Source organism: Gorilla gorilla, chromosome 7 (assembly GCF_029281585.2).
Source record: "Gorilla gorilla gorilla isolate KB3781 chromosome 7, NHGRI_mGorGor1-v2.1_pri, whole genome shotgun sequence".
NCBI classification, from domain to species: domain Eukaryota; kingdom Metazoa; phylum Chordata; class Mammalia; order Primates; family Hominidae; genus Gorilla; species Gorilla gorilla.
This window is the reverse complement of record NC_073231.2, coordinates 30,644,818-30,933,175: the sequence shown is the minus strand read 5'-3', so window position 1 is coordinate 30,933,175 and position 288,358 is coordinate 30,644,818. Positions and strand designations below refer to the sequence as shown.

General features: G+C 44.6%; 2 protein-coding genes and 2 pseudogenes across 5 annotated transcripts; 2 read left to right on the top strand and 2 right to left on the bottom strand.

Moving 5' to 3' along the window:
• Positions 1 to 58,309: 58,309 nt before the first annotated feature.
• Positions 58,310 to 201,890, bottom strand: DPYSL2 (dihydropyrimidinase like 2). 3 transcript variants are annotated; one of them, XM_004046807.5, is made up of 14 exons: positions 201,241 to 201,890; positions 134,102 to 134,190; positions 132,177 to 132,361; positions 92,067 to 92,231; positions 89,701 to 89,762; positions 89,084 to 89,164; positions 88,439 to 88,507; positions 81,612 to 81,732; positions 72,900 to 73,056; positions 72,404 to 72,545; positions 68,697 to 68,867; positions 64,053 to 64,232; positions 63,092 to 63,257; positions 58,310 to 60,875 (listed from the first exon to the last, which is right to left on the bottom strand). In XM_004046807.5, exons 1-14 carry the CDS (start codon positions 201,592 to 201,594, stop codon positions 60,784 to 60,786), a joined length of 2,034 nt encoding a protein of 677 aa, XP_004046855.1. In that variant the 5' UTR covers positions 201,595 to 201,890; the 3' UTR covers positions 58,310 to 60,783. The 3 variants fall into 3 exon arrangements, with proteins under 3 accessions (XP_004046855.1, XP_004046854.1, XP_018887820.1); XM_004046806.5 differs by lacking the exon at positions 201,241 to 201,890 and adding an exon at positions 137,901 to 138,884; XM_019032275.4 differs by lacking the exon at positions 201,241 to 201,890 and adding an exon at positions 137,671 to 137,834.
• Positions 167,010 to 169,040, bottom strand: LOC129524048 (proteasome activator complex subunit 2-like; annotated as a pseudogene).
• An 89-nt stretch (positions 201,891 to 201,979) lies between the features above and the next one.
• On the top strand, positions 201,980 to 211,199 carry PNMA2 (PNMA family member 2). 2 transcript variants are annotated; one of them, XM_004046809.5, is made up of 3 exons: positions 201,980 to 202,104; positions 206,232 to 206,361; positions 206,666 to 211,199. In XM_004046809.5, exon 3 carries the CDS (start codon positions 207,154 to 207,156, stop codon positions 208,246 to 208,248), a length of 1,095 nt encoding a protein of 364 aa, XP_004046857.1. In that variant the 5' UTR covers positions 201,980 to 202,104; positions 206,232 to 206,361; positions 206,666 to 207,153; the 3' UTR covers positions 208,249 to 211,199. The 2 variants fall into 2 exon arrangements, with proteins under 2 accessions (XP_004046857.1, XP_004046858.1); XM_004046810.5 differs by lacking the exon at positions 201,980 to 202,104 and adding an exon at positions 202,575 to 203,083.
• Positions 211,200 to 280,636: 69,437 nt separating this feature from the next.
• On the top strand, positions 280,637 to 282,971 carry LOC101133559 (dnaJ homolog subfamily B member 6-like; annotated as a pseudogene).
• Positions 282,972 to 288,358: the final 5,387 nt, after the last annotated feature.

Below are 288,358 nucleotides of genomic sequence, written 5' to 3'. Positions count from 1 at the left end.
AAGAAATGCATTAGGTGGATAAATGCTATGAAGAGACATCAAGCAGAGGAGTGGGAGAAAGTGCTGGAAGGGGCTGAAGGATTCAAGAAAGGCATCTCATAAATTGATTTTTAGCAACTCCTTTTCCTCCAAAATAAATAATATATGCAAGCCCAATATAGAAAATAGAAAATGTCTAGTTAAAATGAGGCACACAGCTGCTTCTACCCCATGGGGACCCTCAGTTATGTTCACAAATGCTAGCACCTCAAGGGACACAACTGGAAAACCACTGAAATGAACCCATGAGGCACATGTGTTTTCAGTATTTTCAGTGGTAGTAAATATCCATCCATAGAGAGTGGGTTTGACTTTTGGAAACAACTAATAGTTATTCAGAACGGTCCTGGTTCCTGAAGTGAATAAACTATCTGGGAACTATCATTTGGATTCCAAAGAAAGTGAGAAAATTTTAATTTATTTTTCTTACAAGTCTTATAAACTGACAGTTTGAAATGGTAAAAATTGTGAAAAAAAACTACAAATTGTTCTAAGAAAGACCTCATTTTGGGAATAATGGGATAGACTTCTAAAGTGGGTCCTTTAAGGTAAATTACTTATTTCAGTGAGTGACTTCCGATATGTTTATTTAAAAACCAGTCCCATGGCCGGGTGCAGTGGCTCACACCTGTAATCCCAGCACTTTGGGAGGCTGAGGCAGACGATCACTTGAGGTCGGAAGTTCAAGATCAGCCTGGCCAACATGGTGAAACCCCATATCTACTAAAAAATACACAAATTAGATGGGCACAGTGGCAGGTACCTGTAATCCCAGCTACTCAGGAGGCTGAGGCAGGAGAATCTCTTGAACCTGAGAGGCAGAGGCTGCAGTGAGCCAAGATTGTGCCACTGCACTCCAGCCTGGGCAAAAGAACGAGACTCTGTCAAAAAAAAAAAAAAAAACAGTTCCATGGAAGGAAGCAATATCAGATGTTGGAGAAAACAAATGTTTTATATTCTGACAGACCTGAGTTTAAAGTCCAGGTCTACCACATGGTACTTAATGTAACTTCAGTCAATGTACTTAACCTCTTTGGTTTTGGTTTTGGTTTTTTGGGGAGAGGGAGTGGATTTTATTATTTATTTATTATTATTATTATTATTATTATTATTATTATTATTATTATGTGTAGACAAGGTCTCACTCTGTCACCCCAGCTGGAGTCCAGTGGCACAAACATGGCTTACTGCAGACTTGACTCCCCTCCCACCTCACCCTCCCCAGTAGCTGAGACTACAGGCATGTGCCACCGTGCCCACCTAATTTTTTAATTTTTTCTGGAGACACGATCTCACTGTGTTGCCCAGTCTGGTTTCAAACTCCTGGGCTCAAGCAATCCACCTGCTCAGCTTCCCAAAGTGCTGGGATTACAGGCACGAGCCACTGTACCTGGCCTTACCCTCTTTAAGCCTAAGTTTCCCCCTCTGTAAATGAAAGTGAAGAGACACTTCACCTCAGAGGAAATACCCAGAACCAATAAACACGCAGAGATGTTCAACATCATCCTGTTCAGGGAAATCTAAACCATACAATAAGATGCCATTGACACCAACTTGGTGAGAAAAAAATATATAGAAGTTTTACAATAGCAAGTGTTGGACAGCATGTGGAGCCATAGAATTTTTTTTTTTTTTTTTAAGATGAAGTCTCACTCTGTTTCCCAAGCTGGAGTGCAGTGGAGTGATCTTGGCTCACTGCAACCTCCACCTCCCAGGTTCAAGCGATTGCCATATAACTTTTTATAAATCAGTCCTAGATGTATAAATGCGTGCAACTACGTTGAAAAACTGTTGGATGCATTTCTTTTATAGTTGCACATTTATATAACCTGTGACTACTTGGAAATTCAATTCCTAGAAATATATACAAGAGAAGATGTACTCATGTACAAGAGATAAACACAAGCAATACCATACACACACACACACACACACACACACACATAACCATGTGCATAGCAATACCATCACAAAAGTAAAATCCTGGACATAACCCAAATGCTCACCAACTAGAGAGTGTATCAACTTTGACATAGTTGCACAATGAAATATAACAGAAGATAAAATCAATGAACTATGGCAACCTACAATATGGATGAATCTTAGCAAAATAACATTCATTATAAAAAGTGAGATGATATAAAAAGGAACACAAGCAAATGATGGACACAGGATCCAGCACGGGGGCTACCTCAGTGGGGAGGAATTAGGGAGATGGAAGTAGAAAACTTCTCACTAGATGCAGTTATTATCAAGATCTTAGCTTTTGTTTTCGGTGGTGGGTTCAGGGTGTTTATCACATTAAGATCACATAGCCAACCATGTAAATAAAAGTAGACCACGTATGGTCCAGTTATAAGCATTATGATTCTAGGCTGGGTGTGGTGGCTTATGCCTGTAATCCCAACACTTTGGGAGGCTGAGGTGACTGGATCACTTGAGCCCAGGAGTTCAAGACCAGCCTGGGCAACATGCGAAACCCCATCTCTAAAAAAAAATTAAAAATTAGCCAGGAATGGTGGTGCATGCCTGTAGTCCCAGCTATTCAGGAGGCTGGGGTGGTAGGATGGCTTGAACCTGGGAGGTCGAGGCTGCAGTGAGCCAAGATCATGACACTGCACTCCAGTCTGGGCAGCAGAGTAAGACCAGGTCTCAAAAAAAAAAAAAAAGAATATGATTCTAGATTATGATTAACCCAATTCTGTGCACCTGGGATCCAACAAAAATAATAATATAATAAACTAGAATTGGGCTGAGCAAGACTTGATCTAGCATTAATCTCTGCATGTCTTACTAGAAATTCTCTTAATATGCAATATGCAGTACGTGACCAATCATTAAATGTGTTTATGAAGGAAAATAAAAAACAGAGTGAGGCTAATAAGACTTCCTTCACATGGTTATTGTGAAGGCTTGAGTGACAGTAAGAAACATATGTAAAGCAGCTGACACTGAGAATAAACAAAAAAATTAATTCCTTAATTCTAATTCTTTACTTCTCAACAATCACAATAGTGTAATGTTATTTCTTCACATTTTCTTGCTAAGATAAGGAATATTAAATGGAGGGTGGATTTAGAATTGCAAGACCTAGGCTGGTCACAGTGGCTCATGCCTGTAAACTCAGCACTTTGGGAGGCGAGGCGGGCGGATCACCTGAGGGCAGGAGTTCGAGACCAGCCTGGCCAACATGGAGAAACCCTGTCTCTACTAAAAATGCAAAAATTAGCCGGGCATGATGGCATGTGCCTGTAATCCCAGCTACTCAGGAGGCTGAGGCAGGAGAATCGCTTGAACCTGGGAGGCAGAGGCTGCAGTGTGCCAAGATCGCGCCACTGCACTCCAGCCTGGGTGACAGAGTGAGACTCCATTAAAAAAAAAAAAAAAAAGAATTAGAACACCTAGTTTTCTTAACTGCTGGCTGATGATTTTTGACAAGTTATTTGAACTCAAAGAGTACAGCTTACTCATCTGAAAAAAGACCAATGTAAATTAATATGTTTGAAACCCCTGAATGTTGTACCCATGTTCATTTGTGGTCTGTGCTTTTTTCTCATTTTATGAAATATTGCATTTATTTACATATTTTTCTCTCTGTCATTCTCAAGAATACCTAAAATACAGGATGGAATTATTGGCCAATCTTCTTGCTGTCATTTACTCTATGGAAATTACAGCAGTTTAATCAACAGTAACTAACATCATGAGTGCTCAGGAAATAAGAAAAAAACTGGAAATCTCCACTACACAAAAAAATTCCTATATGTGACCACATTTCTTTTAAATCATTGTAGTAGAGTTTTAAGACTCAAGCAAAGCACTGGAACCCAAATTTTTCATCAGATTAATTAGTGCAGATCAAGGCCCAGAAAGAGTGGGATACAAGATGAATTAAAGAGAAGTAAGTGGATAAATGCAGAACCAAGAGAGTTCCAGAACATGGAAAATTTTGCAGCACTTCTTGGGCAGAGCAAGAACCTGGCTTTACTGCAGATGGGATCTGTGCAATAAGGAAGAAGGAGCCTCAGAAGCTGAGAGGAGAGGTGGATGTAGGGGCACTGCAGATGACGGCAGTGTCTCTGTTATCATTCCATAAACTAGGGATGGGAGTGCCCCGGGCACAGGACGTGACCTAGTGCTGCACACACTGTCCCACAAACACATACACATGCACTGTCACACGTATGCAATTCTCTTAGGCAGTCCTCAAGCAGAATTAAAATCTGCCTGAAAATGTTCACGTTCCCCAAAATAACTAAGTGCATGATGATATTTTATCTATTTCAAGCTACCACCCTAATGGACACGAAAAATATTTGAGTCACTAATTCAGTCTCTCAATCGGTTTGACGATATATTTACTAACCATCTATTATAAAAATATCACTACTGCTTGAGATGAAATAAAGTATGTAAGAGGGTACAGTACGTGACTCACTGTAGACAAGTGAGCAAACAGGAGGGGAAGGAAAAGGAAAAGGAGAAGAGAGAGGAAGATGAACTCTCACATACCACCAGTGAGACAGTAAATGGATCCCATTATTTTGGAAAATAGTCTGTCATTATCTCATCAAGTTTTAGATGCAGACCCCCTATAACTTAACAATTCTATTCCTAAGTAATTACTGGACAGAAATGCATGTCTATGCACTCTAAGATATGGTCAGAGTAGCATTACGGTTGGATAGACCAAAAGTGAAAACAAAATGCCCACAGAAGAATAGATAGACTGGTCAAAAAAAATGGATAAACTGTGGTGTGCTCATTCAATGGAATATTATACAGCAATGAAAATGAAGGAACTACTGTTACATACAGCAACATGGATGAATCTTAAAAACTAAACGTTCGAACAGACACTGGAGCCTACTAGAGGGGGGTGGCTGGGAGCAGGGAGATGATCAAGAAAAATAACTAATGGGTACTAGGCCTAATACCTGGGTGATGAAATGATCTGTACAACAAGCCCCCATGACACATGTTTACCTATATAACAAATGGCACATGTACCCCCAAACTTTAAAGAGTTAAAAAAAAAAGTAAATGTTCAACAAAACAAACCAGACACAAAAATATTTATTCTGAATAATTATATTTATATAAAGGTCAAAATCAGGAAAAGTTAAGCAAATTTTAGGGATGCATACATAGGTGATAAAACTATAAAGCATGGGCACAAAAAATAGCTAGAAAAATGAATAAGACCTAGTATTTGAACGCACAACAGAGGGACTATAGTCAATAATAATTTAATTGTATATTTTAAAATAACAAAGAGTATACTTGGATTGTTTGTAACACAAAGGATAAATATTTGAGTGAATAGATACCCAACTTTCCAAGATGTGATTATTAACCATGGCATGCCTGTACCAAAATACCTCGTGTACCCCGTAAATACATCTACCTACAATGTACCCACGAAAATTAAAAAGTAAAAAAAAAAAATGTTTCGAGAAAACATCAAGCAAAACAAAGAAAGAAGGGAAGGAATTGTGATCTCTGTGATGGTTAATTTTATGGTCAACTTGGCTAGGCCACAAAGTTCCCAGATATTTGGTCAAATACAATTCTAAGTGTTGCTGTGAAGGCTATTTTCCGATGTGACTGACATTTAAAGCAGTAGACTTTGAGTGCACCAGATTCTCTTCCATAATGTGGGAGGGCTTCATCCAATCAGTCGAAGGCATTAAGAAAAAAAAGACTGAAGTTCCCAGAAGATGAGAGAATTCTGCCTCCAGATTGCCTTCAGACTCTAGCGGCATTCTTCCGCCAGTCTCCAACCTGCACACCTATTTGCAGATTCCAGAGTTGCCAGCCTACACAATCACATGAGCCAATTCTTTTTATTCTTGATCTCTGTGTGTGTGTGTATGTGCATGTGTGTGTGCGTGTGTGTGTGTGCGTGTGTGTGTGTGTCCTATAGGTTCTGTTTCTCTAGAAAATCCTGACTAACATGATCTAGAAGGGGCATGTAGGAGCCTTTGGGTGGCTAGGAACATTCAATTACTTGTCCCAGGTGGTAGTTACATAGATGTTCACCTCAATAGTTCATTAAGCCATGTGGTTCCATTTTATGTACTCTTCTCTGTGTGTATTGTATTTTACAATAAAAGTGCTACTTTCTAGCTAGCACTGAGAAGTTCACAAATAAACATCAAGTGGCATACCTTGTAGCTGGATAGCTGTGGAGTCATGATAAAAATCCCAAAGTCGTGATGTCATATTTTCTTCCACTGATTTATCTTTGGCCCCTCCCATTCCCTAAAAAACTCAAGTCTTCTTCCTATAAACCCCCACACTACTTTATACCTTTTTCTGTCTTTTCCTCTTTCCTTAGTGAGACTCCAAGCTTCTTGAGGAGAAGGTTTACATCTCTTTCATTTTTGCATCCACTTTTGAGCACAGCAGACAGTAGGGGCTTATATCATTTTCTTGGATTAATAAATAAATCAGATAATTAATAAATAAATAATTCTGTTCTGAGTAATGAACCCCCAATACAATTTTTCATGGTTCTGAATAATAAGGGAATTGTGTAAACTAGTATGATCAAAAAAATGATACGGCAGCCAGGTGCGGTGGCTCACGCCTATAATAATCCCAGCACTTTGGAAGGCCAAGGCAAGAGGATCGCTTGAGCCCAGGAGTTCAAGATCAGCCCAGGCAACATAGCAAGACCCTGTCTCTATAAAAAAATTAAAAATTAGCCAGGCATGGTGATGTGTGCCCGTGATCCCAGTCACTTGGGAAGCTGAGCTGGGAAGATTGCTTTAACCCAGGTGGTTGAGGCTGCAGTGAGCTGTGATCATGCCACTGCACTCCAGCCTGGGTGGCGGAGCAAGACCCTATCTCAAAAAAAAAGAAAAAGAAAACAATTATGGAATTTTTGCTGGATTCTGAAGGATAGTAGAATTTTATAGGAATGCCTACAAGAAACACAGCTGTTCCCCTCTTCACTTACAGAATATGTAAAGACAGAAGTGAACATGGAGGGCCTGCAGAACAATGATGATGACTCCAGGGATGGGACAAACAAATGAGCTGAGAAGTAGAACAAGGCCAGTTGAATAAAAAAAGCCTAGGCGAGAAGACTGGGCCTGATTCTCTAGGACACAGAAACCATTTATAATTTTCTGATCCTGTTTACTTTGCACGAAGACCCCACTTCAGGAAAGGGAAACCTGAAAACTCCAGGTCTCCATGTGATGAGACTTGTCACAACTAAAAGATCTAAATTCTACGTCAACACATTCCCAATGCTACTGATGGAGAAGTGAAACGCTTAGAATTCCTCTTTTTTCTTTGGTCTTCAGCCAGGGAGAAATGTAATGGCTGCTCAGGTATTAACAGAGGACTTTAAAACATAGAAAATGATCCTCTTGGGAAAATGGCCTTTGGTTTCCATCCTGTAAGCATGAGATCCAAGTTCTTAAATAGAATTACTGAACATAGGATACAGAAGGTCGAGATCCCAAAACTAGTTGGATTGAGTTTTGTGCACAGAGCTGAGTTACATTCTCCAATAATTTATATGGTTTTTTTGCTTCTTTGTTGTTTGTAGAGATGGAGTTTTGCCACGTTGCCCAGGCTGGTCTTGAACTCCTAAACTCAAGCCATCTGCCTGCCTCAGCCTCCCAAAGTGTAAATGGTTATTTTTATATCAAGTAGACTTAATCAATACCAAATGAGACTTCTACTTTTTGTGTACTGAGCTCATGTGTCTTAGTGTCTAGGAAAATCAATAACCTCTGAGGTAACACCAATAATACCATAGAGATTGGCAACCTCTGGGGAATAGCTTCAGCCATCTCTGCTGTTGTCCTCTGTGAAAACTTCCTCATTGCTTGTCTTTTTCTTTAGGTATATGTGGGCTCCTAATGCAGCTTTTCTTTAGCTCTATAGCTTTTCTCTTTTCTTTTATTACATTCATAAAAGAAAGATAAAGCATCCCTCCATAATTGAATCCTGTGTTAACAAAAACAAATAGAATTAAGAAAAAGCAGGCAAAAATGAGAGATGGGGAAAGTATCTGAACAAAATGGTTGAAATTGTGGGCAATTTTCCAGTTTGATTTATGCTGCTCTTAATTGCAATTCCCAGGAGCCTCTTCTGCTTGTTCTTTAATAGGAGAGGGGACGATCTATGCTTTGTCCTGGAGTGAACCTGAAATAACGGATGGCAAGGGCATTCAATAGTTATGCTCTGCACATATGAAGGAAACTTCCCCGCCTGGGATGAAAGCTTAGCTCAGTTGGTTTGTAATTCCCCTAAAGGCCACAGCCAACACAGTGTGGATTTGAATGCCACAATTATCACTTCACCTACTTTAAAAGAAGGTGCTTGTTGTAAGTGCTTTGTTCTGGAATTCAGAGAGAATGTTTCATACCTCAGTGCAAAACTGAGAGAGAAGCAACTTCTAAGTAATTATTAAACTATAACGTCTTCTAATAACATGTGTTCTCCTATATAAAAGTAAAATCTCTTTTAAAGACAAATACAAATGGACAAAAATATATAACCTTTGTTTTTCTACACAGAGACAACCAGTGCTAACTTATTCACATACCTTCTTTTGATACATCATATGTGAAGGTGTTGTTACGAATTGAATGTTTATGTTGCCCCAAAATCATATGTTGAAACCCTACCTGCCATGTGATAGTATTGGGATGTAGGGTCTCTGGGAGATAAGTAGATTTAGATGAGGTCATGAGGGTAGAGCTCTTTTCATGGGATTACTGTATCTATAATTAAAGAAAGGACACTAGGACTCCCCTTATACTTTTTTTTTCTTTTTTTTGAGACAGAGTCTCGCTCTGTTACCCAGGCTAGAGTGTGGTGGCACAATCTTGGCTCACTGAAACCTCCGCCTCCCAGGTTCAAGCGATTCTCCTGCCTCAGCCTTGCAAGAAGCTGAGATTACAGGCATGTGCCACCATGCCTGGCTAATTTTTGTATTATTAGTAGATACGGGGTTTCACCATGTTGGCCAGGCTGGTCTCAAACTCCTGACCTCAAGTGATCTGCTTGCTTAGGCCTCCCAAAGTGCTGGGATTCCAGGCATGAGCCACCAGTCCAGCTTCCCCTTATAATTTTGCTACACAAAGAAGAGGCCATGTGCGCACACAGAGAGAAGGCTGCCATCTACAAGCCAGGAAGTGGGCCCTCACCACGAACTGACTCGGCTCGCACCTTGATCTTAGACTTCCCAGCTTTTAGAACTGGGAAAAATTGAATTATTGTTGTTCACAAGTCACCCAATTCATAGCATTTTGTTTTAGCAACCCAACCAGACAAAGATAGGTGTATCTTTTTAAATGTGCACCAATGGTTTTCCATCCCTCTTCACTCCCACCTTTCTTATTTACCTTGCCCAGGTGAGAAGCGTTCCATATGAGAAAGAGAAACATTTGTGTGAAAGATGCTCCTCTGGATAGCAAAGTGGTTACAAGTAGGAGCTCTAGGTTGCTATGTTTAAATCTACCACTTATTAGCTCTGTGACATTAGACAAGCTGTTTAACCTCTTTGTGCGTAAGTTTCCTTAACTAAAATGAGATACATACAGTATCAACTTCAAAAGACTCTTGTAAGTGTATGGATAGCATTTAGAACAATATTTGTTATATGTTAATCTCTCTATAAGAATTTGCTGTTATTATTCCTAATACTATTAAGAAATCCTAAGATGGAGTACCACTAGCAAGGATCTGAAACTTGAGAAAGAGGGCAGAGAGACATGGGGAAAAGAAGGAGAGGAAGAGAAACCAGAGAGAGAAGGGACTCCTAGATACCTACCAGAAGCTGACTCCACAAGGATCAAAAGGCAATGTCAAAGAAAAATTATGCTAAGCCTAGCATGGGACAGAACCTTTTTGTATGGTGTAACTCACAGTTCATTGTGAAAGAAAAACAGTATTCCTGATAAAAATGCTTACACAATTTTCTGATAAACTTTAATGGGATTAAGACCTGTTCTGGGAAATCATGAATCATGATCTGTACTGACTGTCCATCAAGATTCTAGTGGACACACATCACTGGGTGCAGGGGACAGTCCCATGTTTGTCTCAGTGTAATCATTAATAGTGTGCCCTTGCTCCCTCAAAGGTGTGCCAGTTGGGACAATAAATTCTTAGGACAAATATTCTTTTATTTTTTCTATAACTTTTTAGTATATTGTTTAAAAATGACTATCTGATCATTCTCTTTTCCCCTAAAATGTGCCTTCTGAAAGTGAGTTTTTTTAATATATTAATGTTTTTTCCTTTACATTAATGTTAAAATGAAACTTTGACACATATTTTAATTCAACTACTACAAAATATTTTATTTAACAACTTGATAGGTAAGAGAGAAGATGTCTGTTCCCATCCTCTGATATGGTTATGATCTCTTAGAAATAAGTTTGTTTCGAGCAATAAATAATTAGAATTTAAAATTTGAAAGACAGTATTATTTATATTAGCACCAAAATATGAAACAGCTATAAATTTTTTAACGTACAGGATCTATGTGAAGAAACTACAAAATACTGGTGGAAGAACTCAAAGATCTAAATAAATGGAAAAATATTCCATTTATATGAATGTCTTAGTCCATTTTCTGCTGCTATAGCAGAACACCACATACTGAGCCATTGGTAAAGAACAGAAATTTATTAGGATCACAGTTCTGGAGGCTGGGAATTCCAAGAGCATGGTGCCAGCATCTGGTGAGGGGCATGCCATGACAGAAAGCATCACATGGCAAGTGAGCACATGAAACAGAGAGAGAAGTGGCACCAAACTTATCATTTTATCAGGAGCCCACTCCCACAATAACGAGCCTGCTCCCACGTAACAGCATGAATCCATTCTAGTCATCTCTGAAAGACGCCACCTCCTAAAACTATTACAATGGCAATTAAGTTTCCAACACATGAAAATATGGCGGACATATTCAAATCATAGCAATGGATAAGAAGACTTAATATTGTCAAGATGTCAGTTCTCTCCACCTAGGTCTATAGATTCAATGCAATTCCAATCAAAATCCCAGCAAGTTATTTTGACAAACTGATTCTAAAGTTTATATGAAAAGGCAAAAGACCCAGAATAACCAACACAAAATTAAAATAGAACTAAGTGGGACTGACACTACCCTTCAAGACTTATTAAAAGGCTAGACTAATCAAAACAGTGTGGTATTGGTGAAAAAATAGACAAGCAGATAAATGGAAAAGAATAGAGAGCTCAGAAATAGATCCATCCAAATATAGTCAACTGATCTTTGACTATATTGGAGCAAAGTCAACAAAATGAAGCAAAGGTAGTCTTTTCAACAAACAATGTTGAAACAACTGGACAGGCACAAGAAAAGAAAATGGATGTAGGCACAGACCTTATATCTTTCACAAAAATTAACTCAAAGTGGATTATAGACCCAAATATAAAATGCAAAACTATAAAATTCCTAGAACATAGCATCAGAAAAAAAATCTAGATAACCTTGGGTTTGGCAATGATAATCAAATATAATACCAAAAGCACAATCTGTAAAAGAAAAATTGTTATGTTACAGATCATTAAAATTAAAAACTGCTCTGCAAAAGACATTGTTCAGAGAATAAAACAACAAAGCCCACAGGCCTGGAGAAAATATTTGCAGAACTCATATCTGATAAAGAACTGGTATCCAAAATAGACCCCCAAAAATCATAAAACTCAACAATAAGAAAACAAGTACCCAAATAATAGGCAGCAGATATGAACAGATGCTTCACCAAAGAAGATACACAGATGGCAAATAAGTATATAAAGAGATGCTTAATCATATGTCATTAGGGAATTGCAAATCAAAACAACAATGAGATATCATTACATAACACATTAGAATGGCTAAAATCAAAAATACTACAACATCAAATGCCGACAAGGGTGTGGAGCAGTAAGAAATTTCACTCATTACTGGTGGGAATAAAAAAATGATACAGCCACTTTGGAAGACATTTAGCAGTTTCTTACAAAATAAAGCATATTCTTACCATATGATCCAGCAATCACACTCCCTGGTTATTTACCCAAATGAGCTGAAAACTTATGTCCACATACATAAAAGCATACATTAATGTTTACAGCAGCTTTATTCATAGTTGTGAAGCTTGGACGTCACCAAGATGTCCTTCAACAGGTGTATAGATGAACAAACTGAGACATCCATACAATGGACTATTATTAGCCAGTGGTTAAAAGAAATGAGCTATCAAGCCATGAACAGACATGGAGGAATCATAAATGCACATTGCTAAGTGAAAGAAGCCAGTCTGAAAAGGCTACATATTCCAAGTTTATGGCATTTTGGAAAAGACAACTATGGAGACAGTAAAAAGACCAGTGGTTGCCAGAGATTTAGGGAGAGTGGGGAATGAACAATTGGAGCACAGGAATTTTTAGGGCAGGGAAACTCCTCTGTATGATACCATCATGGTGGATACACGTCATTATACATTTATTAAGTACATAAAATATATAACACTAAGAACAAACACTAATGTAAACAAAGGACTTTAATAATAGCATATCAATATTGACTCATTAGCTATTACAAATGTACCACACTAAAGCAAGATGTTAATAATAGGAGAAACTGGGTGGGAGGTAAACAGATACATGGGAATTCTGTTTTTCCTGTTCACATGTCTATAAACCAAAACTGCTCTGAAAACATAAAATCTATCAACAAAATTTTGTTTTCTTTCTGACAATAAACTTTGCCTGCACAACCTTCCAGATTTTTTTTTGCATAAATGAATAATTAAATAGGCAAAAATGAAATCATATTATCAATATTCTCCCATAGGCTTTATCTTTTTTTGTAACTATGTACTGTGAGAATTTTTCCAGTTAGTAAACATTCTACATTATTTTGGCTATATTGATTTCCATTTATGTATACCATAAGGGATTATAGCAGTTTCCCATTTTTTGATATTTAGGTTGGTCCCGACTTCTGCTAAATGAATAGCACTATTAGAACATTCTTTCAGTTATATCTTTTTCAAACATGAGTGTTTCTTTGTTTAGGATAAGCTCCTAAATGCAAAATCGTTTGATACAGTCATATGCATCATTAAGGCTTTTCATATTTATTGCCAAATTTTCACCCAGAAACATCTGTTTCCACTCCTTTCAGTCTGCTCCCTTGTAGCACTGAGTGTTATCATTCTATAAAATTGATGCTAACTCTATAGGCAAAAGATACCTCATTATTATTAGTTTTAATTTGCATTTTACTACTAATGAGCTTAAATATATTTTAATATGTTTCTTAGCCATCTAGAATTCCTTCTTATGTTTTACTGAAAGGTATTTATTTTTAAGTTAATTAACATATTAAAAGAAATGCTGGTCAGGGATCTATTTTTATTTTTTTAAAGACATAAATTTCCAAATCTATAGGCCCTCATATTCACTAACATAACTAATTCAAGTCAATAAAACAGAGGATAATAATTAATCTTACTTTAAGTTTTTAATTTGCAATTCTGTTAGTGGCTATCTGCTGGGGGGGAAAAAAAAGCATAGCACCTATTAAGCATCAGAATCCCAGCTGGAACTGTTTCAAATAAGGTTGTTATATTGCACAATTGAGTAGGAAAAAATGAATTTACAGGAAGATAATAAAAACAAAAGTAGGAAGGCTACTTCTACATGCTAACCTTTCCATTTCAACTATACCATGGTGAGGTTATGCTATTTTTTTTTTTTTTTTTTAGATACAGGGTCTCACTATGTTGCCCAGACTGGTCTTGAACTCCTGACCTCAAGCAATCCTCCTGCCTCAGCCTCCCAAGCACCTTAGGTTCCCAAAGTGCTAGAATTACAGGTTTGAGCCACCATGCCCTGCCTGTACTTTGATTTTAATGAACTATGTTTGCTATTAATAGCTGGCATGGATTCCTTGAAGTAACTGAGCCATCACCCAAAATGTGGCAGAATGATAAATCCTTCATTTTACTTACTTAGGAACTCACCATCCTGCTACTAATAGGCTTACAGCCAATTTTTAAAGCATTAGGAAGAGAATGGGAGAAGTTCACCAGTAAATAAGGCACCTCAATACACCTCTGAAGGACAGGATACAAATGGAGGGGTGTGGCCAGTGAAGGAAAGCTGAGCATGCGTGGCTTTGAACCCAACCTTGGAAGCCACAGACCTACCCTGCAGACTCTGGGCTCAGAGTGCAGGGAAAGCAGAAAAGATAGGCCAGGAGACAGGGCGTTAATGGAAGGTCTGTGTATGCCCAAGTTCACCACCCCACCACAAAGCAGCAGAGAAACTAGATGTCTACAGTCTCCTCTCACACATACATGACAGGGAAAGGCAAAAGAAAAAAAAAGAAAAAAAATCAACTAGGGGACACAAGTTACCTTGCCTACAGCCTTGTAAGGACAATGACAAAGTTTGAGGGCACTTCTGTGATGACTGTCCCCCTGCCCTCTCACCCAGTTAGCAGGCCACGTCCACTCCCACCAAGATCCAGGTCAGTCTTTCTATTGCCTCATATTTAAATATGAACAAGCAATCAGAGTTTACCAGACAACTAAAGAAAGCCTACAACATCAAAAAGAGAGACTATTGCTGCAATAGTATAGTATGTTCCAAATGTACTAGTTGCAAGATTTCAGGAGACTGGGTTGCCAACAAGCTCAACAGAACCAAAGCACATAACTCCCCCAAATCCAATTGGTGATATCTCCTTTATTTCACCTGCTATGAACTACTGAGAACAACTGCAAGTTTGTTTGCAAATTTCCAAAGAACAGCTGGTGTTGCTTCCCTAAAGATGCACAGAGAGCCAAGACATCAGTTTCAATATGCACCGCCTGCTTATAAATAAAGTCAGCCCAGTTAGAGATTTCTGCCAGTGTCTGTGAATACTCCACCTAGAGGGCATTTGAGTTTGCTACACACTTAAATACATTTCATCAGCTATAGTCACTTTTTGCTTCTTACAAAAACTTTAAGAGCTAGATTCACATTGCAGAGCTGCTGCTCAGGCTTTCAAGATTGAGAAAAAAAACTAAATGCTGTTATTCAGAAACCAATAGCAGACAACAAGAGAAATACTGGGGTGTACCTGTGTTGTTTCTTGCTGTCACTGGTACTGAAGCCGATGCATGATCAAAGCTTCCTTTCCCTGCTTAAGTGCTGCTACCATTTTATTCACAGGAAATACACATGTAGGAGATGCTGGTGAGGATTCCTTCAAGTTTTGGGGAGAACTAAGCCACCCCATGTGATTAAATTCATATCCTATGTATTGAAAATGATGGATGGATATTTCTTCTTTTTTTTTTTTTTTTTTTTTTTGGACACTGAGTCTTGCTCTGTCGCCCAGGCCGGAGTGCAGTGAGTGGCGTGATCTTGGCTCACTGCAAGCTCCGCCTTCCGGGTTCATGCCATTCTCCTGCCTCAGCCTCCCAAGTAGCTGGGACTACAGGTGCCCGCCACCACACCCGGCTAATTTTTTTTGAGGCCTATTATTTTTGTAGAAAAGCCAGGAAATGTCATTCTATTGACTCTTCTGATTCCTTTTTCTTCCTCCAGTTCAGGACTTTCAAGGCTGCTGTATTTTGCTTTCAAAAATAGAACTTGAAACAAGTAGCTGTTGTGATTCGTTGACATTTTATAGATAACCATTCCAAACAAACTCTTGTAGTTTAGGGCTAGACATTTTGAAGATTTCTGTCAGTACTCATTACAGCAATCGCTAAATTGCTTTCAATTGAATCATGAATACTTCGTTAAGGCCAGTGCAAATCTCACAGTCAAAATGTTAATTTGCTTACAGGAAGTGGACCTGAAGCTATTTGAAAGAATTCTCAGAAAGAAGAATCAAAAGACACAGTCTCCAGTGTCCTAGTTCTAATCGTAGGAAGTGAAAGCACAGCTTCAATGCCTCATGCCACCTAAACCAGGAACAAAGGCAATTCACAAGCAACTCGGGAGGCTGAGGCGAGCAGATCATGGGGTCAGGAGCTCGAGACCAGCCCGGCCAACATGGTGAAACCTCGTCTCTACTAAAAATAAAAAAACAAAAAATAAAAAAAATAGCTGGGCATGGTGGCGGGTGCCTGTAATCTCAGATACTGGGAAGGCTGAGGCAGGAGAATCATTTGAACCCAGGAGGTGGAGGTTGCAGTGAGCGAAGATCGCACCATCGCACTCCAGCCTGGAGGACAGGGCGAGATTCATCTCAAAAAAAAAAAAAAAAGAATATTGGATAGTGACCACATTTTTAAGAAGTGAAATTGGAGTAAGTAGTGAGGGGCAGGAATCAACAAGCATAAAACTTGGCTAAATTTCAACCCTGGCCTTACAGCATTGACAGAGGAAGGTTGCTGACACTGTTATCAATGTTTAGTACCGGAATCTCTTGTGCTTTCAACTGGTTCTCACAGACAGGTCATAGGATTCACCCCAGAGAGACTCTATGAACATAGAGGAAATACACCCGAGAGCAAATGTGGCCCAGTCTGTATCATTAAGTCTAATCAGCCCTTACCAAGCTGAGAGAGCGTAGAGAGAAACTCTGAACTCTCCTCCAACAGTTAATATTTATAAATGAGCCCCCAACTCCAGTTCTCACAAACTAAGTGCTATCAGAGGTGTAAGTGTCAGTAAAGCAGTTTCTATAATATTTTGTTGCACTTCAGCCATAAGCATAGTCACCAAGCACAGACACTTCCAAAAGTTGATTTCACAAAGCTTCAGGTTGAAAGGAATCCATTTCAGGTGTCCCATGGAGGTGTACTTTCTATGAGGAAGGCAGGGGCTTTTGGCTGAAGAAATGGAGGAGTTTGTTGGTGCACTCTAACTTGAACTCATCCCTGACTTCCACAAATATGCACAGAAGCTTCTAAATGTTTATCTGGATTTCTAGAACTGGAATTTAAGTTCTACTTGAAAGTCCTAGCGATCCACAAAAGCAAACAATCCAATAGTAGCCATTTGATTTTTTTAGTATCAAAATAATAATAGTTAGCAAACAAACCCATTGTACTTAAAAGCTGGCTACAGTGAGCATTCAGAGGAGCTTCTAAATGGCATCTCATGCCATCAAAAACCAGAAGCAAAGCTCTGAACCCTTTGCAGTCCTCCCTAAAGCGTCAAGAAATCCACACCATCAATTCCTTGTATTTTCACATACTGCCAAAAAATGTCATAAGACTATGAATTTTCTAGCAGGGGAAAGAAAAGGCCTCCTGTAGCATTGAAAATGTCTTCCTGAGACTCCATTAAGCAAAGACCGACACTCACTGTGTTTCCTGTGAACACACCTGTGCTAATTATACGGTTTGTTGAGTGAAATGGAGTTAGCTGACATATAACTACATTTTCCTAACCGTATCACTTTCTGACAGATGGTTACAAACTTCACTTTCACTGTCTAGGAAGTGAATTAAGCAATAGAGCTTGTATGACTTGTATGAGCTTGTATGAACTGGAGTTCTGTAAAATTCTTATAAACAAGCTGAGGTTTGCAATAGGCTTCTCAAATGCTTCCAACCTATCCGCATTAATGCAATAGCACATTTTGAGAGGTGAAGTGTCTCGGTTCTCCTTGACATTGCAAAGAATTCTTACCTTTGCCTACAGGAAGTCCAATTTTAACTAATAAACTGGTAAGAATTTGCTATGTATAAGTTTTTAGCTAGAAAATGTATTTATTAGAGATTTAACAAGTATAGACAGAAGTATACAAATATTACTGTCAGATATGAGGACTGAAATCAACATGTTGACACCAGTGGCTTTCCATTTTCCTTTAATCAAGAGATCTACTTTTTGTTTTCATTTTGTTGTTGTTGTTTTTATTTTGAGCCTCATAGCAGGTGCAAGTAAGGCATTAACAGCCCTGGACACCCAGCATTCAAAGAAGTCTTCAATGTGTTGGCCTGCACTGTTTAGGGCCAGCTTCAAAGCTTCTCCAAAGCTTTGCGAAGTACACACCAGCTACTCCATTCAAGTCTCCTTAAAAAATTGTTTTCAAAGTTCTGTGGCCTCTCAAATGAAGACATTGACATATTTTGTTTGTCCAACAGCCCTAACTAAGGTGAGCCTTCAAAGAAGCCTCTAGATGTTGTTCTCGCTGGCCAGGCAGAGAGCACAGGTGCAGGAGGTGGCTCACTCAGTCCTCATGGGACCTCCAAGAAATTCACTTTCATTCACCCTGCGAGGCATTTCTGTAAATTGGACTTATAAATGCAAAACATATATAAGGCAGTAAAACAAAGGATTACCATGCTACTCGATTAGTCATCAGCCAGCAGCCTCGTGGACTCCAACTAAGACTCCCTGGCCTTTTTCTCTTGGCCAAGGAATAGAATGCAAATTGTGCTCCTCTAAACTTTGCAACGTGTGTAGGAGTAAACTGTAGGGATGGCGGACCAAGGGGGAGAGGACACAGCATGAGACAGGGCTAAGTGTACTAAGTACTAAGTACTAAGTACTAAGTAGCCCTAAGTAGTACTAAGACCCCTATCAGTACATAGGGGTCAAACCGCTGGACATGTGGGATTGAACATGTTAGCTACTGTAATTGAGATTAGTTCTAATGGTCTGCTTGGCTGGGAGATTATAACTTAGTGGTAGCCTATATTCACCAAGGTTGGGATTCCAGAACTTTCCTGGTATAATGTAAAGGACAGAGTTCAAAAGCTTATGGATATGGTAATGTTGGGCTGGATTTATCATACGCAACCTGTACACCAAGCCTCACCCCTTCTTCATCCCCTAAGAGGGCATTCTCTTGACTACGACACTGAGAATCACAGCAGTGGGCAAAGCAGCAGTGTCCTAGCAAAGCTCTCTGGGGCCCATCTCCCGGATCCCAGTGTGACCCTGCAGGATGCCTCTACTGAGATGGGCTCCCTGATTTCAGGGAGGAAGATGACCAACAGAGGCCAATGGCAGCACTTAACTGTCAGAGACAAGGTGGGCACATCTAGAGTGATGAGCAGCAGGAGCGACTTGGTGAATGGGATCCGCACAGATCTTTGGTATAAGGTGGCTCATGGATCACAGTGTCCCTGGGAATGCAGTGCATGGACAGCCTACTAACATAGCTCTTGGTCTGCAGAGTCGCCACAATGGGGAGTCTTGCATCACTCCAATGGAAAAACTTTCCTCCAGTTTCTAGACACAAGCCCTTTCAGAGACCCTTCATTGAAGAGACCAAGTCACCTTAGGGAAGGCCCCTGCAACCCTGTCACAAGTATGTGCTGCTCCATGCCTTCTCCCAAAGGGTATGCAACCTTAAGAAATGGTGATCATGCACTAGAAAGAAGAATCTCTGGACCTTTTGTGCATTACAAGACCCTAGCTTGGAACTGGTGCTTGCTCCCAGGGACCCAAAACATCCATGTGATCTACTAGTCAAAGTGGGAGGAATGGTCTAATAGTCAGCTGACAAATGGAGTTTTAGCTCAAGTCCAAATCACAGCAGGCCCAGTAGGTACAAGGACATCCCTACTATCACTTCTCCATGTCCCGGATGCACAGAGTCACCACACTCAATGTGGTATGCGGAATGCCCACGTTGGCTCTCTGATCCCTACAATGAGCACTACTTTCTATCTTAGCAGAAAGGCCTTGGAACAGCCCCTCTGCTAGGATAGAAACCCAAAGCTTTACTATATCCCTAGGAGAATCTGCAGAAATTAAGGCCACCATCAAAGACTCGAAGGAAGAAGTGGTGATACTTATCACTTTGCTCATTTTACAGATCTGTTGAGTCTGTCAGGAGCAGACGGATCTTGGAGAACATGGATTATTGTAAACCTAAGCAGATGCTGCCTTCTCTTGTAGCTGCTGCTCCAGATGCCAACACTTTCCTGGAGCAAATCAGCACAACTCATTGCATCTGGTATGTAGCACCCAATGTGCCAGGTGCTTAGTTCTCTTTCCACCCGTTTCCAAGGAGCATCGGAAGCCATTTGTTTTAACTGGCAGAATCAACAGTATGCTTTCAAGGTTTTTTTTTTTTTTTTTTTTTTTTTTTGCCTCAGAGTAGAGATCTTAACAGTCTTTACATCCTACAAAAATCATACTGGTCCACTATATTGGCAGTGTTATGCAGATGAGACCTGACGCACAGGAAATAGTGACTTCCTTAGATACCATAGGAAGAAGACAAATGCAGGCTGGAGGATGGGAGATGAGTCCTGAGTCCAAACAGAGCATATTGGGGTATCCTATTCAAAGTGAAAATTGTTGTACCTTTCTCCTCTTATCACTGAAAACAAGTTGCTGCTACCTGGTGGGTCTCCTTTTTTAATTTTGGAGGAAACATATCACATTAAATGTGCTATTTTCACCCGTTTACCCATTAGGCTTCCAGTATTGAACAGGGACCAGAGGCGAGAAGGTGTCTGCAGCAGGTTCAGCCTTCAGAGAAAACCACACTGTCACTTGGGCCTTATGACCCAGAATATCCACAATTCTTGAAGTTTCTATGGAAACTAGCAACGCAGCGTGAAGCCGCTGACAGCTGCAGCAGGGCAATTGTCATGCAGGGATCTAAGGTTTAGGAGCAAAGCCTTGCCCTCTTCTTCAGGTAATTATTCTCCTTTTGAGAAGTGGCTCCTGCCTTGCAACACACGTGATAGGGACTGAATACCTGACCATGGGACATCATATGGTTATGTGGCCTGAGCATCTCATCACAAATGGAGTGCTGTCTGACACAGTGACTCATAAAGCAGGGGATGTACAGGACCAGAGCTGGACACTTCCAGGTAGAAATGGCTAATGAATAAAGCTCAAGCAGGTGCAGAAAGCACAGGTGACCTGCATGAGCATCTATCTCGGACTCCCTGACAGCTGCTCCTGTTCTTGCATCTTCTCCCTCAGTCCACTCCTACAACCTCATGGGGAGTTCCTTCCAACTCATTGATTGAGGAGGGAGGAAGGCTCTGACCTTTCTTACAGCTAGTTCTGCACAATATGGGAAGTGGACTGCTGCTTATTGTAGCCCAATCAGGAGTGCCCCAAAAGACAGAAGGAGGAACTTCAATCAGTACATCTGTTGTCCTCTTAGAAGAGGTAGCCAAAGGTACAGTTACACTGACTCATGGGGAGTGGCTAGTGGTTTGGCAGTTTGTTAGGGACTTGGAGAGAACAAGATTGGAAAATTAATGACAAGGGCATCTGTGGCTGGATCTCTGAGAATAAGCAGAGGTAGTGGAGATATGCATGCCCCGTATGAATGCTCACTCTAGGACATCCACTGCAGTGGAGACTCTTAATAGCTAGGTGGATATGAGCTGGCCCCCTTCCCAGCAACCCAGTTCTTGCTCTGTACACATGACCTCTGACTTATGACGGTTTGACTTAGGATTTTTCGACTTTATGATGGTGCACAAGTGACAGGTATTCAGTAGAAACTGTATTCCAAGTGCCCATATAACCCTTCTGTTTTTCACTTTTACCACAGTATTCAGTAAGTTACATGAAAAAAATAAAGTTAAAAAAAAAAGTTACACTTTATTATAAAGTAGACTTTGTGTTAGATGGTTTTGCCCAGCTACAGGCTAATGTAAGTGTTCTGAGTGTGTTTAAGGCAGGCTAGGCTGAGCTGTGATGTTCAGTAGGTTATGTATATTAAATGCATGTTTAATGGAGTGCCACCGCAATGGAGTGCCATGTTTTTTTCTGATGCTACAGAAAAAAGGCACAGACCTTATATCTTTCACAAAAATTAACTCAAAGTGGATTATAGACCCAAATATAAAATGCAAAACTATAAAATTCCTAGAACGTAGCATCAGAAAAAAACATGGCACTCCATTGCGGTGGCAGCAGTTACTACAGCATCTACCTTCTTTCCAGACTTCCAGAGCCAGCCTCATGTGCCACCTCAGAGACACCAGCAGCTGCTGGGCAGGATCCCCTTCTCAAAGATCTGAGCCCCAGCTGCACAGAGACCCTCCACCAAGCTCCGTGTTTCGATCATCTCACCTCTTCCCTTCATGGCTTTCTGCTGTTTCAATTCTCCAGCCCCTGTTAGGGCAATTCCCTGTATTAAATTTTCTCTGTTAAAACAACTAGTTTAGCTTCTGTTTCCCTGACTGGATCCTCACAGATACTGAAGCAAAATTTATTTATAAGCATTCAACTAAGAAACAGCCAGCGATATGCAAAATGAGGACATCTGTTCTGGTGTGGCAAGTTCATGGCTGCTTGTTTATCTCTCTTCAAATATTTCTAAAGTCCTGTAGTGATGCAGTTTGGTAACTCCACTTCCTTTTCAGAGGACAGCATGTACCCAGGGCAGGCTGGGTACGACTCCTGTGTATAATGATGGGTAAGGAGACCAATTTATGTAACTTCACTGGTAATTGCCAGATGGGAGGAGAGAGAAGGCAAGGGCTAGAAGAAAAGGTAAATAGCACACAGAGAGAGATGCTATCTAATGGATAGAAAAAAAAAGTGTTTTCTGGTAACAGAAAAACAACCCCACGGTTCAAAGAGAGCACAACCTTTTATTGTCTTAAAAGTTATTTTTCTTTCCCTGCCATATGGAAGTAGATGGGATACACAAGCAAACAGGGATACCCAGGCGGAACAGGCTGTGCGTCCAGGAGCATTCTGCAAGGGAGACAGATCTCACCTGCCCCTTCCTAGGAGTGGGGATACAAGCATTAGTGTCCTCTGTTGGCCAAGACTGTGAAAATGCAGCTCCCTAAGTGTTATAGGCTAAATTGTGACCCCCTCCACTCCCCTCACCAAAAAATTCATATGTTGAAGTCCTAACCCCCAGTACTTCAGAATGTGATTCTATTTGAAGATCAAGTCTTTAGACATGTAATTAGGTTAAAATAGGGTTATTCGGATGGAACCTAATCCAATATGGCAGACATCCTTAAAAGGAGCGATTAGGACACAGACATGCACAGAAGGATGACCTCGTGAGGACACGGGGAGATGGTGGCCATCTATAAAGCAAAGAGAGAGGCCTCAGGAGAAACCAGCACTGCTGGCACCTTGATCTCAGACTTCTAGCCTCCAGAACTGTGACAAAACAAATGTCTGTTGTTTAAGCCACCCAGTCTGTGGTACTTTATTATAGCAGTCTGAGCAAACTCATATTCTGAGGCCCTGATTACTTTGGCCACAGCCCCTCCTGCTACAAACCCACTCCAGAAAAAAAAAACGCATATTTTGTTTCTAGATAAGGCTGTGTCCCCAAATCCCCATCGGGTCTCCTGTCCTGGTGAACTGGGCTGGACAAAAGCACCCACTGCAAGGACTTGGCCCCAGGTCGTCTCAAGTCCAAGGTTATTTCCAAGAATAAGGACCACAGGACAGTTGGCATACAGGGAAATCAGGCAGATAGGGTTTCAGTCCTAACCACAGCACTCGTTGCATGAGAGGGCAAATCAATCCCTTGCAGGCACTTCCCGAAAAAAAGCCCTAACTCCCAGTCTGGCTGTATTTGGAGAAGGCGCATCTAGGGAAGTAATTAAGGTTAAATGAGATTAAGTGAGGGCTGGGGTAGAAGAGGCCTGATCTGATAGGATTATTGCCCTTCAAGCCTTCAGAAATAGAATCAGCCAGAACATTGATCTCAGACTTCCCAGCCTCCAGAACTGTGGGAAAACACACTCTTTGTTGTTGAAGCCCCCAGTCTATAGTAGCTTGCAATGGCAACCAGAGCTGACTCATGCACCTACAGGGGTAAATATATAGGGGATTAAATAAAACACACCTGAACCAGCTCCCGGTATTCAGTGTATACTAGTGATGATTATTTTAAAATCTAAGACTAGTGGATACAAATGAAAGGTGACTTTATTTTCTAGGGTTTGGAGTTACCCAAAATGGAAGGAAATGCCTTGTAGGTATGACAGGTGGGCACCGCGAAGATCTCAGGCATAGGCCAGAGAATCTATGGGAGGGTGTTGTCACAGAGACAACTCAGGCATCAAAAAGAGATTGGAGAACGTGTGTTTTAAACTCCCTTTCAATCCCTAGAACTTTTGAAAGTATGCACTGAGGCTGGGCATGGTGGATCATGCCTGTCATCCCGGCATTTTGGGAGGCCGAGGCAGGCAGATCACCTGAGGTCGGGAATTCAAGGCCAGCCTGGCCAATACAGTGAAACCCCGTCTCTACTAAAAATACAAAAATTAGCTGGGCGTAGAGGTGTGTGCCTGTAATTCCAGCTACTCGGGAGGCTGAAGCAGGAGAATCACTTGAACCTGGGAAGCAGAGGTTTCAGTGAGCTGAGATGGCGCCACTGCGCTCCAGCCTGGGCGACAGAGTGAAACTCTGTCTCAAAAACAAAAAACAAAAAAAAAAAAAAAAGAAAGAAAGAAAGTGTGCACTGGGATTTTAAAGTCTCTCCAAGCTGCCTTAATGTTCATTTTCTCTGGATAATATATCTTCAAACCTATAAAGTGATGGTCAGTGCTATAAACAATTATCAGAAAAGGTATATTTGTTGAACTATCCTTATTTTATTTTGATTTGTATGCTTGCAGCATTACAAATTCTACTCTTTCAGCTCCTTCACGTTCCTTTACTATTGTTGGAGCAGATTTTTCATAGACTGCCTCCTGCCTGGTGATACAATAAAGTCACACACACACACACACACACACACAGAGAGAGAGAGAGAGAGAGAGAGCGAGGCCAACAATAGCTACTCCGCAGCTTCCTTCAACAGTCTCCAACACAGTAAGGCAGCCCTTCCAAATCCCACCCTTTTTAGCTTATCATGGGAAATTCCTTCCCCACCTGAGGCACTGCACAGGCGCGGAGGGTTGATTTATTAACAACTGGGGGTGTTCATCAAGGGGCACACTCTTAGCCCCAAATATGTCTTGACATTTTCCTTATGCTGGGAGATCCCTGCCTGGCCTGCCTCCTGGGCCCCCATCACCCCAGCCGAGTGCACGCCTGCCTATAGGACATCCGTTTAGGCAGCACAGAAGGACATCTGGACATAGGACACAATCGTCACTGAGGGTCAGAGTTGACTCCCCTTCCCTGCCCAGTTTTCTCCCCTTGAGAAAAGCCACAAACAAACCACTCTAGTGAGAGAACACCTTCCTTTCTAGCGTCTCTGGCATATGCAAGCTATTTGGAAGTAGCAATTCCTTTGTGCATGTTTGGGTACCTGTGAATTTTGTCAAAGATGAACAGTTGTCTGTGTGTGTGAGGTTGGCTACTCTCATGGATAGCTAGTGAGAGAACACCTTCCTTTCTAGCGTCTCTGGCATATGCAAGCTATTTGGAAGTAGCAATTCCTTTGTGCATGTTTGGGTACCTGTGAATTTTGTCAAAGATGAACAGTTGTCTGTGTGTGTGAGGTTGGCTACTCTCATGGATAGCTTCCTGCAAAGACCCAATCCCCCGCTATGGGAACCACAGGGAGGCTAACCGTGGACTTGGAGTTTGTGCTGGAGGCGCCCTCTGGTGGACAAACAGAATGCTGACTCTTGGTGTCTGCAAAACTGCCCTAAAAACTATGAAATCGTAATTTTTTTAACACTCTATTTTAAAACTATATTAAATCCATTTGAAAACTTTAATAAAATGAGGTATACTTACATCTATTCCAAAATTTACTGCTACGTGTATTTAATGTTATTAAAGCAGCACAATGGCTAGGAACGCAGGATTTAAAGACAACCCAGTAGCTAGGAACGCAGGATTTAAAGACAACCTAGTAGCTAGGAATGCAGGATTTAAAAACAACCTAGTAGCTAGGAACACAAGATTTAAAGACAGCCTGGGTTTGACTCCCAGCAAAGTCACCCTCTAGCTGTATAAACTTAGGCAAATTATTTAAACTCTCTGTGCTTCAGTTTCCTAATCTATATACCTCATACTGTTTTGTGATCATTAAATGGGTAAATACATGCAAAGTGCTTAGAACAGTACCTGACACTAAATAAATGTTAATTCTTTACCTTAAAAGACGCTGAGAAGGCAGGTGTCTGATTGAAAGTCGCCTTCTCCAGAAACCTTCCTTGATTAACCTAGGGCCCAGCTTTAATAAGTCCCGTAATTACACAGATTCCTACCTTTGAAACTGACATAATCTTTGTATCACCCTTCAGTAGGTGTCCCCTACTCCCATCTGCAAGTTCAGCAATGCAATTCATAATGAGGTATGTATACCTTACATTCATAATGTATGAGTGGAATCATACAATATTTATGTTTTTGTGACAGGCTTATTGCACTCATTATTCATGACTGTCCTCAAGGTTCATCCATGTTGTAGCGTGTATCAGAATTTCATTTCCTTTATGGCTGAATAATATTCCACCATATGTATATACCACATTTTGTCTCAGTACTGAGGTGAACCTGCATTTTTTGAATATTCTGATGGCATATGAATTATGAGATTTTTACTCTGTTTTATGGGAATAGAATTATTCCTGATAGTGAATTCATGGGCCTAAGTAATGGCTGAGGTGGGAGGGTTGCTTGAACCCAGGAACTGGAGGTTGCAGTGAGCTATGATCACACGACTGCACTCCAACCTGGAAAACAGAGTAAGATTGTCTCTTTAAAAAAAAAGAAAGCAAGAAAACCAGTGTTTCATATATTTTGTCTAGTTTGAAAGTCTTTTTCAGGTGGGAGTATACATCTTGTTCCTGTAATCTACCTTGGCTGGAAGTGAAAGAGGCCCCAAATACATGGTTTCTACATCATGGGTTCCCAACCAAGGCACTACTCTCATCTTGGACTGGATAATTATTTGTGTGGAAGGTTGTCCTGTGCCTTGTAAGATGTTTAGCAGCATCCCTGGCCTCTGCCTTCTAGAGTCAAAAGTGTCCACCCCCAGTTATGACAACCAAAAACTATATCCGGAAGTCACCAATGCCCCTAGCAAGAAGGGGCAAAAATTACTCCCTGGTTGAAAACCACTCTTCTAGACTTATGTACACACCTGTGTGTGTGCACAAGCCCGTGCACCATGGGGTAGAAAAGTTTATGCTGTGTGTTCGAGGGGCAATAATATATAGAGGCCTGGCCAGAAACAATGACTCATGTCAGCAATCCTAGCACTTAGGGAGGCTGAGGCAGGAAGATCTCTTGAAGCTAGGAATTAGAGACTAGCCTGAGTAACATAGTGAAATCCCATCTCTACAAAAAAAATCTCAAAATCAGCCGAGAGTGGTGGTGCGTGCCTGTAGTCCCAGCTACTCAAGAGGCTGAGATGGGAGGATCTCTTGCGCCTGGGAGGTCAAGGCTTCAGTGAGCTATGATCGCACTACTCTAGACTAGGTAACAGAGCAAGACCCTGTCTCTCAAAAAAAAAAAAAAAAGAAAGAAAGAAAAGAAAAACATGCACATGTATGTTTATTGCAGCACTATTTACAATAGCAAAGACATGGAACCAACCCAAATGCCCATCAATGATAGACTGGATAAAGAAAATGTGGCACACATACACTATGGAATACTATGCAGCCATAAAAAAGAATGAGTTCATGTCCTTTTCAGGGACATGGATGGAGCTGGAAACCATCATCCTCAGCAAACTTACACAGGAACAGAAAACCAAACACCACATGTTCTCACTCATGAGTGGCAGTTGAACAATGAGAACACATGGACACAGGGAGGGGAACATCACACACGGGAGCCTGTCGAGGGATAGGGGACAAGGGGAGGGAGAGCATTAGGACAAATACCTAATGCATGCAGGGCTTAAAACCTAGATGATGGGTTGATAGGTGCAGCAAACCACCATGGCACATGTATACACAAACCTGCCTGTTCTGCACATGTATCCAAGAACTTAAAGTAAATTTTTAAAAAAGAGAGAGAGAGAAAGGAGGGCTGATTGAAAATCTATTTAAGAAGCAATAAGATACTGATTTCTTACTTCCCTGTGCATTGCAGAGCAATTGGCCCTCCCTCTCCTTAGAAAAAGACTGAAGAAGATGACACAGTGTTTCTGTACTGTAGGACACAAGGCATAATTCAGGCCAGCAAGATTAAGGAAAGAGCCAGCCCCTTAGTTTCTGGGCATGAATTTGAGCAGTTAATGAGGAAAATATTAAAGATACTCTCATAGGAGCACCGTCAGGTAAACAGCCCAGCTCAGTCATCCTAGAGTGACACTCAGATTGACAAGTCCCACGTATGACCTCAAAGCTTCTAGCAAACATTCCAGTACCTCTTAAATATGACCAAAGGCAAAGATTGCCAAACATCTGAGAAAAGCCTCTAACATAGAAGATAAAGACAAAAAAAAAACTGAAAAAGATCAATATAGAAGAAACAGATACTATTCAAGAAGAAGAAAGCCTGAAAAAGTAATCATTAAGACCCTCAAAGAGATTTGAGGGCATTACAACCATGAAGCAAGAATGAAAGGCCTGACCAGTGGTTGAAAATGGATTTGCATCATTGTGGAATTTCAAAACACCAGGCACGTAGTGATCTTATGCTTCCAGATGGATCGATTAAGATAAATTATCTGTAATCAGCATGGCATTGGAGCCTGTAAAACACCAACACTAAAAACTAGAAGGTAGTGGAGTGATGTCTTCAAAATGCTGAAGAAAAGTCATTTTAAAACTAGAATTCTATGCCCAGGATTCCTTTATGCCATCTGATCTGTGGTACTTTGTTATCACAGTCCAGCAAAATAATACACCAGTCAAAATATCAGTCATGAGGCTGGGCACGGTCACCCGTGCCTGTAATCCCAGCACTTTGGGAAGCCAAGGCGGGTGGATCACCTGAGGTCAGGAGTTCGAGACCAGCCTGGCCAACATGGTGAAACCCCATCTCTACCTAAAAAATACAAAAATCAGCCAGGCGTAGTGGCAGGCGCCTGTGATCCCAGTTACTCAGGAGGCTGAGGCAGGAGAATCACTTGAACCTGGGAGGTGGAGGCTGCAGTGAGCCGAGATTGTGCCACTGCACTCCAGCCTGGGCAACAGAGTAAGACTCTGTCTCAAAAAAATATACATTTTTTTATTTATATAAAAATATAAGTATATTTTTATTTATATAAAAATATAAGTATATTTTTATTTATATAAAAATATAAGTATATTTTTATTTATATAAAAATATAAGTATATTTTTATTTATATAAAAATATAAATATATATTATATATATATCATGGTTCAAGGTAAAGACATAGTCAGACATGTGATGTGCAGTGCTGCCTCTCTACTTCTTTTAAGTTAGGTGTGGTCATATGACCTGCTTTGTCCAGTGAAATGTAAGCAGAAGTGATGTGTGTCATTTCAAGGCATTCACTTTAAGAGGAAGGGCAAAATTTGCCATATGTGGTGCTCATGGACGCATGAGAAATAAACACTTTTTGTGTTAAAATACTGATAATGTTGGAATGCAACTGCAGTAAACCTCTCTTGATTAATAAAGAAATTGGTACCTAGAAGAGGGTTGCTACCATCACAAAAACTTAAAAATATGTGGCACTAACTTAGCAGTTGAATTATTGGTACCAAGGAAACTGTTCATGGAAAGTGGAAAGAAAGTGATCCATGTTCAGCAGTAGCTAAAGATGACATTGCCCTCAAGAACTTGGAAAGCCAACAATGAGCCTCATGGATTTTAAGGTCTAGAAGAGGTGGAAACCAAAGCATTAGTTGTATATGTTGATTTCTGCAGATTTCATCCGACAATGGACAGCAAGAAATAGAGGAGCTCACAGAAAGCATTTGACTGTTTACAGGCATGAAAGGGAAAAGAGGAAGTTCAGAAACTGGGGACTTAGAGAGTTTAAAAAAAAACCTATTGCTTTTCAATCTCAAACAGGAAAAGCTAAAACTAAAAAATCCTGTGGTGACTGAGGTTGATTAAAACTCACTTCAAGGGCTAAGTCAAGTGTATGGCTATCACGTTCACGGCGGAAACGGGTAAATGGTGCTGGTTAAAAGGTACAAAGTTCCAGTTAGACAGGAAGAATAAGTTCTGGAGATCCATTGTACAGCAGGGTGACTATAGTTAATAAGGATGTATTATATACTTGAAAATTGCGAAGAGATTAGATCTTAAGTGTTCTCACCACAAGAAAATAAGTGTGTGTGATGATGGATATGGTAATTGGCTTGATTTAATCATTTCATGAGGCATACATGTATCAAAATATCACATGTACACTGTAAAGATACACAACTTTAATTTGTCAATTATATCCTAACAAAGAAGGGGAAAATAGATACACATAAATAAATAAAGTGGGCCTACAAAAGCACCATGAGGAAGGCTATCAGCACATACAGTACTGTTGAATCCAATACAGCGTGATACTTCCAAATGAGCTGCCAGCCCAGACTAAAATAGCCTGCCCCCCTCAGCCTCAGCCACTTGCCTGTCTTCCCAAAGTGGCCCCAGCAATAGTGCATACCACTCCCACGCTCATAAAACCCCAGCCACTGCCACCACTACTCCACCTGTTTTTTCTCATACATTTTCTTAAGATATGATTCACGTACCATAAAATTCACCCCTTAAAATGTACAATTCAGTGGCTTTTAACATACTTACAAAGTTGTGCAACCATCACCTCTAATTCTGGAATATTCTCATCACTCCAAAAAGAAAGCATGCACCCATTAGCAGTCACTCCCCATGCTCCTGTAACCCTACTACTAGATATGCCCCAAGAGAGTTGAAAACATATGTCCCCACAAAACCTTGTACATGAATAAACATTATTCATTCATAATAACCCCCAAATGGAAACAACACAAATGCCCATTGATTGATAAATGGACGGGCAAAATGTAATAGATGAATACAATGAAATATTGTTCAGATATAAACAGAATAAAGTACTGATGCTGCAACACAGAAGAACACTGAAGACTTTCTTCAAAGTGAAAGAAGCTGGATACAAAGGCCAAATATGAAAGTTTTGTAGACAGAAGAAGTGGGGCCCAAGCGACAGAGCAGAACAAATCTGCACTTTTGTCAGATTGGATGCAAATTCTTGAACTCCTAAGAGCACAAGCAGAGCCAACAAAGCTTACTTTAGCTGTAAGGAAACAAGTAAAAAGAGGGTGGTAAGGAGAACAGGAGATCACGCCACAGCCAGAGAAGGGTTTGTGAAGCTCTTAGGGGCCCTGTGTTTGTTTGCTAGGGTTGCTGTGACAAAGGGCCCACAGCCTGGGCAGCTTAGACAACAAGAGTTTATTTCCTTTATTTATTTATTTTTTTTTTGAGACAGAGTCTTGTTGTCACTCAGGCTGGAGTGCAATGGCTCCATCTTGGCTCACTGCAACCTCCGCCTCCCAGGTTCAAGCGATTCTTCTACCTCAGCCTCCTAAGTAGCTGGGACTACAGGCACCCGCCACAATGCCTGACTAATTTTTGTATTTTTAGTAGAGACAGACTAATTTTTGTATTTTTAGTAGAGACAGGGTTTCACCATATTGGCCAGGCTGGTCTCAAACTCCTGACCTTGATCCACCCACCTCGGCCTCCCAAAGTGCTGGGATTACAGGTGTGAGCCATGGCTCCTGGCCCACAGGAGTTTATTTTCTCACTATTCTGGGGGCTGGATGTCCAAGATCAAGGTGCTGGTAGGATTGGTTTCTTCTGAGGTTGCTATATGGCTTGTAGATGGGCGTCTTCTCCTCTCTGCCTCTTCACATGGTCTTCCCTATATGTGTGTCTGTGTCCAAATTTTCTCTTCTTATAAGGACACCAGCTATATGGGATTGGGACCCATCCTAATGAGTTCATTTTACTTTAATTGCCCCTTTAAAAAGAGCCTATCTCCAAATAGTCACATTCTGAAGTACTAGAGGGTAGGGCTTCAACATAAGAATTTGGAGGGGGACACAATTCACTCCATAACAAGTGCAGAAGTGTGCAGAGTCAGGGGAGCCAAGAATTCTCAGGAAGTCCCCTCAGCTTTGAGCCACCACTCCTCCAGAGGGGAGAGACTCCAGTGGTATTTTTCAACACAATAAGGCATAAACACATTAAGGTGTTTATGTTACTCCAACAGAACCCATCTGATCGCTGTCAGCTGATTTGTGACTTGGGATGACAGTCTTCATGATCGAAGCCAGTGTTCCTCACACTGTCACACGTATGCAACTCTCCTGGGGAGCTTGTGAACACCAGACTCTGATTCCGTAGGTCAGGGTGGGGCCTGAGACTCTGCATTTCTGACAAGCTCCCAGGGGATGCCTGTACTGCTGAATTGCAAACCATACTTTAAGACACAAGACTGTAGTTCTCAACCCCAGCCATGTTAGAATCTGGATAGCTTTTGAAAATCCCGAGGTCCAGCAATATACCAAACCAGCCAAGTCAGAACACTGATTCCCAGGGCCCAGGCATCAGTATCTGTAAAATTTCCCAGGTGACCGCCCCATCTGGGAAGTGTGGAGCACTTCTGCCCGGCCGCCCCGTCTGGGAAGTGAGGAGCATCTCTGCCCGCCCGCCCATCGTCTGGGATGTGAGGAGCACCTCTGCCCGGCCGCCCCGTCTGGGAAGTGAGGAGCATCTCTGCCCGCCCGCCCATCATCTGGGATGTGAGGAGCACCTCTGCCCGGCCGCCCCGTCTGGGAAGTGAGGAGCACCTCTGCCCGGCCGCCCCATCTGGGAAGTGAGGAGCTCCTCTGCCCGGCTGCCCTGTCTGGGATGTGAGGAGCACCTCTGCCTGGCCGCTGTGCAATCTTCCAAGTGTGAAGTGACAGCCTTTCTGCAGGTGTACCCAACAGCTCGAAAGAGACAGCGACCATCGAGAAAGGGCCATGATGACGATGGCGGTTTTGTCAAAAAGAAAAGGGGGAAATGTGGGGAAAAGAAAGAGATCAGATTGTTACTGTGTCTGTGTAGAAAGAAGTAGACATAGGAGACTCCATTTTGTTCTGTGCTAAGAAAAATTCTTTTGCCTTGGGATGCTGTTAATCTATAACCTTACCCCCAACCCGGTGCTCTCTAAAACATGTGCTGTGTCAACTCAGGGTTAAATGGATTAAGGGAGGTGCAAATGTGCTTTGTTAAACAGATGCTTGAAGGCAGCATGCTCATTAAGAGTCATCACCACTCCCTAATTTCAAGTACTCAGAGACACAAACACTGCGGAAGGCGACAGGGACCTCTGCCTAGGAAAACCAGAGACCTTTGATCACGTGTTTATCTGCTGACCTTCTCTCCACTATTATCCTATGACCCTGCCACATTCCCCTCTCCGAGAAACACCCAAGAATGATCAATAAATACTAAAAAAAAAAAAAAAAAAAAAAAAAAAGTTTCCCAGGTGATTCCAACGTGCAGCTGAGGTGGAGAGCCATTTTCGTTGATAAATTCCCACCATGCAAGAGTGAAGGAGTTGGGGAAAAAGGTAATTCTTCCACCTGCAGCCCCACGGTGCCCCCCCCACCACAGGCAACTTTGACACCAGGCAGTCCTGGAAGTGGCAGCCAGTGACAGAGGTGCTGAAAACAGGTGGTTTCCAGTATGGGTGCTGGAACTCCACCAGAGACAGAGGGGCTGACTTGCACCAGAACCCATGGGAGGAATCTCGGAGACTCCCAGAAATAACTGAGGGAGCATTGGAAGAGGCTAAAGTCTCACACCAGCACATGAGGAATATGAAGTTGGCAAAATGAGGGTGTCCATTTTAAAGTGACCTCTTTCACACCCACAGTCTGGGGAAGTAGGGGGATATTCAGTTACATGAGGGCCAAAGATCTGGGCAATCAATACAGCAAATGGAAATGTGGTCATAGACAGCAATCAGTGTGTCCACTGAGGGCTTATCCAGCATTCGGGGGATGTCAAAGGGTTCACCAGGAAAAGGCTTGACTGTCTCTTCTGCAAAGTGACTTAAGGATTATGACAAGGAGAACTGTCAGGCTTTCTGGTTTAGGCTCATGCGGATGCTGGCTTAATCCCACACAACCCCAGTTCTATGCTTGGGAAAAGCATACATCAATGAACATGTCTCTTTCTCAGTACATCTGGGCAAATACAATGGCCCTTCTAACACTCCCCATATGCAGGAACTTTCATCAGAAGAAGGCTTAATTATAGCAAATGGAAGATCAAATAGTAAGTCTGCAAACCTTAAAAGGAAACTGTTTCCTCCACATATCAATGTTCTGAATACCATTATGCTGCCCTCGGTTGCTGCATGAATAAAGGGTATTTCTGGCTGAGATCCTCCATGTGAAGACCTCACCTGAACCTGAACTGTTTCCTTTGCTCCAGGCTCTCTGGCCTCGATCTAATGACCTGGAGCCATGTTCCTTCACTTTTTAGGCTTCCTCAATCCTAGAACCTGCACTAGAACAACACAACCAAATCCTAGGACAAGCAGGCAGGAGTGGGAAGAGGGTGGAGGGACTCCTATTTCTGATATGTCAATGGCATTTCAATTTTCTTTCTCTCTCCTTTTCCAGATTTTTGAACTAGAAGCCTTCTGCTCACCCTCGACTTAGGGGCATACAGAGAACTTTCTACAGTGACCTGTATCCTTCATCTAGTAGGTGATCACTTTGTATCGTGTGATGTACAAATAGTTCATTCAGGCTGCTATACAACAGGGTACAAAATACCTTAGACTTATAAACAACAGAAATATATTTATCTGGGGGCTGGGAATTCTATGATCAAGACACTGGCAGATTGCATCTGGTGAGGGCTTATTCTGTGCTTCGAAGATGGCGCCTTCTTGATGCATCCTCACATGGTGAAGGGCAAAAGGGCTCCCTCAAGCCTCTTGTGTAAGGGCACTAATCCTATTCATGAGGGTGGGGCCCATGACCTAATCACTGCCCTCACCCCCGCCCCCACAAAGGCCCCACTTAACACTATCACTTTTTGTGGTTCCAACATATGGATTCTGGGGACACAAACATTTGGACCAAAGCACACACCATCCATGGGCATGGAGGATAGGACATGTGGACACCTGAGCATCTGGGCCGCGTGAGGCCAGATAAAGCCCTGGTCTTAGCATCTGGAATTAGGGACACATCAAGTAAGACTTTGATCTGAAGGGAATCCAACAGTCAGGTCATGAAGAGTTGAGGTCTGTGTCAGACCAAGGCAAAGCCACCTGCAAACCAAACTACCAGTGCGTCACAGAGGAAACCAGGCTCAGAGAGGAGAATGGTCTACCTGGGGAGAGGGAGGCAGAGCCAGAGATGCATGATTCCTGAGAGCAGGAGAGGTGTCCCCGCCCTAGGCCAGGCACGGCACGGTGGCTCACGCCTATAATCCCAACACTGTGGGAGGCCAGGGTGAGAGGATCTTTTGAGCGCCAGGAGTTTGAGAGCAGCCTGGGAAACACAGAAAGACCCTATCTCTACCAAAAATTGTTTAAAACTTAGCCAGGTCTGGTGGCACATAAGTGTAGTGCTAGCTACTCAGGATGCTGAGGTGGGAGGATTGCTTGAGCCGAGGAGTTTGAAGCTGCAGTGAACTATAATTGTGCCACGGCATTCCAGCCTGGGAGACATAGCAAAGCCCTAAACCTTGAAAGAAAAGAAAAGAGAGAAAAGGAGAAAAGGGAGAAAAAGAAAGAAAGAAAGGAAGAAAAGAAAGAAAGAAAGAAAGGAAGAAAGAAAGAAAGGAAGGAAGAAAGGAAGGAAGGAAGGAAGGAAGGGGAAGGAAGGAAGGAAGGAGAAGGAAGGGAGGGAGGGAGGAAGGATGGAAGGAAGAGGGGAGGGAGGGAGGGAGGGGGAGGGAGGGAAGGAAGGAAGGAAGGGAAAGAAAGAAAGAAAGAGAGAGAAAGAAGGAAGAAAGGGAGGGAAAGAAAGAAAGAAGGAAAGAAAGATAGAAAGAAAGAAGGAAGGAAAGAGAGAAAGAAAGGAAGAAAGAAAGAAAGAAAGAGAGGAGAAGGAAGGGAGGGAGGGAGGAAGGATGGAAGGAAGGAAGAGGGGAGGGAGGGAGGGAGGGGGAGGGAGAGAAGGAAGGAAGGAAGGGAAAGAAAGAAGGAAAGAAAGAAAGAAAGAAAGAAAGAGAAAGAAGGAAGGAAGGAAAGAAAGAAAGAAAGAAGGAAGGAAGGAAGGAAAGAAAGAAGGAAAGAAAGAAAGAAAGACAGTCTCAGTTTTCATGAAGCCCAGCTAAATTTTATGTCCTTGCCTTGGAGTCCTAGGAGAACACAAGCTTTAAAATCAGCTTTCTTGGAGTAAGGGCTCCCAGGAATAGTGAGCTGTTGGCCTGGAATGGAGCACCAGGGAATTTTTCCTCCCTTCCTCCTGTGTGCTCCATCCTTCTACCCCCTTCCAAACCAAGGCAGAGACCCAGAACACTTCCCAAAGATCAGATGCCCTGTAGGGGGAGAATGGGTTCTCCTCACTGCCTAGGATACTTGCTAAGCTGTGAGAACTTGCAATTCTTGCATCTGATGCCCATCTGCTTGCATCAGAGCACAGCACAGTAGGGAACTCCTGGGGTGACTGACGGGTGTCTGTCAAAGTTTAAGAGATCCGTGAAACATAGAGACACACATACTTCTTGCCTAAATACTTCTGATGTTGGAGGCTTTCTGGAGCAGTCCACAGCTGCAGGACAAAGGACAGAGCAGTGCCCAGGAATATATAAGTTTTCTATGTTCCAGTGGACACTGCAGAAGGTACCCAGCCCAAGAAGGGGCCAGTTGTCATGGGGGGATGCAAGCCAAGAGACTGTAGGGTGTATGCCAGAGCACAGGGGCTGAGTGTGCAAGATATCAGCCACACAGTGTACCCCTCATTCAGGGACATCAACAGTGTGTCTCCCCCAGCCCACAGGTCAGTCTCTGAAGAAGCCACACCTGCACCCCATGGATGAGCCAGAATTTAAATGCCTGCCACAGAGAATGTCTCCACCATCCTAAGCCAGTGTTAGCTAAAAGCAAACTATAGCACTATAGCATTTAAGTTAAAAAAAAAAATACTTTTTGATCCTTTCCTCTAGCCTCCTTTTCCCTTCCTCTGACCTTGAAAACAACAGAGACAAAAGGAAGTGAGGGAAAAAAGAAGAAATAGAGAATGTGACCATGCCCTCTTCCTCACTGTGAATCCTATAATGGGGCTGAATTGTGTCCCCCAAAATTCCTATGTTGAAATCCTAACTCCCAGTATCTCAGAATGTGACTGCATTTGGAGATAAGGCCTTTAAGGAATTAACTAATGGAAAAGGAGGGCATTAGGATGGACCCCAATTCAATATGACTGCTGTCCTTATAAGAAGAGGAGATTAGGTCACAGGCACACACAGAGGGACGACCAAGCGAGGGCACAGGAACACGGCAGCCATCTGCAAGCCAAGAATAGAGGCCTCGAGGAAACCAACCGTGCCAGCACCTTGATCTTGGACTTCCAGCCTCCAGAACTGGGAGAAAACAAATTTCTGTATTTTCAGCCACCCAGTCTGCAGCACTCTGTTATGGCAGCCTGAGCAAACTAAGACAGTTTCCAAGCCAGAGATCAGCCTGGAATTGGGAGAGAAGTTAACATGTGGAGTTGAATGTGGAGTTTGGGGCTGGTCTTTTCATTTGTAAAATTAGGTGGTAGTCATCAAAATGGGATTTGGTTTTGGTACTTAAAGCAGCCTAAGTGTTACATGTCATGTAGGACAAGGGTTCCTAATCCCTGGGCCACAAACCGGTACTGGTCAGTGGTCTGTTAGGAACTGGGCCACACAGCAGGAGGTAAGCAGTGGGCAGGCAAGCATTATTGCCTGAGCTCCACCTCCTGTCAGATCAGCAGCAGCATCAGTCTCATAGGAGCATGAACCCTATTGTGAATTATGCACGCGAGGGATCCAGGTTGCACACTCCTTATGAGAATCTCATGCCTGATGATCTGAGGTGGAACAGTTCATCCTGAACCATCTCTCCACATCTCCTGTCCATGGAAAAATTGTCTTCCATGAAACTGGACCCTGGTGCCAAAAAGTTTGGGGACCACTGATGTAGAAGATTCCATCAAAGAGCAGGAAGGAGACCCTCAGAACTGCTATCTCTGAAGCTGGTCTTGGAGGAAACACAAAGTTACTTTCTGTTTGGGCCCTGTGGCAGCCAGTCTATTCAATAAAACCATTACACTTAGAATAATTTAGTGTCTTTCTTTTGACCTCCTTTCTCTTCTGAGTCTTTCTCCGCTAATTACATATTTTCAGAAATCCTTTTGCTCATTTTTCCTGATTCTCACAATTCTTTAAAAGAAAAAGGAATCTTTAAAACATAACTTTTAAAAGCTGAGTATTCTTATGTCATTTCTGAATTTTTAGTGTTTGTCCATCATAGGGTAAAAAGACTTCCCATCTCAACAAAATTTTTCGTGAGTAATATCCTGTTGCAGTATAGTTTTCCTCGTCATTTCAAGCCACTGTTTAGTGAAGCATGTATTCAATTTACACAGTCATTTCAGGTGTGAATTATCTGCCTGGATCTGGACAGCAGCCTACTCTTAGCCATGAAAAACAATGATGCTAGCTTGTTGGTGGTGATCAATTTCAGTGACACTCCCTGGATGAAATGTATCCTAGGTTAGAGTAGCTAAGGCTCATCTATTGTGAGCAACACATTCTGATTAACTTTTCAAAGCAAGAGTACAGAGAAGCTTATTGGGAAATATTAAACAAACTTTAGAATCAAAAGAAGAATTATGGAGTTAAACATTAGGAAAGATAAATTCCAGGGGCATAAGAAGCAAGAATATACCAAACTGTTTCCTGTATGCCATCGCTGAACTCCAGTAACTTTCAAACTCTTTGCCTCTCTGTTCAAGTTTTGAAAGTCTTTTAAAAACAGTAGATTTTTTTTCAGATTTTGTTCAGGGTTTTCTATCTCTAGAGAGCCTCATGCATAGGTCTTGGAGTGTCATTGTGGGTAGAAATCTACATCATCTCTAAGATGTGGAGATTATACAAATGTCCAATAAGCACATGAAAACATGCCAAAATCACTAATCATTCACAAAATGCAAACAAAAACTACAATAAATTATACCATCGGATATAGCCATTCGGATGGCTATTATCACAAATATAAATAAATAAGTAAATAAAAGACAATAACCCCACTTTTTGATGGGGTTGTTTGTTTTTTTTTTGTAAATTTGTTTGAGTTCATTGTAGATTCTGGATATTAGCCCTTTGTCAGATGAGTAGGTTGCGAAAATTTTCTCCCATTTTGTAGGTTGCCTGTTCACTCTGATGGTAGTTTCTTTTGCTGTGCAGAAGCTCTTTAGTTTAATTAGATCCCATTTGTCTATTTTGGCTTTGGTTGCCACTGCTTTTGGTGTTTTAGACATGAAGTCCTTGCCCATGCCTATGTCCTGAATGGTAATGCCTAGGTTTTCTTCTAGGGTTTTTATGGTTTTAGGTCTAACGTTTAAGTCTTTAATCCATCTTGAATTGATTTTTGTATAAGGTGTAAGGAAGGGATCCAGTTTCAGTTTTCTACATATGGCTAGCCAGTTTTCCCAGCACCATTTATTAAATAGGGAATCCTTTCCCCATTGCTTGTTTTTCTCAGGTTTGTCAAAGATCAGATTATTGTAGATATGTGGCATTATTTCTGAGGGCTCTGTTCTGTTCCATTGATCTATATCTCTGTTTTGGTACCAGTACCATGCTGTTTTGGTTACTGTAGCCTTGTAGTATAGTTTGAAGTCAGGTAGTGTGATGCCTCCAGCTTTGTTCTTTTGGCTTAGGATTGACTTGGCGAAGGACATGAACAGACACTTCTCAAAAGAAGACATTTATGCAGCCAAAAAATACATGAAAAAATGTTCACCATCACTGGCCATCAGAGAAATGCAAATCAAAACCACAATGAGATACCATCTCACACCAGTTAGAATGGCAATCATTGAAAAGTCAGGAAACAACAGGTGCTGGAGAGGATGTGGAGAAATAGGAACACTTTTACACTGTTGGTGGGACTGTAAACTAGTTCAACCCTTTTGGAAGTCAGTGTGGCGATTCCTCAGGGATCTAGAACTAGAAATACCATTTGACCCAGCCATCCCATTACTGGGTATATACCCAAAGGACTATAAATCATGCTGCTATAAAGACACATGCACACGTATGTTTATTGCAGCATTATTCACAATAGCAAAGACTTGGAACCAACCCAAATATCCAACAGTGATAGACTGGATTAAGAAAATGTGGCACATATACACCATGGAATACTATGCAGCCATAAAAAATGATGAGTTCATGTCCTTTGTAGGGACATGGACGAAACTGGAAATCATCATTCACAGTAAACTATCGCAAGAACAAAAAAACCAAACACCGCATATTCTCACTCATAGGTGGGAATTGAACAATGAGAACACATGGACACAGGAAGGGGAACATCACACTCTGGGGACTGTTGTGGGGTGGGGAGAGTGGGGAGGGATAGCATTAGGAGATATACCTAATGCTAGATGACGAGTTAGTGGGTGCAGTGCACCAGCACGGCACATATATACATATGTAACTAACCTGCACATTGTGCACATGTACCCTAGAACTTAAAGTATAATAATAATAAATTTTAAAAAAAGACAATAACAACTGTTAGCAAGAATGTGGAGAAACTGGAACCCTTATGTGCCATTGGTGGGAATTTCAAATGGTGCAGCTGCTATGGAAAACAGTATGGTGGTTCCTCAAAAAATTGAAAGTAGGATTACCATAAGATCCAGCAATTTCATCTAAGTATATACCCAAAAGATTTAACAGAAGGCACTCAAACAGATATTTATACACCCATGTTCATAGCAGCATTATCCACAATAGCCAAAATGTAGAAGAAACCCAAGTGTCTACTGACCAACGCATGGATAAACAAAATGTGGTGTATACTCACAATGAAATGTTATTCGGCCTTGATAAAGAAGGAGATTCTGATGCATACTACAACGTGGATGAACCTTGAAGATATTATGCTAAATTAAATAAGCCAGTCACAGAAGGACAATGCTGCATGATTCCACTAATATGAGATAGCTAGAGTAGTCAAAATCATACAGACAAAGTAGAGTGGTGATTGCCAGGAATGGGGGCCAGGGGGAAGGGGGAGCTAGTGCTTAATGAGGACAGAGTTTCAGTTTTACAAAATGAAAAAAGTTCTGGAAATCGGTGGTGGAGATGGTTGTACAAGAGTGTGAATATACTTTATGCCATTGAACTGCACACCTAAAAGTGGTGACATGCTTAAAAATAAAATAAAATAGAGATGGCTACTAAGAGGTTAAGTCACAACCCTGAAGCCAGGAGATATTCTCACTCTAAAGGCCCCATGTTCATGTTTTAATTTTCAAATACACAAAGGGGAACCATAAGAAACAGGCAACAGGAGGCCGGGAGCAGTGGCTCATGCCTGTAATCCCAGCACTTTGGGAGGCTGAGGCGGGAGGATCACCTGAGGTCCGGAGTTCGAGACCAGCCTGACCAACATGGAGAAACCCTGTCTCAGCTAAAAATACAAAATTAGCCAGGCGTGGTGGCACATGCCTGTAATCCCTGCTCAGGAGGCTGAGGCAGGAGAATCACTTGAACCCAGGAGGCAGAGGTTGTGGTGAGCAGAGATCACGCCATTGCATTCCAGCCAGGGCAACGGGAGTGAAGCTCTGTCTCAAAAAAAAAAAAGAAAGAAAGAAAGAAAAGAAACAGGCAACAGGAATTGACTTGCCCGTAAAGAAGAACATCTTGGCTGGGTGATGACAAGGTGCTCGTCTTAACATGGATAACTGGATGTTTATCGCAGGAATTTCATGCACCTTGGCGCATGCTGGTCCTGCTTGTCTCAAGGCAGGGATTCTCTTGCATAGATGGGATACTCTGTTCCCATCAGCCTCCTGCTTGCTCTGGGACAGGGATTCTCCTGCATAGGTAGGATGCTCTGCTCCCATCAGCCTCTCTCATTTTTACTCACTTTGTGACAGTGTCAAGTTCTCTAGTCCTGACTAAGAAGGGTTTAATTTCTTCTGTTGCTGGTAAAGATGTAGCCAGGGGCTTCTGTCTTGGTCAAAGTATTGCTTAGATCAATTACATAAAGCTATACCTGATCAATCCTGTGTTTATCTCCCTGGTGAAAGAAAACCCTAAGTCAGGCCAGGCGCAGTGGCTTACACCTGTAATCCCAGCACTTTGGGAGGCCAAGGGGGGTGGATCACCTGAAGTCAGGAGTTCAAGACCAGCCTGGCCAATGTGGTGAAACCCCTTCTCTACTAAAAATACAAAAAATTAGCCAGGCATCGTTGGGGGGCCCCTGTAATCCCAGCTACTTGGGAGGCTGAGGCAGGAGAATCACTTGAACCCAGGAGGCATAGGTTGCAGTGAGCCAAGATCGTGCCAGTGCCCTCCAGCCTGGATGACAGAGTGAGACAAAAGAAAGAAAGAGAGAGAGAGAGAGGGAGAGAGGGAGAGAGAAGAAGAAGAAGAAGAAGAAGAAGAAGAAGAAGAAGAAGAAGAAGAAGAAGAAGAAGAAGAAGAAGAGGGAGGAGGAGGAGGAGAAAGAGGAGGAAGAGGAGGAGGAAGAGAAGGAAGAAGAGGAGGAAGAGGAGGAGGAGGAGGGGAGGGAGGAAGGGAGGGAGGGAACACAGAGGGAGCCCATGTTTCCTTGTAATTGGTGTCAAGGGGCTCTATTACTTTAAGGAAGCCTCTCCCACATGTCAAGTATTTAACTCTCCTCCACTCTTTACACATAAAACAAACCAAACATTCCCTTAATTACACTCATTTATAATCTAATTATGGCTCTGGGCTCAGACAGTTTTATGGGCAAGTCTTTTTAAGCTTTCAAACAGATAATTTTTATGTTATGTAAACTATTCTGCAGCCCACAAACATGGAAACAATCCTAATTAATTTAAGAAGCTACCCTAGCCTTAAGTGTCAAAGCCTGACAAAACTAACATACACATTCAAAAACCCTTTGACCTGTCTCAACTATAGATATTGATCTAACATTCTAAATACAACTCTACACAAATTGATATCAGCTTCATTAGAAAATAATATCCGTGAATTAATATCATTTGTCACTTCTGTAGTGGCAAATGAAAACCACAAGTTCATCCCATTAAGATTTGTTAAAATGTGGTACCTGCTCTTTAAAAAAAGGACTTACTAAAATAGGAATGTAATAATACTTTTATAAAAAAAAGTATCTATGTGACCACAAAAGCCAGAAATGTATCTAGTACCTACTAGATACTAGCCATATCTACATATTTCTCTAAATGTATCCCAAATAATTTTAGTTCTGAAGGATTTTATAAGTATCATGTAAAAAAATGATGCTATGATAAAATAAATTTGAGAAATAATTAACCAAATTAAACAAGCTTTCATATATGTATTCTAACTCCCCAAGTGCTTCATACCCATTTGACCCATATCACATTGTTTCCACAGAGCATCTCCCCAGACTGGCATTTTATAGAAATTTGCTTTGGAATATGTTACAGGGATGGTCTCCCAACAATGTGGAAAACCAAATAATGATGCTGTGGCTCCACTTTGACACTGCCCTAAAATTTCAGATCCAGTCATTCTCAGCTAATAGGCTGGTATCTTGATATAACAAGTAGATGAATAATCACTGTGGACATTAGGATATTTCAAGAACTCCATCAACCAACTTGGCCTACCGACATTTATAGAACCCTCCATTCCCTCTCAGCAGAATACTCATTTTTCTCAAGTGCATTTGGAACATTTTTCAAGATGGATCATATTTAGGCTCATAAAATATGTCTCCATAAATTTAAGGTTATTTAAGTTCACACCATGTAAGTTCTCTAACTACAATGATTTTAAGTTAGAAGTCAGTAACAGAAAAATCTCTGGATCATTCCCAAATACTTCGAAGCTTAATAGCATACTCCTCAATAACTCATGGGTAAAAAGAAAACGAATACAGTAACTTCAGTGAAACTTATAGCACTAAATGCCTTCATTGGAAAAGAAAAAATACATCAGATTCCACTTCAGAAAACTAGAAAAAGGAGAGCAAATTAAATTCGTCCTAAATAGAAGAAAAGAAATTATGAAAATCAGAGTGAAGTATCAATTAAATGTAAAACAGTAAAACAATAGAGAAAATCAACTAAACCATTAGCTAGTTTTTTCAGATCAACGAAATTGATAAACTAACCATTGTGATAAGGAGAAAAAGGGAGATGACGCAAATTACTAACATTGGGAATGAGAGGATGACATCACTAAAAATTCTATTAATATTAAAAAGATAATAAGGAAATATGATTAACAGTTCTATGCCAATAAATTCAACAACTCAGACGAAATGGACAAATTCCATGGAAGACACAAACTACCAAAGCTTACTCAAGAAGAAACAGATAAACTAAATAGCCCTATGCCTATTAAAGAAATTGAATTTGTAGTTTAAAAACATTCCCACAGAGAGACCTCTAGGTCCAAATGGTTTCAATGGTGAATTCAACAAGTTAAGCAGTTAAGGAGGAAATAATACATTAAATACATTCTTGCGTTAAATTAAAAAAGAAAGAACACATCCCAAATCATTATAGGAAGCCAATATTATGCTGATACTTTACTTTTTAAATATGTTCTTACATTTAACATACATTACTTTTCTTTTGTTTTAAATCGTTATTTTAAAAAGCTTGTTTGGCCTATGTTCCATTCACCTAAGGTGCTAAGTCTTAATTAGTACAGATAAATGAATCAGCATGAATAGTATATAGGCAGCTAATATATTACCTATTTCAGGTATCATAATACCTGTAATCCCAGCTACTCAGGAGGCTGAGGCAGGGGGATCCCTTGAGTCCTTGTGGTTTATAGTTCATCACAACACTGATCAGATGAAATAACACAAATGCAGTGACAGTGCTGAGCCTCATTCCCCATACATCCAGTGTGATACGAAAGCCAGGCTTGGGTACGAGAGCCAAACTCAGGGACAGGAGGGAAGGAGATAAAGAATGGTGACAAATTTGACCAGTCACTGGTAATTTACAGTGCCTCTGTTGACAGAGAGAGAGAGAAAGGGAGAGAAAAAAAGAGAGAGAGAGAGAGAAACTACAGGATTTTAACATGAAGCACCGAAACAGGCTGCAAGAGGGAATGAAAGCCTGACTCCTATTGTATCTGGTTAGCTAATTTGACAACGCTGCAAACTGTGAAGTCCTCATTAGGGAAAAAGTCAGGCTGGTGGGAGCAGAGGAAAGCAAAAACAAGCAAACAAGCTACAAGTCTGCCTTTCTTCATGGTCCAGGACACACAGTCCTCCTGTGTAAATAACTCACAATCTTCCTGCGCCCGACTTATACCACCAGACACCTGCAAGCTCGCTCCCTGCAGCCTCGGCGTGATCGTAGTGTACATAGCCCACTCCAGCACAGTACCATCCTGTGAAAGCCCCAGCAAGCCTTTGTCTCCTTGCAGTCAGCTCTGCCACACAAACGCTATCTGAACACAGGGCGCCTCTATCAGGAAAACCAATTTACTTAATAAGGGGATCTGAGATTTTGGCCCCTAATAATCAACTTTTTTAGTGTCTCTTGCTAAATCTACACACCATTATGTTTAATACGTAGCTTTCTAAACTCAGAGTCACCTGTTGGTCTCCTCATGGACAGAATGCAGGTCCACATCCAGATACAGCTGGCTGGGTGCTTGCTTAGGAACAGATAGACTGCATTCTGTCCTTTTCTTGCTTAGGAACGGAAGTTGCATTTTGTCTTCTTGAGAACTTGCTCTCGCACAGCTTGTACACTACTGCCACCTTCTGGACAAACTAAGCTAAGCCGCCAGAGGTAAGCTTTCCACAGCTGTCATTCCAAATTACCTGACAAATACTTGGTCAACCAAGACTACCATTAATTAGGTCACCATATTATCCTAACTCCTGTCATCTAGGAGGAAAGGGGCAAGAGCAGGCTTTATTTCCACTTATGAAAGTGGAATTAAATATTGAAAGGCAACCAGGCCAATGACTGTTTTTCTAAATAAGGACCTGAAGGACAGAATACTCATTTGGGAATGGCTGGAACCCTCATGGCAGGGTGGGGCGTGGAGGGGAAGATGGAGAACAAGGAATGAGGGAGAGAAAGAGCAATAATAATCCCAATGGAGTAGCCCTTCATGAACTTTATAACATTTCAATAAGATCAGATGTGCAAATAAGCCACTAAAAACTGATAGAACGCACTATCACTATCAGCTCATCAGGGAATGAACAGCAGGTCCACACACACCTTGGTCCTCAAACAGTTTACATAAAAAGCTGACGTTCAAGGACCAGATCAGTGCCCTTGGAGATGAACTAGGCCCAAGACACATATGGAACGGGCCTGTGGGTCATTGTGCTGCAGTTTCAGACTTCCCTGTTTTTCTCTTTATTCAATTTCACGAAGGCTTGAGAACTCTTTGGGAAGTCTTTCTCATCCCCACAGTTAGCTGTATCCTCCTAATTATGTATCTTATGGTTTATAGCTTATCACAACACTAATCAGAATTTTTTTTTGAGACAGTCTCAAATTTATGAATTTATCAATGAAACACTGAGGACAATTGAGTCAGGAGCTGAGGCCATCAGCCAGGGAGCCCTCAAATGCAGCTAGAATCCATGGAGCCTGGCGTAGATAACTGCAACACTTTGGGAATCTATTCCCCATTTTTCGTAAGATGAAAGTGTTAAGATCATCATCTAGTGGGGGGACACTTGGACCTTGTACATAATTTTGTAATTAATCTGAAGATGAAACCGCCTTTGCAAAAATCGTATCAGTGATAAAACTGTGCCAATGAGGGAAATCTGATCTAGCCAGCCCCCCTCTTGCCTTTGGCCTTCAAGCTGCCAAGCTAACTTTGGGAGACATTTAGTTTATAGTTTAAATGATAATAGCCCTTCCCTAAAACTCAGCCACCTATGTAAAGCTAATGAGAGACCACAGGGCTAGGAGGAAGAGAGGAGCCTCAATTCTGCTAAGGTGTAGACATAAAGGATTGCCAGTCACTATTCCAGAGGTCACAAGATGTGTAACTTCCCCAATTACTCCTGCAAATAACATTACTATTGTAGAATGGCCTTTTAAGATGTCTTTTCAGGTATTTTGTATGTCTGACACCCTGACTCAACCTGGACCTGCCAACTGCTCCTGTGGCCCCACCCAGAAGTAACTCAGCTCAAGAAGACAGCTTTGACTCCCTGATTTTATCTCCAACCCAACCAATCACCAGCAAGCACCCATTGTCTAGCCACCCCCATCCCTTTCCCCAAGCTGCCTTTGAAAGACCCCTAACCTACAAGCCTTTAATGAGATTAATTTGAGTAATAATTCTCTCTCCCATACGTTGTTGAAGCGGCTTCGTTGTCTGGGGTGGTACCCGAGATTCGTTGTCTCACAGTCACAGAAAACTGGGAGGCAGACACACCAAGAGTGAGGTTGAGAGCGGAAGTGTTTGTTTGTTTGTTTGTTTGTTTGTTTGTTTGTTTGTTGAGATGGAGTCTCTGTCACCAGGCTGGAATGCAGTGGTGCGATCTGGGCTCACTGCAACTTCCACCTCCCGGATTCAAGCCATTCTCCTGCCTTAGCGTCCCGAGTAGCTGGGACTACAGGCACGCCACCACGCCCGGCTAATTTTTGTATTTTTAGTAGAGATGGGGTTTCACCATGTTGGCCAGGATGGTCTGGATCTCCTGACCTCATGACCTGCTCTCCTTGGCTTCCCAAAGTGTTGGGATTATAGGCGTGAGACACCACGCCCAGCCGAGAGCGGATGTTTAATAGGCAAAAGAAAGAGAATAGCTCTCTCTGCTGCAGAGAGAGGGATCCCGTATGAGTTTTCCAGTCCGCGGTGAAATGCAGGGGGTTTTACAGATGAGCTTGAGGAGGCGGAGTCTGATTTACATAGGGCACGAAAGATTGGTTAGACCATGTGTGCTATTTGCATAGGGCGGGAAAAACTGATTACGGTTAAGTGTACCATACGCCTAGGGCGAGAAAAGCTAGCTGCCTCCACCCTAATCTTTAATTATGCAGATGGGTTCTCTACCTGGCCGGTGCCATGTTGCCTCCCTCTTTACTGTACACGTGGTAACAAAGAAAAGGGAAGATGGAGGCTCCATGTTGGATATGCCTGGTTCCCAGGTAGCCCTTTTCTATTGACGCAGCTGCCTGCATTCCCCCTTGCAAACTTGCAGCTTGCTTACCTATATTTGCAGCTCGATTTTTCAGGTTACTTTTAATTATGAAAAAATAATTTTGGGGGCTGCTTTTTGTTAGAAAGGAAGCCCTGCCAAGGACTCTTTTACCCTCAGTATTTGCCTAAATAACTTCTTTCTGGCTCCTGTATCAGTGTGGCCAGGCTTTCATCAACTAAACTCTTTACCGCAGTGTTGTGGTCTTTGTGCTGCGGGCAGGGGGAACTCATTGGGCAGTTACAAAGGTAGTGACATCAGCAGTGCTTTCCTGCCCAGCATCCATGCGTGCTGAGGTGGAAATATACAAAGATGCGTAACCCTGCCCACAAATGTCGTCTCAGCCTCAGTCTATTTTAAGAAGTAACTCAGTCTTACAGAGTCAGCTCATTATAAATACACCTCGTGCAAGATTTTCTTCATTATTCTCTGGGTTGCCTTCTATCAGTGGTTCTGTTATGACAGGGGTCCAGATCCAGACCCCAAAAGAGGGTTCTTGGACCTCTCGCAAAAAAAGAATTCGGAGAGAGTCCGCAGAGTAAAGTGAAAGAAAGTAAAGGATTAAAGAATGGCTATTCTATAGGCAGAGAAGCCCCGAGGGCTGCTGGTTGGCTATTTTTATATTTTATATTCCTTGATTATATGCTAAACAAGGGGTGGATTACTCATGAGTTTTCAGAGAAAGGGTTGGGCAATTCTCAGAACTGATGGTTCCTCCCCCTTTTAGACCATAGAGGGTAACTTCCTGATGTTGCCATGGCATTTGTAAACTGTCATGGCACTGGCGAGAGTGTCTTCTAGCATGCTAATGCATTATAATTAGCGTATAATGAGCAATAAAGACTACCAGAGGTCACTTTCATTGCCTTCTTGGTTTTGGTGGGTTTTGGCTGGCTTCTTCACCACATCCTTTTATCGACAAGGTCTTTGTAACCTGTACCTTGTGCCAACGTCCTGTCTCGTCCTGTGACTTAGAATGCCTAAACTCTTGGGAATGCAGCCCAGTAGGTCTCAGCCTCATTTTACCCAGCCCCTATTCAAGATGGAGTCGCTCTGGTTCAAACGCCTCTGACAGTTCTTTCACCCTGATTTTCCTTTGGGGAATCACCCCTCTTCTATTGTGATACAGACAATGCTCAGTGCTAACCAGGCAATTTCATTATCCTCCTGGGCACACAGGAAGCCTATATTTCCCAAGCCATTTGCATGTAGGTGGATCATGAAGTGAGTTCTGACCAATGGAAGGTAAGCGAAAATGATGAATATATTTCCAAACCTGTGCTAAAAAAATCTCTTTCTCTCTTCCTCTTCTGGTAATGCTGAGGGCCATGTGTTGAGGACAGTAGTTTCTGAGAATGGAAGGAGCCAGGGTCATGGTTAGCACTTTGAGAAAAGACACACAGGGGAGAGGAGCCTCCTGAGCTGGAATTTACATGGTGAAAAATAAACTGCTAATTCTAGAACAGACAATGCTAAACTATGGCTCTAGAAATCAGAAAATTGGTTACCCCAGAATGGATCTAGAATTATTGTGGCAGAGATTGACTGGAAAGGCATACAAGGAACTTACTAGGTGATGGAAATGTTCTATATCTTAATTGGGGTACTGTTTACGTGGGTCCATACATCTAGAAAGTTCATTATATTGTACCCTTAACCCTGTACAATGTTTTGTCTTTATACCTCAACCAATAAAACTTAAACAAAACAGGCCAGGTGCAGTGGCTCACGTCTGTAATCCCAGAACCTTGGGAAGCTGAACTGAGCAGATCACTTGAGGTCAAGAGTTTGAAGCCAGCTTGGCCAGCATAGTGAAACCCCATCTCTACTAAAAATACAAAAAAAGAAAAAGTTAGCCTGGTATGGTGGCAGGCACCCGTAGTTCCAGTTACCTGGGAGGCTGAGGGAGGAGAATGGCTTGAACCCGGGAGGTGGAGTTTGCAGTGAGACAAGACTGTGCCATTGCACTCCAGCCTGGGCAACAGAGCAAGACTCTGCTCAAAAAAAAAAAAAAATTAAACAAAAGAAACAAATGGGTGCAATAAAACCATTTAAGAGATTCTTTAGTTACCTAGAAAATGGTAGTTGAAAGTAATGGCAGAGGAGCAGAAGGAACAATAATAGTAAGGACAGAGAAAAGATAATAGACTTGAGAACTAGTGAAAAGGCAGAATGAATGGACCTTGGAGATAGTTTATGTAGAATGAGTGAAGGATAGCTAGGGATTGAAGATGACCACTAGATTCTTGGTTTGGAATAACTGAATGGCTTGTGCTGTCCACTTTATAAAACACTAAAGTTGAAACAGATTGGTGAAGGAAAGAAGACAAAGAGTTACATATTTCACATGTGTTTGGGGTGACCATAAACCACACAACTGAGGTTTGAGTAGCAGTTGGGGATATGTGGGTTTGACCTTGGAAGAGAGGTCATTATTACCTAGTGACCTCTTGGGAGTTATTCGCACAGATGAAAAGAGCTGTGAAAGTAGAGGAAATTGCTTAGGAAGAGATGTAGAGTGAAGTGAAATGGAAGGGCCAAAGGACAGAGCCCCAAAGGACTCCACAAATATCAAGTTCACTAGAGAGGAAAGGGTTGGCAAAGAACACTAACGAATCATCAGAGAGATAGGAAGAAAGTATGACCAGTAATGTGAAAATCAAAAAAAAAAAGCGAGAAGTCAACTGTACCAAGTGCCCTAAAAGGCCAGGTAAGATAAAGATGGAAAATGCTCTTTGGATTTAGTAACAGGAAGGTCATTTTGTGGTTATTCAGGATTTGAATGGCTTAAGTGGTAAACGGGAGGTGGAAAAATGGACCCAGTGAATGTAAACACCTCAGCCGTGAAAACTAGCTCTGAAGAGGAGAGGAAAAAAAAAAAAAAACCAGACTCAGGAGACAGCTTTTTGTAAAAAAAGATTTAAAAAAAAAAAAGATTTTCAAAGATGCTTATGTGTTGATAAAATTAGCCAGGAGCCAGCAGAGACAGGGGCTGAATGGACTGAAGATAGAGATAAGAAATTTTTCTGAGAAGGTGGGAGGCTCTGACTTGGATAACAGGTGGAATTGGAGAGGACAGGTTGGGTGGGTGTTGCTGCAAATAGTTTTATCCCTGGTCGAGGGGTATTGAAGACATTTCTGCTTGGTGGTTTACATATTCCTCGTGAAGTGGGAGGCAAGGACATCTCCCGAGGGAGACATGAGGAAAAGAGGGACAGAGATTCAAAATATAAAGAGTAGAACTGCAGCCTATGAAGAAAACACAGTAGGATTCCTGGGACGTGTTCAGGGCACAGTGTTAAGTTGAAGTCAGTGACCATGATTTTGTCATGAGAACAACCTGCCAAGTTCTGCCATTTTCTCAAGCAGAACTCTGTGGTTCACGCCCAAGCTAGAGTGGAGAACGGTTGGGTTCATCTATGACTGCAGTTTGACGAAGAAGAGACAATGAAAGGACAAAGGGCCAAGGGATTGGGCTCTTGGTATGAGAGTGAATGAAATGATATCCCACGGAATCCAAGGAGGGCAGAAAGGGAAGACAGGAGGAAGCTGGTGAGCAGGGGGAACACAGAGGGGACAGTGACAAGAGGTCCTGGGGCTGCCAAAGCACAGACATAGTGGAAGTGCTTGAACAAACAAACCCAACAGGACTGGTGGATTGACAGAGAGCAAGGTGCCTGCATGTGTGATTTCAGCAAATAGAACATCTTGGGGAATAGAACACAGGGAGTGGATAGCTGAGACAGCATAGAGAATGCATCACAACAAAATGTTGGGCGCAGTGGCTCATGCCTGTAATCCCAGCACTTTCGGAGGCCGAGGCGGGTGGATTCCCTAAGGTCAGGAGTTCAGGACCAGCCTTGCCAACATAGTGAAACTCCATTTCTACTAAAAACTACAAAAATTAGCCAGGTGTAGTGGCGGGCACCTGTAATCCCGGTACCCTGTACTCCCTGTAAACTCACCTGTAATTACTGTACCTGTAATCCCTGTAAACTTGGGAGGCTAAGACAGGAGAATTGCTTGAACCCGGGAGGCGGAGGTTGCAGTGAGCCAAAATTGCACCACTGCACTCCAGTCTGGGTGACAAGAGCAAAACTCCATCTCAAAAAAAAAAAAAAAGAATGCATCCCAAAATTGAAAGGCTAATGACTGGGTGATCCACCCTTTAATAGGTATTGAAGTATTAATAACTTCTATTGATGAATTGATGAGAGACATGGTGGAGAGGAAACCTATGCCATGGTTTGATACCAAAGTCTTCCATGAATGAGCAGCAGCTCCCACGACATCAGTAGATAACAGCCGGGTGCAGAGTGTGAGAGTGGTGTAACCAGATAGCAGAGGACAAAGGAAGGATGGAGGCTTGAGCAACACGTCAACCTCCCCTGCCCTGAAGAATGTGGACAGTGAGATGCAGAGAAACCTCCACTGAGAGAACTAAGGATGAATTATGTCTTAGAAAAAAAGATCAGGGTTTTTTAAGGCAAAAGAAGTGGGAGAGAATGCACGGAGAAGATGGAAGTTTATTGAATAATACGAGTGCATTTATTGATCACAAAACACACATATAGAGTTTGAGAGTGGGAGGTTTTGTCAAGGGGAAGGAGCACAGAGGAGGACACATGCCCAGAGGGACAATATGTAGATGACAACAGAGAAAAGAAGACGAGGTGCAATCACTGGATTTCCAGAGCCCCTTTGCACAGTGGCACTGGGGCCTCACAGAATTTAGCCATGGCCAAGAGGGAGGCCAGGCCCTGGGGCTGGGTCATGAATTCCCATTCCTCATGGTCTGGCACAACAGGTCTAGCACCAGGGAGCAATCAAGCAAGAGTCAGAAGATTCTTCGCTGTGCAGGCTGTCCCTGTCCTTTGGAGTTGGTGCTCTGGATTAAGACAGAGCAGGCAGGACCTGCAACCTACTATGACCGGGGGAGTTGTTGTACAGGTACAGTTGACACTGACCAGGTTGGTTCTGCCCTTGAGCAGTAAACCAATCACTGTGACAGCAGGTTTGGCAAAGGAGAAAAGATTTATTCACAAGGCAGCCTAGTCAGGAGGTGGGAGAACAGCTCTCAAATTCACCTCCCCAAAATAAGGCTTAGGGATATGTGTGGGTTAGCAAAGTGGGATGGTCTAAGGCATAGGCAGAGGTGACTGGTAGTTGGGGAAATGAAGTAATTAGTGCTCTGCACAAGTGTAGTTGGGGTTCATGGTGCTTCACTGAACACATGTTCAGAAAATGGTGGTGGTAGCATATCTGAGGATGGAGTTTTTGTCCTTCTGACATCAAAAAGCCACCTCTTGGGCACTTGCACAGGCCCAGTTGAAGGGTGAGTAAGTGATTTCAGCTGGTTTGAACTGGACAGGAGCAGCCCCAGATTCCTGAAAAACAACTTAAGCGGCCGTTACCATGGTGACATATAAATGTTATCCTTAAGGAAGCCAGCAGGGTTAAGTTCCAGCATTCTGCAGTGCAGCCTTCAGCTACCTGGGGAAAAAAGTAACCATATGCAAGTGACCCAATCAAGCAGGGCAGGCTGGCGGTGCGGACCTCATCAGATTCACCTCTTGGTTTCACAGTGGGAAGACGTGGGATCAAGGAAACTGAGGGAACTCGCGAGAGAGTTGAAGTACCTGCCATGGGGTCCTGGTGGGGTGTGGAGGACAGGCTAGGTGGAGGCTTATGGCCAGAAAACCGAGAGGACAAGAGACTGGTGGGGCAGGACGTCAAAAGTGGGCGCAGTGGGAGGGAGTGGGCAAGAAAAGTGGCCAGAGTGGGGGATCGGGCTGAGAGCCCTTCTCTCTGCCTCTAGGCAGCTAGGCCTGGGCATGAATTCTCACAATTCCTGCTTGTTCTCCTGAGAGATAGGGTCTTGGATGCAACCAAGAGATGGCGCAGTCCTGGACTAGCATGCGGTGCTTTCCTCACTAACTGCTGGAATCCATAATAAAAGGTAAGAGGCAAGGCCAGGTGCAGTGGCTCATGCCTGTAATCCCAGCACTTTAGGAGGCTGAGGCGGGTGGATCACTTGAGGTCAGGAGTTCGAAACCAGCCTGGCCAACATGGTGAAACCCCGTCTCTCCTAAAAATAAAATTAAAAAAAAAATAGCCGGGCATGTTGGCGCACACCTGTAGTTCCAGCTACTTGGGAGGCTGAGGCAGAAGAATTGCTTGAACTCAGGAGGCAGAGGTTGCAGTGAGCTGAGATCGTGCCACTACACTCCAGCCTGGGCGACAGAGACCCTGTTTCAAAACAAAAAAAAAAAAGGTAAGAGGTGCGTGTCTCCAGCAGAGGGAGCTCAGCCCTACGGAGAAGTTGAACCAAGTGGGCCACTTCCCTGGGGCCGCTGGGGAGAGGCTCACCGAGGACTAGATGGACAGCTTTGGAGGGACAGGAAAAATCCGGAGACATGCCCGCCAGTAACGGGAAGCCTCAGTGTCAAGGCCACGGCACATCTGGACTTCGAGGAGGAGGCATTGATCCTGAAGGAGCTGTAGGCACCGAAATAGGGAGTTCCCCCCTCCCTGCCCACTTCTTCCTTAGGGGTCCGCACTGGGTTTTCCAGGGTCCCTGGGGTCCCAAGAGTCCCAGGATAAAGCTGCAAAAAGCTGGTACTGGGCAAGGTCACAGCTGGGGGAGACCTCGCCTTCATCCTCTGTGATCACAACCCTGTTCCCGTTGCACTTGCCAGGTTGGCTGGATGGTCCTGTGTGATGCAGAGATGTTCGTTAGGATGAGGACTGTGTGTGATCCCTGGCAGGGATGAGGTGTAGCTGCCAAAGCTAACCACGTGAATAAACTCAATGTAATAAGTTGTTTGAACCATAAAACTTTATAAGCTCTTGTGTTTAGTCTTTGTCAACCCCCCAGTGCTTCTCCCACGGGCCCCTCAGGTTCTGTCCCACCCTGAGTGGAGGCCCCACGCCTCATGGCCTCAATAAGACACTCACTGCTAGACAACCTGCCTGTTGTCTTCTCGTCTGCCCAAGCCCTGTCCTGATACCAAGGCTTAGTAAAATGACGATGCATTTGTGTCTAGGTCCCTTTGTCCCTCCCCAAAGAATTTTCAGACATTATTTTATTCTTTTTTTTTTTTTTTTTTTGACGGAGTCTTGCTCTGTCACCCAGGCTGGAGTTAAGTGGCACGATCTTGGCTCACCGCAACCTCCACCTCCCAGATTCAAGCGATTCTCCTGCCTCAGCCTCCCAAGTAGCTGGGATTACAGGCATGCACCGCCAAACCCGGCTAATTTGGTATTTTTAGCAGAGACGGGGTTTTGCCATGTTGGTCAGCCTGGTTTTGAACTCCTGACCTCAGGTGATCCACCCGCCTCGGCCTCCCAAAGTGCTAGGATTACAGGCGTCAGCCACCACACCCGGCCTATTTTATTTATTCTTTTGAGATCCTTATAAAAGTTACATACATACATTTGTGTATAGACACACATTTGTAATTTTTTTGCCAAATCAACACAATTTTCTCAATTCTTATCTATAAAACTTGGCCAGGCGCAGTGGCTCACACCTGTAATCCCAGCACTTTGGCCGGGCGGGCGGATCATGAGGTCACGAGATCGAGACCATCCTGGCCAACATGGTGAAACCCCGTCTTTACTAAAAATACAAAAATGAGCTGGGCATGGTGGCGCGTGCCTGTAGTCCCAGCTACTTGGAAGGCTGACGCAGAAGAATTGCTTGAACCTGGGAGTTGGAGGTTGCAGTGAGCTGAGATCGTGCCGCTGCACTCCAGCCTGGTGACAGAGTGAGACTCCGTAAAAAAAAAAAAAAAAAAATGTAATGCACTCAGATTGTTATTGCTTTCCTTTACCTGTCTCGTCCTCCTCTAGGTCATTTTTCTCCTGACTCCTCCTCTTGTCTATTTTGTAGGCTTTTTCATTTCTTCTTAACTAGATCCCCACTATTTCCAAATTGGTGTTGGCTTCCTGAGGTCATTATACTCTTCTGCAAAGCTCTCATTTGCCCACATTTTTCTCCTGTGGGCCTGCCTGCCTACCTGCTCAGTCTTATTCTCTAACACTCCCTGTCCCCTTTGCTCACACCCTTCTAAATAGGAGCTTTCTAAGAGACAGTGGAATAATAGTCATTAAAAACATGTGGGAGGCTGAGGCAGGAGGATAGCTTGAGGCCAGGAGTTCAAGACCCAGGCTGGTCTTGAACTCCTGAACATAGTGAGACCCCCAGCTCTACAAAGAAAAAAAAAAATCACAGGAGTGGTGGTGGACGCATCCATAGTCCTAGCTATTCTGGAGACTGAGAGGCTGAGGCAGGAGGATCACTTGAGCCCAGGAGTTCGAGGCTGGTCTACCTGTAGAAGCCCTCTCTCTGGGCCCCCTCCAGCATGCCTTTCACCACAGAGTGAGGAGTTTCCAAGGGTCAGTGAGATGTTCCCAACCAGAGCCCTTCCAGGCCAGCTTTGGTACCTGGGTCCCTGCTCAAAGGGACCTAAGAGGGACTCTGTGCTGGCTCTATTCTTTGGAGGGAAGACCTCACAGCTGCTGTGGACACCTCATGGGGCAGCTGTTTGCTGGGCTTGGGTGGAACTTGGACACGTGGGCTGCAGTGTCCACAGGTATGGGCATGAGGCCCATCTTGGTGTAGGATGAAGCCATTATGAGAATAGGAGGATGGGCTGTGGGCCTGGAGGCTTCATGTTAACTCTTGTCCCAGGTCCCATCAATGTTAAGGTGAGACTTTTTGTCCCTTTCTTGTGGACAGACTCGATTTGACTGGTTCACAGTGCTCTGCCATCAGCATGCAGTGACAGGCAGGTAAGAGCCAGCCCCAGATGCTCAACACTGTGGTTCCCAGGGAGGACCCAGGATTTGCTGCATTCCTTATGAAGGACTCATTTACCTTCTTTACCTTCTGGTCACTGTAAGTGTTGTAAGTGGCCATACTTCCCTTTTGTGTACATGTTGCCAGGACACTCGGAGCTCGCTAACAACTTTACAGCCTCGTGGCAGGTGTCACACACTAACCCCTGCAAGGCCTTATCTTATTTTTCTTGCTCTTATTTTCCCTTTACCCAAACACTCTTTATTTATTAACTGTGGCACTGTGTATATGTTTGTATAAGTCACCTCATAACCTGTTTGGACAGGGCTGGACAGAAAATAAAAATGGGCTGGCTGCAGTGGCTTACATCTATCATCCCAGCACTTTGGGAGGCCGAGGTGGGTGAACTGTTTGAGCCTAGGAGTTCAAAACTAGCCCAGGCAATATGATGAAACCGTGTCTCTACAAAACAAACAAACAAAAAATTGCTGAGCATGGTGGTGTGCAACTTGTAGTCCCAGCTACTCAGGAGGCTGAGGTGGGAGGATCGCTTGAGCCCAAGGCGTCAAGGCTGCAGTAAGCCAAGATCGTGCCACTGCACTGAAGCCTGGGCAACAGAGTGGAACCCTGTCTCAAAAAAAAAGAGGGGAGGAGGAAGGGAAAAAAAGATAATGACTTCATCAACCCTGTGATAGGCCTGGGGGGCCCAAGGCACACACTCTCTTCATTCAGTCTTCTCAGAATCAATAATGTGAGTGCCAGTTATCAGGGTAACCACGGAAACCAAGCATCTGGCCTGCTGGGGTGGGCGGGGCTCCTGGCCAAAGTGCATTCTTGACACTTGCATGAAAGTGGAAGACCAAGCCTTTATAACCTGGTTTCCCACAAGTTTCCGGACTGACGTGTGGATAAGGGCCAACACACCTGCCTCTTATCTTCCATGCTGGAGGATTTTCCGGGGTAAACAAGCTGGAAGGAAGCAGAGAGCCCAGAGGGGTCACCCACATGAAAGCATATGGTCCCACCCCATTCCCAGTTTCAAGCTTCAGTATGCAGCTTGATTCTGGAGGGCTCTCCAGGATAGAGTCTGTGAATTTCTGACACTTGGTTTGCCACGCACCCGCAGGCTGCATCTTTGCTTAGAATTAGAATCCCGTGGCCTGGACGTAGCAGCCTGTGACATGGAGTGAAAACTCTTGAATTGGTATATTCACCAAACTGAAGCCGAGGGCTCCGTGAATGCTTGTGGAGGGGAAGTCTGGTTGGAGGCCCAAGTCAAGCAGCCGCCTCCCGAACATCTCAATACAGACACACCCCTGAAACAACCACATTTTGCTTTATTAGGCGTTCCATGGTAATATAACACAGAGTTCTTAAGGAATAATAAACACGAGACTTGTTTTTTACCATAATTATTTTGCCATCAAGACAGTGGTTACAAAAAAAAAAAGTACTCTTCTGGCTACACACTTTATCAGCTTTAGAACTGAAAGTTCCTCCACTCATGGGTCACAATCACAATTTCCAGGATTAAAAACCATCTATTCTTAAATCCTACACTGTTTTAGAGCATCAAGTCACTGCAGTTATTCAGTTCTGAGACACTGTCGATTTATTTTAGCATTTACATATGACATTCATTTAACGGACACACAAAGCAAGCCAACAGGTAAACATGCTTACACAGCCTGCAGAAATCGTCAGGTTTTAACTTGTTTTTTAAGAAAACAACCAAAACAACCAAAAATTACCATGACCCGGTACAGGAAAAACAGGAAGACTCAAGTGAATACTAGAGCTGCAAGTGTTTCTTAGAATTGAAACAAAAATTGTTTTTTTTCCAACTTGTTCAAATTTCCTCTAAGTGCAGGTGAGAAAAAAAGCAAATATATTAAGTCAACCAATTATTTTTTTAAAAGTGCAATTTACCTTTAAAATAACAAATAAACAACAACAACAAAAAACCCAAAACCCCAACCAGATCCCCAAAGGCAAAATGTGTAGAGAGACAAGGGTGGTGATGGAATGACCTACTTTGTGATGTTTTTACGCTTTACAAAAAGCAGATTTGGTATTTAGAAAAGCCTGCAAACACAACATTGCTTAAGAGAACCTGTAAACACATTTGGAATACAATGCAACACAAGTCAGCAAGGACAGGGGTAGGTCCAAAGGAGCCAGCTAGGGGGAAAGGTGACAGAAAAGGAGAGGGAAGGATGGAGACACGACATCGCCTGTGGTCTCTAAGGGGGCCATGTGTTTAATTTGTAAGGTTTCCTCCCCGCAGGAGTTCTGATGTGATCTATCTTTCATAAAACACATTTCTCCTCTTGCAAAGGAGAATGGACTTTAAGTTTCCCAAGGATTTTTTGAGTTTATAGGGCCTCTTTCTATGTAGTGTGTCTTTAGAAATAATTGGACGAGAAAAAAATACGGTTTTTCCCCGAAAATAAAAAGCTCCCATGTGTTCTAGAATCTCAAAAGATACTTAACCAGGAAGCAGCAGGCCCTCGGGTCAGACTCCTATTAGCTTAGCACTTCTGAACTGGTGACTTTGGTTGGTTCACTTGGGTTAATGAGGCTCGGTGTTTAGGTTTGACTGTGACTTTAGCCAGAGAGCACTGCACAGAGGAAAATCTCTCCGGTTCTGCAGCCTCATACCTCTAAAGCTTCTGGGCCCTGTCTGCGGTTCCACGTGTGATACTGTGGGTGAGACGGCATGGCCCATTCCTGCACTTGGCCAGGGTCCCACACTCTAGCACACATCCTCATGATGGCAGGTGGTTAGCACCAGTCCCACATGGACCAGGATGACACAGCACTATGCTTGCAATGGCAAACGCTCAAATCCTTTAGGCGGACCCAATGACGACCATGAAATGGTAGACCTGGGAGGTGAAAAGATAACGGGGCAAGGGAGGAAAACACCGTCTCCGAGACGAGGGCTGGAGGAAACACAGAGCGAGAGAGAGACAGACACGAAAATATTCATGAATTAAAAAGCTAGAGAGAGAAAGAGAGAGCGAGAGAGCGAGAGCACGCAGAAAAATGGTAAAAGACAAGAGAATCCTCAAAGGATTTAATCTGCAGCAAAATCTAGGCCAATAAAGCAAGCCTGCCCCTTTATCAACAGCTGACCCTGAAGACTACGGAATGGCGATGCGGGTGGGCATTCTGGAGCCTCTCAGGACGGACACGATGAGTTTGCCAACCACCCGGAATCAGCTGGGTGATGACGTAATTGCATCATTAGGATGTCCAGTTCAAACCCCTTGTATTAATATGGAATTAAATGTTCCAATTTAGTATTTAAAAAAAAAAAAAAAAAGACTCTCCCCGACCCCTGGCCCCTCCCCAGCCCCACAAAGAAAACTTCTTAAAATTTTTAAAAAGAAAAGAAAAAGGCAGCTCTGGGCAATTCACTTTATCTTCCCTCCCCCCATGAAAAGGAAGATGCTAACGGACACTAGGAGGTTGAAGGCGAAGGAGACCCTCGCTGGGGGCTGCTTGTTCGCATGTCTAAGTGTTGGGTGTGGTTCCCTGTATGAGCTTGGTGGGTAGGCTTGGGTGTGATACCCATAGGTGTGTAGGGAAGTGGATGAGCAAAATCAGTAACTCTTGGTGAGAGACGGGGTGCGGGGCCCCAAGGGGGACCCCACGAACTGGCTGCTCCACAGTAACTATCACAGGCTCTTAAAAAAAAAAAAAAAAAAAGGAAGGAAGAAAGAAGTCTCAGAATGTCCTCAGGTGTCCCATCCCCAGTCCCCAGTGGACGGCACAGCCCAGGAGCTCTAGCCCAGGCTGGTGATGTTGGCACGGCCACCGGGGGGCGCCACGATACGCTGGGTGGTGCGGCGGGGAATGTTGTCATCAATCTGAGCACCTGGAGGGAGAGAAGAGAGGAGCAGGTGAGGGGCCAGGACAGTCACACAAGATCCTGCTTGAAGGTGAAATCTCACAGCTCAGGAGGAAAAGTGCTAGTCGCATTCTTTTTTTTTGGAGACAGTGTCTTGCTCTGTTTTCCAGACCAGAGTGCTATGGCATCATCATAGCTCACCACAGCCTCAATCTCCTGGGCTTAAGCCATCCTCCCACTCGGCCCCCTCAAGAAGCTGGGACCACAGCCACAGGCCCCCATACCTAGCTAATTTTTAAATTTTTTGTAAAGAGAGGTCTCGCTATGTTGCTGACGCTGGTCTCAAACTCCTGGGCTCAAGCAATCCTCCTACCTCTGCCTCCCAAAGTGCTGGGATAAGAGGTGTGAGCCACCCTGCCCGGCCTCACATTCTTTGTTCTTCTCTTAAAACCTCACTGAAGTTTAGACTACAGAAAGGAGGTGGAGGCCAGGCATGGTGGCTCATGCCTGGAATCCTACTAACAGCACTTGGAGAGGCTGAGGTGAGAAGATTGCTTGAGTCCAGGAGTTTGAGAACAGTCTGGGCAACACAGTGAGAGCCTATCTCTACAAAAAAAAAAAAATTAAAAATTTAGCCAGGCGTGATGGTGCAAGCCTGTAGTACCAGCTACTGGGGAGGCTGAGCTGGGAGGATCACTTGAGCCCAGGAGTTCGAGGCTGCAGTGAGCTGTGATTGCACCACTGCACTCTAGCCTGGGTACTGGGTGACACAGTGAGATACTATTATATCTCTAAAAATAAAAATAAACTTTTAAAAAAGGAGATGAGCCTAAGGTAACCAAAGAATCAGACACTGTATAAAGGTTGTTGGATCTATTACTGGAGAAAGTAAAACTATATACAAAATATCACTACATCTTAGACTCTGTCCTGTCCCCTGTTCTGATTAGTCAAATTGGCTGTGGCTTTTCTGAGGACATAGCCCTCTTCTGGCATTCTAATCCCCTAATCCTACACAGATAATCACAAGTAGGAGGAACGATGGCACCTTATATTGGAACAGCCTTGAGAGATCAGATAACACAGACATGATTATACATGTTTTACTTACAACAAAGTAAAGTTCATTATTTTTAAATGTTTTGAAAATTGGTAATCCATATATGGGACATAGGTAACTTTCTAAAAACCCATACAACCAGCAAGAAAAAAAAATTCTCACTGGTTTAACAATTTCTTTAATACGCCACAGGAATCTGTGGCCCAGGGAGCTAGAAGAGTGGAATGTTCTAGTCATGGGACAAATGAAAGACGGGAAGGAAGTTTCAAGCAAGGAAACTTAAAAATCTGAACCCTTTCCTCTCACCAAGGGGATATCACACAAATTACCCAAGCAAATACAACTAACAGTTCTCAAATGGCCCCGTTCTAAGCACTGTACATATATATTAACCCATTTAACCCTCACAACAACCTCACGGGGGAGCAACTACTATTATTGCCATTATACAGGCGAGGAGACTGAGGCACAGCCAGAGCTGAGCTCTGAAGTTAGGCTGTTGAAACTCCAGACTCCACAAGCTAAACTACAATATACTGTAGGAGAGAAGAGAAGTCCTGAAATACCACAGTGTCCTTTCTTATGATGGACCTAATAAATTGAACAAATGTCTTCTTAATATATTAGGTAAAACACAGTATGGGCATTGTGTGACACAAACTAATCTCAAGATTCTGAAACCCAACCAGTCATTAACTATGAAAATACATCTCCAGGCCAAGCTAGGCCGGGCCCGGTGGCTCACACCTGTAATCCCAGCACTTTGGGAGGCCGAGGCGGGCAGATCACCTGAAGTCAGGAGTTCTACTAGCCTGGCCAACATGGTGATACTCCGTCTCTACTAAAAATACAAAAATTAGCCAGGTATGGTGGTGCATGCCTGTAATCCCAGCTACTTGGGAGGCTGAGACATGAGAATCACTTGAACCAGGAGGTGGAGGTTGCAGTGAGCCAAGATCGTGCCATTGCACTCCAGTCTGGGTGACAGAGCGAGACCCTGTCTCAAAAAAAAGAAAAAGAAAATACATCTCCAGAGATCTGAGTCCACTGTATTTCTCACGTTGGAGAGAAAGGGAATATCATTCACTTCTATTTCTGTGTCCTTTCCAAATGCAATTGTAGCCTCGCCAGCACCAGCGAGCTGGCCCTGCAGAACTGTGCCCTCCCCAAGCCCCAACCCTACCAGACAAACTGAATCCAGACTGGTGCAGGTTCCGGACAGGTGGGGCCTGCTGCTTGGCAGGAGACGTCTTGGCCGAGGAGGCTGGAGTGACTGTCTTGGGCGTCACAGACACCTCACACACGGGTCCGTCATACAGGCCACGAGGAACCCCTCTCAGCTCAGCCAGCTGCAAAACACAAGAGTCCCCCCAGCTCAGGCCACAGCCACAGAGGATACCTCTCTAGAAATCCTCCTGGAGGGAGGATGGGCCTGTGAGATCTAGGGATGGAGGGCTCTCCTTACAGACAGGTGGACAGGTGTTGTGTGGGGCCAGCTCCCACCATGCCAAGCCAAAACTCCCCACAAGGTCCAGTAACTGGTTAACTCTACAAAAACTAACACACCTTACAATTTTTCCCCCAAGACACTTCAACTTTAAACCCTGTAAGAATCCCCCTAAGCATGCTGTGAGGCGGATCTGCTATCATGTTCAAGATCTGGCCCCAAACTTTCTTTCCAATTGCATTCTCCTTTTAATTCCCTTATAGCTCCATCTCTTTCCTGCTTCACATGCCCTGAATACACTGTACATTTTCTATGCTCATGATACTCTTATCAAATTCCCTCATCTCCCTTCTTTGACTTGACAAACTCCTACTTTAACCTTCAAAGCCCAGCTCAAAATGTCCTCTCCCCATGACACTCTCCCCAGCTACGGCAGTGGCTCCCTCCTCTGGGTCCTTACTCCACACTCCTTATCATAGCATATACCATGATCTCACTTTGCTAGGGCTCTCTGTGGACACGCCTGACTCCTTCTTCAGTATTTTAAATGCCAGGAATAAAAAATTCAGGCTCCCTCTTATCCCTGGAATCCACTAAATTCATCTTAATATTCTGTCTCAAGGTGCTTAATAAATGTTTGTGGCCTTGAACTTAATTCGTGATTTAACAAAAAATTCATCAGAACAAAACTACTCACCCTGCTCCTTGCCTTGATACGCTTGTAAACAAAATCAGGGAAGGGCTTCCGGGGAATGTAGCGTCCAGAGCCTTCGGTGACATGCAGGGTGCCGTCCTCCAGGACAATCTTCCCCTGGCTGATGACCACCAGTGGGGAGCCGCGGCACTCCATGCCTTCAAAGATGTTGTACTCGAGAGACTGAGAAGAAGGCACAGTAAACTCTAGAACAGGCCACTCTGGCTGGACTCAACCCACCCGGCAGCACCCACTGCCCCAACCCCACAGAGACAAAAGAGAGACTCAGAGACAGGGATCCTGTCCCAACTGGGCACCCCAGCAGGCACTTACTTGCTGTGTCTCCATTTCCCTGTCTAGAATATGAAATAACTTTTTCTACCTCTCCACATTAGAAAGGAAAATAATTAAACAGAATAATTGTGTGAAAAGGGTGCATGTTTGTAAATGCTACACAAATATAAAGAAAATGATTCCTCCTATTAACAGAGACTGTGTTCCCACCATCTCCAGCTCCATTCCGGTTGAATTCCAAAGGCCTTCTCTGACCAAGTTCTAAATTTAATCTTGAAATGAGCCATCCACAAGTAGGTTTTCCCACTGGCTAGCCTGGTTTTCCAGTCTGTTTGCGGTGTGGTTAAACTGAAGTCCCTAAATGAAAGGATTGTGGTCACTGAAGAGACATGCCTCCGATAAAATGATTGAGGGCTAGTTAATTTCCAGAACAATGTAGCTATGTAGCTATCCTTCTGGTTTCAAGTTTTTCCGGGTAAAACAGAGACACATCTGTGTGCCCTCTTGGAAAATAGGTGGGGTCTCCATATGGATGTGAGTTTGTGGTTGGTAATGAAGCAACAGAACACAGGAGTCATTGCACCCTGACATCAAAAACTCCATCCTGCAGCTTCTGCTAACCCAGTGCTACTTCCCAGATCCCAAATGCCTCCCGCTTCTTCCTGCCTGTTTGGTTCACGGGGACCAATGGCTGTGGCTGAGTCTGGACTAGAGGATTAATAGGTTGCTCCAACCATAAAAACCACCCTGGGCTTCTGGGAAAGTTCAGACCGGGTTATCAGCACTCAGGGAGCTGGCCTCTGAACAGAGAGCTGTGCTAGCACCCTGCAGTTCAAGATGACATTTCTGCTTAGTGCAGCGGCTGGTAACACGGATTCGGCCGGCTCAGCAGCTCACATGGGGCCATGTAAATGCACAATGCCCCGCATACAATGTTGGGTGAAAACAACCACGAGGGCTGTCAGTACATTGCTCTAAGTCTCAAAGCAGTCATGCAGAAGCTACCAAAGGAACCATAGCAGAGAGGCGCCAGCAGGGAGGGAAGAGGACTCTGCACTTGGATTACTGAGACCCAAGACTTAAAATTGTCTTTCATCAATTCTAAGACACTCATCCCTGAAGTCAGAATGTGTTTTATAGCAGCCGGAGCCACGCGGGTACTGCCAGCCTAGACTAAAGCCAAGTTCTTCTAGGGGGATATGGGTTTGTTTGTGCCACTGGGTTGGGGGACAACCCCACTGAGGGCATTTTACAGTAAATTCTCAGCTTGACATTGTTCTGGACCACACAGGCGGCATGCACTCAGACCACAAGGCTGGACAAGCACCCACTTCCAGTTCCAATTCTTGGGGGAGACATTTTTCCCTCTTGGCAACCAATGCCAAGGTCGAAGCCTGCGAGATTTTCTGCCACCCCTGTCTGCACAGCAGATGGTCTCCCCAGAGATGCCGCAATAAGCACACGCTGGCCCTTGGTGGCCCAGTCTCCTATGAGACTCCTCGTCTTGGGCATGTTTTCTTTCATCGTGGTACATAACCTAATGGAGTATCTTAAAATCGATGGCATCTCAGATACGGTAAAATCCAGAAGTTGTGTGACTCTGGGGAGATTGCTTTAATCCTGTCTCTGCTTCAGTTTCTTCATCTGCACCCTCCCGAGGCGTATGTGAAGATGACAATACAAAAAGCCTCATCCCTGGTCGTCTCAGAAACAACCTTTGAAATGGTGTGAGTCAACCTTTAAGGCCTGGATCAAGAGCCATCTCTTCCACATCACTCCACAGCTAACAGTTTATGTCCTGACAACCTCCTCTTGTGCCCTACTGGGTAGAGTATGGGCGCAGCCTCGGCCATGGAGACATCTGCCCTGGGTTCACACCCCGGGTATGCCATTCACCAGCTATATGACTTTGGATGCATCCCTCACACCCCTGAGCCTCCACCTCCTCATCTGTGAGGGGTAAGTAGGTCCCCCTTTGCAGGACTGATGTGAGAATCAAATGAAATAAAATGAACAAAAGCAGCTAGCTCACTATTTGGCTCACAGTAGGCATTTAGAAAATCTTCACTCATTCACTGTCTGGCTCTTTATTGCACTTTGCTAACACTTGCCAGCCCTGCAGCATCCAAGATCTCACACAATGCATGCGTTGAGTCTTGTTGCTTATAAATGAGCACCTAGAAGACCTCTGGGGCCATCTATCATTTTTAAAAGATGGAAGAACCAGCCCCATGACTCTCAGTGACTTAACATTGACAAGTCCAAGGGTCAGATCACAATTCCCAGATACTCAGAGCCTACTCTCCATCAAACCATAATGCAGGGAGGCTTCCTCACTCACCATGCATAGACATTTTTAACCTACATCCACACAGGCTCCCTAAAATTACTCATCGGGCCAGATGCCTGGAAAATCCAAGCAAAGGCTTAGCAACAGGGCTGTCGATAATAGTTAGCTAGATGCTCTGAATTAAAGCTAATTAGCCTCATGGTAGGAAACACTGTACTATGCAGGGAAAGTCTCCTAGTTGCATTTTCCCAGAAGATGAACGAACAGGCACATGCTTAGTGCTGGCTCTTTAAAACAGGTGGGGATGGAAAAGCACCGCTTTGAAAGTCCATTTCTTCCATAGGTCACCTGGAGGTAAAAGCAGGGTAGGTTGGGGTGAAAATGTCTGGAGGGCAGAATCTGTCTTCCCAAATCTTCGCTCCTTCCCACTGTCTCTTCTTCTAGGTTAAGAACTCCAAATGCAAGTTCCCCAGCTAGGTCATTTGTGTCTTAAATAACGAGCCCAGCCAGCCATTTATAGCACCTCTGGGGGAAGCAACCTTGCAAGAGAGGGGAAGCATTTTCCCCGTCTAAGCCTGACCAAGAGGCTGCATATGCAGTCTGGCAGGGAAGAGTCCTGAACAATTTTGGGTTCTAATTCTGGCTCAACCGCAAAATCGCTATGTAACATTAGACTGGTCACTTAAGCTCTCTAAGCCTCCGTTTATTTATTTTCCCAAATTGGGATAATAATACCAGTCCCTTTATTGAGAAGGTCAAATGAAAGAGTCAAAGAGAATGTGAAGTTACAGGCACACGAATAGGGAGGTTCATGGGGCAGGGCCCTAGGATCCCTGACCATAAAATAGCCGGTCAGGACACCCAAGAAGTCATGATCTGAGCTGTAAGGGGCGCGATCATAAGGCTGCACTGCCAGGCTGAGCCAGTGAGTGGTGGTGGGGGAGGGAGAAAGACAGCTTTAAACACAGACTTGAACAGTCTTCTGAGAAACACCCACCACCCTGGTCCTCACAGGTGGCAGCAGAAGCCAGAGCTGAGCCTGAGCCCATTGCAGCCCAAACACCTCTGTGTGTGCAAATGAGAGAGGACTGGGACAGGGCAAAGTCCCAGGGTTGTCCCGGACAAATGCCAGAAACCTGCCCTGAGCTGTCGTGGCGTGTGGGGGAGGTGTCAGTGCTTGCTGGCCTGAGCTGTCTTCAAGATTCAAATGAGTTCCTGACACGAAACGCTTCTGCCCGAGGCCCATTTCTTTTCCAAAGCTCTCCCTCTGGGCATATTCCTTCAGTTTTTCTGCCTATACCATATTGCTTGTGAGGAATCGGCAGTGTCTAACAACTCTGCTTAATGTCTGCTGACCTCACAGAATCACAGGACACTTGGAGACCTCGTCTGAACCCCTCACTCTCAGCTGAGGAGCCTAAGACATTAACAGACTTGCCCTGGGTCCTGTTAACAAGAGAGGACATCTCTAAGCTCTAAAGCCCAGACTCAGAGGGAAGAGATACCCAAAGCGGCAGATCCTAAAACAACAATCAAATGGCTGGGGGGTACTTCTGTTAGGGAGAAGTCAGTCAATCAATTCCTTTAAGATAATAAGAACGGCTGTCATCCAGTTTTCTGCATAGATACTGGCCTGAGAAAACAATGGCTTAAGAGGATCAAAGTCCCCAGTGGGCATCTCAGGAGAGGACATCTCACTGCTTCATTGAGGTCCCTTGCACCAAGTACTGCCATGAGAAGTGCTGTGCCAACCTATGAAAATGGAGCGGTGCCTGACTTCTGGAAGCTTTGCACATCCTGACATCACTTTAGAGGCTCTAAAGGTCTATAGATAGAGACGCTGTGCTATTCCAAAATGATCATGAGAGTAACAATCTTATTGACCTCACTAAAGAAAATGAAATAACTATTCTTTTCCCAGCAAATTGCAAATCATAACATCCTCAGTCGAGCGCATTCCCATCACAGCAAGTTCTTTTTAGAAACCCTGGGGTTCTCCCTCCGTCTGTGTCTCTGTGACTGCAATTCGTTTGGATGGGGTCTGCACAGTTAACAGGTCTTACGCTGTTGTGCGTCTTGGCAGAGATGGTTTTAACGCTGTCGGGGTCCCAGATGACCAGGTCGGCATCGGATCCCACAGCAATGCGGCCTTTCCGGGGGTAAAGGTTGAAGACTTTGGCTGCATTGGTGCTGGTCACAGCCACAAACTGGTTCTCATCCATCTTCCCAGTGACCTGAGGGAGACAGCATAGGTGTGCACAGGAGGCACACAGCAGAAACGAGTTAAAAAGTTACTTTTCAATAACAGACTATTGATACACACGACAGCTTAGACGGATGTCAAGAGCGTTGTGCCAAGTGAAACACAAACCGTCTCAAAGGTCACACACTGTATGACTCCATTTCTATAACATTCTCCAAATAACAAAATGGTAGAGATGGAGAACAGATGAGGGGCTAGACGGGTTCTTCCAGGGTTAGGGAGGGTGGAGGGGAGGAGCAGCAAGAGGTTGGTCTCTGAAATGCTGGACTAGACCTGCATCTTGATTGTGGTGATGGTCACATGACTCCACAGGTGGCCACACAGCCTAGAGCTATACCCACACATTGTGACACTGTCAGTGTCCTGGTTTTGATATTGTTCTACATTTATATAAGATGTAACCATGAGGGAAACTGGGTGAAGGGTACCCGGGACCTCTCTCTGTACTATCTTTGCAACTGCTTCTTAATCTGTAATTATTTCAAAACAAAAAAAATTTCGTTTAATTTGCAGGGGTGGCAATCCCTCTTTAGGAAATATCATTTGGCCCAATTGGCTGTCCTTTTCAACAAAATACAGCCACAGATCTAGGCTTCCTTTTTTTTTTTAATCTTTTTTTTGAGACAGGGTCTTGCTGTCATTGAGGCTAGAGTGCAGTAGAGTGATCACAGCTCACTGCAGCCTCAGCCTCTCAGGCTCAAGCAATCCTCCTCTTTCAGCCTCTTGAGTAGCTGGGAAGACAGGCATGCACCACCATACCAGGCTAATTTTTTTTTAAGAGACAGATCTCACTATGTTGCCCAGCTGGGCTTGAAGTCCTGGGCTCAAGCAACCCTCCCACCTCGCTCTCCCAAAGTGCTGGGATTTCAGGCATGAGCCACCATGCCTGGCCAGATGTCATCTTCTAGTCTAGCCAACCTAGAAGTCTCCGCACCACATTTGGTTTTAGGTGCCAATCACATTTCCTCAAGTGCTTCCCCTCCCAAACCCATTCTAAATCCAGTAAAAAACTGGGCAAAGGAAATAAGCTGGTATTAAGAGGGAGAAAAAAGTACAAATGGCCACTAAGCATAGGAAAAAATTTTCACTCTAATCAGTAATTGAATAAATTAAATGTAAAACAATGAGACACAAAATTCACCTATGAAATCAGCAAACAATGGATCTTTGCTGATGACACCCAGGTGGTAGAAGACACTGGGGAATGACATATATTGGTGGTGGCGTATAAAGCAGTACAGACTTTCTGGAAGGAACTTTGACAATATGTATCAAAAATGTTAAAAATATATGCATCCTTTGATCCAGCAATGCCACTTGTAGAAATTTCTCCTACAAACATAATCAAGAATGTGTCTATTATAAAAATGTCATTCAAGTTAAAAAAAAAAAACCAGAAACAACATAAATGTTCAACCAAAGACATAAATGTGGCTGGGCGTGGTGGCTCACACCTGTAATCCCAGCACTTTGGGAGGCTGAGGTGGGTGGATCACCTGAGGTCAGGAGTTTGAGACCAGCTTGGCCAACACGGCAAAACCCCGTCTCTACTAAAAATACCAAAATTAGCCGGGCATGGTGGCAGGCACCTGTAATCCCAGCTACTCAGGAGGCTGAAGCAAGAGAATTGCGTGAACCCGGGAGGCGGATGTTGCAGTGAGCCAAGATCACGCCATTGCACTCCAGCCTGGGGGGAAAGAGTGAAACTCTGTCTCCCCCAGCCAAAAAAAAAAAGAATTATAAATGAATCCTGGCCAGGCATGGTGGCTCACGTCTGTAATGCCAGCACTTTGGGAGGTCAAGGCAGGTGGATCACCTGAGGTCAGGAGTTTGAGACCAGCCTGGCCAACATGGTGAAACCCTGTCTCTACTAAAAATACAAAAATCAGCTGGGTGTGGTGGCACACGCCTGTAATCTCAGCTACTCAGGGGGCTGAGGCAGGAGAATCGCTTGAACCCGGGAGACGGAGGTTGCAGTGAGCTGAGATCGCACCACTGCACTCCAGAGTGAGACTCCATCTCAAATAAATAAATAAATAAATGAGTCCCAGTTTAGCATTCACATGGAAGAGTCTGTTATTATAAATCAACTTTTTCAAGTATATTTAAGCAGGTGGAGATATTTCCATGATATAATTTTTTTTTAAAAAGACTACAAAATAGTATGTATGATGCCAATATTATTATTATTATTTTTTGAGACAGGGTCTCACTGTGTCGCCCAGTCTGGAGTTCAGTGGCCCAATCATGGCTCACTGCAGCCTCAACCTCCCAAGGCTCAGGTGATCCTCCTGCCTCCCCAACACCGAGTAGCTGGGACTACAGGCACCCGCCACCATGCCTCACTAATTTTTGTATTTTTAGTAGAGACAGGGTTTTGCCATGTTGCCAGACTGGTCTTGAACTCCTGGGCTCAAATAATTCACCCACCTCGGCCTCCCAAAATGCTGGGATTATAGGCATGAACCTGGGAGTGGGCCCAGCTGTATGATGCCAATATTATTTACACACTCACACATGTCACATATACACGTGTGCGCCTGTGTAGTAGCAAAAAATGGAAAGACATTTGCCAAAATGTTAATTGTGGTTATATCTGAAACACAGTGACTTTTATTTACTTCCTTATTCTTCTGGAAATAAAGATATATTCTTCATATAATCTAAACAATTCACTAAAAAACAGAAAACCTATTCTGTTAATATATTTTAAAACACTAAAATGAAAAAGCCCAAAGATCCTCTAAAGGTAAGTGTATGTTCATAGCAGGCCTACTGGAAGCTGGCAGTAGAAGACATGCTAAGTCCAGAGAGCCCTAAAAGATACTTCTAAGGAAATTGAGCCCATTTCCAAGAGTAGAAGAGGATTAACTGAGTAAGTCACCTGGTTGCTAAGGAAGTTTGTTCCTGACTGACCCAGAGTCACATCTAAAGCTGTGTAGGTTTTCAGTCTTTACTGCTCCGTTGATGATAATGATAAGAAATATACAGGTAGGCCAGGCGTGGTGGCTCACACCTGTAATCCCAGCACTTTGGGAGGCCGAGGCATTGCTTAAACCCGAGAACTCAAGACCAGCCTGGGCAACATAGTGAGACCCCCATCTCCACAAAAAATAAAAAAAAAATTAGCCAGGCATGGTGGTGTGAGCCTGTGGTCCTAGCTACTCAGGAGACTGAGGTGGGAGGATCACCTGAGCCCAGGAGTTTGAGGCTACAGTGAGCTATGATTGTACCACTGCACTCCAGCCTGGTGACAGAGCAAGACCTTGTCTGAAAAAAATTTAAAAACTGTTTTAAAAAGAAATATATGTGTAATATTTAGGAAGAAATGACCTATTAGAAGAGGTCTTAGATTTCCAACCCTCAGAAATATTGTCATATAAGTACTGGCTTCTAGGATGTCCTCCACTGCCTGTCATTTCAAGGCCTCCATGAGCCCCATGGCCCCCAGATGACGAGGACAAGGAAGGCTGAGAGCCACCAAGGAGTGAGGCCATCGCTCCTTACCACAGCCTTGTCCCAGATGACGGACATCCGCTCCTCAGTGCCATTGGTGCCCTCCGGAATCAGGGTGAAGTTGTCCTTTCCTACAGCCTTCTGGGCAGTGTTAAACGTGCAATGGGCACTGCCCGTGACCTGGAGGTCTCCACTGCAAAGAAAATACATAATGTGGTGCTGCAGCTTCATCAAGATGCTGTGTGCCTACACCTATTTGGTGGGCTGTCTCATGAATGGCATCACACCAACCCAAGTGGAGTCCTTTTGACGCCTCCTCTCCCTTCTTGGCTTGACTTTCAACATGGCTCAGGTTTTTATCCAGAATCCCCTCCCAAAATGGTGCTAGAATGACAATTCCCTGTACTCATGTAGCCAACCTAGTTTGGTGAAAAAGGGTCTCCCAGTTTTATGGCTGCTTTTGGCCACCATGTTGTTTTCGCCTAACGGGTCAGTCTGGTCTGAAGAAAGACAGAATGTGAAGTGTGAACAAGTCACCAGGACTCACCAGGACAGCAAGGAGTTGAGAAAGTCTGGAGTGGTTGGATCAGGGCTCAAGGGTGGGGAGGTGACAAAGGCAGCAGCCTTGGCCCAGTTCTTGCTCCAGTAATGGGAGCCGTCCGTTCCCAAGCTGGCAGTGATGGGCTCGCCATACACCACAGTTCCTGACAAACAGAACACACAAGGTTCAGTCCAACACAATGCAGGGGGAAGGGAACCACCCCTATGAGGAGCCACTGCTTGCCCAGCAGCACCCAGTGTACTCACTATCCCTTTATGGGAAATATCAGGCTCGTCTCGCAGATGAGGAAACTGAGACTTGGAGAAATTCAGTACCTCTGCCAGCCTGTCATGAGCTCCCCAAGATTCCACCTTCAGCCCCTGCTCTTCAAACAAAACACCCTCCCTATAGGATCCCAGACATCCTGAAGGCTTCTGTCTCCTACGTTGCTTATTTTCAATTCTATTAATCTCCTGCTCAGATGGTGTCCAGGCATCCGGTCCCAGGTGCCATCTGGACTGTTCTTTATGCATGGCCTATGGCACCTCAAGTTTAACCTTCCTGTTCATTCACACAATCTTTTCACAATTCCTAGCCCTTCACAGTGTCTAGCTCTGACTAAAGGTCTGCGGGAGGAAATCACACATGACATCACCAGGGTGAAGTATTTCAGGGCAAATACATAACCCCCTAGATATCCTCAAGAGACAGCCTGAATCCCTGAGTCACTGCCTGGAAGAAGCTGTCCGTTACAGCCACCATCTTCACAGCTGACTCTGTGAGAGAGAAACAAACTGGACATTATGCCACTGGGATTTCAGAGTTTCTGGAAGCCTAGCCTAACTATATTAATGCAATGTCCAAGACAAACATCAACTCCCTTATGCTCAGATCATGTCCTCTTCTCTGTCCATTCAGATGTAAACCAGAAAGTTGAGACTCATGTACATTCGCTGAATGCCATTACCTTAGTGCCTTCAATACAATCGTTCCTTAAATCAGGCCCTCATCATCTCTCGCCAGCTCATTCCAACAGAGCCTCCCAATTGGACCTTAGATTTACGTTTGCTCTCCCAACCCCGCTTCCTACCTCTCCATTCATTCTGCATGACACTTCCAGAGTGATCTACTATAATATAATCTTTCCATGGCATTCTCTTGCATAAAATCTTCCAAAGGAGCCCTTCTACATTCAAGGACTTAAAAGAAAATCCTCCTCACCGAAGCATCAGATGCTCTTCACTACTGGAAGCTGATCTCCTCCTTTAACATCGTCCAAAACACAACTCGGGTCTCACACCTTTCACCTGAGAATCCCATCCTCCCCTCCAGTCATTGCCCAGTTCTGAATTTTTGACTTTCCACCTGATGGAGACATCTTGAAGATCATTTACCTGCCTGCACATAGTAGGCACTCTATAAGCGTGTGTTAAATTGATTAAATGGTCTAATATGTTATTAATTAAAGGCATCCAAGCTGGAATTTGATCCCAGGTCAGCTGAATTCATCTCTCACTGGCTCCCCCCAGCACAGGGCTAACTCCCACCCCACAACAATGCAGCCAAGCTTCTCTACTTCCCCAAACACAGGGCCCTCAAGGGCAAACACACCACAGTCAGGAATGTGTTTTCCTTCCTCTCCACAGCCTTTCCGAAGGCCTTATCACTTGATGATACACCACAACACCCTCCCTGTCGGCCACTCTGAGAGCTGGCTCTGCACAGCTGCCCCCTCCTGCCTCAGGAATTTCACAAAGGACTCGCTGTTCAGCTGGGGAGTGCTGGAGGCCACAGCAGGCAGCTCACTCCAGGCCACCAGCAACCACGCCCCCACCCCCAGCAGGAGGGAGGACTCCAAATCCAGGGAAACCTCCTCCAGAAGGAAGCCCCGAGGAAGAAAAGGGCCAGTGCTAGGTGCTCGGAAGGCCTAGGAGGGTCCCCTTGGCTCCTGGCCTGCTCAAAGTCTCCCATGCAGAAGCTGGTGCGAAGAGCTATCAGGTGGCTGCACAAACCACTCCGGTTCATCCCAAAGTGGAAAAACACCACATAATGAGAAGGCCTTGGCCGCTGCCAAAGACCTTTATAAAATGCAAATAGCTGGGCAGGACCCAGCAGCAGTCATCAGTTCTCAAAGGATCTCTCTGGCTCCCCGCTTTTGGTTCAAGGATCAAACAGATCTGGTTAAGCAAAACTCTCCTGACCCAGCCAGGCCTGGAGGTCCCGCTGGCCACAGTCCATCTAAGCACAAAGGTGAGGGCTGTGTAAGTCACAGGAAAACAAGGGATGCGTGGCCCTAAAGGCTTCCTGCTTTTGTCCACATGAAGAAGTTCATGAGAGCAGAGGCACTTGGAGATAAAGAATGGCTGGATAGTCTCTGAAAATCCCTGGACACGCATAAACATTTTCCTGAGTTTCCTGTAACTTGCCGACGCTCATCCTCTCCCTGTGCCTGCTCCTCGGCCCTGCCTCTAGAAACTTAAGTACAAGGAGGGGCTGGTTCTTGGAAAGTGGCCTGAATACCATGGGGATGAATGCTGCTGACCACAGGCTTATCTCTCCCTGCGAAACACGACTCAGCTTGGGGTGGGGAGCTGCTCTATGAGGAGCTGGATTCCCCTTCTCTCTGTGCACAGGAATATCTACCTCACTTCAAGAGAATGAACTTGGCCTTCCGCCTCTAGAAAACCCAAAATGGGGTCTGAGCTCTCAACGCCACTGCCGAGCAGAACCTGCCTCTTTAGACAAAGGCTGAGTGGACTTCTGGGCCACAGCTAAGCAAAGATAGGGACATTCAGGGGCAGGGCAGTGGATGCCAGGGGAGGGATGGAGCCATCCTGTGGTTCATTTCTACTTTGCTCTGTTCAACTTCCCTCAGGGATTCAGAGGTCCTTGCTGTCTTTTGGATTTTCTTTCTTTCTTAGCCCAGAATCGGGGACAGGAGTTTAGCCATCATGTTCCAGGCCTCTACCTCCACAAGAGTATGATCTATACATAGAGTCTCTGCCTCCCATCCCCAGTGGTCTGGAGCTCCCAACCCAGGGCTCCCCTCCTGGGTCTATAAACATTCACAGGAGGGCGCTGTGGATGCACTTCCGGAGCTCAGCCAGGCCACAGACACCCTTGAACTGCATGCCAGAAATAATTACCACTAATAATAATAAACCACAAAACGGGCTTAATTGGCCCTTCTGTACTTCTCTAAATACACTGCTGATGCTATCTGGGTGCCCGTTAGACCTTCGTGATTTTCTTCTCCAGGTAAAGTCTAAACTGAAGGATGTGACCAAGCCAGCCTCTGGCAGGCTCTCTATAAGGCCAAGAACTGCAGAGGATGGGAGCTAGTGCTTATTTACAACCAGTCTGGGGCCCGTGTGCATTCATGAAGAATAAATGGAAGGCTGCGGTTTAAACATGCTTGATAGCTCCCAGCTCTGGCAGTCATTTCCCATGGACGAGAAGCAGGAGAACAAATCCAAAGTGGGAACTGTGGGAAAGGGAAATCAGTATCTGTAGCTCCATATGCAGCCACCAAAGCACAGTGAAAACCAACTGGGATGGACAGACAGACAGACAGTTACACACGCTCTCACCATTCTCCTTTTCCTTTCCAAGAATTCATGCCAGACCCTAACAAACAGCCTGGGGACTGTGCTGTCAGGTTTTCATAGCAAGAGTGGTTCTAGAAGAACATCATCTTAAAAATGAGTTTTCTGAATGGGTTCTGAGGTTTCTGAAATTCGTTCTCAAATCTGATTGGGTTTAAAGGCACTAATGATTCTACGTCCAGTAGTAAAAAGAGGAGAGTACAGGGCATGATGGGACAATAGAGATACAGAAAATATTATTAAATACTCCCAAAGGCTTCTAAGAGGCAAGGTTCTAGGTGGATGCATAGCAGATACCTTAAACATTTTTGTAAAATTAACAAGTGTAACGAGAGCGGTTGGTTGCTCCTAATTGTACTAAACAAAGTGGGGGAAAAAAGAAGAATGAATTCAGGGATTCAAATTCCCAGCTCAAGCACCACATGAATGAATCAAAAGTTTCTATGTCTGCCCTTATGTCCCATAGATGCAGAGCTGAGATGGCTGAAAACCAGAAGTAGGATCTCATCCTGGCAGTGGCTGAATTACAATGCAAATTGAATTCCCAACCTTGCAGAGCATCTGCTGTTAAAGTGAGGGCATAGATTGGGAAGGAATTCTGCCTTTGGACTCCAATGCCAACATCAGCTCTTCCTTGGTTCTCCAGTCTGTGGCCTGATCTGCAGATTTCAGACTTGCCATCCCCACAATCGTGTGAGTTGATTCCTTAAATATAATTCTTTAAAATAAATCTTCCCCCTTTCTCTACTGTCCTCTCTCCTCTCTCATCCCCCTTTTCTGTTCAAGATTGCAACATCAAGCATAAGCTTAACTAACGACTCATCCCCAAGCTGAGGTGGTCCTCACAGGCCCCGCGACCATGTGCTTCTCATAACGTTTGAGTCACTCCTATTGACCCACAGGACATAAGAGGTCTTATCTCAAATTGAGGTTCCCAGGGTTTAATGTCCTGAATGTTTCTGCACCCGGGTTATGGGAGAGGGGTGAGGAGGAGGACGGAAAAGAATGTCCATCAGATGAGGTCATCAGGCACTGCCCACGGCCACCACTCACACATGGAAGGCATCAGCAGTCATGCTGGATTTCACACATGGACAAAATGTGGTCAGAGGGAGCCCATTCTAGAGGAGAAATCCCCACAAGGGGCCGTCCATGGAAAGAGAGGTGGCCAGGACCCTGGAATCATGGTTTCTAATTCCCACAGGCTACATGATCTAGGGCAAGATTTTCAATTTCTGCATTTCTACTTCTTCCGTGAAATGAGCCTATTAAGTTGATCAATGTCTAAGTTCTTTTCAAGAGTAAAAATGCCCCCAGGTTGTCTGGTCCTGGCTCTGTGTTCATTGCCTCAGCTGCCAAACTGGGTTGATGACACACCACTCCCCGGCTGAACACACCATCCTGCTGAACAGCCACAGAGCGGCTGATGGAAGCAGCGTGTCTCTCAGCGTGTCTCTCAGGGAAGGCAGGATGCAGTCGTGCTGGCTCAAGCAGGCATGTGAAAACAGTTCTCATTCGTTTCACCTCATATCCTCACTTCCCCGAACTTCTCTTGTCTTAGATTCTGGACCAGCAGGTCTCGGCTGGGGAGGTTCATGTGGATCACTAAGAGAAGGAGACATTACTACTCCTCCCAGGGCAGGATTATCATTTTTCAAAGCTCACATTTATAGCAAAATTTCGAGTCTGCTTACGCAGCCTGACCTCTCTGAGACTCCCTTCTGGGCTCAACCTCTCCTGACTTGTACCCCTTTTGTAGCCCCGACCACCTCCCAACGTGACTTTCCACTCAGCATCCTTCCCCTGCAAGTTGAGGAGCTAACTGTGGTTGGGACCATTTCTTTTCCTGGTACACAGGCCTGAAGTATCACATTATGAAAGTGCATTCAATGAATTCAGAATCTCTCCACTCACAGAGGAAGAAATGCAGCATCAGAAAGGGGGCTGTGGCAGTGCACACACTTGCCTCAGGGGGCCAGAAGAACCCACCTGAAGTGGACAAACAATTCTGAGCAGAAAACCCTTGTCCAGGGTCAGCAGGCATCTTTACTCTGCTTTCCTCACAAGCTCAAGGTTAGACCAGCCCCTTCATCCTGTAGTCACAATAACTGGTCACGCTTCTCGTCTCCATCTTTACCTGCAATATCTCATGTACACATCATCATCACCCTGTGAGATGAGTCATGGTTACTATCCTCCCCTTGCAGATGGCAAAAGGACATGTGGAGATGATGAGGAAGCACCCAGCATCACGTGGCTGGTGTACAGTGGAGCTGGGGTTTGATCCAAGAATGAATACTGATCCTGGAGAGCAAACAATTAATACTCCCTTACAGAGCTTTCCTTCTTGGTCATTTGGGAATCCTTGTGTGTACATTACCCATATCTCTGCTGGGTGTCAGGCCACTGTTTCAATCAGGATTCTTAAGGAACTAAGCCCCAACAGACACAGGTCACAAGCATCACCGTATTAAAATAATCTCAAAGCATGAAGGTGAAGGTAAGTCAGTCAAACATTTACACGGATATTTGTGGCCTCAAGTTAGATGCCTGACAGTCAAGCCCCAATTCCACTATACATGAGCTCTGAGCTTCAGTTTACTCAGCTGCAAAGTAAAACAAAATATAAAAATTCCTGCCAGGGCTGCCTCCCAAAGTTGCTAGGAAGTTCCAGCAAGATGGGAAAGAGCCTAAGAGCCTAGGAAGTTAGCTAGGACTTCTCATTCCTGCTCATTAGCACCTGAATGCACTGGAAATTCCTTTCTGGCAGCTCAGGTTTGTCTAAAGCTCAGGCTTTCACAGATTAATGGGTAACAGTTTGAATGCAAATGCCATCCTGGGAACCATGGTGTGGGCACATTTGGACTCACACTCAGAAGGCTCTGGAAGGGAACAGACTAAAGTTTCCTCCTACTGATCACCCCATAAGACACACAGCGTGTCAAGGTTATAAAGACAATAGGGGTGGCCAGGTGCAGTGGCTCATGCCTGTAATCCCAGTATTTTGGGAGACCGAGGCGGGCAGATCACCTGAGGTCAGGAGCTCCAGACCAGCCTGGTCAACATGGTGAAACCCCGTCTCTACTAAAAATATAAAAATTAGATGGGTGTGATGGGGGGGCGCCTGTAATCCCAGCAACTAAAGAGGCTGAGGCGGGAGAATCGCTTGAGTCCAGGAGGCGGAGACTGCAGTGAGCTGAGATGGCACCACTGCACGCCTGCCTGGGCGACAGAGTGAGACTCCATTTCAAAAATAAAATTAAAAAAATTTAAAAAAACAACAACAGGGGCTACCAGGCACTGAGTTGGGGTGCTAGGTCCAAACTGGGCACTGCAACAACACACTCCAGCTCCGCAACTCCACGTGAGAAGAACCCTGAGGGACAGAGAGGAGGAGGCCTGCGGCAGGGCTGGCCCACGACTCCACCTCCCCCAACTAAAGTCTGGGACACGTAGGACCCCTCCATCTTCTCATTTGGACAGGTATGTGTTTGAATATGAAGTAAACTTTAGACAAGGTCTCTATCCAAAATTACGTTGAAATGTTAGCCTAACTCACGTATCATCATCATCTAGGTACAGCGCAGTAGTAAAATACAGAAAATAAGCCGTCTCATTCTTTCCCCCTTTCAGACACTATGCCAACCATCCCCACACTACGTGGGGGCAGCGGTGCTGTGGCCAGCCTTCCGTACAGAGGCTGATTCCCACAAATGTGCTGCCTTCTTGCCAATGCGTGTCTGGGTGGCCCAAGGACACCGATTCCATCGTCATCCACAATATCTCCTAGAAAACAACTCAAAGCTCATTCTGAGTAGGTTACATTATTTTAGGTGAATGCTTTCTTATTTCTAAAAGGCAATTCCTTCAAGGTGCCAGGAGAAGACAGAAAGGCGGCAACCATTTGATGTGTAACCTAAGGACAGAGGCCCCAGGAGCACTCCAAAGAACCAGGGCCAGGAGTCGCTGGGTCCGTCTGGAAGTCATCATCTCTGGGACAAGATGACTCAGTCGTCATTGAGCAATTTGTTCCAGGGCTTGCAGCAAGTCACCCGCCAGTGAAAAAAATCCCACAGCCCACCTTGATCCATGTGGATTGCATGATGCAGAGAAGTAGAAACCAAGCCATAGAGGTCAAATGGCTCCCTTCCTAACAGGGAAAGAAAGACACAGAGAGAGAATGACAGAGGGACTGAGAAAGAGTCAAATGAAAGATAAAATGAAACAGAAATCAGGAAAGAAGGGAAGAGAAGTGGAGACACAGAGATGGAGAGATCCCAACAGGCAAAGGGGAGGAGGGAACATAAAAGGCAGAAAGGAAGGAAGAAAGAAGGGGACCCTTTTATAATGTTCATTTCAGATCAGCCTAAGATCCACCATCAAAATGAACGACATGCCCTCAGGCTTTCTGTACGAGGAGAGAACTCCCAAGCGTAAAAGATGCAGTGTGATTATCGAAATTCATGTAGTCAGCGGCGGGTGACAACAGGGCTCAGCTGCATTCATAATGCATGAGGTGCCTCATGGGGCGTCCTCTAGAGGAAGCACTGGGAACTGCACTTCATCAATTAGTTACAGTGGACACCCTAGTAATACCAGAGACCCAGCCCCAGTTCAGAATGCATCAAGAGAGTTTATCAAGCACCAAAACATCTGGATGTGATAGTGTCTGGGGCAAAATGCATCCCCACACCCCACAAAGCTGCCTTACATACCCCAGCAGAAATCACTCCCAGCCTTGGAGGGGAGGTGCATGATGTGACCAAGGATTCTGGGGCGGATGGAAACTGACGTAATCTGTGTATGTGCCTAGTTTATTTCAACCACATCAAAGTAAGTCCAGCTCTTGCACGGGGGCTGGGGGACATGTGCCTGCCCACCCCACCTTGGCGTGCACATGGCTTTAAATAGATACTAACAAGGCCGCAGCAGTGGAGCAGAGGAGGAAACTGGAGCTCCTGCCTTGCCCGGCTGTAATTAGGTTAATGCTGGAACGTGGTGCAAGTGGCCCACTTGGCATGAGGGTCTGGAAAAGGAGCCCTCCCCAGTGAGGAGCCCCCCTCCCCTCCAAACCTCCCCGCCTGCCATCAGCCAGTCCGGCCACAGCACTCACCCTTCTTCCGTGCCTGGGCGATGACCTCAGCAGAGCTTTTGCTCATCACCTTGGTGATATACAGCGGGCAGTTGGTCTGGTTGGCGATGGTGATGGCACGATTCACGGCTTCGGCCTCGACCTGCAAAACAGCAGCAGAGCATGAGAATGTGGCTCAGCCCACCCCACGAGCCGCTACCTTTATCCTCCACCCCAGAGAGAGGCTAAGATGAAGGCGAGGCTGCTGGTCTCCAAGGTCCTACCCCAGGGGACAATTCGGAGGAGTATGACTTGCCTTGTGTCTCTCAACATTGGTTTGGTTGAACTAATTCCCTCCTGTGGCTGGACACAGTGGCTCATGCCTGTAATCCCAGCACTTTGGGAGGCTGAGGCAGGTGGATTACCTGAGATCAGGAGTTCAAGACCAGCCTGGCCAACATGGTGAAACTCCGTATCTACTACAAATACAATAAAAACAACAACAAAAAAATAGCTGGGCATGGCAGCAGGTGACCGTAATCCCAGCTACTTGGGAGTATAAGGCAGGAGAATCACTTGAACCCAGCAGGCAGAGGTGGCAGTAAGCTGAGATTGCACCACCATACTCCAACCTGGGCAACAAAGAGAGACTAAGTCTCAAAAGAAAAAGAAAAGAAAACTCCCTTCTGACCCTTCTCCAGGTGCAGGCAGCAAGCCTGTGACATCAGCACTGGCCCAGAGTCTGTAAGAAATGCAGATTTTCTGGCTCTGCCCTGGACTAGAAACTCACAGGCTAGAAACTCTGAGGGCGGGACCCAGCAATGTGGGTGATTTTCACACTTACTAACGTTTGAGAACCGCCACACACAGACACTGATTGCTCTCAATTCCATATATTCATTCTGCTCCCAGGGTCTTGAGTCAAGATATTCAGTGATGTGGAGTTTGTGCTGGGCTCCCATTAAATGCTCATGAATGAAGTCAGCATCACCCACGAAACAATGCAGCCTCACAGGGCTCTAGGAACGGAGTGGACCCCGTTTGTCTACACCAATGGCCCCCTGTGTGTGAAGCACAAACGTGGCCAGCCACAGCCTGGTACGACCTGCAGCACAAGATTGGAGAACTGCTTGAGTAAATAATCTGGCGCTTTAAATCAGATGTTCCAGTCAGTGTGGTGGCTCACACCTGTAATCCCAGCACTTTGGGAAGCTGATGAGTGTGGATCACCTGAGGTCAGGAGTTCGAGACCAGCCTGACCAACATGGTGAAACTCTGTCTCTATTACAAATTAAAAAAAAAAAAAAAAATTAGCCAGGTGTGGTGGCGCATGCCTGTAATTCCAGCTACTCAGGAGGCTGAGGCAGGAGAATCGCTGGAACCCAGGAGGTGGAGGTTGCAGTGAGCTGAGATGGCGCCACTGTACTCCAGCCTGGGTGACAGCGAGAGACTTCATCTCATAAATAAATAAATACGTCGGATGTTCAGATGAATGATATTTCAAATCCCACGTGATGACTGTGGAATATCTGATCAGGCAAGACTCCCTGCATCAAGTTCTATCCTACAGAGGAATCACCAATCGGCAAGGGAAGGAGCAGGTGAAATTGTGGAAGGCAGATCTCAGAACATCACTGTCTCCCTCTCCATCCCAGCAAAAGGGCTCTGGCTTGAACTCTTGGAGGGGAGGGACTGGGGCTTACTCACTGCTTAGTATCTTCCATGCCCTGCCCCCAATAGCTCCCAATGTCCTGCCTGATACACAGCAGGTGCTCAAAAATGTTTGCTAAGCATATAAATGATTTCATTTTATGTTCATGGTATTTCAATCTAGGCTGCTCCACAGAACACTGTTATTTTTCACAAGAAATAACTGAGCCCCTATAAATGAATTGGCTACCTTGTCTCCACCGGAGCTTGGCCAAAAGATTAAATTCTGTAATTGCATTAACTGGTAATCTAATTTAGCATAGCTGAGACAACTTCACTCACATTTGGCCTTTCAGGCATCAACTATGTGAAAAGGGATGTCTAGAAATCCACAGTCCAAGCAAAGGGCTCTTGAAAAAGCTCATTAAACACCCAAATGTTTTTCATTCCTAAGACAGCTGAAGGACAAGCCCTCTCTCTCCACTTGCAGCAGAGATGCCTGTGGCCCGGCAGCACCAGGCGGGGGCAGGGACGTCTTGCATGGGTGTGAAGTGTGAGATGGACTCCACTAGAACCCTCAGCACCTCCCAGAGATACAGGTGACTACTCCGTTTATTGTCCCAACACGGGGTTTCGCCATGTTGCCCAGGTTGGTCTTGAACTCCTGGGCTCAAGCAATCTTCCCACCTCGGCCTCCCAAAGTGCTGGGATGACAGGTACAAGCCACTACGCCTATCTTCTGATTTTAATGATGAGGTAACTCAGAAAGGGAAATGACCTGTCCAGGGACAGACAGCAGTGTCAGGACATCTGTCATTCTACAAGGCCTGCTGGAAAGTGCCTGTCCCTGTGAAGGGTTCTTCATTATCCTCATCTCCAAGTCCCCACTCTCTTCCCAGACATCAGTCTTACAGCTCAGAGCCACTGTCAAATTCTATCTCTACACTCACTTTCTGTCTACCTCTTTCCCCTCGCCTTGTCCACAGTCCCTTCAGAAAGGATCACTTTCTTATCTGTTTTGCATCCCCACAATGCCAGGCACTGCCCGGATTGGCACGCAGGCTCAGCTGCCACTCCTCTCAGCCACAGATGGTTCAGTTCCAGATGTCTGCACTCCCTAGTGTCCTTTCCAATCCTCTGGGTGGAAAACAAGGGAAAATCCTACTGGGTGGTCTCACATGGTGGGTTGGGAAGAAAGGCCTAGTGGGTTAGGAACATGTTTTGGAAAGTTCAAATCCAAGAGAACCATCATGCTAGTGATGGATAGGTCACCAAACTGCAGAGAAGTTACACTGGGGTGTGTTTCATTCCATCAGCAGCACCTCCCCAAGTAGACTGGGAAGCTAAAATTCACACAAAATCGTTCCATACTTGTTCTCTTTATCACCCACACAGGGTTTAACACACAATAGATCCCTCTTGACAAACTCACCATGAGAGGAGACGTCAGCCGGCAGGTGCCTGTGGGCTTGAGTTCTAATCACGCTCTGCCACTATCCAAGCCTTTCAAACCCCCTGCATCCCCCTCCTCGCCTCACTGGGCTGTCATATGGCTAAAACAACTCAGGGCCTGGCATACAAGAGGGGCCTCTAAATCAGCTGAAAAACTGCATCCCATACTGGTGCATCCCTGGATCTGCCAGCCCTCAAGGAGACTCCATAATCAGTTGCTGGGGATTCTGAAGTTCTCAGTGCAACGGCTGCTGGGCCTAATCATGTAAAAATGGTTTCAATTTCTCTGGTTGAAATAGTAATGACATGGTTTGGCTCTGTGTCCCCACCCAAATCTCATCTCAAATTGTAATCCACACGTGTTGAAGGAGGGACCTGTAGGAGGTGACTGGATCATGGGGAAGGTTTCCCCCATGCTGTTCTTGTGATAATGAGTGAGTTCTCACGAGATCTGATGGTTTAAAAGTGGCAGTTTGCCTTCTGCTCACTCGCTCTCTTGCCGCCACATAAGACGGAACCTGCTTCCCCTTCACCTTCCACCATGATTGTAAGTTTCCTGAGGCCTCCCCAGCCATGCAGAACTGTAAGTCAATTAAATCTCTTTTCTTTATAAATTACCCAGTCTCACGTATTTCTTTACAGTAGTATGAAAATGGATGAATACAAGCAACCAGAATAACAACTCTCTGAGAGCTTTTTCCTCTTCAGCAAAGCCAGGGCCCTTTCTTTCTGTGTTTGTGTACTTCTCTGCAGAAAGCAGGAGAAAGAAGGAATGCAAGCCCCTCAGAAGGCTCTAAAACTTGAAGAGTGAGGGTCTCAGCAGGAGCCTCATGTAGCATTTGCAGAAGTGGCATTTGCTTTTCTCAGAGGACATCTTCTCACCTCCTTGTACAGCTGGTACATGGCAGGCAGAGGGACTGGCTCCCAGTCACCAAACGGGAGGAAAGCAGGAGGAAACTTTCTAATAAAGCCCAGGCCCAGGTGTGGCTTTAAGCTGAGTATGTGTACACTGCGGGAGGGGTTGGGGTAGCAGGCAGGACCCTGCACTTTCTAGCTCTCCGCTTTGATAACTGGGCAGTCACTTAACTTCATGCTTCTGGAGTGTCCTCATATAAAGAGAGATAACCAAGGAGCCCACTGCAGCACAGCTCTGGTACCACCACTCATGGGCAGTAGAATGTAAATGGTGCTCCCTGAATACAGCCATGCAGCCTGCATGAATGGCATCCCCTGGAGTTGTGGGAAGGAGATGTTGTTGTACCTCCTGCACAGGACAGTTACAAAACTGAAATGTGGGCCAGGAACACAGTGTCCAGCACACGTGAGCACTAAATGAAGGCAGCTTTGAACAGGGCTCACGTGAGAACTGTGTCAGCCCTCCACCTCTCCCGGACTCTGCATTTCCAAGGCCCAATCCCAAGACTGCTTCAGGGCGGAACAAAGCCCTGGGAACAAAGCCCTGGGAACAAAGCCCAATTCCAGGGAGGTCAGGGCTGAGAGCAACCATGGCTTATGCTGCCATGGTTTAAACCACCTGACAGGTGGATCCTGGGGAATCTGGCGAGGGCAGTCACAGAAGCCGGCCCAGAGGGAGAAGTGAAACCACAGAAACGAACCCTTGCGGTGTCTGCAAAAGTGGGATGGTGCCTGCATAGGTATGTGCAAGCGCATATGTGCATGTGTGTGCGAAAATGTGTGTGTACACCTATGCGTGTCTGTGCTTGTACATGTATATATGTGTATGTGAAAATACGTGGGTACAACACATATGTGCGTGTCTGTGCCTGTGCACGTGTGCGTATGCTAAAATGTGTCTGTGTGTGTACACGTGCATGTCTGTGCCTATGGATGTGTGTGTATGTATATGTGTGTGAACGTGAGTGTGTGCACGTGTGTGTGCTTGTGCACGTGGATCTGTGTGCACACAAATGTGCATAAAATCAGCCTCAGGCATGTTTATCGTCGGCTGATCTTAGCCTGCTCTCGCCTGCAAGCTGTCCCCTGCAATCACTGTCCACCAGCCACGGTCTCAGCATGGAGCTTCCCTCAGCTGACACAGGGGCCTGCCTGCCTCCCTCATCCTCGGGCCAGCGCCAGGCCACCCTTTCAGCTTTTAGCATGCATGAGAAGGTTGATAGCTACAAAAGAGCCTGCATCCCTGGCCTGAAGCAGGAACGTGCAATCCTGAAAATGTCACAGCTTGCATTCTGTCATCTGGGGAGAGGAAAATGTCCTCAGGGCCTCAAATGCTACTGAAAGTGTCTTGGAGCGTGCAGTTCTGTGTATCTGCCTCTGCATGTGTATGTGTCTGTGTATGTCTATGTGTCTGTGTGTGTCTAAGTGTCTGTGTCTGTGTGTGTGTATGTGTGTGTATGTCTATGTGTATGTGTGTGTGTGTAGGTGTCTATGGCTGTGTCTAGTTGTCTGTGTGTCTGTGTCTGTGTGTGTTACTATGTGTATGCATGTGTGTCTATGTCTGTTGTGTGCCTACCTGTCTGCGTGTGCCTATGACTGTGTGTACATGTGTGTCTACGTGTGCATATGCATGCAGCAAGAAGGACAGAACAAAGCGTGGACCCTGACTGTGTGCAAAGCATTCCGAGTGGCTCCCACTCTCGTCTTTCTGCCTGTCTTGACTCCTTTCTCCTCTTCCAGCCTCATCCCTTCCCCTCAAGTCTGAAAGGATCCCAACCACCCCCTCCTGCACCCGAGGCAGTACACAGATGGTGCCTTTGCTCCCAAGCCCTCCTGAATCCACTTCCTTATCACAGGGACCGGCTCCCCTCCCAAACTGGTACGAACATGACCACATCCCAAACTCAGGGTGGTGGCACGGTGCTGACATTCAGCGACTCAGTGGCCACAGCCCTTCAGGGAGCTCTTGCCAAGCTCCTCCCTCCCAGGCTTCTGGAGCCTCCTCACTGTCAGCCTCCACTCAGGCCCTTGGTGATCTGCCCCCACTGCTCGGCGCCAGTCCCTTTTCTCCCACTTCCTCCCATGAAGGGGAAATCCTGGTGGTTCCCTGGAGATTCCCTGATTGCACGCTTCACTCGAAGCTGCAGGCTGCTCCCTAGTCAGGGTCCCTAGAGCCTGACATCCAGCCTGTCATTAAGGAGCCAACTTCTGAAAAGTATTTCACAGCCACAAATTCTAACTGATGAACACAGATTCTCCATCACCTAAGACATGTGCACCCTCCCTTTAAACTCACACACCTCAGCAAGACGGTGAGTCTCCACCTTTGAGCCAGCACAGGCCCCTGCTCTGAATCTTCCCCCCATAATTTTAAAAGATTCTGTCTACCAAACTGCGTATCATGTGATATCCTGTGCAGGGTTACCTTGGAAAAACTTACAATTCCCCACATGCCTTCTAGGCATTTAGAAGAGCTTTTCCATCCTTCCAACTATGTTTTGGTGAATTTTGGTAAGATATTGGAGACCATAAGTTGTGAACCACTAAAATCTAGATTGCAGGATGCCAATGAAGAACTGCTTGTGTCTATACAAGCAAGGGCTTGAAGAATTACAGACAGAAAGAAGAATCTTCTGGCGAAAGAGTCCACACCACCTTACCCTCAGGAGCAATCTAACACTTCACTTTGCCTGCGTAGACAGACAGACACACACGTGACCCACAGCTTCTCAGAAAGACCACAGTCAGCATCAGAGAAGCCCCCTTCTCAACAGGCAGGAAGCAGGTTCCCTGAGGCTCTGCACAGTGCCCAAGGGACACTGATTCACGCATTCCGCTTGGTGGCCATTCACCTCCTCAGGTCGGCTCAGCACATGTCCCTCGGGGCCCGTGATGCCCAGATCCAGGATCCTCTGCTGCTCCTGCAATGTTTAGAGAAAGTCAGGCTGTGAGGGAGAGTGGATTTTGCACAGCTCTGATGGCAGAGGCCCGGGCATGCAGTTATCTGGGCAAGATGGAAAATTGCCACTGCCGATCGTTCTGCCCTCATCCCAAGACCTCATGAAGAGAAGGGTTCACTGCCCTGTTCCCAGTCCCGCCTGAGCAGGATGGATCAATTACAGCCTCCCAAAACCCATTCAGCTGTTCCCTGGGATGCTGATGACTGGTGCATTTGCAACCCTCAGCCACGGTGTAAAATGCCTGTGTGTGACGTGAGGGTTCCCGTACCCCACCGAAGGCAGCTGCGTTACAGCACCGAGAGAAATGGCCTCTCTCTGCAATAGTAACTGACTTAGATGTTCTGTGGCACACACGGAGAGGCACGTGTGTCACTGGCATTCAAGCCATGGGTGAGACTGAGCAGAGCTCCAGCAAGGGAACACCAGGTCCCTCTGCTTTTCCACCTTGGTGTTAAGCTACAGATGTAGCCTCCCTTTCTTAAGCCTGCCTCTCACCCTCCAGGTGATGAAGAAATGACGAAAAAGAAAGCCCTGTACCTCTGCAATGATGTCGCCATTTTCTGCGTGGACTTGGGCTATGGCGCCAATATCCCGGATCACACTCAGTACTTCATAAATCTGAGAGAGAGACAAGGGTGGGATCAGAGACAGGGACTTCCATCTTCCTGTTCACAAAGACAATCATCTCCCCACCAACAGCATTTCTGGGATGAGAAACAGGACACCTAGGCGATTCTATTAGCCTGGCTTTTTTTGATATGACGAGGGCAATGTTTCTGGCCACATTTGATGGAGAAAGACCCCTCAGAAATTAATAGAGGCAGTACAACTTAGCAGGACGTGGACCAGGAGTGAGAAGCTCTTGGGTGACACCTGGCTCTGCACCAGGTTTGCTAAGGAGGTTCTGAGTGCCGCTCCCAGACACGCCATGCGGGGCAGAGCCTCAGATCCAGGGCGGCGGAGTGGCAGTGCTGGGGGCCAGGGCACTGCGTTCATACTCTCTTCCAAGGCTCAGTTACATCAGTAACTGCATCCACCAGCCACTTCCCAGGAAGCTAGGAAACATGCATACATCGGAGACTGCTTTCCCAAACAGCCACAGCCTGAAGGTACCAAATGTCAGGGTGCCTCTTCCAAAAAGCCAACTTTCTTACCTGGCAATCCGTTAGCTGGAAGCGATCTTTGAAAGCCATGTACACGAGGAAGGAATTTACCCCTAGTGCAGACAAAATAGAGAAGTGGACTTTTAATAGATAAACCAAATAACCAAATAAGGGATAAGAAAGTGATAATACTGTCTGTGTGTGTACGTGTATGTGTGTGTGTGTGTGTGTGTGTGTGTGTTTCAGTACAGAGAAAGAGAGAGGAGAGAAATGGAGACACAGAATGGTAAAGGAAGCAGAGTACCATATAAATAACCGGTGAATGTGGGATGAAGAGGCACAAGGGTGCTTTTTAGTATTCTTACAATCTTCCTGTAAGTTTACAAGTATATCAAAATTAAAAGTTGCCAGTGTTTGCACATCCATGTTCATAGCAGAATTATTCACAATAGCCAAAAGGTGGAAGCAAAAATCAAGCCTCCATTAACTGATAAATGAATAAACCAAATGTGGTCTATCCATACAATGGAATATTATTCAGCCTTTAAAAAGGAAAGACACCCTGACACATGCTACAACATGGAGAAACCTTAAGGACATCATGGTAAGTGAAATAAGCCAGTTGCAAAAGGACAAATACTATATGATTCCGCTTGTATGAGGTCCCTAGAAGTCAATTTCACAGACAGAAAGTACAACAGCAGTTGCCAGGGACTGGGGTGAAGGACAGTGGAGAGTTAGTGTTTAATGAGCGAGTGTAGTGTTTTAGTTTTGCAAGATAAAGAGTCCTGCGGATGGAGGGTGGTGATGGTTGCAACAACATTATGAGTGTATTTTAAAACAATGAACTGCACGCACACTTAAAAATGGTTAAGATGGTAACTTGAATGTTATATTTATTTTACCACAGTTAATTTTTTAAGCTGCCTCTACCAAACAAGTCTGTTGCGACTGTAACAAGAAAATGAATTAGAAGTTTCTGCCTATGAAGAACTGTGATAAATGTCTTTTCTTTGGCAGACAGACTGCCTTCCATGCTGATTTTTAAGAAAATGATTTTTTAAGTTAAGAAAAGGTCCATTAGTTCAACAAGCAGATGTCGCAATTCTCATCCTGGCGTCTTGGAGTTCTTGCCTCCCTAGGCACCAGACCAAACATCCCTGCCCAACATTCATCACAATTTTAAACAATTGTCCTGACAACCTCGCAGCCTTGGGGCTTAATTCAAGCCACCTGGGGGGTGCTGGGAGCTGCCTGAGTTAAATGCCTCTGGACATCCTGGCCCTTCTCCCGTTGCCAGGCAACAGTTACCATGGTAACCCTCCTGCCTGGTTTGGAGCAGATTCAGTCTAAGTATCCACAGTTAAACCACTTGGAGTCTCTGCATGCTCAAAAGTGAGAAAAGTCAAAGGTTACCTGTTTTCTTTTATGTGGAAGCTTTGTGCTGGAAAGAATCTTAGAGGACATCTAGTCCAAGACCCTCATATATGAGAAATGTTTAAAAAACTGAGACCCATAAAATTTCAGCAATTTACCCAGGGTCACACAGTTAGTCTGTGGAAGATCAGAGAAATAAACCCAAGACTCTTGCTTTTCATTCCGGGGCATTTTCTATCATTCTAGTACCTAGAGATTTCCCTCTTGCCATGTCACTCACAGCACATGGTGTTTCTAAGCCTGGAAGTCCCCAGAACCCTAAAGCAATAGGTGTTTCCCTGAACACTAAGATCCAGTGAAGTTAATCTGGTCTCTAGCCAAGCCCAGCGAGACCCAGGAAGATGATGTGGCCTGGCTCTTCCCCGCAAACCCCCGAGGTTCTTGTTGACAAGAGTCCCAGAGGCACCTTGAGGTGGTAAAGATTCCTCCTGCCTCTCTGTGAATCTTCCCAATCCCTGGAAATTTGTTCTCCAAAATAATTCTAGGGAAAGGAAAAGCCCTCTCAGGTTGTCACTCAGTTTTGAAGTGTCTCATAGCCCTCAAATCTATCCTAGATCCATCCAGGTTTGTAGGAAGGGGCTGCCCAACACTCTCCTGAGACTGTCAAATCCTCACTGAGATATGTATTTGTTATCTTTTGAGGGTAAATCTCTCTCTCGGCAGCCTCAACTCCCCACCCTGGCTAGAGAGCACGGTGCTCACAAACCAATAAGCTGTGAGCAGCTGTCACCTAAGAACAGGTCCCAGCAGTAAGCCACATCTTCTCTTATCATCAGTGAAGGCTCATGTTACTGCACTGGGTAAGGCCACCTCCAAACAGTATAAGCTGCAGCCCAAAGCCCTCTCTCCTTCCCAGGGGCAGGCATGGGCATGAGGCACAAATGGGATCTGGAAGCATTATCACTTTCTTCCCAGGGCTGTGCCAGTTGATGGACTGAAGCGGAAACATCTGCAGAGGGCATTGACTCAGTGCAACCTACCATGATCCTTCACAAGCGCTTCCATCTCCTCCTGGATGCCCTTATGCCACTCGCTGATGTCCACATGCAGAGAGTAGTCACAGCAGGACTTGCTGTCGGCCCATTCCCTCCACTGGTCAAAGGCAGAGAGCAGGCTTGTCCCAGGCTCAGGAACAACGTGGTCAACTAGAAAGAAACAGACATATGTCATCATCACCAAGAGCCTCAAGGGCCATGGGCCAGCAGGTATTTTCCCACTTGAACCCTGAATAAGGCTTCTTGGGTTCAAAATCGAGATGGTGATCTCTACAACCAGCTTCTAAGAATCCATGTAACCCAGCTGATTATCCAAGAGGGAGAAAGCAGAAAGCAGAAACTTGGCATTGGATGATGTCTCCAGCGAAACCACACATGCACTGCCCAGATCTGATTTCCCAAAACCCCTGAAAGCTCAAGCGTTGGGTGCATTTCACGGACAACGAGTCCTTATGGACAATGGCAGTGTCAAATGGCCGGGGAGCAGCCAAACCCTTCTTTGTGTTGAAAGCAGCTTACGAGACGCCCCCCGCCAGACGGCAGGGAACTTGAAGGTGCTGGAGCAGAGCCACACGGACCGGGCCTTTCAAAAGTTCCCGGGCATTACCTGCTCTCTCATTACCGCTCACATTTCTGCAGCATAATACCACTTTGTAATTTAAGGGAAATCTTTCATCTTAAGAGTTCAAAGTGTTTTAAAACTGCAGTCATTGTTATATTACTATGTAGGTAGGCTGATCTGGAAGACTGAGGACTTTGGATGCAAGCTGACCCGAGTTGGTTTCCTGGCTCCTTCATTCACCCGCATGGTGTCCTGGGGTAAACTCCTTAATCTCCACTGCCCTAATTTCTGTGCTGCTTTAAAATGGGGATATTACCTAGCACATACATTTGTTATGAGGATTAAAGGAGATAGCATATCCATCAATCTTATGTCATTCCCTGATTTAAATCCTCCAATGGCTTCCGCCTGCTCTTCAGATAAAGATTCAAGTCCCCAGTAAGGTTTGCAAAATCCCAACCAGTGTGGCCCTGGCCTACCTCTATAACATGACCCTGGACCACCTCTCCCTTGTACCCTGCTCTCCAGCTACACGGACCGTTTTTCAGCTCCTAAAATATCTACCTGCTGCCTCCCACCACAGGCACTTTGCACCTGCTATTATCTCTCCTAGGTCTTGAAGAGCTCTCGCCCAGTTAACATGATGGCAGGAGGATTACCAGGACTATTACTACCCATCTTCTGCACACAAGCACTAAAATACAAACTGAAATGATTTGTCCAAGGTCAAATCAAACTTGTGCAACAATAGAAATAAAAACCAGGACTGAACACTTAAAGCAATGAATCATTCTTCCTAAATATTAAATTTTCTACACACAGGTAAGCAGTTCTGAGCTAAGAAAACATCAGTCCATGTAATGCTAGAGAGCTCAGATTTCTGAAATGGATCAAATCTTGCAGACTCTGCTAAATTCTGATCAACTGGGCTTGGATTTGTATATGTCAGAAATATAGCCATTGCACTTTGGGAGGCCAAGGCAGACAGATCACATGAATCAAGAGTTTGAGACCAGCCTGGCCAACATGGTGAAACCCTGTCTCTACTAAAAATACAAAAATTAGCTGGCCGTGGTGACACACGCCTGTAGTCCCAGCTACTTGGGAGGCTGAGGCAGGAGAATTGCTTGAGCCCGGGAGACAGAAGTTGCAGTGAGCCAAGATTGTGCCGCTGCACTCCAGCCAGGGCAACAGAGCAAGGCCTTGTCTCAAAAAAAAAAAAAAAAAAAAATATACACACACACACACACACACACACAATATGGCCATCTAAGCTGAATTTTCTTTTGACAAAATTTACTTTTTTGTAAGTATTAGTGTATGTAAATAAATGGGTACACACATATCTGGTATCTGTAATACAGATAATGTTATCTAATAAAAACAAAAATGATGTCCAGTTTAAATGCAAGCTTATTCCATCAGTAAAATGCTGATGTAGAAAAGTTGACAAAATAATTCCAATTTTTCTTCTTAAGTTGTATGTCCCCTCATCAACACCCAAAAAAAAAATAAAAGAAAGAAAGAGAGAGAGAGAAAGAAAGGAAGAAAGAAAGAAAGAAAGAAAGAAAGAAAGAAAGAAGGAAAGAAGGAAAGAAAGAAAGAAAGAGAGAGAGAAAGAAAGAAAAAAGAAAGAAAGAAAGAAAGAGAAAGAAAAGAAAGAAAGAAAGAAAAAGAAAAGCATAAAAATATCACTGTGTAGCAATCAGTTTGGGCAGAATCTCCCTACCCACTCCCCTGGCTTCATCTCTTGTCCTCCTACAAATCACCCTTCAGAAGCAGCTAGAAGGATCTTAAACCTTTCATCAAACACTGCCATTCCCCTTATTAAATCCTTTAGTAGCTGTCTACCATCCTTAGAGTCCAATTCAAACTCTTTCTCTTGGCCAGTCAGATCCGGTCCTAGTTGATCTCTCCAAGGTACTCTTTATCCCTGACCTGCTCACCCACAATGGCCACCCCGGCCATTCTTCACTTTGACCTGCCCAACCCCTGGGCAACTTCAAGCCTGTGCACAAGCAGCCCTCTCTCTCTCTGGAAACCCATTCCCCTCGCTCTTGACTTGGGCATCTCCTCATCCTTCTCACTGGGGCTATATGTCACCATCCCAGGGTGGCATCGTTTCTGAATCCGTTTCACTCATTTACTCTCTGACCCCTGACTAGAATGTAAACTCCCTCTGAGCAGGTACTGAACGCCTAGATCAGAGAAGAGCCAAATGAATGCTCTAAATAAGTGATGGAATATTTCCTTCTGGCTCTCACATTCCACTTGCAATCAGGTCAAGCAGCAAAGGAGGGGCTCTCCTGGGAACCGGACCAGCTTTTGCTGCGGCAAAGACCCCTCCCCTCAACACTGCTCTGCCAGACCCTCACTTATGGAAATGCATTCCTTTCACTGGCCAGCAAAGGGAATGAGCAGAAATAATAATTTTTTTTCTGATGATATGATTCTTTGAGTAGAAAATTTCAAAAATACAGAAAATTTTAGGGAAAGTTAATAATCCCATTACCACCACCACCCCAAAATCAACCTATTCAAATTTGGGTGTATTTTTACTGCCTTTTTTCTATATATTATACCTTATTCTATTTCTTTATTTATAGTCCACTTTCTTCCCCCAAAAAGTTTTAAAGTGGTTTATAGAGATACATAAAATACAAGAAAATGTGATAAACCAGAAAGAGTAATGCAAGATAAAGCGGAAGAAAAATAATGGTAAAATAAAATCAGGAACGAGGCATGTATGTATGTGTATGTATGTATGTGTGTATTTATATGTGTATATGTGTATGTAAAATACGTGTATGTATATGTGGATGCAAGTGTGTACATATGTGTGTGTTTGTATAGATAAATACTTGACATTTAGTCTTATACATTGGCTAAATTTAGAGTTAGGCTCTCTAGCCAATGTAAATAAGGAAGCCTGATAGGTTTAACATATCTATTTCCTTTAAGATTAAAAAAACAAATCCCTCCTAAGAAGAAGGATAAGTACTGGTGACACTAAGACCCACATGCTCATAGTTACTGAATAATCCTTTCCTTCTATTGAGTCATGATGACTTTAAAAAATACTTTATCATTATTATTACTAGATAACGTATCTAATAATGTTTTAAATTCACTCATACTTTACAGAGAGACAATACCAGGTTCTGTTCCTGGGCTATTTTGCTCCATTCATCTCAATCAGTACTAAATAGAGCAGCTTTTTGATACATTTTAATATCTGGTGGCAAAAGATCACTTGAGGCCAGGAGTTCGAGACCAGCCTGGGCAACATGATGAAACCTCGTCTCTACTAAAAATACAAAAATTAGCTGGGTGTGGTGGCAGGTGCCTGTAATCCCAGCTACTCAGGAGGCTGAGGCAGGAGAATCACTTGAACCCAGGAGGCAGAGGTTGCAGTGAGCTGAGATTGCACCACTGCACTCCAGCCTGGGTGACAGAGCAAGAGACTGCCTCAAGAAAAAGGAAAAAAATAAAAGCTCCTGTCCTCCACAAGATTTTCTTCCCTTCTCCTTAGGCCAAGGCACTCATTCCCATTGCAAGGCTCAAGCAAGCCATCTAAAGCCTTACAACCATCACCACAATCTAGATTTAGAACATCACCAAAAAAGAAAGGCTGTACCCACCTGCAGTCACTCCCCATTCCCTCCTAGCCTGCTACTCCCAGCCCCTGGCAACCACTAGTCTACTTTCTGTCTCTGTTCCACTCACCCTTAGACAAAGTGGGGAGGGTGACAGACAAGGACAACTTCAGGCTGGTGACTGGACCCATGACTCCACATCCCAATGATGTATTGTCAGATCATCTGGTGCTAGACTCCTCAGACTTCAGGGTGCACAGTAAAGATCTCCAGTGTTCCTTAAAACACAGGTTCTGGCCGGGTGCGGTGGCGCATGCCTATAATCCCAGCACTTTGGAAGGCTGAAGCAAGAGGATCACTAGAGCCCAGGAGTTCAAGACCAGCCTGGGCAACACAGCAAGACCCTGTCTCAAAAAAAATAACATAAAAATAAAACACAGGTTCCCAGACCTTACCCCAGAGTTTCTGACGCTGCAGGTCCAGACTGGGACCCAGTAATCTGCATTTCTACTAAGCAACCCGGGAGCTACTGAGTCTGCCTTGAACTACCTTGAGCATCATTAACTGAGTGCAAATCTTTTCCCAAAACTTCTCCCTCCACCTCCATTCACTCCTCTCCATTTACCACGAGGGGCCTGTTTACTACACAACAGCATCATCACTTACAAAAATAGCATGTTCCCTGGCTGCAATCCCGTGGCTTCCTTGCATATCCAAATTCAGCTCCGGGGGTTATAAACCCTTGAAAAACTCAGGACCCGGACACAGCTGAGCACTTTGGGGAAATAAACATGCTTCTTTCAAGAGCTCGTGACACTCAGAAACGTGTCCACGAAATGCCTCCACATGTTTTCCCACAGTTTTCTTTCCACTGAAGCTCTCCTGGGAAGAGCTGCTCCAAGGGAATAGGGCAGAATGTCATACTCACTTCCGGAGGGAGCAGAGTCCCTACTGAGGACACAAGCCTGAAAATGACTTGCACAGAGCTCACAGGCCTTTCCTCTGGTGACCTCCCTGAGCTATCGGCCCCTGCAAGAGGGCAGCCTTGGCAACCCGACTATACCAGCAGTGAAAAGAGAATGCGCTTGGGGGTCAAGGATCCCCCAAATTCTAGTTTTTGCTGCAGTACTCCCTCACTGTGGTTTAGCCTTTGGGAACCTCCATTTCTTTTTTCTTTTCTTTTTTTTCTTTTGAGACGGAGTTTCACCCTTGTTGCCCAGGCTGGAGTGCAGTGGCGCGATCTCAGCTCACTGCAACCTCCACCTCCCGGGTTCAAGCAATTCTCCTGCCTCAGCGTCCTGAGTAGCTGGGATCACAGGCGCGCGCCACCATGCCCAGCTAATTTTTGTTTTTTTTTTTTGTTTTTTTTTTTTGGTAGAGATGGGGTTTCACCATGTTGGCCAGGCTGATCTCGAATTCCTGACCTCAGATGTTCCTCCCAACCTCGGCCTCCCAAAGTGCTGGGATTACAGGCATGAGCCACCGCACCCAGCCAGGAACCTCCATTTACTCATCTATAAAAAGATAGGCATGAGCTGGGTTCAGTGACTCACACCTGCAATCCCAGCACTTTGGGAGGCTGAGGTGGGCAGATTGCTTGAAGCCAGGAGTTCGAGACCAGCCTGGGTAACATAGTGAGACCCCAAACTCTACAAAAAAAAAAAAAAAACATTACCCAGGCATGGTGGTATGTGCCTGTAGTCGCAGCTACTCGGGAGGCTAAATGGGGAAGATCACTTGAGCCCAGGAGTTTGGGGATGCAGTGAGCTATGACTGCACCACTGCACTTCAGCTTGGGCAACAGATCAAGACTCTGTCTATTAAGAAAAAAAAAAGGTGTAAAACCACATACCATGCAGGGCTGCAAAAAGTTTACATAATAAAGTGTAGGTAAAAGCACCTGGCAAAATGCCTGGCACATACTGGGTGTTCCTTCCCTCAGGATAAGTGACTGGAAACACCCTCATGGTCTGCGTGGTAGGCCTGTGAATCTGGTTTATGAGAGAGCCAAGAACATGCCCCAGGACAGTGGCCTGAATTTGCAAGTTACAAGCAGTCTCTGAAAAAGGACTATTCCTCTTATTACGACTTCTATTAAAACTATCAAAGGACCCTACTGTTTTTTTTTTTTTAACAGTTTTATTGAGGTATAATTCACATGCTATGCAATCACTCATTTAAAGGGTATAACCCAGTGGCTTTTAGTTCACTCACAGAGCTTTACAACCATTGCAATAATCTAATTTTAGAACACGACTCAAAAAAGAAACCTGGTACCCACTTACAGTCACTCCCCATTCCCTCCTACCCCTGCTACTCCCAAACCCTGGCCACCATCAATCTACTTCCCGTCTCCATAGATTTGTTTATTCAGGACATTTCCTATCAATGGAATCATATAAGATGTAGTCTTGTGCGTCTGTCTGCTTTCATTTGGCATCATGTCGTCAAGGTTCATCCATGCTGCAGGGAGAATCAGTGCTTCATTCCCCTCCTGCCTCAAGTGGTTCCCTAATGTTCTGCATTTTGGATATTAGCAAAATGTGAGACACAAAGTAAATAAGCTGCTCCCTAAAACTTCAAAGAGAAGACCCGTTTGGAGTTTGCCATATTTAAATGACCCTACTTTTAATTTTTTTTTCTTTTATCCTTTTTCTTTTGTTGAGAAGGCGTCTCGCTCTGGCACCCAGGCTGGAGTGCAGTAGCGCAATCACAGCTCACTGCAGTCCTGATCTCCTGGGCTCAAGCAATCCTCCCACCTCATCCTCCCAAGTAGCTAGGACCACAGGCGTGCGCCACCACACCGTCTAATTTTATTATTATTATTATGTGTAAAGACAATAGGTCTCGCTATGCTGCCCAGGCTGGAACTTTTTCTTTTTAAAACTCACTATAGACTCACATGGAGTTTTAAGAAATGACACAGAGAGAACCTTCATACCCTGCACCCCGTTTCCCCCAAAGGAAACATCTTGCCTAATTATAGTACAATATTACAGCCAGGGAGCGACACTGATAGAGAACCCAATATCATGAGTTTTTAAAGAGCTAGGCTGGCAGTATTTCTGATAAGGTCTCAAGGGGCCCTTTGTAATTAAAACCAGGGATGTCAGAAACACCTTCCCTGCAGTTCCAGTTCTGGAATTGAAGCAGTTGAGCAGGTACCACAGTCTGTAAGTCAGCTAGGGGTTACGCACGTGGAGCAGGAGGGAGGAGAGAGGATGTGTAGCCCTCCACCCTGCCCTCTGATCCCATCTTGGGGTTACACACGGGGAATAGGAGGGAGGAGGGAGGATGAGGAGGCTTCACTCAGCCTGTGATCCCACCTTGGGGTTATACCCATGGAGCAAGAGGGAGGAGAGAGGATGGGGAGCCCTCCACCAAGCCCTCCGATCCCACCTCAAGGTTACACCCTTGGAGCAGGAGGGAAGAGGGAGGATGGGAGCCATCACTCAGCCCTCCGACCCCGCCTCGGGTACCCGCCAGCCCCTTGAAGCAAGGAGGGGCAGATGCTAAAACTCCTGTTGTCAGTGCACACACCTTCCCCTGCTCCCTGGGTATTTACTCTATCAGCACTGCCCATCTCCAGGATCTTATTCCAAATAGTCACGGCCTCATTCTCCAGCACCATTCCCTGCTTTTCAATGTGTGTGCATCAGCCTCTCCCTTTTTCATCTCAGATAAATGAATCGACTTGAATTAAAAGCAAACCATCAGGGAGGCAGTAACACAAGCCACCCACTGGCTTATCTATGTGGCTTTCCCGAGCTGGCATCTACCCTGCAAAATGCCCTGCAAAATGCCAGGTGACCTCATCAACCAGGCAGGGAATGGCTTTTGTTGAAGGAGAGATAAGAGCCTTTGTGGGTTGTGCTTGGCAGTTAGGATAACGTGGTTTTGCTCTGAAAAAAAAGGGCAGAAAAGGAGGAGAAAGCACCTGCCCCTGAGAATTTAAGGGGTACCCACTGAAGAGGCACTATTGGAAAGACCAGAGCCAGATACCTGGGGTCCAGGTCAGTTCTACCACTTCCTCACCATGTGACTTTAGACAAGAAGTTCAAACTCTCAGAGCTTCAGATTCCTCAACCATGAAATGGGACTAATAATTAACTCAGGGTTCCAGGGTGTTGTAAACAAGGGAATATGGGAAATGCTTGAAGAGCATCTGCTACATAGATGTGGTTTGATAAACACCCCCAGGAAAATAAAGCTATGTTCCTTTGTAAGAAAAACGCCCATGCATAAAACACTGTGTAGTATTTAGGTGCCTCCAAAGCACATGCCGCCTTACAGGGTGAACTACTTGCCTTGTACAAATATACTGTTTCTCCCGCAATGCTAAAGAAGCATTTTCCTAAGAGCTGGAACTATTTAGAATGTCTGTGCCCGAGTTTTTTCATCTTTGAAACAGTAAAAATAACATACATCCCAGCATTTTTCACGAGTGTTCAATAAGATGGTATTTGTAAGCTATAAGAGGCACTGTTCAAATATGACCAATTGCCATCTGTGTTTTCTTCTGTCTGGAAGAAGCAAGCATGGGGACTGGTATACAGAAGGTGCTCAGTGCACACAGGACAGACCAAACATCACACCTGCCTCTAGACAACTTTAGCCTCTTCCTCCAAGGGACTCAGTCATGGAACTATGTGACTCAATATACCAACCTGAGAACCCCAGCATCCACTGGACACTGAAGTCCCAGGAGTACCCAGCTCTCCCATCGGTCCTCCCTGCAGACTCACAGTGCCTAGATTTTAAACTCAAGCCCTCCTAATGGATGGGGAGGGGCCAGGCCACCTTTGGTTAGCACACGCCAGTGAAATGACTACCTGTAACATAAGTTTAAGTCACAAACATTGAAAGGTGAGAGTAACAGTAAAAACCATTCAGATTTATTCAGCACTTCCTATGTGTCTGGTACGACTCTAAACATCTTCCATGGATTCTCTCATTTAATCCTCACAACAGCCCCCTGAGCTCTGAGCCAGGGTTGGCCCTAGTTTTCAGCTGAACAGACAGTAAGATTAAGTAACCCGCTCACATTACTTAAAATGTGCCAGGCAGAGGGCCTGGGCCACAGAAGCTGCGCAACAGCCACACCTCCCGTGCCTCTGGCAGGTAAGGCTCTTGGCAGAACTCTGGATGGTGGTCAACCACGTGGCCTTGGCCAGTGCAGCCACTGACTGGCAGAGCTGGAATCTGACCCCAGAACGTGTGATCAAAAGAGAGCAAGAGGGCTAGTTAATTGAGAAGTGAAATTCAGTCTTATCCCTTCATATATTATAACTAAAGCAAGTGACCCAATTCAATAAACAGATAGGAAAATCGTGTCCTTAGCCTAAGGGTGGCACGCATATGGAAACATGTTCTTCACTGCTCGGACCTTCAGGCGCTTGAGTAGCCCTCTCCTTTCTCTTTCCTACACTTTGTTCAATGTAAGTTTGCTTTTAAAACTAAACCAGTATCTTCATATAAATCAAGTGGCACCATCGGTCATTGTTCAGCATCTAGAAGCCCTGCTAGAATGATTATGACTAACTCTGGGGGAAGTGTTAAGCCAAGATCTGGTAAAACGCTTATAAAACAAACAACCTCCTTTAAGTGATCTGGTGATCGGCCAACTTTGGAGGAAACAAAGAGGTAGAAGATAGAAACTGTGCCCTTAAAATGCCAACAATCCAGTTAGGGAAAACAAAAACTCACTAAAAGATACGAAAGGGATACGGATAATATGATCCTGAAGGACCCTCCAGCTACCGCCTGTCCTCGCCCCTCTCTTCTCATCGAGCTATGGAGGGAGCTGAATGTTGCTGACGCCCCACTTTCTCGCTCCCATTCCCTCTTGGCCCACTGCACACTGGCCCCATCCTGCCAGTGCCTGGAACCTGTCCCTGCCACATCCCAGTTCTGTTGCCTTCCTGTCTGTCCAGCTCCCAGACAGCAATCTTGCAAATTTACTTCCCATGTCTCAGAAGAATCTTCCGCTGGCTCTTCTTCCTCCACCCGCATTTTCTTTATTTTTTATTTTTTATTTATTTTTTTGAGACAGGGTCTGGTTCTGTCACCCATGCTGGAATGCTGTGGTGCAATCTGGCTGACCGCAGCCTTGATTTCCAGGACTCAAGCGATCCTCCCACCTCAACCTCCCGAGTAGCTGGGACCACAGGCACGTGCCACCATGCCCAGTTAATTTTTAATTTTTTGTAGAGAAAGTGTCTCCCATGTTGCCCAGGCAGGTCTCAAACTCCTGGGCTCAAATGATCCTCCTACCTTGGCCTCCCAAAGTGCTGGGGTTATAGGCATGAGCTACCATGCCCCAGCCGCCCTCATATTCAATGCTCACTTGGGAGGTCTGTTCCACTCATTAGATTCCACTCACACTCCTAACATCTATTCAAAATGTCCCAAGTTGGGGTTCTGAAGAGCGCAACAGCAGGGCCTTCCTTGGCTGGCAGGCATGGGGCTCCTGATCTCTCCCTCTCCTCTGTCGTTTCCTCTCTCCTCCTTCCTGGCCAGCCCTTCTCCCTTTCTCCTGACTTCCTTCCTCCCATCCATCAGCATTCAGTCTTCCTCATCACTCACTGGTCGATGGATATAAGGAGCAGGACCCTCTTTAGTCTCAGGGAAAACCCCATGGTATGCGGCTGAAGCAGGCGGGCCTCTCTGGTGACTGCACCTGCCAGGATGGGCACCCACTGCAGGAAGGGAGCCACTCATCCTGAAGCCTAGAGTGGGCACCTGGAGCTGCCCACACCTGCAGCCTGCATCCCTGCCCACTGCTTCCTTTCTCATGGCCTGGGCCCTGGAATGAGGATGTCCCTTCCTTCCAGACTGCTGGGAGAGGACCCTGGGAGGCCAGGAGTCAGAGCTGGAGACTGTGGGTAGGGAAGGAGAGGCAGGGAGCAGGCAGAGAGAAGGCCCAGATTCCAAACCCACTGTAATTTCACATTCTGAAGATGATGTCACAGATGTATCTTGGGCTTTTCATCCCATTTTCCTGGATGAACACGGGCACAACCCTAGCTCCCCACCTCAGGGAAACATATCCACCTCTCTTCAGAAAGTTTCAAAAACAGGAATGGAACAGTTGAACCATTTTATAATTTCCTACATGTTTGCATTTATTGGATAGCAATAATATCAACCTCACATAGACATAGTGTTTTTAAGTGATTCACAAAGTGTTATCATGTACCTTATCTCATCTGATGCTCAAACAAGGTAGGCAGGACAGGTTTACGATCCTTACATCACAGATGCAGAGCCTGGAGGCCACGGGACTTGCCTGCTGCTGTGCAGACAGAATGTGGGAGCTCAAACCCCAAACTGGGAGCACTTGGCACCTGCCTCCTTCTACAGCTTAAACCACCGCCTCCTTCTAGGCATTTCTATGCATAGCAGTCACCTCAACGATCCATCCCTAAATCCTTTTCTGTCGCTGGAAACACATGCAATGGGTAACTTAAGTGGGTAACTACTGACCTTAACCTAATGTGCATGAGAAAAAGTCAATTCAGGGCATCAGATAATAAGCTCAAGTGATCCACCCGCCTCGGCCTCCCAAAGTGCTGGGATTACAGGCGTGAGCCACCACACCTGGCCCATGCTCATTTTTAATCATGGAGTTTTTTTCTTAATACCACATTATCTTAGAGTCTTCCTAATTCAATTTTTAATGGGAGCCATTCTTGCGGAGAGTCTACCATCATTTCCTTAACCATTTCCCTGTGGAAGAACCTATAGGTTTCTTCCAAATTTCCTCTATTATACATAATGTTCTTATGAACATATTCATGCAAATAACTTTCCCCCTATTTTAAACGGTTTTCTCTGGAGAGTCCTAGGGTTGGGATGACTGGATGAACTATGGTTCTTCATACAGACGGCCACATTATGTTCCAAATGTGTCACCTCTTCACTCTGTCACCAGCAATGCATCAGGATATCACCCCAGACAGCGCTGTTTTTCCATTTTCTTTGCTTACCATCTGAGGGGGTAAAACACAAAGCTCTTTTCACTCTACCAGGCTGTCTGTTTCAAATAAATGGCTACCTTCCAAGATCCAACTGGGGGACTGAGTCCTACATGAGAGATCAGATCAACTAGCCATACAAAGAAGTTACTGACAATTTTACAACCACATGATTAAATGGCTCTGGACACCATCTTAGGTCTGGTGCCCTCTCAACCCTTCTCCCAGCTTCATCAACCTGAGGCCTAAGTGATTCCCAGCCCAGGCTGCCTTGTTAGGCTAGGCATCCCCGAACCAGGCCAGGCAGCAGCAGCAGGTCTGGAGCCAGGCCCCAGCCCCAGGCGCCTGAGTCCCTCTTTCCGGGTCCAGGGAGAAGCTGTGCTTTGTCTCAGCTCCATGTTTATGTTCACAGACAGACACTTAATAGGAAATGCCATCCGTAAAGCAGGATGACGAAATCGTGGCCTGGGGAGAAGGCAAGGAGAGCCAACTTGGTTACAATGCAAAGCTTCAAACTTCAGGTCCATGCAGAATTTCTCCAAGAGATGTTGAAATCCTTGGCTCAGTGTGGGACGACATCTCTGTTTCCTGTAATTAGACAGGCATTCTGCATCTGAAAAAAGGCCACGTTTACAGCACCTCATATCCCTTCCACCAGTGGGAGAAACACGAACTTGGCTTCCAGTAAGTGTGTGGTGTTTCATTTCTGGAATTCCTCTAGGCTTTCCAAAGTCCCAAGAAGTGACTTCTCCTGGCCCCACCACCACCGTGTTCTCCAGAGACCTCATAGGCCCTCAAGCCTGCTGGCTCTCAAATACCCAGCTCAGACAAGGGGGCCTCAACTCCACCATCTGAAAAGCTGGGCTGAAACATTCTCTCACTAATGAAAGAAATGTTAGAGAGCCAGTAGAAACTGTGTGTGTGAGAACAGCAAGCACCCAGTGATTCCGTAACTGTCCCCTGGGAACTTTCTGGGAACAAGGACAGGACAGAAAGCCACGAGGAATCTACTACAGATGCTCAGGGCTTTGGCTCTAGAGCTCACCTGTCTGGGTACAATCCTGGCTCTACCACTGACTAGTTCTAAGACCCTGGGCAAAGTACTTAACTCCTCAGTGCCTCAGTTTCCCCATCTGCAAAATAGAAATGGCAACAGTGCCTACTTCACTGTATAGGGATTAAAAATATGAACTTTGGAGTCAGAAAGCCTGAGTTTACACCCCAGCTCTACCATGGCTAGCTACAGAACCTTAGGACTCCTTACCTTGTCAGGGCCTCAGGTTTCTTATCTGTGAAATGGACCTAATAACAGTAGCTACTCACAGCATTGTTCTGAAATAGTATCTACGAACAGCTAACAACAGTAGGGCCTACAAAATCGTGTGTTAAATAGTAAAAACATACTTTAGGGGTGCCTTGAGGAGATAAACCTGCTGAACATAATCCCTGGTACAGAACTAGTTGTCTCCAAGTGTTCTAGCACCTTCCAGTGCTGTTGTGGGGAGACGAGATGCACCCTTCTATGTCAGGGGAGAGCAGGGGGGATAGGCTAGGACAGACGATTCCAATGATGAACAACAGGGCGTGGGAAGGGACTGGATAAAGGCATGATTGAGGGAAGGAGGGTGGAGGGCCCCAGGCATGGAACTTTGAGTCACTCATCTAGCTAAGTCTTCTGCATGAAACTGCATACGACCCAAACAAACAAGACAAATCTGTCCTGTTCACATAGCAAGCAGTCACTAATTGTAAAATAAGAGTAAATGCTAGAAAAGGAAGAAGCATAGAGACCCTCTGTCAACAGACATAAACACAGACCTTTCACATCCCAGGGCAGCCCCCAAATGCAGGACACTGTGATGTAAACAACCTTCCTATCAAATGGATTGTATCCAACAGAATGTATCAGGAACAAATCAATTCATCTCTCATTCTATCAAAAATCAAATACAAGTAAAACCACCTATCAGAGCAGATAACACAAATGATCCCGCATTAACAGACTTCACGTCATCCCAATCAAAAGGAAAGAAACCTGACGCTACAGGCTCTTGCAGATTCCACGAAACATCACGACAGTTACATCTCCAGCAGGCTTTGAAAAACTGAAACTCTTCTTCCAAAACCCTTAGGGATACCAGGAGCCCAGGCTGGGGTGGACACCCTAGCTTTCCCCGTCCCTTTCTCGTGTGTGTGCCTATGTGTGTGCACATGGGTGAGTGTGTACATGTGTGTGTATGCCCACGTGCGTGTGACAGGGAGGAGGTGAGGAAGGATAGCTCCCTACTTCACTTCCTGGGTTTGAGGAAAGGCTGTTTTAAGGAAACAGACACTTCCCAGTTTTGACCACAAAGTCTGCCAGAAATAAATTCCAGGCGATGAACAAATTACAGAAAGAGTGTAGAGAAGTAATGAGTGGCAGGGACCCTGGGGGCTGGGGGACAAGCCAGAGGTGCTTCCTACGGGGGCCAGGGTCAACAGTCCCTGCCTGGCCAGGCTGCACTCTGGGGAGCTCCAGCTCAGCGAGAGGTGGCAGCCGGCAGTGTCCAGCCCGATGAGGTGGCCAGAGAAACATGTGAATAACGACACTTCCTCTGTTTGTCTCAGCTTTTGGTTGCCTGGGGCTACGGGACCACAGATTCAGAGTTGGCTTGCCAAAAATAAGAGATTACAGGGCTGTACAGAACATCACAAAAAAATAACAGTCACGCCACAAGCTTCCACGTGCAAAGACTGGGTTTGACTTCGTTTTCCTTCCTGTTGGTTCCTTGCTGGGAAGGGAATCCAACTATAACTTAAGGACTTGCAGCCCCCACAGAAGAACATATACTTACATACACAACGTGCAGAACTAAATGCTCCCCAAAAGCCCCAAAGCCATTGTTAATAACAGGAAAGAACAATGAGCAAATGAACGGACAGGGTCGTGATTACTTCTTACTGAGTTCTACACACAAACCCCATGATCTGATTACAAAAATCCTTCTGTACAAATATGGGTTGAAATAAATGAGGTGATGCTCACCCCTCTATTTCAAGACATCATTTATGGGCAGACAATACATAATAAAGACAAGAGCACCTCGTTCAAATAAAAACTAGCGTGTACACAGGATGCTCGTCAGCAAATGGACACCCACTCCACCCTTGTACAAAAGCTGCGGCAACAGTCCCATTACATGCAGTAAAAAAAAACAGATCCGCTGTTGGATTGAAACTAAACTCAGAAACACAATGCGTGAGGAGTCGGGTCTCTATTCTGTTTATTCCAAGGTTGCACAATTCTTGCATCCCCTCCAAATAAAGTCCAGCAGGGAAGGAAAAGTCGGTGATGTCATCTGTTGACTGAGATCGCTCTAAAGCCAACATAATTTGATGGGTGTTTTCCTCCTAGGAACCCGGACTGAATTCAAAACATAGCATAACATCTGAGTCTGAACCATGGCCATTGTACCATCACGCGCTTCCCATCTCGGGCTGAGGGCTAATGGTTCAATGGGTCTTTTTTGTCCCCAGTTGATTAGTAAGACTATGAATAAAAGCCAATGTATCTGAACAATAAGGTTTAAGGCTGATAAGGGACCTGTTGTTCAGGGAGCTTTTAATTACTGTTTATAACTGTGTGGACAGCTGGGAGTCCAGGGTCCACACAAACTCAGCCCAGCACCACTGTAACAAATGTAAATACTTCCTCACAGGTATTTTCTCTTTGTCCTCAAGAATGATGAGGGTAAGAGATAATAGTCCAGATGCAAAGTATCCCTCAAAGGGAACTTTTGTTTTTTATAAAATTCCTCTAAGTACAAAAGTACTTCAATGCCAAAACCCTGGAACACCAGAAAGAATGGAGGAAAAAAATAAAATCTTCCATGACTCATCCAATCATCCAAAAAAAGTCATTATTACTATGTTGATGTATGTCTAGACAATCTTTTTCCTATCTACTTATTATACACATATACACTTTTTACAAAAGTAGCATCATAATGTTTTTATGTTTCAAAAAGCTGTTTTTTAAAAAAGTATCAAATCAGACATAATGAAATCATGGTCTGCTTATTTCCATCAATATACTGTGAACATGGTCATATTAATAAATATTTTCCACAATTTTTTTTTTTTTTTTTGAGATGGAGTCTTGCTCTGTCACCCAGGTTGGAGTGCAGTGGCGCGATCTAGGCTCACTGCAACCTCCGCCTCCCAGGTTCAAGTGATTCTCCTGCCTCAGCCTCTTGAGTAGCTAGGACTACAGGTGCGTGCCACTATGCCCGGCTAATTTTTTGTGTTTTTAGTAGGGACAGGGTTTCACCGTGTTAGCCAGGATGGTCTCGAGCTCCTGACCTTGTGATCCGCCCACCTCAGCCTCCCAAAGTGTGGGGATTACAGGCATTAGCCACCACACCCAGCCGATTTTTTTTTTCCTTTTGACACAGGGTCTTGCTTTGTGAAGTTCGTGGCAGGATCATAGCTCACTGTAGCCTCAACCTGCCAGGCTCAAGCAATCCTCCCACCTCAGCCTCCTAAGTAGCTGGGACTACAGGCACACGAAACCATGTCCAGGTAATTTTCAAATTTTTTGTAGAGACAGGGTCTCCCTATGCTTCCCAGGCTGGTCTTGAATTTCTGGGCTCAAGCAATCCTTCCATCTCAGCCTCCCAAAGCGCTGGGATAACAGGTGTGAGCCATCACGCCCAGCCCCACAATGATTTTTTTTTTTTTTGAGACAGAGTCTCACTCTGTTGCCCAGGCTACAGTGCAGTGATGCAATCTCAGCTCACTGTAACCTCCACCTCTCAGGTTCAAGTGATTCTCCTGCCTCAGCCTCCCAAGTAGCTAGCTGGAACTACAGGCGTGCAACCATGCCCGGTTAATTTTTGTATTTTTAGTAGAGATGGGGTTTCACCATATTGGCCAGGCTGGTCTCGAACTCCTGATGTCAGGCAATTCACCCACCTCAGCCTCCCAAAGTGCTGGGATAACAGGCGTGAGGCACCGCCCGGCCCCCACAATAAATTTTAATGACTATATACTACTATTTTCTAGGGATGGCCTTAATTTACTATACCAGTCACCAATTTTCATCATTCAGCTCATTTCCTGTTTTCCTCATTATAAATAATGCTACAAGGAACATCCTTAGAGCTAAATGTTTACATATAGATTACTCTGGGTCAAGGGGTATGAATTTTTTTGTTTACACATTTTTACAGCTCTTGTTAGATACTGTCTGTCTTATTACCCTCCAGAAAGGGCCGTGCCAATGTAAATACCTATCAGCAGTTTGAGTGTTCATTTAACCACAACCTAGCCAACACCGGGTATTACAACTTCTACTTATTTAACTCCTTTATTCTTTCCCCCTCAGAATTGACATTTATTAAGTTTATCATATTTGCCTGAAGTATTATTTATATAAAAGAAATTAAATAAAACAGATAAAAGTGAATCTTCCCACATAGTTTCATTTTTTTCACCTTACTTAACCCCTTTTAATATTTGAAAGTTTAGTAGATAAAAACTTAGCTCAGTGAAACTTTAATTTGTATTTCTTTTATTACTCATTCATTTGAATATTTTTTATAGTTCAATGGTGGAATTATTTCCTTTTTGTGAATACCTTGCTCATACCATTTACCTTTTCTATTAAAGCACGCTTTTTTTATTAAAATGTTAAAATTTCATATTTTAAATGCATCAACCCTTTATCATATATTGCAAGTCAAATGTCCTACTTCTTGTTATCCTTTTATTATTATACTGTTAGTAATGTTTTTAACTGCTATGTAGCCAAGCATCTCCATCTTTTCTGATTTCTGCCTTTGCTGAAATATCTAAATTATATGGCTTTTCATCTGTATTTTCTTCTGGTCTCTTCTGACTTTACTGTTTAAATGTAATTCTTTAATCCATCTGGGATATATTTTGGTATACGAACTAAGGTAAGATGTTTGCTTTGGTTTTCAAAATAGTTAACTTCTAATATAATACTATGAATATTTTATAATTTTACCATGAGTGTGAAATGTTGCCTTTTTTATATACTAAATACCTAGATACAGTTAGTCACACTTGCAGATTTTCTACTTTAACCTGCTTATATAGCTGTCTCTTCTGGAGCTAGTACCACACAGCTTTAATTATTATATTTTTACAGTTTGTTTTAATATCTAGCCAGTAGTGGTCTCCCAGCCTTATTCATTATGACCTTTTTGAATATTTTTTGGTTCTTATCACCTGTTTAATCTTTCACCTGTACTTAAGAATCATTTGGTCAAATGGAAAACAAAACAAAAACTCAACCACCTTTTGAGGTTTTCAATTTTAAAATTAATCTAAAGTATACACTTCTTTACAGTATTGGGTTTTTCTGTTCACTAACATAGCATTTCTTTTAATTTATTTAAGACTCTTCTTGGATTCCATATATAAGAATGTATTCTTATAATTCCTAGTAATTTTATATTTTATGTTGCTATTGCGTATGGATTTTTTTAAATTATGTTTTCTGATTGGTTATTTATGACATACAGGGAAGCTATTAATTTTTAATACATTATTTTTAAGTCAGTCATCTTAATAAACTTTCTTCTTAGATCAAATATTTCTTCATTTAATTCCTTTGAATGGCTAAAGTAAACCATCTAAAAATAGTAATAATCACTTAGGGAGGCTGAGGCAGGCACTTGAGGTCAGGATTTCAAGACCAGCCTGGCCAACATGGTGAAATCCCATCTCTACTAAAAATATAAAAATTAGCTGGGTGTGGTAGCGGGTGCGTGTAATCCTGGCTACTCTACTCGAGAGGCTGAGGCAAGAGAATCCCTTGAACCCGGGAGCTGGAGGTTGCAGTGAGCCAAGATCACACCACTGCACTCCAGCCTGGGCAATAAAAAAAAATAGTAATAATCTTATATTTTTTCCCCATTATTATTACTTCTTATTTTTCGTATCTTATTACACTGGCTAACATATCCGGAACCATGTTAAACAGTAGTGATAACATGTATTCTGGCCCCTCCCTCATCAGGGAGCAATATATTGAGGTACTTGATGGGCCAGCCCTGGTGCTCCCTGCCCAAGTCCCATGGCCAGGGACCTGATGCTAAATGGAAGTTCAGGTGACTGGGTGACTGATTTCTGCACATTTACAATGCAGAACATAATGCCTTTGAGAAACATAAAAGATACTCTCTACTAAAGCAGACCAAATGATGACCATGCTAACAATTTCCCACGGTAAATGCAAGACGTGGCCAGGCACAGTGGCTCAAGCCTGTAATCCCAGCACTTTGGGAGGCCGAGGTGGGTGAATAACTTGAGGTCAGGAGACCAGCCTGGCCAACATGGTGAAACCCTGTCTCTACTAAAAAAAAATGCAAAAATTAGCCAGGTGTGGTGGCATGTGCCTGTAATCCCAGCTACTTGGGAGGCTGAGGCAGGAGAATCACTTGAACCCCGGAGGTGGAGAGGTGGAGGTTGCAGTGAGCCGAGATAGCACCAATGCACTCCAGCCTGCGTGACAGAGCAAGACTCTTGTCTCAAAAAAAAAAAAAAAAGCAAGACTTGACAGGGAGTAGGTTGAGATGAAGATAGCTAACGTCCAACTTTTCATCGGCCCTGCAGCAAAGGCATGTTCAAAGCATAGTGGCCATGGAGACCAGTGGCTACCTTCCCAGCTCTGTGCTTCCTCAGCCTCTCTCAAGATGAGGCAGGCAGGTTCTCACCCAATCCTTTACCTCCTCTTTCCCCAGCTGGGTCCACCACCCCCTCCTCCAGGAAGCCTTCCAGGCCCATCCAGATGGAAACTGGCCACTGGGCCTTTGGACCTGGCAGAATACTCATTGGCTTTCACCTGCTCCCTGGCATGACATTCCAGGACCCAATCACAACTCACTATGCAAATCTGGCCATCTGACTCCTCACCCAAACTCCACAAAAGTGCCAAAAAGGACCTCCATTTAAGAACCATGCACTACATTTGAAGAGGTATTTTTTCATCCAAATAGTTAAAAGTGCTTTTGCTTTAAAGGGTTCACTTTTCAGGAGAGGCTAGAAGGGGCCCTTCAGGATGGGACTTAATACTGATTATGTGCCAGGCAATGCTCAGTACTTTGTGCCTTCAATCAAATTTAAGCTGCACAGTAACCCTGAAATTATATGACAAATCAGAAAACTGTGGTGCAGAATTACCGTATGATGCAGCAATTCCATTTCCGGGCACACACCCAAGAGTTGAAGGCAGGGACTTGACTAGATATTTGCACACTCATGTTCATAGCAGTATTATTTACAACAGCCAAAAGGTGGAAGCAGCCCATGTATCTATCAATCAATGGATGAATGGATAAACAGAATATGGTCTATATATACGATGAAATATTATCCATAAAAAAAGGAAATTCTGACACAGGCTATCACATAGGTGAACACTGGGGCCATTCTGCAATGTAAGCATATATATTTACATGAGGTTCCTAGAACAGTCAAATCCATAGAAACAAGTATAATAGAATAGGGGCCACCAGGGGCTAGAGAAAGGTGGGAATGGGGAGTTAGTGTTTAATGGGAACAGTTTAGGGATGATGATCAGTTAGGGATGATGGTAAAGTTCTGGAAATGGACCACGGTGATGACTGTACAACAATGTGAATACACTTAATGCCACTGAACTGCCCACTTAATAATAGTTCGAGTGGTAAAATTTGTGTTATGTATGTTACCACTATAAAATAAAGAAGAAAGAGCCGGGCGCGGTGGCTCATGCCTGTAATCCCAGCACTTTGGGAGGCCAAGGCGGGCGGATCACAAGGTCAGGAGTTCGAGACCAGCCTGGCCTATATGGTGAAACCCCGTCTCTACTAAAAATACAAAAATTAGCCGGGTGTGGTGGCAGACACCTGTAGTCCCAGATACTCAGGAGGCTGAGGCAGGAGAATCGCTTGAACCCGGGAGGTGGAGGTTGTAGTGAGCCGAGATCGGGCCACTGCACTCCAGCCTGGGAGATGGAGCGAGACTCTGTCTCAAAAAAAATAATAAAAATAAAAACAAATAAATAAAGAAGAAAGAAAACTGTGGCTCCGAGAAACGAAAAGTCACTTGCCCAGCTAGCAAGCCATGAAGGTAGAACTCAAACATCCTATGGTCAAATCCGGAGTCTAAATTATAAAATACACCAGACTCTCATCTACCAAATTCTTCTGCACACATCTCTCTCTTGGGTGGACACTCCCTTCTCCTGCCCACCCCACAGGTGAAATCCACCCCAGGGTAAAATTTGAGCCGGCTTTCAAGGGTCAGCTCACATAGGACCTATTGGCTGAAGCCTCTCTTGGCTCTCCCAGGCAGATTTTAAAGATTTCTCTTCTCTGTTCCACTGGAACCTTAGTACAGCAATCTTCACATTTCATTTTCATCTTTTCTTTGTAGGTCTTCCCAATAGACAAGAAGTTTTTTGAAAAGAGGACCTTATCTGTACTTCTAATGCCCAGATCAGCACCTGCCAGATGGCCAATAAATGTCAGCTGAATGGATGAATGGATGAATAAATGAATAAATGAATAAATGAATGGATGAATGAATGAATAGGTGAATAAATAAACGAACAGGGTTTTCTTAGCAGCAGAAACCACAACACTAATTCACTTTGTTTAAACAAACCAAAGGCTGTGATGGTGCTGTGAAGGTGACCACATGCTTTCTCCTTGACACCCCTCCATCAGCCCACATCACTGCAGCCTCAGGTGTCTAGCATAATACTCTCCATTCTCAGTTCTGGGAGGGGCCATCTCATCGCTGTTACATCCAAAACATCCAAAAGCAAGGACAAAGTCACCTTGAATCCAGTGCACTTAAGGGAACCACGCTTAGCGTTGTGGGATTTAGGAGGACAAGAGAGACCTCGGGTTGAAACAGGAGAATTTTTATATAAAATTAAAAAAAAATAAGTTTTCCTGTATTAAGCTAACTTGTCCCAAAGGCAGCAAAGGCACGGCCCAGACCCAAAAAAGTCTTAATAATATTATCTAATACGCTCCTAAAAACTCTCGCAGCACTCCCTCAACATAAAAAAAAAAAAAAATTCCTTTGTTTTATAAAATAAATTTATAAATTCCTGTTCTCTATAACTAGTAACTTCAAGTATTCTGTTTTATCTAAAAAATACAACAAAAGTCATAAAAAGCCTAAATAAGCCTAAACTACAGCTGCCTGGGCACCATAATAAAGGTTATAAAATAAGCCTTTGCCCAGGCAAACCTAAATAACAAACATCTAGGTTGCTTGGCAACAGTCATATACAATCCTGTCTTTGTCCTGCCTCAATATCCCTGCTTTCGCATCACTATGAGCTTATTTCAAGCTAGCCCATCCCCTTTTATAAAATATATATAAAAGTCAAGTACTGTCTTTGTTCCGGGCCCAGTCTTTTAAACGTAAGTCAGCTGGGCCTGAGTACACTCAGTAAAAATTCTCCTGTTTCAACCCAAGGTCTCTCTCGTCCTCCTAAATCCCCCAACATTAGCACCTGAAGTTCCTATAAGAGAGGGCTCAGGCGCCATGGCTCACGCCTATGATCCCAGCACTTTGGGAGGCCGAGAAGGGCGGATCACAAGGTCAGGAGATGGAGACCATCCTGGCTAAAACGGTGAAACCCCATCTCTACTAAAAATACAAAAAATTAGCCGGGCATGTTGGTGGGCACCTGTAGTCCCAGCTACTTGGGATGCTAAGGCAGGAGAATGGCGTGAACCCGGGAGGCGGAGCTTGCAGTGAGCTGAGATGGCGCCACCGCACTCCAGCCTGGGGGACAGAGCGAGACTCCGTCTCAAAACAAAACAAAAACAAAAACAAAAACAAAAAAAGAGAGGGCCCAGGAACATACCCAGCAGGATTAAGTGCTGGCCCCGGAGCCAGATGACCATCATCTGAGTCCTCATTCAGCCTCACACTAGTTGGGTAAGTCCCTCAGCCTCTCCCTTCTGCGATGCTCTCATGGGTAAAGTAGGCGACATTTCCCACCCTACCTTACAGAGTGAGGGTATAGCATCCAAGGAGGGAGCAGCTGTGAGCAATGGTTCCTGCAAACTACAAATGTAGAAGGAAACTATTCTGATTCCTCTGCCCTCTGGAGATCAGGAGGGAATCTCCATCAGCGGCAGGAATGGACTGGCCCTGGAGATGGTCCATATCATGGCTGAGAGTGCCTGGACCCCACAGGCTGTGTGCTGTCAGAAGGGTGACACTGGAGGAAGAGGCTAATAGGGCCTCTGCCAAGTTCCCTCCCCAGCATGGAACCACCTACCTGCCCACCCCATCAGGAAGCAGAAAGAAGAAGGCTCACAAAAGGGAGCAAAACAGGATTTACTCTCAGCCATGCAGTGAGATCAGAGCAAATCTGGAGGAGCGGTGCCAGGCTCAAGGGAATGGAGGTAGCCATTCCAGCCAGCCACAAATGGTGAGCCCTAGAGGGAGGGCTCAAGGGTCCTCAGTGGGGAGAGCTAAGAGGGCTGCCTTTCTGGGGACCCCTGGTTGCAGGTACTCGTTCTCATCTCTGCAAACATCTTTGCACTTGCCACACCAGATGTGCCAGCGCAGGGTAGGGAAAACACACTCAAACCAAGTTCTCACATCACAGGTCAAGATAAATGTGACTAGGAGTCAGTGAATGAGTACACGGGCCTCAAAATAAAGCCTAAAATTAAAGCCACAATGACACAGCACCTCACACCCACTCGCATGGCTATAACCAAAACGACAGACAATAGCAAGTGTTGGCAAGGATGCGAAGAAACCGGGGCCCTCCCACACTGCTGGTGGGAGTGTAAAATAGCACAGCCACTTTGGGAAACAGTCTGACTGTTGCTCAGAAAGTTAAACATATTTGCCAGTAACATGGCCAAAAAAAAAATTAAACATAGAATGACCACATGACCCCACAATTCCACTCCTGGGTATATACCCAAGAGAACAGAAAACACACGCCCACACAAATGCTTGCCCACAAATGTACATTATTCATGCACAATAGCCAAAACAGTGGACACAACCCAAATGCCATCCATCAATGAATGGGCAAACAAAATGTGGTCTACCCATAAATGTAATATTATTCGACCATAAAAAGGCATGAAGTATTGATACATATTACAACTTGGATAAACCTTGAAAACATTATGCTAAGGGAAAGAAGCCAGATATAAAAGGCCACATATTGTATTATTCCATTTATATGAAATGTCCAGAACAGGCAACGCTATAGAAATGTAGTGGTTGCCATGGGCTAGGGGTGCAAGGGGAGAGGTGGGGAATGGGGAGCAGCTGATAATTGGTAGGGTTTCTTTTTGGGGTGGTAAGAATGTTCTGAAATTAGATGGTAGTGATGCTTCCACAATTCTGTGAATATACTAAAAAGCACTGAGTTATACACTTTCAGAGAGTGAATCTGAGGGTATACAAATCATATCTAAATTTTTTTAAGATTTTTTATTTTTATTTATTTATTTTTTTGAGACAGGGTCTTGCTCTATTACCCATGCTGGAGTGCAGTAGTAGGATCAAGAATTTTTGGAGTCAGTATACTCATGTAAGCTAACATAAATAAGAAAGAGAGAGAGCGAGAGAAAGAAAGGAAAGGAGGAAGTGGGAAGGGGAAAAGAGGGGAGAGGAGTGGAGGGAGGGGAGGTGAGGGGAGGGAGATACTCTTACTCAGAAATTTTCTTTCTTTGAAAATCCCTTATGACATTTCTAAGGAGAAGCAAGAATAGTGTGACCTTTGCAAATTACCTTAAAGACAAAGAGCAGAAGAAAGAGCCAAGCTAATACATGAAGAGGGAAAACAACCAGAAAAAATGACATTTCAGACACAATCATGGACAGAAATCCTACAAGTCAGTAGGGGCCACCTTTATCTGCCAGGGGGACCACAGAAATAGGGGATTTCTGTCAAGAAGGCAGGAATGTTCAGCAGAACACAGCTTCTGAATCATCTGACTCTCTCAGAACCAAGACAAAACAGTTCAAATGCCTACAAGCCACAGGACCCAGGAAATACCGCAGAGTGGACACTTTCCCCCTCTACATAAAAGAACCTATTTCTTTTCTATGCATCAGCTTCTCCAGTCCATCTTTCATTAAAAGGACTTGCCATGGAATGAAAACTCATATTTCAGGACTAAGATGGACAATAGGCCTTCTCCAGCTCTTCTCTGAAAAGTGAGCTTTTCGGTAGAGAACGAGCTTCCTTCACAAGAAGGGCACTCCCGCTGGGTGTGAGCTAAATGCACATGCATGACACTTGCGCAGCTAAGAATACGCACAGTGGGGAAAAGGCACAGAAGCAGCCCCCGTCCTGCCCGAGTGCCACATCCCTTTCTGGGCTTTCATTCCCCCACCCCCACTGCCTGCAAAATGAAAGAAAGATTGCAATAAACAAGGTGTAAGTCTCAAACCTGCCCTTCATCTGGAGCTTGTAATCAGGTGTCAGGCTCCCATCCACCCACAAGGAACAGAGAGATTTTGGTGTTGAAGCTTCAACCTGCCCTGTGAGCCAATCTTTATTTCAAAGTACTTTGTGCTGTAAGCTAAAGGGAAAAAATGATCAAATGCCTCAAATCTCCCGTAAGCAGGGACTGTGCCTGGGGGAAAGGTGCTCACCAAGGTGGGGGCACATTGGGTGTCTCCTGGTGCTTTCTGCTGGCACTAACATTCTAAAACATGAAGCATTAAGTACAGCAACATGGATCTTCCTTTTTTAACATGGAAAATATGTTTTCATAGAGCATGGGGGGAAAGAACTCTCTAAAAAACAGAGCTGAATAGGCTTAGCAAGGAAAGAAATTCAGGAGATGGAGAGGAGGAGCTCTAAAACATCCACAAAAAAATAAACCATTTCATAGCAATGCTGACCATTTTAATTGATTCTCGACGACAGAAGAACATGAGAAAAGGTAGATGATGTAATGCGATGGCTGCTGAAGGCAAAAGTCACAAAACAAATTTAGCCCTTCGAATACCACAGTAGCCACGCATCAATATAAAAAGCTTCAACTGTCAGGAGCAAAACTGGGGTGAAGGGGCTACTCCCCCATACATGTAATTTGTCCAAGCCCTGCCATAACCACCACCTCCCTAGATCCTCAAAGCAACCCTATTATGCAAGACATGCTGATCCAGGTGCTTCTGACGATTCAGAAAACCAGGACCAAGCCGTGGGGCACTGAGCCTGAGCTAATAAGCAGCAGAGTCAACCCTGGCACGAAGGTCTCCCAGCTCCGTGAAGATGCATCATCAAGAAGGTTGGGCCTCAAATTCTTTCCATTACACTTCATGTTTCTCCCTGGATTATCTCCATAAAGGAGAAAAACAATACCCAGAACACAATTCCAACTCTGAGAAATTGTCTGATCTTCCTCCTTGTCTCTGCCCCTCCTCAAAAAAAAAAAAAAAAAGAGGCCGGGCACAGTGGCTCTTGCCTGTAATCCCAGCACTTTGGGAGGCCGAGGCGGGTGGATCACAAGGTCAGGAGATCGAGACCATCCTGGCTAAAATGGTGAAACCCCATCTCTACTAAAAATACAAAAAATCAGCTGGGCGTGGTGGCGGGCACCTGTAGTCCCAGCTACCTGGGAGGCTGGGGCAAGAGAATGGCGTGAACCTGGGAGGCGGAGCTTGCAGTGAGCTGAGATCAAGCCACTGCATTCCAGCCTAGGCAACAGAGGGAGACTCTGTATCCAAAAAAAAAGAAAAGAAAAATGCCATCTGCCCGTGGTGTTTCCCAAGCAGACATGGGAGGTGCTGAGCCTAATGAACCTCATAAAAGCCCACACCAAAGCGATTCAGAGAAATGCAAAAGATGAGAGCCAGGCAAGGGCAAGGCAACCTCAGAGCAGCCTACTTGACAGAAATCAGCTCAATCTGGCCCCGCATGGAAGAAGGCTCCCGGGCCTCCCAGAAGAAGGATTAAGTTCAGTTGATTAATGCATGGCATCAGTTACTCCTCTTGATTGCTCTCCAAATCCCCCTCTGGGATGCAAGGGGAGATCTAGGGCATCAATCCAGGGCTTCTGTAGGAGAGAAGACACACCTAATATACCACCGTCTTGGTGAGCATCTTCCATGCTGGGTGCAGCCTCCCACTTAGTAGGAGACGTATGATATCTGATCATTTTCTGCCTATATATTACAGAAAAAGTACTTTTAAATAACAGGTGGATGGAAGGGCAGGATAAAACTTGAACACCAAAATCTTTCTGTTCTTCCAGGATGGATAGGAGCCCTGTACCTGAGGGCAAACTCAAGGTGGGTGCTGTGTCTGGGATTGTTGTAAAGCACCTGGCACAAGGCTGGGCACAAAGCAGCTTTCATGAGCAGGCTGTCTAACTGCTACAAAACAAACGTTCCTCTCGCATTCTAGGATATGCAAGGGCCATTGGCCCAGAGCTTGGATTGGAATCCCAGCCCTCGCACTTGCAGGCTCTGTGGCTTCAGGCAAGTCATTTCACTTCTCTGGACTTCTCATTACTTCATTTATAACAGGAGGATAAGCCTATCTATCTTCGGGGTTGATGGAAGGATTAGAAATGGTGTATGCAGGGTTTGCGTCCCACAGATTCCCGATAAATGATATCAATTATCTGCTCCCTCCAAACTCCTCACTTTCTTCTAACCACCTCTTGTGAAAAGGACAGAATCACACAACTCCTACCCATGACTCCCGGCAGGTCTGTGGAGAGGTCCAGAGAGCAACTGCTAGGGTCATCCCCCTCCCGAGCTCATTGGAGGATAAAAGGACTCAACACGTGTCCTTTAGAGTGACAGATGCCTGGGTTTGCCTAGGACAGCCCTGCTTTGCACTGCTGTCCTGCAATCATTATTAGTAGGATATAGAAGTGTATTCGTTTGGACAAGAACCTAAACGTTCATCCTACAAAGAGGGCTGATGCCCCATCTAACTGTGCAAAGTGACACAACAACACGCCACCAATGCTGTGCCCAAGCTGTGGCTTTCTGCCCAGTTTCCATTTAAAACTCTGAAGCTAAAGTTGCACTTCCTCCAAGAGATTAGGTCCTCCCTCACTGGGCTCAGAGTTGGCTCCAAAATATCTGTCAAGGCCTCAGGGACAATTTCCTCATTCAACTCTCTCCTTGCTTTAAGGATGGACCCATCCTACCTGCTTTTTCATCCCCTGTGATTTCTGCAGCTAATGAGCTAAGGTACTAAATAAATAAATAACAGTAATTAAAAAAAAAAACAAACTCCCAGCTGAAGCAAAAAGGCATGAGATATGCCTGTCCACACAAAGAAGCTGCTCGCCTCTGCCAGAACTGGCTAATAATGGGTCCTCCCTTTGCTTTCAGTTCTGCTGGGTCCATACTATCCCTTGGTTTGACACTACAAAAGAGGAAGGAGCCACCAGCCACACCCGGCTGGAGAGAAGAGAGCTCTGCCCTCTGCCAGGCCTCTCCCACGCTGCACTGCTGGGCATGGTAGGCCCTACATGACTAAATGCTTCCTTAGCCGAAACACCCACTGGGGAAGAATTTGTCACCAATACTTCCAGCAGCACGACCCTGCAGCCCTGCCTGGAAGCTCAGCAAACTGCAGGGCAGGGGGGAAGAGGGCAGAGGTCTGGTTCAGCGAGGAATGCAACCCCCCTAGCAGACAATGCAAGGAATCCACCATGAAAAACGGAGGGGCTTGAATTCAACAGCACAGCAATGGACACTTATAAAGTTGGCCTCATTTGAATGCCAAAAAAGGCTGAAAATTCAAAGATAGCAAGAGTTATTGATTTGACGGGCTGTTTTCTGGGAACACTGCTTTACATCTGCAGGGCCAGATGTGTTGTCAAGAAAATCAGGCTCCAAATTCTCCACAGATTATTTGGAGGAGGAAAAAAAAAATAGCGAAAAGTAAAATTTTTATTTTCTTGCATAAGAAGCCTTCTTACAGGATTATAAGCCCTATAAGCTACATTACACCTTTTTTTTTTAAGATGGGGTCTCACTGTCTCCCAGACTGAAGTGCAGTGGCACAATCACAGCTCACTGCACCCTCAAACTCCGGGGCTCAAGCAATCCTCCTACCTCAGCCTCCGAGCAGCTGGGACTACAGGTGTGTGTCACCACGCCCAGCTAATTTTTTATTTTTATTTTTAGTTATTGATTGATTGATTGATTGATTTTGGTAGAGACAAGGCTTCACTCTGCTGCCCAGGCTGGTCTTGAACTCCTGGCGCCTTCAAGTGATCCTCCCACCTCAGTCTCACAAAGTGCTGGGATTACAGGCATAAGTCACCATGCCCAGCCAATAAGAAAGCTTCTTATACATCGTTGTTTTTCCTGCTATGTTAAAAACACAAACTCATGTACATAGGTTTGAAGCTGAAACAATCCTTGATACCTCTTCCTGATCTCACCAAGTGACAGTGAAGTGAGATAACCCATCTGGAATCAGGTGGCATGCAACTGCATCTTTGGTATATGAAAGATGAACAGATGAATGGTCAATTGATAGATTAGGTAAACAATAGATATATACAGATAGATTAGAAAGATGATAGATTAATGATAGATTAGGATAAGTAAAACAGATAAGTGATAATAGATATAGAGATGATAGATTAAATAGAGATGATAGATCATAGGTACAGACAGATGTCATATCAAGATAGATATAGACCAGACAGATATATATCAATATATAGATAGAGTAGATAAATGATAGGTAGGTAGGGAAATAGATAGATGGTAGATTTGGTAGACGATCATTTCGTAAGCTTCTGGAGGCCACCTGGCTATAGAATTCACCTATCCCAGGTCATGCTAGATAGATAAATATATATTAATAGATAGATAGAGATAGATGATAAAAAGATAAAGATGGATACAGACAGGTGTGAGAGAGAGAGAGAGGGAGATCTTTTCACACGTGTTCCAAAGGTGTCACAATGATTACTTTTAAACAGTATGGCACAAAAAAACTAACTTTTTCCATAGTCGTAAGACATAAGAATTGATTGTCTCCATTTTACAGATGTGGAAATAGCCATCTAGAAACACATTAGGATGATCACTCTCAGACAGAAAGCACTAGAAAGGGAAGTTAAACTTAGATCTGATTCTTGGAGCGCTCCCATCCTGTCCTGTTGAGTTACTTACAATCCCATCCTCTGAAGCCTCGTCCAATAAACCGTGCCCAGCTGTGGGAGCGGGGCTGGGAAGGAGGTGAATGGCTGCCTTAAGAGTCCGTGATTCTATGTTATTATCAGGCCCTTTTGATTTTTGTCTCACAGCCTCCCCACAAGGAAAGATTCCAGTCCTGACCTATCATTAGAGAGTGATTAGGTCATAAACACTACAGATTCAACTTAAAGACAGTAGGGTTTTCTCAGGGAAACCAGCACAGCAGGTGGCCACAGGCTGGGGACAGCAGTCCACATTCCAGTTCCCCTCTGCCCCCGGCACCCACCCTGTCCCACCAGCCAGCCCTGCTCCTGCTCATCACCACTTACTCCAAGTCCTAACCAGTGCCCTTTTAGGGAATTAGCCAAGTAAAACCTTCCCGAACACCAAGGACAGCAACTGAAGGAGGAGGCTCTTTCTGGCGACAATTAGCTCAGCCCCTCCATGGTTAAGCTTCTGGGGAGCATCTGGCTGTAGACTCCACCCTGGCCAGATAGCAACAGTGTGATCCCACTCCCTTCGTGAAGAGGACAGGACAAAGCAGGGAGCAGAGGGCAGCTTTGGGTTTCAGAAAATCTTGGCAGACATTCATTCGGTTTCAACAGAAGTCCAACTATCAGAACAAGCACTGGGATCCATGATTCTTAATCCCAGCTATCACCTTGAGGCTTTCAAAACGACCAATGCCAGGCCCACCTAGAACAATTAAGTCAGAAGGTCTGGTCTCTGCATTTTGTTACAACTCCCCAGGGGATTCTAATGTGCAGTCAAGGTTTTTAAACCACTGCCCTAGTTCATTGCAAAATTCTCTTCACTGGACAGCAGCCTCAGCCACCGCGACCCAACCCCCAGCAACATCCTCTCTGTCATTAGGGGGAACACTTAGTCATATTCAAAGAAAGCTACCTCCCAAATGGGTTAACCAGAAAGAACTCTAATTTCTACTCACTGTCACTCCCCTTTATCATTACCATGGCAGTTAAGATGCTCTAAAAGCAAGGAATTTAAGCAAATGGCTTCACCCAACAATCACAGAGAGTCAAAGACAGAACACTCAAAACCCAAAGAAATCAGTAATCACTTCTTAAGAAGAAAGAGAAAGGTCAGCTTGGGGAGGAAGAGGAAAAAAAAAGGGAGAAACAGCCCTTAATGGGTGACTTGGGGTCAGAGCCATGGATAGTTAAGTCAGAAAACACAAATCCCTTGGCCACCCACAGTCAATCTTCCCTTTAAAACTAATGTACCGGCCGGGCACAGTGGGACATGCCTGTAATCCCAGCACTTTGGGAGGCCGAGGCGGGTGGATCACCTGAGGTCAGGAGTTCGTGACCAGCCTAACTAACATGGTGAAACCCCATTTCTACTAAATACAAAAAAATTAGCTGGGCACGTTGGTGCATGCCTGTAATCCAAGCTACTTGAGAGGCTGAGACAGGAGAATGGCTTGTACCTGGGAGGTGGAGGTTGCAGTGAGCCGAGACTGCGCCATTGCACTCTAGCCTGGGCAACAAGGGCAAAACTCCGTCTTAATGAAAAAAAAAAAAAAAAAAAAAAACTAATGCACCAAACAGGCACAGTGGCTCGCGCCTGTAATCCCAGCACTTTGGGAGGCCAAGGCAGGAGGATCAACGGAGGCCAAGAGTTCATGACCAGCCTGGGCAACATAGCAAGACCCCATCTCTACTAACAAGTAAAAAATTAGCCGGGTGTAGTGGTGCACACCTACAGTCCCAACTACTGGGACAAGAGGATTGTCTCAACCTAGATGTTCAAAGCCGCAGTGAGCTATGATCGCAACACTGCACTACAGCCTGGGTGATAGAGTGAGACACCGTTTCTAAAAAATAAATAAATAAAACTCTCTGCACCATTAATTTTTTTAAAAAGGGCAGAATGCTCACCTATTATGGGCTGTCATAAAAAGCTAAGAAAACCAACCCAAACCTAGGCAGGGAAAATGAAACAGGTGCTCTACCCTGGTTCCTGTCTTGAACAGAGAGAGGGATATTAAATGAAACTACTAAAAACTTACAGTGTGGTTAGGTGTTTTCTTAAGCGACTCCGTGGGTATATGCCTGCTTACTAAACACCCTTTCCCCTACAACTCAACACGGAGGCTACACCAGGACCAATCGCATTGCAAGCTTTGCAGGGGAGGTGGGCAGAGAGGGAGGCAGTGCCAGGATGGGGTGGTTTCCATCCTGTGCTTCCCCAAGCTCTGGGATTCTCCAGAGGCAGAGGGGCTGCCATGGGGGGATGACAAAGAGAAAGCGGAGAGGATCTGGACTCCCCCACAGCCCACCTGCCACTCACCATTCCAACCAGAGCAGTTCTGCATTCATCAGTCTCATGTCTCAGGTGGAGGGGGTTCCACGCAAGGTTTCACATGAGAAAGGGTTGCCCCGGGACAACAATGCTAAAGCTATCGTGAGCAGAAGGAGTAACGGGTCTGGCTCCCATCAGACTCATTGGGCAGCTTCTCCGGCTGCCCCCACAGCCAGCTCCGGGCATGCAGGGGCCTTAGAAAAATGGAGAGGCCACGATCGCTGTCCTCAGAAGTCTCTGCCCAACTCACTCAGCCAGGACATAGGACAAGGGCACACTTAGACACATGTGTGTCGTGGAAGCTTTCATCTAGCAATAAGGAACCCTGAGACCCGACCACTGAATGACTGACCCTCACATCCAAAGGTCAGGCAGAACTTGCTGGAGCCTAGCATTCCCATGGGCCCCACCTCCACTCCCGGTTCCAGCTGTCAATCAGGCCAGCAGGATCGACAGGAAGTTCCCAACAGTCTGTGTGACCCAGCTCTAGGGCAAGTCAGAGACTAGGCTCTGGGAAACCCCCAGTGCTGTGACTCTCCATGTAAAACACCCATAGGCAGAGTAGGAACTGGGATGAGGGCACCTGAAGGGGTGGAAGATCACCGCCCCAGTGAGTCAGGCTCTTTTCCAGCACTGTACCTGCCAGCTCCCAGGGCCAGGTAGGGGCAAGAAACCCTGGGACAGTATGATAACTGCCACAATGTCCACGAAACAGAGTCTAGACACCCACTTGGGTATGCCCTTGCTTCTGGAAGGGCCTAGAAGTTCCTAACCCCCACAGGCCTACCCAGCCTACCTGGCTAGCCCAACCCAATGACTCCCTTCACAAGAAAAGCATTCGGTAAAGTGTGCGTGCTGGACCTTTGGGAAGAGCTGTGCTGTCTCTGAGGATGCTCCGTCATCCTTCGCCTGTACCGCACCAGGCATTAGGAGATCCCTCCGCTCTGCTCAGTGCCAGGCATGAGATCAGCCCAAACTATGCCAAGGGGGTGGATGGATTCTTCCAGTCCAGCCATTCAAGGCCGAGATTCACGCAGTGACACCTGAGTGGACCCAGGCCCCCGGCGTCTGCTTGCAGAGGGCACCCGTGTCCTTAGGAGAAATGTGTGACCTCAACCATGTGGAGACTGAGGGGATGAGGGGAGGAGCACAGAGACCCAGCCCACACCAATGGCCCATTGGATAACGTGGCTTTCTAATCGCCAGGCCACAGGCAGATTTTGTGGCAACAACTTTGGTCCTGGACTTTGAAACTTGGGTCTGATGTGGTCGGGCGCTTTTGTAAACACTTTCTAACCCGAGTCAAATGAGTGCTGCAAAGGGAATAATCAAAGTATCAATTACAGACACATCCATATTACAGTGTGTGCATGCGTTCACATATGTGTACTCGCCATAAGGAGGGAGCAACCCACATGCCACATGGATGAACAAATGACAAGCCGTGGATGTACCGCAGTGACATTCAGGAGCCACGTCCCTTCAGGAAGCCACCTCACCTTCCTGCCAGCCCTCCTGCCTCCATGGGGAGGCTCAGTAGGAAGAGCCGGGACAAGCCCAAGGCACTTGGGGGAATGACTGCTGGGTCCACTGTGGTGCTGGGACCATGTGATTTCTCCATGTTGTGACCCTCTGTACTTGGAGAGCAGGCTTTCTCACAAGAGGACCAATGAGAGAGCTGCTGTTCCCACCCTCTTCTGAAGAACAGCCCGGACAGAGGGAGCTGTCCCATCCACAACCACAGGCCATGCCTGGGCTCTCGGCTTCCCCTTTCTGCCACCCTCCCCCACCATGACCAGATCTGACCACAGGGACTCAGGGAGCTGGGGCTGCAGAGGGAGCCACTGCTGAGCAAGCGACAGCTTCCATCAGGGTGAACACAGTCCACGTCGGATACCTAAACCCTCCTCCCTCCTTGTGACACTAAGTCTCTTGGCATCACTCAGAGGAAGCAGGATATCAAGTATCGTCAGTGTATTCAGTCATTCATTCATTCACTCACTCATTCATTCACCCATGGGCATTAACAGAGTGCCTCTGAGGAGTGAGGCTGCCCAGGCGGCAGGAAATAGGAAAATGTAAGAGACAGAGGGGCCTTGATTGAACCACACGCAAGGCTGAATGCCACCTGGGCTGTGGGATAAAAGCCCAATGTTTGCGAAGAGGCCACACAGCAGCCACAGATCACAGGAGGAGATCAGTGAATGGGAAGCACCCAGGCTGGGCCACCAAGGGTGATGAAGCTTCTAGAAGCAGGGAAAGAAAGGGAGGGCATCCCTGGCTGAGATGACAATGCAAGTCTGGGCTGGGGCAGCAGGAATAGGCCACGTCGTGGAGGGTTCTGACACTTGGGCTGATTCTCTGAGCAAGAGGGAGTCACTGAAGGCTTCAGAGGAAGAAGGCAGCACAATGAAAGCTGCACCAGAAAAACAGCCTGGCGAGAGGCAGGAGGTGGGGGACAGACAGCAAGACTCCTCAGAGGACAGGGCCAAAATCCAGGAAGAGGTGACCAAAGTCAAATCCGTGTGGGTAAGGGAATGAGTGCAAGAGGTAACACAGAGATGAAAGCAACTCAAGGCAGCACGAGGACATGAAGATGCTAGGATGACTCTGCAGATACCGCCAGCACAACCTCCAGCGAGCCCTCTCCAGGACTGGGCACCGGAAAAGCGGCAAGGAACAGACAGGGAGTCCAACTGGGGACAGTTGGATGGAGGTGCCTGATGCATATCCAGGGAGCCACAGCCAGGGGAGAAGTGACAAGGCTGGTACTCAGGAGGGAGGGCCCCTTCCAGCCCTGCGGCGGCAGCACCTCCCCTCCTCCTCCCTGCTAGAGTCCAGTCCCCATCTCTGCTGTGCGGTGCTACCCAGGGACCAGGAAGCCTGCTGGGTATGTTGTGCCTGAGGGTGCACCTCCTCTAGGGAGAGCCTGGAGTTCAGGTGAGCAGAAATGACATTCAGAGCAGTGGTTCCCAAGCCCTGGAGATCCAGAGTGTGCAGATCTGGCATGGACCCCTGAAAGTCATGCTTTCAAAAAGTTCCCCAAGCACCAGATTCGAATACAGAGTCACAGACCCCACCAGCAGATTTGCTACTTTAACCAGGTAAGGTGGGACCCAGGAAGTGTAATGTTTCAAGATGCAGCCCCCAGAAGCAACACACAAAGTACACAGTCTGCCAGCCACGCCTAGACAGCGCCTGCTCTCAGTGAATGCTCAGGTCAAGCCCTGTGGCAGCTCAGCCTGTTTCTCCGGCCGTGCGGGGGAGAGGAGAGCTCAGTGTACAAGAGATGGGAGGGTGCCAGTACCCAGCAAGGATGGAATGACAATAGCTACCACGTGGTAGTGCTCACTACTGGGCAGATGCTGTTGTGATGCCACCACAGTCCACCTTTGTCAAAACTTGCCCCATTTTGCAGATGAGGCCACTGAGGCTGAGAGCAAAGGTGGCCCCAGGGCAAGCGGTGAGGCCAGAGCTACAGGTGTATGTTCCACACCTGGCCACCTGCACCGACGCACAGGGTAAGTGTTGGCAAGTCATGTCTGTCCTTCCGGCCTCAGTCTTCCCCTCTATAAAATAGAGGTAACTGTTCCCAGCTGCTTCCTAGAAACTCTGAGATCCTGAACTCAAATGACCATGAAGGCCCTGGGAAGTCCGTAGGGTTTTCCCCAAGCAGCAATGCCGCCGCCCCCGCAACCCCTCAGCCGGTCTGGATGCCGCCTGCAGGGTATGTCTGCAGTCTCTGCCCACCCACCACTGGGTGGAAAGGGCAAAGGGCGTTCCCCCTGCTCCACACTGAGTCCGCCTCATAAAGATCTCATTGTGTGATTCTCAATAGCAGGCTCTGTTTAATGGCAATAATATTATCTTCTGCTGCTGACATGCCATCTCCTTTTTTAAACCGAGAATATTTGGCTGTGTTTTCCTCTACACGCGGCGCCATTTCAGACAGAAAGGAGTCTCCAGGGCCTGTGACCTGGGAAACACAGAGCCAGCAGGGAGGCAGGCGAGGATTTACCCGTGAGGGCAGGTGACATGGTGACATGGTCTGGAGAAGGCCAGAAAGCCAGGAGGGTGGAGTGCCCAGGGGCGGGGCGGCAGGGAGTTGGGAGGAAGAGGGAGATTTTTGTACCAATTCACTTCAATTGTTTATTTCAGCAAGCAGCAGTGGGCCTGTGAAGTTTTCAAAGTGCCCCAAGCATTTCTTTCTGGACTCAATATATTAAATCAAAGAAAGCAGCAGGTCTTAGGTGCCAATGAAGTGGCATTAAGCTATTTCTCTTTGCAAGGCCTCCTTCTCTGTGAAGCAAATCCCAGCCACTCACTCACTTAAAGCAATGCAGAACGTCTGGTCAGCAAACAGAAAAAGGATAAAAATTCCTCAGTTCCTCACCTGTATTATTACCATTCCCTCCCCCGGGGAAAGGCAGGCTAGCAGAAATTCTACAGAGGTCAGTAACCATAGGTGGTTATTTGCAAAAGTAGTTAGTACTTTTCTCAGGCTATAAAAGCAATGGCATTTGGGGGTCACAATGCTAACCATACACTGCCCCCTCTGATGACTTTTATTCCTTGAGGTTCACTCATTGGATGCCCCACTCTATAGCCAGATCGCATCACACAGCCTCCGTGCAAATGCCATAGCATTCTGGCCAAGGAAGCAGAGCAGGCGGTCAGACTCCTCACTCCCCTTTCCGGACCACCTGCCCATAAGGCCATCTGCTGACTCTTCTGAGCTCCCTGGGCCAGGTGCTGCACTCAGAGGGGGATGTCCCTCGTCCCTAAACAGAAGGAACCCATCTGGATGAATGGAAAAAAGGCTACAGCCGCTGAGGGGGAAGACGAAAGAGAAATTCAGGGTGGTGGCAAGAAGGTGATGCTCCTGTGGTGGGGAAGGGAAGGCAGGAAAGACTCAAAAACAAGAGTGGGGGCCAAAGCGCAGGGCGAGCGTGTGGAGGGAAGAGGCAGACCCAGGAACGCAGGACAGGAGATGGTGGGCTGAGGGGTTCTTTCCAGCAAGTGTGAGAGAAAACAGGGCCTTTCTGTATCTGCTGAGCAACGTGTACTTGATGACAGGCAAAATCTCTCTGAGTTTCAGTGAGAGTTTCAGTGAATCGCCGAATGTAGGGGGCTGGAAAGGACTTCCAGGGTCATGTAGCGCAAATCCCTCACTGCAGACGCACAGCTAGAACATAGAGTAGGGTAGTGACTCAAGGTCACACGGCAAGTCGGTGTCAGAAGGGGGCCAGCACTCCAGACTCCTAACGCCTGGCTGGGGGCATTTCCCTCTCCAATGATAGATGACACTGACCATTCACTCGAGAATTTTTTTGTTTGTTTTTTTTTGGAGACGGAGTCTCACTCTATTGCTCAGGATAGAGTGCAGTGGTGCAATCTCAGCTCCCTGCAACCTCCGCCTCCCAGGTTCAAAGATTCTCCTGCCTCAGCCTCTCAAGTAGCTGGGACTCCAGGAGCATGCCACCATGCCTAGCTAATTTTTCTGTTTGTAGTAGATTCGCCATATTGGCCAGGCTAGTCTCAAATTCCTGATCTCAAGTGATCTACCCACCTCAGGCTCCCAAAGTGCTGGAATTACAGGCATGAACCATGGCGCCCAGCCAGAGAAATATTGTTTTTAATGGCTTATTGACTGTCTGTGACCAATCCAGGGGCCTGCAGGGTCTCCCTGTGAACTCCAAACTGAGGCAGATGATCACCCTGACTTGGCCTTCCTGGTTGACACCCGAACAGTCTAAGCTTCTCCAAGTTCAAGGGTTTCTCCACAATCCGCGCTGGAGGAGAGGCAGAAACGCCCACAGGTGCCAGTGATTCCCCAGCAACTGACAAGGTGCAGGCTCTGCTCTCCCTAGGTGTGCATGAAAACTCCCCCCGACATCCCTGGAACATGGCACCCACTAGGTTAAAGGGCAACATGTGCAGCAAGACACAAGTCGCAAGGCTTACACTTGGAGGCTTTTCTCAGTGGTGCCAAGAAAGCTGAAACAGGAGAGAGCTGTTCCTGATGCTTCAGACCCTGAGGGCCAGGACAGAGAGAATGCCAGAGGATGAGTTGTGATTTAAAATGCGGGGGAACTCAGACTAGGAGGGGATGGCAGGGCAACATTCCTCTAGCTCAGGCAAGATAGAAAAGAAGCTTCCAGATAGACCCCAAAGCCACAAGCAAAAAGACCACCACTCGGAAAAATAACCAGTAAGAAAGGTTTTTCTATAGCAGAAACAGCTAAGTTCTTTCTACTTAGACCCTCTTCTGAATTGAACTGCTATCTTTTCATATATGACAGACTCCACGTTGACTGTCACTCTTGGATGCAATCTGTTTTTTAAAATATGTATCTGACGGGCCACTATGCAGCTTGCCCACCTCCTCAAAAACAAAATGACATTTTTCAAAAGGACAATCAGTGGGCATGCTGGAATCTAGCAGTTCACAAGCAAACTCTTAATATTATGTGTGCTGTGTCACAGTGCTGTGAATACAGTTCAGATTTAGTTAAACAAAAAGCACAAAGCGGCCAGGCACGGTGGCTCATGCCTGTAACCCCAGCACTTTGGGAGGCCGAGGCAGGCAGATCACCTGAGGTCGGGAGTTCGAGACCAGCCTGACTAACATGGAAGACCCCCGTCTCTACTAAAAATACAAAATTAACCAAGCGTGGGGGTGCATGCCTGTAGTCCTGGCTACTCAGGTGGCTGAGCCAGGAGAATCACTTGAACCGGGGAGGCAGAGGTTGCAGTGAGCCCAGATTGCACCATTGCACTCCAGCCTGGGCAACAAGAGAGAAACTCTGTCTCAAAAAAAAAAAGCACAAAGCCCTTGGAGCAATACGTAAGGGGCACCCAGCTGTGGGTGTCAGCAATTTTCATATCTAAAAGACAATTACCTGTGGGTCCCCCTCCAGACAGGGCTGCCCAATTCCTTTTATGTTAAACTCAGCCTAGAGAGTATCGCCTCCATTTGATTTTCATATCAGAGGAACAGGAGTTCCTGCTTCAGCATTTCATTTGTTGCAGCCCATCCTCATCCTAAAAAGAAGCACTCTTAGGAATTTTTCTGAAAATCTCAATCAAATACTTATGCTCAATGGCTTAAAGTTGGTGGCATTGAAGATGACTTCAAATGCCGTGTTTTCAAAACCAAATCACATTCTAGGGTCAAGGAAGACAAAAGTCCACATGGAGAGAAAGCAAGAAGTCATTCATCTTACCAAACTCCTTAGAACCATATTCTCTAGTTCAATGGGAGAACTTAAAATTTCACAGAAAATGAGCATAAATAAATAAGACAAATGGTTAACACATCCTCACCCCCTTATTTGGTAGATTGAACTGTGGCTCAGGACAGCAAGTTTTAGAAGGAGAGAATCAAACAACACAGACTTATTTGCAAACTCTCACACTTCCTAAGCACTACAATGATGATTTTTAAGCTTCTTACTGATCATGGTGGTTCCCCCAGCCAGGGCCGCCTTGGTTCCTTGGAAGAAATCATCAGCAGACGTCATTCCCTGATCAGGCATCTGGAAACGAGTGTGGACGTCAATTCCTCCGGGGATCACCATCCGGGAGTGGGCCTCGATGGTCTTCACTCCTCCTGGCACAATCAGATTTTCTCCTATTTGCCTAAATAAACAGGATTGGTGATAAGGGTTGTAAATGAAACGTGGACTCAAATGGGATCTGACAGCTACTTTCACTAACCTATAAACTATCCTCCGCTCTGTGCCATGGGCTTTTCAGATCATTGTTATGATTCATAATAAAACACTATATACTCCTACCCCCCAGCAAGAGGCAATGCAGAGTATACTAGAAAGCAAAAGTTAAATAAGGCACCAGAGGCCCCACTCAAAGACGTTTTGTTCCCAAAAAACCCCCTAAGATCAAATGATAACAAGGCCCCAAGATATTTCTAAGAACTGTCATTAAACTTTCTTTACAGCACTTGCAATTGAGCTAATTATCCTATAGCAATTTTCTCCAGACCTGGCCGTACTTTCCAAACATTTATTTTTATCATATCCTTTTCACCAGAGGGAAAATAGGGGTGGAAGGATGAGGTAGAACAAAACAAAGCAAAAAAAAAAAAAAGTGAACACTATGATTGCAATGATTTAAAATTTTGGAAGTGTGTGTTCAGTTATTCAGATAATGAAAAAGCTAACAGCTGAAATATAATTTTAAAAGGCAGAAAAATGAATATTCATTATGTTGGGAGACATGATTCATTTCCAACTTTTAAAAAATATTTTTATATCTTTCTACCAATTTTTTAAAAGGAATATTAATCTAGGAGAAGTTGATAAAGTTCTAGAACAAATTGGTGATGAGTAAAAATAGCACACAGGCCTGCACACTTCTGGGCCAGTGTCGTTCTACCAGACCAGATCGTGCCATCTTATAATTGGGGGAAAATGGAACATCAAAGTCATGGCATTTGAGAGCCTGGAGCTGAGACTGTCACAGCAAACACACATGGAGAAAACATTAAACGTGGAAATGTTAAAATCTATTTTAGGTTCATAAATCTGGGTGTGAGCTCCCAGGCAACAGTCACAGCCACTCCAGTTTTCCACTCCTCTGGACCGGTTTACAGCTATCCCTTGATGAATGCTGCTTATTTAAAAGCTGTCACTGGCTGCAGTGTTTGTCTTCAAACAGATGTGCTATTTCTCCAGAGCCCCGGGAGCTACCCCAGTAGAAAGGGCAGGCAGATACTGGGATGAACTCAGCTTCCTTAACCCTCTGGTGTCCAAAAATACCCAAACTCAGGAACTACCCTGTTGCTTCTCCTTTGTAACATTAACACAATAAACACAAGGGCAGTCTTATTTGCACTAGTTGCCACTTAGAATAAAACCTAAAATTCCCTCAGGATTTAGGCAGTAATTTGTCTGTATTACTTAGTAATTAACTTGGTATCTTTCTTTGGCCCCTCCAACTTGGATTCTTAATGAAGAAAGCAGACGTGCTGTCTCAATAGAGGAGACTGTCTTTCACATTTGCGTCCTTTGGGCAATTCAACCCAAACAATGACATTCTAGGCAAAACTTTAATATATTCAACATATCACAAACCAAGTATTTGAGCTGGCAACAGAAAGATATCATATCACCTCAGTTAAAAATAGTAAATTACATAATACCTAATGCAACGGGTGTACATTAATTGTTGCTTTGAATTCCCTAAATTTGAGTTTTCAAATTCACTAATTACCACCAATCAAAACCAGTTTAAAACAGATACTAAGTTAGTCACTCTCTGATGTTCCTGAAGTTTGATACTTTGGATGCGAATGGTATCTAATACTTGGGAAGCCTGGAAAGTGTTCAAATACATCTGTATATCATGAGTTACACTTACTTGATCAACCCATCTTCCATGTATATGTCTGCATAGAACGACTGGTCATCATTAACAATTTTACCTCCTTTGATCAGAAGACGATCGCTCTGAAACAAAGAGGCAGTAAGGTCACAACGCGTAACTGACCTATGAGAAACAGGTGATAAGATATGTGAGCTAAGGATACATTTTCACTGTTCAAAAGTGATGTTCAAAATAAGCCCATTTTGGAAAGGTTCAGTGACAAAGGTAAGCCTGTGGCAACCTATTCATCACCTGATGAGTCAGAACACACAGGGACAGCTTATCCTAGATAAACGAACCATCTCTTTCAATTAGACCTTGGACTCCAAAGAAAAAAAAAAAAAAGCAGTGAAAATTATTTCATATAAAGAAGATAGGGCCGGGCACGGTGGCTCATGCCTGTAATCCCAGCACTTTGGGAGGCCAAGATGGGCGGATCACCTGAGGTCAGGAGTTTGAGACCAGCCTGGCCAACATGGTGAAACCCCGTCTCTATAAAAAATACAAAAAATGGGCTGGGCATGGTGGTGGGCACCTGTAATCCCAGCTACTCGGGAGGCTGAGGCAGGAGAATTGCTTGAAGCAGCAGGCGGAGGTTGTAGTGAACCGAGATCGCGTCACTGCACTCCAGCCTGGGTTATACAACAAGACTCCAACTCAAAAAAAAAAAAAAAAGAAGACAGTACTTTTTAAAATGGCTTTTGGCTAAACCTCAATTTAAAAACAAACAACAACAACAAAAACCACCTACATATAGGAAAGCCATGTCTTGGAAAGACTATGTCAAGCAAGCACAATTGACCAAAAAGTCTGCTGTCACGGGATATACCACACAAATACACTGGGTTCAACCATAGCAAGGTTTCCATTCAATATGTCCTTTATATTTGCATTTATCTTTGAGGTAAATCACAGCAAGTATAGCAAAAAGGGAGGGAAAAGACTACAAAAAATACGCCATTTATGCCATTTTAACTAGGCTGTTAAGAAAAAGGTAAACTCCCACGAATAAGTACCTGAGATAGCAAATTCTAAGATGCAATGCACTACAGATTGCTGATGCACTTATATTTTAACCGGTGATATTTATGCTAAAAAATAAAGGACAAGCAGCAGATAAAGTCTGAGAATGTGACAGAAATGCTACGTTATGACTCATCGTTATTGCAAATGCTGCTGATGGAAGGAATGCTGGCATCAAGTGTTCAGTAAATATGCACCTGTATTATACAGAATGGGCTTAAACCTGGGGAGCTGAACCATACATTGCCCTTTTAATATGCAACACATTTCAAAGAATGACATTCTTTTGGCAATAGTTAACTCAAAATTCAGTTACAAAACAATATTCTCAGCAAGTGCTATCTCTCTTTAGCAGCTACCAAGAAAAGGAAATCATAGAAAATCTTTAAAAAAGAGAGAAGCTACTAGAGAGCAAGGAAAAAAATAATTTTACACATAAATACACACACCTTGGTTCAGAAAGTATTTATTGTCTCTCTAACATACTGAAAACCAATAAGATCATTTTAATTTTGTACACTGCAGGGTCCTTGATCCTCACGTAGACTTTGGAAAGTCAAAGGAGAATAGCCAACAATAATTCCTGCACCTGTATAAGGTAAGTGTAAAGACCTTTACAAAGCCGTGCACATCATGACATCAGAGCCTCGAAAGAAATCTGTGAGGTGGATGAGGCCAGGTTCTATTCCCATGACACATAAGGAAACTGAGGCTCAGAGAGGTTAGGCCACTTGCCCAGGTCACTCAAATCAGTGCACTTGTCCTCTGTCTACAATGATCTCCACTTCTCTCCCAGATCTCTAAGCTTCCATGGAATAAATATCACCTGGAAGGCAAGGAGAGGCCTCGCCCTTCACCTCCTGCCTCCACAGTCACTGTGGTACCTGCCCCAGCCATCACTGCGAATACCCCAAGCCAACATGATGCCAAGAAAAAAAGTGAAACACCACACCCCCGTTCACTCTAGTGCCTTCCAGAAGGCTCTTACATAAGAGGCTGCCAGTGGTGAGGGAGGGAGGAATACCATGCTATAGGTCCTATGATAATGCAACCAGATCTTTTAAAGGGTGTTGGCGGGGGGGGGGGGGGGGGGGGGCACTCTTTGAAAAAAAAAAAAAAAGTCTTGTTGCTCGTTTGCTTTTCATTTTTTTTTCTCCCCACACTGTCAAAATGAAGCTGCCTTGTTCATTCACGAAGACAGCAAATTATTTGAGGCTTGCTGCAAATCTGCTTTCCATCCTCCCTCCCCAGAGTCACCACTCCTTCCTCCAGCACAGTGAACACACAAGGGTGGGTGCCCCGTGCCCGACCCTTTAGGATCTTGGGTCTTTTGCCTTCAAGAAGAAGCTAGCGCCCTTCTTCAGATCATCCTAGAAAATCCTCCGAGCACACGCCCCCTCCTCTATGCATTTGCTCCCCTTCTCTCTCCTGCGGATGGGTGTGCCCTTGTGCACGGAGAGGAAGCCGGGGTGCCCATGGCTGAAGAGAAAACCAGAACCAAAGAGCGTCCTTATATCCAGCCCTAAAAACACATCCTGACTGTTTTAAAAGACTCTTTCGATCTCTGCCTCAGTCCTAGGTTCTACCCGGGAATCAGCTGGCCGGTTGCAATTGCACATCCTTATATAACAATGAATTTCCCTGGCGTTCCCCCCTCCCTGGGATTTCACTGGGGATGGAAAGAATAGGACGAACGAATTTTTCCAGGAAAAGATGGGGAGAGGGCGGGAGCAGGAGAGGGGCGGGAGCAGGGGAGAGGTGGGAGCAAGACTGGTGCTGATCTCTGAGGCATCGCTAATTCACGGCACAGACGTTTTCCCCGTGGTTTGCAAACCAACAAGTCCAGGCCCCAGCACTGCGCCGAGCCCTCCGGCCGCCGCGATCATTGTCTGGCCGGGGCCGGGCCATCTGCTCCCGCGTCGCGCAGCGCCATTAGCGCCCGGCCGCTCGCCGCGGTCCCCGCGCCCACCCTGCAGTCCGCTTTGTATGCACCAACACGGACGCCTCCTGAGCGGCAGAAGGGGCGGAAAAGAGACGTGAAAACGAGCCCGAATCCCTGCCAGGGCCCCAGCCCCGAACTACAGGGCGAGAAAACCGGGGGGGGGGGCACCCAAAACCGGTTCCTGGCCAACAAGAAGCCCCCGCCTTGCCCCCCGCCTTCCTCCTCTGCTCATCACCTCGTCCCTGTTTTTCCTTCCCGTTTCCACACCATTCCGGTACACCCTGCCCTTTTCAGCATCCCTCTGCTGTCATTACGCCTTAGGGCTCAAACCCGCTCCTTTTTCCAAGGACCCGGAGAAGGCTCCAGAAAGCCCTTTTTGGGTGGGGGCGGAAGACCCGGGGAGGATCCAAGTCCCCATCTCCCCACCGCTGCTGGAGGAGTCCAGCCTCGCAGCACGCAGCCCAGAGAACAATATCCGAGCTCCAGGCATGCATATTCAATCTGGCATCCATTTGCTTGCACCCCGCAGGCCGACGCTGCAGCATCTCGCACTGACAATAAAAGATAGACCGGGTCTGGCGCGCTACCTAAGGCTTACCTTCGTGCACTCGCGCTCCTGTTTAACGCCTTGCAAACGATGCGACTTCTAATTCTGGATCACTGCATCTCCCACAACCACCACCACCATCACCATCGCCTCCGTTAGCAACAGAAAGGAAAAAAAAAGTTCGGTCCCTCTCCTTTCCCCTCCTTTTTAAAAATTCCTTAGACCTTCTGTGCTACAAAAGGTGGCTGGCCGACCGCAGATTTCCCAAGTACCAAACTCACCGTGATGCGTGGAATATTTTTCTTCCCCTGATAAGACATCTCTCTCCTGGGAAAAAATTAATTTCAAGAGGGCAGATTTAAGGCAAAAATTGCCGGGAAGGGGACTTGGGTTTTTTTTGTTTTGTTTTGTTTTTTTCCTTTGCAAGACTGAAAAAGGTGCAACCGCTTCGCTGGTCTTGCTATTAGGAAATTTCAAGAACGTAACGGATGAATGCAATCCTCTGTCTCTCTTTCTTCCTCTCCTCCAACACAGCCCCAGCTAGGGCGGAAAAAAAAGAGAAAGAGAGAGAGAGAGAAGGAGAGAGAGAAACAGGAGGGAAGGGGGTGGAAATAAACTACAGCAATAAAAGCCTCGGTTCAAGTCGGCCACCGTGGCGCATGCGCCGCCAGCCACTCCCTTTCCTCTCAGGCAAAAGCCATCCGCTTCGAGAGAGACGAGCAGCGATTGGCCGCGATCCTGGGATATGCAAATTTAGGCCGGTGGGGCGGGGCGCGGCGCGAGAGCGCGAAATGCGGCAGTGAGCGGCCGGGGGCGGCAGGCGGCGCGAGCGCCCGCGCTGGGAGCGCGCCTTTCGCGCGCTTTCTTCGGGCCGGGGCTGTGGGGACCGGGTTTGGCGGCGGCCCCAGGCGCGGCCTGGGCCACGCGGGGACAATGGAGGGGTGGTCGTCGCGGCCGGGGGGAGGGGCGGGACCCCAAGACGGCGGGGCTTCGGGGCCGCACGCACTCGCCTGCGCGTGCCCCGGTCCCTGCCCGCCTGCGCGCCAATCCGCGGAGGCCGCCGCGGCAGCCCCGCGTGGGGTGACTGCGCCGAGCCAATGGCTTAGCTGGCGGCGAGCGCGCGACTGCACCGCCGGCCGGCGCCGCGCAGCCCGGGAGGATTCCCGGGCCCTCCTCCCCCGCCGTTGCTGGCGCTGAGCTCGCCCGGCCCCCGCCCTGGCGCGGCTGAGGACTGGAACGGCGGCGGGCGGGAACCCGGTGGGGAGGGCCCGGCCACGCCCGGCCCCGGAGAGGGCGGCTGCTTCCCGGGAGCGTCCGGGCCCGGCTCCTGGGGGCGGGGAATGGGCGCGGGCCGAGGGGAGGCTGCAGAGACGGGATCTGGCCCGCGTGGAGGCGCCGGGCTGCAGGAAATGAGAGCCCTGAGGAAACCCTTCCAACTCCGAGCCGGGAAGGAGGCATCCGGGGAAGGCTGCGGGGTATGGGAAACCCCGCCCTGAAACATCCTTTTGTGCCTTCCGGCCGCGAGGAACTTAGTAGGGCGGAGGAATGGGGAGCAGCCGCAGCCCGCCGAGGCCGATGTGGCGCGATCTGAGCTCTGTGCGCCCGCTTTACAGTCACGCCCACCTCGGCCCCCTGAGGGGTGCGTGGGGGCGCAGCGCATTTCGCTGGTGCCTGCAGCGCTGTCGGGGGCAGCTGCTGCGATCCCAGCGCCCCGGGGTCCTGAGGGTTTACAGTGCCAATGGATGGGACCCACACCGCACCGTGGGGCGGAGAGGAGGAGATGAGCTGTGGAGGAGCAAGAAAGGAAGAGTTTATATCCCACAGGCAAGGGAAACTGAGTCTTGGGGAAAACCTACTGAATCGGAGTTAAAATCAAGAGTGTCCTGACTGCCCAGGCAGAGCCTTGTCACTTTAAACGGCACTCAAGGCCCCTTCGTGGCCCTAGCAATTGAGCAGGCCTGGGACCCCTTAGCTTTGCCTGTCCAAGCCATGCTGGGATGCTCTAACTTCAGGGTCCGTGGGAAAGAAAAACGCTGATCCAGTTGATCCTCAGGAATCTACCGAGGCCAACCCCCGTGGGAGGTTGCCCTGACAGGTACAATAACTAAAACATCTGGACCAGCCCTCGTAGCTCTCGGGCTTCTCTGCGTGAGGTCGAAGGATACATAGAATCCCTACGTAATCATGGGCGGGGGGGTGGGGGAAGAAAGAGTATGTAATTGGCTCACACCTGCTCAGCAAAGCTTAGCTAGATAAATACGGAATAATTCGAGCTGCTGTGGGCCTGACTTCCAATCTTTCTGCCCTTCACCACCTTAGCCACTTTAGGGGAATGTCTGTCCTTCCAGACTCAGAGAAGGTGTAAAATTCTCCTTTTCACTCATATCTCTAAAAATCTGAAGTCCCAGAAAGGAGCCATAGGGCACGCACAAAGTTTCACCGCTGGTTAATTCATTCAAGTTCAATTTAGCTGTGCATCTGAAAGAGAAAGTGAAGCACTTCCCCCTCCAGCAATCTGATATGCCGCAAGCAAGGTGAGATGATGTCGGCAAGTATTGCTGTCAACCAGTAATGGTTAAAGTCACGAGTCTGAGAAAGCTTAAAATACGCCTTTCTACTTGGCCTCTCTCTCTACTTGTGAAAAACCAACAGTCAGTCCCAGCTTTGCGGAGGACAGGGCAGTGGAGAGGAGTGTCCTATTAGCTCACAAAAATACTACTTGGCAGGGGAGTAAATAACAAGACTCAAATTAATTTAAAACAAAGTAACCTATAATTATATTGTTTGTATTCTTGTTGTATTCCCTACCCCCGTCCCCGTTGTTTGAGCTTAATGGGTTTAAATATATCTTGTTATTTACCAGTTTACCATAGAATCGTTTGTTTTGTAATAAAAGCTTCCAAGAGCTTGTGTCTGTCTCATTGGCTTCAATTGTATAGCCATTGCTATGAGGTTCTTAGTCCATAATAACTGACGTTTCCACTCGTAAATATCCAAAAATGTAAGGTATAAACTGATTTGTCTGTTCTGACTAGAGCCTAAGAGAGTATTTGGCACATAAAAGATACCAAACAAATGGTTTAAATTGACCGAGGAAGAGAACTGTCTGCAACCTGCATTTCTTACCATATTTACCGTTCAACGCAATGAGGAAAAATAAAAAAGGGCCGAGGAGAATCTTCCACCTGCTTTGCACTGATGAAGGTGAAAAAAAAAAAAAACCCACAGGTAAACAGGCCTCACACTTATACTTCAGAGATCCTTGTAAAAATAAATGAGAGGCTGGGCACAGTGGCTCACACCTGTAATCCCGCACTTTGGGATGCCAAGGCAGGCAGATCAGTTGAGCCCAGGAATTGGAGACCAGCCTCAGCAACATGGAGAAACCCCGTCTCTACAAAAAATACAAATATTAGAGACTAGGCTGGCCAACATGGTGAAACCCCGTCTGTACTAAAAATGCAAAAATCAGACGGGCATGGTGGCTGGGGCCTGTAATCCCAGCCATTCGGGAGGCTGAGGCAGGAGAATCACTTGAATCCGGGAGGCGGAGGTTGCAGTGAGCCAAGATAGCGCCATTGCACTTCAGCCTGGGCAACAAAAGCGAAACTCCATCTCAAAAAAACAAAAACAAACAAATTAGCTGAGTGTGGTGGTGGGCACCTGTGGTCCCAGCTACTGGGGGCAGGGGAAGGTTGGGGCTGAGGCAGAAAGATCAGTTGAGGCTGGGAGGCCAAGGCTTTAATAAGCCATGATCGTGCCACTGCACTCCAGCTTGGGTGACAGAGTGAGACCTTGTCTAAATAAATAAATAAATGTTTCTTATACTTTCTGTAGAAAAACACTCAATGAAAATTTCCTGTAAAATTATGAATCATTATTTGTGAATCTAATATTCGTACCCTTTGTCAGGCATGACTTTTCTGAATTTTTAAACATTAAATTCATGCCAAACATGAGAAAGCAATGTAAAATTGCCTGTTCCGCAATCACAGCCCCTTTCCAAACCTCCACTTTCCCATACATTTCTCCCAGCACCATAAAAGAGCCAGATGCAGTAACTAAATTAGACAATGGTTTAGTGAAATGGTAACATCCCGGGCATTCTGCATGGTGTGCAGGAAGGGAGGATCTGCCTGAGCAGATCCATGAGTGGGAAGAATGCATTTTAACCAGGTGCTGTATCAGAGTCTGATCCCTGTCTTTTCCGCAGCTTCAACTCCCCATCCTGGACACCTACTCTGTCCCCATGCTCAATGGGTGCACGCACACAGTGTCAGAGCAAACTTCTCACTGCCCCTGAAAACAGTGTGCCCTCCCTAATCTACATCTTGCCCTAAGCCGTTCTTTTCCCCTCCCTCCCTCTAAAACAACTGAAATGTTACCTTGTCTATGAAGTTTTCCCCATCCTACCCCCGCAGCCTTAAGCACTCCTTCCTGTGTTCAGCTCTACTATAACACCATCACTCCATAATGACTTGCACATTTCTTCCATCAGGCCATGACTCCTAGAAGCAAAGAGCCCCCTCTTCTCCCAGCTACCAGCGCACTGCCTTGTCTCTGGCAGGTGCCCTTAACATTTGGTGCATAAATAAGTGCCATCATTGCTATGACGAGGACAAAGGTTCTTGCACCAAGGTGAGTTTTAATGTCAAAAAAAAAAAAAAAAATCCCCAATGCAAGCAAGCCTTTCCCTTAGGACTATCACTTTTTTTTTTTTTTTTTTGAGGTGGAGTCTCACTCTGCTGCCCAGGCTGGAGTGCAGTTGCATGATCTTTGCTCACTGCAACCTCTGCCTCCCAGGTTCAAGTGATTCTCCTGCCTCAGCCTCCCGAGTAGCTGGGATTACAGGTGCCCACCACCACGCCCAGGTAATTTTTTTTTTTTTTTTGAGACAGTCTTGCTCTGTTGCCCCAGGCTGTAGTGCAGTGGCGCAATCTCCGCTCACTGCAAGCTCCGCCTTCTGGGTTCACGCCATTCTCCTGCCTCAGCCTCTGAGTAGCTGGGACTACAGGCGCCTACCACCACGCCCAGCTAATTTTTTGTATTTTTTAGTAGAGACAGGGTTTCACCGTGTTTGCCAGGATGGTCTCGATCTCCTGACCTCGTGATCCGCCCACCTCAGCCCCCCAAAGTGCTGGGATTACAGGCGCAAGCCACCGCACCCGGCCACGCCCAGGTACTTTTTGTATTATTAGTAGAGATGGGGGTTTCACCATATTGGCCAGGCTGGTCTCAAACTCCTGACCTCAGGATCTGCCTGCCTCGGCCTCCCAAAGTTCTGGGATTACAGGCGTGAGCCACCACACCCAGTCAGGAATATCACTTTGCCGGGCCTTCCTTCTTGGCAGCCTCCCCTTCTCCAAGCCCCTGAAACTCCAGGAGGACCTAATGTTATTATTAACAGCTTATTATTCTCTGCGGGGCTGTAGCTGCCTAGATTTTAAGCTCCGCCTCCACTAACAAAACTGCTGTGTATCAGCAAGCCTGGTAGAACACGGAGACAGCACCCAATCCTAAAATGAAGGTCGAAGTCATAGAAGATGTCTCTAGTAATTTTTTCTCAATTTCTGAAACTGTCCTTTACTCCATCCTCCCATTATTCTTTGTACATCCGTGTGTGATCCCATTCATCGCAGTAAACCACCTACACAATACAATCCTCACCGACACCATAACTAGGTGAGTGTGATTTTTCTTCCATTCAAGGTTTGAGCTCACAGGGAAGAAAAATTCTTTCAAAAGTCTTACTCATTCCTGGCCAGGCACAGTAGCTCATGCCTGTAATCCCAACACTTGGGTGGCTGAAGTGGGCGGATCACCTGAGATCAGGAGTTCGAGACCATCCTGGCCAACATGGAGAAACCCCATCTCTGCTAAAAATACAAAAACTAGCTGGGCGTGGTAGGGGAATGCCTGTAATCCCAGCTACTCAGGAGGCTGAGGCTGGAAAATCACTTGAACCTGGGAAACGGAGGTTGCAGTGAGCCGAGATTGCGCCTCTGCACTCCAGCTTGGGTGAAAGAGCAAGATTCCTTCTCAAAAACAAACAAAAAAGTCTTACTCATTCCTTATCCTTACAGAGGGCCTGACAAGGCTGGGGGCTCAAGCAGGACTGAATGCAGGGAGGGAGGTATGAGTGGAGGCACCCAGCCAGCCCTTTGCACATGTTTGCATCATCCAGACTGCAGGGAAGTGGGGCTGGGGAGATGCAGACATAACTCCAGTGCCTCGGGCGGCTGTGCTGCTCTCAGTTCCTCAGCATCTGCCCGGAACGTGTTCCCTCCCTGACTAGCCCACTGCTGCTCTTGGTTTCATGTTCCCCTTTGGGGAGCTAGAGTAGCCATTTCTGCTTCTGTGGCGCCCTGGGTCTCTGCGTTAGTGCAATGTTCAGAATTTCACAGAGTAGGGGAACTCCAGAGCAGAAACTGCTGACAAAACAGAGCCCAGAGGTGGCAAAGAAAATCCCCAATGCCCAGAGTGCTGCAATTGGATGCCAAGGGCTGTGGCCTCTAACGCAGCCTGCAGAGAAGGTTGAAATGAATGCAGCAGTAAAGAGAAGGTACTGGAATCCTTCTTTGCCAAAAACAAAGGGCATTGACTAGGACACTTGAGCTGGAAGTGATGCCTTCTTCACTGCAGATGGAATCAGGCAATGACGATCGTTTTCTTTGTGTGTGTAGCTCTGAAGGGTCAGAGACTGTGGATTGGATCGGAACCTGCCCACTGCCTTCCCCTGTGGCTGCATCCTTTTAGCAGCGGTGACGGTGGTGACAAATGAGGGTCAGCAGTGACTGGCCCTCTGAAACAGACGCTGCTTTGGCTAGAACTGTACAGACTGTCGGCCAGCATGGGGGCTCTGCTAGGATTCTGAGGACACATCCTCCCTGCAGGAAGACAAGAAGCTCATCTGTCCAAATCCTGCTGGACAAGAGGGCACAGAGGAAGCATGCACTTCACAGAATCTAGTCGACTCAGGCTTTCTCTTATCCCCAGTTAGCGCACACACCTCCTGAAGAACTCCTGCAATGCCCACCCTGCACCTCATTCTCTGGGTGGCTACAGATTTTCCCTGGGGTCTTTCTATCCCTGATGGGGACAAAGGGCACCTAGCTCAGCCATCGTGCCTCAGGCCTGCCCTCTGGTGGCGAACAAAGAGTGTGCACGTGGTCCCCTGCGTGCTGGTCTCCAAGCCAGGGCAGGGTCTTGGAGATCACTTGTTTCCGTTGGTGTGCCCAAGTACTCCCCTCCATCAGAATCACCCTGGGCCCCAGCTCAGACATCCTGAACAGAATATCCGGAGGTAAGGTCCAGGAAGGTTTTTAAACTAGTGTACTTCTGGACACTTAGCGACAGATCCAGCCCACTCCACCCTCTATTTATAGAAGGAGGAAAACATGGACTAGGAGGAAGGGCTCACTCCCTACCTAGTGAGGGCTCCACTCACCACAGGGCATCACTGGTCTGCTCTTTGTCCAGGGGGAACATTATGAAAGAGTGGTAAATATTATCACTCTCATTCCACTTGTCTGCCTTCTGGAAACAGTACAATCTTCTAAAATATTGTTATGTTGTCAGTGAGGAGGAAATTAACATGTATTGAGCACCTACCATGCTCTAAGCATGGCACTGAGTGCTTTAAATACATCTGCTTTAATCTTCTCCAAAATCCTACTGGGTAAATCTTCAGATCCTCATTTTATAGACGAGGAGAGAAAAGCACAAAGAAACCTCTTGTTCCAGGCCCAGATTCTAATTTGGGTCTGTGTGACCCCAAAGCCCAAGGGGCTAGTTTTTTTTTTTTTTTTTTTTTCCTTTTCTAATACTGAGTCTCACTCTGTTGCCCAGACTGGAGTGCAGTGGCGTGATCTCAGCTCACTGCAGCCTCTGCCTCCTGGGTTCAAGTTATTCTCATGCCTCAGCCTCTCAAGTAGCTGGGATTACAGGTGCCCACCACACCTGGCTAATTTTTGTATTTTTAGTAGAGATGGGGTTTCACTATGTTGGCCAGGCTGGTCTCGAACTCCTGACCTCGTGATCTGCCCGCTTCAGCCTCCCAGTGTTGGGATTACAGGCATGAGCCCCCGTGCCTGGCCAAGGCTAGTTCTTTTAATGGTAAGGTACTTGTTTAGTAGAAACTGGGACCCACCTTGTGCAAGAGGTGGGCACAGGTGATTGGCTGTCTTTCTTTACTCCTTCCACTGTCCCCAGTCCACATTCCTTAGATGTTTCCCCTTCTCCCGAAATCAATTCTCCATCTCTTTCTTTCCTCACAACCCAATGTAACTCAGTTTCACTCAGTGGCTCTGGCCCTCCCCTCATAGGAAACATGACAGACGAATATAAAGGTTTAAATGAATGATAAATGCTCAGTGTGCTACTCCTCTGCTAAAAAGAGAAGACCCTGGTTAGTAGAATTTCAGACACCAAGCCAGGCTGCTTGCATAAATAAAATGCAAACTGTTTATCAAGTCTGCTGCGTGTGATCTTGCCCTTCTTTTTTAAATTTTTTACTTTTATTTTTAGTAGAGACAAGAGTCTCACTATGTTACCCATGTTGGTCTCAAACTCCTGGCCTCAACTGATCCTCCCAAAGTGCTCAGATTACAGGTGTGAGCCACCGCGCCCGACTGATCTTACCTTTCTATTCCTTTCCAGCTTCATCCTGTGTTACGTCCCCAAGCTCTCTCATGCCATAGCACACTGATGTCCTTCCTTTCCCTGCAATGGCCCTTTGTGGCTGCTGTTCTCTCTTCTCCCATCTCTCCTTCTTGCCCATGCATCCCTGCTTCAGGGAGGCCCTCCTTGACCTCCCTCCTGATGCCAGCCCATGTACTCCTACTCTTCCTTGTCTCAGCACTGTCTCTTTAATAGCAACAATTACAATTTGGAAGTATTTTTGTGCATTTGTTTACTTGAGTATTTCCAGTCTGTCTCTACTTCTCAATTGCAAAGCCCCTAAACCACCTAGTCCTCCACTCCACCTTACAGTGACCGCACAACACTCAACAAACAAGAGTTAAATGACAAATGAACAGGAGAACCTTTCTAAGGACACCTGTTCTTCAGCCCAGGTGACCGAGGCTTCATCTTCCACCTGTTGCCTCCCAGATATGCACCTGCCGTTCTCTAATCCTGATTCATCCCAGGCTTTGGGTGATTCTTTGTGTTTTTTTTGTTTGTTTGTTTGTTTGTTTGTTTTTTGGAGACAGGGTCTTGCCCTGTCACCCAGGCTAGAGTGCAGTGGCATGAGCATAGCTCACTGCAGCCTCAAACTCCTAGGCTCAAGCGATCTGCCTCAGCCTCCCACATAACTGGGACTACAGGCATGCATCACCATGCCTGGCTAATTCTTTTTATCTTTTGTGTAGACAGGGTCTTGCTATGTTGCCCAAGCTGATCTGGAACTCTTGGGCTCAAGCAATCCTCCTGTCTCGGCCTCCCAAAGCAGTGGGATTACAATTGGGGGCCCTCACGCCTAGACTTCACCCCAGGTTTTTAAAAGACCAGATGGTGAGGATTCACCTCACTGGATAAGGTCTCATGGCCTAGGTTCTAATGATCCATGGCAGAGCGAGCAGATTCCTTTTCTACTGAGAACTGTCCTTGGGAAGCATCAAGCCTCACATTCACGAAGCTCAGCTGTGCCTGGAGGTCCAATCATGATAACTGCAGCCGGGTTCCTCTTTTCAATCCTGCACTTCAGGCTTGTACTCACCACAGCCAGAAAATACCACAGATCTCCCTCAACTGGGCCCTCCTTGATTCAGAATCTGTGTCGATTCTGAAAATGGCCAAGCAAAAGGGGTAACTATGAACTCTGAAAGTGTAAATAACATTTCAGGAGTTTTCATCTCTTAAAAGTATCCGCCATGATCAATGTACTGAAAACTGCTCACTCATCCAAAAACACACCATGGTTCTTGGCCATTTGTCCATTTCGGTTCCCTAGAGGCCACTTTGGGGCAATTTATTAGCTTAGTCTGTGAATGCTTGAAAGTATTCCATTTGGATATTGTAAAGATTTAACAAAATTCTGACCTTTCCTGTAAATAAATTGGTCCTCTTTCTGCCCTCCTAACTCCCCCACCCTGTTTGTTTTCAAGGAGTGAGAATTTATTACTGACCTTGTGTGCCAGCCCTCAGGAGACCAAGGGGGATCAGGAGATGTTTACAAGTTCCCCATACACAGTCCCCCTCTTGTAGTACAATGCTGTAGAAAGAGAGGTCACAGGTGAACGGCACGTGATGCTTTACCAATGCTTTACCAGCTCCAGGCAAACTGTGCCCCTCTACCTAGGCTTGGGCTGGGGGCTCTCCACCCCCACAGTGTCATCAACCCAACGACTGGTCTCCCTCCAGCTTCTGGGCACTTCCACTGTCTTGAGGAACCAGATAGAATTCTTCCTATCTTCCTATCAAGCAGATAAGGAAATCATTGCAAGAATAAACAGCCGAATGCAGTTGTGCTGTTAGTAACCATCAGTCTCATTTGTGGGCTTTAAACTAAACTCTACATCTGTGGGCAGTGTTTAACTCCTGTGGGCACTGCCAAACCAGTGGAGGAATGAGTGCCTGCATATGTCCCTCGGGGCTCAGGAGTTCTCTCTGTTTCTTCAGAGAATTAGAAATGGAGGTAGGATAGTAAAAAGACCACTTTAAAGGGACAGGGCACTGATGGAAGAAAATAACACTGGAGCCTGGAGAGACTAAATGGGAATTGATGCCCTTCATCTCTTCTTCTCCCCATCTAAGGCCACTGCCTCACCGGGGGCACCATCTTCTCATTCCCTGAGCGTGCCGGGCTGTTTGCAGCTACACACTTGCGCTCACATGCCTGCCTCTCCCAGCATGCCCAGGCCCTCTTGGATCCCTCACACCATCACTCCTCTGTACAACCATTCCTGAGCCCTCAGGTTCAGCTGACCACTCCTTCTCTTATGCCCCCACTGGGGTCTGTACAGACTCTTGGCAGAGTGCCAAAACAGTCTGCTGGACTATTTCCTCATACAGTGTCTCCTTCTCTTAGACAGTAAGCATCTTGAAGACAGAGACTATACTTTCTCTCTCCTCAGCACCCACCATAAGGCCTTGCCTGTAATAGGCAAACAAATTCTGAAAGGATGGATGGATGGATGGATGGATGGATGGATGGATGGATGGATAGTAGATGGGTGGGGTGGATGGATGAATGGATAGTTGGGTGGGGTGGATGGATGAATGGATAGTTGGGTGGGCAGATGCATGGATGGATGGATGGATGGGCAGTTGGATGGAAGGATGTTCATATGGATGGATGGATGTGTGGTGGGTGGGTGGATGGATGGATGGATGGATGGATGGGTAGGTGGATAAATGAATGGGTGGTGGATGGATAGATGGATGATGGATGGATGGATGCTTGGGTAGATGGACAGACAGATGATGTGTGGATGGATGGGTGGATGGATGGATGGATGGGCAGATGTATGTATGTATGTTTGTATGGATGGATGGATAAGTGGATGGGTGGATGGATGGATGGATGGATGTGTGGGTGGACAAATGGATGGATGGATGGGTGAGTGGGTAGGTGGATAGATGGATGGGTGGGTGGATAAATAATGGATGATGGATGAATAGATGGATAGACAGATGACAGGTGGATGGATGGAAAAGTGAATGGGTGGAAGAGTGGATGGAATAGATGTATGATGGAAGGATGGATGCTCAGGTAGATGGATAGACAGATGACGGGTGGATGGATGGAAAAGTGAATGGGTGGAAGAGTGGATGGAATAGATGTATGATGGAAGGATGGATGCTCAGGTAGATGGATAGACAGATGATGGGTGAATGGATGGATAGATGGGTGGGTAGGCGGGTGCACAATGGATAGATGAATAAACACATTACACAAATGTCCCCATTATAAAATACAGCCCAAACACTGGGACTTGAGTCTAACATAGACTCACTGGGACTTGAGTCTAAAATAACCTTCCAAAGCACAAAATTTACAACCAGGTCCTGTTTTAGGCCTCATCCATTTAGTTAAAGTTTCTAGGAGGACTGTGGGTGGCTTCTTTTCCATTCTCTTTCTTCTCATCATCTACTCCTTTCCCTCCTGTCAAGCCTGTGAGAGGTTTGCCTTTAGGCTGTTGTCAGTGTCCTTCCTGCCCTTCAATCCTATGAGCCCCACCGCTTTGTCAACCACATTCTGTTCAGTTTGTAATCAAGTCCAAAGAGGACATGCATGCCACAAGGCCCTGTAGTCCAACAGTTAGTATTAGGTATTTACTTTTTGAGCATTTACTCAGCATTTCACAGTAAGCAACGGGATAATTCCCTCAGGTTTCCAATTCCCTCCTTTCTCCTGCAGGGCCCCTTTAGGGAGGGGGATCCTGTGATTTTTTTGTATCTGAGCCCAGGCCCCTTCCAAGAGTCATCAACCAGAGCCTGCTCATCCCCCAGGTCCTCCTCTAAGATTTGTCTGACTTCTCTGTACTCCATCTGCCCACCCTGCAAGGTCATTTCCAGACCATCACTTTCTCAGCAGCTTGCAGAAGCCCTGCCCTTCTGTGTACCGTCATCTCTGTCTCCAAGACACTTCTGCACATTTATTCAGGACATAATCAGCTGGGTCCTTCCATGTCTATCTGGCACTGAGATGTAGCAGAGGCCACTAGGTCTTCATGAAATCCAGGCTCTCCTCTTCTTCTAGGACACACAACTGGACTACATTTCCCACCCTCAACGGCAGTGAGATGTGACAGAGTTCTAGCCAACGCAGTGCATCTCTTCAAGGCCTGGGACATAGACAATTCCCTCTTCCTCCTCCAGGCTTTTTCTCCAAGCTGACAGGATGACGATTGCCCAGACAACCTTGGGAGCTGCGTGTTGAAGATGTTAGAACCACCAGCAGTTTGACTTTCCAGTTAATTGCATGGAGCGGGGACCCTGTACCTTTCTCTGCCCACTCAACAGAAACACCCACCTTGAACTATTATGTGATATACAAATAAACTCCTTTTGTGCTCGAGTCATTATACATAGTGGAGTCTATTTATCATAGCAGCAGTATTCTTTCTACCACAACTCCTAACTTAATCCTGTTTGAATTTAAAATTTGTGTGAAATACACACATACCCTCAGTTCCTTCATTTTGCTGACCCGTGACCTTGGCCTGCCCTTATCTTTAGCCATTCACTCCCAGGGCTATCTGAGCCCTCATCTCCTCACCACATCATCAAGATGCGATGAGTCACCCTCTTCATTCACAGCTGGGCCCCCATGGTCCATTTCCTGGACCACTCTCACCAGCAGCATCATTCTGCTACTCTTACCCTGCAACCTCCCAATCCTGGGGCAGCCCTAAAATTCACTATTCCCTCACCACTTCTATGGGAGCAGCCACAGAACACTCATACTGTATTAAAGATTGGGACAAAAAGAAGTCATGATATCAGAAAGACACCTGCACTCATATGTTTATTGCAGCACAAGTCACAATTGCAAAAATATGGAACCAGCCTAAGTGCCCACTGACCAATGAGTGGATAAAGAAAATGTGGTACATATGCACCATGGAATACTACTCAGCCATAAAACAGAATGATAAAGAATGATATAATATCTTTTGCAGTAACTTGGATGGAGCTGGAAGCCATTATTCTAAGTGAAGTAACACAAGAGTGGAAAACCAAACACTGTATGTTCTCACTTATAAGAGGGAGCTAAGCTATGAATACACAAAGGCATACAGAGTGATATAATGGACTTTGGAGACTCAGAAGAAGGAGGGTGGGAATGGGGCTAGGCATAAAAAAAAACTACACGTTAGGTACAATGTACACTCCTTGGGTGACGGGTGCACTAAAATTTCAGACTTCACCACTATACAATTCATCTATGTAACCAAAAACCACTTGTATCCCAAAAGCTATAGAAATTTTAAAAAGAAAATTCTTTTAAAAACAAACTGGGACAGATCACTCCAGAAGAGCTTCCCCCGAAGACTTCCCACTGGTCCTTGATCTGGCCACCCTCTCATGCCTCTCAGCAGCTGTCACCACCATTGCCATGCTTCCTGGGTCATCCTCAATCATGTTCTCATGAGCTCAGTCTGGCTGGAGAGCCCAGTGCTGAATGAGGAATCACAAATGGAATAAGGATTTGTAGCAGAGCATCACACACACCCCTCTTTTCTCCTTCCCTAGGTCTCACAGGAAGAGGTCAGCCCATTCAAGGATTATTCCCAAATCCATGCTGTTTCCCACCCCGGCCTGCTCCCAGATCTCAAAGTCTTCCTCTCCACCTCTCAGTCCCTTGAGCTTGGAAACCTCCTCCAGCCGTTCCCATCTCCCTGACCCTGTGCTCCTCACCACGATTGCCCTGCCTTGCTGTTCCTACACGGTTAAGCTTCAGGAATGGGTAGCGTACACTCCTGGCCTCCACTTCCTCAACTTCCACTCCCATTTGCTTCTCAACCCACTACAGTTGGCCTCTTCCCCTGACTCCATTAGAAAAGCTTGGACAAACAGCATGCTAATTGGAAGCTAATGCACACTTTGTGATCTTTATTTTAACTGAGCTCATTGTGATACTTAACATTATTGCCTCTACCTTTTTTCTTCCGAATTCCCCTCCCTTGCTTCTGTGGTGCCTTTTTTTCTGGCTCTCTTCATGCTTTTATGACTCTTCTTTCTAAACATTCATTGAGTTCCTCTTACCCAGTCTTAAATATCAATGATCCTTGAGGTAGTCTCCTAAGCCTCTTTCTCTGCCATGGTTTCAACAACCAATTAAATGTTTCTAACTTCCAAAGCTTTATTCCTGACTCTTTCCACACTTCATTCATTCATTCATTCATTCATTCATCCAGCAAGGTTACATTAAGTGCCTTCTATGTGCCAAGGGATATGATAGTAAAAAAACCTACAACACCTCTGCCCTCATGGAAGTTACCTTCTACAAGGGGGTAGCCATTTAATTAATGGGGAAAGAAACAAATACAAAGGATAACTTCAGATTGTGGTCAGTGCCATCAAGGAAATAAACAGAGGATAGAGAGGTGGAAAGGCACTTTAGACAGAGTGGTCTAGGAAGGTCTTTCTGGGGAGCTGACATTAAGGTAGAGATTTAGTCCCAAGAGCAAAAATCTGACTTTGCCTCTGGAGGGAAAATTCTGGACTTAGCCTCAGGCAGCAGAGTTCTAGACTTAGCCTCTGGAGGAAGTAGCAGAACGTGGTGTCTGGGAGCTAAGTTCAGGACTTCATGTCTGGAAAAAGATATTGGGGCTTCAATTCAATTTTTGCAGCAAAGTTTCTGACTCAATGTGTTAATTAAAAGGGGAGACTTAGTCTTTGGACTAAGATGAGAAGGAGGAAGCCATCTGGGAGAAGAGAGTTTATGTAAGAGAAAACAAAAACATGGGAAGACTGAGATTAGGATGAGGTGGAGTGTTTTGGGAACAGAAAGGAGTCTAGTGTGACTGGAGAACTGTGAGCAAGAGAGAGTGATAGACATGAGCGTGGCCCTTTAAAAACCGTGCCACAAATTCTTTGGCATCCTCCTAATGAAAGGTGGGGTCTACATGCCCTCCCTTTGAATTCGGGTGGGCTTCTGGCTGCTTTAACAAGTAGAGTATGACAGAAGAGATGCCTCCCAAGGACAGGTCACAGAAAGCATGGTCTGAGTTCAGACACAGGTGTGGGAAATCCAGCTACCCTAATGCCACCATGCTGTAAAGAAGCTGAAGCCATGGAGAGACCAATATAGGAATTCCAGCAGAGTCCCCCCAAGCCCAGCCTTCCTGCCATGGTGCCAAGGTGACAGACGTATGAGTGAGAAAGACTCTGGAGGACTCCACCCCGGTTGTTCAAGTCACCCAAAGCCATTCAAGTTTTCCCAGATACGGCCCTAGACATCGTGGAGCAGAGACAACATATCCCTGCTCTACTGTGTTCAAATCCCTGATCCACAGGATCCATGAGCACAGTAAGACTGTTGTTGGTCTTTGCCACTATATTTTGGGGCTGTTTGTTACACAGTAACATCTGCTTTGTACAACCGAAGTTAAAGCAGCAGGCAGGGACCACATCTACAGGACTGTGGGCCATGGAAACAGATTCGGATTTTATTCTATCTTTAAAACGAAACCATTTAAGCATTCTAATCGGGGACAACAAAATCTGACCAATACTTTTTATATATTATTCCAGCTGTAGTGTGGTGGTGCAAGGGTCAAAGAGAGGCAACCTGTAAGAAGGTGAGAGTGGATTGTGGCTAGGACCAGGGCAAGGGCACTCGAGATAAATGGACAGATGTGTCATTTATGTTGGAGGCAATAATAACAGCTACCACTTTTGCAGCAATTACTGGGCCAGGCATTGTTCTCAGTGCTTTGCAAGTATTAACTCTGGTTAAGCCTCAGAATACATTTAATCCTCACAACAACTCTGTGAGGTAGAGTGGAAACAAAGTGAGATTAAGGAACTTTCCCCAGGACCCAAAACTCACACGTGGCAGAGCCAGGAATCAAGCCCTGCAGTCTGACCAGTGTGTGTCCTTCCTCTTATCCACTCTTGTTTTTGCTGCCAATAAAAGTCACTAATAGATTGGATGTGGAGTAAGTAGGAGAAAACTATCAAGTGTGAACTCCAGATATGGGGATTGAATCAAGGTGAATGGTGGTATGTAAATAAAACTATAATATCAAGTGTGAACTCTAGATTTGGAAATTGATTCAAAGTTGAATGGTGGTATATTAACGCAGGGGTCCTCAACCCCTGGGCTGCAGACCAGTACCCGTCCGTGGCCTGTTAGGAACTGGGCCTCACAGTAGGAGGTGAGCAGCAAGTGAGCCAGCATTACCGCCTGAGCTCCACCTCCTGTCAGATCAGCTGGACAGTAGATTTTCACAGGAGCTCGAACCCTACTGTGAACTGCACATGGGAGGGATATAGGTTGCATGCTCTTTATGAGAATCTGACGAAGGCCCTGATGATCTGAGGTGGGACAGTTTCATCCCAAAACCATCCCCCAGTCCCTCTTTCCATGGAAGAATGGTCTTCTATGAAACTGGTCCATGGTGCCAAAAAAGTTGGGGACTGCTGTATTAATGGATGAAAGAAAGACCAAGTGAGTAGTGGGGTGAAGTGGGGGTGTGGGATTATGGGGGAGCTGATCAGGATTTCCACTCGGTTAGGGGGATGGTTTCCATTGGGGCCATGGTAATTTGAGATGCCTTTAAGATATCCAAGTGGAAATAATAAGGCACTCAAGTGAGAAGTTGGGGCTTAAGATGTGAATTTAGGAACATCCACTCATGGATGGTAATTAAGTCAAATAATTCTGTGACACCAGCTGAGGAGGAGGTAATGATGGAGGGAAGAGGGTCAGTCCTGATACCTCTGATTCAACTAAAGAAAGGGTGGTCTGCAAAGAAGACTCGGAAGGAGTGGCCAGAGAGAGGCAGAGTAGCATGTATTGGACACCAAGAATGGAGAGTACTTCAAGAAAGCAGGAGTGGTTGTCCGAGGCTGCTGACAGGCAACTGGATATAACCACTCCCACATCCCATGGGCATCAACTCAGAAATGCCCAATGACCAACCCTAGTAGAGTCTTGCATTTCTCACACTCACCCCCCTCCCATCCCTCCCCCTGCTTCTTTCAAGGCTGCTGAGGGCAGGTAGAGGGTGAGATAATGGATGTGGCAGCAACTGTGTAGTGTAAGGTACCATTAATAACTGTGGACAGCTTCTCTCTTACAACTTCCCTTCCTCTAGCTCAATTTAAATTCTTCTTTAGACTTGGAGGCCTGACAAACACTCATCATATGATTAATGATGTTTCTTTCCTTTCTGGTTGGAAAATGGGTGGAATCAGCACTTTGTAACTGCTGGTGATTATACCTACATAGATCATACTAATGTCTGCATGCACCTTTACTAAAAGGATAAAATTATACATATTGCAAAGACAGAGAAAGACAGAGGATGTTAGTGATTGGAAAATACCAGTAGGATATCTCCCTCTGCCCAAAAATGATGGCTGCTAACCGTTTTAATGCTTCTATTAAAGCATAGAGATGAACCTGGTTCAAGTGAGATATTGGGTATCACCAAGACCCACTATTTCTGCTTGGGAGAGAGGAAGCCCTTGAATCCTTCACCTAGAAGTTCTCATGGGGTGCAGCCCACAGAGCCTGGCTGTGAGCTGTGAGCTGTGAGCTGTGGACAAACTCATTTATGTGTGCCTTCAACATCAAGTAAATGGAGGTCCAGACCTTCCCAGACCTGCAGATAGGTGCATCCCACCAGCAGAGGGCTGCAATCATTGTAATAAAAGCTAAATGTTATCTTAAATAGAGAATAAAGTGAAAATAAATCCTTTGATTGGGCTCTGTCTAAAAGTATTCTAAGGCTTGTCTTATTCCTCATTCTGTAAATAATCCATGGAAGGCTTGACCTGGAGAATGGAAATATACCCTGTTTTGTGAAAGTTCTAAACATGCAGCCCCTGACACCCAGGTTCAGGCAGAGTGAGCTGCCAAGGCCGTCGGGCATGGTCGCGTCTGCTCCTGATTAATGATTACACCCTGTCTTCTGCTAAACCAACTCTGCTTAGCATATCTGCATTATTTCTTTTAACAGATTATCTCCCATGGACTAGCCATGGCAGAGCTGGGATGTGAGGCAAAGGAAAGTGGAGGAAGGACTTTTGTGCAATGTTTCAGCTCAGCATGATGAGATGGGAACGTGGTCTCCAGGTGTGGTTGATGAGTTTAGGAATGAGCAGTGGGATTACTGAGACATCACAGGGGGCTCCTCCCTGCAACCCTGACTTCCTACTGAAACTTGCTGAATTTAATACAAGCCAGAGTATAAAAGATCTTGGGGTAGTTAGAGGGAACCTTGAGAAGCATGACTTCAAAGCAAGAAACCATCAAGGAAAAGATCAATAGAGCTGATGATATAGAAAATTTAAATGTCTTAATATACATAAAATTTAAAAGTAGATGATAAATTAAGAAATAAATATTTGAAACCTATGAGTTAATATCCTTAATTGTTTGTGAATCATAAAGATGAACATTCCAAATTACTTAAAGAACTAAGAAAAGCACATGAACCAGCCACTCATAAAAAAAAGAAATTAAATGCTCAATAAATACAAGAAAATATGTTTAACTTTACTAAAGGACAATTTTTAAAAATTGAGATCTTATATTTTAGATGCTAAATAGATGGAGCCTGGAAAGATTGAAAATACTGTACTAAGTATTAACCAAAGTGTGAAGCAATGGGCTCTCTCATTTCTTTCACAAGAATGTAAATTGGTACAATCTTTGTGGAAGGAAATATGATTAAAATTTTTAATGTGCATAATTCTTGATACATAAGTTTCTTTTCTATAAATTTATTGTAAGGAAATAATGGGCAAATATTCATGTTTATGAATGTTCTTCATAGCACTACTAGAAATAGTTTAGGCCAGACGTGGTGGCTCACACCTGTAATCCTAGCACTTTGGGAGGTGGAGGCAAGCGGATTGCCTGAGCTCAGGAGTTCGAGACCAGCCTGGGCAACACGGTGAAACCCCAACTCTACTAAAATACAAAAAATTAGCCAGGCATGGTGGCGTGCGCTTGTAGTCCCAGTTACTCGAGAGGCTGAGGCCAGAGAATTTCTTGAACCCGGGAGGCGGAGGTTGCAGAGAGCTGAGATGGCGCCACTGCACTCCAGTCTGGGAGACAGAGCGAGACTCCGTCTCAAAAAATAAATAAATAAATAAATAAATAAATAAATAAATAAATAAATAAATAGTTTTTAAAATAGTAAAAACAATGGAGAATTGTTTAAATTCATGGTTCATCTAACCATATAACTATTAATTTTTTTAATGTGTGCAACATAGTATTAAATACAAAAAGCAAGATACAACAGAGTTTATACATTAGGATCCCATCTTTTTAAATTAATAGAATTTATTTTTTAGAGCAGTTTAGGTTCACAGAAAAAGAGCAGAAAGTAACAAGATTCCCATATATCCCTTTCTCCCCCCACCACAAGGCAAACACTGTTTCTCCTATTACTAATATATTAACATCTTGCATTAGTGTGATACATATGTTACAAGTGATGAGCCAATATAGTTACATTATTATTCACTGAAGTCCACAGTTTACATTAGGGCTCACTCTTGGGTGTTTGTATATTCTATGGTTTTAAAAAGGTAATAAGATGTATCCACCACCACAGTATCTTGCAGAAGAGTTTCACTGTCCTAAAAATCCCCTGTGCTCTACCTACTATTGCTCTCTTCCACTCACCCCTTCCCCAAGCCCATGGCAAACACTGATCTTTTTAGTGACTCCACAGTTTTGCCTTTGCCAGAATGTCATAGAGTTGGAATCACATTATGTAGCCTTTTCGGATAGGCTTCTTTCACTCAGCAATAAATACTTAAGGTTCCTTCGTTTCTTTTCATGGCTTGTAGCTCATTTCTTTTTATCACCTAGTAATATTCCATTGTCTGAATGTACCACAGGTTGTTTATCCATTCACCTACTCAAGGACATCTTGGTAGATTTCTAGTTCTTGCAATCATGAATAAAGCTGCTATAAACATTTCTGTAGAGATTTTTGTTAGAAATAAGTTTTCATCTCCTTTGAATAAATACCAGGGAGTATGATTGCAGGATCATACGGTAAGATAATATTTAGTTTTGTAATGTACTGCCAAACTGTCTTCCAAAGTGGCTGTACCATTTTGCATCCTCACCAGCAATGAATGAGAGTTCCTGTTGCTCCACATCCTCACAAGCATCTGGTGTTAGGATGTAGAGGGACAGGAACTCTCCATTGCTGGTGAGGATGAAATGAGATGCCACTACACATGAAAATCCAGGATGAATGTTGGCCATCCTAACAGGTGTGTAGTGGTATCTCATTGTTGCTGGGTTTGTTTGTTTGTTTGTTTGTTTTAAAAAGAGTCTTCTTTGTCACCCAGGCTGGAGTGCAATGGTGTGATCTTGGCTCACTGCAACCCCCACTTCCCAGGTTCAAATGATTCTCATGCCTCAGGCTCCTGAGTAGCTGGGATTATAGGCATGTACCACAATGCCTGGCTTTTTTTTTTTTTTTTTTTTTTTTGTATTTTTAGTAGAGACAGGGTTTTGCCATGTTGGCCAGGCTGGTCTGAAACTCCTGGCCTCAAATGATCCACCTACCTCACCTCCCAAAGTTCTGGGATTACAGGCATAAGCCACCATGCCTGTTCTAATTGTTGTTTTAATTTGCAATTCCCTGATGACATATGACATAGAGAACCTTTTCACATGCTTATTTGCCATTAGTACATCTTCTTTGGTGAGGTGTCTCTTAAGATCTTTGGCCCACTTTTTTATTGGGTGTTTGTTTTCTTGTTGTTGGGTTTTAAGAATTCTTTGTATATTTTGGATAACAGTTCTTTACCATATGTGTGTCTTTTGCAATTTTTTTCCTCCCAGTCTCTGGCTTATCTTTTCATTCTCTTGACTGTGTCTTTCACAGAGCAGAAGTTTTTTACTTTTGAAGTAAAAGGTTTTTTACTTTTGAAGTCCAGCTTATCAATTATTTTTTTCATGGACCATGCTTTTGGTGTTGTATCTAAAAAGTCATCTTCTATGTTATATTCTAGGAGTTTTATAGATTTCCATTTTCCATTTAGGTCTATGATGTATTCTGAGTTAATTTTCCTGAAAGATGTGAGGTCTGTGTCTAGATTTATGTTTTTGCATGTGGTTGGCCAGCTGTTCCAGCATCATTTGTTGAAAAGGCTGTATTTTCAACACTGAATTGTCCTTGTTCCTTTATCAAGGATATGTCAACTATATCTGTGTGGGTCCCCTTCTGGGCTCTCTGCTCTCTTCCCTTGATCTGTTTATCTACCACACTGTCTTGGCAACTGTAGCCTTACAGTAAGTTTTGAAGTCAGATGGTATCTAACTTGTTTTTCTCCTTCAATTTCGTTTTGCCTATTCTGAACTCCTTTGCTTCTCCATATAAACTTTAGATTCAGTTTGTTGATGTCTACTAACAACTTGCTGGCATTTTGATTGTATCTAATGTGTGGATCAAACCGGGAAGATCATGACAATCCATCTATCTATGAACACAGAAAATCTTTCTGTACATATATACATATTGTTAGATTTATAACTAAGTATTTTTTTGTACACAATAGTATGTTTTTAATATAAATTCTAATTGTTCATTGGTAGTATATACAAAAGCAGCTGACTTTTGTATAATAACCTTATATCCTACAATCTTGATATAATCATTTAATAGTTCCAGGAGATTTTAATGTTGTTGATTCTTTGGGATTTATTACATAGACAATTATATATAAAAATGTGTGTGTATGTACGTGTGTATATACTATACGTATAATACATGTATATGTATATATAGTATATGTGTATATACGCTAATATATATAACTACATATACAACTACTACATATACAAGTATACATACAATTTTTTTTTCACTGTCACCCAGGCTGACAATCATGGCTCACTGCGACCTCTGTCTCCCAGGCTCAAGCAATCCTTCCAACTCATCCTCCCTTGTAGCTGGGACTACAGGTGCATGCCCCCCAACCAAGCTAATTTTTTGTATTTTTTTGTAGAGATGAGGTTTCGCCATGTTGCCCAGGCTGGTCTCAAACTCCTTGACTCAAGCTATCCACCTGCCTCGGCCTCTAGGATTACAGGCATGAGCCACTGCACCAAGCCTTTCCATATATTTAGATCTTCTTTGATTTTGTGCATAGGGAATTGTAGGTTTCCTCATACAGATCTTATACATATTCTGTTAGATTTATATCTAATTTTTTTGGTGTTAACATAAACAATAGTATGTTTTTAATGTAAATTCTAATTGTTCATTGCTGGTATATAGAAAACCAATTGGCTTTTGTATAATAACCTTATATCCTACAATCTTGATATAATCATTTACTAGTTCCAGGAGTTTTTATTGTAGTTGATTCTTTGGGATTTATTACATAGGCAGTGATGTCATATGCAAACAAAGTTTTATTTCTTCCTTCCTAATCTATATACCTTTTTTTTTCTTTTCTTGCTTCTTGTATTACCCAGGATTTCAGTGCAATGTTAAATACAAGTGCTAAGAAGGGAAATCGTTGGCCTTTTCCTATTGTTAGCAGGAAAGTTTATGGTTTCTCACCATGAATATGATGTTAGACATTTTTGTAGATCTTCTTTATCAAGTTGAGAAAGTTTCCTTATATACTTAGTTTTCTGAGAGTATTTATCACTAATAGATGTTGAATTTTGTTGATAGTTTTACTACATCTACTGGTATAATCATGTGATCTTTTTCTCTTCTTTAGCCTGCTGATGTGATTGTACTAATTGATTTTGAATGTTGAACCACTCTTGTAAACCTGGAATAAAACCCTCTGGTTCTAATGTTGAAACTCTTTGTATACATTGTTGCATTTTATTTGTTAATATTTTTGAGGATTTTTACATTTATATTCATTAGAGATAGTGGTCTATGGATTTCTTTTCTTACAATGCCTTTGTCTGGTTTTGGTATTAGGGTAATTTTGGCCTCATAGAATGAATTAGGAGGTATCCTCACTGCTTCTGTTTTCTGGAAGAGATTATAGAGAATTGGTATAATTTTCTCCTTAATTATTTGGTTGATCAAGATGGATAAAACACTTACATGTAAAACCCAAAACTACAAAACCCTGGAAGACAACCTATACAACACCATTCTGGACATAGGAACTGGCAAAGATTTCATGACGAAGATGCCAAAAGCAAACACAACAAAAGCAAAAATTGATATATGGGATGGAATTAAACTTAAGAGTTTCTGCAGAGCAAAAGAAACTATCAACAGAGTAAACAGACAACTTACAGAATGGGAAAAAATATTTGCAAACTATGCATCTGGCAAAAGTCTAATACACAGCATCTATAAAGAACTTAAACAAATTTACAAAAAAAAAAAACCTATTAAAAACCGGGCAAAGGACATGAACAGACACTTTTCAAAAGAAGACATACAGGCAGCCAAAAAGCATGTGAAAAAAAGCTCAGTATCTCTGATCACTAGAGAAATGCAAATTAAAACCACAATGAGATACCATCTCACATCAGTCAGAATGGCTATTATTAAAAAGCCAAAAAATGGCCAGGCATCATAGCTCATGCCTGTAATCCTAGCACTTTGGGAGGCCGAGGCGGGTGGATCACGAGGTCAGGAGCTCAAGACCAGCCTGACCAAGATAGTGAAACCCCGTCTCTACTAAAAATACAAAAATTAGCCGGGCGTGGTGGCGGGCATCTGTAACCCCAGCTACTCGGAGGCTGAGGCAGAGAATTTCTTGAACCCAGAAAGCAGAGGTTGCAGAGATCGTGCCACTGCACTCCAGCATGGGTGACATAGCGAGACTCCATCTCAAAAAAAAAAAAAAAAGCCCAAAAATAACAGGTACTGATGAGGTTGTGGAGAAAATGAAACACTTATGCACTGTTGGTGGGAGTATAAATTAGTTTAATTAGTGTAGAAAGTAGTGTGGTCATTCCTCAAAGAACTAAAAATAGAACTACCGTTCGACCCAGCAATCCCACTACTGGGTATATACCCAAAGGAATATAAATTGTTCTACCATAAAGACACACGCATGTGTATATTCGTTGCAACACTATTCAAAATAGCAAAGACCTGGAATCAACCTAAATAACCACTGTAGATTGGATAAAGACAATGTGGTATATATATCATGGAATACTATGCAGTCATAAAAAAGAACAAGATCATGTCCTTTGCAAGAACATAAATGAAGCTGGAAGACATCATCCTCAGCAAACTAACAGAGGAACAGAAAACCAAATATTGCATATTCCCACTTATAAGTGGGAGCTAAGTGATGAAAACACATGGACACAAAGAGGGGAACCACAGACACTGTGGCCTACTTAAGGATGGAGGGTGGGAGGAGGAGAGAGGATCAGAAAAAAATAAGTATAGGGTACTAGGCTTAGTACCTGGGTGATGAAATAATCTGTACAACAAACCCCCCACGACATAAGTTTACCTATATAACAAACCTGGACATGTACCCCTGAACCTAAAATAAAAGTTTAAAAAATTATTTGGTTGAATTCACCAGTGAATGAATCTGGGCCTGGTGCTTTCGGTTTTGGAAGGTTATTTTCTATTCTATTTCTTTAATAGCACTAGGTCTATTCCGATTATCTATTTCTTCTTGTGTGAGTTTAGGTAGATTGTGAATTTCAAAGAATTGGCCAATATCATTTACATTATCAAATTTGTGGACATAGAGTTGTTCATAATCTTCCTTTATTACCCTTTTCATGTCCATGGGATCAGCACTGATGGCCTGTCTTTCATTTCTGATATTAGTAACTTGTGTCTTCTCTCCTTTTCTTAGCCTAGCTAGAGTTATATCAAATGCTATGGTTTGAATGTTTGTCCCTTCTCACATGAAACTTCATCCTCAGTGCAGCAATGTTGAGAGGTAGAATCTTTGGAAGGTGACTGGGTCATGAAGGCTCTGCACTCATGAATGGATTAATTCATTCACAGATTAACCAATTAATGGGTTATTGAGGGAGTGGGCTACTTATCACAAGAGCGGGTCTGTTATAAAAGCCAGTTTGGCAGTCTCTTGTAAGCACTCTCACAGGTGATACCCTGCACCTCCTCAGAACTCTGCAGAGAAGACCCACCAGCCAGAAGGCCCGCACCAGAAATAACACATGGACTTCGGACTTCCCAGCCTCCAGACCTGTAGGAAATAACTTTCCTTTCTTTATAAATTACCCAGTCTCAGCTATTCATTTATAGCAACAGTAAGTGGACTGAGACATCAATTGTACCGATCTTTTCAAAGAATCAGCTTTTGGTTTTATTTTCTCTTTTGATTTCCTGTTTTCAATGCCATTGATTTCTGCTCTAATTATTATTATTTCTTTTCTTCTGTTTACTTTGAATTTAATTTGCTCTTCTTTGTCTAGTCTCCTAAAGTGGAAGTTTAGATTATTGATATTAGATATTTCTTCTTTTCTAATATATGCGTTTAATGGTATAAATCTCTCATTAAGCACTGTTTTTGCTGTGGTCCACAAATTTTGATAAGCTGTATTTTCATCTTCTCATAGTTAAAAAATATTTTTAAAATTTCTTTTGAGATTTCTTCCTTGGCCCATGTGCTATTCAAACATATATTGTTTAGGCTGTGTGCTGTGGCTCACACCTGTAATCCCAATGTTTTGGGAGGCTGAGACAGGAGGATTGCTTGAGCCTAAGTGTTTAAGACCAGCATTGGCAACATAGTGAGACCCCATCCCTACAAAAAATTTAAAAATTAGCCAGGCATGGTAGCATGCCTCTGTGGTCCCAGCTACTCAGGAGACTGAGGCAGGAAAATTGCTTGAGCCCAGGAGTTCAAGGATGCCGTAAGCTATGATTATGCCACTACACTCCAGCCTAGGAGACAGAGCAAGACCTCATTTCTAAAAATAAAATACAATAAAAGTATACTCTTAAAGTATTTGGGGATTTTCCAGCTATCTTCCTGTTATTGATTTCCAGTTTAAGTTCACTGTGGTCTGAGAGCTTACTTTGTATGAGTTTTATTCTTTTAAATGTGTTAAGGGTGTGTTTTATGGCCTGGAATGGTGAATGTTCCATGTCCCATGTAAGCTTGAGAAGAATGTGAATTCTGCTGTTGCTGGGTGATGTCTAATATAAATTTCAATTAGATCCATTTAGTTGATGGTGTTAGTTCTGTTATGTCCTTACTGATTTTCTGTCTGCTGGATCTGTCAGTTACTGACAGAGGGGTGTTGAAGTCTATAACTATACTAGCAGATTTGTTTATATCTCCTTGAAGTTCTATCAGTTTTTGCCTCATGTATTTTGATGCTCTGTTGTTAGGCACATATACAGTAAAGATTGTTATATCTTGTTGGAGAATTGACTTCTTTATCATTATGTTGTGCCCCTCTTTACCCCTGATAATTTTCCTAGCTCTGAAGTCTACTTTGTCATAAATTAATATAGCTATTCTAACTTTCCTTTGATTTGTGTTACATGGTGTGATAGTAGAGTGGGGCTGTCAACTTGACTGGATTAAAAGATACTCAGATAGCTGGTAAAGGATCAATTATTCTCAGTGCATCAGTAGGCACTGAGACCATCCCTCTTCTGCTCAAAGGGTTTGGCTTTTGATTAGAATAATTGGGTTGCCCCAGGTATGTCTATGAAGGTGTATCTGGGGGAGATTAGTGTGTGAGTCAGTGGACAAAGTGGGGAAGATCCAGATGTAATGTGAGTGGGCACCATCCAATTGACTGGGGGCCTGGATGGAAGGCAGAGGAAGGGTAAACTCTCTCACTTCCAGAGCCAAGATATCCATTTTCTCCTGCCCTTGGGTGTCAGAACTCTGAGTTCTCCAGCTCTTGTGCTCTGGGACTTACACCAGACCCCCTCTCCCCACCAGCTCTCAGGCCTTTGGCTCAGACTGAGAGCTATGCCATAGGCATCCTTGCATCTGAGGCCTTCAGACTTGCACTGAGCCAGCTACCAGCTTCCCTGGTTCTCCAGCTTGCAGACAGTCTATCATGGGAATTCTCAGCCTTAATAACAGAGTGAGCTAATTCCTCTAATAAGCCACTTGTCATCTATCAGTCTATCTATCTCCCATCAGTCTGCATTTCTGGAGAACCCTGACTAAAAGACATGACATATCTTTCTCCATCCTTTTAATCTATCTGTATTTCTATATTTAGGGTGGGTTTCTTGTACACAGCATATAGTTACATCTATTTTGCTTTAATTCACTCTGACAATCTCTATCTCTAAACTGGTGTATTTACCATTAAGATTTAAGTGATTATTGATAGTTGGATTAATATCTTCTATGCTTGTTACTATTTTATATTTTTGTCCTTGTTCTTTGTTTCTTTCTTGTCTTTCATTCTTTTTCTGCCTTCTGTCATTTTAATTGATTACTTTATGTAACTCCATTTTCTCACCTCTCAAAAAATCAATTATGTCCTTTTTTAGCTTTTTCTGGTCATTGCCCTTGAGTTTGCAGTATACATTTACAAGTCCATGTTCAAATTACACTATACCACTTCATCGCAGGTGATGCACATACCTTACAGCAGAGAATTCCCAATGCCCCCATCCCTTGTAATGTTACTTTTCTTTCTTTAATTTATCCATAAGCTATAACTACCTAATACATTATTGTTGTTTCTGTTGTTATTTTGGACAAACAGGTATCTGTTGGGTCAATTAAAAATTTAAAAAATACTTTATTTACTTTATTTTACCTTCATTTATTTCTCTCTAACACTCTTCCTTTCTTTAAGTAGATCCAACTCTCTTTTTATGTCATTTTCCTTCTCTCTGAGGAATTTTTTTTAACATTTCTTGCAATGTCATTGGTGACAAATTCTCTCAACATTTATTTGTCTGAGAAAGTCTTTATTTATCATTTAGTTTTGAAGGACAATCTTGCTGGATACAAAATTCTACACTGGTGTTTTTGTTCTTTCAGCACCAAATCTTTCACTTCACTCTCTTCTTGCTTGTATGGGTCTCAAGAGAAATCCGGTATAACACTATCCTTGCTCCTCTATATATAAAGTGCTTTTTACTTCTGACTTCTTTCAAGGTTTTCTTTCTGTCTTTGATTTTCTGCAGCTTGAATGTGATATGCCCAGGGACAGATTTTTGTAGTACTGATCCTGCTTGGTGTTCTCTGAGCTTCCTGTACCTGTGGTATGCTATCATTAATTTTGAGAAATTCTCTGTCTTTATGGCTTCCAGTATGTCCCCTGTCCCTTTCTGTCTTTCTGCTCCCTCTGATATCACCTTTATACATATGCTAAATCTTTGGTAATTTTCCCGTATTTCTTGGATATTCTGTTCTGCCATTTTCATTGTTTTCTCTCTCATTTCCATTTTGGAAGTTTCTACCGACATTTCTTCAAGCTCGCTGATTCTTTCTTTGGCTGTGTCCTGCCTCTTGATCAATCAAATAAAAGGCATTCTTCATTTCTAGTATAGTGTTTTCTTTATTTCTAGCATATCCTTTTGATTATTATTATTATTTACTTAATTTTTTTTTGAGACAGAGTCTTCCCTCTGTCACCTGGGCTGGAGTGCAGTGGCGTGATCTCAGCTCACTGCAGCCTCTGCCTCCTGGGTTCAAGTGATTCTCCTGCCTCAGCCTCCCGAGTAGTTGGGATTACAGGCACCTGCCACCATCCCTAGCTAATTTTTGTATTTTTAGTAGGGACAGGGCTTCCTCATTTTGGTCAGGCTGGTCTCAAACTCCTGACCTCAAATGATCTGCCCGCCTCAGCCTCCCAAAGTGCTGGGATTATAGGCGTGAGCCACTGTGCCTGGCCTATTTTTTGTTTTGTTTTTGAGATGAGGTCTCACTCTGTCACCCAGGCTGGAGTGCAGTGGCGCAATCACAGCTCACTGCAGCCTTGACCACCAGGCTCAAGTGATTCTCCTGCCTCAGCCTCCCGAGTAGCTAGGACCACAGGCATGCACTACCATGTCTGGTGACTTTTTTTTTTTTAAGAGAGAAGGTCTCACTATAGTGCTTAGGCTGGTCTTGGATTCCTGAGCTCAAACAATGTTCCTGTCTCAGACTCCCAAAGTGCTGGGATTACAGACATAAGCCACCACACATGGCCTGAATATTATTATTATTATTATTACTGTTAGGAGTTTAGGAGTGGAGGTTTAATAGGTAAAAAAAAATAGGAAAACAGCTCTCTCTCTAGTGTGAGAGAGGGGACTTCTGAAAGGAAAAGGCCTTGATTATTGTTTTTTAATCCACACAAAGTATAAGTCATTTATTTCTCTTCTAGCCCTGGGCTCAGTACATAGACGGCTTCTCTTCACCCTTTGGGTTAACAATTTTCTCCAGGTTGCTTCTGAAATTATGATAAAGCTCAGCATAGAAAGCCCTCAGGTCAAGCACGGGGTCCCTGATCTCCCCATAGGTGCCTCATCTTGCCTGTGCACCAAGGCCTGGTAATAATCCATTACATGAATTTCCTTGGAGGCTTTGGCCACAGCATCTCCATGTTCTGAGAAGTACCTGGACATGGTTGTCTGGAACCACTTTGGTCTTGACTGCCTTTATCCTCTCCAGCACCTTCTCCCGGAGTGATATCCCAAAGTAATGTCCATCCTCAATCTTGGGGATCAGATGCTGGATCCATGTGATCACCAGAATGCATTTCTCTTTGAGAGTCCAGACTTCTGTCTTATCCAGGGGAACAGGAACAGGACCTTCTCATGCCAGGGAGACTTCTTTCTTCTCCTGCTTATCTGTTTCCAACTCATCATCCATGGATAGAGGGTCTGGGATGGCGATTTCAGTGGCACTCAGAGGGAGGTCAGATCAGCCACATAGAAGGAGTCCTTTTGCAAGAGCTGATTCAGATATATGACTTTCTGTGGCAAGAATCTGTAGGGGAATTCCTCAGCCTCCTGGAAAAGATTTTGCCTGAAGACCTCTGCCTGCTTGCAGGCCTCCCCGCTCAGATGCACTCCATAAGGCTGGGCCATGCTGCTCCAGGTGCTAGATCTCTGGTCTCCTGGCTAGTCCTGATTCTTTATTAAAGTCCCCATCTCTCTGCTTATATTATGCATCTGTTCTTGCATGTTTTTCACTTTTTCCATTAGAGGTCTTAACACGTTAAATGGTTATTTTAAATTCCTGTCAGCAATCCAAAATCTCTACAATATCTGGGTCTGGTTATGATGCTTGTTCTGTCTCCTCAAATTGTTTTTTGTCTTTCAATTTGCCCTGTAATTTTTTGTTGAAGGGCGGATACAGTGTACTGAGTAAAAGGAATCTGGGTCTTGCTGCTGCAGTGGGCTTCTGCTCCAGTAAGCAATATTTTTTTCAGTCGGGGTCTCTCTCTGTCAACCAGGCTGGAGTGCAGTGGCACAATCTTGGCTCACTGCAACCTCCACCTCCTGGGTTCAAGCAGTTTTCTTGCCTCAGCCACCCGAGTAGCTGGGATTACAGGTGTGTGCCACCACACCCGGCTAATTTTTGCACTTTTAGTAGAGACGGGATTTCGCCACATTGTCCAGGCTGGCCTCCAACTCCTTGGCTCAAGCAATCCACCCACCTCGACCTCCCAAAGTGCTGGCATTACAGGCATGAGCCACCGCTCCTGGCCTCCAGTAAGTTTTGATTCTGTGTATTGGCTTGTCTCACCAATTGTAGGTGAAGTGCCTTGCCTTGTGACCTCAATCATCTGCCTGATAAAAGAGTTGTTGATTTTCAGTTTCTGCAGGATTTCTCTTTTCTTTCTTTTTTCTTTTTCTTTTCTTTTTTTTTTTTTTGAGACGGAGTCTCTCTCTGTCGCCCAGGCTGGGAGTGCAGTGGCGCGATCTCGGCTAACTGCAAGCTCCGCCTCCGGGGTTCACGCCATTCTCCTGCCTCAGCCTCCTGAGTAGCTGGGACTACAGGTGCCCGCCATCATGCCCAGCTAATTTTTTTGTATTTTTAGTAGAGACGGGGTTTCACCATGTGAGCCAGGATGGTCTCGATCTGCTGACCTCGTGATCCACCCGTCTCGGCCTCCCAAAGTGCTGGGATTACAGGCGTGAGCCACCACGCCCGGCCTCTGCAGGATTTTTCTTGTGAGAATAGAAGTCATGACTCACAAGTACCTAGCATCTCAGATAAGAAACTAGAAGCTTTCTCACTGAATCCCAATTATGTAACATTTATGTTACATACAATTATGTGTATATACACACAATAAATATAAACGTGTCTAATTTATTTTTAAAAGACTCTAGAAAGATATACACCAAAATGCTAATATTTTTGATATTTGTTGAGCAGATGGTGTAATCATCTATGTAGAAGGTCTAAAACAATCAACAAAAAAACTGGAACTGATAAGCAATTGTAGCAAAGTTGCGAGACACAAGGTTAATATACAAAAGTCCATTGCTTTCCTGTATAGCAACAATGAATAAGTGGGATTTATAATTAAAAACACAATACAATTTACATGAGCACCCACGAAATGAAATCTTTAGGTATAAGTCTAACAAACACATCCAAGATCTATGTAAGGAAACCTACAATTTTTTTGATGAACAAAATCAAAGAAGAGCTAAATAAATGAAGAAATATTCCCAAATTCATGGATTGGAAGACAATATTGTCAAGATGTCAGTTCTTCCCAACCGGATCTATACATTTGACACAATCAAAATCCCAATCAAAATGCCAGCAAATTGTTTGTGGATATCAACAAATGAAATCTAAAGTTTATATGAAAAGCCAAAAGACCCAGAATAGGCAACATGAAATTGAAGGAGTAGAACAAGTCAGATACTTCCTGACTTCAAGATTTACTATAAAGCTGTGGTTGTCAAGACAAACAGATCAAGGGAAGAAAGCAGAGAGCCCAGAAAGAAACACACATAAATATAGTCGAATTATCTTTTGATAAAGGAGCAGGGAAATTCAATGCTGAGATTTTTTTTTTTTTTTTTTGAGATGGAGTCTCACTCTGTTGCTCAGGCTGGAGTGCAGTGGCATGATCTCAGCTCACTGCAACCTCTGCCTCCTGGGTTCAAGTGATTCTCCTGCCTCCCAAGTAGCTGGGATTACAGGTGCATGCCACCATGCCCAGCTAATTTTTTGTATTTTTAGTAGAGATGGGGTTTCATCATGTTGGCCAGGATGATCTTGAACTCCAGACCACGCTAACCAGGCTAGTCTGGAGGTCCTGACCTCAAGTGATCTGCCCACCTGTTTCCCAAAGTGCTGAGATTATAGGCATGAGCCACTGCGCCTCGCTAAGACACTTTTTAAATTCCCTTTTGATACCTTCTTTGAGCCAATGGTGGTTCTGGAGTGTGTTTTATTTCCACATATTTGTGAATTTTCCCGTTTTCTTGCTGTTATAGGTTAGTAGTTACATTTCATTGTGGTTGAAAAAGGTACTTAGAATTATTTTGAACGTCTTAAATTTGTTAAGACTCATTTTGTGGCCTAATATGTGATCTATCCCAGAGAATGTTTTGTGTGTGCCTGAGAAAAATGTGCATACTTCTGCTGTTGGATAAGAAGTTCTGCATATGGTGGTTAGGTCCATCTTTTCCATAGTGTTGTTCAAGTCAGTGTTTCTTTATTGATTTTCTGTCTGGATGCTCTATCGCTTATTGTTAAGTGAAGTATCGAAGTCCCCTACTATTAATGTATTGCTGTCAATTCCTGTCCTCAGATCTGTCAATATTTGCTTTATATATTTAGGTGCTCTGATGTTGAGTGTGTATATGATTGTTATATTGTTATATTTTCCTGTAGAATTGACCTTTTTATCACTATAAAATGATCTTCCTTGTGTCTACAGACAGTTTTAGACCTAAAGTCTATTTTGTCTGATATAAGTATAGCCACCTCTGGTTTCTTTTGGTTACTATTTGCATAAAATATCCTTTTCTATCCCTTTACTGTCAACCTACATGTGTCTTTAATTCTAAAGTGTATCTATTCATTTTGTACACTTTGTATTAAAATTCACAGAAAAGCTGTCTTCTCAAAAGGACTTTTAGAAGTAAAATGATAACATCACATCCAAGTGACACATGTACTTATATCCATCGGATTGGCGGTGGAGAGGAACTGGAAGAAATGAAGGATTCTAGACCAGAACAATATAGATGATACTTTCAGATATAACCGTTGTTACATGTGTGTAGCTTATTCAATACTACTGGGTATATAGTAGACGAACTTAAGTCCTTATTTGAAACATCTAGTCTGTCTAGGTGTTTAGAAGTGCACAAAGTATATTAAATGTAGTGGTAATAAAGAACACACTTTGTAAATATCCTTTTGTAAAATTCATATGAAATATTGTCTTCTGGAAATTGAATGATCACACCGTAACTCTGAGCAGTACACATTACTATATTCATGCTGGTTCAGGGAGAAAGGAGGAGAAGGAATTCCAAAGGGTTTGATACCAGTGTGTGTATGGTGAGGCACAATTGGCTACTGTCCCTTATGTCCGTGCATTGTCTTTTACTTGGCTATGTTTATACCATACATAAAGGACAAGCAAGTCCTGATTTAAAACATCTAGTCCTTCTAGATGTTAAAGAGGTCGCCAGCATATGACAAAAGTAGGGTTAGTAAACTAATACATTGAGTCTATTTTGTGTTAAAATTCATAGAAAAGACTGTTCTTAACCCTTATGGAAGTGAAATTGTGAAAATCCCTGCTAAGTACTATAGATGCTTATATCTGTCCATTGGTTTGACAGAAGTAGGAAGGAAAAAGGTTCTAGGCTAGAATGTTCCTATTTAAAAGATACTTTCAGGCTGGGTACAGGGCTCATGCCTGTAATCCTAGCACTTTGGAAGGCCGAGGCAGGTGGATCACCTGAGGTCAGGAGTTCAAGACCAGCCCGGCCTGAAAGTATCTTTTAAACAGGAACACCCTGAGCAAACAATGTATGATAAAAAGTAGAGCTAGTGGCCAGGAGCTGTGGCTCACACCTGTAATCCCAGCACTTTGGGAGGCCGAGGTGGGCAGATCACCTGAAGTCGGTAGTTCGAGACAAGCCTGACCAACATGGTGAAACACTGTCTCTACTAAAAATATAAAATTAGCTGGGCGTGGTGGCACATGCCTGTAATCCCAGCTACTTGGGAGGCTGAGGCAGGAGAATCGCTTGAACCCTGGAGGCAGAGGTTGTAGTGAGGCAAGGTCCTGCCATTGCACTCCAGCCTGGGCAACAAGAGCAAAACTCCATCTCAAAAAAAAACCAAGGTAGAGCCAGTGAATTAGCCAATTCGTAAATATCTTCTTATAATTGATATAAAAAATGAATCTTGGATACAGAGTTGTTAACCCATCCCTGAGCAGTGTATATCAGGACTTGTTAGGTAGGCAGCAGAGGAGCAGAAGGAAGTGTGAAGGGAGAGATGTATGCAGATGTGTTCATATTTACATTTTGACTGTAGCCAACTGACATATGTGCATCTCTTTGGCTGAACTGCAAGAATAAATTAAGTAATTCAATGGAAATATACCTCCTTGCTAACATTTGAATGGTATAGATCTGATAATGAATTATCTTAGAAACTATACTTGGTGTACTCTGTTGCTTTATGTTTCAGTTTAAATTGAACGTTAAGGAAATGCAGTATTTTAACTGGAATTCTGCCAATACCTTTATCTAGAGGAGCGTTGCCATTTTTGTCTTCTATGAAATTTTTGTCCCAAAAGAGGTGGGATTATACTTTTTTCTAACAGATTGAGCTGGTGTCGTGTATTTTTAGCTATCAAAATATTCATATCACTTTGGAATTTTAAATTGGTAAATATTCATGATGTGTGAAAAAGCATGATACATACATACTGTATGCTCTCAATCCAATAAAACTGGATGTTGTGTCTAACCACACACAGGACCTAGAAGGACACAGCAAACTGTAAGCTGCTTGTGATTGTGGACAAGTTTGTTCTTTGCTTCTTGTGTTTTTCACTTTCCTAAAATGCGTGTATTAACTTTTTAAAAATAAAAGTTAGGCCAGGTGTGGTAGCTCACTCCTGTAATCCCAACACTTTACGAAGATGGGGCAGAAGGATCACCTGAAGCCAGAGTTTAAAACATACCTGAGAAACCGAGTGAGACCCCATCTCTACAAAAAAATTAAAAATTGTAATAGTTGGGCACAGCGGTACATGCCTGTAGCCCGAACTACTCAGAAGGCAGAGGCAGGAAGACAACTTGAGCCCACGAGGTTGAGGTTCCAGTGACCTATGATCATGCCACTACACTCCAGCCTGGGCAACAGAGCAAGATTGCCACCTCAAAAAAAATTTTTTTTTAATAAGGTAATTTTTAAAACCTGGAAACAATAAATAAAGTGTATCTATTATAGACAGCATATGACTTGATCTTGTTTTTTATACATTCAGTCACTCTGTACCTTTTGTGGGTTTTTTGTTGTTTTGTTTTTGAGACAACGTCACTCAGACTGGCACCCAGACTAGAGTTCAGTTGCTAGCTTGGCTCACTGCAGCCTCAACCTCCCAGCCTCAAGCGATTCTCCCACCTCAGCCTTCCTAGTAGCTAGGACTGCAGACATGCACAAGCACACCTGGCTAATTGTTAAAATTTTTTTGTAGATATGGGGTTTCCCTATGTTAAAGACATAGTTTGAGCCCAGACTGGTCTCAAACTCCTGGGCTCAAGCAATCTTCCCACCTGGGCCTCCCAGATTGTTGGGATTACAGGCATTAGCCACCACACCCAGCCTCTACACCTTTTGATAGGTGAGATTAATCCATTTACATTTAAGTAATTATTAATGAGGATTTACCATTGCCATTTTGTTAATTATTTTCTACTTGTCTTGCATTGTGTTAACTCTTGTTTTCTTGCTGTCTTTGTTGTTTGATGATTTTTGTAGTAATATGCTTTGATTTTTCATTTCTTGTGTATCTGTTACAGGTTTTTTTCTTTGCTATTAGATAAAGGCTTGTGTAAAATATCTTACAGTTTTTAACCTCCTATTTTAAGTTCAAATGTATACAAAAACACTACCATTTTACTCCCCCACACAAGCACTTTGTATTCTTGTAGACAAAGAATGCTTCTTTTTATATCATATATCCATTAGCAACATTTTCTCTATTAACTTTTACGTTGGGGTTAAAAGTAATTTACATACCATCTTTACAGGGTTACATGAATCTGTCTGCATCTATATATTTACCTTTCCCTGTGTGATTTATGCTTTCATATGCTTGTGTGTGTGTTGCTGTTTAGGATAATTTTATTTCAATTTGAAGAAGTCTCTGAAGCATTTTTTGTTTGTTTCAGATAGAAGAAACAAAAAGACATGACAAGTAAATGATAAGTAAGTTAGGTCTAGTGGTAATGAACTCCTTCACTTTTGTTTGTTTGAGAAAAACTATCTCTCCATCACTTTTAAAGGATAATTTTGCCTGGCATAGTACTCCTGATTAAAAGTTGTGTTTTGTTCAATATTTAGAACATATCATCCAACTGTCTCCTAGTCTGCGAAGTTTCTGCCAAGAAATCCACTAATATTCTTATAGAAATTCTCTTAAAAGTGACAAATCACTTTTCTCTTGCTGCTTTGAAAATTCTTTATTTGTCCTTAACTTTCGACAACATGAATAAAATGTGTCTTGGTGTACAGAAGATTCCCAACATGATGTTTTGACTTAAGATTTTTTGACTTTATGATGGGTTTATCTGAACTTAACTCCATCACAAATTGAGGAGCATCTGGACTTATGATGGTTCAACTTACAATTTTTTTACTTCCTGATGGCTTTATTGGGTATTAAATATATTTCCTTTTTTGTTTTTTTTGAGACAGAGTCTCACTCTGTCACCAAAGCTGGAGTGCAATGGCATTATCTCAGCCCACTGCAACCTCTGCCTCCCGGGTTCAAGCAGTTCTCCTGCCTCAGCCTCCTGAGTAGCTGGGATTACAGGCATGCGCCACCATGCCTAGGTAATTTTGTATTTTTAGCAGAGAAAGGATTTCACCATGTTAGCCAGCCTGGTCTCGAACTCCCAACTTCAGGTGATCTGCCTGCCTCGGCCTCCCAAAATGCTAGGATTACAGGTGTGAGCCACCATGCCTGGCCTAAATATATTTTCAACTTACAATATGTTCAACTTACAATGGGTTTATCAGGACATCCATTGTTAAGGAGCACTTGTAGTCTTCTGTGGTTGATCCTATTTGGGGATCTTTGAGATTCAGAAATCTGGATGTCCATTTCCCTCCAACAATCTGTGGAAAGTTTTCAGCCATTATTTATTTAAATGAGCTTTCTACCCCTTTCTCTCTTCTCTTTCTAGAACTCTTATGTGCATTGGTTCACTTAATGGTGTCCTATAAATCCTGTAGTCTTGACTTTTTTCACTCTTTTTTCATCTTTTTATCCTCTGACTAAATAGTATTAAATGGCCTGTCTTCAAGTTTACCGATTTTTTTCTTATGCTTGATCAAGTCTACTGTTGAAGCTGTTTACTGAATTTCTCATTTCATTCATTGCACTCTTCAGCCCCAGAATTTCTGAGGTTTTAAGATTATTTTATCTCTTTGTTGAACTTCCCATTATGTTTGTGCATTGTTTTCCTGATTTAATTGGGTTGTCTACTTGTGTTCTCTTGTAGCTCACTAAGCTTCCTTAAAACAATTATTTTGATTTCCCTGTCAGGCAATTTGAAGATTTTCGTTGCTTTAGGGTCAATTATTGAAAAATTATTATGTCCTTTTGGTGGTTTTATGTTTCCTTGATTTTTTGTTTGTTTGTTTCTTATAGCCATATGTTGGTGTTGGTGTCTATGCACTTGTGGAAACAGTCACTTCTTCCAGACTTAACAGACTGGCTTCAGCGGGGAAAGACCTACACCTGCAGGTGGGTGTGAGGGTGTTGGCTGGGTGGAGTGTAGGGATCCTACTCTGGCAGGGCGGGGAAGGTAGCAACAGTTCTGCCTTCAGGAAGGGCACGGTGGTGTAGTTTCCATGGAGCTCTGTCTGCTGATGTCAGACAAAAATTAGCCGGACATGGCGGTGCATCTCTGTAGTCCCAGCTACTCGGGAGGCTGAGGCAGGAGAATCGCTTGAACCCAGGAGGCAGAGGTTGCAGTGAGCTAAGATCACACCACTGCACTCCAGCCTAGGCAACAGAGTGAGACTCTGTCTATAAATAAATAACACTTTCAAATTAGAGCCTTTATTACATGTGTACCATTTATTCAACGTTACTGTGTATATAGTGGAAAACTTAGGCACTATTTGAAAAATCTAGTCTTGCTAGATGTTTAAAAGTGCAAAACATATGCTAAAAGTAGAGAGGGCTACAGTAACACCGTTTAAATATTTTTTTGTTATCTCACAGGAGTGGTTGCATTTGGGAAAGGAATTGTGAAACTGTATGTTTTGATGCTGACTATTCACTGGGTGGTGCTGGGCAGGGGGAGAGGGAAGCATGCAGAGAGAAGGGCTCTGTACCCATAAGCTAAATTAGTTCAGATTGTCTAACCATTGTTTTATATGTGCATTTTAGTTAATATTCCTGTGTATTAAAGGCTAAGCAAGTCCTAATGCCTAAAATATGTTAAAAGTAGAGGTAGCTAAGCAATTTAACGCAGAAACAGAAAACAAAATTCTGTGTGTTCTCACTTATTAGTGGGAGCTAAACATTGAGTACATGTGGACGTAAAGATGGGAACAATAGACACTGGGAACTACTAGAAGCGGGAGGGATGGAGGGGAGCAAGGGCTGAAAAACATTGTTGGATTGTATAGTTGTCCTTAGTGGCCAAGGTTGCAGATGGCTGCTGCTGTGGTGAGGGTTGTTGGGGTCCTTGGCGTTAAAGGCTACTGGGGCCCAGTGGTCTTCTTTTATCTCACTGGGGGATGTCATGCCCAAGATAATCCCTCTTTGCAACAGGTTTGGCATGTAAATACACTCACTGCAGTGACTGTGCTGGTGTCTGAGGCATGGGAACATGCACGGTAGCCACGGAGCTAGGCTCTGGAGCATGCACGTGATTGTGGGAAGGAGGTAGTGGCTTTGGCCCTGAAGGAGGGCAGGACACAGTGGTGGTTCTTACTCCTGTAGAAACATAATACCAGCTCCTTCCTCAAGGCAGGAACAGCTTCGTAGACTCCAGGAAGCTTCATTACACGGGCTCAACATCACTGAAGACCATGGGGAGAAAGCTGTTAGTGTTCCTTGGCAGTGATGAGGACCACTGTGGTCCTCCTGCTCCCTTTTTCCCCCACAGGGAGAGGTCATGCCAAGGGATCACTCTTGGCACCTACCTATACCAGACTGAGGGAGGGGTAGCATAAGTTAAAATGCTTCCTACACTTTTCTATGTGGTCATCCTCAGTTTTCATGCTCCACTGGGTTACTATACTTCCTTTATTGTACTCCAGAGCTCTCCCATAACTATTTTCATTGGCAAGTAGCTGTTTGTTCATTGTTTTTGTTGGGGAGATAAGCACTGGTGCCTCCTAGTCCACCATCTTGCTGACATCACTCCTCCTGAATAAGTATAAATTTTTTCTTAATTGACATTACAGTGAACAGATCTGATAGCTACCTCCTTTATCAAGTGACCAGAGTTAAGATGACAAGTAATGGGATAAATTGACATCCTGCACTTCATGATAGGATTCTCCCAGAAGATCCAGCATTGCTTCAGATATAGTCATGACAAAAATGTATAAATCATGAAGCAACACCTGATGATTCCAAACTGAGAGGCAGTCTACAAAATAACTGGCCTGTAGTTTTCATTAAGTGTTAAGGTTATATGAGCCAAGGAAAGATGAACTCTTCCAGATAGAAGGAAAAAATACACAAGTAAATGATAATCCTGACTTGAATGTTGGACCTACTAAAGAATGTTATTGGATAATTGGTGAAATTTGAACAAAATCTGGGGATTAGAGGGTAGTATTGTATCAATGTGAATTTTCTGATTTTGATGGTTTCACTTTGGTCATGAAGAAAAGTAATCTTGTCTTTTATGAAATATACACTGAAGTATTGAGGGGAAATGGGGCATCATATCTGCAACTTACTCTCGAATGAGAAAAAATTTACAGTTGTGTGTGTGTGTGTGTGTGTGTAGAAAGAGAATGATAGTAAGGTCAATGCAGTAAAATGCCAACAACGCAGGAAACTAGGTGAAAGGTCTACAAAAATTCTGCATCATTTTTGTAACTTTTCTTTATATTTAAAATTTCTCCAAAAGATAGTTTTTAAAAAGCTTTAAAAGCACAAGCAATTTTTTTTCTACACAATATTAGATAAATAATAGCAAACGTTACAGGTAGATACGACAAAAACTAGCAAATGACTGGAGTTTGGGACCCCATGCTGAATCATCCTGCAGCTCCTGAACTTGTCTTGATTTTGCAGCAAGCTAAGGCAGCCTGCCCAGAATAGGCTCCACTAAATAGGAACGTGGAGGGTCAAAGCCATTCCTCAGCTTCTCCCAGAATATTTGACTTTGATTTCATTACCCAAATATTTAGGCAGTAATAATGATAATGGCAGTAATAATATTACCTAACCAACTCTGTAGGAATTACCTATACTTCCTAATAGCCCTTTGACATTAATTTAGCCATAAACTAATCTATTTAAGCCACTCATCAGAAAATCAAATTTTTAAGACTTTCTACTTAAAAAAAAATCCATATTATTTACCACAAGCTTCATTTATATACTTGTCAGTTGGGAAGGAAGTGTCAGATTCAGTAGACATTTTCTCACCTATTCCCAAATAGAGTCCCTTTGGTGGCCGAGTCAAGATGTAGCTCATTTGCATCGCCCTCACCATTCTCTCACTGCCTTTCCCATCAATACAGCTGCAATTCAGAATCTTGCCCTTCATTATTTCTCTGTAATTTGCAAATGTCTCTCTTTTGTCTCTGTTATGCTTCCTTAAGACTTACTTACAGATTCCTCTTCATTCAAACACAATTTATTCCCTTTCATAAATTCACTATTCATGTCATGCCCACCTAATAATTTACGGTTTTGTTTGTTTGTTTGTTTTTGAGATGGAGTCTCTCTCTGTCGCCCAGACTGGAGTGCAGTGGCGTAACCTCGGCTCACTGCAAACTCCGCCTCCTGGGTTCAGGCGATTCTCCCTTTTCAGCCTCCTGAGTAGCTGGGATTACAGGTGTGTGCCACCACCCCTGGCTAATTTTTGTATTTTTAGTAGAGACGGTGTTTCACCATGTTGACCAGGCTGGTCTCGAACTCCTGACCTCAGGTGATCCACCTGCCTCAGCCTCCCAAAGTGCTAGGATCATAGGCGTGAGCCACCATGCCTGGCCTATAATTTACTTTTTAAAAAACACATTATGAGCCAAACACAGTGGCTCACGCCTGTAATCCCAGCACTTTGGGAGGCTGAGCCCAGGAGTTTGAGACAAGCCTGGGCAATATGGTGAAACCTGATCTCTACCAAAAATACAAAAATTAAGGTTGAGTTCATTGGCTCACACCTGTAATCCTAGCACTTCGGGAGGTTGAGGCAGGAGGATTACTTGAGCCCAGGAGTTCAAGACTAGCCTGGGCAACTTAGCGAGACTCTGTCTCTAAAAAAAAAAAAAAAAAAAAAGATACAAAAATTAGCTGGGCATGGTGGCATGTACCTGTAGTCCCAGCCACTTGGAAGGCTGAGGCTGGAGGATCACCTGAGCCTGGAAGGTTGGGGCTGTGGTAAGCCATGATCACACCACTGCACTCCAGCCTGGGTGACAGAGTGAGATCCCATCTCAAACACACACACACACACACACACACACACACACACACTACCCATAGAGAGCTTAAAATTTTGATGGGAAGAAAGTCGTATTAATTTGTAACTATACTTTACAAGGATAACGCCACTGTGTGTTAACATGAGTTTCTGTTGTTGCCACAGAATATACTGCACTATGTCCTGGCACGTTCATTTCAAAGCAATGTCAGCAAATTAGCAATATCATCTTGACCAGCTCATCTAAGTAGATAATTAGTTTGCATCCCAGTTCATAACACTGTTGCACATGCTCCCTACGCTGAAAAAAAAAAATATATATATATATATATCTCAGCCCATTTTGTATAAATGGGCCCAAACATAGCATGCTTTTCTGTTTATTGTTTCCACTGCAATCTCTGTACTTTCGTTCTGTGAAATGAATTCAGGTTTCAAATGAGAGCAGAAAAAGGTCATGCAACATCAGAGTATGACCTCTATGGAAAACCTCTAGTTGGGTTTTTCTTATGTGCCAGCCCGTGCTCCAAAACTTTATATGTATGACATATTTAAATCCCCTAAACAATCCTCATGTTATGGACTGGATTTTCATGTTCCCCTAAAATTCACATGGCCAAATCTAATCCCTATTGTGATGGTATCTGGAGGTAGGGCCTTTGAGAGGTGATCAGGTCATGAGGGTGGGGCCCTCACACTGCAGTTAGTTCCCTTGTGAGAAGAGAACAAAGAGCTAATTCACACTCCTTCTGCCACGCAAGGAGAAAAGAAGTACAAAGTCGGCAATGTGGAAAAAGTCCTTTGACAGAACCCAATCATGCTGGCACCCTGATCTCAGACTGCCATCCTCCAGAACTGTGAGAAATAAATATTTGTTGTTTAAGCCACCCAATCTATGACAATTTGTTATGGCAGCTTGGACTAAGACACATAATGATGTAGACACTGTTCTAACCCTAATTTAAGTGATGAGGAAACAGTCATAGAAATGCTGTAGCTAGATAAAATACAAGATTTGGGATGGGTGTGGTGACTCATGCCTATAATCCCAGTGTTTTGGGAGGCTGAGGTGGGAAGATTACTTGAGGTCAGGAGTTAGAGACCAGCTTGGACAACATAGACCCCATCTCAACAAAACATAATAATAAAAATTAGCCTGGCATGGTGGCCGATGCCTGTAGTCCTAGCTACTTAGGAGGTTAAGGCAGGAGGATAACTTGAGCCCAGGAGTTCAAGGCTGCAGTGAGCTATGATTGTGCCACTGCATTCCAGCCTGGGTGAGAGTGAGACCCTGTCTTAAAAAATAATAATAATAAATAAAAATTAAAAAATACAGTGTGTCCTATATTTTCATTTAATAAAAGTGGCAACCCTACATAGAAAAAATAAGTAAGTTGACCAAGGCCACACAGCCACACAGCTGTTAGCAGTGGTAACTGGCTCCAGAGCTCACAATTTTATCTCGGAAATCCTGTAAGAAGTAAATGAGGGGCAGGGCATGGTGGCTCATGCCTATAATCCCAGCATTTTGGGAGGGTAAGGGGGGTGGATCATTTGAGCCCAGGAGTTCGAGACCAGCCTGGACAACATTTCTACAAAATGTAGCCAAGTGTGGTGGTATGCCCCTGTAGTCCCAGCTACTTGGGAGGCCAAGGTGGGAGGATTGCTTGAGCCTAGGAGATGGAGGCTCCAAGGAGCCAAGATGGCACTACTGCACTCCAGCATGAGTGACAGAGCAAGACTCAGTCTCAAAAAACAAAAAAGAATTAAGTGAAATAGTCCATATAAATGGCTTAGCATGGTGTCTGGTATCTGGGAAGGATTCACACACTAGTTGTCACTAATAATTCCAATAACCAGTCTTGTTGTTGCTCATTGAACTCCTCTGTTCCTAAGATCTTCAATATCCTTAACAGCCCACTACCATTTCATTCCTCGGACCTTCAAAGCCCATGGACTTCCCAGCTTCTTCCCACTTCCTAACTCCTAAGCTCTTCCATTCCTCTCCTCCCACACTGTTACTCATTCTCACCAGACCTGCTTTTCAATTGCATTAATTAAGACCCTCTTGTCACCAGGCTGTCACTGGGTTCCCCCATCAGTCCCTGCCACCTCAGCAGCACGTCACTTCTTGCAAGCCTCAGTTCTTCTACCATCCGTTCTCCATCTGGGATCTCCAGGAGTCCTCTCAACCTCTTCACCTGAGAACATTTGACGGCTGTGGTCATTGACTTCACTCCCGATGCAGCCTTTTTGGCACCAGTGGTTTCTCTAATGCTGTGTGGCAATGTTTTGTCTCTAGTTTCTTGCCATCTCCTAAAATGCTTTTGCTAATCAATAAATGGAGCTGGGACAACTGGACATCCACAGGCAAAATAATGAAGTTGGACCCCTGCCTCATACCACATAGAAAAATTAACTCAAAATGGATCCAAAATCTACAGGTAAAAGCAAAAACTATGAAACATCCAGGAGAAAACACGGGTAAGTCTTTGTGACCTTGGATTAGGAAATACGCTCTTAAATAGGACACCAAAAGTACAAGCAACAAAAGAAAAGATAGATAAGTTACACTTTGTCAAAATTAAAAGCATTCGTACGTCAAGGACACTATCAGGAAAGTGAAAAACAATCCACAGAGCAGGAGAAAAAAATAATATATATTAAGGATGTAGTATCCAGAATATATAAAGAACTCTTACAGCTCAACAACAAAATGGCAAATATTCCACCTTAAAAATGGGCAAAGAATTTTAATAGACAGTTCTCCAAAGAAGAGATACAAATGACATAAGCACATGAAAAGATGCTCAATGGCATCAAGTCATCAGGGAAATACAAACCAAAGCCACAAGAGATACTGACTCATACCCAGTAGGATGGCTGGAATCAAAAAGACAGACAATAACAAGTGTTGACAAGGATGTGGCGAAGTTGGAAACCTCGTATGCTAACCCTCATACGCTGCTGATGGGAATGTAAAGTAGTGCAGCCACTTTGGGAAACAGTTTGGCAGTTCCTCAAAAAATTAGGGTTACCAAATAACCCAGGAATTTTACTCCTTGATACGTAACTAAGAGAAATGGAAACATATGTCCACACAGATTCTACCATGAATATTCATAGCAGCATTATTCATAATAGCTAAAAGGTGGAAACAACCCAACTACCTGTCAACTGATGAATGAATTTAAAAACAGGTATTATATCCATACAATGGAATTTCATTCACCACGAAAAGGAACAAAGTACTGATACATGTTATAACACCAATGAACCTGGAAAACATTGTGCTGAGAGAAAGAAGCCAGTCACAAAAGACCACATAGTATACGTTTCCATGTATATAAAATGTGAAAATAGGCAAATCCATACAGATAGAAAGCAGATCAATGGTTGTCAGGGGCTAGGGGTGGAAGAAATGGATAGCGACTGTTTACTGGGTTTCTTTTGGGGATGATGCAAATGTTCTGAAAGTGGACAATGATAATGGGTGCACATCTTGTGAATATCCTAAAAGCCACTGAATTATACACTTTAAAGGGGCAAATTTTATGGTATGTGAAAAATATTTCAATAGTAAATACTTGTACCAAAGTTCATTCCTCTCCTGAAGTAGACCCTGCTACCACTTGCCCTTGGAAGAAACTCTGCACCTCTTCTTTTACCTAAAAATTAACTCCACCAGACATAAAGTCCCTCAAATCCAACTCTGACCTCATCCCTGGGTTCACAGAAGTTCCCTGCCACAAGAGAAAGCCCTGATCATCCTCCAGCAACTGTGTCCTCTGTACTTGAAGCCAATCCCTCCTTTCCTGTCAGGGAACCACACCTGCCTCCTATCTCTATCAGTCCTGCTCTCCCTTCTGGGGCCTTCCTCTCTCTACACAAACATGATCATGGCTTCCACATCTTACCAAAAGCAAAAGACCTTCAAAAGGCACAAGTGCCCTCCCTGTGCCCATATCCCTGGCAAACCACCTGTCTTCCCAAAGGACACCAAGATGAGTTTCCCCAAGTACCCACCACTCTCCCAACCTCACAGCACATGGCAGCTGCCACTCTCCCACCATCAAGCCTGCTCCTACCAAGACTGGCACCTAAACCCAACCAGTGGTGTCCTTTCAGGTTTCATCCTACTTCACTTTTTTTCTGCCTTTAATACTGCTGACCATCATGTACCTCTTGAAATGCTGTTGTCTCCCTTCCCTGGCTTGACTATTAAATATTCATTAACATAAAATCGCCCTTTATTAAGCACCTGCTAATACCAGGCCCTGTACTTTCACCAGTCCTCTGGGCCAGTGTGAACAATGCTGTGGAACAGAGGTTCTGTCTATTTGTCTTATGTGGCACTGGAGCCCAGATCAGTTACATCTAAGGCCCAGAATAAATGATTCATCCCAGCTCTAGGTGGCTCCAACATCCATGTTCTTTCTACCACCTCGCACATTCTCCCTGACTGATCTCATCCACCTCGTGGGTTCAGACACCACCTCCTTGCCAATGGCACCCTATCTCTATCTCCAGCCCCAAAATCTCTTCTGAGCTCACTTCCAGCTGGTTGCAGAGGTTGAGAGGTAATCTCTGCATACCCAGGAGTGTTACTGCTGGGCCTGTGGGAACTTCCATGAGCCCCCGAGCTGCCCTTCCACAGGGATTAATGCCCTTGTGTTCTCTTCAGACCTCCGTTGTAGGCCTCCTCAATTTCCTCTGCTGTTTCCTTATTTTGTTTTCTGTCCTTGCTACGGTCTGAATGTGTCCCCCAAAATTCATGTATTGAAAACCTAATCCCCAATGCAATAATGTTAAGAGGTGGGGGCTTTGGAGAGGTGCTTAGGTCATAGCAGCTGAGCTCCCTCATCACCTTTTTTTTTTTTTTCTTTGAGACGAGGTCTTGCTCTGTCACCCAGGCTGGAGTGCAGTGACACAATCAGGGCTCATTGCAGCCTCAAACTCCTCGGCTCAAACCGTCCTCGCACCTCAGCCTCCTGTGTAGCTGGGACTACAGGCCTGAGCCACCACACCTAACTGGGAAGTCATTCAGTAGCAAGACCTCCCTGTCAAGACCTAGCATATAAGGAACTGGTCATGATACCCACTTTGCGAAGGAGGAAGCAGATCTAAAAGAAATAGGTGATTTGCTAAAGCCACCATCTGGTATACCATAAGAGCTCACTATAACTGGTGAAACTCATCCTAATCTTCTGCACACCACATTCTCCAGTGACATTCCAGGAAATCTCAAGAATGAAGTTTGAAAAACAGCATCGGAACGGTTTCCTCACAGAAGTACATCTTACGTAACTAAATGGACAGAAGGAAGGACAAAGAAATGACTGGTGATCGTGTTAAATTTTTTAAAGGGTCCTAAAAACAGTCCAGAGTCCTATTGGAAATTGAGGAATTTGTAGAATGTCTGCACATTTCTCTCTATGGTTCTAAGCCTGGATAACTTCATGCAGGCTTAATTCCTGAATGCTCCATGACAATTTCAAAGTCCACATCCAATTAAGATGTGACGGAAATGCCATGGACCAACTGAATGTTATCACAAGAAATCATATGTCAAAGATATACATTTGCTGGTGTGCTGTGATGAAGCTAAGACAGCCAAGACAACACAGTGATTACAGTGCTCAGCGTCACAGGGTGATCTCATGGGAGGAAGGTAAAGCTGACCCTACTTGGAAATCCTGCTTTGCTAATTCTGTCACGTCACTGAAATTGGAGGAGATTTAGTGAACAGAGTTGTAGATGATAGTTGTTGTTTTTTTTTTCTTTTCAGTTAATTCTTTTCTTTCTTTCCTTTTTTTTTTTTTTTTTTTTTTTTTGAGACGGAGTTTCCCTCTTGTTGCCCAAGCTGGAGTGCAATGGCACGATCTCAGCTCACTGCAACCTCCACCTCCCGGGCTCAAGCAATTCTCCTGCCTCAGCCTTCCATGAAGCTGGGATTACAGGCACGGGCCACCACGCCCAGCTAGTTTTTTGTATTATTAGTAGAAACGAGGTTTCAGCATGTTAGCCAGGCTGGTCTCGAACTCCTGACCTCAGGTGATCCCCTCACCTCTGCCTCCCAAAGTGCTGAGATTACAGGTGTGAGTCACTGCGCCTGGCCCCAGTTAATTCTTTTCTAGCCATCTTCACCACCAGCTTTGGCACAATCATATGTCCTGTAAGAAATATAATTCATTTGTTAAAAAAAAATTACAGTTAAAATTTAAAAATCCAGCAGTTGGATGGGCAGTTTTGGACTCCATTGGCTTTAGTGATGTGACTATAACTCTGAGCATGCATCAAGTTTTTAAAAGAAAAATTATATGCAGCACAGTGGCTCATGCCTATAATCCCAGCCCTTTGGTAGGCTGAGGCAGGAGGATCCCTTGAGCCCAGGAGTTTGAGACCAGCCTGGGGAACAAAATGAGGCCCTGTCTCTACAAAAAATTAAAAAATGAGCCAGGTATGGTGGTACACACCTATAGTCCCAGCTACTCAAGAAAATCACATAAGCCCAGGAGTTCAAGGCTGCAATGAGCTATGATCACATCACTGCACTGCAGCCTGGGAGACAGAGAGAGATCCTGTCTCTAAATATATATAGATAGATAGATAGATGATAGATAGATAGATAGATAGATAGATAGATAGATAGATAGATAGATATGAGGCCAAAATCTTATAATGATCTTAGGCCTACTATTGCCAGCTAGTAGTGCCATATGAATCATGCCTTTCTATTCTGTTTTTCTGATGCTTTGCCATCTGGGGCCTTGCCCATCCTGGAGAGACTGCACCTCCCAAGCTAACCAATTCCTAGAGATAGTAAAATGACTCTCCTGCAGGCATGTCTTTCATATGCAAACCAACTAATCCAGAGCTCACACTCCATCCTCCTCCTTCAGGAAGCTCTTAAACTCAGGGCCAATATCCACCTACCCTAATCACCCCAGGGTCAGGAACCAGACATTTAGGGACAGCCACTATGCTCCAGGGCCCATCAACATTATCCAAACTAGCCTCCCTAAACCTGTTTACCCTTCCTCTCCTATTCCTTCCCTGAAACCACAATAAAGGCTCTTGGCCACCTATTTCCCTGCTCCCTCTGCCTCCTGCCCAACGTGGTGCTTCCCAGAGTGGCGCTGCACTGCTTTCAGTGCCTCCTGTTTCCAGGGATCTGTAAGTATTCATTTCTTTCTTTTTTTCTTTTTCTTTTCTTTTCTTTCTTTTTTTTTTTTAGACAGAGTCTCGCTTAGTCACCAGGCTGGAGTGCAGTGGCGCGATCTTGGCTCACTGCAACCTCCACCCCCCGAGTTCAAGCGATTCTCCTGCCCCAGCCTCCTGAGTAGCTGGGGCTACAGGCGCGAGTCACCATGCCCAGCTAATTTTTGTAATTTTAGTAGAGATGGGGTTTCACCATGTTGGCCAGGATGGTCTCGATCTCTTGACCTTGGGATCCACCCGCCTCAGCCTTCAAAAGTGCTGGGATTATAGGCGTGAGCCACCGCTCCCGGCCCATTTCTTTCTTTATGACAGTCATTTACATATCTGTGTGTCTCACCATACCTGATCCCAGGTGCATTTTGAAACAATTGCCCATACTGGTCTGCCAGGGGCCCTGTCTCTCTATTCAACAGAAGTCACAACTCCTGGAAAGGGACCGTGCAGGAAGCGGGATTAGGGGCAGACAAGGAGAGGCAGAGGTGCCACCTCACCAGTGCTGTTCTAGCAGCTGATGCCAGGTTGCGTGAGGCAGTGTTCACAAATCTGGGTCAAAATGAGACACTGGGCATGGAGGCTCATGCCTGTAATCTCAGCACTTTGGGAGGTCGAGGAGAATCACTTGAGGCCAGGAGTTCAGTACAAGGCTGGCCAACATGGTGAAACCTCGTCTCTACTAAAAAATACAAAAATTAGCTGTGTGCTGTGTCCCATGCCTGTAATCCCAGCTACTCGGGAGTCTGAGGCAAGAGAATTGCTTGAGTCTGGGAAGCAGAGGTTGCAGTGAGCCCAGATCCCGCCACTATACTCCAGCCTGGGTGACAGAGCAAGACTCCATCTTAAAAAAAAAAAAAAAAAAAAAAAGGATAAACAAATAAGAACCATACATTCAGTTTTTTATAAAGCCCAAATTATACATATTTTTTAATTCTGGGATTAATTTCCCTTCATGATTTCAGTGCTAAGATGTTGTTTATTTTATGAAATAATATTGTGATAATTTTTTAATGTCTTTATTTGGCAACATAAAAAGTTGGCAACCGCCCTCCAATTCACTTTTGAAATGTGCGTGTAAAAACCCAAACCAGAAACCTCTGCACCAGAAGATAAGAATTGGACAAGGACCTGGTGCTTGAAGTGACCAATATATGTTATCAGAGTGGGGCCAAAGACAATTTACACACTTTTCTGCCAAAAACATGGATTCCAAAGGGATTTCACCTGAATTGAAGATAAATACAGAGGAAAAAAATAAGCTTACGAAAAATTACTACACCACAAGGGATAGGACAGATCATCCTTAAAAAAATTTTCAGGAAATTATTTAGCATCTTCAATGAAGGGTAGGAAGATATCTCTAAAACAAAAATAAAACACCAGAGAATATAACTTATCACATCAATCCCTGATTTTAACAGCATATTGAGAAACAAAAAAAGTCACCAAGAGCTGACCTGCCAGTCACAGCAACGGCTGGGCATTCTCCTGTTGAACAGAAATGATTTCAGGGACCGTCAGCAGCAGCCAGGCCACTCTTGTCCAGGATGGACCAAGACAAAACTAGCTCACTCCCCAGTCATATTTAATAAAATCTGAACATTGGCTCAAGCCACAAAATGCCAAACTCCCCCATTCTAACTAATAGGAGTGATCACTGCTTCTTTGTCAACTACAGCATTAGCCTCAGTCTCATCTGCCCTGCTCTGCAGAAGATGCACTGAGATGCCCAGTCATAGGATTGTCCCCACTTTCTGATATCACCCAACCCAGAGGACACCCTCACTTCCTTGGGCCTCCAAAATCACCCAACCAAAGCCCAGATCTTTCTCACACCCTTGGACAGAGGCGCCCCATGGATCCCCCATGGAACACACCAACGGGGGTCACTGCAACAAGGCACAAACCCAACTGGATCGACTACAGTTGTGTTCCTGGTAGTCACTCACTGAAGGACATTGACAATATGCTCAAGTAGCAATTAAAAGATGATTCTTTAACACGATAGAGAGCATCGCTTTCAAACAATGACAAAAGAGGCCTTTTCATCAAAGTCAGAAATCAAACAGGGAACCCTAATATTACCACCACAGTTCTAGAAGTTATAGTCAATGTAATCAGACAAGGAAGAGAAATAATGAATAAAGTCTTTGGCAAAAAACACGCAAGACTATTATTAGCCACAGATAATAAAACTGTCTAAAAAGAATCAATGGAAAACTATTAGAACCAAGAGTGAGTTCAATAACATGACCTATTGCTAATTAATATAAAACCCCAGAGTTGGCAAGGTGGCTCACTCCTGTAATCCCAGCACTTTGGGAGGCCAAGGTGGGTGGATCACGAGGTCAGGAAATGGAGACCATCCTGGCTAACATGGTGAAACCCCGTCTCTACTAAAAATTTAAAAAGTAGCCGGGCATGGTGGCACATACCTGTAGTCCCAGCTATTCGGGAGGCTGAGGCAGGAGAATCGCTTGAACCCAGGAGGCAGCGGTTGCAGTGAGCTGACATCATGCCACTGTACTCCAGCCTGGGTGACACAGCAAGACTTCATCTCGAAAAAATAAAATAAAATAAACCCCAGAGTCTCCCAGAACATAAACTACCAAATATAACAGGGAAATTTCCCATTCACTATAGTAACAAAACATCTAGAAATAAATCTAACAAGAAATGTCACAGAAATAAAATGAAATATCTGAATAAGAGGTAACACATGATATAAACTTAAATAGAAAGACTATTTTAAAAATACATGTGTCTTAAAATAACTCAATATATAAATTAAATATAATTCTGATTAAAAAATCATATCAGGTTCCTGTAACTAAAAATATCTGTAATGGAAAGCACATTTGAGTGATGGGGAAAACGAAAAGTAAAGATATTAAAGAGCTACAGTAACTAAAGCAGTATTGAACCACCGTGGATTTAGTAAACTGGATCAATGAAACAGAATAGAGAGCTAAAAAACTGATCCTGGTGTATATAAGAGGTTCAGCATATTAAAATATAAGTGGAAAAAACATCAATTGTTCAATAAATGCCATTGGAAAAACTGTCTACTTGAAAAATTAACTTACATATTACTTCAAGTTAAAGACAAAACTTAATTATCAGATTAAAATGTAGATAAAAATGAAATTCAGGCTGAGCATGGTGACTAATGCCTGTAATTCCAGTACTTTGGGAGACAAAGGCAAGAGGATTTCTTGAGCCCTGCAGTTCACGACCAGCCTGGGCAACATAGTGAGATCCCATCTCTACAAAAACATTTAAAAGTTAGCCAGCCATGGTGGCATATGCCTGTAGTCCCAACTACTCAGGAGGCTGAGATGGGAGGATCGCTTGAGCCTAGGAGGTCGAGGCTGCAGTGAGCTTATGATGATGCCACCACACTCCAGCCTGGGTGACAGAGTAAAACCCTGTCTCAAAAACAACCCAACAATTTCAAAAACTCATGAAATTCAAAAAGATTTTAGGAGAAAGCACAGGTAAATAATTATATAATCTTAAAGTCAGAATGACTACAAAGGCAAAAAATACGTCAGAAAAAATGGATCAACTTAACTTGTAAATTTTAAATTTGCATGTCAAGAGATCAAAGCCGTTTAAAAATTAGAGGAAAACTAAGAAAAAATATGTAGCAGATGACATTAAAATGAATACATTTTAACATGTAATTTTTACAAATCACAGTCTGAAATATGAACACAGATAGGAAAACCGTCAAACAACAGGATACTATTTGCCACCTATAAACTTGGGAAATAGCTCCAAGAACTATAACATCTAGTGATGTCACGAATATTGAAAAACAGTAATTCTCTCTCTCTCTCTTTTTTTTTTTTTTTTTTTTTTTTTGAGACAGAGTCTCTCTCTGTCCCTCAGGCTTGAGTGCAGTGGTGCGATCTCAGCTCACTGCAACCTCTGCCTCCCAGGTTCAAGCGATTCTCCTGCCTCAGCCTCCCAAGTAGCTGGTATTACAGGCACACACCACCACACATGCCCGGCTAATTTTTGTATGTTTAGTAGAGACGGGATTTTGCCATGTTGGCCAGCCTGGTCTCAAACTCCTGACCTCAGGTGATCCGCCCACCTCGACCTTCCAAAGTGCTGAGATTACAGGCATGAGCTAGCACGCTCGGCCCTCATTCATTTTTAATGGGAATTTAAAGCCTGGAAAATATAATGCAACAAAATACTATCCATGGTTATTTTTACGCAGTAAGATTATGGATGATTTTTTTCTTTTTAAAAATTTGTTTACCAATGTCATCTACAATAAACATGGTACTTACTTTTGTTATTATTTCTTTAAAAAAGAACAAAATAAAAATTGAAATCAGAATGTCTGTTCAGCAAAGGACATAATCTTTTGTGAAAAGATGCCCAACAAAACCACAATGAGACACTATCTCTCATCCAGTAGGATGATGCCTATCAAAACAAACAAACAAGAAACCTACCAAAAAATAAGTATAGGCGAGGATGTGGAGACACTGGAAACCTCGGGAACTGTTGTTGGGAATGTCAAATGGTGTAACCACTGTGGAAAACTACGTAGTAGTTTCCTTTAAAAATTAAATAGTTATCAAATTATCTGGCAATTCCACTTCTGTGTACACACTCGAAAGAATTGAAAGCAAGGTCTCAAATAGATATTTGCATAGCCGTGTTCATAGCAACATTATTCACAAGAACTAAAAGATGGACAACCCAATTGTCCACTGATGAATAAATGAACAAATAAACAAAATGTGATCTATACATACAACAGAATATCTTCAGTCTTGTTTTTTAAATTCAGCCTTAAAAAGGAAAGAAATTCTGGGCCAGGGGCAGTGGCTTATGCCTGTAATCCCAGTGCTTTGGGAGGCTGAGACAGGAGGATTGCTTGAGCCCAGGAGTTTGAGGTTACAGTGGGCTATGATGGCACCACTACACTCCTGCCTGGGTGACAGAGCAAGACCCTGTCTCTTAAGGAAAAAAAGAAAAAAAAAGTAAGGAAGTTCTGACACATGCTACAACATGAACAAACTTCGAGGACATTATGCTAAGTGAAATAAACTAGTCAAAAAAAGACACATACTCTTTGATTCCACTTACATGAGGGTCCTAAAGTAGTCAAATTCACAGAGACACAAAGTAGAAAGGTGATTGCCAGGGGCTGGGAGGAGAGGGGAATGAAGAGTTGTTGCTTCATGGGTACAAAGTTTCAGTTTTGCAAAATGAAAATAATTCTGATGATTGGTTGCACAACAATGTGAATATACTTAACATCACTGAACTGTACATTCAAAACTGTTAAGACAGTAAATTTTATGTTATGTGTAGTTATTACAATATAATTTTTTTAATTGAACTCATTTATTTTCCCAAATTTATTAGTTTAAAACTCAGCTTGTTGGTTGCTGCCTTCCTCAACACCATCCCTGCCACTCCCAAATCATTGGATTAGAAATCAAATTTTAAATATTAAAAAAAATATATATATATATACCTGTATGTCTGTTTACATACATATATATGCACACACAAAGAAGGAGTTTTTTACATATGAACAAGATCTTCAGATAGAAGAATCAGGCTTATTCAGTGCACAAAACACTCAAGAATACTGAGCTACTACAAATGCTATTCTAAATGAATTTCAAAGCTCCCCAAGGATTTAGTTACATGATTCTAGGAAATTAGGTACTGGAATTCTTTCGGTAGATTTCAGATGATCCAGCAGTTTTTAAGAACAGCCAGGGATAGTATAATACCAAAAGCATAAGCAACAAAAGAAAAAAATAGATAAATTGGATTTTATCAAAATTTAAAACTTTTGTATACCATCAAAAAAGTAAAAAGATAATCCACAGAATGGGAGAAAATATCTGCAAACTATAGATCTGATAAGGGCCTAGTATCTAGAATACATAAAGAATTCATACATTTTAACAATATGATAAATAACCCAGCTAAAAAAAATGGACAAAGTTTTGAATAGACATTTCTCCAAAGAAGACACACAAATGGCCCATAAAGCACGAGAAAAGATGCTCAACATTATTAGTTATTAGGGAATGTAAATTAAAGCCTCAATGAGATACCAATTCCCACCCACGTGATGGTTATAACCAAAATGAGGAAAATAACAAGTGTTGGCCAGGATGTGCGGAAGTTGGAACCTTCAAATGTTGCTGGTGGCAATGCAAAATGGTACAGCTTCTACAGAAAAGAGTGTGGAAGTTCCTCGAAGAGCTAAACATAGAATTAGTATATGACCAGCAATTCTACTTCTAGGCAGAACACAAGAAAACTGAAAACATTTGTTTGTTTGTTTGTTTGTTTGTTTGCTTGTTTGTTTGTTTTGAGACAGAGTCTCACTCGGTTGCCCAGGCTGGAGTGCAGTGGTGCGATCTTGGCTCACTGAAACCTCCGGCTCCTGGGTTCAAGCAATTCTCATGCCTCAGCCTCCTGAATAGCTGGGATTACGGGTGTGTGCCACCATGCCCGGCTAATTTTTGTATTTTCTGTAGAGATGGGGTTTCACCATGTTGGCTAGGCTGATCTCAAACTCCTGACCTCAAGTGATCCGCCCACCTTGGCCTCTCAAAGTGCTGGGATTACAGGCATGAGCCACTGTGCCCAGCCTTGAAAACATATGTTTAAACAAAAACTTGTAAAAAAAAATGTTAATAGCAGTATTATTCCTAATAGCCAAAAGGTGGAAACAACCCAAATGTCCCTCAAGTAATTGGAAAAACTAATGAATAGGATACATACAAAACAATGGAACATTATTTGGCCCTAAAAAGGAAGGAAGCACTCATACATGTTACAACACAGATGAACCTTGAAAACATTATACTAAGTGAAAAACAAAAGCAGACACAAAAGGCCATATACCATATGGTTCCATGTCTATGAAATGTCCAGAATAGGCAAATCCACTCAGGAAAAAAAAAGCAGAATGCAGATTAGTAATTGCTAGGGGATGGGGGGAATGGGAAAAGGAAAGTGACTGCTTAATGGTACAAAGTTTTTTTTGGAGGGGTGATGAAAATGTTCTGGAATTAAACAGTGGCAATGGTTATGCAACACTGTGAATGCAGTAAAAGCCATTAAATTGTGCATTTCAAACCTGCCAAAATAAGAATTTTATGTTAAGTCAAGTTTGCCTCGATTATAAGAAAAAAAAAAAAAAGAACAGCCATGGGCAGCATAGCTTTCTTTCAGAGCCTTCAGTGGAAATGGATAGAAGGAGCATTAGAGATTCCCAGGACAGCCCAATGACCACTGAGGTTAGATGACTGTGCAGGTCACACAGTCAGTCAACGGCAGAGCCAGGACTACCAGCTGGCTTCACTCAGTGCTTTCTGCAGAGTGCTCTCAGAATCAGAGCCCATGCAGGTTATCTGTACATTCTCAAAAACAAACACAAACCACCTTTAAGACCAGGCACTTGCACGTAAGACAGTATTTGTGTGCAGTACCTATGGTACTAGGTTACCACCAGCTGCAACCAACTAAATCAAGTGTCCATCAGTCCCACCTGCCAATGCTTTTATTGATGACTCTTTCATTAGCTTCATTTGCTTGTATTTCATGATTGTTATGGACTTTGTGTTTGTGTTCCCTTCACCAAAATTCCTATGTTGAAATCCTAACCCCTAATGGAATGGTATTAGCAGGTAGGGCCTTTTGGAGGAACATAGGCCATGAGGGTGGAGCCCTCATAAGCAGGACTAGTGACCTTATAAAAGAGACCCCAGAAACCTCCCTTGGCCCCTTCCACTATGTAAAGACACAAGGAGAAGATGGCAATCTGGAAACCATAATGTGGGTCCTCACCAGACACCAGATCTGCCAGCATATTGATCTTAGACTTCCCAACCTCCAGAACCATGAGAAATAAATGTTTCTTGTTCAAGCCACCTGGTCATGGTAATTTGTTGTCACAGCCTAAGACAATGATTTACATCAAGTAGAAAAATTACACTGTCATCACATTGCTCTAATTTCTAATCTTAGAAAAGCATGTCATTCATACTATCACAGTTGGTTTTTGTCCCAGGGATATTTGAAGACATTTCTTGTGTTTTAAAAAATGATAGACAGAATGTCAGCAGTTTAGGGAACATTCATAAAGACAGATCAACAGTCCATTTTATAAATGGCTCCAAAGAGTACACCGAAAAAAAAAAAACAGGCATTCAGAACTTTTTTGCAAGAATACATTATTTGGAGATAAAATGAGAAAAAATAATTAATATCAAAAGCAAATCAGTATATATTAGAGTGATAGAAAAAGCTCTCTAGTCACATATCCCTGGGGTTCAGGCCCTGCCTCTGGCTTTTCATTAGTAAGTTGCTTTATGTATTAGTCTGTTCTCACCCTGCTAATAAAGACATACCTGAGACTGGGTAATTTATTAAGAAAAAGAGGTTTAATGGACTCACAGTTGCACATGGTTGGGGAGGCCTCACAATCATGGCAGATGGTGAAAGGCATGTCTTACATGGCAGCAGGCAAGAGAGAATGAGAACCAAGCAAAAGGGGAAAACCCTTATAAATCTTGTGAGACTTATTCACTACAACGAGAACAGTATGGGGGAAACCGCCCCCATGATTCAATTATCTCCCTCCAGGTCCCTCCCACAACATGTGGGAATTATGGGAGTACAATTCAAGATGAGATTTGGGTGGAGACACAGCCAAACCATATCATTTTACAATTTACTTTTACCTTTATATATTTCATTTGCAAAATAAGAATAAGAGTAACACCTACTTAATAGAGTCATCTTAGAATTAACAAAATAGTCCATACCAAGCATTTAGCACAGGGCCTACCTCATAGAAAATATGGAGTTTAATGGGATGTAAAATATTTTGCCTGCAAAATTAAATTGTACCCTTATGTTTACTACATATCTCTGGCAGTGTAACTGAGCCACATAATTGACTATTGGAAGAAATATGATACTAGATTAGGAAATATTAGTTCAAATCCTAGTTTACATACTTACTAAATAGCAAGACCTTTGGAATTGGCTAAGTAAATATCACTAAATCTCGGTTTCCTTATTTACAAAAAGTAAATAATGCCTGTATCAGACAGTGTTGGGGCAAGGTTTTATTAATAGAATAATATACTCTAAACATTCTAAAATGTAGAATCTAGAATTTAAAAGCACATTCTAGAGTTATATAATGCTACATAAATCACATGGCTTTACTGGTAGAGGACTGCAGTGGGACTGAAAACAAGAGACCTCTCTCTCAGTCCTGGGACTATCACCTGGGCTCCAAGAATGAAGTAGTTTTCAGGACATCACTTTCTTCACTTCTAGAATGAGGTAATTAAACAATCATTAGGTCTCTTGCAAGCTCTGACATTCAATGATGGTACACATTTGAATCGATAATCAATTCTGACTTCCCCTTCTTGCTCAAGAAAGTAAAGAGGGATGCTTGCATCGAAGGACCCTGGAATACGTGGTCTGTCTTTACCAGGCTGGAAAAACTCCCCAGCCTCACCCTGATTTCCATGGTATAGAGCCATGAGTTTGTGAACCACATAACATTGTATATGCAACTATGCAAAGGTCATGGCCAGAAGTTGTCACTGGCAGTTCAATGACAGCAATTCTCCTCCCTATCCTCGAGCTCCAAGGAGAAAGATGGTAGATGCTGGTTAGCTGGTAGGAGTTTTCTTCTAGTTAGGTTATAGGCCTCAGACCTGGGGAAGCCTATTTCGTCCCAAATCTAATCCTTCTTACTTCCTGCCACAATTAATTATTGCAGGCCAATTAATTGAATAACAACTTTTTAAATCATTAAAGACTTGTTATAATTTAGCTAATTATAGAAATATTATTCAGCCATAAAAGGGAAGGAAATTCTGTCACATGTTACAACATAGATGAACCTTAAGGGCATTATGCTAAGTGAAATAAGCCAGTTGCAAAGAACATAAACGGTGTCATTTCACTTATATGAGGAGTCTAGAGTAGTCAAGCTGGCAGAGACAGAAAAGAGAATGGTGGTTGCCAGGGGCTGGGAAGAGGTGGAGTGAGAAGTTGGTGTTTAATGGGTACAGAACTTCAGCTTTGGGGGATGAAAAAGTTCTGGAGATTGGCTGCACAACAATGTGAATACACTTAACACCACTGAGCTGTACACTTAAAAATGGGTAAGGTGGCAAATTTTATGTTATGTAAAAATTATTTTTTAATTTAACTAATTATATGATTAGTTCAATAACCAGCTGGGAAATCAAGAGCAAATAATAATCATGGATTTTCATCCTTTCCTTCCCCTCTCCAATTATCCCCCACCCCCACTTTCCTCCTTTTGAACCCGGGTGGGTCTTAGGTTTTTTGGAATCCTGAACACACAAATGCTCGTATCTCCTGTTTTGAACCAATATGACCTGTAAAGTATCAAGGTATTGCCTTTATTCCAAATCTCCACCACACACCCCACTAACCACACATTCGTTTTGTTTAACAGGCTAGTCTATTATCAGACACGGATCTCTGGGGACAACTTGGGCATCAGTTGTTTGCCTGAGGAGCAGATGGCTTTAATCATTGGAATTTCTCTTTAACTAAGATTAATGCAAGTTAAGAATTCTGAATGGGAGAAGGGAGGCCAAGACTGATTTTAGAACCTGTTGCCCTTTGGAAGAAGAAAGGTCTAGAAGGGGCATGCTATGGGGATGGAGTAGGGATGACGTTGTACAGTTAGAGGGCAGCACAGCACTGGGCTCCCAGGGCCAGAAGAGATTCAACACAGGGAGAAGGGATGGGGACCCAGATGGAAGGGAGCACCAGAAAGCACTTCACAGACTCAGTAACATTGCCAAGCTCAGCAGCACTGTGCAGTTCATTCAGTGGCACCTGCCCTGGAGAGGAGGAGAATCACTCCCTGTCACTCCAGCCTGCATAGGTTGTTTGCTGCTGGGAAAAGGGCCTAGAGGCCCCTTTGAAAAGCATTCTTATGGTCCAGTATCGCTGGTGGAGCCACTGGTTCTGGCTATGCTGTGTCTGGGGTGGAATGGAGGAAGTTCCTAGGAGGAAGGGAAGAGGCTGAAGGACCCCTGGGCACTGACAAGGGGGGATTGGGCCAACAGAGATGCCTTTCTTCTCTCTCTTCCAAGAGGCTCAGAGTCTTTCACAGTGGTGATCAATGTAACCTCACTGAAGCCCAAAGTGGACTTATAGGGAAAAGAGAGTAACAAGATAGAGGCTTTCCTCATTCACAACCACTATGCCAGCTCTTTTCCTCCGCCAAAATCTGACATGCCAAGTCAAGCCACACCCATCGCTTTCTGGTGCTGTCTGGCTCATACTCTGAATATAATTTCATTTAGTTCCTGCAAATGCACATGTCCAACATCTCTCATCTTCCATGAGCCATGTGGCATGTGGGTCAAGGAAGCCTATTCTCTCCCTTCCCAAAGCCTTGTTAGGGGAACAGCAGGCCTCTTAGTGCAACAGATGAGCAAAGCCACATCAGACCATACATTAGTAACACATAAATAAAGCTGCAAGAGAGGAGGGATGGTGTGAGTGAGGGTCCCAGGATCCACCCATTCTCAATCTCCCCCACCTTTTTCTGCGTCAGGGCTTCCAATTAGAATGCACAGAGATACTGGCACTCACCCAACTCATCGTTGAAAACCAACTAAAGACAAGTCAACTCAGTCAAAATGGTGGGCCGGTTGAGCTTTTCGGAAGTCACATTGTTATAAATATAAACACATGTATAGCCACAGCCTTTCCCCTTTTGTAAAGACATGAAATATTGAAACATTGCAAGTACTGATCCAGGTAAATGCTCTTAGTCGTGAATGACAAAATCTCATTGAGTAGGCCTTATATGATAAGGCAAGATTAAACATGAAAATTCAGGGGAAGGTGCTGCAGAAAGGCCAAGCTAGAATCGCCCTCTGTTACTAATAACTGGGCAACTGAAATCAATGTGAATTGCAATCTAAAACTCCCTTGCGGTTTGTTTGAGTATTTTCTCTTCAAATCTCCCCCTCTGCATGCCTTAGTTTTACAATTTAGAATTTCATATATCTCAGCTTCCAAATGGCCAAGAAAAAAGAAGTGTTATTCAACCCAATAAAACTATGCCTTTCAAACTTCAGTTCTAATTCATGATAGGGGTGGGCCACTTTCAACCCCTATCCTCTGATCTGCCACTTTTTACATGATTTCTTCTTTATTCTCCAGTTGTTTTTCTGCTTCCTCTAGGACATCACAATCACCAGCACAACTCGCCATGCATGAGGCTACTCACTCAACCACGATGCCACATGATTTTGGCCCTCACTCAATGTATTCACACAGGGAAGTGTTTCACACACACTCACTCAGCTTTCAGTATAAGTTTCATTATTAGAAACTTTTACTTCAATTGTCTGATCACTTGGAACAAAGCAAGTTTTCTGGATTTAGTTTCTTCTGGTTGACTCATAGTGAAATATGGATATGAGACACTCCCTTATATGAATAAATTAGAGGGCAGGGCTGGGGTTGGATATAAATTATTAGTTGTGTCACCTTTTACAAATGACAGCAAATGCCTTGTTTTTCCTAGACTTGACCCTACAAAAGTCAAAAGCTGCAAAATTCTATGTCACATCAGCAAACAGTCAAATCATGCCCCAACCATCATCACCAATTCTGAATTGTTCTCAAAGGCTGTCACTGTAAGTACACAAATGTAAATGCTTGTGGAATCCCTCGCTGAATATGTATAGACCACTCCCAACTACTCTGGAAGCCCTCTGAGAAGAAGAAACCTCTTGCACTTTGTATAACTAACCTTCCCTCTGCCCTACAAGGCAAGGCGCACAATAGGTATTCAATCAACAACCATTCATTGATTGACTTCTTATTTTTACCAGCAGGCATGGGAGAGAAACGGAAAACGTGTTAAAACATTTTGCATTGTAAATTATCAGTTAAGAAATTAAGGCTGTGGAAAAGAATTACACTAGTGTAAGGATCACTCAGATAAAGAAAGAATTGTGGTGTGAGATTATTACTGCGCTGAAAATGCTCACTGTTCATATTTGTCAGAAAGTGACAAACATTTTCTAAAATCAAGCGTGACAAAATTGGCCTTTGTTTCCCCCATTAACACAATAAAAGGGGGTTTAGTCTTCTTCGACAGTCTATTTCGAATGCGAGGGGTTTTCCCCCTTTTCTTGTCTTTTTGACCCTTTGAACATAATCCACTTAGTTCCCCGCTTCCTAAAGCGCCTCCCACATAGCGGTTTGGGGAGCGCTCTGTGAAGCCCTGGCTGAGACACTTATTGGAACTTTGTTCCCCACATAGGCTATTTAGGAGCGTCTCGGTTTCCTCGGGTGACTCCACAGCCTCCCTGGCTCTTCTCACGCTGCGAGCAGGAGTCAAGGGCGGTGCGGTGCTCGGAGGGAGTCCGGGGGGCGCTGACCATGGTCCTGGCCTCGGAGCTCGGGACGTGAGCGCAGAAGGCGCCGGCGGAGGCTGTAGGGAGCGGCCGTCCGAACCCCCGCCCCTCCCGACCACCGGGGAGCCGCGGGCCTTCACGCAAAGCCTCCACCGCACGCTCTGAGCCGCCTCAAAAAAAGGGTGGGGCACCCAGCCGCAGCTGCCATCGGAAACCGCCCGGGAGGGTTTCAGAAGAATGGAACCGCGGCCAACCCCCTCCCAGACGACCACCGCCCGCCCCAGCAGGGGATCAGCCCATTCCCTATGCCCACGCCCCACCTCTCAAGCTCAAGGAGACGCGGGCAGCCTTTGTGGGCGCACGGCCGCCCACCGCCCAGCCCGAGCCTCGCCGCACCCTGCGCGGAGAAGGGGCGGGTAGGGCGGGGTGCGCGTGCAGATGCGGGAGGCGAGGTCCAGGGCGGGGCATGAAGGCGGGCGCGCCAGGCTCAGGGGCGAGGGAGGGGCGATCCCCGCGCCCCGTCCTCCGTCTCCACCCCCCACCCCCACACCGACCTGGTCGTTGATGTTCTGCAGGGCTTCTTTGCCCGAGGCCCTCCGGATCTCCACCTTCCGGCCCGATTCAACAGATGGCTCTCCGCCGGCGCGCCGGCCCTGCCGCGAGTACGGCGGCTGCGGGTCCGGGCCCAAGTGGGCGACGTCCCGCTGCTGAGCCACCACCTGCCCCGAGCCCCGGCCCACCGACAGCGAGTCGAAGTCGATGGTCTTGTTCTCCGAGGACCCTTCCACCGGGCAGAACATGCCACAGAATTTCTGCCGGGGCTTGGGGCTGCCGGAGCCCAGGTTTTTAAAAAAAGCAGGGACCTCTTCGTCCTCTGCCGCCTTCCCGGATTGCTTTCTCTCGGCCATGGCTCGGGGGCTCGGGTAGGGTCCTCGCCGTCCGTCCGTCCGTCTGCCAGTCCCTAAGTCTCCCTCGCTGTGTGCACAAGCCCCCTAGCTGCTGCCGCGGCTGCCGTTCGCCGCCCACCGCAAGGTGCACAGAAAGGAAGGAGGGCTGGCGAGCCGGCGACCCACCCTCCCGGTCCCTCCCCCTGACCCCGCTTCTTCCCTCCCTGCCCACGCCCCCCGCGGCTACAGCGCGAGCTCGGGGAAGCGGCAAAGTTGGATCTGGGAGGGCGTCCGCTGCGGCTGCGGGAGCCGAGAGGCTGCCAGTTCCCGGCAGCGCTGGGAGGAGGGAGGCGCGGGCGGGGCGCGGCGCCGGGGAGGGGAACGGCGCGCAGGGGAGGGCTGGAGGGGAGGGAAGGAGAGAGAGAGGGGAGGGCGGCACCGCCCCTAGCCCCGCGCTCCGGAAGTGAAGCGGCCAGACCACCAGCTAATGGATGCGGAGCGGAGGGCCCGCTGACCGCTCTCCGCGCCTGGGTAAGTATCGGGCAGGGCACGCGGAGTGAGGACCGGAGGACGCAGCCCCCAGCCCCAGTGCCCCTCTCCTCCACCCGCCTGTCCCAAGCGCCTCTGCCCCACCGCATGGCGGAGGTGGGCCGAGGGCGAGGGCGCACTGTGGATAGGGGTCCCGCCCCGTTACCCTGGGTGTGAGCTGATGGATGGGAAAAGGCGACAAGCCGGGCGCCAGGCTACTCAGGGTGTGGGAAGCGGGATGGCACTGAAGATGAGTAAGGATAGCACAGGCAGGGTGGACAGGAGGGGGGCAGCCAAGACGCTGGATACCCCAGCTTCAGTTTGTCCACTCGCCTTGGCAGGCTGCAGGGAGCAGAGACTGAAACGAGAAGGTTCCCGCTTCGTGCATCCACTTTGGTGTGGTTGGGGTGACGGGGGAGTGGGGGGGGCACACAACATGGCGGGAATAAATGCAGAGGGGCGTAGCAGATGGGAGAGGAATATATAGAGAGACGCAGGTCTGCGGTCTATGGGGGTGTAGCAAAGAGTGCAGTCGGGAATTCCAGCCCAGGGCCACGACTTAAAGAGGGGGTGCAGACCGACTCTATTGCGCAAGGCGCCATGGACCGTGTCTGCGCCACTGCGCCAAGAAGGGCGCAGGAACGTGTCGCGATTTGGTTTATTCTGCTTCCCCCACCAAAAAAAAAAAAAAAAATGAGAGAAAAAACAAACTGAAACCCCCTCCCCAAATCTCCAGCTTTCCCCTGCGCCCCAGAGCCCCGCCTGGTTCCCCCGCCCCTGTTGCGCACTGCGCCACAGTCGCAGCGTTTCCCGGGTTACCAGATGCCACGTGTTTGGGGAGTAAGTGCGGGTGCGCATCTGGTGCGGAGTAGGAGGTAGGATGTGGGCTGTGAGTGCCATGAATTGTGTGGGGCCAAGCAGGGGAAAGGTGTGTAGGAACTTGGTGTGTGTGTGCAGTAGCTGAGCCACGGCCACCGGGTTGGTAAGTAACCAGGGGGCAATTAGATTTGTGTGCCTAACACGGTCAATGCTGGTCCTTCATTGCTTATTCCCATCTCCACGTCCTTTCCGCGTATCAGTCCCTGCCTCTGCGCGATGACAGCTCCGCCTCTCTTTCCACAGTGGCAAAATCCTGCAGAAATGGTGCCCCTCCTTTGGTGGCCCGGGAGGGAGTTCTGGGCATGCTCAGTAACCAGGGTGGGTTTGGGCTGAGAGGCCGTTTACCGCAGGGCCACCGCGTAGGGCCGTGTAACCAGGGATCCAGTCCCATTGTCAGCCCAGGATTAAATGCGGTTACCAACCACCCCCACAGTCCAATTGTGAGAGAGAGTTTGGTGAATATAGTTACATCTGCTGGACAACCAGTCGCAATTTGAAGATCAGCCCATCTTGATAGGTGGAAAGGCGTCTCCGGATGAGAAACAGACTGGGGAAGAAGAATATAGGAGTGGGGGCTGAGAGAACCGGAGGGGGCATTTTGGACTTAGCGGCAGATGTGCTTTGCATTTGAATAAAGCATTTGAAAAAAGCGCTTCCAACTGAATTACATCATTTCCTACTCACAGCCCCACTGTGAGATGCGTGCCTTATCAGCACTGCTTTCCAGGTTAGGAAACAGATTTAGAGAGCTTGGGGCGCATAGCCAAGGTTGGGTATTTAGTTAAATAATCCAACAATTCCAGTGGGAGTCTTCCACCTCAAAGTCTGGCTTCTTTTCCAGCTTGTCCTGTGACCCCCTTTATGTGAGAAAATACAAGGTTCTTCTATTTCTACCGTATCCAGATATTTCCATCCATGGCCCTATTGTATATCAAGGGTGTTTCTTGCCATGTTTTTATCTGAAGGTCACACTGCAGGTCACACTGGGAGGAAGAGTCATCTGAAGATAGCCTAACTTCAGCATAGCAGTCATTCTGTAGACCGTAGAGATGCTTTTTCCTGGGCAGTGTCTTTTTACATTCCCTGTTTCCTCTAAATATCCCAGTGGGGAGGAAGGTTGCCCCCAGCTGTTTTTTTTAATTTTTGTTTTTGTTTTCAGACAGAGTCTCACTCTGTCACCCAGGCTGGAATGCAATGGTGCAAACGCAACTCACTGTAGCCTTGACCCACTCAGCTCAAGCAGTCCTCCCTCCTCAGCCTCCCAAGTAGTTAGGACTACAGGCGAGTGCCACACGCCCAGCTAATTTTTTTATTTTTCCTTTTTGTAGAGACAGGGTTGCACTATGTTGCTGGTCTCAAACTCCTGGGCTCAAGTGATCCTCCCGCTTTGGCCTCCCAAAGTGCTGGGTTTACAGGTGTAAGCCACTGCACCTGGCCCTCCCCCACAGTCCCCACATTTTAGAAAGGAAAAGTCAGGCATGGAGAAGTCAGCAGTCTCGGGTCTCTGGGAATCCTGGGCACAGGGGTGAAGCAGCATTTTGCCCTCCTGGCTCTCTGGCACCCCTGGTGCCTTCAGCACCTCCCAGAAGACTCAGGAGATGTTCCCACAGCAGGAGCACTGCTGATAGAGTTACAGGACAGCACTGTGGCATATGGCCCCCATTCAAATTGATGAAGATGTTTAGGCCAAGGGGGAAATGGTTGTAGCCCCTTAACACACACTCCGCAGCAGTAACTAGGAGGTATTAGGAACTCTAACTTTTTTTTTTTTTTTTTTTTTTTTTTGAGACAGAGTCTTGCTCTGTTACTCAGGTTAGAGTGCAGTGGTGCAATCGTGGCTCACTGCGACTTCCGTCTCCCAGGTTTAAGCGATTCTCCTGCCTCAGCCTCCCAAGTAGCTGGGATTACAGGCACGTGCCACCACACCCAGATAATTTTTGTATTTTTGGTAGAGACGGGGTTTGGCCATGTTGGCCAGGCTGGTTTCGAACTCCTGACCTCAGGTGATCTACCCGCCTTGGCTTCCCAAAGTGCTGGGATTACAGGCATGAGTCACCATGCCTGGCCAACTCTAACTTTTTTATGTTCTCTAATCCTCACAGGTTCTCCAGAACAAAATCCTTGATAGGTGTGCTTCCTCCTTTTTTCTTTTTTCTCAAATGATGGGTTAAAGTTCAAATGTTAGGAAAGGCTGGGTGTGGTGGTTCAAGTGTGTAACTCAGCACTGTGAGAGGCTGTGGCAGGAGGATTGCTTGAGCCCAGGAGCTTGAGACCAGGCTGAACAACGTAAGGAGACTGCGTCTCTACACAAAATTAAAAAAACTAGACAGGCATGGTGGCATGTGCCTGTGGTCCCAGGTACTCAGGAGGTCGAGGTGGGAGGATTGCTTGAGCCCAGGAGAGATCAAGGCTACAGTGAGCCGTGTTTACACCACTGCATTCCAGCCTCGGCAACAGAGTGAGACCCTGTCTCAAAAAACAGAAACAGAAACAAATGCTTGGAGAGTGTTGTGTTAGTAACTTATTGTCTTAGTCTATTTTGTGTTGCTATAAAGGAATACCTGAGGCTGGATAATTTATAAAGAAAAGAGGTTTATTTGGGTCACAGTTCTGCAGGCTGTACAAGAAGTATGGTGCTGACATCTGCATCTGGTGACCCCTCAGGAAGCTTCCAGTCATAGCAGAAAGCAAAGAGGGAGCAGATGTGGCAAGAAAGGGAGCAAGAGTGAGGGGAGGGAGGTCTGTTTTTAACAATCAGATCTCGAGGAAGCTAATAGAACAAGAACCCACTCATTGCCCCAAGAATGGCACCAAGCCGTTCATAAGGGATCCACTCTCATGACCCAAACACATCCCACCAGGCCCCACCTCCAACACTGGGGATCACATTTCAGCATGAGATTTGGAGGGGACAAACCTTCAAACTATTTCACTTACCATTCATAGCAAAAGCAAAGCCCAAATGTGTGTTTGCAAAGCCTTCCAGACACAACAAAAGAGAATTAATTCATAATTCCCGATTTAACTTAGTCGGCCCTGAGATTTTTTTCCCCGAATTGTTATACCTAGATTAAACTATTTTTAAACATTTGAGTGATTCCTCATTAGTTTTGTTAATCAAAGAGGTAAAGCAACTTAATATTGAGTAGTATTGTGAAGGATTATCATATTTTTGAATAAGTGCATTAACGGTCTTCCTACTGAATATTAATGAAGCATAAATACCTGTTCTTATTGTTTATGTGTAACAGAGCAGCTTGGCTTGGCTGGAGCTAAGAGCCAGACACACCACTGTGTGGAGGTGGGTGATGTCTTCCTGTGCTACAAGGTGAATAAATAAGCTCCTCACCTCTCGCGGAACACTCGGGAACACATCAACAGGTATTTAGCCACATCTCCTGATTTCATCTTTCAATGGCAAAGACCTTGAATCCTGTCCTTAACTGGGGCTCAGACATTAATCAACAGGTTTGATGAGCATATGGTGGGGACACCAGATTTCATTGGAGTCCTCTAGAGAAAAAAAGTCACAGTGAGCAAAGAAGGGGTCTGACAGAGTGGGACAAATGCAAGCATAGTGTAAAGCAGAACCGCCATCTGCCCCCAGTTCCATTCCAGATTAGAGTATGGATGCTTCCAAGGAAAGAGAGTGCTGTGTAGTAAAACTGAACATTGTTTTCACCAGGGGTCCAAGCCGCCCTGCTGGGAGGCTTCTCTTCAAGAGTTCTGGGTGCCAGAGTGGAAGGCATTTTCCCATCAACTGGAGAGAGACGAAACATCAGAGACCAGGAGGCTGAGGAGAAAGCAGCTGTCCCAGGTGCCTCAACTATCAGAGGAGGGTCAGCGCCACGTGGCTGCCAGCATCTTTGAGAAAATCATTGGCAACCGGACTTCAGAGCTGTGGGCACAGGTGTGGTTAGAACTGAGATACGACCTGCCCACCTGGGTCAGGCCTAAAGACAAGAAGTCCTGAGTTCTTGCCACTGAGTAGGCCAGGGTCATTTGTCCAGAAAACTTTGTGACTGTCTTTGAGTGACCTAGTCTGGGACTCATTCATTGGTGGGTTCTAAGGTTAGAAGCTCATCCAGGATATTTTCAATATTAAGTCAGTGCATAGCTGCACCACTAACAAATTGGTGCCTGTAGAGTCAGAGTGGGTCAATTCTTAGGACAATGGCGCTGGCACTGTTAGAGGACTGGTGCAGGATAATGAGTGTGGATGAGCAGAAGTCACTGATGGTTACGGGGATACCGGCAGACTATGAGGAGGCTGAGATTCAGGAGGTCCTTCAGGAGACTTTAAAGTCTCTGGGCAGGTATAGACTGCTTGGCAAGATATTCCGGAAGCAGGAGAATGCCAATGCTGTCTTACTAGAGCTTCTGGAAGATACTGATGTCTCAGCCATTCCCAGTGAGGTCCAGGGAAAGGGGGGTATCTGGAAGGTGATCTTTAAGACCCCTAATCAGGACACTGAGTTTCTTGAAAGATTGAACCTGTTTCTAGAAAAAGAGGGACAGACGGTCTCGGGTATGTTTCGAGCCCTGGGGCAGGAGGGCGTGTCTCCAGCCACAGTGCCCTGCATCTCACCAGAATTACTGGCCCATTTGTTGGGACAGGCAATGGCACACGCGCCTCAGCCCCTGCTACCCATGAGATACCGGAAACTGCGAGTATTCTCAGGGAGTGCTGTCCCAGCCCCAGAGGAAGAGCCCTTTGAGGTCTGGTTGGAACAGGCCACGGAGATAGTCAAAGAGTGGCCAGTAACGGAGGCAGAAAAGAAAAGGTGGCTGGCGGAAAGCCTGCGGGGCCCCGCCCTGGACCTCATGCACATAGTGCAGGCAGACAACCCGTCCATTAGTGTAGAAGAGTGTTTGGAGGCCTTTAAGCAAGTGTTTGGGAGCCTAGAGAGCCGCAGGACAGCCCAGGTGAGGTATCTGAAGACCTATCAGGAGGAAGGAGAGAAGGTCTCAGCCTATGTGTTACGGTTAGAAACCCTGCTCCGGAGAGCGGTGGAGAAACGCGCCATCCCTCGGCGTATTGCGGACCAGGTCCGCCTGGAGCAGGTCATGGCTGGGGCCACTCTTAACCAGATGCTGTGGTGCCGGCTTAGGGAGCTGAAGGATCAGGGCCCGCCCCCCAGCTTCCTTGAGCTAATGAAGGTAATACGGGAAGAAGAGGAGGAAGAGGCCTCCTTTGAGAATGAGAGTATCGAAGAGCCAGAGGAACGAGATGGCTATGGCCGCTGGAATCATGAGGGAGACGACTGAAAACCACCTGGGGGCAGGACCCACAGCCAGTGGGCTAAGACCTTTAAAAAATTTTTTTCTTTAATGTATGGGACTGAAATCAAACCATGAAAGCCAATTATTGACCTTTCTTCCTTCCTTCCTTCCCTCCCTCCCTCCTTCTCTCCTTCTCTCCTCCTCTCCTCTCTTTCCTTCCTTCCTTCCTTTTTTCTTTTTCTCTTTCTTCTTTATTTCTTGGGTCTCACTCTCATCACCCAGGCTAGAGTGCAGTGGCACAAAAATCTCGGCTCACTGCAGCCTTGACTTCCCAGGCTCAGGCTCAGGTGATCCTCACACCTTAGCCTCCCAAGTACCTGGGACTACAGGCACGCACCACTATGCCTAGCTATTCTTTTGTATTTTTGGTAGAGACAGGGTTTTGCTGTGTTGCTCAGGCTGGTCTGGAACTCCTAGGCTCAAATGATGTGCCCAACTCGGCCTCCCAAAGTGCTGGGATTACAGGCATGAACCGCCATGCCTGGCCCTTGATTTTTCTTTTTAAGAAAAAAATATCTAGGAGTTTCTTAGACCCTATGTAGATTATTAATGAACAAAAGATTAAACTCCAAATATTAGATAGTAAGCCTGAAGGAATCTGAAACACTTGTACTTCCAATTTTCTTTAAATAATCCCAAATAGACCAGAATTGGCCCATACCATAGAAGAAAGAATTGGCAGTCAAAAAAAAAATACCTTTTGTAATGTTTGAAAAATAAAGCTGTTTGACTTGTCAGGTGTTTGCCTTTCTCAAATCAGCAAATTCTCTCTGAGTGCCTGGCCTTGTGGGACACTGTACAAAGAGTTACAAGACTACAGCTATAACCTGCAGTTCAGCAGTTACAAACCTACAAAATGGGCCCTGCCCTCAGAGAGGTTCCAGTCTAGATGAGGAGCTGATCTAGACAGGTAAAAGGCTAACTAAGCCTTTGTGTAAATAAGTTCATCACCCCAGTAAAAGTGTCATCACCCAGTGAATAGGACCACCTCTGCCTGCAGATTTTTGTTGTTGTTGTTGTCATTGTTGTTGTTGTTTTAACCTGGGAAGTGTTCTTCCTGCCTTTCTGCTAGGTGTCAGATAGATGGTCCCAGAGCTAGGTGCTGTGTCGGGCCCTGAAGACACAGATGACTCAACCTAAGCTTTACTTTCCAGAGGTCCACAGCCTGAGAGGTGTCCCCAAAGAAAGGGGGACATGAGGGGGACTGCATGCTTGAGAGCAGGGGTGTTTAGGGCAGGTTTGGATTTAGTGAGCAGGCTGGTTTGCTTAGAGAAGGCTTTTAGTGGCAACAAAGGACGAAGAGGAGAGAAAAGGAACTCACATTTATTGAGGGCCTACTGTGTGCAAAGTGTTTCATGTATATCTCATTGAATGTATACAGCCACCCTGTTGTGGTATAATTTTGCTCTTTATAAAGAGAAAGAAACTGAAGCTCAGATGGGTTAAGTGGTCTCCTCAACACCAAAATGTTAAGAAGTGATGGAGCCTAGACAGAAGCCCAGAACTTTCTGACTCACACTAGTCCATCCTCTACCATCACGATGACTTTCAAATTGTGCTCTGCAGTTCTGCAGATTTTCTAGCAGTTCCATCTCCAAAATGTATTTTAAACTCTTTATTTTTTAAATTATTATTATTATTATTTTGAGACTGAGTCTTGCTCTATCACCCAGGCTGGAGTGCAGTGGTGCAATCTCAGCTCACTGCAACCTCCGCCTCCCAGGTTCAAGCGATTCTCGTGCCTCAGCCTCCCGAGTAGCTGGGATTACAGGCACCCACCACCATGCCCAGCTAATTTTTGTATTTTTAGTAGAAATGGGGTTTCACCATGTTGGCCAGGCTGGTCTCGAACTCCTGACCTCAAGTGATCCACTCACCACAGCCTCCCAAAGTGCTGGGATTACAGGTGTGAGCCACCATGCCTGGGCTAAACTCTTTAAATCTCTAGTAAATGCAGCTAGATTCAAATGGGCTGATAACCAAATTTTAACTCATCAGCATTCACCACCAGGTTTACTTTTATTTTCAGATTGGCTCAATTTGTGCAGACCTTAGAGCAAAGTTTCCTTTATGGTATCTGTGTACGTATCCAAACTTCTTTTAATTGTTCACAGATTTTAAAAGCGGTAGCACCACATGGCTGTGTAGATCAGACCTGTGTATTTACATCAGACCTGTGTATCACGTAAGTGTGTGAGTGCAGTGCAGATGAGCACCATTTAGTTATACGTGCTAGGCAAAGCTCCAACACAGTTGATGTGTAGTCTTGTGGTAGATTTGTGCATACTGTAAGCAAATTACTTAGCTTCTCTAGACATCAGTTTCCACATCTGAAAAATAAGAAGATGAGAGTACACGGTTGTTATGAACAAATGACTTAATGCTTTTTAAGCACGTTGCATGACATCTGGAACACAGAAAGCCCTCAATACATTGAAGCTCTTAGGATTTTCACGATGTTCCTGTCTGCTCAATGCATGCTTTCTTTATTGTTCTGACAGTTGTGTGGTAACAAGCTAATATGCTTCCAGTTGACTTCCAGTCTACCCTGGTGTTAGAAACCGTTTCAGCTCTTATTGTAAATTTGAGTGCTTGTTGTTTTTTATATTTGTGATGACTCTTCCAGCAGTTGTTGACAATTGTTAGAGGTTTGACTTTTAAATAATTACTTATTTTTTCTGATTGTGGTTCAGTTTAACTGAAGAATATCCTGAGATTGTAAGAAAAGCATTTTTTAAAAGGTATCACTTGTGATCATTTATCTTTCTAAATTATATTTTTAATACTGTTCCACCAAAGTGATGCAGTGGTTACCATGACACCCTAATTTCATGTGTTTTTGTATTTATGAAAATAGTTTCATTGTCATTTATTGACAGTATACAAAGTAAAATGTTATAAATGTGAAGTTATAAAATAAATATATGCTAATAAAATCCTGAGTTTTTCTGATTCCTATATCGTGGCCTCTATAAACTACTGCTTGAAGAAGGAGCTTTGTTACTGAAAAATTTTGAGAGATAAGTTGAGAAGATCAAGCTAAAGCCAAAAGGTCTTAGAATCCTGTAGGCAAGAAAACCTGAAAGCAAAAAAATGCTTGAACAAGAATACTTGAACTATGTCTCTGGGGACAAGGGAGAGCTTGGTCCACCCATCATTGATTTCTCTTTTAAAAGATACAGAAACAACAGATGGAGGTCATTTGCCTCAGAGACCCCCCAGCTCATTTGCTTAGGAAAGTAACTGTACAGATAAATTCCCAGGCTCTATTCTGCCAAGGGTGAATGACCCTGAAGGTAGAATATTGCTTTTCTGGGCTGAAGTCACCCTTTTTCTTCTTTTTTTTTTTTTTTTGAGACAAGGTGTCACCCAGGCTGGAGTATAGTGGCACAATCTCAGCTCACTGCAAACTCTGCCTACCAGCTTCAAGTGATTCTCATGCCTCAGCTTCCCGAGTAGCTGGGATTACAGGGGTGCACCACCACGTTCCAGCTAAGTTTTTGTATTTTTAGTAGAGACAGGGTTTCACTATGTTGATCAGGTTGGGCTCGAACTCCTGGCCTCAGGTAATCCACCTGTCTTGGCCTCCCAAAGTGCTGGGATTACAGGCATGAGCCACCGTGCCCAGCCTGAAGTCACCTTTTATTCTATGGAGGTATATGGGGGGAAATTCCTCTTGCCTTTGGCCTTCTTGAAATTGCTTCTCCTTCTTTTTTCTAAAGTGCAATGGGGGAGTATCTTTCACTGGGCCATACATCCTGCAGACCAGCCCGTTAAAGACGAATGTCCCAAGGGGGCCCAACGCCATCTCCCACTCACCCAAGCAAACTCTCCAAGGGGTGGTCTCATCCTATACTTCATACTTCTCCAGTCCTGACTCTCAAATACAGGCTCCAAGATTCTTGAATCACTGCTGAGGATAACTTTCCACCAGTGCTGTCTGGTGAAGACGGAGGCCATCAGCCTCCTGCCTCTTTAGGCCTTTGGTGTCACCTGCCATGCACCTGCACCCACCATGTCCACTAGGCCACCCCTTCTCTTGGGTTTTGCTGCCCATCCTAAATGCAAGACTGCTCAGCAGCTCTCGGCTTTGCTCTCCTTTCCCAGCTATGCCATGCTTCCAACTTACCTTCTGGACATTCCACGGTATCTATACAAACCAGCCTGAACATCAGAGTCCTTACTGAATACCTTGTCACCATCTTCCTGCACTGAAATCTGGTCCTCCTCCCAGTGCTCTGTGGCCTGTGCAGCCCCTGGAGGGGAAGGGGCTCAGTCTCCCCCAGCTCAGGAGAGGCTGGAAGGTGGTGGTAGCATTCCTCCTAGCTCATTGTCATTGCAAATACATTTGTTCCTTCCTGGCATAAGCTCACCCACTCTGTCCCACCACCTGCTGTGGAGTGTCCCTGACAGGCCTGGATGATGGCAATGACAAAGCAATGACAAAACGAGTCAAGGCAGAAGGGTCCCTTTAGGGCTGAATGTGGCCTGGTGTTACCTAAAGCAACAAAGACTAGGAAGAAAAATACAATGACCGTGAGACACGTCCAAGGAAGTCCTACAAGACTGAAATAGCAAAGAGGGTTGGAAGCTAGCGTTTTGAAGGAGTGGAGCCTGAAATGAAATGCAGAAGCTAGGTAAGAAGATCTGAGACAAGTGTTGTCGAACGTGCTGCAGGCTTGTTTTATGTTAGCCACCAGCTGAATCTTTGAATGGTCTGAAGGCCCAGGATCAGGGCAGACATCTCACTTACCCCCTCTCTGTTAGGGTGGGCCAGGAATTCCTTGAGTTTGCCCAGAGAAGACTTATGCTCATGGAGATGCTCTTCTGGAGAGAAAGATGGTGCCCATAAGTAGGCTTCTCGGAAGCTAGCCTTTCCAGGCTGGGTGTGGTTGGCTCACGCCTGTAGTCTCAGCACTTTGGGAGGCTGAGGCAGGGGGATTGCTTGAGCCAGGAGTTCAAGACCAGCCTTGGTAACATAGCAAGACCCTGTCTCTACAAAAAAATTTTAAAGTAAATTAGTCATGCATGGTGGTGCACGCCTGTGGTCCCAGCTACTCAGGAGACTGAAGCAGGATGATCACTTGAGCCCAGGAGGTCGAGGCTGCAGTGAGCCATGATCACACCGCTGGACTCCAGCCTGGGTGACAGAGTGAGACCTTGTCTCAAAAAGAAGAAAAGGAAAGAAAGAAAAGAAAGAAAGAAAGAGAAAGAGAGACGGAGGGAGGGAGGGAGGGAGGGAGGAAGAAAAGAAAAAAAGGAAAGGAGAGGAAAGAGAAGGGAAGGGAGGGGAGGGGAGGGGAAGGGAGGTGAGGGAAGGGAAAGAAAGCCTTCCCATGTACCAGGTCCTGGAGCTGTCCTGGTCCTAACCTGTGTGACACAACTCCTTTGCTGTATCCAAATGCTCCTTGACCTTCCAGATGGGCACTTTCCTAAAAATTACAGCAACTCCAAAAGTGTATGCCAAAATCAATTTTATCATAAGGAAAAAAGGTGTAAGATTTCAGTCTCACTTTCAGGATAGCAGCTGGAGCTGCCCATTAATCGTCTGGACTGCTTTAAGCAGCAGAAGCAGCAGCTGAGGCTTTTTCCCAAACTGCCCTCCTCCCAATTGAAAGGAAAATTTACCAAAGGGGAAGAGTTACCAGACTGTGCAGGGTGCTGGGGCTGGGCGCCACTGCGGGTAGTCCCACAGCAGGAAGGGGTCCCCATCCCATCCCACCGGATGCTCCCTGCCTGAAAGTCCCATTGAAGGCCTTTCCTCGCTTCTAAGCACAACAGCTTTCCCAATGAACACAATTAACTAAAATAAAAGCTTTCTGGAACTAACAAGCAGTTGTCGCGAAAGTAAACTTTATATTGTAAATGAGCATAAGCAAGCCAGTGGAAACCAGGCTGGTGAGTACGGGAGACTGGGTTCTGCCGACCAGCGGTGGCATTGCACTGCCTGGCAACATCCCATACAAAGGCGTCAGCCTCTGATCACGTTTGTGGAGCTTTGCGACCCTGTTCACTATTCCAAGTACTGGTCAGTGGACATTTTTGTGTTCAAAATAAAAATCTTCTGTATGAGCCTAAGATAACTGTAAATGTCTAGAGCTAGGTGTGCTGCCATCTTAGGAATAACATCTGTCAATCTAGAATGGACAAGGCCATTTCCAAGTTCAAGGTGATTTATGGGTCTAAAGCTAAGGTAGTAATTCTTAGGATTCACGAGCCCTGTCACTGGTCTGAGTTTGGCCTACAAATGGCAATGTGGGATGAGAAAGAAAGCTGTATGAGTCTCACAGGCTGTACCCAAGGCCTTGTATGGGTTTTCGTAAATTACTACAGGGGCTGCTTGGCAGCCCCCTGGAATCCGTAGGTCATATTTTTCTACTGGGACCTTCAGGTTTATCAGTAGCTGAACCACTTAGGAGCTATTCCTCCTTGACCAGGCTTGCCCACAAGTTCTCTGATGCTTCAGAATTCATGATGGCATGGTCTGAAACGTATACCTCCCGTAACCAGAATATATTTTGGTTCAACTTAAGACCCCATCAAAATTGTAGTGCAGGGGTAAGGCTGGGCACATCTACTTCCTCTATTACCAGGGTGGGGATATAGTATTTTCCAGGAATGGGCAGGTTATACCCAAACTGGGCATCTACTTAGGAGGTGATTAGAGCACTCAGACCCAGGGGTAAGATGGTAATTAATATGGATGAAGGAATAAGAAGAGAGGCAGAGGAGATCATACCTAACACCTTCCCCCAACACTCACTGCGGGCATTTCCACCCTACATCAGAAACAAAAGATCAAGCAACAGAAATTAAAACTTAGGGCCTGGCGCGGTGGCTCACACCTGTAATCCCAACACTTTTGGAGGCCAAGGCAGGCGGATCGCTTGAGTCCAGGAGTTCTAGACAAGCCTGGCCAACATGGTGAAACCCTGTCTCTACTAAAAAAATACAAAAATTAGCTGGGCATGGTGGCACATGCCTATAATCCCAGATACTCAGGAGAACGAGAGAGGTTGAAGCACAAGAATCGCTTGAACCCAGGAGGCAGAAGATGCAGTGAGCCAAGATCATACTGCTGCACTCCAGCCTGGGCAATGGAGTGAGACTCTTGTCTCAAAAAAAAAAAAAAAAAAAAAAAAAAAAAGGAAAGAAATTAAAACTTAAATCAGAAGTGGAAAAAGACATAAGATGGGAACAGACAACTCGAAGCAGAATAAGTGTGAAGAAAATCACATATAAGCATAGCATAGTCAAACTGCTACAAACCAAAGATAAGGAGAAAATTTGTTTAACTTTTATTTGAGGTTCAAGAGAATATGTGCTGGCTTGTTATGTGGGTAAATTATGGTCACAGGAGTTTGGCGCACAGATTATTTTGTCACCCAGGTAATAAGCATAGTACCTGATAGGTAGTTTTTCAATCCTGTCCCTCCTCCCACCCTCAAGTAGGCCACAGAGTCTGTTGTTCCCTTCTTGTGTTCTCAATGTATAGCTCCCACTTATAAGTGAGAACATGCAGTATTTGGTTTTCTGTTCCTGCATTAGTTCGCTTAGTGTTGTGGCCTCCAGCTTCATTATTTTTGCTGCAAAGGACATGATCATGTGCTTTTTTTGGCTGCGTAGTCTTCCGCGGTGCATATGTATCACATTTTCTTTATCCAGTCTACCGATGATGGGCACTTAGGTTGATTCCATAATTTTGCTATTGTGAATAGTGCTGTAATGAACATACCTGTGCATGTGTCTTTATGGTACAGTTATTTACATTCTTTGGGGTATATACCCAATAATAGGATTGCTGGGTCTAATGATACTTCTGTTTAAGTTCATTGAGAAATCACCACACTGCTTTCCACAATGGTTGAACTATTTTACACTCCCACCAACAGTATATAAGTATTCCCTTTTCTTTGCAACTTTGCCAGCATCTTTTTTTTTTTTTTAATAATAGCCATTCTGACTGGTATTTCTCTACTGATCAGTGATGTTGAGCATTTTTTCATATGCTTGTTGGCTGCATGTATGTCTTCTTTTGAAAAGTGTCTGTTCATGTCCTTTGCCCACTTTTTAACGGGGTTGTTTGTTTTTTGCTTATTCATTTGTTTCAGTTCCTTATAAATTCTGGATATTAGACCTTTGTTGGATGCACAGTTTGCAAAAATTTTCTCTCATTCTGTAGGTTGTCTGTTTACTCTGATGATAGTTTCTTTCACTGTGCAGAGGCTCTTTAGTTTAATTAGGTCCCATTGTCAATTTTTATTTGTGTTGCAATTACTTTTAGTATCTTCATCATGAAATCTTTGCCAGGGCCTACATCCAGAATGATATTTCGTAGGCTGTCTTCCAGGGTTTTTATAGTTTTAGGTTTTGCATTTAAGTCTTTAATCTATTTTGAGTTGATTTTTGTATATGGTGTAAGGAAGGGGTCCAGCTTCAGTCTTCTGGATATGGTTAGCCAGTTATCCCAGCACCACTTATTGAATAAGGAGTCTTTTCTCTATTATTTTTGTTGACTTTTTGTCAAAGATTGGATGGTTGTAAGTGTGTGACTTTATTTCTGGGCTCTCTATTGTGTTCCATTGGTCTATGTGTCTTTGTACCAGTAACATGCTGTTTTGGTTACTGTAGCCCTGTAGTATAGTTTAAAATTTGTGATGCCTGCAGCTTTGTTCTTTTTGCTTAGGATTGCCTTGGCTATCCAAGCCCTGTTTTTGTTCCACGTGACTTTTAAAATACTTTTTTCTAATTCTGTGAAGAATGTCATTGGTACTTTGATAGGGATAGCATTGAATCTGTAAATTGATTTGTGCAGTATGGCCATTTTCAGTTTCATTTTCTTTCTAACCATGAGCATGGAATGTTTTTCCATTTGTTTGTGTCATCTCTGAATTCTTTGAGCAGTGCTTTGTAATTCTTGCAGTAGAGATCTTTCACCTCCATGGTTAGCTGTATTCTTAGGTGTTGTATTCTTTTGTGGAAGAGAAAATCTTGAAAGCAGCCAGAGGAAAATGACATATTACACACTAAGGAATAACAATAGGAATTAGTGCTCACATATCATGAGAAATATGGAGACCAAAAGACCAAAAGGCAGTAACATCTTCATGCCACTGGATAAGTAGGGATTATTTGTTCAGCCAAGGTTTAGTAAAAATGTGCTTTTAAAATTATGTGAACTTGGAATATGTGAAAGTAGTTGGTAGAGGGAAGTGGGAAGTGAGCTGGGGCAATTGGGGAGAAACTTCTAACTACTGATTGAATTTCTTGACTGGTGATTGAAGTATTTAGGTTTTCTATCTTATTCTATAATCAATTTTAATAACTCAGATTTTCTAATTTTTCCATTTTATCTAAGTTTTCAAATGTATAGGCAAAAATTTGTCAGTGTTCTCTTCAGATGTTTTAAATTGTTAATACTTCTGTAGTTATGGCTCCATTGTCATTCCAAATATTAATTATTTGCAGTTTTTCTCTTTCTTTTTTTCTGGGTAAATATATCCAGAAGTTGGCCATTTTAAAAAAATTTTTATTTATTTATTTATTTATTTTGAGATGGAGTTTCGCTCTTGTTGCCCAGGCTGGAGTGCAATGGCACAATCTTGGCTCACTGCGACCTCCACCTCCCAGGTTCGAGCAATTCTCCTGCCTCAGCCTCCCAAGTAGCTGGGATTACAGGCATGCACCACCACACTCAGCTAATTTTTGTATTTTTATTAGAGACAGAGTTTCTCCATGTTGGTCAGGCTGGTCTCGAACTCCCAACTCCAGGTGATCCACCCGCCTCAGCTTCCCAAAGTGCTGGGATTACAGGCTTGAGCCACCATGCCCGGCCGAAGTTGGCCATTTTATTTATTTATTTTTTCAAACAATCAGCTTTTAGGTTTTTTAATCCTCTGCATCATTATTTCATTAATTCCTATTCTTATTTTTATTTCTTCCTCTCACCATGTTTAGAATTAACATACCATTTCATTTCTACCTTCTTGAAGATAGTTCCTTGTTTTCTATGTTTCATGATTTTTCAATAAATGTATTTAAGCATAGAAATGTATGTATGTCCAAGTACTATGTTTATTATATCCCACAATTTTATATGTAATATTTTAAATATTTTTATTATGTTTTTTTCTTTAAACTGTGAGTTAATTTTGGGGGGGAATAAAGTAGTTAAAATAAGTACTTTATTTTATGATATTTCCAAGGAATTGCATTGTGACGAGAACATATTAATTTTCTGAAATGTGTTGATGCTTCATTTGTTGCATAACATGTGACCAATTTTGTAAATGCCCCATGTACTGTTGAGAAATATCTATATTTTCTATATATTGGTTGTAGGATTCCTAATTGTTAATTTATTGTTCAAATCCTGTATATTTTAATTTTTCACTATTTTACCCATCACTTTCTAATTCAGCTATATTAAAATTCCTTCCTGTAATTGTATAATTGTCAATTAATCCCTATAATTCTTGCCGGTTTTTTCCTAACTCAAGGCAGGAGCATCGCTTGAGCCCAGGTGTTCCAGACCAACCTGAGCAAGATGGCAAAACCCCATCTCTCCAAAAATACAAAAATTAACTGGGCATGGTGGTGCGCATCCGTAGCGCCAGCTACTTGGGTGGTTAAGGTGAGAGGATTACCTAAAATCCCAGAAGATTGAGGCTGCAAGGAGCCAAGACTGCACCACTGCACTCCAGCATCAGGAACAGAGTGAGACCCTGTCTCAAAAAAAAAAAAAAAAGTGAATTTTCTCATTTATGCATATGAGTATATGAGGAATATTGGTATTTAGTTTTCTTTTTTGTAACGTCATTGTCTGGTCTTGGAATGAGAGTAATACAGACCCCACAGCATGAGGGCAGGTAGTATCTCCTGTTCATTTTTCTGGAAGTGGTTGGTTATTATTTCTTTCTTAAATGTTTCCTAGAATTCAGCAGTTCAGCCTTCTGGGACTGGAGTTCTCTTTATGGGAAAAGTTTTAAGTATAAATTCAATTTCTTTAATACATATAGGGCTACCTTGATTATCAATACCTTCTCGAGTAAGTTTGGGGGTTTCAAGGGTTTTTTCCACTTAATCGAAGTTGCCTAATTTATTGGCACAATTTTTGGTAATTTCCTTTATTGTTCTTTTAATATCTGCAAAATCTGTGGCATCACCTTTCTTGTTCCTCTGTCTTTCCTTGGTAATTTGTTCTCTTCTCTCTTTCTGATCAGTCTAGCAAGAGGCTTATCAATTTTGTCACTCTCCTCAAAAAACATATTTAATTTTGCTAATTTTTGTTTCCCCTTTTATTAACTTCTAATCTTTCTGACTTTTTCTTTCTTTTCTGCTTACCTTGAGTTTTGTTTGCCTTCTTTTTTCCTTTTCTTGAGGCAGAAAGATCATTGAGGCTTGTCTTCTTTTATAATATAGGTGCTTAGTGCTGTAAAATTTCATCTCAGTACTGCTTTAGCTGCATCTCATAAATGTTGATGTATTGTATTTTGATTTTCATTCATTTCAAAATCTTCTTAGTTTCCCTTCTGATTGTTTTTCTTTGATTCATGGGATATTTAGAAGTGTGCTGTTTCATTTCCAAATATTATGGGTGTTTCTATATATCTTCTGGTTTGGGTTTACAATTGAATTTCTTTATAATGAAAGAACTTTATGTGATTAAAATAGTTTCAGATTTATTAAGATCAGTTTTATGTCCCACCACATATAAATGTTCCATGTGTTCCTGAAAAGAATGTGAATTCTGCACTTTTTGAGTGAAGTGTTCTATAGGTGTCAATTAAAGTAAGTTAGTTGGTAGTGTTCAAGACATCTCTAGCCTTGCTGAATTTCAATCTACCTTTCTATTAATTTTCAGAGAGTTTAAAAAATATTTTTACTGAAATTGTACATTTATCTATTTCTTTTTACAGTTCTATCAGTTTTTGCTCCACATTTTAAAGCTCTGTTATTAGATTCATGCACATATAAGATTGTCTTGACTAATTGACTACTTGATCATTATAAAATTATTGTCTTTATTTCTGGAATTATTCTTTCCTGTGAAATCCACTTTGATCCAGTTTTCGTTTGATAAGTGCTAACGTAGTGTATCTTTCTCCATCCTTTCACTTTTAATCTATTGCATCTTTTTATTTAATGGATGTTACTTACTAGTAGACAGCATATAGTTGGATCTTACCTAATCTAGCACTCTCTACCTTTTAATTAAGGTGTTTAGACATTTAATGTGATGATCACATTTAATGTAATTATTGATATTGCTATTTGTGTTTATTTGTCCCATCTGTTTTCTGTTTCCCTTTCACTCTTTTTCTGCCTTCTTTTGGGTTTTTAAATGATTCTATTTTAGCTCCTTTGTTGGCTTATTATGTGCAACTATTGGTTGCATTATTTTAATAATTGCTTTATGGTCTATAGCATCCATCTTTAACTTACTACCCTCTACCCTCAAATATTACATTATTTCACATATAACTAAAGTATCTTGCAATAATAATGGGCTTCCATTTTTCCCTCCTAGCCTTTGTGCTATTGTTATCATATGTTTTACTTCTACATATGTTATAAACTCAAAATATGTTGGTTTCTGTGGTTGTTGTTGTTTAAACAATCAGTTATTGGTGCTGTAATAGAATACTTTAAATTCAAAATTAAAAAAAATTTAAACGGTCAATTATTATCCATGTGTGGTGGCTCATGCCTGTAATCCCAGGAGCCAAGATGAGAAGATCCCTTCAGACCAGGAGTTTGAGGCCAGCCTGGGCAACGTAGGGAGACCCCATCTCTAAAAATAATTTTGAAAATTAGCTGGGCATAGTGGCATGTGCCTGTAGTTCCGGCTGCTTGAGAGGTTGAAGCAGGAGGATCACCTGAGCCTGAGAAGCCAAGGCTGCAATGAGCCATGATTGTGCCACTGCACTCCAGCCTGAGTGACAGAGCGAAACCCTGTCTTAAAAACAAACAACAAACAATTTAGTCAATTATTGTTAAAACAATTTAAACAATTTTAAAATCCAACATATTTACTCACGTAGTTAGGGCACTTTTCTAGCACCCTTTATTAATTTGGATAGATTCATATTTTCACCTAGTATCATTTTCCTTCTGCTTTAAGTCTTTTAAAGACTTTCTTTATTATTTCTTGCAGTGCAATTCTGTTGGATGAGTTCTGTTAGCTATGTCTAAAATTTTATTTCACACTCTTTTTCTGAAAGATATCTGTGCTGGCTAAAAAATTCTTGGTTGACAGTTTTTTTCTTTCAGAGCTTTAAAGATGTATGCTCTCCTGTCTTCTAGCTTGCATTGTTTCCAGTGAGAACCCTGCTGTCATTATTTTATTTGTTTTTTCATACATAGTGGGTCTTTTATCTCTGGCTTCTTTTAAGAGTTTTCTCATTAGCTCTGGTTCTAAGCAATTTTATTACTATGTACCTTGGTGTAGATTCTCCTTATCTCTTATGCTTGGAGTTCATTGTATGTCTTGGATCTGCAGGTGTATAGTTTTCATCATATTTTGAAAAATTTTGGTCATTATTTCTTTAAATATTTTTTGTTTCCTTTTTCCTTTGGTGACTCCAATGACATGTGTATTAGGCTGCATAAAGTTATCCCACAGGTCACTGTTGCTCTATTGTTTTTTTATTAATTTTTCTTTATCTTTTTGGTTTATTTCTATTGCTATGTCTGAGGTTCATTAATATTTTATTCTACAACATCTAATTTGTTATTAATCTCATTCAGTGTAGGTTTTCATTCTGACCTTATTGTTTTCTACTTCAAGAAATTTCATTAGGGTCTTTTTTTACATCTTTCATGTGCCTACTTGGTTAATCTTTTTTCTAGCTTCTTAAACATATAGCATATAATACATTGCTCTTTCCTCTAGCTTCTTAGACATATGGAATACAGTCATCATAACTGTCTTAATGACCTCTTCTACTAATTCTGCCTTCTGAGTTGCTTTTGGCTCAGTTTCCATTTCTTTTTCTCCTCATTACAGGTGATATTTTTCTACTTCTGTGCATGCCTGGTGATTTTTGACAGATATTGTGAATTTTGCCTGCTAGATTTTAAAAATCTTATAAATATTCTTGAGTTTTGTTCTTTGATGCAGATAAGTTACTTGATAACAACTTTACGCTTTTGATTTTTTCTCTTAAGCATTGTTAGAGACCACAAATATGAATTTAATCTAGGCCAAATTTTGCCCCAATACTGACTCATAATCTTTGAGTACTCTACCCAATGTCCCATGGATTATGAGGCTTTCCACTCTGGCTGGTGGGAACAGGCACTATTCCTAGACCACTATTCCAAGCTTCCTAAATCTTGGCCAGAACAAATTCATTAATTTATTTAGAAAGATTTATTAAGCACCTTCATGTTAATAGCACCAAGGACTGTTCCCTCTCATCCTTTCCCAGCATTATGTATCTTCTTCATACGCAGGAGCCAATCAGGAGTTAGCTGAATACCTGAAGGGACCTTCTGCAGATCTCCAGAATTCTCTCAGTAAAACCTCTCTCATCTCCAGTACTCTGCCTGTGAACCCTAGCCACCTTGTGAACTCTGGCTATCTTGTCCTTTTTTAATTCTCTCCTTAACTCAGGGAGACCTCTGATTTCTACTAGGGTTCCCTCTGTCTGCACTGCAGTCTGGAAATTCTCCCTGGGGAGTAAAGTGGAGCAATCAGAGGGTCAGTTGAATTGCTTCCTGATTCTCAGAGATCACTGGCCTTTGTTGCTTCATATTCAATATCTTTTAAAGTGTTATTTAATTTACTTTTCTAGTTGTTTTAAACCCCCTAAAAATGTAAATTCAATCCTTGTTACTCCATCTTGGCTGAATCCACAAGTCCTCTGTCTTCCATTTTCTTTTTAAAAGATTAAAAAATGAGAACAAATGTCTTTTATATTTACTATTTCTTGCACTCTTCATTTTTTGTGTACATTTGAGTTTCTATCTAGCATCATTTTCCTTCAGTCTAAGGAAACCCTTTAAATAATTTCTGGTAGTTCTAGTCTTCTGGCAATGAATTAGCTTGTTTGTATGAAAAATGTTCTTATTTTATCTCCACTTTTAAAGAATGTTTCTACTGGATATAGAACTCTAGGTTGGCATTTAAAAAAAATCAGCATATTAAATGGCATTCATTTACCTTCTGGCTTGCACTGTTTCTGACAAAAATTCTGTGTTAATTCTAATTTTTGTCCTCTTATATAGAGTGTATCTTCATAGTTTCTTTAAAATGTTCTCTTTCTCAGTTTTTTTCAACAATTAGATTATGTTATTTGATGTGATTTTTTTTTAATTGTTGCTGTCTCTAAGAGAATATGTTTAACTCCAAAGGTGAGTGTTCTTTCTGATCTCCTGTATAGACCTATGGGTCTATACACAGTTGCCATCTATATTAAGTTTACTGAATGGCAGAGAAAAACATCCTGAACAGGGATTCTCCTGTTTTGGTCCTGGTTTTGGTCCTGGTTTTGTCTTAGCGTGCATGCCTCAGGCAACTCACTCCACTTCCCTGAGATTTTGTCTCATCCTCTGCAAAAGAATGTTAGGAACAAAAGATCAGCAAGCTCTCTTTTAACTTTAAATCTGAAGCTTCCTGAATTTTGGCCAGAATAAATTCATTAATTTATTTAGAAACAGTTATTAAGCACCTTCATCTTAAGTACTGATATGGTTTGGCTGTGTCCTCACCCAAATCTCATCTTGAATTGTAACTCCCATAATTCCCATGTGTCATGGGAGGGACCCAGTTCTCATGACAGTGAATAAGTCTCACAACATCTGATGGTTTTATCAAGGGGAGTTCCCCTGCACAAGCGCTCTCTTGCCTGCCGCCATGTAAGATATGCCTTTTGCTTTCCACCATGATTGTCAGGCCTCCCCAGCCACATGGAACTGTGAGTCTATTGAACCTCTTTTTCTTTTTACATTACCCAGATTTGGGTATGTCTTTATCAGCAGCATGAAAATGGACTAATACAAGAACCTTCCCAGTGGCTGAAATACAAAGAGACCCAAGATAGCATCCTAAACCTCAGGGAACCCTGTTATTGGATGGCACATACATTAAAAATACCTGATATTCAACATCCTTTGAAGTGTTATTTGATTTACTTTTCTAGTTGTAAAAGTGGGCTGGTGGAAGAAGCAAGGACGTATCCACTGATGCCTCCCATGCCCCACTAAGGGGAATCCCTCAGATCTGTCTTTGCCTTTTTCTGCTGTAGATGGTGGATGGCTGGGCCTCCATCAGTGACTTCTCAGAATGCTGTGAGTATCCAGTGAGAGAACAGATCCCCAGGCACGTCCAGACACAAGGGTATCCCACAGCAAGAGGTGAGGGGAGTGGGTTTGGCCAGCTTGCTTGGTTCACCAAGCCCAACCCTCTCTGAATATGACCGTAGAACAGCATCATTTCAGGCTCTTTCTGGAGCCTCAGCCTGACAAAGGGAGCCTCTGCAGCCCAGAGGGGAGCTCTATTAGTCAGCTCAAGCTGCTGTAACAAAATAGCACAGACGCAGTGGCTGACACAACAGAAATTTGTATCCTCACTTTTCTGGAGGCTGAAAGTCTGAAATCAAGGTGTTGGCAGTTTTCTCCTGAGGCCTCTCTCCTTGCTTTGTAAATGGCTGCTGCTATAACTGAATGTTTGTGCCTCTCCCAAAACTCACGTGTTTTGGGGGAGTTTGTTCCTTCTTTTTGTTTTGTTTTGAGACAAAACTTTACTCTGTCACCCAGGCTGGAGGGCAGTGGTGTGATCTTGGTTCACTGCAACCTCTGCCTGCCGGGTTCCAGCGATTTTCCTGCCTTAACGTCCCAAAGAGCTGGGACTACAGGCATGCAACACCACGCCCAGCTAATTTTTTTGTATTTTTAGTAGAGATGGGGTTTCACCATGTTAGCCAGGCTGGTCTTGAACTCCTGACCTTAAGTGATCTGCCTGCCTCGACCTTCCAAAGTGCTGGGATTACAGGCATGAGCCACTGTGCCCAACCTGTTCCTTTGTTTATAGACAGAGGGTCTAACTCTTGCACTGTCACCTGGACTGGAGTACAGTGGCGTGCTCATAGCTCACTGAATTCTCAAATTCCTATGCTCAAACAATCTTGCCACCTCAGTTGGTACTACAGATGCACTCCACCATCCCCAGCTAAGTTTTTTCAATATTTTTTTAGAGATGGGGCCTCGCTATGTTTCCCAGGCTGGTTTCAAACTCCTGGCCTCAAGTGATCCTCCTGCCTCAGCTACCTGAGTTGCTGGGATTACAAGCAGGATCCACCAAGCCCAGCTCTCAGAATTCATGAATTGAAATCTAATCCGCAAGGTGATGCTATCAGGAGAGGAAGCCTTTGAGAGGTGATTTGGTCATGACAGCGGAGCCCTAATGAATGGGATTAGCGTCCTTATAAAATAGGCCAAGGGAGCTCATCACCCTTCCACATATGAGGACAGCAAGAAGGCTCTGTCTATGAACCAGAAAGCAGGGCCTCACCAGACACTGAGTCTGCCAGCACCTTGATCTTGACTTCCCAGCCTCTAGGACCCCGAGAAATAAATTTCTGCTGTTTATAGTATATTTTTAGTAGAGACAGGGTTTCACCATGTTGGCCAGGCTGGTCTTAAACTCCTGACCTCAAGTGATCTGCCTGCCTCAGCCTCCCAAAGTGCTGGGATTACAGGCATAATATTACCCAGTTCATGCTATTTTGTTAAAGCAGCCTGGACAGACTGAGACAGTCCCCGCCTTGCTGTGTCTTCACAGGGTCTTTCCTCTGAGTGTGTGCACCTCTGGTGTCTTTCTGTGTGTCTTCATCTGCTCTTCTTATAAAGACACTAATCAGACTGGAGTAGGGCCTACCTTAAGTACCTTATTTTAACATAATTATCTCTTTAAAGGCCTTTTTCTCCAAATACAGTCCCATTCTGAGGGACTGGGGTTTAGGACTTCAACACAGAAATTTGAGGAGCACAGGCCAGACGTGGTGGCTCACGCCTGTAATCCCAGCACTTTGGGAGGCCGAGGCAGGCAGATCACTTGAGGTCAGGAGTTTGAGGCCAACCTGGCAAACATTGTGAAACACTGTCTGTACTAAAAATACAAACAATTAGCCGGGCGTGATGGCAGGCACCTGTAGTCCCAGCTACTTGGGAGACTGAGGAGGGAGAATCACTTGAACCCCGGAGGTGGAGGTTGTAGGGAGCCAAGATCGCGCCACTGCACTCCAGCCTGGGCAACAGAGCGAGACTCTGTCTAAAAAAAAAAAAAAAAAAAGAAAACGAAAAGAAATTTGAGGAGCACAGTTCTGCTCATAGCAGAAGTCAAGCCTGGGGCTCCCACTGCTTATCACAGTGGGGACAAGGATGAGAGGCAAGGGACAAGGTCCACTCCTGTCTGAGGGAAAAACTCTGCCCATGTGTCACAGCTGACACCAAACAAGAGAAGGAAGCCGGCAGCCTCCAGGGCAGGCCCTGCCGCTCAGAATGTGCGAAAAGGGCCCTTTTCCAAAATTAGCGCACTCTGTGCTACTGCGTTGCTCTAAATAGTGCCTGTTGACGCAGCCGTCAGTTTTTCTCAGACCTCTTTCTGGTGTATTTTAACCCCTTGGTGAGCACCAGCGTGCCCCTGAGGAGAGGGCTCTAGAGTGCTGTCCCCACCCTTGAACCAAGGAGAGCCCCCTGCCCACCCGCTGGCTTCCTCTCGGATGTTCTCTGCTTGTCTCATCTGTCTCATTGTCAACACTGGCCATCACTCCCAAGAAGAGAGAGGTGGGGGTCTGGTGCACCAAACAAGACATTCTTTCAAAGAAAGACTGTTGCCATGGGAACCAGTTGTCAAATGCTTTTCTGCGCGGGAGGTGTCAAGAGCGGGGCTGCAGGTTTTGTTAAGTGCTGTTTGCTTTCCTCTTCAATCTGTGACAAGAACAATGAATGATCAGAGATGGGGGAAGGGAGGAAAGCACTCATCTGTTGGAAATTCGCCCTGAGAGTGGGCCCCTGGCTTAAGGGATGGTCTGTGCTCATGGAGCCTTCAGATGCAGTGCTCAGCATTCCCGAGGCTGTTACTATGTGCTCGGCCCTGTGCTAGGTTCTATGGGTTTGCTAACGTTCAACATAATCTGTAGCTTTGGAGAGCTAACAAGCTCTTTGGGGAAGTGGAACCAACACACACAGAATAAGAGAAATCATACAAGCCAACGCGCGATATGGATGTGTGCAGCTACTATCAAGATGCCCTTGTCTACGTGTGCACTCCTGCCTAGGATGGCTGTAGAATCTCATGCAGAGATTCTGCATTCTTGAGGGAGTGTTTCCCTTTGCTTGGGACCAAAGCTAGCACAGCAGGCATGGGAAGGCACTGCTTAGACCCTCCTTGAGAGGGTCTGGTCCAGGCTTAATTTCCAAAATAGATAAGGAACTCAAACAACTCAACAGCAATAAAGTAATAACCCCATTAAAAATGGACAGAAGGGCTGGGTACGGTGGCTCACACCTGTAAATTCAGCACTTGGGGAGGCTGAGGCGGGAAGATCGCTTGAGCCCAGCAGTTTAAGACCAACCTAGGCAACATAGCGAGACTCCATCTCAAAAAATTTTTTTTAGTTAGCCAGGTGTGGTGGCATGCATCTGCAATCTCAGATACTTGGGAGGCTGAGCTAGGAGGATTGCCTGAGCCTGGGAGGTCAAAGCTGCAGTGAGCTAGGATCACAACACTACACTCTATCCTGGATGATAGCAAGACCCCGTCTCAAAAAAAGAAGATAAAAAATGGCCAGAGGAATGGAATAGATATTTTTCAAAAGAAGATATGCAAATGGCCAACAGATGTGTTTTTTAAATGCTCAACATCACTAATCATCAGGGAGATGCAAATCAAAATTATAATGAGATACTACCTCACACCTGTTAGGATAGCCATTATCAAAAAGAAAAGTAATAACAAGTGTTGGCAAGGATGTAGAGAAAAGGGAATGTTTACACACCGCTGGTGAAAATATAAATTAGGACAGATACTAGGGAAAACAGTATGGAGATTCTCCAAAAGATTAAAAATATAACTCCCATAAGATCCAGCAATCCCACTTCTGGGTATTTATCCAAAGGAAATAAAATCAGTATGTCAAAGACATATCTGCACTCTCATGTTTATTGCAGCACTATTCACAATAGCCAAGTTATGGAATCAACCTAAATGTCCACAGATGGATGAATGAATAAAGAAAATTCATTGTATATACACAATGGACTATGATCCAGCCTTTAAAAAGAAGGAAATCACATCTGAGCCCAGGAGTCCCCCTGACTGTGGCATGATTTGTTTCTGGATGTACAGCCTCTGAACCTGGTTCTCCAGCCCTCCTAGAGAGTCAGCAAGCTCCCCATTTTCCCATACTCAATTCCCTTTCTAATAAATTATCCCAAGATGGTACCTGTTGTTTTATGACTGAGAACCTGTTATAATTTGGGAATGGCCAGATGCAGTGGCTCACATCAGCCCTAGCACTTTGAGAGTCTGAGGCAGGAGGAGCGCTTAAGGTCAGAAATTTGAGAACAACCTGGGCAACATAAAGAGACCCCATCTTTACAAAAAAGAAAAAATTAGCTGGGTGTGGTGGCACATGCCTGTAGTCCCAGCTGGCCGGGAGGCTGAGTTTGAGCCCAGGAGTTTGAGGTTGCAGCAAGCTATGATAGCACCACTGCACTCCAGCCTGGACAACAGAGTGAGACTCTGCCTCAAAAACAAAAAAGACAACAATAACAACAAACATTCAGGAATGAAAGGACTTTGGATTGCAAGAAGTGAATTTTTCTCATGAGGTGGTAAGGAACTTTGAATATGAAAAGCCATTTTTAGAGAAAGCAAGGCCCAAAGAGCACTGTTCAAGTGCAACACAATTAATCATAGAGAAGCCTGAAGTAATCAGAATAGAAGGAGGTCTAGTAATTCATTCATTTCTAGTGAAAGTGTTCAAAGCCAATCCCTGGCAAGGGTCTTTGAGGAAGGAAGCATCTGAATGGCCCCATGTGTGCCTAGGGTCCTTCTTTGTTCCTGTCCTTCCCCAGCTTTCTGAGCCAGAGTCCCCACCTACTTTTCCTTCTGACCCAGAATTCATACTTGCTTTCTTCAGAGCCTCCCAGTGAACATGGATGGATAAAATTATATGCTTATATATTTATATGGTATATACTTTTATATTTATATGGTATATACTTTTATCCTTCTGTGCACTGAGACTTGGGGAAGTAGAGCAATGAGATTATTCAGGGAATAAGAGAAACATAAATTATCAATTAAATGCACAGAGGAGGAGAACTTCACCTTACTTTTGCTGGCTGGGCGTGTCTTTTCAACACACTTTTTCCCCACATACTTTATTTCATTAAGTTCCTTCATAGGAACCTCGTGGTTGCCTATTCTCTTACAACTGAATAGAGCACAGGGAAGTCATGAACATTCTAAGGTGCAGAAAACAATTTATCTATGGTGCCCGCCAGAAGCTGGGGGGATCTCACTCTGCTTTGGAGTTGTATTAGTCAGGGTTCCCTATGGACACAGAACTAATAGGATATATATAGAGAGATGTGTAGATATATTATAGAAATTGACTCATGGAATTATGAAGGCTAAAAAGTCCCACGATCTGCAATTGGCAAGCTAGAGACCCAGGAAAGCTGGTGGTGCAGCTCAGTCCAAGTTCAAAGGCCTGAGAACTGCGGGAACTGATGACATAAAACCCATTCCAAGGGCAGAAGAGGAAGAGAAGAGATGCTCCAGCTCCCAGCAGTGAGGCAGTAAAGAAAGGAGAGAATTCCTTCTTCTTTTTCCTTTTGTCCTATGCAGACCCTCAACAGATTGGATGGTACCCACCCATATTGCAGACGGCACTCCTTTACTGAGTCCACTGATTCAAATGCTAATCTCACCTAGAAATATCCACACACCCAGAAATAATGTTTAGTCTGGGTATCCCTTGGCCCAGTCAAGTTAACACATAAATTAACCATTGCAGGTTCCATTAGAAGGAAGGTGCCATTTTGCAAGTAACCCTGGGCCCCAGGTAGCAACAGTTCCAGGTCACAGGCAACAGTTGGCAACAAGTGGAAAGGGATGGGAATCTGAGACAAAGTGTAAGGGAAGGAGACTAATAGTTAGCTCTTTCCATATGCCAAAGCTCGGTGCCAGGAACTTTGCACATATTTCATTTATCCCTCAAACAGCCCTATGAGATGTTTCCAATTTACAGATGAGGACATCAAGATTCAGACGTCACTCACCGTGGCAAATTACAGGGATAGTTTTGACCCCAGATCTTGGACTCAAAACCCACAGTCGTGCCCCACCATACTAAAGCATCCGAAAGGCAGCTGAAAACAAGGTCCTGGGAACCACAGGGGCTCCACAACAGGGCTCCAATCTTTAGCAGGTGGTGTAAAAAGATCTATTAGTCCATTTTTGCATTGCTGTAAATAAGTACCTGAGACTGGGTAATTTATAAAGAAAAGAGATTTAATTGGCTCGCAGTTCTGCAGGTTGTACAGGAAGCATGGCTGGGGAGACCTCAGGAAACTTGGAATCATGGTGAAAGGCAAAGAGGAAGCAGGCACGTCTTCACATGGCTAGAGCAGGAGGAAGACAGAGAGCGAAGAGGGAGGTGCCACACACTTTTAAACAGCCAGATCTCATAAGAATTCACTCCTAATCAAAAGAACAGCACCAAAGGGGAAATCCACCCTCATGATCCAATCACCTGCCACAAGGCCCCACCTCCAACATGGGGGATTACAATTTGACATGAGATTTGGATGGGGACAGAGACCCAAACCATATCAAAAGAGAAAGGCTGTTCTCCTCTTACTATGGCATCAAAGCACTCGGGAGTCACCAAGGCAGGAAGTAAAAGGCTGACCATTAACAAAAACATCTTGACAGTTGAGTTGTAACAGTTGGAGCTTGAATCTTTTCAGCCTTGGATCTGAATCCATCTGTAATTTACACTTCTCCCACTATTTGTCTTCTTTGCTGGGCTGTGAATTCCTTTCTTGTTTTTCATGTCCCCAACTGGTGGTACAGTCCCTGGTACCAGGTAGGTGGTCCATAAGTGGTGGTGGAATGTGGGAATGAATGAATGAATTAATTAATTAATGAATGAATGAACCCTTAGCTAAGGAGCAAACTGCCCCAGCTCTGGCACGAGCTGCATAGCAGAGGCTACTAAGTCAGGTGGTGACTGAGCAGACAGGTGTCAGAGAGACGCCTGGAGGAACCCAGCAGCACCTCACTAGAATTCCTTCCTAGAATTCTTTGTCCTCTCTAAGCATGTTGACAGACATAAATCTTTTGAAACCCCCACTCACATTTGGTTTATTAAATAAACACATGGGATTTTCCTTCTACATATTAAAAGCCGCATGGACCTAATTTCTCATTTCAGCTGCTTTTTGTAAGCAGTGTTAGAGAAGGTAGCGGGAAGGTTCTGAGATTTTCAGAAACATCCAATGCATTGTTTACCCAAGGCCACATAGAGCCTGGAATCCACATCCTCCTCCTGAGATGTTACCATGGAAACCAGGCTTGTGCTGCTCATCCAAAGGGCAGCTTGTAGCACAGTCAGCCCTGGCTCCTGAGAGAATGTGGGGCCTCAGGTAGGAACCTGCAGACAAGGCGTCAGGAGGGAAAAGCAAACTGCCTGCCCCCTGCAACCAGAACGCACACCATCCTCCTCCTCCCTCCTGCTCCCATCTCCCTCCTGCCACCCACAATGGGAAATACGTCAGCCCCTCAGTCACTTGAGCACAGACCTCTGCTGCTCTGAGTGATGGGTCAGACTGGCATCTGCCTGTGGAGGTTAGAATGTTAATTTCACCTTGTCATGTCAGAGAAGGAAATGATACAAGGCTGAGGGGCAGAGAAGGAGTTTTCCACAGGGCAATGTCTTTGATGCATTCTGCAGCGTGGACAAACAATGACCAGGTGTAACCAGGACAGGAGACACACATGCTGCTGCTTCCGTGGACAGGGACACGATGGCCACTCCAGCCATCCCCCCACTTCTCATCGGCTGTTCAGTCTGGGCCAGAGCCACTGGAGTTGCTGTGTTTGCTTCCAGTGCCAGCTCCACATCCATTTCCATGTCACTTGCTAGCTATCTGATCTAGAAACTAGAGACATTGGCTGACCTCCTGAGCCTCTGATTCCTGTCTGTCAAATGAGGATAATAAGATATACCACAGAAAGTTCTTATAATTCAAAAAAGAGGTGCTCCCTGGGAGGTTCCTAGCACAGTACCAGGCACGATTCAGCCAATGGCAGGGCCTGCTTCTTTTTCCATTTACACACTGACTTCCAGTATGTCAGGAAAACTGGCATTTCTTCCTTAGAAATGTCTCTCCCCAGTTACTTGGGAGGCCAAGGCAGGGGGATCGCTTGAGGCCAGGAGTTCAAGACCAGCCTGGGCAACATAGTGAGACCTCATCTCTACATAAAATAAAAGAATTAGCCAGACATAGTGGCACACACCTGTAGTCCCAGCTACTTGGGAGGCTGAGATGGGAGGATAGACTGAGCCTAGGAGTTCGAGGCTGCAGTGAGCTATGATCACACGACTGCACTCCAGCTAGGCAACAGAGTAAGATCCTGTCCAAAAAAACAAGCAAAGCAAAGAAAAGAAATGTCCCTCAACGCACCCCTCCTTCCCACCTCATCTCTGTCTCTGTTTGCATGCAACATGCTCCAGCACACATTAGAATCCACTGGAAGGATTCAGGGGTATCTCATGGAATATCAGGGTAGGAAACACATCCAGGCCTCATAAGGGACTGGAATCCGGAACTACAAGGCCAAAGACTGAGGTTATGCTCTTCACCTTACTGCGACCCAGTGGTCTCCTTGTACTGTAGCCTGCCTGTCTCTCTGCATGTCAGCCTGCCCTGTCTCTCTGTGCACACAGAAGGAAAGGTCATGCCAGCCCTGACTCCAAGTGGACTCCTGACTTGTCTACGAGAGAGTCTCCCTGCCAGCCCATTCCAGGAGGATCATCTCATTTACCTGCAGTCCATGAGTTGTCCCACCATGGTCCCTTCAACTGTGACCTGAGACGGTGCTAGCTGAGCCCTGCCCTTCTGCAGAAGGGATTCTCAGGAGAAGGGGGCATGAAGTGAGCAGGCACCTAAAAATATTACGTCGTTCCCCAAAGCTGCCCTTAATGGATTTGTTTCAAAGTTTGGAGGCAGATGACTCAGCAGGAGGGTCTGTGGTCCAAACATGCTCCCAATGCATGCCCTGTCCTGGATGAGACAGGCTGTGGGCTCCTGGGAGAAACAGAGGTCCCCATCTGAGCCCATCATATGGCGACCTGATCCACATGGGAGAGGAGGCTGACAAGGCCAAGTCTAGGCACTTTCGTCCTGTGAGTCACGTAAGTAAGGTGCAGAAATTCAAACCTCACAAATGTGTCCAGACTTTGGCATCTGAAATACCGAGAGCTTTGCTTGAGCTCTAAGGAAATGGGGATGATGTCAAATACAAGCTGGACTTTGGACACAGCCGTGTTCTGGGAGAAAGAAACACTATTTCCTTGTACTGGATCCTTTCCCAGAAAGTCAAAAACCATTCTTTTCAGCAGAGTCTAATAGGATTCATCTGTGTTAGACTCACTCAGGTTTTCAGGCTATTTTTTTCTTCAATTTGCATTATTTTGCCAGCCTCAGGAGAAGGCGATGGGGAGGGTCAGTCCTGTGTCGAGGGCCCCATAGGAAAGTGATTTATGTAGTCACCAATTCATTCAACAAATATTTATTGAGTGCCTGTTATAAGTCTGACAGTGTTTTAAGTCCTGGGGATAAATGGTGAGCAAAAGCAGGTATAATCTCCAACCTCGTGGAGCTCACAATTTAATGGTGAAAGCGGGCACTAAATGCAAGGCACATGCTGTATAAAATTGAGACTGTGACAGACGTTTCACAGGAGAAAGAGCCTGTGCTGTCATAAGGAGCTTTGTCCCCGCCAGGGAACAGCTTCCTTGCTAAGTGATGCATGAGTCCAGATATGAGGACTGAGCAGGCACTGCTAGGAATCGAGGCAAGGCTGAAGGATTCTGGCAGGAGGACACTGAGTGTGCAAAAGGTCTGTGGTGTGAGGGGACACGGAAGGTAGGAGGAGCCAAATAAGGCCAAGGTGAATGGAGCAGAGTGAGTGGAGGTGGTGCAGGGGCCACTCAAGGGGCGTTACCTTTTCTGGAAGCAGGAGAATGACATGAGATTTTTGCGTGGACAAGGTCACTGCCTGCTGTCCCATTTGCAGTAGTTCAGATGAGACAAAACAGTCTGAACAAGGTTGCTACTGTTTTTGGTGGTGATGGTGGCCATAGAGGGAAGTGAACGGATTTGAGAAACATTTTTGAACTAATATTGATGGTACTCGGGTAAGGGGATGAGGGAGAGGAGTGGTGGAGAATGGCTCTGAGCATCTGGCTTGCCCATCTGGATGGTGATGGAGACAGAGGCTGCTGGAAGAGGACCAGGACTAGGGCCAAAGTCAGGAGTTTGGTCTGGAGCATGTTCACATTGAGGGAAACTCTGAGCTGTTCAAAAGGGTGACACTGACCTGGAGTTCAGAGAACAAGTTGGGCCAGAGACAATTTCTAGGTCATCTGTAGTAGACAGATTATAGACGCGACTGAACAAGATGGGCTTAGGAGACAGCATGGAGAGATAGGAGAGCCTAGGGCCCCACCCCTTGAGGAAAAGCAGCATGTGGTATCCAAGCAGAGGCAGCGAAGCCTAAAGGAATGTCTCCATGGCTGGCAGTCCAGGAGACCAAGCTCTGGATTACTGAGGTCAATGGAAAGAGACTCTCAAGAAGGGAGGTTGAGTGGTCCATAGAGTTAAATGCAGCCAAGAATTCAAGTCTGATGAGGCTCAAGTACGAGTTGCCATTAACAACGTAGGGATCACTGATGAATTTATCAGGGGCTGTTTTGGTGGCATGAGGAGCAGAAAGCTAGACTGAAGTTGGTTAAGAAATGTGTGGAATAGAAGGAAACACACAAAAAGTGTAAGTGATGCTAATTTTTATGTATTTTAATAGAGGTGGGTTTTCGCCATGTTGGCCAGGCTGGTCTTGAACTTCTGACCTCAAATGATCTGCCTGCCTCAGCCTCCCAAAGTGCTGGGATTACAGGTGTGAGCCACTGTGCCCAGCCAATTTGGCTTAGCTTTTTATTAAATATGTACTGCTCACTAATTTTGGCCCAAAACTCTCCAATACAACTTTCAAACTCCTCTCATTATGGTCCAAGATATCTAGAAACCTGTCACATGTATGTTTTGTTTGCTCTAGACACGCCCTACAAGCTCCTCCTCCTGGCTTTCCTCTGGGCCTGCTTCATTCTCCTGGGAAGTCCCCTTACCTCGTTCATGTAACACAGTCCCTGTTTTCTTCACCTTTAACTGAGCAAATCTTTCATTTACCTCCTGAGACAAGATAATGGGAAGTCCCTTTTTTTTTTTTTTTTTTTTTTGGCTCTGCAGGTATCGAAGTGTCTTTATTTTCCTCTCCTACTTGATTGATAGTTTGCCCGACTATTGAATACTGTGTTTGAAATAATTTTCCTCCAGAATTTGAAGGCATTAATACTTACCAGTGTTGTCGAGAGGTCAGTTGCTTTTGTGATTCCCAAATCCTTTGCTATTTGACCTGATATTTTTTCAGAAAACTTCTGGGATCTTTTCTTTAATCCCCAATGTTCGTGAAAATGTGCCCTGGTGAGTCTCTTTCTCTTCATTCATTATCCCGGGCCCAGAGTGGTTTTTTGTCGTTGTCGGTGGGGTTTTTATTTGTTTGTTTGTTTGTTTGTTGAGACAGAGTCTTGCTCTGTGGCCCAGGCTGGAGTGCAGTGGTGCAATCTCAGTTCACCGCAGCTTGGACCTTCCAGGCTTAAGCAATCCTTCCAGCTCAGCCTCCCAAGTAGCTGGGACTACAGGCGTGCACCACCAAGCCCAACTAATTTTTCCATTTTTTAGTAGAGACAGGGTTTCACCAAGCTGCCCAGGCTTGTCTCGAACTCCTGGGCTCAAGTGATCCTCCTCTCTTGTCCTCCCAAAGTGCTGGATTACAGGCGTAAGCCACCATGCCTGGTGCTATTTCTTTGATAATTATTTCCCTCTTATTTTTCTTGTTCTTTATTTGTGGAATTTCCACCAGACACAAATTATTCTCCAGGACTAACCCTCTCATTTTTTTATCCTTTCTCTCTATCTTTTGTTATACTTTCTGGAAACTTCCTTAACTTTCTCTTCTAGCATTTTAAAAAATTCCTGCTCTCATATTTAAATTTCTAAAACCTCTTCTTATTTCTTTTAAGTCCTCCTGGTTTCGTTCCATGAATTTGATCATTCCTTTTGTCATCCGAGGAGGTGGGTAATTTTTTATTTCTTTGTCTTTTCCTCCGAGTATTGCTTCTTTTCCCTCTGAGTCTCTTTTCTTTGTTTGTTTTGGTCTCTGTTTTTCATGCCGGATGCATTCTACAAATATCCGGAAATCTTGACCTTCTGTATGGACCATTTAAGAATGAGGCACAAAAACGCTGACTGAATGTTCTGGTGCACTGCCAAGACCTGTTGACTGATGGGCTTCACCTTGTGGAACACAGAGGGAACCCAGCCAGTGTCAGGATTTGGAGCTCTTTTTCCTCAAACTGCCCCCTTCCTCCAAAGAGAGAACCTTTACTCTCTTGCCTTGGGATGGAGCCAGGCCAGAGAAGGGAGATTTCAGCAACACAAGTTTATTAGTCACGGCTCTCCAGAGAAACAGAACCAACTGGGTGTTGCCTTAGTGCTGCTGTAACAGAATACCACAGACTGGGTAATTTATAAACAATAAAAATGTATTCAGCTCACAGTTCTGGAGGTTGGGAAGTTCAATATCGATGTGCCACAATCTGGCAAGGATCTTCTTGCTGTGTTGTAACAGAGCAGAAGGTTGAAAGACAAGAGAAGGTTAGAGCAAGAGGGGGTTAAGCTCACTTTTATAATAAATGTACTCTCGAGATATTGACATAAATCACTTCTTAAAGGTCCCACCTCTCAACACTGTTGCATTGGAGATTAAGTTTCTAACATATGAACTTTGGGGACACATTCAAATTATTGTGTGTGTGTGTGTGTGTGTGTGTGTATGTGTGTAGAGAGAGAGAGAGAGAGGGAGTTTGATTTTAATGAATGGCAATTCCTTCACATGATTGTGAAGACTAGCAAACCTAAAATTTGCATGGAAGGAGTATTAGTCCGTTTTCATACTGCTATAAAGAACTTCCCTGAGACTGGGTAATTTGTAAAGGAAAGAGGTTTAATTTACTCACTGTCCCACATGGTTGTGGAGGCCTCAGGAAACTTACGATCATGGAAGAAAAAGAAGCAAGCACCCTCTTCACAAGGCAGCAGGAGAGAGAAGAGCAAAGGAGGAACTTCCGAGCACTTATAAAACCACCAGCCCTCAAGAGAACTCACTCACTATCATAAGAACAGCATGGGGGAAACCACCTGCATGATCCAATCACCTCTCACCCTTGACGCATGGGGATTACAGGACCCTCCCTCAACACGTGTGGATTACAAATCGAGATGAGATTTGGGTGGGGACACAGAGCCAAATCATATCAGAAGGCCAACCGGCTGGCAGGCTGTAGTCCCAGGGAAGAGATGATATGGCAGCTCAATTCCAAAGGCCATCTGAGGCAGAATTCCTTCTTCCCCAGGTCCTCAGTCTTAAGACCGTCAACTGAGTAGATCACCCACCTTAAAGGAGGATCGTCTGCTTTACTCAGGTCCACTGATTTAAACATTCATCACATCTAAAAAAATGCCTTCACTGCAATATGTAGAATAAAGTGTTGAAGCAAATATCTGGGTACTATAGCCTGATCAGTTTGACTCATAAAGTTAGCCATCCAACAGAATATATCCATATTCCATTGCCCTGTACTGGTGGTAATCTCTCTGAAGTGCCCGTTCATGTCTCCACTCCTCTGTTTTCCCACATTTTTTTCTGCACTTGGCATTATCCCATTTACTAGTTTACCAGTCTGATGACTGTGAAGAGGCATTCATTGTTGTTTTAATTTGAATTTCTGATTACTAATGAATTTATGCATCTCTTCACAGACTTGTTAGTCATTCCATTTTCTCTTTCAGTGATTATTCTCTTCATAAGCATTGCCCATTTTTCTATTTGATTTGCCTTTGATCTGCAGTTTGCTTATATAATCTGGATATTAGCCTTTATGTTTTCAATGTTAGAGATAACTTTTTCAGTCTCTTATATTACTAATGCCTATGTTGTCCTTTGCTTAAAAAAAAGATGTTATTTTTGATGTGCTTAAATCCATCAATGTGTTCACTTATAATTTGTGCTTTGGGGTTTTGGTGGGGTGTGGGCTCTGGATTGGTTGGTTTGCACATGAAAGGACTGCTTCTGAGCAGGAGTCCTTTATTATCTCTGGGAACTGGCTAGCTCTGGGAGGGGCAGTCCCCCCAGTGTCAGCAAGGCCCCAAGATGTCAAAGTATCAGGAGAGAAAAACATGCCTAGTGCACTTCTTCCCTCACTAACTGGTGACTACCCCTTGCGCCACACCGTGCTCTGAATGTCCAGCCTTCCCGATCAACAAAAAAGGGGATGCAATCAAAGCCCCTCTGGGAGGGACTAAGACCCCACACCCCAGCTCTACCCCAAATCAAGTTCCTGGATGCAGTAGTAAAGAACTCAGACTTCCCACTGCTTCCTGGCTGTGTGGACTTGGAAATGTCAATGACCCTCACAGCAGCGGGAGATAATGATGGCTACTGCCCTCCCAGGTTTTTGGGATAAAAGTGGGTTTCCTCCTGAAGGAATTTAGGGGCATAGTGAAAAGAGCTCTAGCTTCAGGGTAAAAAAGACTTTGTTCATGTCCCAGCTTTGCCACTTAGAGTTTTATAAGCTGGGACAATTCATCGAATTTTCAGAGAAATTCACCCTGATTTTCTTTTAAGAGACAAGGTCTCGCTCTGTCACCCAGGCTGGAGTGCAGTAGCACAATCATACCCACTGTAACCTCCAGCTCCTGGGCTCAAGCAATCCTCCCATCTCAGCCTTCCAAGTAAGTGGGAGTACAGGTGCGTGCCACTGAGCCCAGTTAATTTTTTCATTTTTTTGTAGGGGTAAGGGGTCTTGCTATGTTGTTTAGGCTGCTTTCAAACTCCTGATCTCAAGCGATCCTCCCACCTCTGCCTCCTGAAGTGCTGGGATCACAGGCATGAGCCACTGTACCTGGTCCCCATTCTGATTTTTAAAATGGGATAATACCTGCCATGCCTATCTGAGACAAGGTTATTGCCAAGTCTAAATGAGATAGTGCAGGGAAGGCATTTGTAAAACACTCAATACTTAACATGTGTAAAGAATGTTAAGTATTAAAAATTCATCCACTGCTATGAGTCTTTCCTTGTCTAATCTAGTCTACATGTATCTGGAATAGGCATTAGCACCTTCATAGAGCTTGGGATAAGGAATTTAATAAATCTTATCTGATTTTCAAGGGGCTGGAAGACCCCAGCTGTTACCTAGGTTACACACTTTTTGAAAAGAGAGCAACAGATGGCAAATAAGCATATGAACAGATGTGCAACACCATATGTCAGGAGATCATTGCAAATGAAAGCCACAGTGAGATACCACTGCACATGTATCAGAATGCAAACATCCCCAAATATGACAATACCAAATGTGTACAGAGCAACAGGAACTCTCATTCATTGCTGGCAAGGAGTACAGAATGGTACAGCTACTTCGGAAGACAGTTTGGCAGCGTCTTACAAATTTAAACATAGTCTGATTGTACAATTCAGCAATTGTGCTCCTAGATATATACCCAGTTGAGTTGAAACGTACACCCATACAAAAAGCTACACACAGATGTTTATAGCAGCTTCATTTGTAATGGCCAAAAATTGGAAACAACCAAGATGTCCTTGAGTAGGTGAATGGGTAAACTGTAGCACATCCAGACAATGCAATGTTATTCAGGGCTAAAAAGAAGTGAGTTGTGGTTGGGCATGGTGGCTCACGCCTGTAGTCCCAGCACTTTGGGAGGCTGAGGAGGGCAGATCACGAGGTCAGGAGATCGAGACCATCCTGGCTAACACGGTGAAACCCCGTCTCTACTAAAAAAAACAAAAAAAATTAGCCGGGTATGGTGGCACGGGCCTGTAGTCCCAGCTACTCAGGAGGCTGAGGCGGGAGAATTGCTTGAACTCTGGAGGCGGAGGTTGCAGTGAGCCGAGATCGCGCCACTGCACTCCAGCCTGGCAACAGAGTGAGACTCCATCTCAAAAAAAAAAAAAAAAAAAAAAAGCGCTCTCAAGCCACGAAAAGACACAGAGAAACTTTAAGTGTGTGTTGCTAATTGAAAGAAGCCAATCTGAAAAGCCTACATACTGTATGATTCCAACTGTATGACATTCTAAAAAAGGCAAAAGTATGGAGACAATAAAAGTATCTGTAGTTGGCCAAGCACGGTGGCTCACGCCTGTAATCCCAGCACTTTGGGAGGCCGAGGCCAGCAGATCATCTGAGGTCAGGAGGTCGAGACCAGCCTGACCAACGTGGAGAAACCCCATCTCTACTAAAAATACAAAAATTAGCCGGGCATGGTGGCGCATGCCTGTAATCCCAGCTACTCGGGAGGCTGAGGCAGGCGGAGGTTGCGGTAAGTCAAGATGGCACCATTGCACCCCACCCTAGGCAACAAGAGCGAAACTTTGTCTTAAAAAAAAAAGTATCTGTGGTTGTCAGGGATGGAGGGTGGGGAGAAGGAGGGATGAGTAGACAGAGCACAGAGGAATTTGAGGGCAGTGAAACTGTTCAGTGTGATACTGTATGTTGTATGATGTAGGCATGACATTCCGCATTTATCAAGACCCATAGAACAGTATAACACAAAGTGACCTTGGTATAAAGCATAGAATTCAGTTAATAATAGTGTATCAATATTGGCTCATTGATGGTGACAAATGTACCACACTAATGCAAGATGTTAATAAACAAGGGAAGCTGGTGGGAGGAAGTACATAGGAACTATCTGTACCATCTGCTCAATTTTTCTATTAATCAAAACCTCCCAAAACATAAAATCTATTAATTAACTGGTCACAGCCAGCCCCAGGGAAAGGCAGTCTCCCAATAGATACCTGATCCTCACGTGAAACTGACCTGCAGCTTCCCAGTAAGATCTCAGGAGTGGGGAGAAGTAACGCAAGATCCCAGAAGTATGCCAACGTAGAAAACCACGAGTCAAGAGGTCACACTGTGCACTTGGTTGCTTGGTTTCTCGAGCTGCTCACTTGGTCCTCTTCCTAGTGCACTTTCCTTCCTTTCTTTCCTTTCCTTCCTTTTCTTACTGTTCTAAAGCTTTTTAATGAACTTTTACTCCTGCTTTGGAAATTGTTTTATTAATTTTATGTTTTATTTTATTTTTTGTTAAAAAAAGACAGAGCAAACTGACAATTTTTTTTCTTTGTGATGGAACTATGAGTGATACTCTTTTGTTTCTATTTGGCTATAACCCCAAAATTCCAACAGTGAGGTTTTATTTTTGTGTTTTCTAAATTTTTTTAATTACATGATTGATACATAAAAACTTCCTTATTGAAAAAATTCAGAGGCTCTGTGCAGTGGCTCAAGCCTGTAATCCCAGCACTTTGAGAGGCTGAGGCAAGAGGATCACTTGAGCCCTGGAGTTCAAGACCAACCGGGGCAACATAACATGCATCTCTAAAAAAATAAATAATAAAAAAAATAAATTAGCCAGGAATGGTGGAACGTGTCTGTGGTCCCAGCTAGTGGGGAGGCTAAGGTGGGAGGATCGCTTGAGCCCAGGGGTTTGAGGCTGCAGTGAGCTGATTGGACCACTGCACTCCAGCCTGGGTGACAGAGCAAGCCCCTGTCTCAAAAAAAAAAAGAAAGAAAGAAAGAAAGAAAGAAGGAAGGAAGGAAGGAAAGAAAGGGAGGGAAGGAGGGAGGGAGGGAAGAAAGAAAGAAGAAAGAAAAAGAAGAAAGAGAAAGAAAGAAAGAAAAAGAAAAGAAAGAAAGAAAGAAAAAGAAGAAGAAAGAAGAGAAAGAGAATACTATAAAAGTATTTAGAGTGAAAAGGCAATCCTATTTCATTCCTGAGTTGTAGTCATATACAATTTGGTGTGAATTGTTACAAATCTTCTCTATGCATTTACATGGATGTACCTATACCAATAAGGGGTTGTATCCATTAGAAATGCGTTCATCTAGAATCTTTTACTAAAAGTGACTTAAATAAATGGTGTTTTTATTTGACTCACAATCCAAGAATTCTGTACATAAGTAGGTCTGAGAGTTAGCTCAGTGGCTCAGTGACATTAGGTGGCCCCACTGTCTTAGTGATTCTTTTTTATTTTTTGTTATTTATTTATTTATTTATTGAGGCAAGATCTCACTTTGTCACCCAGGCTGGAGAGGAGTGGCGCGATCTCAGCTCACTGCAGCCTCGACCTCCTGAGTTCAAACGACCCTCCTGCCTCTTTCCCCCAAGTAGCTGGGACTACAGGCATGCACCTCCATGTGGGGCTAATTTTTTTGTTTTTTGTAAAGGTGGGGTTCCGCCATGTTGCTCAGGCTGGTCTCAAACTCCTGGCCTCAAACCATCCACCCATCTCGGCCTCCCAAAGTGCTGGGATTTCAGGCATGAGCCACCATGCCCAGCCTGTCTTAATGATTTTCAGGGGCTTTCCTTTGTGTTCTTGACCTTGAGGCTGCAAGATGGCCCCTCCCACAGTCCACCTGCTACATTCCTGTGTGTTCAATGTAGGAAAAAGAGAAAAGGGCTGCTGTACCCAGCCTTTCATCAGGAAAATATTTCCCAGAAACCCACCAACAGACTTCCATACATTTCATTTGCCAGGTGTGTCCCATGGCCACCTCTAGATGCAGTGGAAGCTAGAAAGGCCAGTGTTTAACTCTTTCAACCACCAGTAGGAACGACATCAAAGAAGGCAGTTGACAATAGCTTTTCGGACAGCCAACAGCTGTATCTGACAAAACATCTGTTTTTTCATTTCTATATATTTTCAATTAACAATATATCTTACATAGTCTCTGTCAGTACATTGATATCATTCTTTTTCATTCCACATGGTATTCCATAGCATAAACAGATGAGAATATATGTTTCAAGTTGATAAACATTTAGATTGCTCCTAATTTTCTATGATTTCAAGCAACGCTGCCCCAAATTCCTTGCACAAGTTTCTTCAAGCAGATGTGGAACTGTTGCTCTAGAATTAACAGAATAACGACGAGTGTAGTTATTTGTCCAAGCGTAAGTGTATTTGAAACTTTGGTAGATTCTCCAGAATTGCTCTCAATAATAGACCAATTTAACTGGGCGTGGTGGCATATACCTGTAACCACAACTATTTGAGAGGCTGAGATAGGAAGATCACTTGAGCCTTAGAGTTTGAGACCAGTCTGGGCAACCTAGTGAGAACCCCATCTCTATTATATATATATATATATATAAGAACTAAAACTTTTAAAAAGTTGACCAATTTATATCTCCACCAACACTATTATTCAAGTGCCTGTTTCCCACATCCCTAGCAACAGTGGAAAATCTAAATTTTGTCTAAATAAGGAGGAAAAGTATCACTTCGTTTTATTCTTATTTACTGGATTACTGGATGTTTCCATTGATTCTCTACGTTGTGTTTACAGTAGATAATTGTAGTAACTGCAAATAATAGTCTTATCTCTTTTCAATGTTTGTACCTTTTATTTGGATTGGCCTTTCTTTAATTTGGGGAGGATTTTAAAAAGCTGTTTTCAGTTGAATGCTTAGTTCATTTGTGTTTATTACTGTCTAATCAGTATCTTTGAGGCTGCACGTTTATCCAGGCTACTGCTTTGTCATCATCCACAGGCTTTGCTATATAATGGTTTTTATGACTTTATTTCTAAACTATTTATTTTTTCAGTTTTTTTTTGTAAATTGGAAAAGGGAGCTTATTATATATTCATTTGTTACGTTATATACTTGTTACCTTAAACAATTGAAAATTACACACTCAGTAATACAAACTTCAAGCAGGTTGGGCACCATGGCTAATGCCTGTAATTCCACCATATTGGGAGGCAAATGCAGGTGTATTGCTTGAGCCAGGAGTTCAAAACCAGCCTGGGCAACATGGCAAAACCCTGTCTCTACAAAAAATAAAAAAATTAACCAGGTGTGGTGGCACACGCCTGTAGTCTCAGCTACTTGGGAGGGTGAGGTGGGAGGATCACCTGAGTTTGGGAAGTCAAGGCTGCAGTGAACTGGGATTGCACCACTGCACTCCAGCCTGGGCAACAGTGAGACCCTGTCTCAAAAATAAATAAATAAATAAATAAATAAATAATAAAATAACATAAAAACTTCAAGCAAATACTTCATACATGTGGCTAATTGTAAAAATTCCATATTCACCCCCACTCTCTTCCCCAGAAGTAATCACTACTAATAATTTTGGATTCTCTTTCTTAAGTTACTATACGCATAATTTCATTTTTTGTTTCCTCTTTTGCAGTCATTTTTGTTGCTGTGGACATCCTGCACTTTTGGAATGTGGCTTTTCTTTATGGCCTGGTCTCTAGTTTTTATTCTTGTACCTTAAGTGTGTAAAAATAATGTAGTCTCTTTTGGGAGCTATAAAATTCTACATAGAGTTATTTGTAAAATGTGTTAATTGATTTGAACCCTACATATTCTCACTTAAATTTTGTTTATTTGTCAATATCTGAGAGAGGGGAATTTTTTAACTCTTCCCACCATGATTATGAATTCGTACATTTCTCTTTGAATTTCTATCAGTTTATGCCTTATTGTTTTGAAGCTGTTATTAGGTACATAAAGATTTGTAACTACAGTCATGCACCACATAAGGACATTTTGGTCAATGACAGACTGCATACACAGAATGGGTCTCATGAGATTATAATGGATAATATAACAGAGCTAAAAAATTTCTACTGCCAAGTGACATAGCCATCATAATGTTGTAGCACAATGCATTACCTCTTCTATGTTTAAACAGATTCAAATACACAGATACCATCATGTTACGATTGTCTAAAGTATTCAGTAGAGTAATGTGCTGTACAGGTTTGTAGCCTAGGAGCAATAGGTCATACCATATGGCCTAGATGTGAAGGAGACTATACCATGTAGTTTTTGGAAGTACACGCCATGATGTTTGCATGACAAAATCACCTAACAGCTCATTTCTGGAATGAACCCCCCTTGTTAAGCAATGCATGGCTGTATTATAACTCCTTGGCAAACTGGAACTTTTATAACTAAGAATCACACTCTTATCTTATGATAAGTTTCACTTTGAATTTTATTTTTTCGGTACAAATAATGCTCTATGTTCTTTTTATTATTGTTTAAAATATATTTTTTCAAATTTTTTAAAGTTTTATTTTATGTTTAATTGATAAATAGTAATTGTATATGTTTATGGGATATAATGTGATGTTTCAATACATGTATAAATCATGGAATTGTTTTTTTTTTGTTGTTGTTGTTGTTTTGAGACAGGATTTCACTTGGTTGCCCAGGCTGGAGTACAGCGGTACAATCTTGGCTCACTGCAACCTCTGCCTCCTGGGTTTGAGAGATTCTCCCGCCTCAGCCTCCCCAGTAGCTGGGATTATAGGTGCCCGCCACCACACCCCTAATTTTTTTCTATTTTTAGTAAAGATGGGGTTTCACCTTGTTGGCCAGGTTGATCTCGAACTTCTGGTCTCAACTGATCCACCTGCCTCAGCCTCCCAAAGTACTGGGATTACAGGAATGAGCCACCACACCCAGCTGGAATTCTTTTTTCATGTTTTTTGTTTTTGTGTTTTTTTTTCTCAACTCTCCTATAACATTTTAGTTTAGGAAGATCTCCTATATACTGTGTATTCTTGGATTTGAGGGTTTTTTTTTCTTAACCCAATCTGAGGGACATTTAATAGAACATTTAAACCCATTTTATTTATTGTGAGTAGTGGTGTACTTAGATTTATTTCTAATTATCTTTTATTTCTAATTTATTTATTTTTTACCATGCTTTCTTATTCTTTTTATTTTCCAACTATTGGATTGCAGTTGTTTTCTAATGATTTGGGAATTCTACATTATGATCCTTTTTTGTGTGTGTGATATCCTTTAAATTCATTTTCATCTGTTAAAATCTAGTGCTAATCAGAATACACATTATTCCACTGAATACTCTTAGTCTGGGTGGTGGGCAACTGACGACTTTGAGCTTGGAGGGCCTCCTTATTAAAGATGTATTTTCTTTCATTTTACAGGATTTGGGGTGGGAGGAGAAACAGGTACATGATGTCTTGGTTGCCAATTTGATCCAATCTCGATTCTGTTATTATAAGGGGAAAGTAACTGGAAAAGCTCATTTTAAAACAAAAAGATGAGAGGATCATTTTGGGAGATCAAGGTGGGCAGGTCACTTGAGGCCAGGAGTTCAAGACCAGCCTGGCCAACATGGTGAAACCTTACCCAGGCATGGTGGCACGCACCTGTAATCCCAGCTACTCATGAGGCTGAGGCAGGAGAATCGCTTGAGCCCGGGAGGCAGAAGTTGCAGTGAGCCGAGATTGCACCACTGCACTCCAGCCTGGGCAACAGAGTGAGAACCTGTCTCAAAAAGAATAAGGAGAGGGTCATACTCAAGGAAAAGGAATTTGGTTGTGGGAAGTTTTCAGGCATCAGAGTCCAGTTTATTTGCGGTCTTGGAGACTTCTTAGGCCAACTCAAATTATAACACAAAGGTGAACTTCTCTTCCAAGCATGAGTTCAGCTCTGCTTGTTGTGTCCGGTTTGACACTTAGACAGAGAGGAATGAACGAAGGGAGCCTGCAGAATCAGGATATGAGGAAAGCAGGGGTCTAGGAGAGCCAGAGAGACACCATTTTACAATCAACTCCATCTTAAAGCTAGTAAGGCACATCCTTGCCAGTCACATGGTCATAAGATATTTACAGCTGAGAAAACAAGTCAAAGACACCTGCAAGGACACACCCCTATAACAACAGAAAGTCCAGATGCCTCAGTACCCATAGCAATATGTGCTTGTAAGATAATTACAGTTATGCGGCTGGGCAGGGTGGCTCACGCTTGTAATCCCAACACTTTGGGAGGCTGAGGCGGATGGATCACGAGATCAGGAATTCGAGACAAGCCTGGCTAACATAGTGAAACCCCGTCTCTACTAAAAATACAAAAATTAGCTGGGTGTGGTGGCAGGTGCCTGTAGTCCCAGCTACTTGGGAGGCTGAGACAGGAGAATCGTTTGAACCCGAGAGGCAGTGGTTGCAGTGAGCTGAGACTGTGCCATTGCACTCTCTGAGCAACAGAGCGAGACTCTGTCTTAAAAAAAAAAAAAAAAAAAAAAAAGATAATTAGAGTTATGCTTTGATGTACTTACACTCTTAAATGTCAAGGGTAGTTTTCTTTAAATCAATAGAAGAATCCATTTTGTCATGCTGTCTGCCCATCTGCACCTAAACACAGCTTAGCTTTAGTCTTTACTTAGACAAGACCCTCTATGAGAAAAACTTAAAAGATGGTGCGTTCCTCCGCTTGCTCTCTGAGGTCACCCTGCTCTGCAATGGAGAATTTCTAATAAACTTGCTTCTTTCACTGCATTCTGTGATTCACCTTGAATTCCTCCCTATGTGAGATCTGAAAACCCTCTCCTGGGGTCTGGATCGGGACCTTTTTTCTGTTAACAAGATGATAGCTTCACTTTCTGGCTAAAGAGTCAGGGCCACGGACAAGAAGCCAAGTCCCGTTGTAAGTTTGAGTGGTCATTACCAAGATTTGAGCTGAAGAGAGGTCAAAAGTTGTTGCAAATTATACCCAGGATTTGTTTTAACATGCAACATGAAAATTGCTGTCATGAAGGAAGAAGTTTTTTATATTCACAGACCCCTAGAAAGAGGAAGTACGACACACCACGCAGGGCCACATGGGGAGGCACCAGGGTGGGTCAGGCGGGGGAGGGAGAGAGGCTGGAAACACCCGCAAGAGCCTTTATTGTGGTTTCCATGGGAACGGCCAGGCAAGGCAGGGCGAGCAGGCTGAGGACTGGCAGTGGGCTCTGCAGCATAGGAGCTGCCCCTAGTTTCCTCATACCTGGCCCTAGTGTGGTTAGGGCAGAGGCCCGGAGTTTCATCCTCTGTCATAGAGACAGGTGGGGGTGTGGACCTTGGATTGGCTGGTTTCCAATATGGAAGGCACACTTGCAGGCAAGTGGTTACCATCTCTAGGAATTAGCTGGCCCCGGGAAAGGTGGTCTCTCCAAGATCAGCAAGGCCGCAGATGCCAAATCATCAGCAAATACAGAAAATAAAACAACGTGAGGAATACAAAAGTTTCAGTTCAACATGGGAACTGAGGATCATGAAACAAGGATAGTCAAAGTGCTGGCAAATTGGAAGGGAAGAAATGGTTATATGGGAGTTAGCCAGACATGGTGGCACACACCTGTGGTCCCATGTACTATGGAGGCTAAGACAGGAGGATACCTTGGGCCCGGGAGCTCAAGGCTGCAGTCAGCTATGATCACACCACTGCACTCCAGCCTGGGCAACAGAGAAAGACCCTGCCTTTAAAAAATAAATTATAAAAATAAAATAAAATAAATGGTTATATGAGGACCTACTAGTTCTTTAACAAGGACCTTTGGGGATGCTTTAAGGCTGCCCACAAACAGGCCGACTTTAGCCTTCTAGTGTCTTATGTCTAATGTCTTAAAGGCAAACCTTCATGTAGTTTAGAAACAGAAATGGTCTTCCCAGCTAGAACATTTTGTCTCCCCAGCTCATGGAACACAAAAATAAAGGCAAATGTCTGTGCAAAGAATTTTTTTTTTAATGAGTGAATTTATGTGAAAAACTTGACAAAGATATACAATTTAAATCACATTTAACTGGTACATTTAGCAATTCATCTCCATTCCAATGAATAAAATAACAACCATCTGAGCTATTCCAGAAAAACCCTGCAAGGCAGCCTGCTCCTCTGCGTGCGGGGACGTCTGCTTTCCATTAGGTTGAGGATAGATCCAGCTCCCCCTGCTGATGCACTTCCAAGGAAAAGGCAGACGAAGGGAGAGGCTGCCAGGCTGGCAGAAGGGCACATGTACAGGATGGCCATGTGCAAAACCACCCAAGTGGACCAGCCATATTCCCTGAAATCTCTGATGCAGCCAAGTCCAGCTGAGACATTAAACAGAGTCCGTGGTGACAGGAAGCTGAGGCTGCCTAGAGCCAATGCGTCTGGTGTAATTGAAAAGGTCTTTAGCCAGTGGCACTGGGGGCAACAAGTGCCGTCCTCTGAGATGGCTGAGGCCATTCCTCCACCCCCTTCCTCTGCGGTCTTGGCAACTGCACTTGCTCCAGCACAAAGAAACGCTGAAGCCGCAGGACGGTAGTGACCCGAAAGAAAGAAGGGTACCGTCAATTCCTTCTCAGCTTCCCATCAGGACAGAGGCATCGAAGCCACTGGCTATGGGTTCCCATCCATTGTAACCATCAAACATGAGCACACTCCCTCCAAGCCAGGAACTGGGCGACGTGCTGTGTGCATAAACCAGCTATGTGCTGTTGATGCCAAGAAAAACCCCAGGCTGCCCTTTCATAAGGTCAGCACCCAAGACCCGGGCGAAGAAGGAAGGAGAGCAAGGAGTCTCCCAAAACCAGCAATCACTTCTCGCTGGTTGGACCGGACGGTGCTGGGAGTGGAAACAAGACACATCCTCTCCACTCTCAGGAATTCAGTCTAGTGAGGAAGCCAAGGAAGGAATGCAAACAAACACTTCTGAGCCGATGTGGTGTGTACAGTGAGAGGAGTGTGGATTTAGCATAGAAATAGAACAGTGGGGCATTTGAGCTGCATTTTAAAGCATAGAAAGGATTTCAGCAGAGCAGGGAGGAGAGAGAATTGATGATCCAGCCAGAGGAGCACAGTGTGCACAGGCAGGGAGGCAGATGCTCAGCACACACTCAGGAGAGGCAGGGGGCTGACTGCGGCTGGAGGGAAGAGATGCAGGGGCCAAGAGGGTCCCTCTTGATAGTCAGAGGGACCAGGGGGTGGGAGGCCCTGGAAAGCCAGAGAGGTGGTTATGTGCAGTTGGTTCATCCATCAGTCATTTTTTTCTTTTTATTAAAGACGGAGTCTCACTCTGTCACCCAGGCTAGACTGCAGTGGTGCAATCTCGACTCACTGCAACCTCCATCTCCTGGGTTCAAGCAATTCTCCTGTCTCAGCCTCCCAAGTAGCTGGGATTACAGGCACGCACCACGACGCCAAGCTAATTTTTTGTATTTTTAGTAGAGATGGGGGTCTTACTATGTTGGCCAGGCTGGTCTCGAGCTCCTGACCTCTGGTGATCCACCTGCCCTGGCCTCTCAAATTGCTGGGATTACAGGTGTGAGCCACCGTGCCCAGCCCATCAGTTATTTTTGAATTAGGGGCATGAGGTCAGAGCTGCACTTTGGGAGATCTCTCTGGCCACATTGGTGAGGTGGGGCAGGAAACTCCAGAGGCAGAAGACGGTCAAGGCTTTGACAATGGTCACACGGGAGGGAGGGACTCCTGCCTAGAGGTGACGGCCCAGGAAATGAGGGCCATGAAAGGAAAGAAGCAGCCAGACTTGGAGCAGGAAAGGGGAGGCCATGGAGAGAGAAGAGCTAGACATGACTTGAGTTTCCAGCACAAAAGACTGAGAAAAGAGTGATATAGGGAGAAAGGAAACAGGAAGGCAGAAAGGAGGGCTGCTCACAGAGAGGTTCTGAGTTCTGAGAGGTGCCCAAAGGTGGGAGGTTACTGGTAGATGCAGGGCTGGTGCTGTGAGGAGAGGTCATGGTAAGGGACAATCATGACATCCATTGGGACAGCACTTATTTACATGGTTCCCTGGATGCTCCTGCTCATGACACCTGGTGAGGTTGGCTCAAGCTGGTGTCATTTCCACCAGCTGAGCGATAAGAAAACAGGAAGAGTCCTGCTAGAATTAGAGCCTGGGTAAGTGCCCGAGTCATTTACCCAGTGAGCTGAGATCACGCCACTGCACTACAGCTGGAGCGACAGAGCAAGACTAGGTCTCAAAAAAAAAAAAAAAAAAAAGAATTTGTCAAACGGATGAATAACTAACTGGACCCTCCATGGCGTTCTTCCTTTCCTGAGCTAAGGAAGTTTGTCTTGGACCCCATGGACGGTCCAGTTAGTCATTCACTCATTTGACAAATTTTTTTGTGTGTGTGTGAGACAAAGTCTTCCTCTGTCACCCCAGCTGGAGTGCAATGGCATGATCACAGCTCCCTGGAATCTCAACTCCTGGGCTCAAGCAATCCTCCCACCTCAGCCTCCCTAGTAGCTGGAATTACAGGCCCATGCTACTATCACTGGCTAATTTTTTTTTTTTTTTTGAGACAGAGTCTTGCTCTGTCGCCCAGGCTGGAGTGCAATGGCATGATCTCAGTTCACTGCAAGCTCTGCCTCCTGGGTTCACGCCATTCTCCTGCCTTAGCCTCCCGAGTAACTGGGACTACAGGCGCCCACCACCATGCCTGGCTAATTTTTTATTTTGTGTAGAGGTAGGATCTCACTATGTTACCAGGGCTAATCTTGAACTCCTGGGCTCTTTTCCTAATATTTAAAACTTAACAAAAGTCTTTGTTCTTCACTAAGTACCAACAATTGATGTCTATGAAGGAGGTTTCCAATACACCATGTCCATGGCAGCCTCATTCACAATAGCCAAAAGGCAAAAGCAACCCTAGGTCCATCAACAGATGAATAGATGAACAAAATGTGGTTTACCCACCCAATGGAATAGTATTTGGACTTTAAAAAGGGAGGAAATTCTGACCCATGCCACGACATGGGTGAACTTTGAGGATATTATGCTAAGTGAAGTCAGCCAGACACAAGAGGATGAATATCAAGTGATTCTACTTACATGAGGTCCCTAGAGAAGTCAAATTCATAGAGGCAAAAAATAGAGGCTGGGTGTGGTGCTCACATCTGTAATCCCAGAACTTTGGGAGGCTGAAGTGGGAGCGTCACCTGAAGCAAGAGGTTTGAGACCAGCCTGGGCAACATAGTGAGACCCTGTCTCCACACACACACACACAAAAATTAAAAAACTAGCCATGTGTGGTGACACACACCTGTAGTCCTAGCTACTTGGTTGGCCCAGGTGGGAGGATTGATTGAGCCCAGGTGTTCAAGGTTGCAGTGAGCTATAATTACACCACTACAGTCCAGACTGGGCCACACAGCAAGATTCTCTCTCTCTCTCTCTCTGTGTGAAGAAGAAGAAGAAGAAGGAGAAGGAGAAGGAGGAGGAGGAGGAGGAAGGAGAAGGAGGAGGAGGAGAACGGAGGAGGAGGAGGAGGAGGAGGAGGAGAAAGTAAAGTGATGGTTGCCAGAAGCTGGGGGGGAGGGGAGGTGGGCACTATTTAATGGGTACAGAGTTTCAGTTTAGAATGATGAGAAGCATTCTAGAGATGGTTAAAAATGGTTATCCAGGCATAGTTGCTCATACCTGTAATTCCAGCACTTTGGAAGACTGAGGTGGGAGGATCACTTGAGCCCAGGAGTTCGAGACCTGCCTGGGCAACATGCTGAAACTCCGTCTCTACAAAAAATACAAAAATTAGCCAGGCAAGGTGGCGTGTGCCTGTGGTCCTAGCTACTTGGGATTCTGAGGAGGGAGGATCACTTGAGCCCAGAAGGCAGAGGTTGCAGTGAGCCAAGATGGCATTCTAGCTTGGGTGACAGAGAGAGATTCTGTCTAAAATAATAATAAATAAAAATGGTTGCGAAGTAAATAGTGACTTTTATCTTAAGTGTGTTTTACTGCAGTATTTTTGGACAGAGGTTTCCAGGCCACCAGCAGGAAAGAGCAAATCTCTTCCCCTGTCTGGTCCTCAGTCTCGTCATCTTTAATAAGAGGGGCAGAACTAGAGGCTGCTGGGTCTGCAGTCTAATGTTTCCATGGTAACCACAATAGGCAGTTGCCTGGCAGGCAGGACCTCACCTGGCCTCCCTACCATCCACTCCATTCTCTAAGCCGCCACACAGAGAACAAACATCAGCATCTGGTGCCTCTCTCTGCATCTCACGCCACCACTTTGCGATGCTGAGGTTCAGATCTTCAAGCGGGCCCTGCCCTGGTTTATTTCCATGCAGTCACGCCTCACCCCCTCGTCTCCACTCTAGAACGCCTTCTCCCCCTTCTCATACCCACCCTCAACCTTGCTCATTTTTGAGCTCCTCCCCTTCCTGCACATTCTTTGTGGTTCAGCTGGAATGTCCCTTCCTCCAGGAAGCCTTCCCTTCCTGACTGCCTAGATGACGTTACGACCTCTGTTCATGCACCCATGGCACCCCGCCTCCTCCCAAGGAAAGATGGTCATGCAACACAGCCCCGTAAGGGTGAGAAATTTCAGACAGCAAGACAAGGAAGAGTCTTCCGCGATGGCTTTTATCTACATTAGAGAGGGGCTTGTGAGCATGGGCTTTGGACTCAGAACCCACAGGACTGGAAACCCCAGCTCCCCAGCGGCTGTGTGCCCTTGAGCAAGTTGCTTCACTGCTCCTAGTCACCCTCCTCTCTGTAAAGCTGGGATCAAATTTCCTACCTCTCCAGGGTCTGGAAAATGGAGGGAAGTGGCTGGCATAGGAACAGACCATATCCATGTGGCTTTGGACTCCAGCCATTCCCCCACCAGTTAACGTCCTCCCTTCTTCTTACCTAGACCCTCCAGTTCTTACCTGTGCCCTAGTTTTTCTCCAGTTCATTTCCTAACAGCCAGGTTGGCTTTCTAAAAGCTTTTTTAAAGCTTTCTAAAGTTTTCTGGGACAGAGTTTTGATCTGTCGCCCAGGCTGGAGTGCAATGGCACAATCATGGCTCACTGAAGCCTTGACCTCCCAGGTTCAGGCAATTCTCCTGCCTCAGCCTCCGAAGTAGCTGGGACTATAGGCACACGCCGCCGCACCTGGCTAATTTTTTTTTAATTTTTAGTAGAGACAACATCTCAATATCTTGTGGGGCTGGTACTGAACTCCTGGCCTCAAGCGATCCTCCCGCCTCAGCCTCCCAAAGTGCCGAGATTATAGGCGTGAGCCACCATGCCCAGCATAATTGCACTTTTTGTGTGTGCATTTACATTTTTTTCATTTTGGTTTTAGCAGATTTATTAATGTATAATTGACATACAGTAAACTGCACGTAAGTGTACAGTTCTACACATTGTGACACAGACACACACCCATGAAAAAAAATCACAATCAAGATAATGAATTTATCTATTGCCCCTCAAAACTTCCTTGTGCCCTTTGGTAATCTCTTCCTCCTTCATTCCCCTCCTTCTTCTCAGGCAACTACTGACTGGCTGTCACCATATACTAGTTTGCATTAAGTGTAATTACACAGCATATACTCTTTTTTGCCTGCTTTTTTCATTCAGCATAATTATTTTGAGATTCATCTGTAGAGTGGCAACAGTTCATTTTTTTAATCGTTAAATCATTAAATCATTTTTTAAATCGCATACGCATATACGCTGTATGCATATACCAGAGTTTACCTGTTTTTTTGTTTTTGTTTTTGTTTGTTTTTTGTTTTTTTGAGACAGTCTCACTCTGTCACCCAGGCTGAAGTGCAGTGGTGCCATCTCAGCTCACTGCAACCTCTGCCTCCTGTGTTCCAGCACTTCTCATGCCTCAGCCTCCCGAGTTGCTGAGACTACAGGTGCCTGCCGCCACCACACCCAGCTAATTTTTGTATGTTTAGTAGAGATGGGGTTTCGCCATGTTGGCCAGGCTGCTCTCAAACTCCTGACCTCAAGTGATCCGCCCGCCTTGGCTTCCCAAAGTGCTGGGATTACAGGCGTGAGCCACTGCGGCTGGCCAGTTCTTTATTTTTATTATTTTTTTTAATTGTTGAGTGACATAGTGCTGTATGCATATACCACAGTTTGTTTTTTTCAGTTACCTGTTGATGGACATTGTGTTCCTACCAAGAGGAACTTCCATTTCTCCTGGGTAAATATCTAGGAATGCAATGGCTTGATCATAGGGTGGTACTGTTTAACTTTTCAACAAAGTGCTGAATTATTTTCCAAAGTGGTTGTACCCTTTTACATTCTCACCAGCAGTGCATGAGAGTTCTATTTGCTCTGCATCCTTGTCATCAGCTGGTAAGGTCAATCTTTTTTCATTTCAGCCATCGTGAGAGGTGTGTCATGGAGCCTTCTGATGGTTTCATGACTAAGGATGCTGAGTACCTTTTCATGTGCTTGTTTGTTATCCTTGTATCTTGTTTGGTAAATTGTCTCTTCAAAAGAAGTTTCAATTGCAAAAGCTAAATCTGTTCTGTAAATTTTTCCATGAGCTTAGTTTCTATGCTTGATTTCACTATCTAAAGCTATTATGATTTTTTCACATTAAAAAAATCATGGTGCTGTATATGTGTGTGTGTGTGTATATATATATATAATAAACTTTATCATTTTAACCTTGGCTAAGTGTACAGATCAGTGGCAATTAAGAACTGTAGGAGAGGAGAAGAAATTTTTCTCTACCCTTCATACTTCTTAGTTGAGGCTGACCCCTGGAAAAAAAGACAGATTATTAAGAGAAAAGCAAACAAAAGTTTAATAACGTGTACTTCCTGTATATATGGAAGATACACAAAGAAATGAGTGAATATCAAAGAGATGGCTTAGAAAATCAGGCCGAGATTACCATCTTCAACGGAAACAAAGAAAGAAGGGTGTGGAGAAGGCCCATTAGAAGAAGATGTTGGCTAGGCGCCCTGGCTTATCCCTGTAATCCTAGCACTTTGGGAGGCTGAAGCGGGCCAATCACTTGAGCTCAGGAGTTTGAGACCAGCCTGGCCAACATGGTGAAACTCTGTCTCTACTAAAAAATAAAAAAGAGCCAAGGGTGTTAGCGTGTATCTCTAGTCCCAGCTACCTGGGAGGCTGAGGTAGAAGAATCCCTTGAACCCAGGAGGCAGAGGTTGCAGTGAGCCTACATCATGCCACTGCACTCCAGCCTGAGCGACAGAGCAAGGCTCCATCTCAAAAAAAAAAAAAAAAAATGCCCAGGAAAAGTACAGTAAACAAGGATGAGATTTGTGATGCGGATTTAAATCCACATCTTGGCCATTGATGAGAGTCTAGTGATTTAGAATTACCTGTCACCTGCCTCTTCCGGGTACTGAGACACCCTTACAATAAAGATTTCCTTTATAGATGTAAATTCCCCTTACAAAGAGTAACTTCTACTCTGTTTTCAGAATTTCTCCTGTGTCTGCAGTTTCTCAAAATAATCAGCTCAAAATAATCCTTATGTCAAAGAGGCATATTTTGGGACAGCATATTCTGGTCTCCTATCATACACCCGCATCATGCAATTATCACTCCCACCCATCTCCAGAACTTTTATCATCTCCCCAAACTAAAGTTCTGTAAACATTAAACAACCATTCTCCACTACTTCCCATTGCTACCGGTAACCACCTTTCTACTTTCTGTCTTTATAAATTTGACTCCTCTAGGCACTTCATATAAGTGGAATTTCACAGTTATTTGTCTTTTTGTGACTGGCTGATTTCACCTAACATAATGTCCTCAAGGTTCATCCATGTTCTAAGTAGCATGTGTCAGAATTTCCTTTCTTTTTTTATTTATTCTTTTTTTTTTTTGAGACAGTCTTGCTCTGTCGCCCAGGCTTGAGTGCAATCATGGCTCACTGCAGCCTTGAACTCCTGGGCTCAAGCCGTCCTCCCACTTAAGCCTCCTGAATTGCTGGGACTACAGATGCACACTACCATGCCTGGTTATTTTTTTTTTTTTCCTTTTGTACAGCCAGGGGCCGGTTATGTTGACCAGGCTGGTTTCAAACTCCTGGCCTCAAGCGATCCCCTGCCTCGGCCTCCCAAAGTGCTGGGATTACAGGTGTGAGCCACTGCACCTGGCCAGAATTTCCTTTCTTTTTTGGGTTAAATACTATTTCATTGTATATCTAGATTGCATTCTGCTTATTAATTTATTTGTCCGTGGACACTTGGGTTGCTTCTGCCTTTTGGCTATTATGAAAAATGTTGCTAGGAACATAAGTGTACAAATATTTGTTCAATCCCTTATTAATTAATTTTTAATTTATTGCATTTTAATTGTCTCTCATTGCCTACAGCAGTGCCTGATATATAGCAGGCATCTAATACACGTGTGAATTTAACAACCAAATGAATGAAATAACAAATCCCAAATTGGATACCAACTCAGACACAGAGCTATATCGTTTGCCCTGTGGGTGCCACTCATGGTCTCCTAATGCAAAGAGGCTGAGTCAGCTAAGCAACTGATGTCTTTGGATCCCGCTCAAGAAGTTAGGAAAACAAACACTTCCTCTGCCTGGTTTGTCACCCTTGCCTCAGATTGTTGTCCCACGGGAGGCCCAGCTGCCTGCAATCTTTGGGTGAATAATAGGATAGTAATCCAGGAGGCAGCATAGCTGAGGCCACTCAGAGAAGGAAGAATTCTTCCTCTGAGATACCTGAGCTGAGGAAGGTCTGGAACAGTCACTACATTCCAGACCTTCCCATGCAATAACAATACTATTGTAGCTAATATTTCTTTCTTTCTTTCTTTTCTTTTTTCTTTTTTATTTTTTTTGAGACAGAGTCTCACTCTGTCGCCCAGGCTGGAGGGCAGTGGTGCGATCTCGGCTCACTACAACCTCTACCTCCCAGGTTCAAGTGATTCTCCTGCCTCAGTCTCCAGAGTAGCTGAGACTGCAGGCATGCACCACGATGCCTGGCTAATTTTTTGTAGTTTTAGTAGAGACAGGGTTTCACCATGTTGGCCAGTCTGATCCCGAACTCCTGACCTCCAGTGACCCACCCACCTCGGCCTCCCAAAGTGCTGAGATTACAGGTGTGAGCCACTGCACCTCACGTAGCTAACATTTTTGTGTACTTATGTGTGCCAGGTACTTTATAAGCAGTATCTCATTTAATTGCTAAATTAGCCTGAATTAGGCACTGTAAGCTCCTGTTTTACAAAACAGAAAGCAAAGGCCCAGAGAAGTTAATTAACTTGTCCCTGATCACCCCAGTTGGTAAAAGGCAGAGCCAGGGTTTGAATCCAGGCAGGAGAAAAAGGCACCACCAACTGCTGAGGTGCAGAGCAGTTTTCAATGAGTTATACTGAATTTAACCAGCGTCCTTCTAAAACAAAACTTTTTTCCTAAATTTGAATAATATTCATTTCATAAATTTTAGAAAACACATAACTTTTTTAAAATCACATAATCCCACCAAAAGAGATAACCACTGTTAACATATTAGAGTGTTTCCTTCTAGTTGCTTCTCTTATTTTAACTTAGTCAATATAATGATGAATGTCTTCATTCTCTTAAGAAAGAGGCATCAGCGTCCCATCTTTTTTTTTTTTTTTTTTTTTTCAAGACAGAGTCTCACCCTGTCGCCCAGGCCAGAGTGCAATGGCACGATCTTGGCTCACTGCAACCCCTGCCTCCTAGGTTCAAGCAACTCTCATACTTCAGCCTCTCTGGTAGCTGCGATTACAGGTGTGTACCACCACACCCAGCTAACTTTTTGTATTTTTAGTAGAGATGGGGTTTCACCATGTTGGCCAGGCTGGTCTCAAACTCCTGACCTCAGATGATCCACCTACCTTTGCCTCCCAAAGTGCTGGGATCACAAGCGTGAGCCACCTCACCCAGCCCAGCCTCCCATCTTGATATATCTACCACTCTCACCCACTCCTCCTGGATTACTCTGGTCCCTGGGTCTCTGATACATTTCTGCCAAATGACACAATAAAAATGCAGGTGTTGGGCTGAGCACATGGCTCACTCAGCACTTTGCAGGGCCGAGGTGGAAGGATCTCCTGAGCTCAGGAGTTCAAGACCAGCCTGGGCAACAAAGTGAGATCTCATCTCTACTAAAAATAAAAAAATAAAATAAATCAATAAAGACAATGCAGGCATTGGTTTATAATAATGGTGATGGCAGTTGACACTGTATGGTCACCATGTGGCAGAGGTACATTATGTCACATAGTTCTCATGGCAACCATATTATGCAGAAACCATGATGACATTCATTTTACGTTAAGGAAACTGAGACTTCAGATGTAATATGTTGCTCTTCCTCTTCCCTTCCTGAACAACTTAGTCCTAAAGTCATTTTGTGAGGCCTGAAAACGTAGGTGTCCACATGAGGGCATCTAGAGTGGGGTGCAGGGATTGCAGGCATGAGCCTCCATGTCCAGCTCAATACATGTGGATTTGTGTTTTCACCCGGGGAGCCCCCTAAAGTTCACATGCCACCCCAGTCACTGAAACTGAGGGTATCATGGCCTTGGCTTCCTGGGCCAGGAAGAGAGAAATTTCTGGCACTGTGTGATGTTCCAGCTCCCTGAGGTCCCTCCAGAGTCGACTCTGGAGATAGCTGCATTGTGTCTGCAAGGTATGCTGGAGAGAGTTGGTCTCTTTCCATAAGACAGGCCAAAGACGGAGGGGCCAGGCTGCAGAGGAGAGAGAAGGGCTGAGCACCCTCAGTTGCATCTGAGAGTTTAACTTTCTGATTCTCAGGTATTTGGATGAGAGAGAGTTTTTGTTGTTGTTGGTCCTGAAGAGTGTCGGTTAACTATTTTGTGATGCAGTATTGTGATTTATAATAAGAGCTACACACTTGGTCTTCAACCCTGTACTGGGCACAGAGCTCGTAAAACGCTTGGAATTTCCTAAGTGATTCATAACAAGCCCCTTTCAACCTGAGTTTCTGCTGATGAGGTGGCTCTTGGAGGATGGGGGTGCTGGTTGCCAGAGGAACCAACCATGTGATCAGAGGATGGGAACTTTCAGAACTGCCCCCCAATTCTCACCCCCTGGGGAGGCTGCAGGAGACTGAGGGGCTGGAGATTGAGTTGAATGGCCAATGGCCAACGATTTCATCAGTCATGCCTGCATCATTAAGCCTCACCAAAAAGGTGGGATTCAGAGAGCTCTGGGATGCTGAGCACATGGAGGTGCTGGGAGGGCAGCAGGCCTGCGGGGAGTATGGGAGCTCCAAGCCCTTCCCCATCCCTTGCCCTGTGCTCTCTTCCCTTTGCCTGTTCCTGAGCGGTGCCCTTTATAATAAACATGCAAACATAATAAGGTGTTTCCCTGAGTTCTATGAGCCATTCCAGCAATGATAGAATCTGAGGATGGGGTCATGGGAACCTCTGATTTGTAGCTGGCCCATCAGAAGCAGAGGTAACCGCACGGGCTTGCAACTGGCGTCTGAAGTGGGGGCAGTCTAATGACAGTCCCATTAGACTTCAACCGGTAGGGGCTGTGCCAACTCCAGGTAGTGTCAGAATTGGATTGAATTTCAGGACTTCCAGCTGGGGTTGGAAAATTGGTCAATGTGGGGAAAAAGTTCACACATCTGGTTTCAGAAGTGAAGTATTGAGAGTAGTTGAGAGTACAGAGAAAATCATTACGTGTGTGGGAATTTTCTTCCCCTGTGTTTAGTTTTGTTTTGCTTTGTTTTGAGTTAGGGGCTCCCTCTGTCACCTAGCAGGAGTGCATTGGTACAATCATGGCTCGCTGCAGCCTCGAACTGCTGGGCTCAAGTGATCCTCCTATGTCAGCCTCCCCAGTAGCCGAACTACAGGCGCATACCACCTTACTCAGCTAATTTAAAAAAAAGATGTTTTGTAGAGACAGGGTCTTGCTTTGTTGCCCTAGGTCTCAAACTCCTGACCTCAAACAATCCTCACACCTCAGCCTCCCAAAGTGTTGGAATTACAGGTGTGAGCCACCATGCCTGGCTAGTACATGTGTTTTCATTACACATCTAAACACAGCTCTTCTGACAGGATTTTCTATTAGAAGAAAATTCGTTTTGTTTTTTTTTAAAAAAAAAAAAGTTTTTTAGAGACAAGGTCTCTAAAAATTTCCAGCTATGAGGAAATTCTTAGTCTCTATCAGGACACTACACTGGATGCAGTGGTTTATGCCTGTAGTCTCAGCACTTTGGGAGGCCAAGGAGGGAAGACTGCTTGAGGCCAGGAGTTCAAGACCAGCCTGAGCAAAATAGCAAGACCCCATCTCTACAAAAGAAGGAAAAAAAATAAACAACAGACAATTGTTTAACCTATGCCCCTACTGGATAGAAATTGAGAAGGTAAACACTATTTAATCAGAAATAAAAGCATTATAGCCTGACACAAAAACCACAGGATGGCACCAAACAGTTGCTGACTTTTCCTGTGGACTCACCTCTTGGTCCACACCCAACCTCCTCTGGGGCGTCAGGCAGCCTCATCTCTCTCATCTCATCTTCATTCTCCCTCTTGTCCTCCCACGGACCCTCAGTCTCTCTACAAACCAGTCGGAATCATGAGCCCTGGTTTGAGTCCATCAGTTCCACCTGGTCTTCAGGCCAAGGAGCTGGAGGAGGTGTGGACCTGGGAAGCTGGGGGTTGGGGGATTGTGTAAAGGCACAGGGACCCTCCTGGGCTACTTCAGGAAATCCTAACAGATGTGCCTCTCTCCGTGAGGTAGGCTGTCTCAAAAAACACCCACAACAATCCTTCCGATCCTGCAAGCCTTGACGCAGTATGACTTTGCCACTCCTCGTATAAATCCATGGACCCCACGGCCCTCCTGCAGGGCCCTGGCTGGCCCAGTGACTTGCTTTAGTCAACAGAACGCAGTGGAAGTGACAGTGTGTGACTGTCAGGCATTGGCAAGAAAAGGTTTTGTCTTGTTGGAACCCAGCTGCCCTGCTGTTAAGAAACAGTCTTGGCCCAGCACAGAGCCACTGTCATCCCAGTACTTTGGGAGGCTAAGGCGGGCAGATCACTTGAGCCCAGGAATTCGAGACCAGCCTGGGCAACATGGTGAAACCCCGTCTCTGTAACAAAATACAAAAAAAATAGCTGGGCATGGTGGTGTGCACCTGTAATCCCAGCTACTTCAGAGACTGAGGTGGTAGAATCACCTGAGCCAGGGAAGTCGAGGCTGCAGTGAGCCGAGATTGCACCACTGTACTCCAGCCTGGGTGACAGAGTGAGACCTTGTCTCAAAAAAAAAAAAAAAAAAAGGTCTGTCCCATGAAAATGACTGAGAGGCCGCTCCATGGAGGAGACCTGGGGGCCTCCCACTGCCGCCAGCATGCTGCCCACCTGAAGGAGGCTGGCTTGGACCTTCTGGCTGAGGTGCCATCTGACTGCAACCTGTAAGTGGCCCAGGCAAGAACGTGCAGCAAAACCACCCACATGAGCCCAGCCCAGATGGCAGACTTACGGGCAAATAAAAGGCTGTTGTTTTAAGTCACTAGGTCTTGGGGGCTGGGGGTTGTTACCTGCAAGGTCATTCAAAATCTTGCTAAAGCTGACTCCTTTAGCCCAACTGTAATGTGTTATTATACTAACCCCCTTTCTCCATCTTACCAGAAACTTGTCTATCATCCTAGCTTGGCATGAGCCAGGGCCCCAGGAAGGGGTGGAGATAAATGTCCCATCTCCGGAATGGGGTGAGAGAAGAACGAAATGAGCTCAACCCAGCACACTGAATTACCAGAAGTAATTCAACCTACCAGTTTTATTTCTAAGTATTGAGCAAGAGTCTGAAATACCTTCCACATTGTTTTGGATTCATCAGAAGTACAAAGATATATCTCATAGCATATCTGCCATCAGGAAACTTAGGTTCCAGAAGAGGAGTTAAGACTCATAAACCACTGGGCTCAGTGGCTCATATCTGTAATCTCAGTGCTTCGGGAGGCCAAGGTGGGAGGATCACTTGAGGCCGAAAATTTGAGACCAGCCTGGGCAACATAGTGAGACCCCATCTCTAAAAAAAATTTTTTTTAATTAGCTGGGCATGGTGGTGTAGTCTCAGCTACTTGGGGTGCTGAGGGGGGAGGATCGCTTGGACCCAGGAGTTTGAAGCTGCAGCTAGCTATGATTGATTACACCACTGCACTCTAGCATGCTCAACAGAACAACACCCTGCCTAAAAAAGAAAAAAAAAAAAGACTCAGAACCTAAAAATGACAGGCAACTCAAGACCATTATGTGTGTGAAATGACTCTGAATGCTATGAGCTCAGAGAAAAATCCTGGAGCTGTCGGGGAGGATGGAAGGTAGAGGTGTGGCTTGAACGAGATGTTGAGGATGAGGAAGATTGATTGAAACGAGAAACATTATTTTTAGGTCTCCTGAGTGTAGGTATAAAGACATAAATAAGCTTGCTGAGGAGAGAAACAGCGGGAATGCTGAGAGAATTTCCAAGGGCAGCAAACACACCAGCCCAACCAGATGAAGAAGGGTCTCCCAAGCCATTGCTCTCACTCAATGCTGCCCTGAGAGCTCGTTGGGATGTTTCAATGACAGTAAGAGCCCACACCATCAAAGCGTTCTTGGCGTTGCATTACGTAAAACTCTGCAGGAAGACAGTACCTCTAGGAATGCACCTGTCATCAAAGCAGGGCCCACCCAGTTAGGAAACAAGGCCGGGCTGGTCCAGAAGGACGTGGCTGACTATTGCACTCACCAGGAAAGAAGGTGCACACTTGCTGGCATTTGTGGTTACACTGTGGTTCAGCAATGATTATTCCACCAACTAAGCCACTTCCTAAAGCACAGTTCCACGTATGGCATAAAGGGCGGCTTCACCTGCCCTGGCTAATGTCTGGAACATTCACAGAGCCACACACTGCCCCTGGGGAATGCCAGTGTCATGAAGTCTCTCTGGGAAGGGTCGGCCACACCTCTCCAGCTTCCCTCTTCCCTCCCTTTGGGGGATGCCACCCTTCCTGCCAGGCTGCCTCCTGGCCTCTCCATGTCACTTCAGCCATGCCAGGGCACTGATCTCACGGGAAGGCTGCAACTCCTCCATCCCACAGAAATGACAGTCACACCCACCAACTGCCTCAACTTGGAGAAGCTATTTTAAGACCACACCTACCCTAAGGGAAGTTAAACAGCCAGTATATTTGCTCCCAATTTACCCATGGAGAAACTGAATCAAGATCTGACTTACCAGGGCAATCTCAACAATTCAGTGACTCATCGAGGTCAGAATTCCACAAAGCCTAACCAGAGCCTGTGTGCCCTCAGACACGTCACCCTCTATGCTGTGTCGTGGAGGTAGGACCTGCCTGGTTCCAGCAGTTTTGCCCACAGCTCTGCTGTAGATCCCGCCTCTCAGACCCTATTATGTTTCGGTCATTAAATCTGTAATCCTGAATCCCACACAGACTTGCAAGTCAAGGAATTCAGGCTGAGAAGGGTTCTCTCTGCTTATGAGAGAAACACTCCCATGAAATGTGCATCTGTGTGTGTCTGTCCATTCGGATGCAATCAATGGCAGTAAATTCTTTGTATTGTGATAAGAATCCCTAGCAAAGAATCAACAAGTTGAGACCTTAAGTCTTAATGCAGATGCAATCTGTAAGGGTATTTTTTTTTTTTTTTTTTTTGAGATGGAGTCTCGCTTTGTCACCCAGGCTGGAGTGCAGTGGCAGGATCTCGGCTCACTGCAACCGCCGCCTCCCGGGTTCAAGCGATTCTCCTGCCTCAGCCTCCCAAGTAGCTGGAATTACAGGCGTGCACCACCAGTCCTGCTAATTTTTGTATGTTTAGTAGAGACGGGGTTTCACCATGTTGTTTAGGCTGGTCTCAAACTTCTGAGCTCGTGATCCCTCCGCCTCGGCCTCCCAAAATGTTGGGATTACAGGCGTGAGCCACCCACCGCACCTGGCCTGTAAGGGGATTCTTATTCATCTCCCAAACGGAGGCCAGCTAGGCCAGGCACCTGTTCTGTTGAACTCTGAGATGCCTCTTCTGTTTGATCTATTTGACGCTTACCTGTGCTAGGAAAGTGCCCAGAAGTGAGAAGCCTCGGGGTTGACTTCCTTCCTCCAGGAGGGAAAGGGACTAAGTTTGTGAAGCAGCCACGCTGGGAAGGCCACTATACAGCTTCCCATATGTTACACATGTTCATCACCCTCAGAGATTGCCCCACTGGCATATGTGGACAAGTCAACGCTCAGAAAGGTTACCTCGACGCGTCACACATAGGTGAGGGCAGGGGTGGCCTCGTACCTGCACTTGGCAGGCTGCAGGAGGTGCTGCTCGCTGGCCCTGCCTGAGGCCTTCCCGGCTGCCTCCCGCCCCTCCTGTCCTGGACCCCAGCTAGCCGCGCGCCCGCCTCCACCACCTCGGCCCCCCTTTCTGGGGCACTCACTATCGGCCAGATCTCCCCCATCTTTCCAGGCTCAAGCCTCCCCCGCGCTGACGCTCACAAACCCCGCGGTCAGACCCTCTTCAAGGACCCCCTACAGCTGCCCCTCTCTCAGGGTCCTTCGGGTGACCATGTAGTCACTGTAGCTGCACATCCCGTGCGCCCGGGATCGCACCCAGCAGGTCCTCGCTGGGGGGTCCATGAGTGTCCCCACCCCGCCGCCCCGCCCCTGGGCGCCGGGGACTCGGCTCAGACGCGCAGAGGGAAGGCAGGGCGGCTGCAGAGAGCAGAGCCGAAGAGGAATCGAAAGCTTCAGAAACGCGGTGTGACCAGCGCCCTCCTGGACAAACCTCCCCGGTCCCCGCGCCATCGCCGCGGCCACGAGCAGCGCCGCGGGTCGCCCCGCCCAGACCTCCGCGCCCCGAGCTCAGGCTCCTTCCTCTTCCCCAAGGAGCTGCTAATCACGCCCCAGGGACGTTGGCCTCCGGGGGAGGGGAGGACCCTAGGCCTGCGCCCGACTGCTGGGAGGCGCCCCACCCTCCCTCCTCCTGCTCGCCCCTCTCCGCTTCTCTCCCTTTTCTTCTCCTCCCGACTCAGCTCCGTTTTCTCTCCACACCCAGTCCCTTGTCCCCTCTTCGCTCACTCCACCCCACTTTCCTTCTTCCCTACCCAGTGGGTCCCTCTCCCCCTTTCCTCTCCCCTACAACCTCCCTCTCCACTCCCTACCGGCCCTCTCCCCTCCCCCACCCTGTCCCCTCTGCCCCGCCTCCCCATTCGGGTCACCCCGTCCCAGTCCCCTCTTCTCCTCTCCTCCGCCCCTCCCTCCTTCTCCTCTCCCCTCTCCTGTCCCACTCCGTCCTCCCCCCTCCTCCGCACCCCGCCCGTCCCCTGGTCCCCGCCCCGCAGTGTCCTGGCGCCGGCGTAACCGCTCGTCCCACCTCCCTCCCAGCCAATCGCTCCTCTCCTCCGCTCGGGGACGCTCCCCCGGGGAATCCTGTGGCTGGAGATGCTCGGTCGAGTCCCTGGTATGTGGTCACCGTGCGGGGGCCGCTGCGGGTGCGGAATCCAGACCCGGGGGTGTAGCAACCTCACAACTCGCTGTGCAGAAGAAACCAGAAGATCGGGGCGCGGGTCCAGGGTGGTCCGCACAGCCGTGGTTTAGCCGAGGGCGGCGCGCTACACTTAGTCTCTTGTGCAGTGCTTTCTGGCCACAGCAGCTTCCCTAGAAGTGACCCCACTTGGGTCAGAACCACCCAGCTGGGCCGCTGATATTTCCCCCTTTCGCAGAGGGAGCAGCGCGCGTCGGGAGACGCAGTGACTCGCCGGGGTCAGACCCAGAGCTTCTTCCCCACGCAAGGCCGAGGGCAGGGTGAGCACAGGGGCGTTCTCCGTCTGCCCCGGCTCGGGTGCACTGGCCTGGACGCCTCTGTGCAGGTTCCATGGTGTAGAGAGACGGCTCGAGTGCAGGCGGAGTTTAAGGGAAGGGGGTTTTGACTGCGGGAGCCGACAGAAAGGACTAAATCCAAAAGGTCCTCTTGGACCTGAACCTTCTGCTACAAGCCTGACCGATAAAAGGGGACTCTGCATCTTTTTAAGCCCAAAATAGAAAAGCCTTGGGAGCTAGAATGGCAGAAACCCCAGACGGACGGCGCTGGAAGCGCGCAGCTCGGTGCATTCCCCGGCCGCGCTGCCCTGCAGGGCCGCGCACGTTCCAGTGCTCAGGGACGGTGCCGCAGGACACACCCCAAACACAGAGCACAGACGAAGTAAAAATGAGCCGGCTGCACCAGGGACCACGCTACCCCTAGCTGGCTCTGCCCCAGCCTCTCTGAACAGCAGGCCCCTGCGTCGAAGCCCGAGGGTCTTCGCATTTGCTGCTGTGGCTTCTCCCGGATACCCACCCCCTTCAGATCTTACAGAAGGGCCTTCTTCCAAACCAGGCCTTCCCTGTTCCCTGGCAACTGGTTTTAAAATCACAGCACCCCTACTCCTGCAATTCACAGTCCCTCCTCAGTCCCTTCACTGCTTAGTTTTTTTTTCCTTAGCCCTTGCCGCAGTCAAACTCGAATGCGTTTGTGAATCACCTGAGGACCTTCCTACAACACAGATGCGAATTCACTTGGTCGAGGGTGGGTCCCCAACTTTCTAACGCGTGTCCGTGATATTCTGCTGCTCCCCACCTGCCTGCGGATCTGCGAGGACCTTTGACTTACAAAGGGTCCAACATGCAGATAATATAAAAGTTTATTTTTCCTATGTATTTTGGTTTACCATCCCCCGAACTTGAATGTGAGTTCCACCAGGATAGAGCTCTGGTCTGTTTTGTTTGCTGCTATATTCTCGGTACCTGGAACAGGCCTGGCACATAGTAGGAGCACTATGTTATTTCCAGAAGGAAGCAGTGAATGAAATACAAACCAGAAAAGACAGCAGAGGTGATAAACCTAACATTATACAAAGTGAAAGTCAAGGGGCAAATTATGAACGAAACAAAGGTTTTACACTCATTTTTAAAAGGGAGAAATAACAGTCACAAGCCCTTAGGTCCTAAAGTAAAAACTGTCTCCCCAAAAAAGGAAAATTGCAAATACTACATTGATTTTAGAAAGGTTAACTCCCATCTTGGTCACATCTCAGAAGCAAAAAGTGACATAAAAGACTTGAATAAAGAAATTAATGGCCAGGCGTGGTGGCTCATGCCTGTAATTCCAGCACTTTGGGAGGCCGAGGTGGGCAGATCACTTGACGTCAGGAGTTTGAGACCAGCCTGGGCAACATGCAGTAACCCCGTCTCCACTAAAAACGTAAAAATTAGCCGGGTGTGGTATCAGGCACCTGTAATACCAGCTACTCAGGAGGCTGTGGCAAGAGAATCAGTTGAACCTGGGAGGCAGAGGTTGCAGTGAACTGAGATTGTGCCACTTCACTCCAGCCTGGGCAACAGAGTGAGACTCTGTCCAAAAAAAAAAAAAAAAGAATAAACAAGACCTGTGTATTTACTAGTTTATTGTTGTAAAATATGCATAACATAAAATTTACCATGTTAACCATTTTAAGTGTGCCGTTCAGTGGCGTTAAGTACATCCACATTATTGTACAACCATCACCACTGTCCATCTCCAGGACTTTTTCATCTTCCCAAACTCTATACCGATTAAACAATAACTCCCCTTCTCCTTCCCTCCAACTCATGGTAATCACTATTATACTTTCTGTCTTTGAATTAGACTACTTTAGGTACCTCATATAAGTGGAATCATACACTGTTTATCCTTTTGTGACTGGCTTATTTTACTTAGTATGATGTCTTCAAGGTTCATCCATGTTGTAGCATGTATCTGAATTTCATTCCTTTTTTTTTTTTTTTTTTTTTTGAGACAGAGTCTCGCTCTGTCAACCAGGCTGGAGTGCAATGGTGCGACCTCGGCTCACTGCAACCTCCGCCTCCGTGGTTCAAGCAATTCTTCTGCCTCAGCCTCCCAAGTAGCTGGAATTACAGGTACCTGCCATCATGCCCGGCTAATTTTTGCATTTTTGTAGAGACGGGGGTTTCACCAAGTTGGCCAGGCCGGTCTTGAACTCCTGACCTCAGGTTATCCGCCCACCTTGGCCTCCCAAAATGCTGGGATTACAGGTGTGAGCCACTGATCCTGGCCTCATTCCTTTTTTATAGCTGAATAATAACCCATTGTATGTATACACATTTGTTTCTCCATGCATCTGTTGATATACACTTGGGCTTCTTCTACCTTTTGGCTATTGTGACTAATGCTGCTATAAGCATGGGTGTACAAACAGCTATTTAAGTTTCTGCTTTCAGTATTTTTGGGAATATACCCAGAAACCCAGAAGTGAAACTGCTGGATCATATGTTTCATTTTTTGAGGAACTCGCATACCGTTTTCTGTAGCGGCTGCACCATGTGAACTAAGGTTAAAATGAATGTTTCGCCGTTGCTGGACTAGTTGTCCTAGGGTTTTTTCTAGCTCTGCTGGCCTGTGGTTAGAGAAATGTGAGGATGAACAACAGGGAAGGGAAGTGGATTGGAAGGACACGGGCAGTCTTCCAGCTCAGATGCTGGGAGTGGTGGTGGTGAGGGTGGGGGAAGGGTGTTTATGAAGTCATAATCCAGTTACGGACCTCAGGACATTTGGGCTGGGAGAGGTAGACCTAGGCCAGTTTGGAGTGCTAGGCAATGGCGGGGGGGTCCCTGCACCTCAAAGAGGCCTGAGAAAGAAGAACCTCACATGTATCAGGGAGTCCCAGAGAAAATGGTGCAAGGAGCAATGCCCAGTGGCCAGCCGTCCTCAACGTCATGGCCCCAGAGGCCAGAACAGTAGAGAAATTCAAGGTGCGGAGACCGGCTCCCTCCCATGGGCAACCTGGCCCACTGGCTCTTACCATTCATGTATCTGTGAACATGGCCTTATTTGGAAATAGTATCGTAGCAGATCTGATTATGTAAAGATGAGGTCCTTTTGGATTAGAGTGGGCCTCATAAGACAAGGGGGTTGGGGCGCACAGACACACACCTGCCCTGTGGGCAGGTGAGGAAACTGGAGCAAATGCCAGCTGCCTGAACAGAACAGAGTGAGCCTGACAGTTGGGCATCTGTCCAAACCACACGAGCAGGCCGGGCAGGAACAGTACCTGTCCGGTGGACAAGCGGCCCATGCAATCAGGACAGCCGGGAAGAGGCTGATGCTTTCAGCCATGCTTCATCTCCTTGCCCTCATTTGGGCAGAGGTAAAGAAAGAGCACTACCGGCTGCACATGGTGGCTCACGTCTGTAATCCCAGCACTTTGGGAGGCTGAGGCAGGCGGATCACTTGAAGTCAGGAGACCAGCCTGGCCAACATGGTGAATTCTCATCTCTAACAAAAATACAAAAATTACCCGGGTGTGGTGGCACATGCCTGTAATCACAGCTCGGGGGACTGAGGCAGGAGAATTGCTTGAACCCAGGAGGCAGAGGTTGCAGTGAGCCGAGATCTTGCCACTGCACTCCAGCCTGGACGACAGAGCGAGACTGTCTCACATACATACACACATGCAGAAAATATTTTAAAAATTAAAAAAGAAAGGGCACTGCCTAGCATCACTTTGGCAGACTCATCTCCACAACCTGTGATCATCCTGTTCAGTTGTTATGATTTGGACTACGTGGGCCCATGGCTCAAACGGTGGGTGTGTGACCCACGCTAGCCCATCAGGATACCACGAAGCCCTGGACACAGCAGTGGGGTGAGGCGTGAGCATGGGCCTTGTGTAAGCAGGAGTAGACTCCTAGTGGAAGGGTTGCTGTGGACTTTGGGGGAGACTGTTTCTTCTGGGATTGTCTTCTGTAAGCCAGATGCAACCAGGGTGGGCAGAGAGTAATCGTAGCCACCTCACAGTGAGATCCTTCCTGAGAATGAAGCAGGACATGCTCTCTACCAAGGACAGTAAAGCCACTCCACTCTACTTCAGACATTGCAAGCAGATAGACTCCCTGTTCCTCCTTTAAGCTAGAGGTTCTCTGACACTCTCAACTAGAGCTGCCCTCAAACACCTGTTGTGAGTTGAATCGAGTCCCCCCAAAAGATATGTCCAAGTCCTAACCCCAGGTATCTGTGAACATGGCCTTATTTGGAAACAGGATCTTAGCAGATCTGATTATGTAAAGACGAGGTCCTGTTGGATTAGAGTAGGCCTCATAAGACAAGGGGGTTGGAGCGCACAGACACACACCGGGGAGGATGCCACATGAAAACAGAGGCGGAGATGGGGGTGACGTGTCTACAGGCCCAGGAACACCAGGGATTGCCAGCAACTACCAGAAGCTGGGAGAAAGCCATGGAATTCCCCTCAGATTCTCTCAGAACCCCCAGAAAAAACCAACCCTCCTGACACCTGATCCTGGCCTTCCATCTTCCAGAACTGTGGGGGGAAAAATGCATGTTGTTTCCATCTGCTTTGTGGTACTTTGTTACGGCAGCCCCAGGAGACTAATGCAACACCTCACAGATGTGCTGAGCATGGCGACATCTCCCACCTCTTCCTTCCAGGAAACACGCCCAAGAGGCCTTTATGAAGGGGGAACTGTGGTCTGCCATATTTACCTGAAGATGCAGTTTGGGCAGCTGTTTCCATCACATGCGTGGCCTCTGGGATCTCCTGCCCGACTCTTCCCCAGTAGCTGTGCTAAAAGCAATCTTAGGGTAGGCCCTCCTGATATCTGGCCTGGATTGCTGTAAATCATCTGCCTTCTGATTCTCTCTTGACCCATCCTCCACACCGCCTCTGTTTCCCAAATGGATTTTTATCATTCCTCGGATGAAACCTCTCTATTGATTACCTACGTTCTATAAGAAAATTCCAAGCTCTTCAACATGTCATTCAAGGGTCTGAAGAGTCTCATCTCTACTTCTCTGTGTCTTGTCTGCCCACACTTCTCTGCCACATGCCCTGTAATTTGATGATATTAAATTTTTTTATTGTAGGCTGGGGGCGGTGGCTCATGCCTGTAATCCCAGCACTTTGGGAGGCTGAGGCGGGTGGATCACTTGAGGTCAGGAGTTCAAGATCAGCCTGGCCAACATGGTGAAACCCCGTCTCTACTAAAAATACAAAAATTAGCCAGGCATGGTGGCAGGCGCCTGTAATCCCAGCTACTGGGGATGCTGAGGCAGAAGAATTGCTTGAACCCAGGAAGCAGAGGTTGCAGTGAGCCAAGATCGTGTCACTGCACTCTAGCCTGGGCGACAAAGCAAGAATCTGTCTCTAAATAAATAAATAAATAAATAAATAGACTGTAAATGTTCCACACACTTTCACAGCTCCATGTTTTTGCAAATGCAGTTCTATGCAAAATGTTCTGCCTGCTAGTTGGCTCACACAGGATTCAGTCTAGCCCCCTTCACCTACCTGCCCTCCCATATATAGAAGAAGCTGGAAAAGTGAAATCCTCTCTTTCCTGGCTCCCTTGCTGCTAAGGATAGCCACATGACCCAGTTCTGGCTAGTGGGATATAAGCAGAAATCCACAGGAAGTTTTCTGCTTTCCTGATAAAAGGGGAAATCATAGCTGGCCTCCCCCTTTCTCCTTTCATTGTGGACACGATGCCTGGAGCTGCTGCAGCCAACCTGCAGCCATGTCTCAGAGGACAAGAGAACTTTAGAAACCTTAGTCCCAACACCACTGAGCCAATGTACCACCTTTAGTGCCTACCTCTGGGCTTATTATATGAGAAAATAACCTTCTATTTGTTTAAACCTTACTAGTCATGTGTTCTATGACTTGCTGCTGAACGCATTTCTAATCAATACACTGGTACTGTTCATCTTTCTAGATCTTTCCAGGTAGCTTGTTGCTTCCTATGAGAAGTATTCCCAAACTTCCTGGGCAGACTATGTATGACTTCCTCCTGGAAGCATCCATGACACTGTGTACTTACCTGGGTTGCAGTACACATCACGCTGTAACTAATTGCTTACTTCCTGCATAGGCTGTGAGCTCTGATATTATTCTTTGTATAGAATAATATCATGCATGCTGGGACCTAGCAGAGTGGCTCACACAGAGCAGCGGCTCCTAAAATGCATCGCAAGTGAAGAATTCCATTTCCAGGAGGATATCATGCTATATTATAACCTCTGGCTAGGCTTCTCACCCTTTGAAATCTACAATGGCTGACTAAACTTGCTAACTCATTTCTATAGGCAGAATGTGCTCTGCAAGCCAATCTATCCACCAGATATTTGTCGAGGTCTCAGGCACAAGCTGCTATGGTATGCTCTGTACAGGATAAAAAAATAAAGAGAATATTTTAATATGGAAGTTAATATTTCCCTTGCATGTCTTTAATAACATAGCCAAGGGTGGCCAGGCATGGTGGCTCATTCCTATAATCCCAGCACTTTGGGAGGTCGAGGTGGGTGGATCACTTGAGGTCAGGATTTCAAGGCCAGCCTGGCCAACATGGTGAAACCCATTCTCCACTAAAAATAAAAAAGTTAGCCAGGAGTGGTGACACATACCTGTAGTCCCAGCTACGTGGGAGGCTGAGGCAGAAGAATCTCTTGAACTTGGGTGGAGATTGCAGTCAGCTGAGATCACGCCACTGCACTCCAGCCTGGGTGACAGAGTGAGACTCCTTCTCAAAAACAAACAAACAAACAAACAAAACATAGCCATGGGTGTGGAAGCAAGACAGATTTGTAATATTTGCTTAGAATGGTACTTCTCAATCCTGGCTATGTTAGAATGACATGGGAGCTTTAAAAACTACAAATGCCCAGGTCTTATTTTCAGAGAGTCTGATTCAGCTGGTCTGGTCCCCTCTCCCTAACCCCTAATCTTATTTTTTAAAGCTTCCTAGGTGATTGTAACATGTAACCAGGGTGTGCACCCCTGATTTAAAAGAAGGATAAGTGTGGACTGGGAAGATTTCTTGGAGGATGTGACCTATGGGTCTTGAAGTACAGGGGACATTTGGACAACAGGGAGAAGAGGTATTTGAGGAATGAGGATTGCTGAGTGAGCAGAGGCAGGAATGAAGCTTCAGTGTGGCTGTCAGCCAATCAACCACACTGGGGGATTTTAAAATTTCTACTAAAAATTGAAAAATAAAAAAATAAATTAGGCAGGCTTGGTGGCATGCATCTGTAGTCCTGGTTGTTTGGGAGACTAAGGTGGGAGGATCACTTGAGCCCGAGAGGTTGAGGCTGCAGTCAGCCCTGATCACGACACTACACTCCAGTCTAGGTGACAGATTAAAACCCTGTCTCGAAAAAATTAAAACTAAAAATAAGTTCCAGCGGGCAGACACCAGAAGGAGACGATCTCAGGAGGCAGCAGAGGCAGCGGACAGTTGGGGAAACAGCCCCAGCCCCGGGCTCAGGAGACCTGCACTTCCGCCCTGATTTCATCCCCACTCCACTGTGTACACTTGTGCATGGCATCCGCGGGGTCTGTCACTTCCCTACCTGCAAACCAGATGCTTCCTGAGCTGCCTCCCGTGATCTTCCCCCCGTGATCTTCCCGGTCTGATTTTTCACATTTGTGTTCTGAACACCAGGCCAGGCCTGCGTGAGTCAGGACAAAAGTTAGATGGCTGCCTCCCCTGTCCCGCCTGCCCCTTCCCCCACAGCCGCTACACCTATGGAATTGGCAACCTCGCTGCACTGTGCAATGCAGAGCGGGAGGCAGAGGAGGGAAGTTGTTGGGAAATGGCATGAAAGACACCGGGCGAGCAGACAGCATTGTGCGAAGGAGGGGCTGTGCCGAACCCAGGGCCCCACTGCCAGGCCACTGCGGTGAGGGGGGCTGCCCCTTGCCCAGGATGGCCTTGCACTGAGTGGAGCCACCTTGCTCTCCACAGCCAGGACTGACTGATACCAGGAGGCAAGGCCCTTATCTCAAGGTGTGACATCACAGCTCTGCGGTGTGGCTTATGTTCCAGAACCGTCCCCGGTGGATTAAGCCAAACATAAGCTTTACTTGAGACCTCATCTTTGCTGGGCCCAGCCCTTCCCCGTATCTGTCCGCTTACCTCTCTCCAGTACAGCTTTTCCTGCACAGCGCTCGTTCAATTAACCACATTCATGTTTGTCTCAGGTTCTGTTTCTCAAGACTTGATCTAAGACACCGTGCTTTCAATAAATAAAAGAAAATGCCACGGACAGATAAAACGTGTATGGGAGGCGACCATAAAACAGGGGCTAAAGGAAACTCCCAGATTCATTTTAGAAAAAGAAGAAAAGAGAGTTACAAGAGTCTGATTGTGGGGGAGGGAAGCAGAGAAAGAGCAGCTTCCTGTTTGTGTCTGGAGTGCAGCACACTGAGCAGTGTTTTGCCTGGTTTATTTCCAAAGTATTACAGGGCAGCTGGGAGCTTCCACAGTAAGGATCAACCCATCTTTTTGACCAGCCCCGGTCAATGAATTACCTGACTCATGCAAGTCAGTAGACTCCACCTGTTTTTTGTTTTTCGGTTTTCGTTGTCTTTTTTAAACAGAGTCTTGCTCTGTCACTCAGGCTGGAATGCAATGGAGTGATCTCGGCTCACTGAAACCTCCGCCTCCCGGGTTCAAGTGATTCTCCTGCCTCAGCCTCCTGAGTAGCTGGGATTACAGACGCATACCACCATGCCCAGCTAATTTTTGTATTTTTAGCAGAGATGGGGTTTCACCATGTTGCCCAGGCTGGTCTCAAACTCCTGGCCTGAAGTGATCTGCCCGTCTCGGCCTCCCAAAGTGCTGGGATTACAGGCGTGAGCCACCATGCCCAGCCAGTAGATCCTTTATGATGTACCTCACTTAAAAGCTACATTTTAAACGGAATAGTCAAACTCCAATAATGATTGTGGTCTTTTTCCTTTTAGAGACCAGACTGATCTACTAATAGTGTAATTCAAAGATGGCTACAAAGGCCAAAACTAGCCAAACCCTCCTGGCCCACTGTGACCACTAAGGTTCCACCTACAAGGACCTAGTGAAAGTCTAATAAAAAGCTGCCTGGCTGGGTGCAGTGGCTCACACCTGTATGTAATCCCAGCACTTTGGGAGGCAGAGGCGGGTGGATCACTTGAGTCCAGGAGTTCGAAACCAGCCTGGGCAATATGGCAAAACTCTGTCTCTACAAAAAAATACGAAAATTAGCTGGGCACAATCACACACAACTGTAGTCCCAGCTACTCAGGAGACTGAGGTAGGGAGGATCGGTTGAGCCTGGGAGGTGGAGGTTGCAATGAGCCGAGATCTTGCCATTGCACTCCAGCCTGGGCTATAGAGTGAGACGCTATCTCAAAAAAAAAAAAAAAAAAAAAAAGATAACAGCACTGGGGTCGTCACCAGATCAGAAAGCCAGGAAGAGGGTGCTGCCCAGACCCAGGGTGCCTGGCACTGGCACCCAGCCCCAAGCTCAGCCCAAGCACCTCCTGCCTCTCAGGGCTGGCTGGAGTTTGCTCCCTGATGGGAGACCTGGATTACCCAACCGTCCTCAGACCATATAATACCTAAGCACTTGAGGCACTTCTGACTATTGTCAGCTGAGTCTTGGCTCAAGTTTTGTCGACAAAACGGATTAATTTATAACTAAGGTTAAAAACTCTTAAGTGAAAGTTAGCTGATTCTGCCCATTTTCAGGGGAGAATGAGAGACACCTCAGAAGCAACTATGGTGGCTACTGGAGGGTCACATGAGGGATCATGTGGGGACAAGCCCAGATGGTGGACTCTTAAGGACAATTGTTTATAAAATGAGCCAAGCATGGTGGCTCACCCCTATAATCCCACCACTCTGGGAGGCCGAGGCAGGAGGATCACTTAAGACCAGGAGTCCAAGACCAGCTTGGGAAACATGGCAAAATCCCGCCTCTACAAAAAATACAACAAAATTGGTGGGGCATAGTGGCACATGCCTATAGTCCCAGCTGCTCGGGAGGCTGAGGTGGGAGATCACTTGGGCCCAGGAGGTCAAGGCTATGGTGAGCGGTGATCACACGACTGTATTTCAGCCTGAGCAACAGAGTAAGACCCTGTCTCAAAAAAAATAAACATAGAAATAAAATGAGTGTGCATCTTACTAAGGTGAATGTGTTTAGAGAACAATCATAACTGACATTCACTGAGCACCTGCTGCTTCTGGACACTGCCCCATACTCTACACGTATCAGCTCAGTTAATCCTCACAATAAACAGATACTATTCTCATCCCCCTCCCTTTTTATTGTGGTAAAATCTACATTACATTTGCCATCTTAACCATTTGTAAGTGTACAGTCCAGTGCCAATTAAATGCACACAAATTGTTGTGCAATCATCACCACCATCCACCTCCGGAATGGTTTCATCTTGCAAAACCATAATGCTATGCCCATTAAGCAATCATTCCCTCCTCCCCTTCCCCAGCCTCTGGCAACTCCATCTACTTTCTGTCTCTATGAACTTGACTCCTCTATGTACCTCATATAAGTGGAATCACACAGTACTTTCTTTTTGTGTCTGGTTTATTTCACTTAGCATAATGTCCTCAAGCTTCACCCGTGTTGTGTGTAGCATGTGTCCAAATTTCATTTCTTTTTAAAGCTAGATAATATTCCCTTGTATTTTCAGCCGCCATTGTTTATCCGTTCATCCTTTGATGGGCGCTTGAGTTGCTTCCACCTTTTGGCTATTCTGAATAGTGCTGCTGTGAACACAGGTGGGCAAGCATCCCTTCCAGCCCCTGCTTTCACTTCTTTGGGGGTAGCCAGAAGTGCAACTGCTGATATTATTTACAGAAGAAGAAGAAATCAGGTGCAGGAGATTAGGCGACTTGTCTAAGTCTGTGTGACTAAGTGTCAGAACCAGGATTCCTCCGGAGCAGACTGGCTCCAAGCTCCTGGCTCCGGACCACCGTGCTCACTGCCTCTCACCTGTGCCTCTCACTTTCTGAGATGACCGCACCTGGAAGGTTACAAAAGTGGCCATGCTGACCAGCAGAGGACATGCCTCAGCCTCTCACGGGGTCCCCCATCTTCTCTGCCCTCCACATCTGTGGCTTGCAGAGACCACTAACTGACATGATGAAATGTCCTTTAGAAGGGCCGGGTGTGGTGGCTCACGCCTGTCATCCAAGCACTTTGGGAGGCCGAGGTGGGTGGATCACTTGAGGCCAAGAGTTCAAGACCAGCCTAGCCAACATGGTGAAACCTCATCTCTACTAAAAAAAAAAAAAAAAAAATACAAAAATTAGCCAGGCATGGTGGCGCATGCCTGTAGTCCCAGCTAATCGGGAGGCTGAGGCAAGAGAATCACTTGAACCTGGGAAGTGGAGGTTGCTGTGAGCCAAGATCATGCCACTGCACTCCAGCCAGGGCAACAGAGCGAGACTCCATCTCGAAAAAAGAAGGGAAATGTCCTTTAGAGACTGGACATTCCACTTCTCTCCACGCAGCTGTAAAACAGAAGTTGGTTCACTCCCTCCCCTGCCAAACCTGTCATTGTGTCCCATTGCTCTTAGAGATCAAAATCTCTAAGATTATTATGGTCCACCCTGGTGTGATCCTGCTGCTTCTCCACCCCATCTTTGCTTCTCCCTGACACTCATATGTTTCCATCAGATCCCACCTTCTTCCTATCCTCAGCCATGTGATCATAGGCTGACTAATCGCCACCCAAAGATATCAGGGCCTAATCCCTGGAACTTGTAAATATTAAAGTGGTGCAAAAGTCATTGCAGTTTTTGTCATTACTTTCAATGGCAAAAACCTCAATGACTTTTGCACCAACCTCATACTACCTAATAAGGAGAAAGGGCCTTTGCAGGTGTGATTAGGGTAAGGATTTTGAGATGAGGTGCTTGTCCTGGATTAGCTGGGAGGGCCCTAAATGCCACCGCAAGTGTCCCATAAGAGAGAAGCAGAGGGAGATCAGACACACAGAAGAAAAGGCTACGTGAAGACCAAGGCTGAGGTCACAGTGATGCAGCTACAAGCTGTGAACTCCTGCAACCACAATGGCTACCTCAGGGCCTCTGCACTGCATACTTGCCAGTCTCTACCTCTGCAAGGCTGGCTTCTTCCTGTCTTTAGATCTCAGCACAAGTTTAGGTCTTACCCCCTTAGAGAGACCTTTTCCGCCTTCCAGACCTCCCTAGCAAGCCCCCATCACGCTCTATGACCCCACCCTATTTATTTTCTTCCTACCCTATAACTACTATTATTTATTTCCTTCTATCTTATTTGTGTCTTACTATAGGCATTTCTAATTTGACATAAATATAAATAAATAAATAAAGGTTTATATTAGATCTTATTTTTTTTGCCTCCTGCTTTAATCCATCAGAGCAGGGACTTTCTCTGTCTTCTTTGATGCTGAAACCCCAGTGCCTGGAACACTGCTGTGTTTGCTAAGGATACCACAACAAAGTACCACACAGACTGGATGACTTCAACCATAGAAATTTAACTTCTCAAAGTTCAAGAGGCTAGAAGTCCATGGCCGGGGGCGGTGGCTTACATCTGTAATCCTAGCACCTTGGGAGCCTGAGGCGGCAGATCACTTGAAGCCAAGAGTTCCAGATCAGCCTGGCCAACATGGTGAAACCCTATCTTTACTAAAAATACAAAAACAATGGCCCAGCTCAGTGGCTCACACCTGTAATCCCAGCACTTTGGGAGGCCAAGATGGGGCGGATCTCTTGAGGTCAGGAGTTCGAGACCAGCCTGGCCAACATGATGAAACTCCGTCTTTACTAAAAATACAAAAAAGAGGCCAGGCGTGGTGGCTCACTCCTGTAATCCTAGCACTTTGGGAGGCTGAGACAGGTGGATCACGAGGTCAGGAGATCGAAACCATCCTGGCTAACACAGTGAAACCCCATCTCTACTAAAAATACAAAAAATTAGCTGGGCTTGGTGGCAGGCGCCTGTAGTCTCAGCTACTCGGGAGGCTGAGGCAGGAGAATGGCGTGAACCCGGGAGGTGGAGCTTGCAGTGAGACGAGATTGTACCACTGCACTCCAGCCTGGGTGACAGAGTGAGACTCCGTCTCAAAAAAAAAAAAAAAAAAAATGGTGGTGCATGCCTGTAGTCCCAGCTACTCAGAAGGCTGAGGCAGGAGAATTGCTTGAACCCAGGAGACAGAGGTTGCAGTGACCTGAGATCACACCACTGCACTCCAGCCTGGGCCACAGAGCGAGACTCTGTCTCAAAAAAAAAAAAAAAAATTACCAGGGCATGATGGTGGGCACGTGTAATCCCAGCTACTTGCCAGGCTAAGGCAGAAGAATCACTTGAACCCAGGAGGCGAAGACTGCAGTGAGCTGAGATCACGCCACTTCACTCCAGCCTGGGCAACAGAGGGAGACTCCATCTCTAAATAAATGAATAAATAAATAAAAGAAGTCCAAGAGCAAGGTATCAGTGGATTTGGTTTCTTCTGCGGCCTCTCCCCTTGGCTTGCAGAGAAGCAGCTTTCTGGCCGTGTCCTCGCATGGCCTCAGTTCATGTGCATCTGTGGTGTCTCTTTCTGAGCGTCCTAATCTCCTCTCGTAAGGACATCAGTCAGATTGGATTAAGGACCAGGGTAACCACTTCCTTCTAACTTAATCACCTCTTTAAAGGACCTGTCTCCAAATATAATCCCAGAGCTTCAACAATGGTGAATTTGGGGAGGGCGCGATCCAGCCCCTAATAACCACCTCACATATGTTAATCCTGGGCATGCAGCAACCATGCTGTTAGGTGAATGCTAATGCTATGATCACACCAACAGAAACATAAATGAAAGAGAGAAGTTGGAAAGCCGCAAAAGAAAAACTCAAATGGACAGAAAACATAAAAATATGTCCAATCTCATTAGACTCAAAGAAAATACATATTAAGGCAACAATGAGATACTATCACTTGCCTAACAAAATGGCCGAGATTTAAAAGAATGGACAATAGTTGCCTGTAGGAGTGCAGACGTGGAACACACCTTCTGCAAAACAACTTGGCATGAAGCACAAAGTACAGAGTTCCATGGGATGGGCAGTCTCCCTTAAAGAAGTGACCTGAAGGTAATTCTTAGTCAAGTGAAGAGAGAGGAACAAATGAGGCAGAAAGAACAGTCTGATTACGTCTCGAAGCCACAAAGTACAGTGCCTTCAAAGAGGTAGGAGAGTCCTATTCAATATAGTAGTGGAAGTCCTAGCCAGGGCAATCAGGCAAGAGAAAGAGATCAAAGGCATCCACATTGAAAAACAGAAAGTCAAATTGTCCCTGTTTGCAGATGACATGATCTTATGCCTAGAAAAATCTAAAGACTCCACCAAAAATCTTAGATTTGATAAATGAATTTAATATAGTTGCAGGATGCAAAATCAATATACAAAAATCAGTGGCATTTCTGGCTGGGCTTGGTGGCCCCTGCCTATAATCCTGGCATGATTGGGATGCCAAGCTGGGAAGATCGCTTGAGGCCAGGAGTCTGAGACCAGGCTAGACAATATAGGAAGATCCCATCTCATTTTTTTCAAAATTAAAATTTCAGAAATGAGGCAAAGGAAAGCACGAGGAGCCGCTGCCGCCACCAGCACAGCAGTGCCTGGAGCCGGGAAGAGATCTGGGCCGCCACCCTGCATCCCGCCACCAGCTGCCTGCATCCCGCCACCAGCCGCCTCTGTCCTCGGACCTATTCCAACAATCTCTTAAAACACGGGGGATGACTAGGAAGTTCTCGGTGTGCAGAGACATGCCTCACCGGAGGATGTTAAAAAGGCATATCAGAAACTGGCCCTGAAGTGGCACCCAGATCAATAAAGAAGAAGCAGACAGAAAACTCAAACAAGTAGCGGAGGTGTTATGAAGGGCTGTCAGATGCTAAGAAACGGGACATCTATGACAAATATGGCAAAGAAGGATGAGCTGGTGGAGGGGGAGGTGGAAGTCATTTTGATGGTCCGTTTGATTTTGGCTTCACATTCCGTAACCCAGATGATGTCTTCAGGGAATTTTTTGGTGAAAGGGACCCATTTTCATTTGACTTCTTTTGACGACTTTTTTGGGAATTGAAGGGGTCCCTGAAGAAGCAGACGCCGACGGATGGGGTCGTTTTTCTCCACATTCAATGGATTTCCATCTTTCGGAAATGAATTTTCTTCTTTTGATACAGGATTTACTTCATTTGGGTCACTAGGTCAGGGAGACCTCACTTCATTCTCTTCTACATCATTTGGTGGTAGTGGGATGAGCAACTTCAAATCGATATCAACTTCTACTAAAATGGTTAATGACAGAAAAATCACTACGTTTCCTAAGGCCTCCCCAGCCATGCGGAACTGTGAGTCAATTAAACCTCTTTCCTTTATAAATTACACAGTCCCAAGCATTTCTTTATAGCAGTATGAAAATGAACTAATACACTCTCCTTTCTTTTTCACTTCCCCTTTATCCCTCACAACTCCCGCTACTGCCCCCTCCCAATGAACAGGGATTCTCACACAGGTCCTACGGCAGGACCCATGCTTACCAGGCCTCTGGCTCTTTCTCCCAGCTCCAGAATCCCTAGGTCTCATTTTGGCAACAAATTTATGTCTAGCTATTAATAGATAATATTTCATAGCATTACCTCTTTTATGTAATATATTTGCACTTAAATTTGACTTCTAGAGACTGCAAAGAGAATTGTCGAGAATGGTCAAGAAAGGGTAGAAGGTGAAGAAGACGGCCAGTTAAAGCCCTTAACAGTAAGTGGTAAGGAACAGCTGCTGCGCTTGGGTAACAAGTAATTCAATGCATGCTCTTAACAGAAATGTTAAACTGTAGCAAGCATCATTTGAGGATTAACAGGAACTTTTTTTTTGAAGACTTCAAATGAACTCCACTTTCAGTATAATTATACCTAATCTAAAGAATTTATAAACAACTCATCAGAACCTCTATTTGTCATAGACTTTTGAGTTTATTGTTGGGACAACATAAAAGGACCATTTTTTAGTCTTTAAAATTATTGTAAATCTCTGTATGCTCTTTGCTTTTTTATTAAATGTACTCCAAGGTGACCCTGACTTTAGTGTAGGAGAAGATTGCACACTAACACCAGCATGGATCTGCTTTTCCATTGTGTCTGAAATGTGAGCCACGTAGTGTCGGTCCGCTGTGAAGTTAACATTGCCAGGACAAATCTTCTACAGAAATAATTTCAAATTTTTTTCAGTATTTAGTAGTGAAAGATATTAATGCATTAATGGTAATACATTTCTGGTTTAATATAAATTAAAAATGGCCAGGCGTGGTGGCTCACGCCTGTAATCCCAGCACTTTGGGAGGCCAAGGCGGGCAGATTACTTGAGGTCAGGAGTTCAAGACTAGCCTGGCCAATATGGTGAAAGCCCGTCTCTACTAAAAATACAAAAGTTAGCCAGGCGTGGTGGCGTGTGCCTGTAGTCCCAGCTACTCAGGAGGCTGAGGCAGGAGAATCACTTGAACCCGGGAAGCAGAGGTTGCAGTGAGCCAAGATCATGCCACTCAGAGCGAGACTATGTCTCAAAAAAAAAAAAAAAATACCTGCACTTGTATGTTTATCACAGCACTATTCACAATAGCAAAGATATGGAATCAACCTAAGTGTCCATCAATGATGAATGGATAAAGAAAATATGATACATATACACCATGGAATATTATTCAGCCATTAAAAAATAATGAAATCACGTCTTTTGCAGCAACATAGATGGAACTACAGGTCATTATCTTAAGTGAAACAAGCCAGGCACAGAAAGTCAAATATTACATGTTCTCACTCTTAAGTAGGTTCTAAAAAATGTCCACACATGCAAATTAAGAGTGGAATGATAGACCACGGAGACTGAGAGGGTGCGGGGGGAAGGGTAGATGATGAGAAATTAGTTGGTGGGTACAACGTATGTTATTCAAGTGATGGATACCCCAAAAGTTCTGATTTGACCACTATGCAATCTATGCATGTAACAAAACTGCACATAAACACCATCAATTTATACCAAAAATAAAGGTGGGAGAGGAAGGAGGGGAGCTGCCCAGCTGTGCTTTCTCTCATAGACCGGGATCAGCATGAATGTCATCTTCCTCCCCAAAATCCAACTATACTAACATCTACACTCACATCTAGTGCATTGCACTTTTATTTTCTTGATTGTACTTATCTAAAATGACCTTTATTATAGAATGTATCAAAATATCTGCTTATATATTTGTTTTCTGCCCCACTAGACAAGAGCAGGAGTTTGGCCTTTACACTAATAGTATCAGTAAGCCACTGAAAGGATTTAAGCAAAAAGTTATATGATCGGCTGGGCACGGTGGCTCACACCTGTAATCCCAGCACTTTGGGAGGCCGAGGTGGTGAATCACCTGAGGTCAGGAGTTCGAGACCAGCCTGGCCAACATGGTGAAACCCCGTCTCTTACTTAAAAATACAAAAATTAGCTGGGCGTGGTGGCAGGCACCTGTAATCCCACCTACTTGGGAGGTTGAGACAGAAGAATTGCTTGAACCCATGGGGCGGAAGTTGCAGTGAGCCGAGATCACGCCACTGCACTCCAGACTGGGCGACAAGAGCGAAACTCAGCCTCAAAAAAAAAAAAAAAAAAGTGGTCTCATCAGATTTGCATTTCAGAAAGAGTATAGTGACCAAACCAAGGGAGGAGCAGCAGGAAGACAGGAAAGTAGAAGGATGCTGGAAAAATAATGGAGTCAGAGTCAACAGACCGGTGACACAACAGACCTGCAGGGAAGCGAAAGAGAAGGAAGTATAGGTCCCGCCCAGCTTGGGGCTTGAGCAGGTGAGTGGTGGCGACTTTCCAGGGGAGATAAGGAACAGGAGGAGGGGCTTCAGGAGAAGAGACTGGCATGTCTTATGCTAGACATGGTGAGACTGAAGTCCTATGAGAGATCCTTGGGAAGACCCAGCAGGCAATAAGCATATAATGGTATTATCTACAAGTCAAAACGGGAAGCCAAAACCTATGTTAGGGAGAGATTGCCCAAGTAGGTGCCCAGGACCGGTCCACCCAGCCCCAACCTCATAGCCATGACCAACTATTATTGCATCAGTTTGCTACTAAAGCATCAGGAACTAAGGTAGAGGCCATAGACCTGCCCAAACATGGACATGTTACAAGCTCCAGGGTGTCCCGGCAGCTTGGAAGTTGAGCCCTGTCTCTAGATAAGGCTGATTCTGGGAGAAAGGCTTTCACAGACATTTTATAAGATCCAAAAATTATAGCACAGTGTCTTCTGTAGAGAGTCTTCCCCACACTGTCAACACTTACCTGCAAATTAGGGCAGGGGGAGGGTGCCTTCTCAGAAGACACAATTTTTCTCTTTACTGTAGGTGTTGGCAAACCTTTTCCCAATTTATCATTTATCTTTTGACTTTGTTTATGGTATTTCTCATACATAAGTTTAATTTTTTTTGGTAATCAAATTTATTTTTATTTTTTATTTACTTATTTTTTTAAAATAGAGTTGGAGTCTAGCTATGTTGTCCAGGCTGGTCTTGAACTCCTGGCCTCAGGCCATCCTCCTGCCTCTGCCTCCCAAAGTGCTGGTATTACAGGTGGTAATCAAATTTAAATAATCAAGTATTTTCCATAGGATTTCTGAGGTTAAGCATGAGGCTCCTAATGTTCAATAAGGTCCCCTTTTTCTTTGTTTTTTTTTTTATGAGTCAATTCTGAGAATCACACAAGATCTTGAATTCACAAGGACAAGATGGGATCAACAATAACTTAGGCAAAAGATTCTATTTTCTGCAGTAGCCAGGCTGTGGTTTGCCGACTTCACTGATTTTTTTAAAATTCAGTGTTATATTTATTTTAGGGATATTGTTGAGAACGTGCCCTTTTTTTTTTAACACCTCTAAGGAAAAAAAATTTTTTCAGGCATCACTGATCAAAACTATGCAGTCAGCTTGCTTTCTGTTTTTTGGTCTGTGTGTGTGTGTGTGAGTGTTTTCTTTCAGTTTTTTGGACGTTGATGGATTGAATTATGTTTGCCTCTTTGCACTGGACACCAGGATGCTCAGATCAAAGTTTTGTTTAACCCTTCCTTTAACAAAAGCTCTCGTCATAACATTTGTGTTTGGGGAATTAATATTTGCTCAAACTTTACATTTTTCTTCTATACTTTTTTGCCTTTCCTTCCAATTTATCTTTTAATTTTTTTTAAAAAAATTCAACTTTTATTTTAGATACAGAAGGTACATGTGCAGATTTGTTACATGGGAATATTGCATAATGCTGAGGTTTGGAGTACGAATCTCATCACCCAGGGAGTGACCTGATAGGTAGTTTTTTTGTTTGTTTTTTGAGACGGAATCTCACTCTGTCACCCAGGCTGGAGTGCAGTGGCGTGATCTCGGCTCACTGCAAGCTCTGCCTCCCGGGTTCACGCCATTCTCCTGCCTAAGCCTCACAAGTAGCTGGGACTACAGGCGCCTGCCACTGTGCCCAGCTAATTTTTTTTTGTATTTTTAGTAGAGACAGGGTTTTACCATGCTGACCAGGATAGTCTCGATCTGCTGACCTCGTGATCCGCCTGCCTCGGCCTCCCAAAGTGCTGAGATTACAGGCGTGAGCCACCACGCCCGGCCGCTGATAGGTAGTTTTTTAACCCAACTGCCCTCATCCTTTAGTAGTTCACAATGTCTGTTGTTCCCATATTTATGTCCATGTGTGCTCAACGTTTAGCTCTCACTTATAAGTGAGACCATGCAGCATGTGGTTTTCTGTTCCTACACTGATTTGCTTAGGATTATGACCTTGAGTGCCATCCATGTTGCTGCAAAGGACATGATTTCATTCTTTTTTATGGCTGCGTAGTATTCCATGGTGTATATGTGCCACATTCCGTTTATCCAATCTACCATTGATGGGTACCTGGGTTGATTCCATGTCTTTGCTATTGTGAATAGCTCAGTGATGAACATACAAGTGCATGTGTCTTTTTGGTAGAATGATTTATTTTCCTTTGGGTATAGACCCAGTAATGGGGTTGCTGTTCTTTTAATCTTATCTTTGATATGGCAATATGAAGTCCTTTTTGAAAGGGGATGAGAAAGAAAAAGATGGAAAAAGGGTGGAAGAGAAAGAGACAGAAAGAAAGGAGCTAACTATTGAAACATGTAGTTAGCAATCAGATAAATTATTTGTATTACAAAATCACATTTAACTTCACCATGGGTTCCTTTATGTAGAGTTCCCAGAAAACATTACGGTTTTATTTGCTTTATTACAAAACATTCCCCACAGGCACAGTATCTCTTCAACTCATCTGCTGTGCAAAGTGAACTTTATCTGTATTTTAGAATAAAGAAAACCATTCAGCAACATCTGCAAAGTAAAGAACTCAGCTACCTGCTGAACTTGGCAATGACCTAGCCCCGCCCCTCTTGTTGTCTTACTTTATTTATTCCAGCTGACATTTTAAAATTAAGTGCTTGATACATGCCAGGCCCACTTCTTTTACGTGTATATTTCTTTTAATCCTCACTAGGAAGAGACTGAGACTCAGAGAATTTACATGCTTCCCCAGAGTAACCCAAGTCAATGGCAAAGTAAAAAATTTCTGTCTCCACTCCCTGGGTGTCTGCCACTATGTCACACTGAATCCTTCATTCCCGAAGAATTCCAGCTATATTCTCAGGACTAATTAGCAAAAATATGCACTTTATACCTGCACAGTCTCCCTCGTTTCTCCTCTCTCCCTCTTTCTCCTTCTTATGTGTGCACGCACACACACACACACACACACACACACACACACGTGGCTTTTAACTATGATGTTTATCTTACTAGGTATAAATCATGTCAAGGTCAAGATTACAAATTTAAATCTTGATCATCTCACACCCATTAGGATGGACCCTATAAACGAAAACAAAATGACAGTTGTTGGTAAAGACATGGAGAAATTGAACCCTTGTGCCCTATTGGTGGGAATGTAAAATAGCAGCCGCTATGGAAAACAGTTTGGAGGTTCCTCAAAAAATTAAACAGAATTATTGTAATGATTCTGTAATCATCCTACTTCTGAGTATATATCCGAAAAAAATTTAAAGCAGGATCTCAGAGATATTTGCACACTGTGTTCATAGCAGCATTATTCACAGCAGCCAAGAGGTGGAAGCAACCCAAATGCCCACTGGTGTTCGAATGAATAAAATGTGGTCTATCCATACAATGGAATGTTA

What these genes read in the sequence shown, in the direction of transcription:
- PNMA2 (XM_004046809.5), top strand. Translation starts at nt 207,154, where the DNA reads ATGGCGCTGGCACTGTTAGAGGACTGGTGCAGGATAATGAGTGTGGAT.
- DPYSL2 (XM_004046807.5), bottom strand. Translation starts at nt 201,594, where the DNA reads ATGGCCGAGAGAAAGCAATCCGGGAAGGCGGCAGAGGACGAAGAGGTC. An exon ending in TCCAGCTAACGGATTGCCAG is followed by an intron (nt 89,165 to 89,700) that starts GTAAGAAAGTTG and finishes TCTCTCTCTCAG; the next exon opens with ATTTATGAAGTACTGAGTGT. An exon ending in GTATCAAGGCAAGGAGCAGG is followed by an intron (nt 63,258 to 64,052) that starts GTGAGTAGTTTT and finishes TGTGTTTTGCAG; the next exon opens with CTGGCTGAGCTGAGAGGGGT.